The 235,200-nt window shown below is 41.3% G+C and overlaps 2 protein-coding genes across 3 annotated transcripts; one reads left to right on the top strand and one right to left on the bottom strand.

The window, feature by feature from the left end:
- The first annotated feature begins 21,205 nt into the window (after positions 1–21,205).
- inpp5a (inositol polyphosphate-5-phosphatase A) lies at positions 21,206–183,148 on the top strand. Of its 2 annotated transcripts, none has more exons than XM_030441809.1 (16): positions 21,206–21,698; positions 70,622–70,663; positions 85,989–86,089; positions 86,440–86,527; positions 119,615–119,678; positions 121,565–121,668; positions 129,069–129,121; positions 130,435–130,554; positions 140,483–140,567; positions 157,807–157,902; positions 159,245–159,319; positions 166,455–166,528; positions 176,532–176,643; positions 179,485–179,553; positions 180,852–180,888; positions 181,266–183,148. In XM_030441809.1, the coding sequence occupies exons 1-16, from the start codon at positions 21,621–21,623 to the stop codon at positions 181,313–181,315; spliced, it is 1,248 nt and encodes a 415-aa protein (XP_030297669.1). In that variant the 5' UTR covers positions 21,206–21,620; the 3' UTR covers positions 181,316–183,148. The 2 variants fall into 2 exon arrangements, with proteins under 2 accessions (XP_030297669.1, XP_030297670.1); XM_030441810.1 differs by having other exon boundaries at positions 180,852–180,939.
- A 1,858-nt stretch (positions 183,149–185,006) lies between these two features.
- On the bottom strand, positions 185,007–188,817 carry nkx6.2 (NK6 homeobox 2). Its single transcript, XM_030440964.1, has 3 exons — positions 187,945–188,817; positions 187,178–187,350; positions 185,007–186,895 (listed from the first exon to the last, which is right to left on the bottom strand). The coding sequence occupies exons 1-3, from the start codon at positions 188,375–188,377 to the stop codon at positions 186,647–186,649; spliced, it is 855 nt and encodes a 284-aa protein (XP_030296824.1). The 5' UTR covers positions 188,378–188,817; the 3' UTR covers positions 185,007–186,646.
- Between the last annotated feature and the right edge of the window lie 46,383 nt (positions 188,818–235,200).

Genomic DNA, 235,200 nt, shown 5'->3' with positions numbered 1-235,200 from the left:
CCAGCTCAGTGATCTTCCCCTCTGCAAATTTCATCCATTTACCATCTTTAGATGAGGATGGCCATGCCCTTTTGTGATTTAATATTTAAACGTACAACTGGCTCAAATGGACAGGGCAAGACAACTAAACTTGCTGTAGTGGATTCAAACTTTACTGAGCTTTTGTGACCCCATAAAATGATCAGCTACTTGTGGGCTCTAACTGTAGTTTATGTCCTAACAGTGGAGCCTGCAGAGGTAAAAGAAAAATCCAGTATTTTACAAGAAAAATGATAATTGGTAATTTGGTGTAACTTGTATTTTATCTTTCTCGTCGTTTGCCACGCTAGCTGCACTACCACTTGATGGATTAACCGGGGCCATATGATTGCCACTGCCCTGGTTTCAATGTCTGTTGGAACATGCAACTGATGTTTGCAGACTAGAATGACACCTGACTACCCTGCTGTTTACGTCAGCCCCATTTCACACTGGCACCTTTTAGCCCCATGTATAGGAGATTTTCAACCCCACAATCTCAGAGATAACTCTGCTCCGAAGCTTAAGTCTGAGTTTGTTTCCACTTTGGAGTGTGGCAGGATTGTGCTAGTGTGAAAGCTTTCTAAGCCCGGGGCTTGGGAGGGTCTGACAACACTTCTAGCCCTGGGCTAAGTTGCCACTGTGATATCCAATGAAATGTCAACATCTCGACATCTAGATTGGCACAAAATCTTGTACTGACGATAGACTTTACTGATCCTTGGAATTCTAAGCATCTCATCTACAACATGATTGTTCCAGATGGCACTAGGAAATTACCAACGTTCAAAAGGACAAGTCCACAAAGAGAGCCTAAAAACCTCTGTGTGAGGTTTAAAAATACTACATGATACTGTAGACTTCTTCTTGGAGTTGTAACTGAAATCTTAACACACAGACATAAAATGTGTTGACATAATTCAGTGTGACTTACACCTTCAGAGGATATCATTAACTCTGATATTCAGTGCAAAATAAAGTCCCCAAAACTTATGAGAAATAATAAAAAAGGCACCCCAGCCTTTGCCTGATAATCAGGTTTTTACATTTTCTTTGGTAGAGAAGTTATGCAGTGTCTGTCTTTACAGCAAACAGAAACTACAGTAGTTCAGTATACCAAATTGTAAACAATTACTGGCAAAAAAAACAGGGCTGAAAAGAGAATAAAACCCCTACCTGGAGCGACATTACATTGCACACATTAACAGCACTTTTGGTGACATTTTATGGCGTCTTTACTGTATTCTCTGTTATCATAAATTAGGCCTATATGTTGATGTGAGCATGTTTCCTTCTATCACTTCAGCAAAAAAATGTTTAACTTGCTCCATTTTCACACAAAAGTCAGATTTCACACTGAGATGATAAAAAGAAAAAAGTAGGACAAGCAGCTCCTTCTCATAGAAAAACACTCATGAGATCCACATTATAATACAAGGATGTCGCTCCATACAGAACTGAGATTACAGGAGGAAAAGTGAGTTTGGTGAAAAAAACAGGACACAATGGCAGAACAGTAAGCAGTTATGTTGAAATGACCCGTCCTGCAGGGAAAAACATCAAGTGTGATCTTAAGGGCTTAAGATGATGAAGATAGCAAACCCTGTACCTGCTAAACCGGAATGTGCTGACGTTTTTAACCATTCACTATTGTCAATCTTATGTGCTGATCTGCAGCAAAATCTATTCAGACAAAGAAGGCGTCCATTTTTAGTTTTCCTTCCAATTATGTGTCTTCCAGAGGCTCATTTTTGAAAACACTGCAGAAAAGTGTACTTCTGTTGAAGAAAAAACAGGTGAAAAAAACTTATTTTAATGTTGTTTTTTTTATTGCACACCTCCATGCTTTCTCTTGCCACATATTTGCTGCTACGTGCTTATCCAACAGGGTTTTTTTTTTTTTTTTTTTTTTTTGCACTCCACTTCCCAAATGTCATCCGTCAATCAGACTTGTTGGCAGAGAGACATCTGGTTTCTCAGATTTTCTGTTGAAAAAGGTTTGAACTTTTGCAGGTGTTACTTTTTTTGCGTTCATTTTTTGGGGGCTCCCGTTATGGGTCGCGCCGGTTGCATTTTTCGTTGTGGAGGAGGATTCAATTTATTTCTGAGAATCACTGATGACTCATTCATTGACTGACTTTAATCACAGCACCGAAGTCCTTCTTTATATGCAGAGATTCCTCCTCTTATTGACAGGTTTCAGGGGACAGCAGGTTATGGTGAGAGGTAATGATGTGGAAATCTGGTGCTGGAGGAAGGGGTGAGGGTGCGAGGGGGCCGTGACAGCTGTCACACAGTAACAAACGCCTCCCTCTGTGAACGGACACTCGGGGACGAGGGGTGGGGTTGGGGGGGGGGACCTCCCTCACCACACAGCTGCCACAGACCTGTCACTCAGGGTGTTATCGTGCCCCCTCATCTGGACTGGATAATGGGCTTATGGTCTGTGTGGGCATTAGCCACACATCGCCACAGTAACTCCTGGACGCCACCCGCAACTCCAGAGTGTGGTCCTCCAGAAGCTGTTTAAGTTCACTTGAATGGAAATTCACAGAAGACACTGAGGGCGTGTTGGGAATTATTAGTATTAAGATTATGATTTTCAGTAACCAGTCACATGATGGTGCATCTATGTTGATTCAAAGTCAGGTAATGCTAGAATGACTAATGATCCAAACAAACCAGCACTGTGACATTTGATTAGAAGAGTGTCTGCACAATTACAACCAAAATCCTTCATTGTCCACCCGAATAAAAGCAAAATAAGTACAACACTGCCACCCAGTGGTGTTTCAGGGGTAACTGACAGAGTGTAAATGTAGTAATAACTTTGATTTAGGGGCCCAGTCTCAATGGATAAGGCCTGAAGTCCTGAAGCCTCACAGACTTAGCTGACGTCACCTGGTAAGTGTAAATTGGAATGGGACCCCTTGTGGATTTGGGCCCATTAATTTTACTAAGCATATATTAATACAAATAAGAAAACAAGAGCACTCATATACACAAAATATACAGATTTAGTTGAAGGTTTCAGGGAAAGAAGTTCCATAATGTTTCAAAAACTTAACTTAAACTACCTTGTCGTTGTTAAATAAACTGGATAATTTGTGTAGAGAATCAGTTTCAGGAGAAAATGTCAGAGCTCATGTGGTGATTTAGAAAATTTTTCTTTATGAATAAAAAAATGCTGCATATAGAATAATGAAATTAATCAGAGATTGTTTGGTCCAGTGTGTAGGATGTAGTGCCATTAGCAGCATGGTTGCAGATGACAGCAATGCTCACCCTCTCCTTCAGTCAATGAAATGCAGAAATAAAAGCCCTCCATGAGCCGGTGTTCAGTTTGTCCACTCCGGGCTACTGTAGAAACATGGTGGTGCAACATGGTTGACTCCAGCTCCCTCTGTAGACATTGAGGCTAATTCTAAGGATTGAAAAATACCCAATACAGTTTCTTCGTTTCAAGTAATTATACACTCGTGAAAATATTATTTTGAAAATTCAAGTTCTGCCCCTGAATGCCCTGAAATCCTACACACTGCACCATGCTAACCCTGTGTTTAAGTTAAAAATGCTATGAACTGTGGGTAATGCCCTCAGGCAAAATCTGCAAAAATTATAAATTGTGGCCTTAAAGGGCAACAAATGTCAGTGAGAGAAATTGGGCCTGAAAACACATACACAGCACTTAAATCGGTTCAAATCTACGTATGCCCAGTCTCATATATGTAGTGAACTTTGAACAAATGTAATAAAAGTATTAAGCGTAATGGAAGTCACCTTATTAACGTGTAGGATTCCAGTGAATAATTCCCTGTGAGAACATGCCGTCTAAATTTAGAGACTATTTTTATAGAGCACAGAGTTCAGAGCACCAATAGAGAGCTTCATCACATGCTGATGACAATCATCGGAAGATCAATATCAGCAAAACCAATTTAGTCCTGAGGTGGTCTACTGCTGTGTGTTTATTTGTAAGTTCACTGAGTGATACAAAAAAAAATAAAAAAATCTATGTGAGTGTTGTAGCCATGATAGTAATGATCATTAAAATACGGATGCTACGGCAGAGACGCTACAAATTGTAAAATGTGGATGCTACACACACATGTTCAACCCAGCAGCACAGAAGATCTCTACAGTCAGTGCAGTTTTAAGGTGGGCACCCAAAAATAGTGATGAGGATTCAGAGTCTGACCAAATGCTAAATATGGTGACAATCTTCCCTTCTCTTGCTGAGTAATGGAGCTGATGGGATTAGATATACAATGTCATCACTTCGTCATTAATCGTGTAAGAATTTTGTTTTGTGTGCAAATTTGTAATGAATAGGTAAATGGTTTAGTGAGGTCACAGTTACCTTTGACTTCTGACCACCAGATTCTAATCAGCTCAACCTAAAGTCGGAATGGAATTCCTGAGATATCCCATCCAAGAGATTTTGGGACGGATGGACAACGTGAAACAATGTGCCTATGGTCACAGCTATTATGAATTTCATGTTGATGATTTGACAGTTTAAAGTGAAACTCTCGCCAGAAAGCAACCAAGGTTTTATTTGTGATTGAATATAAGTCAAACCTTCGTATAAAAGCATTATTGCGACCAAAGAGGCACTTTTAAGATTTACTGTAGTTTCGTTTTCTGGCAAGCTAATTTTCAATGGTGTGCAGGGCCGCTATTTTTAAAACACTAAGAAGACTCGACACAACATGAAACTTTGCTCATAGTATCACCAGGGTCTCTTAACATGAACACGAGCATTGAGAACATTGTTTGTGTACACAGAGTTTACTAAAAAGAGGGTTTTTGGACAACTCACATTAGTAGTAGCACCTCCAGCGCGCCACCAGCATGGCAGACAAAAAGTGTCGACCTAACAAGAAGGCTTGAGGAGCAGTCCACCATTACTCTCCTGCCTGTGAGGTCGCACTCGGGGAACGACACTTTTTGTCTGCCATGACGGCGGCGTGCCGGAGATGCTACTGTTAATGTGAGTTGATGGTGATACCATGAGCAAAGTTTCATGTTGTGTCGAGCCTTCTTAATGTTTTACAAATAGCAATTTTGATGCTAGCGTAGAAGTGCCCCTGCACTCCATTGAACATTAGCTTGCCCGAAAACGAAACTATGGTAAATTTTAAAAGTGCCTCTTTGGTAGGGGTGGGCAGATTGATCCAAATATCGATAGTATCGATACCAAGGTGGGTATTGGTATCGGATCGATACTAACGTGATGAGATCGATATTTTTGTTGTAGTTTCTCTTCTGTAAATTCAGCAAATCACACATATTTCTTCACAGAGTTTGTGTGACCACAGCGTCTTTCTCAGTCCTTAAGCGCAGCGCTCCTCTTTACCTCTCTCACTCCACTCACTCAGGTTCACTGTAACTGTAACACAAAAATATATACTTATATTTATATATATATATATATATATAATAACCCTTTTGTGTATCTGTTGAAGGAACATTGGTATTCCTATTTAGGCTACATGCAGATAGGTTATAGATTTAATTATGTTAAATATAATTTCCTTATTTGGCTAAAATCTTTGTCCTGTGTTTATCGTTATTATAATCATGGTCGACTATTTAAAGGCAAAAGTACAAAATCATTCATTGATCAGAAATTTTCAAGTAAAAAGTATCAGTATTGGTATCGGTATCGGCAATACTGGCCCTGTATTTACTTGGTATCGGATCGATACCAAAATTTGCAGTATCGCCCACCCCTACTCTTCGGTCGCAATTATGCTTTTACACGAAGGTTTGACTCATATTCAATCACAAATAAAGCCTTGTTTGCTTTCTGGTGAGAGTTTCACTTTAACTCGGAAACTGCAGTGGTTTCATTATCTGTATGTGTTTTTAACATTTATGTTCTTTCTATTGTTTCTGTTTCTGATCTATTTCCGCCTGTTGGTTCAATAATGCAATAATACAACACTGACAGTGCTGAAGTTCCCTTTCTAAAACGTATATTTCACATATAAAAATTGACACTTTTCCTCATAAATTGTAATATGTCTGTCAATACAAGTAAGGTTATGTTTTCATTTTAAATAAACCATTGATGTCAATATATATATATATATATATATATATATATATATATATATATATATATATATATATATATATATATATATATATATATATATATATATACATATATATATATATATGATCTATTCAGAGTTTAAAGAAGATTTTGGCTTAAATGACAAGGTTACATTAAGTAGAGTCTTATAAACAACATGAGTCAAACTCTAACATGAAGTGTAAAGTGAAAAGTAGAACTTTATATAAATTTTTCACTTGTCTAGTAGTGCCCGAATATTTTGTTCCCTAATTCAGCTGATGCTGGGTGGTCAGATGGAAATGCAGTGAGTAATTTTACATGCTATTGAATTATACACAGATGATACGATACAACATGTTCAGATAAAAAAATATATCTGAAAACACTTTCTACTCAATACTTTCCCCTCTTTTGATTGGGAATTTTCTTCTGTCTCACCTTTTGGGAAACAGATTATCAAAGGTACCAGAGAGAGGTAGCAGAATCCACCGCCCAAATCTCTGATCTTCCCTCCAAATTTTTTGTCCATTGGTTTGTTTTCATTTAATTTGCCTTAGCTACTTTTACATGCGCATGTTTGCTCTGTTTATTCGGTGTGTTACAGGTCTCTACCTGTTTAAAAAGTACGGTGTCATTGGGAATGAATAATTATCAACATATTGAATATGAAATGCAGAACAAAAGAACTTCCTCAAACATCAAGCTGCACCAAAACCTAGAGATGAGCAACATGTAAGTTCATAAATCAACATGCAGAGAAAACAACATCCGTGGAAAGCAAAACTTACCGTGGGTTATCTGTAAACATAATGACAACAGTGAAGTGAGCAAACATCCACTGCAATAGTGCATGAATTAAATCTGAAACAGGTCTCACAGGTGTCGAATGCCTCCGTTACAGGTATCACCACAGCACATTGTCAGCTGATGATAATGACGGACACATTTACTTTCCCACATCCTCTTTCACTATGCAGATAAGATGCAGATTTTGGAATTCAATCGGTGCTGCAACATGTTTTGACAGCACTGATCTCTGCTGCCATCTCCTGGAAGAAAGCAAGAATGCAAGTGTTATATTTTTGGTATTTTTACAGTTACGTGCCTTGCTGTCCTCTGTCATCTTGTATCCAGGATTCTGTATTTATGTTTAACCTCCTTCTCTGTATAATAAGGCAAGGCCGTCTCATTCAGTTGTGTTGTTCAACCAGTTTGTGTGTTTCTACTCAACAAAAATGTTCATTTCTGGTAAATAGTTTACTTTCCAACGTTACTAGACTGCCAAAACCTATACAAACAGGCCAGACAAGGATCCTCAGTTATGATCTTGAAAGCAAACATATGTTGGTCACAAGGTGGAACAATTTCATCATTTTCAGTCTGGCCGGGGCCACCAGTTGATGTCAATTAGGCCCCACTCTGCTGGGACATTTACATAAGGCTCTGGAGAGCAGCACAGAGCGCGGTTTGTTTCCCATTTTGGCAGCGGCCGTTTCCTAGATACACACAGGCCTGTTTTCAGCACCTTCAGGAGCTTTGTGTTTGACAAGCAGCAAAAAAAAGGGCCTAATCCCCCTGGTTTATATTTAGTACAGTCCTCTCATTACAAGGAGTCTGAATCACGGGGTCGTTGGCTTGACTTATTGCCAGTTATGGTTTGAATGAATGGAGGAATGAGTGGGAGAGGTGATTTTAGCCCTGAGTGTTGTAGCTGGGCTGCTGTTGCTAAAATGGCTGTTGTATTTAGTTGCGTTAATGGCTTCAGGCCTGTGACGCAGTCTGTTTAAATCCTTTTTTTTTTTTCTAAAACAGAAAAAGCTGCTTTGTAACCAAGTATCGTCACTCACAAAGGTTTGCTATTAAGTTAAAGTGAGACACGAGATGGAGCTTTGTGTATGCTCCAAAAGGCCCCTCTAGTTGTCAGTAATAAGGAGAGATTCATCCTCATGTGTTAAATAATGTTCTTTGGACAGACAGACATGTTATATCAGTGTGTTAAATCAAGATGAGAGAATAATTTCAAATGGTGTAAAATATGCTTTAGTTATGGGTTCAACAACTTAATAAATGAACCCAAAAGGATCATACAAGACAGGATTGAGTACAGCACCAGAGAAATTGGCAAATCCTCTATCCACAGAGGACATACATGTTATTTAAAGCATTTAAGGGAGCAATTTGTAAAACATGGTAAGGACTTTAGCTTCAAACATTCAAAAAATTAGCCAACATATGTTTAACAGAATGTGACCAACCTACAGTGTCAAAGTTATGATAAAAGACGTCTAGGTCAGGTATTGCGTTACAGGTATGTCTACTGAAGTCAGTATGCTAACCAGCTAGCTCTGGCCCGTCCTGTCTCGTAATCCAACATTGTACTATACAAAGCATTAGTCTGATAGTGTATCCCTCAAAGTTTCGGCTGTGAGATATGTAAGTGTATGTGAGTGTAATCTGAGTTTGAGGTCAAGGTGAGCACTAGTCAGCTAATATGGCCACTTACTGTAACAGCCTGGCTAGCGGAGCTAAATAGATAACGCTAGTTAGTTATGGGCCAGGACAGCTAGCAAAGACAAGCAGTTATCCGTTACTCTGCCTATGCAGCTACCTTGGATTTCTGGACATATTTTACAAATTATAAAAGATTGATTAAATGCTCTTTATGGTGGAAGTGTTTGACTACTCGTGGAATAGCTGTAAACACAATATTGACAATCTGTTAGCAAACAATTGGCTATTATAAATCCGGCAAACACGGAGCAACATTAGTATTCAGTTCAAGGTTCATTATACAATGCAGGGTTGCATAACAAATTGAAAGTTTGTAAAACTTATTTCTACACAAACACAGAATATATATACAGTTTTGTAAAATAGGCTAAATAAACACGTTAAACATAAACACACATAGTGTCTTTTTTTAATTTGCATCAGGGCAAATGTAAACAGGAGGAAAAAGATAGCAATGATAATCAAGTCTGCATCGTCATATGTCCATACACTTCGACTGCATTTGGGCACCAAGTGTCATTGAACCAAACACAAAGTCCAACTCTCCTCGTCCTGCCGTAGTCCTGCACTCTGTGAAGTGCAACAGCTTGATCTGAGACTTTGTGGTGGAGACATGTCTCTGTAAAAATGTGTCCACAACACTTGTGCTTTATTTTTGTTTTGGTCTCTACTCACTCCTAAAGGAAACATCTTTCTCTTTAGCTGTTAAATGCTTCACACAAGCTGGTGGCTAACTTTGCCAGCTGATTGCTGTCGCTAGCAATGATGTTGGTGAGAGCCTTGATTAAACTGCAGGTCAAATCAAAACAATGAGCTGAAAGGCTATAAAACGTAGAGTTGAGTGAACCATCTCACATCGTACTTCACAATTCTCCATGTTAATGCAGCAATATATTCATGTTAATGCAGAAGTATTTATTAGTGAAACTCTAAAGATGCGATAATCAATATTTTTGTAACTTTATGGTTACTTCATGCTAATCATTGTCACCAGCAGGCAGTTGTTTTCAAGACAGAAGCATGATGAACCTGTTTCCACTGCCCTCAGAAGCTCAAAATATTTTTGTACATCTTTTAACTCACTGGCATTCTTTAAATACTTGCTTCAGTTTTAAGTAATAGGTTTCCATAGAATTTCAAAGTTACCTGATTCGTCTTAAAATAGTCTGAATGATGAGTTGAAGCAGGGACAGTCTTACCCGTCATTCCCCCTTGAACTAAAACTGATTTAGGCCATCAGCAGCCTCTTTCAGAAAATAACTGACCTTTGTCCCAGTAGAATAACTTGCTCCAAATTAATTGGTAAGGGAGGATAAATTAGTATGGGGCGATATAATAAAGCACCCAGTGGGAGCTCCAAAATAGGCTTCCTTGCAGTGGGAGACACTTGGCCAAGAGAGAGAGGTGGAGAAATATGCCAGAGATTTAAGGGTACAGTCCAGCCAGGAGAAGCTAACTTTGTGAACTGAACTTAAATCAATAAAACCAACAACAAGATACATTTTGGGATTATTAGTTATGAATCGTTTTAAATATTTTTGCAAATGAAAAATAAAAACATTCATCTTGTGAAAAAGGTCCTCATATAACAATGTTTTCTTTAAGTATGATAGTTGAAAGTAATTTTGGATTAACAGTATGCAGTGCTGAAACCAGCATTCCCATTCACATAATAGTCCATCGTGCATTTGGTATTAAGTGGTTGTATTGTTCAACCAGACAACAAAAACAGTAACAGATGCAGTACGTCTGGAATAATCTATTCTAGAATCTATACAACTTTTAGTTTTCTTAAAAATGTGAATAAATGGATGGATTTGATGTTAGAAGTAAGAGTAAATCTGTGATGACTTGTTGACTTGTTCAGGATGTACCCTGCCTCTCGTCCGATGTGTGTTTGGATAAGCTTCATGGATGGGTGGAACAAAAGTAACTTAAAATAGAATGCAATCATTCACATCATTTACATACAAACGTTAGGCGGATTGATGTCCTACACACGGTCACATAACAACTAAGCAATCTCCAACTGAGCAAACTGCATTCACAGATAGAGCCTGTCAACCTGGTACTGCCTGAAAAAGTCAGTAAGTACTGTAGACCTTGAGTTAAGATGATTTGTCAACAAGCTGATCACTGGCTATGTGAAAGCAACGCGACAATGTAAAAGGCTTGCTCGGAGTAACGAATGCACAAAGAATTAGCAGCAGAATCAGCGGCTCCTTTCAGCGCTACAGAGCTCTATAGGGAGCTTCAGCTCATTGTTGAGCTGCCCAAAACTGTACTGTTTTTCTTAACTCACAACACCCTCAACGTAAAGTTTAGCAGGCAGCTGGTTTTAAACCCAGACAGACAAATTTAGCGACTAGCTGGTAAACATATTGGAAAATTTGGTAGCTAAAGAGGCAGATGTTTCTCTCAGGAGTTCGCTGAGACCAAAAACTGTGTTAAAATAGTGACAATTTACCACGTGGACAGAAGCATGACCCTAAAGAAATGTTGCTCTGTAACTGCTGGTTGTGTAAACAAACAGCTGCTCTTCATATCAACTTAAAAGGTGATTCTATGTCAGTGTTGTACCGCTGCCACTAAGTAGCCCAAAATAGACGGAAACTGCATGTTAACATTTTGATACACACAAAAATACAGCAGTGAAAGTCGCCGTGCTTCCACAGCTGTTCCTGCTGTGAAAATTATGTTTCAGACTGAAAGTTTGAGGACTTATAAATATACTCTGCTTGGAATCCTAAATTGTGTGTGACATGTTATTCCACAAAAAGGTTTGATTAGAATTTAAATTAGTTGAAAAATTCTAGCAAATTAGTTCGCACATTTTCAAATCCATAAAATATCTTTCATTTCAGAAGTTTAAAGATGTAATTTGTAAAATATGACCAGAACTCAAAGGTAGGTCAGCATATCAGCAGAATAACCAACACCTTGTGCTGACTATACTCCTCGCTGAAGCAATCTTTAGCAACTACCTTCCGCTAGCAAGCAGCTCAGTTAGCTAAGGAGTTTAGTAGCCTTATTAACTGACCACAACCTCTGATGAAGTCGATGAGGCCAACAGGGTTCATTTCGACAAGACTTACAGAATTAGCTGAAAACTAAGGACAGGGACACAGCCTCTGAGACAGATGTCAGTTTTAAGACAAGGGAAACAGTACGGAGGTGATTTACGGCAGCTCGGATGGGGACAATATCTCTGGGATTGAGAAGAAAAGGCAGGCGAGGAAAGCAGAGGCATGAAGCGCCGCAGAAGCAACAAAGATACAGGCATCAGCAGCAGTTTAAACAGAGTGTACAGCTGACAGTCTTCACATCACATCTTTACTTTAATTCGCTCACACAAGAGGTGATTGTAGAAAGACAAGCCAAGTTTTATTTTGTCTAAGTTGAGTTTGAGTTCTCTGATGAGTTAACTAGGAAATGAATCAGAATCAGAAATCAGAATCAGAAATCCTTTAAAGTCTGTGTAAAGCAAAATCAGACATTTTCTTCTAAACACATTAAACAGGTCATAAATGTGTTTACTTAAAACATGTAAAAGCCATTCGACCTTTTAGAATTAAATTTTGGAGCTAGGCTCATCAACTGTTTTTCAACATTTCATATCATGGCCGCATTATGATATTTGCATAAACCCCGCCCTGCTGCGGAAGTGGTATAAATACGTTCGGCGCATCATCTTCAGCGGTTTTCCCGCTCGCTCTCGAGTCTTGGATAAGCTAACCAGTCATGTCTAATCCACGCCGCTCATGCATCTTTCCTGGATGCCACAGTGTGCAGGGTGATGGCGCTGTTAGCTTATTTAAGTTTACTTCGGATGACAACGTAAGGAAACGGTGGATCGATTTTGTCAAGAGGAGCTACTGTGGGGAGTTAAACATCACCACCAACACCCGTCTCTGTAGTGTCCACTTTACCCCTGATAGTTTCAGCAACTATCACCAGGTAATGTCTGGATTTCTGCAGAGTCCGTTGACGCTGGTCACTGGCGCCAAACCGACTCTCTCCGTCCCCGGCTCGCATCCTCTCCTCCCTCCTGACTGAATTATAACTGTGAAAAACAGTTTTTCTATACATACAGCATTAAGGTCTTTGCAGCAGACATTTTCCACCTCTGTTGGCATGGCTCTGCATTCTCCACATGTGCACCTGCACAACAATCACATTTTTAATCTCATTATGACTAATATTAACCATTTCAGTTGTCGATTCTGAATTATGAAGCATGGTACAACAAAATGACCTTAACAGTTAAAGCATATTGTCTTACTCAGTCTGTGTGTTGTAATGACATTCAGCAATCCACAAATTAATCTGAAGACAGGTAAATTATAAAAATAAAGTACTGTTTAATCTGTGAACAGACTACTATCTGGTAAAGTGTCAAAATACATTTAGTTCTTTATTATTACCTTTTGATAGCCTAACTGTGTTTGGCTAGGCTATAACGTTTCTAGTCAGTAATAGATATTGCTAAATTGCATAAATTGGAGAAATAAATTGACGCTGCTAGCTTTCATTGTGTTCCAGTGTTGCTGTAGGCAGCGTCCTTGTGCAGTACACTGCAGATGGGGAAATGTGTTTGTCGCAGCAGCAGAATATTACAGAGACAAGAGCAATAGCAAAATAGACAATATATAATAGATCTATTAATAACAGACAATATATAATAGATATATATATATAGTAGATCTTATATATAATATAATCTCGTCTTGGAGAGAAACTTGGATTCAGATGGTGTTAGAAGATCTCTGACTTATTAGACCAAGCTGAAACTACGGAGGGTATCAAACCATCGCCTCTTGCTGTACGAAGTGGTATTACGAGACAGGATGGGCTGCTAACTGAAGCAGAGATCCCTGCAACACAACACATAGACATTTATGACTTAATGTCAACATTGTCATTTCTTCATATGCTGATGATATTCAGTGTTTTAAGATAAAATTCTTGCCATATCTGACAAAAATGCCCCTTCACTTGGTGGACACAATTCTGCTACTTCAATGGAAAGTCCAGCTTTGTGCACAGGAGATTTCATGTCCACATACTCAGCCATAGGAATGATTGGCTTAATTTCTGTCAGTAAATAAAATCATAAAACTGTTCAGCTGGACAATCCTGAGGTAATACAAATCATGGTCCACTAAAAGAAACATACACAAGTTTTTGTTCAAGCAATCTGAGGCAAACATTATATTCAAATCATATGGAAATATATAGTGAATGTCCCTGGAATGACTCAGAGATAAACCTTCATCTACACACACACACACACACACCCTTTTTGGTTCTGTAGCACAAAAGTGCACACAGACCTCCTTCCCACTAATAAAACAGTTTTCTCATGCTAAATTCCCATGCTAACAAAGCCAGCTCTCCTGGGATTCATGCATCAGGTCTACATGACTGATTCCTGAGCGAGGCTGGAGATAAAACTTGATGTCGAGCGCGTCTCAATACATCATCACATGGCTGAATCCCTGCTCCCTCGGAGACATGAGAAAGCCTGATTATTTCCAGGTTTGCCTATTTTTAGATGAGCAAATTTAAGAAATAGAGCGATCGGGGTCAAAGTGCACATACTTGCTTGCAGTCTGGAATTCCAACATAATTTTTCCATTACTGAGAGTGGAGAAGGAGGGGCTTCTGGTCACTGTGCACAACTTCTTTATCAGCAGCAGACACACACACACACAGACACACACACAAATTTCATTACCCCCTCCTTGCGTTCCCCCCTGTGGGATATCCTGCCTAGGGCTAACGGTGTAGTATTTACTGATCCTCATGGAACACATTACCTGAGTTGTTATCTGTGTGCACACAGGACTCCACACATATTTGTCGTGTTATTTTTAGGTCCATTTCCACTTGCTCCCCCTTTAAGCTGTTTGATTAGCAGGAAGAAAAGTCTCTGAGGCATGCGAGTGTTGCAAGCAGAAACAATCTCACAGTCCAAGATGATGGCATGGATACAGACGGCCTGTGAATTGATGTTTTATCAGGAAATATAGTTTTGAATAAATAGTTCAAAATTTGGGGGAAAAACACGTATTCACTTTCCCACACTGGGTTAGATGAGGAGATGGATACTGCTCTCATTTCTGTGCCATGACTATGAAGCTCGAACCAGGAGACGATTAGCTTAGCTTAGCATAAAGACTGGAATCAGTTTGCTAGCTTTGTTCAAAGTGAAAAAAGGAAAAACAAAACTCCCCTTTAAGCACAAGCACCTCTAAAACTCACTAAAAAAGATAACATTTTGTTTTACTACCGGGATTACATGTTGTTTCTAGGCCTATTTATTAGCTTAAGGCAGTGTCTTTTCCTCTAGTCTTGCTACAAACTCACAACCTACAATTTTGTAAGGACATTAACGATAATGTCAACTTGTGAACTATGGAAATGCAATTTTTTACCTTTGGACAGAACAAGGCTAACTTACCTTCTGCTTCCAGTCTCTATGCTAAACTAAGCTAATCAAACCAAGCGTAGCAGCAGCTGGCCCAAGCTAAATTTTAGCAAGCTAATTTGCAAAGATAGTATTTTGCTCCCCTTAAATACAATTTATTAGTGAATGAAATTATGTACAACCCCTTGAACAAAATAGACAGCCCAGTACAGAGAAAATAAAAAGTAGCTCCCAGCTGGCTAGCATGGCAGCAATTAGACTGTTAGCCTGATAGTCCTGCAAGGTAAGCTAGTTTGGTGACATTCAGTGGACCTCAGTTACTGCAATTTTCAAGGGTAAAAACTAGGGTTGTCAAAGTTAACGCGTTAATAATGGCAAATTTACTTTCAAAACACTGCCAGATGGTTCGGTCGATAGGACAAAAGTTATCTGCACGTACTGTCGACATAAAATGAGTTACCATTTAAGTACGTCGAGTCTCAAATGTAATTTGCAAGTCAAACACATGGCAGATGCAGAGAGCCCACCGCCCGCCAAAAGCAGACATCACCATGTTTTGATCCCATTTAGGGTGAGGTGATATTTTTTGAGCCTTTTATTTTCCTGTATGATTTGAAGTGTTGAATAAACATTTTCATAAAGCAAGCATATTTGCCTAACCCTAACCCTTTCTTATGTTGTTAAAAGTATTAAGAACATGAAAAAAATACATTAAGGTACATTTAGAACAGAAATGTTTAATTTGCGATTAATCGCGAGTTAACTATGGACAAAATGCGATTAATCGCGATTAAAAAAATTAATCGTTTGACAGCCCTAGTAAAAACATAAAATCGTCAAAATAATCAACATTACCGTTACATTAACTAGACAAGTGGGTCAAAGACACCACTGTTGTTTAAGGAAATTAGAGACCGAATACTCACTATCAAATTTGTAGCTTATTGGTAGCCGTCTTCTCCTTGGCTGTACAGGCTGCAGTAGGATTTGTGGTGCGTTCAAGGACGATACATTTTGTCCCTTTCATGACCTTAAGAAACACTTTATAACAGCTTTAACTGATTTCCTCCTATAAATAAAAAAAACTTTGAATAAAGTTTTGAAATGTGAGAAAGAAAGCCTTCAACCCCCTCAACTTTTGCTCGGGGAACGTGTACACACACTCCATTTCCAGCACTGCCTGCGGGTAGTCACTTTGTAAACACGTAGATGAATTTCACTGCACCTCTTTAGGGTATTTCCCCAGATGTTGCTCTGTGGTAACATGAAACTCTCAGTTTAAGATCAGGTTGTTTTATTGTTTCATGCTTGGCTTGCTTAGCTCTACTTGTAACGAGACTTTTTCCTCTCCTTGCTCCTCTGTCTTCCTCATCCTCCATCTCTCCTTTCCTACTCCCTCCTCTGCCTATTAAGGACACAGCTAATGTTTTTTTTTGTGTCTTTTTTCTGCCTCCTGCCAAAGCTATTAACTCTCAGTCATCCAAACCCAGCATGACTTGTTGTTATAATATACGTAAGAAAATGAAAATTTTATGATCAACATTAGTCAGCCAGACTGAGAATGTTCCAGCAGAGACCACACAGTTTACACAGCTCTAATGGCATTGTGGTGAGTTAACATTCTGCAAAAGAGATATCATCTAGTTTGGATTGTTTTCAAGAGGCGGTATGATCCATTTTTAATTAAAGCTCTGTACATGTGCACACACAATAACACTGGCACTGATTTCTTCCCTTTGAGTGTTATCACTGCCCCGTGTCTGAACGACTGATTATAGATATTCTTCAGCATATCATGTACACACACATGCTGAACACAGCGAAACACCTCATAAATTAACACACACTCATCAAACACAACCACGGCACTGGAGTCACAAAGACACACACTCTGTCTCCCACACAAACACACTCAAACACACACACACACACACACACAGACACACACACTCCCGTGCCAGACACAGCTGTGAGCACTCTCGTTTTGGCGCTAATCTCTCAGCTCTCTTCAAAGACTCTTAGTGAGGCATGACTGTGTCCCCCCTTCCCCAAACACACACACACACACACACACACACACACACACATACATACACATACACATATACACACACACACACACACACACACACACACACACACACACACACACACGTCTGACGCTGTTAACATAATGGCTGCATGAACCATCCTTTAGCCATTTGAGGATTGCCACCGTTACCCCCTGTCATCTCTGCACAGCTGGACGCATGCTGAATGTTGTGACAAAACATTTCACTCCAAAAACGATATAGCAACGTGAGGCCGACAGTTGCTTACTCAATTAAATGAGCTCTCACTCTGATTCTATTACCTCATCTGTCTTATTAGGGAACCAAAGCTCATTGCGCTGCTATCCAGCATGTCATATGCCTGCCCTACGCGGTTGACCTCAAGCTACCTTTGACTGGAGTGGGCTATTTCTGGTCCCAGGCTCCCTAAAATAACCAGGGGAGAACACATCATGCCGTGTAAAAAGCATTTCTGTAATAAATATATATAATGATCTGTGAATGAAGTGGAGGAGTCACGCTGTGCTCTTGCCAGATATTTATGGAGCCAAAAGGAGACAGAGAATGACACATTAGTGATCATTTTTCTTCCCATCACAACTGCGAGCCCACTGCACTCAAACAGCTGCACATGACCCTATATTGTACACATATCTGACCTTTGCCTACTGTCATCAACTGTCCTCCTGAGCCTAAGTTAGTATTCAACATTCAAAACTCACCAAATGAGGTGGCCCAGTCGCCAAAACAAAATGTTTCTGCAAACCATATCAACAATTCAACAAAACATATGTGTATGAGCCCACTTTCGTGTCGGGGGATGGAGGGGATGCTGGGTGAGATGGCTGCCAAGCCAGACACCACTGTTCGAGACTGCGTGTTACCCTTTGTAAGCCTGAAACCACTGAATATTTTTGGTGAAACATTAAAACATTTTTCCGCTGTTAATGTGGTGAAAGAACGACAAAGGCTCAAAATTGATATTTTTTTAACCCCAACCATGTAGTTTTTGTCCCTCTACCAAACTAGACCATAAGGACAGCATTGTCACAACATATAATTGAAAATTTAATCAAAGTAGCAGCAAAAATGTTGCAACCTGAAGAAAGGTTAAGTTCCAATGTACTGTATCTTCTCAGTTGAAAGCAAGTGTTGATAAAGTATAATGAAATGTGGTCTAGCTGGTCTAGAGAGTTTAATCAGCATCTTCTAATAGCTGTGAAAAAAACCTTTCACTTTAGAACCGGTTTAAATGTCTTTCATCTGTGACCATTAATGCTTTTCAACGGAAAAATGCTTACTGGGCGGCTCAGTCATTTAAGCCTTTTGTTTGTAAGCAGGTGAGTTAATGCAAGATGATGTTAATTTCCTGTCAAGCAAAAACAGGTTTTGTGCGACCGGGAAAAGGCTGACGTACAGTAATCTATTCTTATTCACAATAATCCATTACATATGGGCTTGGCTGTGTCTCTGAGCGCCCTGGGCAAAATCCAAGTCATGCACCCAGTTTGCTTTCCAGTTTTTTAATATAACAGTTTTTAAGATCTTCCTGCCAAAACCTAAAAAGGAAAATCTTTAGATCAAAGGTTGCATGTCTACGTCTGGGGAAGGGTTGGTAAGTCTGTGCATTGATCACAGACAGAATGGAAAAGGCAATTATAGACTTAGTTCTGCACAACACGTCAGGACTTGTGTGGCAGGTAAGGATGGTGTTAGCTGCTGACTGAGCCCAGTTGCATAGATTAGTGTGAGAACTGTCTGCTGTTAGCAACGCATTAGGTCACAGAGGCTCTTGTTAAGGCTAATCATAGCTGTGATGCTATGATGGAGGTGTATCCATAGTTACAAAAAAAATCACACCACGCTGCGTTAAACCCTTGTTTGGTTTGGTTCACTCCATGTCATTCACTCCAGGGAATAAATGTGGACAAGCAGAAAACTCAGCCATTTTGGAAGTATTGTAACACAGTGTTTTTATTTTATCATGAGTTTTTTAGTAAGCTGCTGCTGAGCCTGCCAACACTTCAGTCTACAGCTCTTTGCAATTTCCAGCCAGTTTAACCTCACAGTTTTGGGGTATAGGTTACAACAACAAAAACAGTAATTGCTTTGTTAATTGTAATGTACTGTGACTCCTGCAGTCTTAGCCCCAAATCACAATTATATTGCAATCCCTACCTAGTGAAATGGTTGATGAAGAAAGTGTGACATCTGGCAGAGCTAAAGAGACGACGGTGTTAAAATGCCAGTGGGCGTTTGACAAGACACTGTGAAGCCGGCAAAGGTATGTCCACTGGTCTGTACTCGCTGAACGTGCCCCCATGGGTTGAAAATCCACTCCATGTAAGAGGACCCATTTCCTCTGTAGATATAAAAGGCTCATCTGAGGCAACAAAAACAAAACAAGTCCTATTTTCAGGTGATAATGCACTTATGTAAACATAACTATGAATAACATATTGCATTTTCATGAATAGATCTCTCTAAAACCTACACACTGGACCTTTATATGACTATATTAAATATTCTATTTGTAATGTAGATGTCTAATCAGCTTTGACTTTTCAACAAGCTATTGTGTCGCAGAGACCTGACTGGACTTATGACGTCATCTCTGGGAGTCAATAAACAGGGAATGTGTTAGCCTGTAGTTTTATTTCATTGATGTTGTCACAGTTTAGATATCACGGCAGGCTACTTCAGTTTGGTCTGTAACCTCACTGTTGATGTCACCAGTTCAGATATCAAAGGTTATAAATAGACCTTTGAAAGTTATAATCAGTATAGCTGGAGTCGACCGGGCTCCCTTAAAGGGGATGCTTTGGACCACCCCCACAGTTTCAGAGGGGAACAAGGTGAGTTGCTGAGGACCTCCAGCATCCCACTCTGACTCTGTACGGGACAGATCTGTGAGCAACACCCGGCCTTGAGAAAACCGGCCTCAAACTTTTTGTGTGCGTTTCATTCCACCTCCTCTGTTGGCGTTGGGTGGATACAACAATTGCTTTTGCAACAATATGTCATGTCAATTAATCTGACTGTTGTCCAAAGTCTTTATGGTCTGGTTTCACAAATAACCACACTGTCAAAAGCCAATATATCATTGTGTGCATTATGATTTCCATTGGTTGATTTATTCATGGGAGTCTACTGTTTATCAATTGATTTATGTTATTGTTAGCAGTAGTTGCTCTATGCCTCTTGAGTCTGGCTAAAATGTTCTTGTATCATAAAGGAAACAGCTGTTTCTAATGTGTCAGGTTGGCCGTTCTGGGCTACTGTGTAGAAGAGGACCTGCTACCACTGCGAGGAAAGGAGACATGGTGTTAAAACTTATTTCCTGGTTCCAACTGGTTTATGGTCTGTGACTAGACTTACATACATGCCCAAACTCCAGTGGTAGTGAAGGAAACCTCTACCTCTGCGCCAACACTTTGAGCGGCATCATTTGGCATGTTCACTCCATGGACCTATAACAAGTGGACCCAGCCCTTGAGACGAAGCCCCGTTCATTCTCATAAAAGCTGCTCAGACCGAGCCGGCTAACTTCTGGTTTAGTGCCCGGCTAACTTGAATGAGGATGAAATAATTTAATGGACTTTCCAAATGTTACTGGCTATCCACTGCTTTAGAGCCCATTCTTTCACAATGTTAGCTCATGTCAAAAAGTAGTTTTGGGGCGAATTGCATCACGTGACTCTGTAGTTACAGGGTTTGGCCCATACGAAAATTGGCTTCAGACCCCGACCCACTTCCTGGGGGCCTGATTCAACCCAGTCTAATGTTTAAATCAAAGCCGAGCTGAGATGAGGTGATAAAAACACGGGGTTACTGCAGGGTCAAATTGACCCAGGTGTAAACGCCGAGTTAACACATCCCATTGCGCACAGAAGCCTGATCTTCGCGGGTTTCAGTGGGATATTTGACCAGTGAAAACGGACAAACACCCTCTCACCTCTAGCTGTGTCCGATAATGGGCGCCGGGTCGCTGGAAGCAGAGCAGCTGTGTTTACGGTGCGCTGGCCCTTTAAGACAGCCCCGTGTTTCCATTGGCACGGTGACGTCAGAGCAGCGAAGGACTCCAGCCTATCCTCTCCAAACAGTGAAGGCAATGGTCCTGGCAGAGAGTCCTGCTTTCGGAGGGAGACTTTTACACTGCACAAAAAGCCAGGGAAACACTCGCAGCTGAAATGACCCAGAGCCCTCGGCCACTCGCCGTGGATTAAAGCGGAAACTTTTGCGATGGCTCTGAATGTGAAAAAGTAGCACGAGAAGAAGCACGCTAACCGCCGCCGCCGCCGTCGCTAACGGACCTTCTACTGCAAAGCAACTCCTAGTAGATGCACGGCCACTGCTGAAAAATATGCTCCAGCCGAGCCGCTTCAACCCCGGCTTCAGTGGCAGATACCCAGTCTTATAACCAGCTCCGTGAGACACTCGGCCGGCTCCTGTTTCTTCCTTTCTCTCCGCTTCTTACCCACAAAGTCCGCTGTGCAAGTCCACGACCCAACTGAGCGAGATAATTATGGCAGGGAAGCTGACAGCAGCGCAAGGCACAGGAATACTGCTGGTGACAGCCAACGTTGGATCCCTGTTCGAGGATGTGAGTTTACTCCATTGATGAACGCTGCTCGCCAGTGCTCTCCCTTCACACCAGTGTTGTCTTTTCCACTTGTTATTTTCCACACTGTCAGCTCCCGTCTTCACGCTGTCAAACGCTAAAATAACGTCTCAGCCGGTCACGACTCGTGTGTGTGTCAAGTCTCTGTCACCTGTCCCCTCACATATAAACACATGGGCCTGTCACAACAATACAGACCCATGCTAGCTCTGTATGTTGATGGTTATGTGTTCCACACGTGCAGTGACCCACTTTCTCTTTCATGTCTTCTGCCTGTTCTGTGTTGAATGTATGTTAGCACTGATCATCATCTGTAGCCCTCTCACTGCTGTAGTGCTGCCATGACTGTAAGTAAGGATCTCCTCCATGATCCAGCCTGTAAGTTGGGTAATCAGGTACACAGCTGCAGTTTACCTCTGCAGGGTGCATCCACCTTTCATGCTAATCACAGCAAGTGGAGCAAAACTCATGTAAGTTAAATGAAGATTCGTTTTTTTAGGAAGCACCAACCATATGGCACAATGAAAGTGTCATAGAAGTTTGATGGATTTGTGGAGATCACTAAAAAGAGTATTGTATGATATATGTGTTTTATAAAGGAGTGTATTGTATATGTATATTTGCAAAACACAGTGCAATCGCCAGTGTTCTACACCTTCTTTCGTTCATGTCAGGGCTGCCCTGCAGTATGAGTGCAGGATTTCCCCTTAACACATCCATTTAAGGTGCAGCAAATTAAGGCAAGATGAATGTGGAGAGTATCAAAACTAACTAAGTAAGAGATCGTAATGGTCTTAGTTTTTCCCCAGACTTGTTTTGCAAGTTTTGTCATTACTTGTTGTATTATTTGTTATCTGTGCTAGCTTTTCCAGCTTTTCCATCACACAGATATGATCATAATAATGGTCTAGAATTGTGTGAAATTGCATTTTCATAGCCAAAGTGCCCCCCCCCCATCAGTTTGGATTTGGCCCCTATATGTTTCTAGTAAAAAACTATAATATGAGATGCTTTTTTCTGATTTATTTTTCTGGCATAAAGGTGTTCTTAAAATATGTAGGATCCCTAATTAGTAATTATTTTTGAGAATCTGAGCTGGCAGGCACATAATTTGTCAGTCAGTTCAGAGAACTTGAAATTGTATGAAAGCACAGAGTGGCAAGTAATAAAAATAAAGGAACTTTTATCCTGGCAAAACATATTTATAAACACAGAGAGAGACAACACTTTATATCCGACTTAGAAAGAGAATCAACAGGGTTTTTTTTTCAGACTTTCCTCTCGGGCTTCCGTATTAAAGTAGTACTTTGCATCTTGACACAATAGGCGGTTGCTTTCAGCCCATGGTCCACCATTAAATTACCGTTTTGGCCCTCAAGGGTTACAGTTTGGGCACCCCTGTTTTAGACCAGTTTTTGGTGGAGGACCCCAAACTGCCACCATAAACATGCCTCTAAACCTTTAACAGATCCAGGGAAACCCTGAAGAGGCAGGGTGTTTCCTCGAGTAGACAGGATTAGGAATTACACTGATGCCGATTGAGACTGTACGCTCACCAACATCCTATTTGCATCATTATGAGAAAAAGCTGCATTCAAATATTCGCTCCAGATAAAGCCGCTTGCTTGCTCGCTCGGCTGAAGAAAGCAAAAGCATGCTCTCTGTGAAAATAGGTCTGTCAGGCCTCCTAAGGAGTGTCTGTGCAGGATGCTGAATGATATTCGCATCTTAGCCGTGTGTTTGTTAGGCTGTAGCTTGATGCATAATGGCAGTTAATTACGGTGGAAGCTGGTTACGATTAAATGCTTGGAGTTCAAACACTTTGTGTCACTTTCAGTGTTGTGTCAATAGAGTCCCCCCTCTTCCTCCCTCCTTTCACCCGCGTGAAGAGCTGATCCCAAACATGAGGGAAGAGCTGTCTCACTCACTGGAGTAAGCCTATAAATAGCCTGCCTCTCACAAGCAGCGTACTTTGGGTGTCTTGTAGATTTTTTCCTCCAAAAGACTTCTAACAGACAGAGCAAAAAAAAAAAAAAGACATTAAAGCATATTTCTTTCTATGAGTGGGTGTGGTGGTCACATATCAAGCTAACCATAGTCAGCAGTGTTTTGGCACTCCTTATGATGCATATATGAGTTGAATGAAGTCTTTGTAGACTGTGTAGATGAGAAGATTCTGTGTTATGGCTGCACAGCCTTATCCCAATACTACAAGATACACTATATTGCTAAAAGTATTCGCTCACCTGCCTTGACTCCCATATGAACTTAAGTGATATCCCATTCTTAATCTATAGGGTTTAGTATGACGTCGGTCCACCCTTTGCAGCTATAACAGCTTCAACTCTTCTGGGAAGGCTTTCCACAAGGTTTAGGAGTGTGTTTATGGGAATTTTTGACCATTCTTCCAGAAGTGAATTGGTCACACACTAGCCCCATTCACACTGGCGTTTGGATGCGGCTTTAGTACGCCAATTCCCTGCCTCCGTCTCGGTGTGAAATTTTGCTCCGGCGCTGATCGGCCTCTGGAGGTAGTATCAGGGCCGTGTTATTGGTAAACCGAACCAGTGTGAACAGATAAGCCGGCTTCGCGTATCGGGGGCGTGTTGATCGGATGGTCGATTAACTATACAGGTCCTTCACTCAACTTAATACAGAGAAATGTCCCACAAAGCAACGTTGCATGACCAAACAAAAGTAATGTAACTGTAACTGTCTTTGGCTACTTATATAAGGAAAAAAATACTGCAGATATATGTGGAGAAGCGTCCGTCCTCCCGCCCGTCCTACCGACTCTTTCTGTCGGACATTTCTGCCTGAAAAAAAAGCATCGGTCACCGGCAAAAAACTTTAACTGACCGAGTGTTTGTGATGAAAATAAATCACTGTGACATCAGTCCTCCTGACAGAGACTTAAGTGATCTTTCCCACAGAAAACAGCCTCAGTCCCTGCGAGTGAGGGAGTCAGATTGACAGGGGGGACATCGGGGAAACACCTTGAAAGCACACAGACGTCATCATCATGACGTGTACCGTCATGCCTCTTTAGGAGCCGCAGCCCCAGCTTTCTGTGTGAATTCACGGTGGTTCGACTTCAAGGCAGAGATGTTTCGCTCTGTGTGAATCACCAATGGCGGAGAATTGGCGAACCGCTGCTATGCGTCTTCTCCTGTGTGAATGAGGCTACTGATGTTGGACGGGAAGGCCTGGCTCTCAGTCTCTAATTCGTCCCATAGGTGTTCTATCGGGTTGAGGTCAGGACTCTGTGCAGGCCAGTCAAGTTCATCCACACCAAACTCTCTCATCCATGTCTTTATGGACCTTGCTTTGTGCACTGGTGCACAGTCATGTTTGGAACAGGAAGGGGCCATCCCCAAACTGTTCCCACAAAGTTGGGAGCATGAAATTGTCCAACATCTCTTGGTATGCTGAAGTATTCAGAGTTCTTTTCACTGGAAGTACGGGGCCAAGTCCAGCTCCTGACAAACAATCCCACACCATAATCCCCCCCAAACTTTTATAATTTAAAAACCAAAAATATGTTTCAATTTGGATTATATAGAGTTTTGATTATCCAGTTGGGTTTTTGATTTTGCCATTATATTTCACCTTAAAAACTATTTACCTTGCCTTGTTTGGTGTCATTATTTTCAGCACAACCTCACATGTGTGACTGTACAGTTATTTTTTCGAGCAGGAAAGAGTTAGATTTTTTACTGTGAAAACCACAAATATGTTTAACAAACCATTTTTATTACTTATAATGCAAATATAAATTGTTGTTTGCTAAATTTGTGCATACATTTTTGAAATGTACAAAGTTATATGTAACTATTTACATTTAAATGCAGTCAATGCCTCAGGCTCAGGTCTCCCTCAGCTCCTTCCAGCTCAATGAAGAGCTGTACTGCCTGCTCCACATTCAGCAGTCTCCTCAATGTTTTGACTCATTAAACCAAAAAAAACGACTCCACTACACACTAAACACACTACACGAAACACAAAATAACACACTAACTATACACTCCAAACACGCTAAATGTCACAAATCTCTCAACTCTCAAAGCTCGCTATCTCTATCGCTGTCTCTATCACTGTCACTGTCGCTGTCACTCTTTCGCCGCCGTCCCTCCCACAACTTCCCCCTGTTCCTCACCAACCAAATCACGTGCTTTGCCATATAATTTTGTGATTGGTTGGTGCGGTGACTTCTTCCACCAATATGAAAGGGGTTTTGTTTGCTTGGAAACACAATTGCTTACGGACACTTTCGTGAGAAAATCCCATTTTTATCGCTTCTTCCTGCACCAAACATGTCGGCAATGTTCGCGAAAAGCGTGGCGGACATTATTTATCATAAGTCCAGTTTTACTTGGCCTATCAACACAGTTTAAACACTGGTATATAGTTTGAAGGCCGCACCAAAACATAAGTCAGAACTGAGACTCACGGAGGCTGCGTCTTACTGCTACGTCCGTCCTATATTGGTCACATGATTTGGACGCGCTGGTGCGTCCATTAACCTCATTAATGTGCAAAAAAATAATTTTGGTAACCACACAACTTCAGAGCAGACAAAATTGTGCGCAGCTCCTGTGATCTGGTGCCGACCCCAGGCTTGGAACCACTGCTTTACACTACTGCATCTGATGCTTTGCATTGCACTTGCTGATGTATGGCTTGGATGCAGCTGCTCGGCCATGGAAACCCATTCCATGAAGCTCTGTATGTACTGTTCTTGAGCTAATCTGAAGGTCACATGAAGTTTGGAGGTCTGTAGTGACTGACTCTGAAGAAAGTTGTTGACCTCTGCGCACTATGCACCTCAGCATGCTGACCCTGCTTCATCATTTTACATGCCCCGCTGAGTTGCTGTCCTTCCCAATCGCTTCTCCTTTGTTATAATACCACTGACAGTTGACTGTGGAATATTTAGGAGCGGGGAAATTTCACGACTGGACTTGTTGCACAGGTGGCATCCTATCAGTACCACACTGGAATTCACTGAGCTTCTGAGAGCGACCCATTCTTTCACAAATGTTTGTGGAAACAGTCTGCATGCCTAGGTGCTTGCTTTTATATACCTGTGACCATGGAAGTAATTGGAACACTTGATTTCAATCATTTGGATGGGTGAGTGAATACTTTTGGCAATATAGTGTACAATATGAAACACAACAGGCCCTCTGTGTTAGAGGAATATTGCCATGTCACCGCATACAGTTTGATCTTGAGATGGAAAATATGCTTTTTGTAACTTTACAGCTCAGGTTACGCTGTTGCAAGCACCTGTGTTCACAGGCATCACCAATGTAAATGCCCTCTAAACAGCCGCAGTTGTGTGTGTTTGACTTGCCACTCTGCATTGATTGAAGCCTTTATTTATATTTAAATTAGAATAACCAGTAATGTAACTTAAGTGTACAATTTACTCAAGTACTGTACTCAAGTACAATTTTGAGCTACCTAATTTATGTATTCTCATTTTACGTTTTTTTTTTTCCTGCTTTCACTCAGCTACGTTTATTTGACAGATTACAGACTATTATCGAAAAAATAGAATCGCTTGATTGCAGTTAAAAGTTATAATTTCTGTGAAACCTCCACAGAATAAAAGTCAGTTGCTAAATTTGCACTATTGTGCCTAAAAGAACCTGAAAGGAGTGTATTGTATATGTATATTTGCAAAACACAGTGCAATCGCCAGTGTTCTACACCTTCTTTCGTTCATGTCAGGGCTGCCCTGCAGTATGAGTGCAGGATTTCCCCTTAACACATCCATTTAAGGTGCAGCAAATTAAGGCAAGATGAATGTGGAGAGTATCAAAACTAACTAAGTAAGAGATCGTAATGGTCTTAGTTTTTCCCCAGACTTGTTTTGCAAGTTTTGTCATTACTTGTTGTATTATTTGTTATCTGTGCTAGCTTTTCCAGCTTTTCCATCACACAGATATGATCATAATAATGGTCTAGAATTGTGTGAAATTGCATTTTCATAGCCAAAGTGCCCCCCCCCCATCAGTTTGGATTTGGCCCCTATATGTTTCTAGTAAAAAACTATAATATGAGATGCTTTTTTCTGATTTATTTTTCTGGCATAAAGGTGTTCTTAAAATATGTAGGATCCCTAATTAGTAATTATTTTTGAGAATCTGAGCTGGCAGGCACATAATTTGTCAGTCAGTTCAGAGAACTTGAAATTGTATGAAAGCACAGAGTGGCAAGTAATAAAAATAAAGGAACTTTTATCCTGGCAAAACATATTTATAAACACAGAGAGAGACAACACTTTATATCCGACTTAGAAAGAGAATCAACAGGGTTTTTTTTTCAGACTTTCCTCTCGGGCTTCCGTATTAAAGTAGTACTTTGCATCTTGACACAATAGGCGGTTGCTTTCAGCCCATGGTCCACCATTAAATTACCGTTTTGGCCCTCAAGGGTTACAGTTTGGGCACCCCTGTTTTAGACCAGTTTTTGGTGGAGGACCCCAAACTGCCACCATAAACATGCCTCTAAACCTTTAACAGATCCAGGGAAACCCTGAAGAGGCAGGGTGTTTCCTCGAGTAGACAGGATTAGGAATTACACTGATGCCGATTGAGACTGTACGCTCACCAACATCCTATTTGCATCATTATGAGAAAAAGCTGCATTCAAATATTCGCTCCAGATAAAGCCGCTTGCTTGCTCGCTCGGCTGAAGAAAGCAAAAGCATGCTCTCTGTGAAAATAGGTCTGTCAGGCCTCCTAAGGAGTGTCTGTGCAGGATGCTGAATGATATTCGCATCTTAGCCGTGTGTTTGTTAGGCTGTAGCTTGATGCATAATGGCAGTTAATTACGGTGGAAGCTGGTTACGATTAAATGCTTGGAGTTCAAACACTTTGTGTCACTTTCAGTGTTGTGTCAATAGAGTCCCCCCTCTTCCTCCCTCCTTTCACCCGCGTGAAGAGCTGATCCCAAACATGAGGGAAGAGCTGTCTCACTCACTGGAGTAAGCCTATAAATAGCCTGCCTCTCACAAGCAGCGTACTTTGGGTGTCTTGTAGATTTTTTCCTCCAAAAGACTTCTAACAGACAGAGCAAAAAAAAAAAAAAGACATTAAAGCATATTTCTTTCTATGAGTGGGTGTGGTGGTCACATATCAAGCTAACCATAGTCAGCAGTGTTTTGGCACTCCTTATGATGCATATATGAGTTGAATGAAGTCTTTGTAGACTGTGTAGATGAGAAGATTCTGTGTTATGGCTGCACAGCCTTATCCCAATACTACAAGATACACTATATTGCTAAAAGTATTCGCTCACCTGCCTTGACTCCCATATGAACTTAAGTGATATCCCATTCTTAATCTATAGGGTTTAGTATGACGTCGGTCCACCCTTTGCAGCTATAACAGCTTCAACTCTTCTGGGAAGGCTTTCCACAAGGTTTAGGAGTGTGTTTATGGGAATTTTTGACCATTCTTCCAGAAGTGAATTGGTCACACACTAGCCCCATTCACACTGGCGTTTGGATGCGGCTTTAGTACGCCAATTCCCTGCCTCCGTCTCGGTGTGAAATTTTGCTCCGGCGCTGATCGGCCTCTGGAGGTAGTATCAGGGCCGTGTTATTGGTAAACCGAACCAGTGTGAACAGATAAGCCGGCTTCGCGTATCGGGGGCGTGTTGATCGGATGGTCGATTAACTATACAGGTCCTTCACTCAACTTAATACAGAGAAATGTCCCACAAAGCAACGTTGCATGACCAAACAAAAGTAATGTAACTGTAACTGTCTTTGGCTACTTATATAAGGAAAAAAATACTGCAGATATATGTGGAGAAGCGTCCGTCCTCCCGCCCGTCCTACCGACTCTTTCTGTCGGACATTTCTGCCTGAAAAAAAAGCATCGGTCACCGGCAAAAAACTTTAACTGACCGAGTGTTTGTGATGAAAATAAATCACTGTGACATCAGTCCTCCTGACAGAGACTTAAGTGATCTTTCCCACAGAAAACAGCCTCAGTCCCTGCGAGTGAGGGAGTCAGATTGACAGGGGGGACATCGGGGAAACACCTTGAAAGCACACAGACGTCATCATCATGACGTGTACCGTCATGCCTCTTTAGGAGCCGCAGCCCCAGCTTTCTGTGTGAATTCACGGTGGTTCGACTTCAAGGCAGAGATGTTTCGCTCTGTGTGAATCACCAATGGCGGAGAATTGGCGAACCGCTGCTATGCGTCTTCTCCTGTGTGAATGAGGCTACTGATGTTGGACGGGAAGGCCTGGCTCTCAGTCTCTAATTCGTCCCATAGGTGTTCTATCGGGTTGAGGTCAGGACTCTGTGCAGGCCAGTCAAGTTCATCCACACCAAACTCTCTCATCCATGTCTTTATGGACCTTGCTTTGTGCACTGGTGCACAGTCATGTTTGGAACAGGAAGGGGCCATCCCCAAACTGTTCCCACAAAGTTGGGAGCATGAAATTGTCCAACATCTCTTGGTATGCTGAAGTATTCAGAGTTCTTTTCACTGGAAGTACGGGGCCAAGTCCAGCTCCTGACAAACAATCCCACACCATAATCCCCCCCAAACTTTTATAATTTAAAAACCAAAAATATGTTTCAATTTGGATTATATAGAGTTTTGATTATCCAGTTGGGTTTTTGATTTTGCCATTATATTTCACCTTAAAAACTATTTACCTTGCCTTGTTTGGTGTCATTATTTTCAGCACAACCTCACATGTGTGACTGTACAGTTATTTTTTCGAGCAGGAAAGAGTTAGATTTTTTACTGTGAAAACCACAAATATGTTTAACAAACCATTTTTATTACTTATAATGCAAATATAAATTGTTGTTTGCTAAATTTGTGCATACATTTTTGAAATGTACAAAGTTATATGTAACTATTTACATTTAAATGCAGTCAATGCCTCAGGCTCAGGTCTCCCTCAGCTCCTTCCAGCTCAATGAAGAGCTGTACTGCCTGCTCCACATTCAGCAGTCTCCTCAATGTTTTGACTCATTAAACCAAAAAAAACGACTCCACTACACACTAAACACACTACACGAAACACAAAATAACACACTAACTATACACTCCAAACACGCTAAATGTCACAAATCTCTCAACTCTCAAAGCTCGCTATCTCTATCGCTGTCTCTATCACTGTCACTGTCGCTGTCACTCTTTCGCCGCCGTCCCTCCCACAACTTCCCCCTGTTCCTCACCAACCAAATCACGTGCTTTGCCATATAATTTTGTGATTGGTTGGTGCGGTGACTTCTTCCACCAATATGAAAGGGGTTTTGTTTGCTTGGAAACACAATTGCTTACGGACACTTTCGTGAGAAAATCCCATTTTTATCGCTTCTTCCTGCACCAAACATGTCGGCAATGTTCGCGAAAAGCGTGGCGGACATTATTTATCATAAGTCCAGTTTTACTTGGCCTATCAACACAGTTTAAACACTGGTATATAGTTTGAAGGCCGCACCAAAACATAAGTCAGAACTGAGACTCACGGAGGCTGCGTCTTACTGCTACGTCCGTCCTATATTGGTCACATGATTTGGACGCGCTGGTGCGTCCATTAACCTCATTAATGTGCAAAAAAATAATTTTGGTAACCACACAACTTCAGAGCAGACAAAATTGTGCGCAGCTCCTGTGATCTGGTGCCGACCCCAGGCTTGGAACCACTGCTTTACACTACTGCATCTGATGCTTTGCATTGCACTTGCTGATGTATGGCTTGGATGCAGCTGCTCGGCCATGGAAACCCATTCCATGAAGCTCTGTATGTACTGTTCTTGAGCTAATCTGAAGGTCACATGAAGTTTGGAGGTCTGTAGTGACTGACTCTGAAGAAAGTTGTTGACCTCTGCGCACTATGCACCTCAGCATGCTGACCCTGCTTCATCATTTTACATGCCCCGCTGAGTTGCTGTCCTTCCCAATCGCTTCTCCTTTGTTATAATACCACTGACAGTTGACTGTGGAATATTTAGGAGCGGGGAAATTTCACGACTGGACTTGTTGCACAGGTGGCATCCTATCAGTACCACACTGGAATTCACTGAGCTTCTGAGAGCGACCCATTCTTTCACAAATGTTTGTGGAAACAGTCTGCATGCCTAGGTGCTTGCTTTTATATACCTGTGACCATGGAAGTAATTGGAACACTTGATTTCAATCATTTGGATGGGTGAGTGAATACTTTTGGCAATATAGTGTACAATATGAAACACAACAGGCCCTCTGTGTTAGAGGAATATTGCCATGTCACCGCATACAGTTTGATCTTGAGATGGAAAATATGCTTTTTGTAACTTTACAGCTCAGGTTACGCTGTTGCAAGCACCTGTGTTCACAGGCATCACCAATGTAAATGCCCTCTAAACAGCCGCAGTTGTGTGTGTTTGACTTGCCACTCTGCATTGATTGAAGCCTTTATTTATATTTAAATTAGAATAACCAGTAATGTAACTTAAGTGTACAATTTACTCAAGTACTGTACTCAAGTACAATTTTGAGCTACCTAATTTATGTATTCTCATTTTACGTTTTTTTTTTTCCTGCTTTCACTCAGCTACGTTTATTTGACAGATTACAGACTATTATCGAAAAAATAGAATCGCTTGATTGCAGTTAAAAGTTATAATTTCTGTGAAACCTCCACAGAATAAAAGTCAGTTGCTAAATTTGCACTATTGTGCCTAAAAGAACCTCACCACAAAATACAATGTCTTAGACGGTGGATTCATAAACTGCTATGCAGCACACTGGTTGTGCCCACAAGCTGTACACCATAGGTGGCCCAGCGGACCTCCAACTCTGCCAGTCATAGCGCCTGTTTCAACTTTAAGTCCCACAGTACTGCTGGTCCAAGATGCTGTCTGACAGTTCCTTTTTTTAACACTTGTAACAGTATTCCTCTGGATCTTACCTTCACTCTCTGTTATGTGTGAGATGATCTCTAATCCATCATGCTGTTTTTTAGATTCACTCGTTTAACCTGTGCATGATGATTAAAACCGGTACCCTGATGTTAAAACAATCTGCCTTCTCCGACTCCAGTTATCAGTAATTGTTTGAACATCTAAAGCGAAAGACAAACAGTTCAAGTCATTTTCCATTGCCATTGTCAGCCCTCTGCGCCATCCTCGCTAAATCTAATTATGACGGCAAACATCAGTTTTTGCCGTGTTTAAAGCGGCCAACAGTTAATCATTATTTGCTTTTTGTAGAGTTTCACATGCTCATTTTGTCTTTCTAAGGTAAAGTCGCCCTCCAGGTGAGAGCTGCACTGTCTGTTTGCTGTGTCACTTTTTCAATAAGTTAACCGGTCAGGCAAAAAACAGCAGGGCTCAGTTGTTAATGCCGACTTGATTAAATAGAGCAGCAGGCAGCCACTCAGATATGACAACAAAGAGACACGGTGTTAAAACACCTCATATAGTACTATAGACACTGAACTGAAATGTTCTTACCCTTTTTTCTGATCAACTCCTAATCAATTTATTCCCATCCAAACCTGTCCTGTTTTGATCACTTCATCACAATCCTGTTTCAGTCATGTTGAGTATTGCTGGTCTTTTGCCAGATGGTACATTTAGTTTTAATAATAATGAAGTGATTAGACCCGTTCACTTTACTAATGTAGCTCTAAAACTGGCCTCCCGACCTATGAGAATGCTACATGTTGACCTTGTGCTGAAACAATTAAGGCGTATTAAATGGCTGCTGGATGACGCTTAGGCATTTATTATCCTTCATCATACATTAAGTCCCTGCAAGCCTCAGGATATCTACTCCCCAGGCTTGGTTTTATTATCCGTTCCCATCCTGAAGTCGCAGTGGGAAGGCACCGCGGGATTCCCATGGGTCCTGTGGGATTCCTACTCCAAAGTCAGCCTTCTATCAAAGTTCACCATACATGAAGCCAGTTAAAGATTTTGCTTTCTGTCAGTCTACTCTTTTCAGTGGCCATGCCTGCTTATGGTCATGGTCAGGGAAAGAAGAGAGTGAGTGCACAAATTGATGAATAAATGAATGAATACATAGATTTCTTTTTCTGTGAGAACCCTACAAACCATTCCCACCATAGCTGGCCTGTTGCACCAACCTTTAATTGATAATGAAGAGTCTATAGTAGTAAAACTTCACATGAAAGATAAAAAAAATGTCCACATATATCTTGTGCTGATCGTCCCCGATACGCCAGTATCTGTCTAGCCCAATGAGCTAAAAGTAATTCTGTATGTGTTAGTAATGGCATTTGAGAGTTAGTCATTTTCTGGAAAACAATAAAAAATGTTGATGACTTGTCCTGCACTTGCAATTTTGTGACCAATGAAACCATTTTTTTTTTACGACTCGCCAAAGAGAGTGTTTCTTGAGGCTGGGTTTCAAAACTATACTGTCCAAAAACAAGGCTTTATAATTTGTGCAAAAACACGTTTTAACGTCATTTGTCTCAATGTTTCTTTATTTAGCTTAGTTAAATGTGCAGTTAGTGGTCCGATTACCTGACTTGGCCTCTGGAGTACCAGGAGCCAAACCTAGCAGGAAAAACCACCTCAGGACTGGATTCCCTGTCTTCAAACAACATCTGCCTGTCTCAGGCAATGTTTGGTCCTGTTTTGGCTGTGCTCAGCAAGAACTCCCAATCTGGGCCGATTCAGCTAGCTAAGACTGTGAAAGCGCTTTTAGTGCTATTGGCTACTGTAATCGCCAATCCTTAATCAGTCAATATCCACAAGAAGTCCTTTCCTAGTTTCCTGTTTTGACAGGAAATACGCAAATATGCATAATCAAATAGCACTCTGCTAGTGGTTTCATGGGTACTTAAGCTGCCACTGTGGTTAAACTCTGGTTGGAAACTCATGCCAGTATGTGGGCATGTTCATATCAAACATGTTTGGAGGGCTCTGGAGTGTTTTTCTTCTCGTAGTGGTTTGTTTAAACAGGTATGGCACCATGCTGACTCAACTTGGGTGTCACCAAATAAAAGCACTGTGACGCCTAAGGTACAGGGTTCATTTTGAAAGAGGACTAAGGTGTTGTGAAGTGTGAAGGTAATCTACACTGCATCAACAAACCAGTTACAGGAAACAAGTCAGAGGTGGAAAGTTTGGATGTTGAAATTCATGTTTGAAAAACTGACAAAAACAGCTGATTGCACGCTGCCACCTGTAATTCATGCATTCTTTACCTGACATGAACGTCTGATACAATATATTTCAGACAAGCCTGTGCAGATATTTCCAACATGCATCACTTCAGTTGCAAGGAATGGACTCCAGTTGATTTAACATCTTCCACCACCCAGAACCTCTTCCCTCTTATAAAAGAAATAAATCCAACAAAAAAGTATCAAAGTAAACTTTTCCACCATGTTTGGTCTGGAGAAAATGAACTATAGATGTCATTTGAGTGTCTTTGCTCCTTATGCGATCTCTGGTGGCAAGTGAATCTGGCTTGCTGACAGCAACTAAGAGATCATATCATGACTTTTGGAGACTTTCCGGTTGGGTTAATCCAAATGATGAAAAATAAGAGCTTGCTGTTATTGTTGAGGACATACACTGATGACCATGTGGCTTGACTCCGCTCTGTTCATATTATCTTAATGATGGCTCCTACATTCTCCTCAAGTGCTCTCATTGTGGCAATCACTAGTCACTGGCTGTGGTTGTCTTTCGATTATAACTACTCTGTTTTTGATTACACACACCTCCGGTTTGCAAAGCCAAGATGACCATATGCTGATGCAATAGATTACTATGAATAGCCCCCCTTGTGGGTATGGTCAGGCTCATTAGCTCAGGCTATCACAGCCGGGACCCCACTGAGCTGGCATATTTACACCACCAAAGATAGAACAGAGCAGGAAAAATTTCCTGTCTCAGACCTGGAAGCTATGCATACACTGCTCCCAGTACTTTGTCTTCAGTGACTATTACAGTGTATACAGTGTATGTTCAGTGACTTCTCTGCATCTCATTACTGGTTCAGAAATTCATTTTCCTTGTAAACATGTAAAGATGTTTCTGCTGCCAGCATGGAGTCTGGAGACTATATTTAGCCCTTAGTCACACGCCTGATGGTAGTGAATTCCCTAACTGAATAATGTAATTGAGCATTCAGGATGTGTATTTATAGTGTTGGCAGTAGTAGCACAAATGTGTGATACCAGACGTGACGCTGTGTTGATAAAGGGGTTGGAAATGGAGGAAGTGAACATTGTGAAAATGGCTTTATTCTTAATATTAAGTCTTTGCTTTGTGTCCAGCTCTCCATGTTTTCTCCAGACTTCTGAGCTCAACTTTTATGAGTAGAAGCTCAGCAGCAGAGACTGTGACTAAATACTTCATCTGACAGCTTGATTTTCTTTCTTCCTCTGCCAAAGTCTGTTCCAGTGTGTTGCTGCAGGAGTGGAAAAGTTTATGAAAGAAAGATCAGATGATGCTATTTTGGTTTTCCCCCCTGCTCTGCCCTCCTCCATCCTGTCATAACACGGAATTAGAATTTCAAAAGGAAAAAGATGTCGGAGAGAGCCGAACATTGCCACCAGCCATTGACGAAAAGTGAGGACTTTGAGTGTGATGTGTTCCTCACCAGTATGGAGCATCTTTCAGTGAAAATAATGTTTCATAATTAGTTATGAGAAATGATACATGATTGATATTTTTTTGAGAAATTACACTCATCTCTTAATTGAAAGTCCCATATGTGACTTGATTCATAATGTCACTGCTGATGAATTGTTAACCTCTAATGTGTATCTGCTTTGTTTATCACGACAAATTATTTATTATTCCCTCAACATAAGAATTTGAGAGTGCTAAAATAACATCCTGATCATTGAAGCTGGTAAGAAAAATAGTAGATGTTGGAAAGATTAATTGGTATTTATTATAAAGATGATTTGTTATACCTGTACCACACACTCTGTGTTAGATTGACACAATTTAGCTAATGCTTTCATTTAAAAGCAACACCTCTGTGGTGATAACATTAACGACAATGGTTTCATGACTGGTGTGAATGTTCCAGCCTCCTTGTCAACAACACCACACAATGTAAAGTGTATTGTATACTTTGCATGTTGCGTGCTATTGCCTGAATAATCGTTTGCATTTAAACCTCATTTTGGAAGTGGAAAGATGTTGCCATAGCAGGTGAGCAGATGGTGTTTAAGTTTTGAAAAAAAAGGCCTGCAGCTTTAGGCCACCTCTGCCTGCCACAGCCACTGTAGCCTTTCACTAGGGGTAAAAGTTGAGGGCCACTTTTTGCTACTGGGTAAAAACCTTATTGTGAGCTTCACTCTGTGCGCTGGGTTTTCTTCAAATAGCCAGCTGCTCTCATGATAGAATGCGTGCCAGACTCAATGACTTGTTTCAGATGGTCACTGTGACAGCCAGGCAGAAGTCAACAAGTTAGCTTGAAGCAACATTATGTATTTTGTCTTAAAATAACCTCAAAATCATTATGATGGTGCGCTGGCATGTCATGGAGGAATGGTGTCTCTGTCAGTCTTACTCTGCACCCCACTTGTATTGGCAATGTATAACTTGAGTGGGCAATGGTATCTCCCGAGAAAAGTATGTAAAGCATTATAGCACTAAGTCATGCAACACCAACTATGGTAGTAAGACTCGATCATATTTTTATGGAGAAAAGGGTTTTCTCTCTAATGTCCTTTCCCCGCTCTGCCTCCACTCTTGTGGTGTACAGAGTTTCCTGATGGACCGATGCTCACAAGATATTCAACTGAAAGTTAGCAAGCTATCTAGCTTGGAGAGCTTTTCTTGCCTATACAATAATTCATGATAGAATGCAATGTTGTACAATTCGGGTAACACAATGACTGGTGGGAGTAAACACTTGAGGCCTTTTTAATATGCCCTCTCCACCGAGTTGACTGATCTGTCAGTGGAAAAAGCAATCCAATGATTGCTGCGTGGCTACCAATGATTAGCCAATCGGCACCTTGGGTAGGACTAACACTTTGTCAAGCTGTTTGCTAAGTGGCCTCTCTTTCACATTTGGGCTGCTGAATAATAATCTTGACTTTCATTACAATATTGCCCAACATTGTAGTTTGTTCTGTTTTTTTTGCTCAACTCTTAAAACTCGGAAAAAAGCAGGATTTGGCATGGTGACGCATCAGTGTTGCCTTAAAAATGACATTAGACTCAGGCCGATATGTTGCTTTCTGGTGATTGGTTAGAACAAGTCGAAACACTTTGAGTTAGTAAGAGTGGAGGCGGTGTTTAACTGTCTGATGTAAGGCAAAGTAAACTGCACAGTACAAGAAAATATGGAAAGAAGATCAGTTGCTAAGTTGTTGCTAACATCGAGCTTATCTGGCTGTTTTTCTGAACTGTATCTCCCAGTTGTTGAGTCAGGTCACTGTGCCCCCCGAACAAGAGCAGAGCAGAAGAGTCTGCCTGGGCCCAAACAAGCAGAGGTGCGGACATGATCATGCTGCTGATGAAGAGAATGATCCGTCCCCCCCAACTCGCCTGAGCTGTTGATCTTACCAAGCAAAATAAGCAGTTGCTCAGTGAACCAGTCAGGAGAGTTGATAGTGGGAGTCTCTCAGGGGAAATGGCACAATTCCAGACGTACATGTGAATGTGGAGATGTACACACCAACTCTCAGCCATATATAAATGAGACGGGAACTTTACAGTGGGTCAACACAGCCAACTTTTTCCAGAGTTCATTGACCCCACTCAAGAGGATTTGACAATGTGTGTACGAGCAGAATGGGACAATGAATAGCCAGGCCCCATTGGACCCAGATAAGGAACTGGGATAAGGGTGGGAGTGTCGACGCCAAGCAAGGGAAGCTTGGGTTCACTCCAAGAGCCATAATTATCCAGGATGGGAAAGCTAGAGAGGGACACCGCCCCCCACCCATCATACTGATGAGGAAGGACTCATTCAGAAGATTCCCTCAAGAGACAACAGTGAGTGTTCGGTCCCCATGATATCTTGCACACAGTATAATAATGGAACTGATGCAAATGGGGCTTGGTGAGTATCAGGTTCAGTCACATTTAGCAGGTCTTGGCGGTCCTGTTCACTACAGAGCTAACTTTTCTTTGGTCAATTTTATCTGACTTATTCATTTTGGTCATCATGTATCTTTCCTTTTAGTACAAAAGATTAGTCACCTCCGGCAATAGTTGCACTAGACAGAAGATAGGAAGGAACAGTTCACCAAAAAAAAAGCAATTTTTGGATATTGGTTTTAAAAGAAGTCCCCATCTATTTCAGGTGTTGCTGCAACAATGTTGTTTTGTGGAGATCCAGAGGTGTTTTGTGAACTACGAAACTTCCCCTTACTTTCCTTTGGCATGGGGACGAGTAGCTAAAAACTGAATTTCAATTTTCTTGGGAACCTATCTTTTAAGGACTCCCAACTAGTTTTTAAGGGTGTCATTTGATTCATGAAGCTGGCTGCCACTGTTGTTTCCGTCAAAATGTTGTGCTGCAGGTCTGATTTTCACAGACATTAACAACCGCACAGTGAACATAGAACATAGTAAATAACTGTACCGTGTTTTGAAGGTTTATAAGCTATAACTGGGTTATTCTGACCCACTTTCTGTCTGTTTGACATAAAAATGCATCAACACAAAACCAGGTTACTTGAGCAACCGGGTTAAGAACAGAGTGCTCTGTGCTCGTACACATGTAGGGCTGGTTAGGTGGTAATATTATCAGACCCACAGTGTTCTAATGTCATGTTTGGATGGTGCATTGGTAGATGTTGGTGCCCTGCTGCCTCGGGGCCTTAAGTCCATCAGCCATTTCCTATCTGCACATGCTGAAAAGAGGGGTTAGCTGAAGAAGATTTCCATGTCTCTGTCTCTAGCCAGAACACACAAGGATTTCCCAAGCTGCACCTCCGTGTCCAGACACGCCTGGCTGTTAACTCATTTTTGATGTCTTAGGGTGTTGAGTGTATTTGTGATGTTTTCAGATTAAATGTTCATGTTGTGTGTTTATTTTGCTTGCACCATACAAAGAACGTCAGTGTAGCTTTCTCTTTCTTCATCTACTTACAGCTCCTTGCATCTTGTGTAACATTTAAAAGACGAGAGAATTAAGTGTAGATTATCCTAAAAGCTGGGTCTTATTATTGATCTGCTGCTAAGTTAGTTATTTTTTAGTGCTACATTATCACATAATGTTTCAGCTTGCTTTTGTTATCATTTGCTCAAGTTTTAAGATAGCTGTATCTACAAAATCTGCTGCTACCCCAATACAATAAAGATGAATTGAATATTGCTTCTACAGGTTGAAGTTTTAAAGGAAGAAAATCTTATGACAAAAACCAAAAGTATTGTATTATGATTTGGTGAAACAAAATCTTGCAAAGGCTTGTTTTACAGAAACATGAAGATCCACTGCTAACTATAGTTGCCCTTAAGCAGTTAGCTCAGTTAGCTGTGGAGCTAACAAATAGCTGTATTCATCTTAAAAAGCTTTAGTTAGGCCTTAAAGCTAATTTGTGCCAGTTGCTGCATGACTGTTTGAGCTTGCTAGCTAACAGCAGCTATAGTTAGCAGCAGCTAGCTTTAGCAACAGTAAAGCTATCTGTCCATCAGGTCAATTTGTAATCACAGAAAGTTGAGGCAGAGCAGCTAATAGACTTAAAAATCAGAAAGTATAAGTTATGTAGTAGTGGTGATCAGTAGTCATTGAGGCTCAGCCTTCAGAAACACTCCGCTGTGGCAGCGTTTGTGTTTTTCCAACCCAGTTCTTTTCTTGTTTATGGTCTGATGAACAGTAAATTCATCAAATTCAGGTAAATGACAACACATTTGGTCTTGGCAAACAGAAATGAGTTACATGTTTATTTGCATATAGAGCAGAGAAGTGAAATTTGATCACAAGTGGTCATTTGAGACGCATTTGGTGACGCATTCAAATGGTAGGTGTGAACTGACTTATATAGAGCTGTCGTGATCAGATTACTGAAGACACGTGTTAATGTAAGTTGTCAACAGGGCCTGTGTCTTGATTTTTGATGGTCAGGCAGTTTTGCTGAGTAGATTTGAGTGGAACTCCTTAGTAAACTCTGTAAGTGGTTTTACATAGGCGTTTTTTTTTTTTCTCAGTTAACATGTTGATATGGTCGGAAAAGCTCACAGCTTCTTGCTGACTTCTCACTTTGTATTCATCGCACTCTCAGGTTGAGGCTGACCGTGTGGGTTTTGTTATGGCTGGGATTTTCTCTACTAAGAACAAACCCAGAGCTGTGATCTTCTTTAAGAACACAAGGTTTGGATAATCTAGAAGCAGATAATGCTGTAAATGTTGCAGGAGGTTTATGTTTCAATATTTTTAATGGTTTGTCTTGAAACTGTTGGTATTCATACCTGGAATTGTGCACACAGTTTATGTGCAGTGCTTAAGCTTGCGTCAGCGCTGTTTATCAAAGGAATTTGGCTCACTTTCATCTTGTAAACCCAAAGTGTGTGTTTTAAAGAGCTCGCTTAGCAACAGCAGGCCTCCCGTCCACTTGTGTCTTTATCTGTGATCCACATCCACTTCACTCACATACACTCTGTTGTGATGATGTCGGTTTTACACCTCTTACCGTGTTTGTTATAGTCACACACGAACATGAACACACGCACATGCTTTACTCCCTGTTCTGCTGCGTTTCCTCAAAGCAACGGAGTCCACCGTAGAGACACAAACTGAATGATTACAGAAGTGTTCATACCTCTTTTATCTCCATAGAGGTCCAACTCCTGAAATAAAGGAGCCGTGGCTCACAGCCTGACTGTGCAGTTGCAGAAGCAGGGTGTTGAGATATCTGTCCTCCCTTCTCTGCTCCACATTAGATCACCAAGCTCTTATCGCCAGCAGCTACAGGGTTTGAAAACGGGATGCCGAAGTTGTGCGTTGCTCAAAGACGTCAAATGTCTTTATGGACTGGATAATTGGAGGGGATAGCTTTGCGGTCTAGATTGACTTTTTAGGATATTATAACAAACTCAGCAATACTTCACTTTCAATTAATTTATGTCAGAAATTACATTATTGTGTTGTACAGAAATAGCCTTAGGAATCTTTCCTGATCTGTGTTTTCTCTTTCCAGCTTGAAATGTGTTGTCTAAAAGCAAACAGACACATCATTAAGGCAAGGACCAGACTTAGAGTTGTCAAAATTTCAGAGGTCGACTTTGGGTCCGTTTCCTTTAAGTTTCATTGTTGATATAAATTCTCTGATAACAACGAATTCTAGTCAGACTAAACTGTGAATTTGTTATGTTTATAGTTACAGTTAGGCTGATGGAACCTATTACAGTTTCTTTACAAAAAACTGATGAGAAAAATTTGGAAGTTTTGTTCAATTCAGCGTATTCACAAACTACTAATAGTTTGCTGTAAACACTTTCAAGTGAGCTTTAGCTATAAATAAGACATAACAATAACATATAAAAACATCTAAAGAAGCAGCTTGAAAATTTAACCTCTGCAAATGCGAAAGAAAAAGATTGTGTTGATACCAGTGCCATTATCATTTCTGCTTATTGGTCTGACTCTTTCTTGATTCCTTTATTGATGTCTGATCATCATTTTAATCTAGGTTTTCTTAGTCAAATAAAAAAATCTCTGGAGCTTGTGTGCTTATAATGCATGATATTTACCCTATGTAACAGACATGCTGCTCAGTTAGGAAGTAGAGTGTCAAATACATTTAATTCTTGTAATTTTAGCCCGTGTTGTGGAGAAAGGTATGTCAGCATATTGCTGGTGTTTCCAACCGTTTCCTCCTCTCTGCCACGACTCTTCCTTATTGCAAGTTTCCAGCAGCATGGATGCACAAGTTTGATGTCTTTGTTTTGCAATGCGCATCTATCAGAAAAACACGTGTGCATCAATAAATGGAATTGATATGCTCAAAGGTATTCAACCCCAATGAACTGGACAATTTGGAACCAGTTCTTGACTCGGTTCTTGATTTGTCCAAACCTAGCTAAATATATGGAGGATTTGTTAATATACGTGCTCTTTGCTCCTGGTTAAACTCTTGTGAGAAATACGCTTATTTGCTTTCTTCCCGAGAGGTGGATGAGAAGATCAATACCACTCTTGTATGTGTAAGCTAAATAAGAAGCTCCAGCCTGAAGGCGGTTAGTTTAGCTTAAAGACTGGAAACAGGAGGAACCAGCTGGTCTGGCTTTCTCTACAGGTAAGAAATCTAGCCTACAAGAAAGATATTCCAACTGCATGTATGAAAAAAAGACTCATCCAATTTGAATCTGTCTATTTGTTGAAAAACTTGGCCTGTTGAACTGGGCTGAACTTTTACCAAAAGACATTATCTTATGACATACACATCTGTTTAAGTCCAGACAATTACATTGTAATTACATTACATTGTGAGAAGTATACTGTATTCCTCAACTTCACGTCGCAATAAAAGATAAAATGTTTGCTATTATTCCAGAGCTTTGCAATCCTCTCTCCGACCGTTAGAAACCTGATATGTCATGGCGTTCATGGCTCTGTTCATGGCTTCCTGGATTGGTAAGTCACATTTGGACAGTGCCATGCTAGCTTTTTTTAAACTCCTGTTTCCAGTGCTTATGCTAAGCTAAGCTAATAAGCTTCTAACTGTAGCTCCATATTTAGTTGTACAGGCATGGGAGATGGAGCAGTCTTCTTGAATAACCTTTACAAAGAAAGCAAATAATGCTACACAATTTCTGTGAAAAAAAGTTTCATGTACTGCACTTCATCTACTTAGCCAGTTACAGTGGATGCATCTTCTCGATTGTATAATGCTGATAAAACAAAAGCAGTAACGTGATCACATGAGAGAAACATGAGAGAAACAGTTAAACCATAACCAATTGTCTTTGGTGACCGCTGATATTTGGATATGCTAGAGCTAAAATTGCTCCTTAAACCCAACCGGTGGTCTGACATTACTGTGTAGAGCCCTGCCCTCCTGCTGCTAGGGCGCTTGTGTCTTATTTTTAAGCTTATCTGACACTCTCTCTTTGCCTTTGCTGTTTAAAGGCCTCACTTTTAAATATTTGTCTTTCCTTGCCACATCCTCAACGCGTCTGCATAAATATCTGCTGGGCACATTATGAGCGTCACAAGTCAGCTCCTCCTCTGCAAAGTCCTCTGACACGTACTGTTATCAACCTGTTTTGCAGCTAAGACAAAAATTTGAATTTTGGACACTTGGTGAAAGTCCAGATTCTTTGCATCGACTGTGTTACTGTGGATGGATAGTCAGCGAATGAACTAAGGTTCTCCGGCTGGGTTGCACTTCTTCTCTCTTCTCATTCCCGTTATCTCCCGCAGAGACCTCTTCGCTCACCAGTCCCCTTTATCTTTTTCCCATACACACTCAGCCACACATTCCCAGCAGGACGGGTGTTTATTTAACCCTAAGCCTTTGATGGAGAGTGCTTATTGTCTCTGGTCCACGTACAGTCAGTGGGCGAATTTTTCCCAGTTAAGGCCATTGTGTTTTTTTCCACCCCGGCCCCAGCCTGAAAAGTATTGCCTGGTCTGGCCAAGTCATTAAGCAGAGCCTGGTACTGAGTGACTATGCCTATGACTATACTTTTCCTCTGGCCTCTTGCTTTTTTCAGGTTTCCTGGTCTGGATTCATGAGCACCTGGATGGTATTACTGTACGCCCTGCCTCTAGAAATCTTGGCTATGATTTGGTCATGAACATGTAGTTTTGGTGAAGCGTGTACATGCACTAATCTGCATTGCTCAATCTTCTATCGCTCACATCTACGACTGGTTTCGCTCAACAACTTGCTAAGCCATAATGGAAAACTCCCTCCCAATGAACATCAGTATCTGACTGTTTGACATCCTCCGGTTCCCATTTAAGGCAAGCCAAGATGAACGCTAATAGAGCAATACATAACGCGCACTCTCTCTCTCTCTCTCTCTCTCTCTCTCTTTCTCTTTCTCTTTCTCTCTTTCTCTTTCTCTTTCTCTTTCTCTCTCTCTCTCTCTCTCTCTCTCTCTCTCTCTCTCTCTCTCTCTCTCTCTCTCTCTCTCTCCCTCTCTCTGCAGGCACTCCATCACTACTGAAATAGCTTGATAGCTCCTGTTATATGTCACATGGCACTCCAAAGAGTTTCAGCTCTGTATTTATTATACCAGAGAAGGCATAGTGTGAATTACTGACTGTACATGTGGACTGTATATACAGTACATGGTGATGTGTGTTGTACATGGTGTTTTGTGGCTGTTGCTGATCATTTGTCGTGCTGCATCCAGAATGCTCACGTTGTTTGCTTCCCGCAGATGCAAATAGAGGACCAGCTGCACAGAGGGGTGGGGGACTAAAGGGGCGGGGGTATTGAGTGTTACTCCTCAGCAAGCTGCTGTGGTGTTGGAGCTTGGCGCCTGCTTTAATTACTGCATCATTAGTCCTCCCACTCTCAGCCTCACTACTGGAGAAAATGAAGGCCCAGAACAGTTGAGGACCTTGAATGTGAACATGAGATCAGTACTACATCCCGAAACAATCAAATCTATCTTAGCCAATAGCTGACACATTACTGTGAATCACCGTAACATTGAAATAGTCTTCTGTCTTTGCACCAGTGCTACATGCTCCATGCAGGGCAAATACCGGACAAGTGTACAGCATGTTCAGGGTCTTTATAGCAATCACAAGCATATTAGTTGTCTTGAACATTCCCTGTTGAGCTTTATTAGCACATAAACAAATGGTATACGTTAGTTATTTTATATTACACTCTATGTAGCTGTTATAGTTATGTAAACTACATCTGCTGGTGAAGGCTATGTGATGCAGTAGAAAGCTCTGGAAGATATATGGGCGTTGAGATAAGAATTTACTATTATAACTCCCAGTTTCAGAAGTTCCCTTTTTAAAGGAAGAGTTCACCAGGCGATGAAGATTCAGTCATATTCCACTCGCCCCATTGATGATAGAAAGTCAGGTGAATGGGAAAAGTCCACTAAACCATTTCTGGAGCTACACAGCAAAACAGCACTGCGGCATTCTCCCAAACAACTAAAGTAGACGGTGAACTTTTAAAATGTAAAAAAACAAAACAAATGAAAAACATAAAACGTATAATGGCTCCGTACAGCTTACTGTGCCAAGTGCTTGCTAATGCGTTAAGCTTAGAAGTTAAGGTTAAGATTTTTCACCTTTCAAAAAAGTTGTAAATAGCATCTTTTTAAATCAATTTTGGATCTCTGGGCTTCTGTAGACAGAGAAGCAAAGCAGTGTTGCAGCAGTCTCCAAACAGCTCAGATGCTGTTTCGCTGTGAAGCTCTAGAAATGTTTTAAGGACTGTTAAACTTCCATTGTGAGTTTCCATCGGCACCAGGGTGGCTAGATAATGACTGAATTTTCCTTTTTTGGGTGAACTTTTCTTTTAAACTGGGCATGTCTTTGTGAGTTTTTAAAACCGGCGATCTTGCAGTAAACACTGGCATTGCATAACAAACTTTGAATGTGTTTGGTGAGAATGCCCGCTCTTTGCTCTGTGTATCTCATTTATATGCAGACCAAGTAATTGGCTTAAGGTAGCGTCTTAGGGTAACTTGCTCTCTGTGACTTTAGTTGAGGCGTGTAATCGATGTGACTCAAAGGAGCAGCTGTGCACTGCTTCATAGAGCCTAAACTATGAGGCTTTTCACTTTCACTTTTGGCTTTTGATAAATGTCATTTGAAAACTTTTCTGTGAGCGTGTTACTAATCACATTAAAGATCGTTGATTCTATTAAGGTGTGCTAGCAAGCCATGCCAGCGAATCTGCATACCCAATACACTGACAGTGAAGCAACTAAATGGAATTCAACCATTGTTGTATGCAGCTCCATGGTCGACTTTGCTGATGTGAACAGTGGTGAACAGCTGAGTGGGAGTTCGACCACTCCCTGCTGATTTCCCCTTTGTTTTTGAACTTCTCTCTGGGCTTTTGCCAGTTTTCCAGCATACGTGTGCATTTGTTGAGAGCCGTGTGTCGACTATGTGTTCCTGTGTGTGTGTGGTCCCCGTCGCTGCCTTATCATCCCCGGCCTTTGCAGGGGGTTATCACTCGGTCTACCACTACCGACAGTGAAGTTTCCACTGCTGACAGCTCGAACAATGCAGACCCTCCCTCGCCTCTCCACCACCTCTGCCTCTCCTCTGGCAGCTATATATAGACCTCAACCACAAGTATATCTTTGTCTAAGACATCCTATTATTTCTTCATGGTGTTCGCCGGAAAAAGGTCCCATGGCAGCAGCCTGGGAAACTGTGTGACAGTTAAGTATTCAGCCTCACCCAAATTTCCTCTTCCAGTGACAAACAGTGAGAAAGTTAGAAAGGCAGACTATAAATCAAGCAGGAATTGGAGGTTTTAAGGTTCAAGTTGGGATTTGACTTGTCTAAATAAAGCTCTTCCAAACTGCAATGTGTTTTTGTGGTTCAGTGGCCTTCATTGATGAAAAAAAGTTGCGTTTGAACAGAAAAGGTGGACATGGCAGCAGCGATTTCAGTGGTCCTTTGACAGGCAGTAGATAAAGAGAAGAGAGTTCACACTTGCCATGTACACACTCACTTGTTTGAAGGGTTGCCCTGGCCATTTGCCTGCAGCCTGTCACCACCTCTTCAAACAAGTGTCCGTTTGGCTCCACGGGATAGGCGAGCCCTGAGATGCTGGTCCACATACCAGCTGAACAGATGGCACCATCTCTACCTTACTGGCTTCACAGGCTTTTATTACCCAATTTAGCCAGCTAGAGGCTAGTGAGTGAGGGTAGACCAAAGCCTGGTGAAAAGGGAGTATATTCATCCACCTGCTAATGCTCATCACTGAACTTATAGGTATTTGCTATGTCCGTATGACAGATGGTAACCTTGTTAAACTCTGTATGTAAAACTCTTGAATGTATGTTGCTTTACTGTACCTCTGAGGTAATATGGCAGAGAGAAAATGATGTACTTAGGCTATTTAAAGCTGTCCAATAGATATAAAACTGTCAGACACAAAGTAGTACCAAGGTTTACAAGGTTTGGCATCTGGTTTGTGCTCCTGTCTTGTAAAATGAGTTAAAAACTATTACCCAGCAGCTTCTTCATGTGGCACATCTTTATTATCTTTATATGTAGAGGTACGGGGATATGAGGAACATTAAGCTGTTTTACAGGCATTGGATTGTTGACCCCTACACCCCTGGTCTGGTTATATGTCCTTCTGTCTCACTCCTCTTTATCTGAATATCTACCTGTAGTAATCAATGGACTGTAACTGCAACATTTCGGGCTACTATCTATCTTCAGTTTTTATTTCCAAGTAATGGACCTGTCTGTGTAACGTATCCTGAATCAACATGTGACTCGAGGATAAATGACTTCCAAAAAGCAACATGTGACCTTAGCGTTCATACTTAAATGAGCAGATAGGGTAGCAGAGGGAGTCGAGGCCTGTCTGCCCTTCTGTTCTGAGTAACAGCATATCGAGTCAGAGCTCAGTCTGTTTGCTCGTCCCATCTTGCGCTTTCATTATCTGACAATAAGCAAATGGCTTGCATTTCCATCGTGCCACAATCTTGTCAGTCCATCTACATTGAATTGCATAAGGGCCGATGTTAAACATATTTTGTGGACTTCATCGACCTTTCCATCAGCATCGGATTAAGTAGATAATGACAATGATTTTTCATTTTCATTTTCAGAATCAGAAATCCTTTAATGTCCCACAGACGGGGAAATGTGTTTGTCCCAGCAGCGACAGAATATCGCAGAACAAAAACCAATACGAAAAATAAACAATGTAATTAAAAGGGAAGAAATAGAACAGAATAGACTTATATACATATTTACATGATATAGTGCAAAATTAACAGCACATTTTTATACTCAGATTTTAGATATAAATAATAAATATGGGTGTTAAGGAAATTGACCAGATAGTGCAAAAACAGAAATTAGTTTTGTACAGACAAAACATTTTTTTGGGTGAACTGTTCCTTAAAAACTACTTCCAACCCCCTTTGGCCAAAATGCTTAACCCCTATCCCCTTCAGTAGAAGAGCTCAGGGCCTGTACATATTCTTTTCTGTGTAAATATGCAGGAAAAAATGTCTGTGTGTTTCCCTGTTGGGATAAAATGATGATGAAGTGGTGTGAAAGCTACTGTATGTTTGCGTTCTCAGCAGTAAGTCGAGCGGACCAGGTCTCACTGAGGCACTTGCTATTTCCTTCCTGCTCACATATTCATGTTTGTACACATGGATTCAGAGATGGCGACAGTAAGTCAATGTGAGCGGTGGCTTATCTGATTGGCTGCTGACAGAGGGAAAGTAGTGTGTGAAGGGACACTTAAGGAAACGGGTGGCTTGTGATGCTGGTCTGGCTCTGGCCTTTCCAGTCCATCTTATTTGATACTTCATCATACTACTTCTTTCTTCTTCTCAGTACAAGTCTCAGTACATACAGTGACACTGACAGCGTGCCAACATCTGATTTATCAGATTTACACTGGGAATCTTTCCACTACGAAGGTAGCTAGCTGCACCGAATAGATTGAGCTTTGACCTTTTGGTAACTGTGCCTAGGCTCACTGGCCCCTCTCTTTTCCCTACAATATAAATGATGTTCTCCCATCCCAATGTGAGTTGTAGGAGTTCAAATTAAATGAAGTAATTCAGATGACCTTATCTTGTTGGCGTTCTTACATTAATTTGATTACTAGAATGAGTCTACCAGAAAGTAAAGCTATCACACTAGCCATCCAGGAACTTGCTAGTGCCTGTTGGTTACAGTCATAGTTACAAGAGCTCTCCAAGCGAGCCATTCTGCTAAATTTCAGTTAGCAAGCTTATTAGCTTGGTTACTAACAGGATGATAAGTTCACATGGTTAACCCAGAAGATGCACTTTATACCATCAATTCCTGTTTCATAAGTGTCTCAAACTGTATTCTTGAGAACTCCGACAGTGGGGTGTGAAATAGAAGCGGATGATGCAACATAGCCAATAAGCCGCAATAACTTCCTTAATTTTGGGCTCTTTTGCTCTGCATTCCCTCAAAGGTCACCAGAGTCAAGACACTATGCAAATGGATGTTGACATGAATTCCCAAGTCAAGAGTTTACAAAGTTAAGTAATTATCTTTCATTAACTTTTGTGAGAGATGACACTGACTGCCGAGTCAAATGACCTTTGGATACTAAAAATAGTGGCCCTGTGGCTTAACCCCCTCATTTCATAAAATGCATGTGTGCGTGAACATGCACATGGGCATTGCCAGGCCCAGTGTGTGTTTGTGTATGCCTTAAACTCATCAGTGTATGTATCTGTCTGTGTGACTCAGTGGAGGGGTGGCTGAATTACCCCAAATGGTTTAGTTTTTGTGAGAAGCGACAGTGTGTGTCCAGGCAAAGGGTGTGAGTTTGTATGAATTTTACATCTGGAACAGAGAGATTACATACAACTTTGTCTCTCAATTCCTGTTTACGTCTCGCATGATGACCAGTCTACACGCCTTATCCTGTGTGTGAGTGCGTGCGGGTGTGTGTGGCAAGCTGTCTGTGTGTAGTTTCCCCATTTTGTCTTATTGTATGCCCTTGTTCTGCCGGAAGGTCACCAGAGAGTGACAGGGCTGCCCCGGAGACATGATTAGATATATCAGATGATGAATGGGAACAGACTGGAGTAAATAGGAACCAGCATGGTTGCATCTGTAAAACTGATGAGGTGTTTTGTGAGACCCACTGCGCTCCAAAAGGAGATGACGCTCGACAGACGGCAAGGACACAAATAAATGGCTGAAAACAGTTAATCATTTCGAGGATGGGAATAGATCTCAGGCAGGGCAGCATTCAGTCGGTTGTGCAGCAAATTGTTTGCCTTTGTTCAGGTGAACATTATTTTCTGCCCACGTCACGGCTCCCACTCACTCTATATGATCTAACAGTATGACTGTATGAGGGTCAAACTATTCGTGGAATACGCTTATTTCTCAGTATCTGGCTTGGAAGTGTGAATACTTGGATGACAGAGTAAAATCAATTGATTGTTTTGCTGCTGCTGGCCTCAACAATCAGACAGACCCGCAGTAGGTTTGTACAGTACAACTTAATGGAACATATATATTTAGATCCAAGGGATTCACCAGTGTTACATCACCATGATTTCTTTAGATTTTTCAGTGAATTAAAAAAGTGTTGTCTTTTTTATCTAGATCAGATCAAAGTTGAACTTTTTCCAGTATCAGTATCTCCCATTATGTTAGTTATTGCAATTCATGTTTACCATGTAGCATGTTGATGATAGAATTTAGCTCAGCGCTCCACTGTGTCTAAGTTTAGCCTCACAGAGCTGCTAGCGTGGCTGTAGACTCTCAGTCCACACAAGGTATTTTCTTCCGTGTGCCCTTTTTCAGTTGTTTCTGATAAGGTGAGAGCATTTGTGGCGGCAAGAAGTGCTACACCCAGCGTCCTTTTTCAGAGCCCCCTGCCCTTTTTTGTGCAGCTGGTTGAAAATCTCTCAACTTTTCAGGAAGGTGTTTGGGTCGTCTTTGTCAGGCAACTAATCATATAATTGGAGAGGCTTGTTCTGGCTGTGTTTGTCTATCCTGAGCTTTATCAGACAGGCAATATCGTAACAGAGACAGAACAGCCTTTGTTGGAGTACACCATCTGTACACTGAATGTTGCTGGTGAGTGTTGTGCTTTTATCACCCTATGTGTTGTAAGCTTGTTGTTAGCGGTGTAATCAGCCCTCTGTTACCATAGCATTAGCCAATGTCAGTCAAAACCCATGTGCAGTGTTTTTTTTCTCTTACTGCACAAGCGCTCCCAAGCCTGAAAACAATGTTTATTGGACATGGGCCCTAGGTCTTTCTTTTCACACAGATACGAGATTATTATCAAACAACTTCAATGCACTTGTGACTTCACTATGAAGAGACAAATATGTGCAAATAGCTGAACCGAGTGGCTTTGCAGTATATATGTCTGCAAGACAGTTATCCTTCTTCCAGTGCTGTGGCCACGCAAAGATGTCTCATTTCTCACACTCTCTCCCCTCTCCATCTGTCTTTCAAATGACCTACATGGCCACCAGGCTAGTTCTCTAACTCTAAAATAAGTTATTAACTCCTCATGCTGCCAAATGTATGACACACTTGAAATGTCCTCTGAAATGTAGGCCAGCCTCATCACTTTCCCAACTGCTGCTCCGTGATGTCAGTTCATAAGAAAGTTGCAAAACTCGATTGAGAAATGTGTTTCATGAATGTTTTTTGTGAAATCTAAAATCGTAAAGTCAAATAGCCAAAAAAGGAAAATAATGAAGGGAATCCTAATGCTCTGCCAACCGGGGCGAGGTTGAGATAAAGAACATATGTCGTCAAAGTGTCTCCTACAGTACGCATGCAGCTCATCATGTTGGTGGTCATGAAATCTTAAAATATCGTGGTGGAAACCACACAGAATATTTTATTTAGGAAGAGAGGAGAAATGAAACTGAAGGGATAGGAGCATTCAGAGAGTTCAGCTGCAGGTCACTGGGAAATACTCTGTTATTCATCAGCGGTCTAAATACCGCCACCCAAACCCACACATGCAGGTTCTAACACAGTTGGGGCCTTCACTTGTACATTTCAGCCATCTTTAACAAGCTTGTCGTGTGTCCCATGTCTCCGTCCAGCCCAGGTTTTGACCACTGAGGCCTGTTGTGGTGTTTTCTGGGGCCTGACTCATCGACTCTGGGTTTTGTTGAGGTCTGGGCCTGGGCACACTGTTGTGGAAAAGCCAGCGCCCTCTCCACTGTTTATTTTGGAAGTCTGCTTTTCTGGCGCTCTGTGAAGGTCGATGCCGAGGGGAGCCATTAAATGAGAGGACTTCTTAGGAGTTATGTTCTTGATTTGGACATATTTTGGACCTGTTTTCTGTTGGAGGAGCGGAGGAGAGTCTGGTTTGTCCACTTTTGGGCTTGCCTGATGAACTATGATGGATTTAACCTATTTTTGTGTGACACAGATCCTCATGTTGATCTTTCTGCTCTACATAGTACACGGTACATGACAGAAAGAGTTGTTGCGGGGCTTCTCGGAGACATTTTAATGGGGTCCTGGTGGAAATGGAAACTGACCCTTCATTGGCCCCCTCCTTCTTTTTCCTCCCCTCTTTTTTTCTTACTTTCCATGCTCACTCTCTCTGAAGCACTCCCACAGCAGGAAGAACCCAATTATAGAGATATCAGGCCCATGCTGAAAACGTGATAGCCTGTGAAATGTCTTCGGCGTCACACAGAGACAATGTTTGTCCTGCCCCAGTGCAAACAGGATGCTGTGTGCAGGAGAGTGTTGCGAGATAAGAATAGACAGCAGCAAGAGGGAAAGACAAAAAAAGAAAGGAGGGGGGGTGGGACCAAAGGGGCAGAGGACAACAGGACAGGGACAAGAAAAAACATCTGGGAGACTGATGATGCCGAGATGATCTGATGACCCCAGGAGAGGCAGAAGCAGAGCAATAGTACAGGATCACTAGAATAGTGCGATTCTTGTGCAGGAAGTAGAGGGGTATGTGCCGCCACCTGAAGGAAGCACAACTTGTACTACAGACAGTGTGTTGTCTCTCCCTCCTCCTACTCTTAACCATTTCCTGTTGCCTCCTTGCAAGATTGTAGTTCACATTCACCTCTTTTACCGCCATGATCAAGGCTGATCGGCTCAGGTACACGGCTTTGGCAAATCAGTCACGCTGCGCACTGACACTGCCAACAGGGATTAGTATTATGAACGTATAATCACATGTTATTCTCTCACAGAAACAGATTATGGGATGATTATGTCTCTTTTCTCCACTAAGCCAATGACTGTTCTCGTTTTCAATAAACTCACTGACTGATCACACACCGTCCATAATTCTGGCTTTAAAGGGACAGGTCAGGCCAAAATCAAAAATATGTATTTTCTTTCTTATCAGTGGTACAAACTTGCTGAGTTTTAGAGATATCTGCTTCAGAGATGTCCATTTCCTCTCAAAAATAATTGAACCACATGGCTCTTGGCTTGTGGTGCTCAAAGCGGTAACATTTGAAAAACTCAACAGCAATGTCTCTTTCCAGAATGGGCAACCTTGTTATCCAAGATAATCCACAGAGCAGTTTCATGTAGGAACTAGCTAACTATGCTGACTTTACTAGCATATGTTACAGTGCAGAGGCATAACACGTGCTAGCTCAGTTAACAAACACCTTACACCTTAATGAGAAGTAACTGAGTTGTGTTCTTTATCATTATTGATCATAATGGTATTTATTGTCATTTGCTTATACCGTGGGGCCAGATAAATGTTTCAAAGTAAGTTACAAGTAAGTTGTTCAGGAATTCTGGAGAGGGACATTGTTGTTGAGTTCTTGAAATGTATTTTTGCGATTTGAGCAAGACAAGCCATCAACTTCCATTATATTCATGAGAAGGCAGACATCTCCAAAACACGCTAACATGCATCAAAAATATGTAGATGGATAAACATCAAATTGTGTTGAAAATTAGACTTATGGTACTCAACAGGGAGTTCCCTTCAGCTTCTATTTCCAACAACCAGTTATGATTTATTTGTCTCTTACATGCGGTTCTCATACCTCTAAGCTCAAATTAGACAACATGTAAAGAGGAATATTGTTGCTTTCAAGGGAAGACATCATTCACAGATTCAGCCAAAAGCAACAGTGAATAGCACGGCGTGTCAACAACCTAACAGTCAGTCTTTCATGTAACCAGAATGACGGTTTTTATAAGCTGGTCTTTTGCTGTTTCTGTGATGTTTGTCCTTTTGGTAGCTCTCAAAATGTGCACCAAAAGGGCCTCTTTTGTTGGTTTTGTTGGGTGATTAAACTCCTTGACAGCAAAATACAAACTTCAGATTCAATATCAGAATGAGTTTCAAACTTCCAAACCTCACACAAATGCACACTGACATAAAACCAGTACTCAGAAAACCAGCTCCATCCTCATCAAACATTTCTGCGCAGATGCCTCTCGAGATGTGAGGCATCTGACTGACTTTTCAAAGCTTGAGAAAGTAGAGCAGGCTTTTTATGTTGAATCTGTGGCGGCCTAATTCTCTCTTGCTTTTTCTTCTGTTGCTAAATTATGTATACATGTTCCTAAGTATGTCCTTTTTGCAGATTGAACGTGTGAGCAGAACAAATTGTCCTTCAGGATGTCCTCAGGCCATCCTAGCACCGAGCACCTCACCAGTGGTAGACAATACCTGCAGTTTTCAGAGTTTCAGTTGTATTAATGGCTCTCTGTGCAGTAATACTGTATTGTAGGGTTTTTTGTAACATGCAGTAGTTGTCAAATGTTACGCAAAATGTCTTGTCCTTGCATGCTATGGTTTGTACGGTGATAAACATTATTTTTAAAGTGAATTTCATCATGACTCGCAAACCATATTCCACCTGTTGAAACCGAGAAAGTTGACATTGCAGTTGGTGTCTGTTAAAAATTCAGTTTTTTATGCGAATTTTAGCACCAAAACTGAGAAACTATGAAATGCTGCAGGAGTTGTTTGCATCATTTTTGACATAAAGTATAATCTTAGGGTCTTACTTCACGTCTTACTTCATAGATGGAACTTCCTAGCAGCAGCATTGACTGTATAGAAGAATCCTAAGAATCTTTCCTTACATTTATTAATAAGCAGAAGCAGCTTGGTAATTTAAGTTGTAATGTATGTTGTAATGTTTTTTGCTGTGAAGCTCCAGAAATGTTATGTGATCAATGAAACTTGACCTGACTTTTCATCGACATGAGTAGAAAATTACTGAATTTCCGTTTTTTGGGTGAACTTTAACTCCAGGTCCACTAACTAACTTTATAAAGCTTTAAACCCTCTCATAGTTCCCTTTCCCAAATTAAGCAAACTCCATCTGCCAAGACTAAATTACAGATCAAAGCCCCATGAAGGGCTGTTGAATAGAACATAATTTAAGCAACAGTAGACCATACATATTCAGTTTACAAGAATATAAAACAGAAAAACAGAAAATCCTCACATTCACCTAGAGAGTGGAGTTTTAGACTGACAAACTACATTTGATTATTTATCAATATTGTTCAAGTCATAATCTGTCATTCGATGAAAGCACTTCTCATATCAGCAACTTTGCGTGTCATGGTGACTTTTCCTCAGACTTCAATTTCCTGCAGGTCATGTGTGATTTGTGTGCCCTGCTATTTGTCATGTGAAAAGCTACATAATAAGACCAATGTCCTTCATTGGAATCACCTGTCATCTTCAGTTATGAAGTCATGTCAGTGTTGTTGAATCATAACCGAGCCAAGCAGCCGCTGTGTTGTGTAACTTTTCAGAAAGTCCCAAAGGTTCTCGGGAACAGAACAGTTGATGACGACAAAGTTAATTTTGGATAATGGACATTGGCATGATTCAGTGCATCATAAATATTATGCCGATAGATTCTTTGTTGGGTTCCTTGATCATGTGACTTACTGTGCAACCTGACTTCTGTCCCTCCCTGTTAGTTCTGTTGAATTACCCCGACGGGAGCAAAGTAAACACAAGGATTAACCTTCAGCACTGCATCTGACATCGCCTTTAAATTTCAGATAGAATGCGTTTTCTCTTCCAAACAATAAGAAGCCCTCATTGTGTTCTTAGTGGCTACCGTACTAATCTGTTAATGTTTGTGTAGAAAGGCTCAGCTCAAGTACATTTTCTCATTTTCCAATAAGGCCTAATGCTTCCATGCCCTTTGACTTTAGATTTTAGACTTTAGACTTTTATTCATCCCAGGGTTATTGGTGTTGAACAGTCTTAACAGCAGTTGGAATGAATGACCTGCGGTAGCGTTGCTTTTTACACCGTGGGCTTGAGACATTCTACTAACAGTTACAGTAACCAGGCCTGTACAACATTTAATTAGATCTTTCAATTACTGATGCAGTGTGGAACATGTTTAATTCTTCAGGAAAGCGTCTGGTGCCTGTAAAATCTTTTATCTCTTACAGAGAGGTTGGGCTCATCTGACCTGGATGTTTTTAAGTTTAACCTCACCAGACTGTCTCTGTTAATGAGCTACTTCAGTGGAAGTGTGAAACTACTTCTCTGCACTCCATCACTTCATCTCAGTGGGCCAGCTGATGTGGGTATTTGACCTGCAGTTAGAGCCATATTTATCAAAAGATTAATCAATTTGCTATTTGTTATTCTGGAAATATATGGATTAATTTGACCTAATTTGGTAAAAAAAAAAGTTAAGTTACTATATGATTTTTCATAATCATTCAATGTACAGGTCTAAAAAGTCAAACAAATATTGGGAAATGATTACATTTCCACATCTTAAAAAATTCCCGTGATGTCATTCGGTCTGCTTTTATTTCCACTGTCTCTTCTTGTGAAAGTTCTGTAGTAGCTAAAGAATGATGTAATCTACTTAAAGCTGCAACTGTAACCTTTGCTCTAAACGCAGAATAGGCACCAAGTTGTCTCGCAATTTAACTATAGCAATAAAAGTACACAACAGAATTGATTTTGGCATACCATTCCTTGTTTCCTCAGGATAAGCTTGTAACCTAATCTAGACAAGGACTACCTAGTCTTCGGCAAGCAGTCTTTGCAATGATTGAAAAATTGCAGATGGGAAAAAGCTTCTTATCTCTATGACGAACAGTGTTTTTATTTTTTTATGAAGCCCTTAAAAAGCCGTACAGGACACCGCCCAAGATTAAGTAAGTCAAGACATGAACTTATGCAATATATATTTAGATAGGAAGGTATTGTTCTAAAACACAGTTAACCTTTAGCCCTAATGAAATGTAGAGATAAGTAAGCAGAGTTGAGTTCTTTAATCAAAAGCAGTTGAATCAGAAGAGGACTTGGTGTGGATCAATGTATTGATAGTCTTTATCTTTGCTTGATTTGTGACTCATAATTACAGTGTGGTGAGTCTTGGAGGCATCTGCAACACCAGGCACTCCCTTTTTCCCTGTGGTGGTTCACAGAATTTCTCTGTTATTCTGTCCCACATCTGTTGTAGGCAGGACAGATGTGGTGATTCATTGTTTCCCTTGTGTTATTAAGATCATTGTGGAAAGAGCTAAACTTGACTAAAATGGTAAAATGTAATGTCTTTGTAGCGACGACAAGCGAAACTGATTCCTACACATAGCTGTTAGTATCCAGTTGTCTAGCCTAGTTAGTATCCTGAGGACATACAGTGTTTTTAATAGGAGGGTAATTAAACGTTCAAGGTAATATGTCATGATGCAATGCAGGGTTGTGTAATGAAATAAAAACTTTAAAAAGTCCATGCTACACAAACACAGAATACAAACTGTATATACAGTAATTTATATACATATATCTATAAACATGTAGTGCATTTTTCGATTTTGCATAGCAGTGATAAGATGGTCTGGATCCTCATATTAAAAGTCGAGTGCAACAGTTGGTTCCAGGCTGTTGTAGTTAAGATTGGAATGACGGTCTCTGATTTTCTGTTGCCTGGCCAGCCTGAGACCCAAATGTCCATTTAATTTACCTGTGCTTGACATTAGCCAAGAGCATCCTTAAACCCAAACTGGAATAGCATGACTCCAATCCTGGGTCTCTCTTCTGTCTTTATTGGGGTGGTTTAGCATTTAGCATTGTATTACTGTAACATTTTTGGAAAGCAAAAAAAAAAAAAAAAAAATCGAAATCACACCCCCATATTTTATTCTTCTTCAGAAGTCCTCAGCCCCAACTGACTCAACTGACTCAAGTGACAACACACAGCAATTTATCAGTCTTTTTTCAGCCACGAAAGGCTACATACAGTGTGTTTCAAATAGGCTGTAGCACTAACCAACACCTGAAAAGAGGTGATGTGTGAAATTAGTGGAGTTCCCCTTTAGAGCCTGACACTGATGATATTTTGAATGGTGAATTCAGTGAATTGTTGTGCCTGGTTGTCAGCTTCACAAGGTTCACATGTGTGAATTTTGAAACAGACACCATCACTGGCAAAAAACCTGCTGAGCATACTTTTCCTGTGTGAAAACTGGCCAATTATTTAATTGAAATTGATTGTCATGTCATCTTCTGTAACCGCTTTATCCCTTTTTTCAAGGGGTTTGTTGTCGGAGCCAATCCCAACTGTCTCCGGGCGAAGGCAGGGTACACCCTGGCCAAGTCGCCAGCTCATTGCAGGGCCCTCAGGAGCAATTTGGGGTTCAGTATCTTGCTCAAGGACACTTCAGCATGCAGCTCAGCTCAGCCCGGGGTAGCCGGGGTTTGAACCAGCAACCTTCCGATCACTTGCCGACCTGCTCTACCTGCTGAGCTACAGCCGCCCCATGAAATTGATTATGATCATAAATCCAATGAGACCACAGCCTTTTTCCCCATTAAAATACAAACTGTAATATAGGTGAGCATATGATAGTTTAAAAGATAGATCTTGAGTGTAACACTTTGGGATTGTGGCTTCTTGACAACCCCCAAGGGCTTGATGAACCTCCAGTTGATTTATTTTTAGGCGTCTTGTGGAGACATGTCCCGGTTTTTGTTGAGTGCTGCACGTGCCTGACCTTTAAACACACACACACACACACACACACACACACACACACACACACACACACACACACACACACACACACACACACACACAAACAAACACACACACACACACACTGTATTTGGCTGAGACAAGATACAATTGCAAATCAAATGTTTTATCACTTTCAAAATCAGTGTTTTCTTCAGTATGTAAGGCTGCATTTATTATTTTTCACAGCATCTAGGTGATGCCAAGTTTTATTGTAGTTTGCATCCCAGCAGTTGTGAGAGTAACATGCTGTATGTAAACTGTTTTTTACCAAGCTACATGATTTGAGTGATAATGATGCCCTGAAGCCAACACCTTTAACTCTGAAGGCCAGGGGTTTGGCACATTTTGATTCTAAGCTACGAGGATGAAGGAGAATTGTAATGTAACTACGCAGTTGTCTGTAGTTGTAGAGTTTCATGTTATGTTTTCATCTTTATAGCAACCTCAGTTCATAGTAAAGCATATATACGATGATGAAATGAATGAAGCATGAGGTAAAATAACATGCAAGATGCATGCACTTTATTGCATTTTAAGGTTATTGCCTTATAACTCTACACAAGGGTAAATGGTTCACACTTGACTTTCAAAGGAACATGGTACAGCTTATGAAATTAATTGTCTGCAATTTTGATAGATAATTTGATTTAATTTGATACTTAACGGAAACGTTTTAAGTCCCAAACTACATTGAGTGAGGACATTGCCACATGTTGAGGGTTCTGGTTCATGACTTCTCACTAAAGGGGTATTGGCTACAGTACAGTAGCAGTGTGCATCATATTGTTAAAAGGAGTTTGCTGTTTGTGTTGAGTAACACATGGCAGAGGTGTGAGTGGGAGAGCTCGCACTGTTCAGATAGTAGCAAAGCTCTGTTGGTTGCTGGGCTGTCCTTGGGCCTAGTGTGTATTGCACAATGTAGACATCTTTAGTAGATTTTACAGTGAAAAACATTAGTGTTCTTAAGAAATTTCTCCAGAAATGCATGGTGAAATCATTCTTGACAGACCAAGGCTTTAGTCTGTGCTGCACTGCTGATGCACTGCAGTATTAACTTAACTGTACAGCGTCATCCTGTACATATACTGTATCCATCTAGCGAGGAGGTGTGTGAGCTGTCAAATGTATTATGAGAGTGTGCTGCAGCCTTGTGCAGCAAGGAAAAGGCTTTCAAGCTAACACAACTGCGGTTTCTCTGAGTGTTGTCATTTCCTGTTTTCTGATGACACCTCATCTACACAAATCCCAGCTGATTTGCAGAGTTGATTCACATTAAAAGAGGTGTGTGTGTGCATACATTTGTATGAATACTGCTTTTTATTTTTTACTATTCCACTGCTACACACACCCTGCAGCTACCATGCTGTTTAGGTTCACCACATGCTTATTCTGTCTGCCAGTTTCTCTTTCTTTATTGATCACATAAAGCAGTTAAAATAGGACGCATTCTTTAAAGGAGTCATCACCTGGTTTTTTACATATCCAGTCCCTCTTGGATCGCTTTGGATCAATTCTTAAAACTTATTAGAAAAAAAAAAGAAAAAAAAAAAATCAAACATAGAGTTTGTTCTGACACTTTTTCTTACCGCGACTTTCTCACGCGAGATTATGTGCGAGGTTTTGACCGGTCCGGATGTGCATTGTATTAATATGTAATGACAGAGCCGGAATGGGGGGCGAGCCTGCATGCACACACAGACTCCAAAACATAAACAGCCCCCTGTCATGGCGCACACACTAAATGACGAACCTTACGTAATTCAGGCATTTATGTACGAGCAGGAGTCGGAAACCGAACGGGAGAGTGAAGAGGCAGAGACGGTGGAAGAGACACGTTTACAGCAGGATGTCTCTGAATGGTAAATTCTTTTTTTTTCCTTCTTACTTTTCACACTCGTGTTTTACATGTAAGACCTGAGTTTTAATGCAGGCGGTCACGATGTATGGCGTGAAAATGACAGAGAAATAGGCAGATTCGGCGTGCTCACTCAAAGTCTGGCTGAGGACGGCTGTGAGCCGATGCTTATGCAAGTAGCCTCCTGTGGTAACGTCACCACAGGAGCAGAGTCAAAATCTCGTGCTTTAGGAATGCGCACTATTGTGCGCTATTCCTGTTCGGAAAAAGAGCCAAAGCGAAAAAAATAAGCCACTTTCAAACTCCAGCTTTTCAGGCAAGTTTCAACAGAGGTCCAACACCAATATGCATGATTTAACGAGAGAAATTGCGATTTCCGGGTGATGACTCCTTTAACTTACTAACTTACATACAAACACGAGACATAACAACTCCAACACTTGCTTCTTTCTGTTCAGGGCTGAGTTGTGCTGGAACCATCTGTTCCAGCATGCTTTGGGTCAAAGGCAGGAAAACGGCCGAAGAGCTCATAAGAGCCAGAAAGCTTGCCAGAGAAACACAAGAGAATGAGCGGACGAACATTAAAGTGCAAAGAAACCGAAACAAACATTATATTGTCCTTATTTAGTTGTGGTTACTAACTAAATAAAAAATACCTTGAGGTAAAACTTGCAACAGCACTCAGGTAGTGGTCACTGACAGATTTAATCTGCTGCTGAATGAAAAGCAGCTGTTAATGCTGAAATGTATCATTCAAACTGGCATGATTGGTCACCTCTGTGTTGTTGCACAGTAATGGAGGTTTGATTGCAACTGACTGGAGAATTACTTATCTCAATGACCCATCTGATAATATTTGCATTGCACAGTAGTGGTTGTAAGCGCATATTATTTCACATTTTGTCATGGCAATGTTCACATGTGATGGAAATGGTTGTGTGAAATAGGATGATGGATGATGTCTACACATTTGGCATATCATGATGGCCACAGTGACACACCTAGATGCATGATGACATAGTTGTTGTGGGGTCGGAGGTTACTATGTGTTTCTGAATTTGCAATAGTGTGTCCTCTCAGAGTTGCCTTAAGGCTGGAGTTGTTCATTAGCACACCACTGTAATCACTGTCACTCTGATGGTAACCTCTAACTATCTCACCCAGTCGTGAAAACTGTCTCCTATCACCAGCAAAGGGGGTCAGATCAACTTTCCCGCCCCTGCCTGTCAAGCATCAGACATACCTCCTCCATTGCGGTTGAAAAGTATGCTTCGACTCTGCACCACACGTCGATAACTTAGTTGTGTTCAGCCAAAGAGCTTTAAACAAAATTAGCCAGCTTCCTACACTGAGGAAGCAAAGCTGATAAAATGCAAATACCAATGGCACGATTGAGAGAAACACACTAACAGCGATGCACAGAAATGATACACAAATGTAACCACCTGTGTAACCAGGAATCCTGGGTCGCCTAACTGGACAGGTTTAATAAGAAAATAATAAACAGGACATTGAGATGTTACTTATGCATTTTCTCTCCAGCATGTTACAAACAACAACTCCTGCCTCAAAGGCAAATCTGAGGAGTTACACTTTTCTGTGCTCTCGAGGGGAGGTCTTCCTGATATAATGATGGGACACAGCTCAGTGGTCAGACACTATCAACTATCAGCAATGGTTGATGGCATCATCCATTGGGAAGAAAAAGAACTTAAAAGAGAAGCTTAACTCCTTCATGTTTTTCACCTTCACACAAGTGGGTGAGCTTGTCAAGTTGTCTTATTTCTCAAAGTAAAACAAAAAAAAAACGTGGGATACCAACGCCAATGAGTCTAACATTTAAAAGACAGGAGCCAAGGGGGCTTTTAAGCGCTATTATATGATCTGACGGGCACTTTGTTTGAAGCATACTGATGCCTCCATACCTTATCCTCTTGAAGGATGAAGGCATCTCTCAGGAGTCAGCTTAGGTCTAATTTAGTGTTTCCTCAGAGTAGATTTGCTCTAATTAATTCCATAATGAGCCTCTTTGATGTGGAGTTACATAAAACACTGAGGGGACACACCTCCGCTTCATCCGGCCTCCACTGAGCGACTGTGAAGGAGAGTTGTTAGTGAAAGTGACATCGGTGACAGCCTGTTGAAGGACACATGGCCGGCCAATCAACCGATTCCCCTGCTGATTTTCCAGCTGCTCTCCTTCCTTAGATCCCCTCAATGGCCTCCATCTAGGCAGGGTATTTTTAGTCAGCTGCCTGCTCCCCTGATAGCCAATAACCTCCTTTTTAACAGTCTGTCAACACACCCATAGACAAGGAGCCATGCTGCAAGGGTCGGAACAAAAAAATGAGGCGTTGACGTGAAAGGCCTCTGTTTCATGCCCACTGCCTCTACTGTATATTTTAACATTTTTATTTTGAATGTTGTCTGGGATATCACAGTTTTTTGTTGTTATTAATGAGCTTATTTTTGTGTTGGATACAAGGAAATTACATCCTGTTATTAAGACTAAATGGCTATAATTCAGTTGAACTTGGAACAATATCAAAGTCGTGAAAGAATTCTCTTTGTAAAGATGTTTTTTGTGAGCTGTGGTTGTTTGGACAAGCATTCCAGGCCTTCCTGGTAGTGAAAGCTGCCACTGATTTATTGTCTTATTTTGCATGGCAAATGAGGTGGTTATGATTTGAAATAAAAGATTCATTCGTATTACGCCTATAGATCATGGTTAGTCTATTCAAATGACTTATTGAAGGCATGCTCTGAAGTGTGAATGTTATGTTTCTCAGATGAGGTGAGACAGACTGCAGAACTTTACATGCTCTAACCATTTAGCTAAGGTTGTTTGTTTTGAAGCAAAGTCTTCCGTGTACTAATAAATGCACAGAAAATGATCACTCTACTCTTTGGCTCCCAACAACGCCACACAAAGTTTTAGCATCTTTTAGCTCATTGTTTTGCATAGAGCTAACAGTTTAATTTTCTTTTTTTCCTAATCTCACCACTGACGTCAAAGTCATTTCCAACCACAGCCTTTTGTGTTTGTAACTTTTTAAGTGAAAATAGCTGTGACAAATAACCCACTCTAAGCAACCTTCCCAGCATCAAACCACATAAAAAATAACAACTATTTGGAGAACATAAGTGAGCAATTAGCTAAATGGGCACATATTTCCAACATAAGTTGGCAGAGTCTAAGCGAAACTAAGCATAACGAGACTAAATAGTGGACTTCAGCTGGACACACAACTCCTTATCCTGCTAATGATGCCAACTCCTGTTAAAGTAATGCTAACATGTCTTTCAGTTGTGTAAATGGGCAACATGTTCTTCATACCAACTTTATAAATTGATAATATGTCATAGCCTGTTGTGCTGCCCCCATGTGGGCAAGAAATTAATGAATGAATGCCGTTGTAAGCATTTAAGATTAGGCTTAGATGAATCAAATTGTTGTGTATCAGAAATATTTGTCTTTTATGCTTACAAACTGCAAATAAAAGGAAGAGGATGTTAAGGGGGTGAGTCGAGTATGACTGTGCTGACTTTCAAAGCTTGACATTTAAGTGTTTTGAAATCAGAAGTTTTTGGAGCTAAGGAAAGCACTTTTACAGGTCTACTTGCATAACTGACTTGGAAGAAAGTCACTTCCTGCTACTGTACATGGGTGTAGCACAGCAAGCACAGCTGGCTAAGCCAGGTTGGACTGGACAGATGTTAAGGTTATGATTTAAGAGCTGATCATGTGCAACATGTGTTGTCTTGACTGCAAAGGGTAATTCTGGTGTATATTGCAAAGTTGTGGAACTGACAAGAAACACTTTCAAAAATGGAATCAAAGCACTGATGTTTAATCCCTAGTAACAAGAATATGAAGGATCCAGAAACACCTGATCTTAAACATTCGTTATTACTCTCTCCCTGCCTCGTCAGTGCCCACGTATTTCCAACTCTGTGCTCCCAGCTTGTAAGGCATTCTTTCTGTTGTGAATCTGTTGTCTCCAGGCTCAAACTGACTAAACCCCCGATGACATCATTAGGATTTATTTCCACAAACTTGACAAAGCTCCTCCAGGGCCATGCAAAACTTTCTACATCTATTTCCAAAGGTTCAGCAAAAGTTTAGCGCTACTCATTGCAGTATTTGATATGAATGGTGCTTTCAGGTCTGAAAAGTGAATATTGTCCATATATTGAATGTTTTCCTCCTTGTTGTTATTTTTGGTGTAGTAATGAATGATGGCACAGAATTTGAGCCTTCAGCAGCTTCCATTCAGAAACCGTCTTCATCAGCCCACGTCACTCAAACCAGTATGCAGGTGCTCCACATAATAGCATCCACCTTGAGCCACTCGCGCATATATCTCGTATATCGACATTTTTCCTTCAAGGATACTTTAACACATGCAGGAGGTTGTTATATACTCAGTCGTTTCTGGTTTGCCATAGAGCAAGGTCCACTTGTTTGTACGTCACAGATGGAGAAGTGCATTATAGCTGTACTGCGTTTGCCGTTTAGGTTGTACCTCATACACAGCTTTTTTTCTGTGGTAGACCTGTGTATGTCTGGTATTAGTGCCAGGTGTAACCAAGCAACCGTTGCTTTTTTAAGACTCCTCGTCTCCACTCTCTTCTTTTCAATTATGGAGGTTGCGTGCTGCAGAGCAAAGTTGTTGTTTTTTTGCTATATTTCTCCTACCCCATGCCAGTCTGGTCTGAATTGGTGAGTTCTGGGCAGGCTTGCTGGGAATGGAATAATAGCGCAGTTGTTGGGAAAGATGAAGCAAAATAACAGCCAGCGGAGATGGGAGGATGGACAAATTTAGAGATCAGTAAAAACCTAATGAAAATATTAATATTATAGTAGAGATTGCGGCCAAGATAAAACAGCATGAAGAGGATTACTCAGGACTATGAGGGGTAGATGGAGGAAACTCATGTGGTGGCCATGTGTTCCCAGCAGATCGCCACAGGGGTCTTTAACAGGACAGGCCTTGACGTCATTTCCCTACCAGCCTCAGTTTAAACATTCTGCTGTAATACTGAGACTAGAGCTGTGGAATGCTACTACACTGTTAGCCAAAGAATGCCTCACTAAGGAGCCAAAAGAGAAAGCAAAGCATGTAGACTTCAGGTTACGACCTCTGAGGCTCTATGGCAGCCTGAAGGTTGTGACCTCTGTTCAACTCGTAGAGCTTCATATTACTGTTTTAGTCCAGCAGAGACGCATACATAACTTGTATCAACTCAAAATACATGCAGACAAGTTAATTCATCACTTCCTGCTGCTTATTAAAGAGATGCCGCCACACATTACACTGGAATTAAATTTTTGCAAATGAGTACAATCTAGAGTCCTGATTGAAGAAGACAGCACATGGTTTTCTGTTGCAGCCTCATTTTGTGGTTTAGGTTACAGTCAGTTCACTCAAATCACAAAAAATGGATCCTTTCTCACATACACATTGGTGTTCAGTCATACAGGTACTTTCATTTTTTCTTGCACAGAAACGTATGTTCGGAAACTATTAATGTCACAGAATGTAGTTACGATAATTTTCTTTTTTTTTTTTTTTAATGTTCACAAAGAGGGTCTGTGACCTTGACAGCTACAATGAGGTTAGATTTGGTCTGCCGGATGTTTCTAGCAAATCGAGCAATACTATTTCATTATCTGAGGATGGCAGACGGCGTGACACGGGAAGTTGGTAAATTCAGCAAACTTCTTCTTAACAAAACAATGCAATCAGTGTCTGGATTTGGCCTCTTCCTACTATTAATGTTTAGTTTTGGCCCTGGGCACCCCTTGACTATTTGATTAATTTGAAAGGAGTTGATCAAACCAAAAATAATTTAAATAATTTTTCAATAAACAAAGATAGCCAAATATTTTCCGGCTGCTTTTCTTTTTCATTTATGATAGTAAATGATGAGGACCTATCCGCTGCAATTAGTTGCCTGCAAAAACATTGATACTTTGAAATATCCATCCAAGGTCATTCACATTGTAGAGTTTCCGATTGTACTTCTGCTCAGTGTGAAACCAAATTTTGACCATCATGCCAAGCAACAGTGCTTTGCATTTTATTTGTTAAATTCAAAGATTGGGCATTTGCAATGGGCAAATATCTTGCTCCAAGACAGTCAACCCACATTCATTACTCAAAGAAAGTGATGTGATGTTCTTATGAAAAGAGGAGTTTATATGCTGAACGTTCTTATGCTTTATTGCCAGATGTAACTGAAAAGAGTATATGCATATTGTCATATTGAAAGTCAGATTTCTGTCCAGTATTTACCACTGTTGCAAATGCAATGCAAGTCTTTAAAGATCAACAGTGCAAGGACCCCTCAGATTTACCCTTTTTAACAGCAGGGATTTAAAATAGTTTTCTGTTAAAAACCAAAGCAGAGTCTCTTAGTTCCCCACGCTGTCTCAAAAGTAGGCCATCGACTGCGAAAACAGAGGAGGTGGAGAGAACTAAGCGAGTGAAAGATCCAGCGGAGGAAGAGGAGGTGTGCGTGGAGGAGAGACTGGGGAGGGTACAGGTTTATTTTTACCTCTCTGCCAGTATAGCCCCACTTTCTAATTAACTGCAAATTAACTTCTGATAAGCTGAGGGCGGGTGGCAGAGTGCCGTGGCTACATATATAGACTTGGTTGTCCTCCCATCCCTTCTGCTATTAGCCCACTTTCTCTCCAGGGCCTAGGCCTCCGTGGGCTTGCCGGAGCTCCTCAGAGCCACCCTGGCAAGGCCAACATCTGTTCCCCTGAACCATCACATCAGAGATGGGGCAGCCTAAATCTGAGCACTCTAGAAAGCTCTGGATAAATTTCACCACGACCAAGCTGTTTTTTTTTCCATCCTCTGCTCCATGTCGAGTTGTTCTAGGACACATATTCCCCAGATGAAATACTTAAAGATTTGTTAGTAAAACTGTCAACAGTATGGTTTTATTGCCTCATTACCACAGACATCTCTCAGTCAAGTTCGTGTCTGCTGCGTTTTTTCATTCAAAGTACACTTTGTGCTGCAGAGTGTTTGTGATTGAGTGCAATACACCTGAAACCTTTGAATTTGCAGAGAGCTCAGCCAACAATGGTCTTGGGACAAAAGGACTGATAGAAAGAGCTAAAAATATCTGGATTATTTATCCAAGGGTTGTCATTTTACGTGATGGTACTATCACTGGGGTCCCTAATTTCAGTATTAAAACTTGACACACACACGGACATATTTTAAAGGTAGTTTTTGTGCAACATTTGCCGATAAGCCACCAAACCAAGCATCCCTGTGAGGCACACACCTAACTGTAAACAGCATCAACCTGCACCTTTTAGTGTAAACTTATGACTCTACTATATGTGGCTTTTTGCAGTACTACCAGGATGGTCAGGTGGCAACTCTCTGGTCTGAACCTTTCTGTTCCTCTGTCTGCCCGTCTCCGTCTCACTCTCTTTTTCTCTTCCTCCATCCATGTGACTAATGACAAGGTCCAGTGCTTATGTCCTTATATAGACCTATGCTCTGTCTCATCTGGCTGAGGCTGGGATGATGGTGCACACACACACACACACACACACACACTTGCTCTGTCTTGAGACATTTAGGTGCCCCTAGAAATGTCAGTATATATCAGGCAGGAGCTAGATAAATGCATTGTTATAGTTTATCCGTGGAAAGTTCTGCAGTCAGTTCCTACCTTGATGATAAAAGAATCTTTCATTTTCTGAAGTACATTTAGTCCTCTCCTATCCGACTAGGGCGTGACCCATGATTGGAACAAGAAACACTGGCTCTGTTTCAGTCTGGCTAAGGCGGTGTTAACAGTCGGTAGATAAAATGTAAATGATTCTCACTTCTTGTTGCTGCCATTTGTCATGATAGAGCCAACAAATGATATTATCCGTACAGCAAAAAGGTGACTCATATTCCAACTGCAATATCTCTTAAAATAATTGCAGTATGATATATATTTTTTTCAGCCTTTAGATAAATGGTGTGACAATTGGCATTCTTGCTGGAATCAGTCGGTCGTCTTCAACCAGAACTCCAGTGGTTGCTGACCAGTTAAGGATTTTCAAGAGTGTTCAGTCAGTTCAAGATCTCAGTGAATTGTTGGAAACAGTATTTAAGGTAACTAGTCTTTAGATTTGCGCCAATCCTAAAGCACCAAAATGTAACTTCCTGGAGTAAGAGAGTTGATTGTTGAGTCTCATAACCAGATCGACAAGTACTGATGCTCTTGGTCTCAGTATTTTACTACCAGATGATGAGGCTCAACATTTTTACCCAACTCATTGTTCAATCATATTATATTAAACAGTGTGCTATAGAGGGAGCTAGGCTAGCTGTTTCCCCTGATTCCAGTCATGTAATTAAGACCAAATCCTCATTTGTAATTAGTTAATTAAGGTGTGCAGTTACTTTGTTACACTATCTCTTCACCCTGACATTTCTGCAAACAACCTATGACATATCCTGGGACAATTCACCCACAAATTTTACTTTAATTTTGAGAGATTTCCATGAAAAGCAAAGAAACATGTGCACACTGGTTAACAAGTTTTGTTAGTGATATATTCACGAGTATTAACGCTTCAGATTATTTTTTATTTAAAGAGGTGATTGTGAACCTTAATACTCATAATATACAGTTGAGCACACATATGTCTTGGGCTACTTTAACATCAAATGACAAATGCCATTGCATGCATTTGAACCATTTGGACAGAGGAAAATATTTTAGATAGAGTTGTCATGGCAATAACATATTTGTAGTGCTTTGTGCCCTGATGCTATCCAAGGATACTGCACCTACTTGTGTAATATATTAGGGCTTTGTTACAGATACCAACAGAGCCTGCGGATCCCATGTGTATTCTTATTATAGACCCGTCTTGTTAGGACAAACTCTCCAACATACACACATACACACAAACACGCAAGAGCTGTTCATCAGACCTAGTTATCGACATAGGGAGATCTCTCCTTAAATGGTAGACCGCCTGGGGCCCTGTCTCTGTTTCCACTGCACAAACTAAATGGAGTCCAGGTCTGGGAATAGCCTTTTAAAGTGGAGTAGAGAGAGGGAGGAATGACAGATACAGGCAGAGCAAAGGAAGGTGAGAGGAAGAAAGATGAGGGAAGTCTTGTTGATGCCCTGGAGACCATGATTCTGAGAGACCCTGAGAGAAAGATACTGCAATTGGAAGAAAGCAATTTCCTGTCTGTAGAAGTTGTTTGTCATGTCTTACTAATGCACCACTGTGTTTGCTGTTGATCAAGAGAAATCTGAAATTGCGTAATCCAGCGCAACCTATCTCCCAATTGAAACAAGTTGATGCACACACATTGAACCACACTGGATCTGTGATTAAGTCAGAAAAATACTTAGTAAAGTCACTAATATCTGGTCTTTTTTCTCTCTCTTTCCAGCCTGAAAATCTACAGAAAACATGGCTGCGGGAGTTTTACCAGGTAAGCCATACAGTATCCAAACTCAAATACATAGCGATGTCAAGTCAAGTTTTATCTTACTGTGGGGGTCAGACACAAACCTTGTATGTTCATTATATGATTACTGGTTATCACTTTTGACATGTCATAAGTTGTCTAAATAAGAATAATTTAAAATATATGTAATTAATTGCAACATATTTTTAGCATCCTCTCACCCTTTCCCAGCTGCAGTAGTAGTACAGTGGATGTGCTACTGTCACAGTAGTCCTGTTATGTGCTTTCTATAGCTTCTAGTGCTGTCATGGGACCGTGACCACAAACCTTGAGGCTAGGCCACGTGATTATCTTTTTCAGTTGAGGCACTGTCGATTAGGTCAAGTGAAGGCATGTGCTTCCTATAGCATCAGTGTCTTTTTTTTTTCAAAGTAAACATCTAAATCTGATTCTGCCTTCAACCTTTTCATATTCAACTAATCTTTTTTTAGTATTCATAGAAAACGAGTCCAGCAGACTAATGTTGGAATAAGCTGCTGTGATCTTTTCACCGCATTCTCACCCCTCTAAACACAGTGTTTTTTCAGAAAGTAACAGCTCAAGCTCCGTCATGTTTCAAATCTTACCTTTTCATCTACATAGGAACCCCTGTCTAACCACAACTCTTTCCACTGTGGTAAGGGAAGTGAGGCAGCTAGAACTTGTAACTGCTGAAAGTGACAGAGAGAAAAGGTGGGGAGCGACACACAGATAGTTTTGCTATTATAACCAAAAGGTGAATTTAGGAATTAAATACATCCTACGAAACATTTTAAACAGTTAAAGGTAGAATATTTAAGGATTGGCCACCTGTTTAATTCATACTGCTAACAGCTAGGGGTAGCAAATAACCAGAGTAACACCGAACTGCTGGTAACTGTATTCTGTTTAAGCATCCGTGACTGTGGCTACTGTTAGCTTCTTAGCTCAGTTAGCAGTGCAGCTAGCTGGAATGCCAGTATTAACATGGTGGACACAGGAGCTTTACAGCTAGAAGAAGGAGGTGTTCAGGTGCAGGGCTAGCTGGTTGGCAGGCTAACTTTGGCAGATAGTTTGTCAATACTGGATGTAAAGACAAATTTGAGCCATTGTATTCTAATGTGTGACGTGCCTGTTAAATAAGCAAAGTTCATTTCATTAAATTGAATAATACAATATCTTAGTGATTAGAAAATAAAAAAAAGTTATACCACTGTACAGATGTTGTTAGCTGTTATTTTTGTACCATCTGTGATTTGAAACTGTGTTCATTACTCTCTGAATTTGTACGTTAAATACTTTTTTTTTGACGATTCGAATGATTGAGCATTATACACGGTGCTGACCTTGCAGGACTACATGTCGCTGTGAGCTTTAGAAGCAGGGGGAAAAAAAGCAACAGCTAAAGCCAGCTTAACACAACACTGAGTCTGGGGGAGATGCCGATGACTCAGCAGGTGTTAAATTCACATGTACAGAAGGAAACTCATAATAGGAATCATTGATAACATCAGCATGTAAGCCATATAGCTCAACTGAATGAAAACTAGCTAGGCTCACCTAGCTTGCTTAAGATAGCAAGTCCAAAGTGCAGGAAAGGCATGATTTATCCTCCCTCATGGTAAATTAAGGGGAATATATCTTGAATTGCTAACAGTTAATCAGGACTCTAGACTCTAGACCTTTCCATAAATGTGTCCTTGCTTTTTGAAAAAGGGAAACTTACACACAGCAGCTGCAGTTTTATAAGAGTTTATATTTTCTCACACAGAATGTAAAACTAATCGTAACATTATTCCACCGATATCACTTCACCAGTATCAAATCCTCCACACAGTAAGTTTTTGTTGTTGCTGTCAAAGTCAGAAGTGGCAGCACCTGATGAATAACAGACAGTATGACACAGAGGGAAGGTCGGAAAGAAATTCAGCAAAAAAAGAATATAATGAAAGACACCCAAGGAGAAACATACTGACAGAGAAAGAGAAGAGGAGACGGAGAATGAGATTATCTCTATCTCCAAATCCATCAGGAAGGATGGCCGGAATTCAGCAATTCTTATAGCGTTACTCAACACTGCTGTCAGGCTAAATAGCCCGCTATTGATTTGTGTGTCAGTGATAGTAGCATTAGAGCCATGAATGTCTGTAGCCGGATGATGTACTGCAGCGCCAGTGTTTCTACTATACAGCAAGACAGGCCAAACAGAAGGAGGATCCTACCTGGGTAGCGTCCAGGTAGACACACACAGTCACACACACGCAGTCACACACACACACACACACACACACACAGTCACACACACGCAGTCACACACACACACACGCACACACACAGTCACACACACGCACACACACAGTCACACACACACACGCAGTTACACACACGCAGTTACACACACGCAGTCACACACACGCAGTCACACACAGTCACACAGTCACACACACACACGCAGTCACACACGCGCACACACACACACACACACACACACACCCACACAGTCGCCTAAACTAAGCTGCACAGCACCAACAGAGAGATGGTTGGAAAGAAATACATGTCCGAGTGAAGAGGGTGATGTGAGGTTAAGGGTTAAGGAGACACATTTTCACTCTCAGGATCAGGAAGTGGTTTGACTGACGGTGGTTTTCCAGTTGTGAACAAGTATCCTGGAATAACTGCACTTGATCCAAACATTTTTTCGACAGTTATATGTGTGTGAGCTTATTAGCGAATGAATGAATAACTATACAGTGTAGTTGGGACTCTTCTTAGGGCCTTTTTACTGTATATTATACAGTGGCAGTAAGGTAAGGACACAGTGACCGTGAGGATATCTACTTAAAGATGTTGTTTCGCTACACTTTATTCATAATGTAGTAGTTTTTTGAGGAAATGTGTTTCTGTGGGCAAACACATTGTTTGTTTCAAGTGTTCTAAATGTGAGTTTAGGAGCTTATCAGTGCAAAAATGTGGAGCACTGCTGGCAAACTCAGTCCAAGTCCTCAGGAGTCACTGCCTGGCTTAGCTTTTTTGTCTTCCTGTTGGCTTTTAATGCCTTCATTTGGCAACATATCACACACGAAAAATGAAATGATAATTTGCTTCTTCCCATTAAACAGATATGTTCTTTTCCCTATCTGCCACTGGTGTCAATAGTGCGACAGTGGTTGGAAAGAAGCTGGAAAAAGTGGTTAGTTGAGACCTGTATGTAAACCAAGTCAATAAACGACACCTCAAACACTGTAGAGAAAAACACACAATCTTATTTACTATTCCCAGGAAGCTCTGGTCCATTGGTTGTGACGGAAAATATTCCAGACTCACCCTGAACATACACACAAACACACACAGCCCAACTGTCATCATTCTGTTTAGCCTCAAGCATTTACAAGAATATGGTTTGTCACATTCTCAAATATTTTTGCAAGGCTATGAAACGTATACCTCTAACTCTGAACACAGAGCGTTTGAGATCACCATGTTATTTTAGTGTGTCTGCAATCGACTGCTCGGTCTGTAATGGATCGTTTTACGTGGGAGTCACAGATTGCCTCATATAATCTAATTACATATCACACAGATTTAATGTGATGCAGCACTAATAACTAAAAAGTGAATATTGAATGCATGATTAGATTTCCTGGTAATTTCCAGACCAATATGTGCAGCTAAGGCTTCTAAATGTCACCATTCAGTGACATGTCAAATCAACAGTTGTTTAGTTAATAAGGGCTGAAACATCTAGTGGATGGCCTCATGACTTCTGCTTACTCTCACTCAACAGAAAGTAAAATTAGCTCATATTTTGTATACACTTACAGTTAAAAAAAGAAAAACCTAAAAGTCCTAAATCCAGTAAGATTTTGTTACTTCAAAATATACATAGATTAGGTCTAGCTTGAAGTCAATGCTTTACGATGTTCAACATATGTAAGCACCCATTGAGCAGTTAAGTTTGTATTCCACTAGGAACATGAAAGCTAGCAATGGAGACTAACTAGCTGTCATTAGAATGTGGAAGATAGTTAGCCTAGCCAACTTTAGCAACCACTAAATGAGATGAGCCATTGTCAGATTCTGATTCAGTGTTGAATTTGTCCCACATAGGAGTAAGTAAGCAGTCTAGATAGTGTTAGTTGTCTTTTGGTTATAGTCCAGATGTGATGAATGAACAGATTGTTAAGATTTACAGTTACTGGTGGTCCTGTACCCTCAATAATTTATGCATTACTCTGTGATTGTAATCTTGACACAGTGTAGCTAACATATGGAGCCATGGAGGAACATAGGGAATGCTTCACAGAGAGTCTAGAACAATGGCTTATTACTTCAGCACTCCAACTGGTTAACTGCTGTTGTGGCCATTGAAATTCGAAGGGATGTTCTGGACTATTATCAGGGGAGGCTTTCACAGATATTGCCCCAATGGAAGTACCAGCAGAGAAATGGGAAGAAAATATATGTATGTGACAGCTCAATAGCTGTGCATTAAGGAACTATAACTTGCTTGACAGCATTCTCTTTCCCTGTGTTGTTCTGTATCTTGTCTGAGGCTTTGTTCAGACCGCAGGCAAATCAGATCTGAAAGTTTGAGTTTCTGCACTATTAACTTGAAGGTGATCAGATTTTATTTTTTTGTATCCAGACAACATGAACCTTTCTGCATGAGTTGTTGTGGTAACAACATAAGCATTAATCACTGCATCTGCTGGTGACGCAGCTTCCCATTACTGAAGCATGACCAATGGAGATCTATCATCTTGGTCTTTAAAGGAGTCATCACCCGGAAATTGCAATTTCTCTCGTTAAATCATGCATATTGGTGTTGGACCTCTGTTGAAACTTGCCTGAAAAGCTGGAGTTTGAAAGTGGCTAATTTTTTTCGCTTTGGCTTTTTTTCCGAACAGGGATAGCGCACAATAGTGCGCATTCCTAAAGCACGAGATTTTGACTCTGCTCCTGTGGTGACGTTACCACAGGAGGCTACTTGCATAAGCATCAGCTCACAGCCGTCCTCAGCCAGACTTTCTGAGTGAGCACGCCGAATCTGCCTATTTCTCTGTCATTTTCACGCCATACATCGTGACCGCCAGCATTAAAACTCAGGTCTTACATGTAAAACACGAGTGTGAAAAGTAAGAAGGAAAAAAAAAGAATTTACCATTCAGAGACATCCTGCTGTAAACGTGTCTCTTCCACCGTCTCTGCCTCTTCACTCTCCCGTTCGGTTTCCGACTCCGGCTTGTACATAAAAACCTGAATTCCGTGAGGTTCGTCATTTAGTGTGTGTGCCATGACAGGGGGCTGTTTATGTTTTGGAGTCTGTGTGCATGCAGGCTCGCCCCCCATTCCGGCTCTGTCCTTCCTGCGGCCAATCAACGCGCGCCTCATTACATATTAATACAATGCACATCCGGACCGGTCAAAACCTCGCGCATAATCTCGCGTGAGAAAGTCGCGTCAGAACAGAACAAGTGTCAGAACAAGCTCTCTGTTTGATTTTTTTTTTTATGTAAAAACCAAGGTGATGACTCCTTTAAATAATCGGGCTTTCAAGTCTTGAAGCAGACAAGTTATTTCAGCTTGACCCTCCACGGACATGATGTTGTTGTCATCCGTTGTGCTGCGAGCAACATAAAACACACTTTGAAATCTGATTAGAATTGCATTTCAACCAGCTTCAGAATGTGGTTTTGCTTATGATTTTTTAAAAATCTTATTACATATGGGGGTTTTTTCCCATCCAGACTTACTAAAATCAATCTGGATAGAATCTGGATATGCCAAAAACAGATTTAGGCTGCCAGTCTGAACATAGCTCCATAATGTCTTGTACAATTGATGGAGGAATGTGGAACATTTCTGTCTCAAACTGTTGTGGCTAGAATGGTTCAACTGGATTGGACTGGGCAGTCTCTCTATAATTAAATACAAATGCAGTTTTCAACCAATAGCAGCAGGCCGTACTTTTGACAAATGTCACAGAATTATGTTAAAGAAAACTCCAGCTCTAATTTAGAAGCTGTCAGCGTTGATATCTTTACCAAACTGCTGGTATTTAAAGATTATGATAGAACACAGTTGACAGGACCCATATGCCGAACAGGATTAGTTAGAATAAAAAAAAGTCTTGATTGCCTCAGGCTTAATCTCACCAATACCAAGCTATGAAAATATGCCTGAACTGTCTCTGATACTGATGTTTGAAACTAGTTTCAATTTCCAGTTTTAGTATTTTTTATAATTGCTTTCCTATCGACTAATCTAAATCTATTAAAAGAGCCCTATTACACTAGGAATTTAACCTCATTTGTGACTGTACGAATTACCATCTACTCCACAAGTCACTGATTCTTTGTCTCAGCCTCCTCCTGGTATTTATTACTGTCAGTGGCGTGTCATGACATGTTGATTGCCAGGTGATTCCAGCCTGTGTGTTCTGTTTAACACTAAAGTTATTGACTATAAAGAGCACTGAGCATGGCCTTGTGTGTGTGTGTGTGTGTGTGTGTGTGTGTGTGTGTGTGTGTGTGTGTGTGTGTGTGTGTGTATTTCAGACAGAGAGAGAATGTGGAGAAACATGTCCTGGTCACGGCTGTTGAGGAATTCTGTTTGCATTGTGCAGCTTGCGCATTTTAGAGGAAGGTATCTTACTGTATCTGCTAATGTGTGTGTGTGTGTGTAGTGAGCAAGAGAGGGAAGAAAAGCATGCACAGAGAGAGAGAGAGTGAGAGAGTGTGTGATTGTGAGAGAGAGAGAGAGAGAGGTGTGCCCCTGTGTGAACCAGGCAGGCCTGTAGCCTCATGCCAGCTCTGAGCCGCTGCCGGCTGACGTCATGGAAAGAAGCATCAGACTCTGAACTTGGTGCGGCTGGGAACAACCAGCAGTGATGGCTACAGTTCACTACAATCAGCCACGCTACGCTAGCTCATCGTGACCCCCCTCTGCACACACAGTACACTCACTGTGTCTTCTGCTCCGTCGCCTGCTGTTTAGTCAAGAGATCTTCAAACTGCTATACGTCTCTTACTGGAAAAATAAACAGCATATTGTTTTAACCTCTGCTTTGACTTGGCAAGAATCCAAAAGCCGTTTCACACAGGAAAAGTTCACTCTCACACCCTATAGATCGAATCACTTTAATCATATAGTCACATCTTGTATTCAGGAAACATTTAAGAATACGCAACGGGTGTTGCCAGCGCCCCCAAAACTGCCACATGCTTCTCCGAAGCAACTGTGTGTGTTCTAGCATTGGTCAAGTTTTTATGCTTAAAAACTAATTACAACTGACGTCCCGGAAAAGAACCAATAAAAAGCTGTTCAACTGGCTTTTATAGATGTGGGACTCCAGCAAAAGGCATTGTTTAAGAATGCCTGTGGGTACCTGCGCCCTTTCTACATATCTTTATATATCTCTATGTTTTGTATCTGTTTTATCTCGTTTCCTTCAGCTACTCGGCACAGTGAATGACACAGCAGATCAAGTCTGCAGCTTGAGGGAGTTCCTCAAGGAAATGAAATTGTTTAATCGTATGACACACCTTGGTGGCAGTTCATTGACAAGTTTGCACCAGCTACTGCCAACCTTGCCACAGTCCTCAGTCTTTCTCCTCTCCTGACTCCATGTAGATTTCTTTCTCTCTGACTCATTTTGCAGCTTGTTCTCGTTCCGAGCACATCAAATACAGTGGCCTGGCCAGTGGCCTTATGCCTAGATGCTAAGTTTGATACTGTAGGGTACCCTTTTAGGCTCTCTTCTTGAAGTGCCCCTCTCATGCAGCATGCAGTCTTTTCCTAAATCTAACCAAGTAGTTTTGTGCCTAAAACTAACCAACTACTTTTTGTGCCTAAATATAACTAAACTGTTACTGTCTGACAACCTTAGTAACAGTCCAAAAGTCATTATCTATCATGCTTGAAATCATAATCAGTAAGCTTTATTTTAAATGTTTTGTTGTTGAATATTATGTATTATTGCTAAATTGATTGCGCAGCCCTTCATGAGCAAAACTGATGCTAGAGGGGTAGGTAGAGCGTCACAGTTTTAAGCTCAAGGTCTCTGACCATGCTGCCATATTTGACGAGCGTGGGATTGAGGATGAGGGTGTTTTGAAATGCTTTCAAAGCTGTATGTTTGGAGCAGTTTAGACAAACTGTAACCGTAACTTGGTTAATTTTATCTAGGCAGGTGAGAGCAATTTGTATTCCAGTAACTATATAAGATGTCCGCGACTGTAGGTCTCTTTACGGGAGACGGATGTGTGTTTCTTCAAGTAAAAATGTAGCCTTAACGATTTACAGGAACCTACCCCTGAGTGTAGGGTTTAGTGCATAAAGAAACATCTATATCAACATCTGGTGGTTGGCTCTTACTCATACATGCAAAGGCTGATATAACAGAATGATTCAAATTTCGTGGTATTACTCATTGAGTTTTATCTTCATGTAACTGGTATGAATTTCAGAGACGGAAAATTACAGGAAAGAGTGCAGACATCCATCGGGCTTAGTTAGAGTGAAAGGGACAGTTATTTATGACTTGCTACAAAAAATATTTCAGACTCCGACTTGGGTTTCATCCTTAGTTAAATTGTATTGGACCGTATGAGATGAGAATTAGTTAAAAAGCACAACTCTGTTGTTTGTAAGGCTTGTGATACATGCAATGGCTTTTTCGAATCTTTGTCTCTGATTCCCTTGCCTCATGAGAGTGAATCAAATGCTGTATCAGGGCTCTCACCCTGTCTCAGGATATCCCTCTCATTTACACATAAGCAAAGCAGGGTCATTTGCTTGCTCCACGTGTGCAAGACTGGGTGCAGTGGGAATCCGGCTGTGCTGCTGCTGTGGTATATACAGTGTTTTGCATTGCACACGCAGAATTGAACAATCCCACAGCCAATTTGCATTGGAAACTTCTCTGGACCGTCACAGGCCAGTGGTTGTGTCTCATCCCCACATCCAGTCTTGTGATTTGGAAATTGCAGAGAGTTGAAGGTCATCAGATAGTTCACTGATTTGATATTTATTTTAAAGTACCTGATCTCTAATTATGTTATGGGTCATTGGCTTGCTGGTGAAACCCCAGGCCTACCTGAAATAGAGATGTAATTAAATTAAACAACCTTTTTGATGTATTGTTATATCTCTTAATACATTTTCACTTGATAAAATCCAGATATATTTACAGAATCTTTTTATTGAGTGCACCATGTTTGACAATGAAAAGCAAAGAATCCTTGCTGACGTCAGTTCACAAACTCCAAATTCCTTTGATTATTTTCCACCTCTAAATAGGAACCATGAAATAGGACTCATGCTCTCCTGATTAGGCTTCGTCAAAAGCCCCCTCTGTCTCTTAGACCATATCTGGTGCACAGTGCTGCTTTTGACCTAGTTTATGAAGATGAAGCAAACTGTAAAAAGCCCAACTTATATTCTTCATTATAAATATGGACTACAAGTTGTCAGGACTTGTATGAATTATCAGTGTAAAAACTTCAGTTGAGGCCCGAAACCAAGATAACTTCTTGTTTAAACTAAAGTAAGTGCACCTGGGTAAATCCTGATCCTTAGCCAGTGTTCCTTACAAAGTCAGAAACTTCTGTTTGTATGAGTTCTATATATGCAGGAGCATTTACTTATACAGTGCGTAACTTGAATACATGTCTAGACAGGGTTTCCCCCAGAAAACTTGCTAAACCCAGTGGTAGGTTGGAAGGGCGGAACACCGGTGGCGAAGCGTGGTTTTTTTGCGACAGGGGCCTGACACAGGCCAGCAACTGACTGATGGCGGTGTCCTATAGGTAACAGATTCATGACGTAGTAGAGTTTAGAGTGGTTCCATACTGCCTTGCATTAAATCAGAGTTAAAAGTTAATTGGTGGGCAATTACGTGCTTTAGGAGCCAGTAAAGGCATTCAAAACCACCAATGGCTCCATATTAATCACTGGCTCGAATGCTGCAGCGATTGACAAGCCTATAACATGAAAACAGTGCAAGCTAAATTGGATATTTCATAATAGATATTTCATTATAATCAGTGACATATATTGACATTTGAAACAATGTGGCATTGTTTACATTTGCTTCTAACTGCTGCCATATTGATGCTGGTGTGATGGTGGACCCAACATGAGCGTTTAGTACATCTTGCCTATAAGTAGTGCAAGAACCTTCTTCAATAAAAGCTCTATGGCTTGTCTTCATGTCAGGAACCTGAGACAGTGCAACATGCTTTGATTTATTGTAGAAACTATGACCGCCAAAGACAAGATCTACTTAGAGAATTGCAGGAAATTGGCTTGGAAGAAGTAACTCTGAAAAGTATTTTTAGAAGTAGGGTCAAGCAGGAGGGGAAAACGCTGTTTTTTCAAATTCTTAAAAGACACTTGTCTATATAGCAGGATATAGTGCAGTAAGGTGCTAGTCCCATAGATGGCAGCAACGCAACTTTTGGATGCCGGCTGCTGTAAAACCCTGAAGAAGAAGAAGAACCACTAAACCACTGTGAAATTAGCGCACTTATTATTGTTAATATTTTCACGTATTGCAAAACAAACAACATAAAACATAATTGGTCAGGTACAGCCACCCGCTGTACAAACTCATTTTGATTAAATCCGCTGGTTCTATGTTTCCCATCGTGGCACGGAGAAGGCTGCTCTACCACTGCCGGGGAGGACGAGCTAACATCCATGCTAGCTGCCTCATCGACCCATGACTAAGCCAACGTCGCGCCACTGCACACCTGGTCAACAGATGAACCAGCGGATTTAATCAAAATGAGTCTCAACGTCTCCGCCTTTGTTCGTCCGACTTAGGAAGATTTTTGTTTTTTTCTTTGTGACATCCAGTTATGTTCAATCACAAGTAGCGTAGTTAGCGTGTAGTGACAGTGGCAGTGGTTTGTGAGGCGTTAGGTGATGAAAGACACCTGACCTCTGACCCGCCATGTGTTCACGTGTTGACCATAAGATGTCGCCATTTAAATAAATAAACGATGCTTAGCCTGGTGGTGGGAAATATAAGCCTGGCGGGCCACCTGGGGGAAACCGTGCTAGATGATCATTCACTTTACAAATCAATCAAATCAAGTGTCTTAGAGACATTGTTATTTATTCGCATACCTCCCAGCATTGATTTTTATTGGGTTACCAACTGTAAGAATTTTTACACAAAGATATGCGAAACAATCATTTTGGACTTCTCATAAAAAATGTTATCAGTATGACCTTTAAAGTCAGAACACTCAACTCTCTTCATCTCTTCCACTTCAAAAGGAAATTCGACTATTTTTATTACTTACACGTCAGCATGTGTTGAAATGACAATTCAGCTCAACAACTTTCACTGTTTATAAACTGTGTATAAATACAGGTAACCTCAGCAAGTACTGTTTAAATGTTTCAACTGCACTATATTAACAGCAACGTGCATTTTCTTCAGAAGTGTAGCCTTTCAGCTTTGAGCAACAGGATTATGGGATTATGTGTCTTTCAAAACGTGTCTCCATGAACAATAGTGTCTTGCTGAATGTTGCTCTTTTACATTCAAAGCTCTACTGACTTTTCAAATGAAGCTTTGAGTATTTTTACTTTTTTTAGGGTGATCACATCACACAACATGACAGACATTCAAACACAATCATCATAATAAATGGATACCCGAGCGAATGCTGATACGTAAGATACATTAAATGTTTTTGGTAACAACTTAAGTGATTTACTATGATAGTGTTAGGATAGTTGTGTATCGTTCCCATTTTATCAAATACCAACGCTTGGGGTAGTCTCAACCTTTAAAAGGGTAACTCTGATTTTAAACATTAAAGTGTGTTTGCAGGTCTTAGGTGGAAAAGTAGTATGAAGCCCTTTTTACCCCAGCAGGGGCTGCAGGTATTCTGATAATGACTTCAGGTGCATTGTGGTTAATATAGGCTCAAGGTTTTGAGAAGCATTCCACTGGTCCAACATCGCACTCCTATAACATTGATTAACTCATTATGGACAAAAAGTAATCGAAATCGTTATAGACACAGACAACCCACACATTCTTCTTTTTCTAAGCGTGGCGCCTGCATTAACCGCAAAGCAACAGCCACTGAGTGACGTCTCAGGAGACAATTTATCAGATTACATGGAGCTTCCTCTGGAGCCACAGAGCTACTGATTTTTTTCACATATGCAGTAATACCTGGAAAGAATTATAAGTTTGGAAGAAAAATGACTGTAAAAGAGCAGTAAATACTCAAACAGGCCTCCTACTCCCCCAGGATACTTACATACACAGTTTGACAAATAAGTAAATGAGAAACGGGAACTTCCTTGGAATCCAAATGTTGTCGAGAGGGAGAGAGACAGAGAGAGAGACAGAGAGAAAGAGAGAGAGAGACAGAGAGAGAGAGAGAGAGAGAGAGAGACAGAGAGAGAGAGAGAGAGAACACACTTCCATATCAAACAGATCAGAGTCTGTCATCCTTTTGAGGTTGAGAAATGGTCCCATATGGCAGCACTCTGTTAGTCATGTCAGTCACGGCCGCACAGGCTTTTCTCATCACTGACACAGCAGCTGTCCCTGTCTGAGGGCTGTTTAGAGAGGCCACTACTGTTGTTGCCCATCATAAAACCCTCTTTTATAGATACAGTATTTGGCATGTCAACATTTTAGCTCAAATGTCAACAGAATTTCTTGTTAACAGCGGTTGATGTAATTGGATAGTGGTTACAGGTTTGCTCTTTGCCAAAGTAAAGTAAGGCCACTCTTTGATACTGTTTGGTTTTTGTCAGACGGCACTAGTGATCCTGGTAATGAAATTACCACCTACATACTGTCTGTTTGCCAACTTCGAGCTGAATTTACAGCCTGGAAAGACAAATAGAATGCAGTCGATTAATATGAGCATGTGCATGTTAGTGTGTGCACACACACATACATGTCCCGCACGCCTGACATTAGTTGCAAGCTCCTTGAGAGTGTGACCTTTTCCATCGTGAGTTGATGGGTCCACTAATCTTTCCAAGTTTGAGCCGCCGTAGGACTCCGCTTTGGGTCATCGGGCTAAGTGACAAGCCATAGGTTGATGGAAAATCCATAGTGTTATTGCCATACATTACTTTTATTTGATTGGGCCAGCAGTGAGCATAATGTAATGCTGAGGTGGGGTGCTGGTGAAGTAGCGGCGCTCCGTTCGGTGCTCCTCTGTCCCCCCTACAACACCCAGTGACGTTGATGCATGTGCTCTGCCTGCCATCCACACGCCTGACCCTGTGAGTGCTTGTGAGTGCTCTAAATCACTCTGTGGTATTGATTCTCCATTAGAGGTCAGCCATTCTGAACACTTCTGACAGGCTGCTCACAAACACCTCACTATGTGTAAGAGGGAATGTTAAAGGGAAGCAACATGAGGTCACGTGACTCTGGATGGAAGAACTAGCAGGGAGCAAGTCTTTTTACTTTGAACCACCAACACATACTCATTGGTGGTAATCTCTAGGAGCCTCACAAGTCTATGCTGATGTAGAGGGTTATGATGCAATTATGAAATGATTATCGATGTGAAACATGAAAATGGTTGATTTATGTATATGATCTTTTTTAAGGTGCTATATCTAAGAATTTTGGTTTACAACATTCAAAAATTAACTAATGGCAGCTACAGTTGGCAGCAGCTCTCCTAATATGCTGCCACTTTGGAGTAACATGTGCCCAGTTCTTACACATCACGCTTTTGTGTCACACTTTGGGTGACTTCTCACTACTTTTTATTGACAGAGCAGCTGAAGGATATGACAGGAAACAGGTGACAGAGGGGGGGAAATGGCGCCCCACCTTCTTGCTACCTTTAAAACATGATGAATTTGTAATGATCCAGATGAATTGACTTCAGTTATCTACGCTCATCCTCTGTCATCTTCCCCAAAACTCAAGAGGAAGGCTAGCTTAAAACATCAACACAGTGCACATGTTTATGTTATGAATTCAAAATTGATTGAAGTAATCTATTATACTATTATTTGTGATTCTGAATTGATTCTTTGATTCCTGAAACAATTTTATATAGCTAACGCTTAGTCCCTCACCTCAATGATAGCGCATAATGGAAATTGCCGTTATTGTGCTAACTAAATTCAGAATTGAGAGCGCAAGGCTATCTTTACTGATGATTTCAATTCAACTCCACATGCTGAGTTTTAAACAACATGTGTAACTGTACACGTTTTTTCCTGTGGTCTAGTGTTAAAAAACCCCCCAAAAAACAAACTGCAATCAATTCAATATTGAATCCCAATACTAAAAGGCCCAGTGTTAAGGAGTTGTGGGGGCCAATATGATATTGACAGAAATAAAAGGTACAAATAAATACATACACAATCAATATTCATTTTTATGCCGTGTTTCTACAGTAGCCCAGAAGAGACAAACCAAATGCTGGGAAAAAGTGGGCCTTTCATATTTTTTTAGTGGCCACTGTAGATAGGGGAGGATGAGACAAGGGGTGTTCAGTTGGTTTCAGTCTATGACAATGTGGGATTGCGTTAAAACTTACACACCGGACCTTTAAAAATCAAGACAAATAAAATCGGCACCTAAGTATCATGGTGGTATCGATTTGGGAGATTAGTGTTAAGTCCCAGCTTTAATTGTTACAGGTAATGATATAATTGAGAATTGTGCTTTTAGATTTCCATTTAATGACTTTCTACATCGAGACATGATCTTTCAAGAGAGAACTGCGATGCATCTATGAATCAATTTTTCCCCATTCATAATTTGTACTAATTACACAACATGCATGCAAGTTTATATACATTTTAACACAAACTTTGAGTGTTTCTTTTAACAGCCTGTCTTCATTGTAGTGTTGCCAACATTGTAATAAGCATTCTTGACATAGTCATGCAGCATTGGAGTTGTTATTGGTACAGTGAATGACGTGTCAGCACGAGTGATGACAAGTGAGCATCTGTCACACACCCTGTACATACATACTGTGCTGCAGGCACAAGAGAAGGCGACGTTTTGCTTGTGGAACAAGCTCACTAAGTGGCCTCTGCCTACATTAGCACAGCACTTTGTCTTGTGTAAATATAGTAGCAAGTCACAGAGTTGATTTAGGAAGAAATGTAGAGGACCAGGCGCCAGGCTCACATAGGTTTTGTGCTCAACTGAATAATTCAACATAAGGTTTGTTTATTATGAACAAATGGGATCATTGTAGTATTGCTACAGCTGTTATAGATGAAGTTGCACTGAAACATGAAGTGTCACAGAACTGTTTGTCACTTTCCCTCCTTTCTGACCTGTGTCTTTTCTCTCTCCTTACAGACAGTACAGACACATAAGCCTCACTTCTTGGCAGTGCACTGTCAAGAGGTCGGTGGAAAGAACTATGAGGCGTCCATGTCACATGTGGATTGTTTTGTCAAGTAAGTATAGTGCTAATGATAGTGGTCACTTTCCTAATTCTTTTGATTAAATTGAAATAGCTGAGCAGTTTCTATGATAAGGAAATACGGAGCATGCAGGATAACTGTTTTAAACTGAAGGTACTACTCCCCCCACTGGTCGCATCACAGCTGTACGTCAGGACAAGTAAATATGTTGTTTGTTTTTTTAAAATGGAGGCCTTGTAATGTAAATCTTGGATTTGGAATTGATATAAACTTATTTCAATACATACTAAGATATTCTGAATTTGGTTCAACTTGAAAACCTTGATGCTTTTACACTTTATTCAAATTTCCTGATGCATATCCTTGTGTGTTGTGTCCATCAGAGAGCTGTTGTCCAGTGATGCCATGAAGGAGTACAGCAGAGCCCGCGTCTACCTCGATGAGAACTACAAATCCCAGGAGCATTTCACGGTAAGCGATGTTTTTTATGCCTATGGGTTCACATTCTGTCTGAATTCCAACAGTTTGAGTGTACTTTCTAAGTGGTTGTAATCTTACCTGAAATAGGGACGAACCACAGGCTCAATAGTGATATGATTCTATTAAATGTATTAATGTGGCAGTTCAGTTTCATGCATGATTAGCCGAAACACATGAAATAAACTTAGAATGACTTGATAAAGACAGACATTTTTTGCACAAAAAGTCTTGTTTTTATAGATAAACTGAAGATGTCAGACTTGTTGCATCAGTCTAGTTGCACACGGTGTTGTTGTCAAACTGAAAGTCTGCTTTCAAACAGATGCAAAACCCTGAAAAGAAAAAAATCTTTTACACAAATGAAAAATGTAAAACTTGAAAAACTTTTAGCAATCTTTCCTCATTTTAGCCTGAACATTTTTGACTGCACATTTCAGACTAAACAATGATGTTAGTTCTACAGTAGCAGTGTCATTAACAGTAGTAGCTGTAAATGCAATACTACCGACAGTGGCAGCAGTTATACAAGATATATTAGTAGAAGCAACTGTACCGGTTTCGTGAATTCTTACATTGTTATGCTAAATTGTGCTTTCTGTCTTGATGGAGGCCATTCTTGCTGGATTGTGATGCTAACTAGAAAACATGTCAGCCAGTGAACGTGTCGTTTTGTGCTCAGAGCTCTTAAAAGAGTACATTGTGGTGTAATTTTGGCTTGTTGTTGAAATTGCAAGAGTAATTTAATGTTGATAGAGGATAAGATGATAACTGTCAACCACCATGCGCCAGGGGTGGGACAAAACATTGATGCAGCAATATATTTAATCGCTTCCTCTGGCCATAGGATTATAGATACGCTGGCATTGTATTATCGATATTTTTATTGAAATGTGTGTGTGTGTGTGTGTGTGTGTATATGTATATAATATGTATATATGTATGTATATGAATATGTATATATGTATGTATATATGTATGTATGTATATATATGTGTGTATATATGTATGTATATAGATATATGTGTATATGTGTGTATATATGTGTATATATATATATATATATATATATATATATATATATAACTGAAAGGACATTATATTGTCTTTAGAGAGGCATTGCTTGGAGTAAAAGTATTTGTGTACGTGTGATGGAAATCCAAGCTTTATACAAAGATATGCTGGTTTCAACTTTTTCCTCACTGTGCAGTTACAGCAGTTGGCCACCTGGTGGCAGTAGATGCTTGGAAATAATTCTGTTGTTTGAGCTCAGTTTAATGTGTAACATGCTGAATTTCTTAAGGACTGCCTATCTTTTTTGTTTTCAGGATTTATTAGCAAACCATGGATTTCTTAGCATTGCTTTATAGTTTCTTATAGTCAACAAAAGTGCTTTTTTTAACAGTTTATGTCACATCAGTTACAAACACGTTTACTTAAATAATACAAATTAAAGCCAATGCGTATTTTTGAATTCATCCAGTTTTTCTTTTTTTTAAAGTTGTTTTTAAGTATCTAGACCAATAGTGGGATATGATGTTTTTCACGGTCCTCTGAAAGATACATTTCCATACACCATCAGCCCCGATAAATAACAAATGAATGATAACATGTATGAGTTTCATTTGCCCAATATGGATAGATGCTTTAATTTTGGAGAATGACCCTCTTCATTCAAGTATTTGCGCCACAGCTGAACAGATGTTTAGTGTTTGGCCTCTTGGTGGAGCCAGATACTCAAACCTCACAGCAGTAGCAGAGGACTATAGCCCTGTTGTGTCAGTATCCTCTTTATAAGGAAATATGGTTTTAAGTGCAGTTTTATATCTGATGCTTTATTGACAGACTACATGTATGTCACATGGTCATCCCTGCTATCCAAGGAGATTAAGTGGAAAAAACACGATATAATAATCTATTCAAATCAGTCCAAAAATGGACTTTGTTCCCAGTTAGTCTGTGATCACTGAGTTGTATGCGCCTCAGTTCTCCTCCATGTTTTCGGCTTTATCACCACGCTACGCTGCACCTCCACAAACGCTCATAAATCACAGCACCCACTGAGTCACATTTGCTCTTTTCAAAAAAATATTACAAACATTGGCCTTTAGAAAAATATAATTATCTGCCATTTCATATAAGCACCGCTAATATCCCGGCATTAGGAGCTGTTTATTTAATGGTGTTTGTCTATAGATTAACCTTTTTGTTGTATTATTATTTTCATCAAATAGAGCTGGCAGTTTGTGCGTCTCTTTGTGAGTCAGTCAGTGGAAAGGGAAACATCTGATGTGGTTTCTATGATGTTGATATTGAAATCCTGGCAACAGTAAATATGAATAGACTCTCCAGTCTTTCTCACACAGGGCTTGCCATTTAGCTTTGATGACATCACCCGTATTTGTTTTCACAATCTTCGATTTTTTTCCCCCCCGTGCTCCGGGGATAATTGTTTGTTGTCTGCCCCCGCCTGTCAATTTTCAGATAATGTAAGTGAAAACACTTTTCTGGGTCCAGAGCTCCTCCCTTGTATGACTGTGTGTTTTGTTGTGTTTTTGTATGCAGTTATGTGCGCGCAGTTTCTTTGGAAGTAGACGAGTGAATGTTTTGGACGAGTGGGAGTGTAGTAATGTGGCGAGAGTATGGTAAAGGCCAAGGAGATTGTTTACATGCCTGCCCAGTGTGAGAGCGTGTTTGAACTGCGTGTCTGTGTCAGTGGAGGAGAGGAATGTGATTGATAAATGAAACCCCCAATTACAACTGTGTTTAGTGCTGTAAAAAATCATTTAGAAACTACAACTATTTTCTTAAGCACAAGGGCACAGAACTGACTTGTTTTAGCTTCTCAGATGTTAATTTTTGCTGTTTTACCAGTCCTCTATGATAATAAATAGAGCAGCAACCATTAATCATTTTGTTGTCAACCACTAGATTAATGACACAATATTCAAGTAATTGATTTATAAATTTAAGGATTTTTTAAAGTAAAGTAAAAATGAATAAAGTCAGAATTCTCTCATTCCAGCTTCTTTATACAAATGTTTTCTGGTGTCTTTACTCCTTAGTAAACTGAATATCTTTGTGTTGTGGACAAAACAAGACATTTTAGGATGTCATGTTTGAATGCCATCCTAAACTTACAATCAATCAATCAATCAAGACAATAATCTGATTAATTAACAATGGAAATAATCTTTAGTTTCAGGCCTAAGAGTGAATTGAGCCTCTTTGGATTTTGGAGTTCTGATGGTACAAAAGAAGCAATCTGATTATTTCAATCTGGGTTCAATTTGGGCTCAGTTTGTGACTTTTTGATAGCTGCTTTCAAAACTATTTTCTGACATCCTGTTTAATTTGATTTATTTATTTGGTGCTGCAACATACAGTCATGCACAATCAGCAGATGCATAGACCATGGTGTTTATTTAGATCCTTTTTTGCCACTATAAAGGTAGCAGCTATAATTCTTGTGGTCCACACAAATAAAAAATTATACATCTTGATATGACAATATTTAAAAAAGCACAAGGGAACAAAACAAATAAACTACAAATATATATATATATTAATTCACAACAATAAAACTACTTATGACAATAATAATGACAACAGGACAAACATTAATCAAGATAATATTCAGGTATATACAGTTTGTGTATAATGAAAACTATCATTGGTGGAATCCCCAACTCTGCCACAATTTTTAGGAAAACGTAATCTACTAAACAAGTGAACTAATATTTTGTTTATTTGCCGTATTTCTAGTCAAAATATCAAATTTACGTTGATATAAGACACCATCATCTAACAAGCAACATTTAAGTGAGATGTAGGGACTTGTTTTCAGACATCATAACTTATTTTAAGAACTCTTAAGAACCATTTGCAGATTTCTTACTTATATTAGAAGCAAAATCAGCTTGTATTTATAAATTTTTAAGACTTATTTTTGACTTGTTTTTTTTCCCAGTGTATTATTTCAAATATATATAATTTGCTAAACCAAAACCCCTTGAAGATTTTGAAAGTGTTGAATTTCTAGAGCAAGTTAAGAATCCATTGAGTCCGATGGGCAGAGTTAAAATGAACTGTTGTGTATTTAAGCAAAAACAACTATTTCTTTGTAAATAAGTAAGAGAGATTTCCTCGCAAATTCCACCTGCTGATACATAATTTAAACTGCAGTGTGGAGTCAGTAGGAAGCCGCAGCTTTATTTGTTTACTGTATCTAAACTTCCCTAGATAAAACTGTAATAATTCCTTGATGTTAAAATGCTACATGTAACACCTTGATGCTGAATCTGAACAATGAGCCGGAGCTCTTCCTCTCCTCCCAGAGGAAGGTGGCAGTGATGGGCCAGAGCTTGACTGACACGTCCCCCCTACGGCTGAGCCTGGGCCTGGTGTTTTACAGCCCTGTTAAGGTATACAGCAGGTAAAATGTCAATTAGGAAGGCCCGCCCTGATAACTCAACTCCCAATCCACTTGTTCTTGGCCATTAATATTTATCGTGGGCCTGGCCCTTGAGCTGCAGCCCATGTCATCTGCAATGATGTGCGCTAATGTTACCGCTTCCTGACACACTAACACACACACACTTCTAATCTGCTGTCCGTACGGCTTAACGGAATCGCCTGCAGACCTGTGCACGCACAAACACACACACCTACCACTGTCACACAGTCTAATCAAGCTCTCCACATACAGACAGTGACACTGAGCAGCACACAGTGCCTCCTCAGCCCTCAGTTGTTCCAGGGCATTTTAATGGGAAATTAAAGGCATCCCTCATGTCTGTGGTCTGCAGGACAGGAATGAGAGCAGCGACAGAGGATAAATCAGGCTCCACTGCTTGACAGGACACCGCTGTCTGAGTTTACCTCCTGGTTGTGTGTGTATGCACACGTGTGTTTGTACGTTCAAATGCTTTCACCCTGAGGGACAGTGTTATTGTATGTTAGTGCTTTATCCTGACCATTTTGTGTTTGGATCTGAAATACATTCAAAGAAGTTTAAAGCAAGCTGTTGGTAGATTTCGATTCATTGTAGTCAGACATAAGTCTTCCGTCTTAATACAATGTGAAATAACTTGCACTTCATCAAAGCGACCATAAAACTGCCCAGGCTTTGTCTTATCGGAAGTAAATTAGGACTTTACCAAACACATTTACAGTAAATAAGCTCCTCTGATAAGATCAGATGACTGGAAAAGGGACAGGATGACGCAGAAGTCTGAGGTCAAAATTTGAATTTGTATGGAATCCAGATTCATACAAATTGCATTTAAAATGCTGTAAATATAAAACAAGACGTGCGGGAATAAAATAAAGGGGAAAAAAAGAGGGGAAGGGGAGAATAGCAAAAGAGCCCACACCAAAAAGAGATCCACACAATTTTTAGTAAGATAAAAACAACATGGTTTAGTAGAAATGGATGAATCATGAAGACTGAATTGGCCATATGAAACATTTGGTCCATTGGAGAAAGTGAAGGAGATGAGAGAAAAGCTCTTTGTCTGGACTGTCTTTTGATTCTTCTGCTATTTGAGTACAACTTATTTGAAATGTTCCCTTGAAGAAGATGTTTTCTGGAAGAATACAGACGCACGCTGTTTTTGTTTGAACTGGTGTTTTTATTTGTATTTTTGCTATGAGAAGATGGTCACTATAAATATTTTGGGCCTTCACAAGCTAAAAATGTAAGTTCAGCAGCTGCTGTATGTGAGTTGACTTAATTCAGACTCAATGATTAGTTCAAAGTTTTCTTTGAAGTTCGTTTTCAGTAAAAAACAAATGTTAAGTTAACAGAACTAATGTACAATAACCTAAAGATTTTAAGTTAAATCAAACTGTTGACTGTTAAATCATGCTGATGAGCAAATTAGGTTTAGTTTGACATTTTCTCAGCTTGAAGAGTGAGGTCTCAGGAAGGAAAGGAAGGAAAAGGAAAAGCCGCGGCTGCTTTGTATTAGCATCGGTACAAAGACGATATGTTAGTGTAAGGGGGAAGAGACTCAATTCAAGCCTTCAAAAGCAATTTTTTAATATCTGTGAAAACAAAAAAAAACATGATTTATTTTAAAATGTGTCATGGACACACAACAAACATCATATATGTTTTCTTTTAATTAACTGTTAAAGGTTTCCAAATATGCTGATGATGTTTCTTTAGATGAGTTGATCGAACTCTTTACAGTGTTTTTTATCGAATTCAAGTCTCAAGACATGTGAAGTTAGAAGAGCTCATGTTTATAAGTTCAGAAGTGGTCTGAAAATAAAAAAATACAAATTTAAGTTTTACCTTGAAATAAATAAATTAGGTTACTGCTAAAAGATTAGTTTATTTCACTAAATTCCTGTATGATATTTTTTTTTTACAGGTTAATATGTATTTTCGGGCATTGGATAAATAGCGGCCTCTTTTTTGTGACAGGCCAAATGTGACTAGACACAGAAATCACAGCAAATTACATGAAACAGTAATGATTAAGATACAGAGAAGGTGGCTGGATGCTAACTGAACAGAAATGTCTTATAATTTAGGTTTAGTGAAAGCTCTTGTGTGCCAGTCGTGGCAGACATGAGCAAACAGGCAGGTTCACTTGGACAGAACAGTGTAGAAAGCGAATGCTGATGACAAATCCGAGTCTTTAGGGAGGTGGATGAGTATTAAGAAGCTTAAAAAGAGAAGTTGCTGGTTTGACCCCACAACAACATGTTGATGTGTCTATGAGCAAGGTACGGCCTATGACTCATATTGTAAGTTGAAGGCTTTCAACGACATCAAGAAGATGCTTGATTTTTGCCTCTCCTGCCCATTCTGCCATCTGATGTGTGGTCAGTAGAGCAGCCCTGTCAGTAGCTGCCAGCAGCTCAGCTTCTCTGTGCTCCAGAGGTGAGTCCTTAACTCTCCTCCAGGCAGCACGCTGTAATGCAATCATCAGTAGCGCTCTGCTCGGCCAGGAATTTATGAACACTTAGTGTCCCTCCGTGCTGACAGGGCCTCAGCGTGAGTGTGTTTACGGTATTACCCAGAAATGCATGTCACTCGCATTTATCGCCCCCCCTTTTTTTTCTAACTGCGTCCTATATCACCCGCCTGTTCTACCTTTTTATGATGAAACAAAACCAGGTTGCATATAGAGATTATACTTTCCAAGAGAAAGTGGGGTCATAGAGGAAAGGTCTCTGTGTACAGTCTGTTGGTTTTACACACAGAGGTTAACTAGCAGGAGCAGCACCCACCTTTACCTCCTCCTCCTCCTCCTCCAGCCCTGTGTTTAAAAAGACCGCAGCAGGCACATAAGCAGGTTAAAATATTGCTAACTAAATCCGAGCGAGCTCTTATTTCAATATGGTGAGAAGTACGCCACCGACTGAGGCCACTTGAATGGAGTAGATGTCAGCACGGTAATATGGCCGGGCCATAACTCTCCACGGTCATCACTCATACTCTCGGGGCAGACATAAGTGCATACACACACATATATATGGTGACAAAGCTGAATAAACACTGATGCAGGCACGCGGAGGCACACACTCAGGACACGGGGTTGAGCGACAATCAATGAATCTGCCATCAGACGTGAGTTATGATGCAAAGAGAGTGGGCATTCCCTGCGTGAAAATATTTTGACTGAAAATGTAGATATAATTAATAGATTGTGTAAAGAGGTGGAGGATTTGATGCATTTATTACAAGGAGTCAAATCTGAGGGAGCTGAGCCTTTTGGCCTCCCGGATCATCACTGTGGCTGCTCTCTCTCACACACACACACACACACACACACACACACACACACACACACACACACACACACCGAGCATCTCCTCATAAACAACGCTCTGATAAAGTGTTTGTGTGTTTGGTCGGGATCTAGCCGAAGGGGGAGTAAATCAGTTGTGTTGGAGGTGGAGGTGTGTGTGTGTGTGTGTGTGTGTGTGTGCGTGTGTGTGTGTGTGTTTGTGGATGGGTGGGTGGTGGTGTTGGGGGGGTCTCCAGCCACAGATAATGATGTGATTCCAGCATGAGGCGGGCCGGGTGTACCTCGCCACCGTCCATTATGATGTGCGGCCCCCAGCCACCGAGGGGGCAGAGTGAAGGTGAGCCTGTCATATCGATCTTTTTAGTGCTAAAATATGAGCCACTTTACTCTGCTCCCCGGCGCGGTGATGTGAAAAATAATAACTCGGACCCAAATTAAAAATATTGATCGCTTAGGAGGTGTTGAGAGCAAATAAACACCCTCTGAAGGATTTTTATCCTCCTCCCTCCTCCACCTCCCCTCCCTCCTCCGTCTTGTCCCTCCCCGCCCGGGTCAGGCATGGTGGCTGAACTGTAAAAAAAAAAAAAAATCTCACACCATGTTGTTGCTCAGTCGTCTTCATCATAACCACCTCCCTGGCTCTTGATGCTCTTTATTGTTTCCAGACACAACAAGCGGCCATCTTTTCCGCTACTCCCTAACACTGATTGATCGGGTTTTGACTCCATAATCTGGCATTAGCTCGGCTACAGTCAGGTATGCCCCCCCCCCCCCCATCTCCACCCTGAGTCATAATTTTTTGCACATCCAAGCTTGACTTTTTTATTCCTTCGCTGCTGTAACAGATGAGCTGACACGGGGCCATCAAATGGGTGGGAAAACAATTGCCACAAGGTTAATTTTATTGCCTGCTCCATGCATTTGTGAGCAGGCGGGAGGTGTCCTCTGCCCGGGTCCTGATGAATGGCCACGCCGAGCAGGCAGGAATGAAAATGAGAGGGGAGAGGCCAGGCGCGGGGAGCCGGAGTCTCGCCGCTCCCACCTGAAATTGAAATTTTTTCTGACACGCTCAAAATTGGTATTCTGATATATAAGGGAGTGGATGTTCCATTTAGTTTGATGATGAAAGCCGTCATGTGTCCCAGTCAATTGCGTTTTACGACACCCACTTTACCTCATACATCCGGAGAAGGTTAATTTCCACACATCCTAAATGGCGGATGTCAGATTGTTCCGAGTCTGTAGGAAAATAAACTACTTAGTGTATCTAAATGCTGTCGTAATACTTGGCCGTCCTGCTCGCAGCACTATTGATTGTCCACAAGGACGTTTGTTCTGTTTTGGGGCCAAGGCGGGATGAATAGATATTTGATGGAGCGTGGAGAGCGGGGCTGGACCCGCATCTGCATCTCGGTGCTGTGTCAGTGGGGACGAGAGCCAGGCGACGGGGAGAATCACATGCTGCTTGTTGACATCAGTGAGAGGGAGCCGGGGCCGGAGTTGGCGATATCTCCGGTTCCCCACTTGAGCCGGGTCCTCCCGCTGAAAGCTCACTCCTGTCTGCTGGCTTCAGGCCCTCACTCAGTGTGTGAGTGTATGTGTGTGCATACACATGTATGTCTGTGTATCATCGCTGATATAGGGCCAGCACTTCCATACCTATCGATTCTTCCTCTATAGCTGCTTCATTTGCATGACCCAGCTGACCCAGGCAGTCAGTGGCCATTATATTCCCATTAGCTAATCTCTCAGCTTTGATTTCCATAATCCTCTGTCTATTGAGAGCCCTCACAGCTCTCACAGTCCCGCTCTCCAAGGAGAAAAAAGACTCCCAACCTCCCCACCCCAGCCACTTTACTCTCCCAAAAACCAGCACAATATGCATCATGTACACACATGTATGAATGGAGAAAGTACCCAGTATGTAGAAGGGCTTCTTTCAGAGTCTTCTTAGCATTATTAATTATGATGCATTAAAGGTGCTCTACACAGTTATTGAAAATACATTTCTTTTTAAGATAGAGAAGAATCTGCATTCAAAATGTAATGGACAAACTGTACTGAGAGGACAAAACCATTTCATCACGTTTTACTTTACTGTGTTTATATTTAAAGAACCTCTCTAAGTTACAACTTTACTTGCTTCAAAGAGCATTCAGGGAACCTTATTCCTCTCTGACTTTGTATTATTCCTTTATTAATATGTAAACATCCATTTTCTGAGTTGGAATATGCTTTCCAAAACTTTTAACAAGCATTATTTAAATGTTGTGTTTCCTCTTCAGTGTGGAGCTAAATTAACTACTTTTTGTTGAGTAAACCTATAACAATGCATCATATTTTATAAAAGAATCTAACGTTTTGTATATAAACTAAACACACTGTAACATATTATCATATGTTTATGATTAACACAACATCATATTTCTTATTAATACAATATCAATATTTTATATATTGTTTCAGTCTAGTGCTGCTGATATGACTGTTGAGGTACAGAAGAGGATTGTTGAAGGCTTCAGCAATCAGAATGTATTTTTTTTTCTTTTTTTTTGGATGAAACTTCCCCTTTTTTGTTTCAGTCCCTCCATTACAACTTAGTAGACAAGATAAAGATGGAATTTTGTACCAACAAAAGACTTACTTGGAAGATAACATCTTTATTTGTTTTATTTTAGATAGCTGAAATCTCATATTAGCTTTGGCGGAACAAGAATGCTTTTTTGCACAAATGTGGATTTTGTTTCTCATCACTCAGATATCATGTTTGGGAAAGGACTGAGTACACCAAGTGAACACTTAATGTAATAATGGGCCAGTGAGTTTTGTATCCAGATATACCAGAACAAATTGCTTAAACCAACATTGTGCAAATTTTTTTTCCTCCTTAAAATAACAGCTGCAAAATCATGTTTGTTGTATAGTGTCTTGTAATAGAGTGAATGATGTCTCTGTCTCAGCCACTCTGCACCCCATCGCTTGTTTCTGCTCTATGTAACGTCAGTGAGAGGGATGGATCGCAGCGTTACATACATTCAACATTTACTTCAACATACAAGTTTTTATCACATGGTATTGTTGAGGTGTCATGAGTTTTGTTTTTCTAGTTAGCACCTACATTACATTTGACAGACCTTGGATTTGTATTTACAACAGTGGTGTTCAGAAACTGTGGGGGGCGCCATACCACACCAAATGCAAGTTTCTACATAATGTTGCTTTAAATAGCTCTTTTTGGTGTCTCTTTAAAGTTCCATTTGTTATGATGAGAGTAAAGATACAACAAAAGGAAGATGATTTGTCATACAATCATGCCATGTGAATTTACAAAAATAGAACATCCAGATACTTAAAAAAAAAGCAAAAAAAACCTTCATGAATAAATAAATTAAATAGATTTGGTGAGCATGACTCTGTAAAGCTGCCCAGTACAACCACAGTTTAATCTGTTGAACACTCAGCTCAGTATAGTTATAATGGAGGGGACCAGCATTATTCTAATAGGCATTGGTCTCTCTATGCCTACACGGTTTACAGGCTTCTTATTTATTAGAAATTTTAGGTCTTTAAGGCTGAAAGATCTAAATATTCAGTCTATGTAACATTTAAACTAGAAGCAGTAATCTGTTCAGGGTAGAAGTGGCTGTTGCACTGTATAGAAGGGTTTTTATGGTATTTAACCCTCCATGCTTAAAGCTAATCACTGATTCTATTACCAACGCTTGCCAGGACAAAATTGATGTAAACCAGCTAGCTACAGATAACACATTCACCTCCCACATCTCCACTCATCCTCTCCTGGAAGAGACAGTGTGCCAGGCCAAATTGACCTTAATCACCCTCAGTAGAGTTCTCTTGGAACGATTGCTCCCATTGATCAAAGAGGACCTACCACCTACTGCCCACACTCCACCCTTGACACCCCCTCCCCTCCAAATGAGCTGATAATTAATAAGGGCTGTCTCTGCAAACACCAGTCAACAGACAGCATGATGGATCGGACAGCTTGGATGCAAACCAATACGATGCCAAGCTTTTCTCTGGCCCCCGGGTGTCCGTTACCCCGCATGATCAGGCATGCAGAGGAGCACCCACCCTGCTAATTAAATACCCACAGGTTGCTCTTGTTTTTCAGTGGGGATGCTTTCTATCTGTTCACTATTGGCATGTATTTAATAATTCATGGGGCTGCACCACTGAGGACAGTGCTCAGGGTCCGTGCTGTGCTGCTGCAGACTTTGTAATAAAGTCAGATTTCAGAGTTTTAACAGCTCACAATGTAACGCATAGTGTCAACTTCATTTAGGGAAAATTAACTTGAAACTTTCACTGTTTGCTTTTGGATTAAAGGTGTCTAAAACCAACACCCACATCTTAAAAGCTGATCATGTCGCAGCAAGATGGTGCATATTAACAATTCTAAACAATCAGACATTCTTATCATTCATGTGAACAAGCAGTCACACCACTGTGGGACATTTGCTGCAGAGCTGCAGAATAATGACTACACCTTCAGGCCATTTCCTCTAACTGTCACTGAGGTGGTTAAACATCAGTGACAACACACAATTATTCTGTCTTGTGACAGCTGTCGGCCTTTTTGCTGAATGAGCCGAGCAGTGATGGACATAACCATGACTGATCTACACCACTGTGCTAATGACTTCCTCTTAATCACTGCACTTCCTCGTGTTTGTCACCACGTGACTTGTTAGCCGCTAATTGTGAGATATAGGCATTTTCTGCGGAGGAAAATTGCGTTAGCTGTTTGATTAGACTGCCTCAAGGCTTCGAAATGGATTATTCGCCACCAATATTCAGTTTGTTCAATTGTATGATATGTATTGTATTTATTTATTTATTCTATTTTTTTTACCACAATATGGTATGGTAACAGGGATTATTTTTGACAGATATAGTGATTGCAGTATGATTCACAATTGGTAAGTAAAATAAAATACGATAAACATCATGATGATGTGACATTTGTTGGGGTCTGTAGCAAACAAACTTTTTAACTCATTGACCTTGTGACATGGTAATCTATCTCAATAAAAAGAGATTTTTTTTTTTTTTAAACGAAACCTACTTTGGCCCTGATGCAGCCGCCACTCTCTGAAGTCCCGCCATCTCTGCATCACTACAGTACTTTATCATAATGCTGTTTTGTATTAATATACTTTATTCTTAGTTACGAACCCTATAAGCATCCATAACAGCACAAATATATTAAAATCCCATAGTGTATATAAAAAAATAAATATGAGCCAAACATCAAGGAATAGGTGTCTGTGTTCAAACGCATTTAGGAAAATTAGGAAACAGATGTTAGGGCCTGTCTCTGCGAAGCAACAGCTGCAGTTAGGAAGTGCAGTCGTCTGGCCCTCGTGCAGCCCCTAACCGGTGTGATTCGGTGTAATTGGTGAATCTGGTCTAAGAGGAGTTGCGGGGTCGTCGGCTATGGGTTGTGAGCCTGTCATAATAACAACCAACAATGTGATCATTTCATTTCCTTTTCACTTACACATCACCTCACTTCACATGAGACAGCACACACAGACATGGGGACAAGGTTAACGTTGGGCCCCATTTTTTTCACTCTAACAATGACTCTAAATAGCCTTTCAAAAGCGAGTGAGGAGGGAGACAAAAATAATCGAATCACACAATTACTGCTGGGCTTCATTCTATAGTTAAGTGCATTTTTATTGTGTAACGTTTCTTTTTTTTCCCCCTCCGCCCTCTCCCACCTCTCCCCCCCCTTTCTATTTTTCCTGCCTCCCTCGGCAAGCGTTCTCTCCCTGCCACTTCTCATCTAATATGGCCGTAATTGGGTTTGCTTGTACAAATCAGATTTTAGCAATTGGGTTATCCTCCTCTGAAATTGGAGAGGTCTCTGGGCTGGCATGGGTGGAGAGTTAATCTGCTTTTGTTAAGCCCTTCTTTTGGTGGCCGCGGCTGTGCCAGTTAAAGCGTTTTACCTGTCACTGTGGACATGGCTCGTAATTTACCCCCCTCTTCAAAGAAAAGGAGGGAAAAAAACCTCCCTCGCACGCACACAGTATACAAATCCAGCCATCTGCTTCTCCTCGTGCAAATAATGACATTTGAATCGAGCATTAACAGGCTTAATTACTTTAAAATTGTCATTTTAATTTACACTGATATAGTATTGATCACACAAGCAGAGATTAAGGCCCTCAGTGGAGCGGTTGATGTGGAATTAAACAGGGCCAGGTCCTCCTGGGGCCTGCCTGGCCTGTCCTGCTGCAGCCAGAAGAGGAATGACATCCTCCCCCTAATGAACTGGCAGCATGCGCAGACATGAATTTCAGGCCCCGCTGGAGAAGGAGGGAAATAATGGGGTTTGGGGAGCCATGGCGGGTTATTCATTCACTGCCATGCACCAATTCTCCTGTGATTCATCCCCAGGCCCCCAGACCCCCACTGCCTGTTTGCCTGCCACATTCAGCCCGCCTGACCTTTCTCCCGCCTAAGTGTATATATATATCGCCTCCCTCCTCCGGGAGCACCTTGCCCCATACCTGGTATCATGTACAGAAGGGAGGGAGTGGCATGAAGAGCAAGGGTGAGACACTTCCTGCGAGCCACCAGCCTCTAATCCAAACACCCCCTCCCTCCAGTGGTGGAAGTGTCGGTCCGTGATTCTCCCCCTCATCCTGGCTCACCGACCTGTCTGAAGGAGACGACACTTTGCCGCGAATTGATCTCCTCACTTGAGGCCGATGTCACGCACAACTGGTTAATATCAGGGGGGAAATCGTTACATTAAATCCAGGCAATTTCTCCCCAGTTTGAGGAAAGCCTGTGGCTGCCAGGGTAAGCGCTGTGTTGTGGAGTAATTATAGCAGTGGAAACAACCTTTTGACACCTGTCTCCAATGAACACACTCAAACAATCACACTCCACACAAGGGCTTTTAATGACTGTCTCTACGAGTGAGGGGCTGATAAGAACAAAGCCGGGGCTGTGTGCAGACACAAGGAAGGGTATTCCAAGACACGTGCTGTCTGACACGACACATTTCAACTGTCACTGTTTGACTTTTTACCCACTGTAATCATTTAATTTTATGATGCTTAATTTTGTGAGACAATAGTTAAAACTTTTCTTTTTGTGTGAACAGAGCAACAGTGTTTAATTGAAAATGGACTGTTTGTTGATGTATCTTGAATCAAATGTCATTGTCGCGTTAAAGCTTGACATTTTTTACCTAGATGGTAGAACAGGTCAGCCATTAATTGTAAGGCTGGTGGTTTGATGATCAGCTGCTGTCGATGTGTCCTTGAGCAAGACCCCTAGTGTAAAAAATTGCAATTTCTTTAATAAAAAAAAACAAACAAAAAAAACAGAACACTACAAACACCTGATGTATGAACTATGTTATTATTGTGTGCATGGTAACTAAAAATGTATTCACTCCTGCAGTTTAGTAAGAGCTGAGAATTTGAGGCCATAATATAGATATCAGCATATAGACAAAACACAGCAATCATAGAAGTAACTCAACATATCTTACGTTGTTTGCTCTCCTCATCATCTTGATCTTTTTTGTTTATCTCCACTCTGGGCTGTCAAGAGCTTTAAAAATGATTTATTGAATTGGGTACACATCATGAAATCACACTGTGATGGCTCAGTGGCAAAGTCAAAACAAAACTCGAGTCTATGCCTGTCCTTGAGCCAGTTGACTACCAGTGTTCCCTAAAACAGCCCAAAGGTCTCTGAGCAGATTGAAAGAGGGGAGGGGTTCGTTTGTGAGGTCCTCATTTGATTGCATTACCTGCGCCTGGATGCCGAGAGGTGGAAGCCATCTTGACAATGAAGGCTAAACAAAACAACAACCTCTTCTCTCTCTCGGCTGGCAACTCCCCATGACGGATATCAAGATGCCTCCAATACACGTAATGGACTTGGCAAGACCTGGGTCGGCTGGGCTTGGGCCTTCCACTCAACTCTGTCATCCAATCACCTTATTCTAATGCTATTGCATTGTTTAGTCAACCAGCCGTCCATTTACATCAACCCATAACCACACAGCCACACCACAGAGGCACTTAATAGAATTAGCAGGTATTGTGCAGCACATTTTAAACACATAGGCCTTTTTAAACACACACACTCAGTCACTCCACCTCCCTCCCTGGGCTGATGATCCCCTGCTTGCTGTCAGAGTAATGGCATCACAAGCTCTGCCTTTCTTCTTTCACTGCCGTAACTACATACCCTGCCCCCCATGGACACTTTATTCAGATCTTTTAAAGTGTAGCCAATATTGTTGTCATGTTTATGTTATGTGCTACATATTAACAGCTCATAAAGCACATTTGTTGCATTATTAAATCATTTTTAACTCGCTCTTCATTAGGAAATAGGAAGCTGATGCTCTCTGCCCAAACAGCCGGTTAATTATAGGCCTCATAATTTCCTAATTTGATTTTGGGGAATGTTTGTGAGTCTGTTCGGCTGGGCAGCCTATAAATAGACAAACAAAAATGAAACAGCCACATGGCTGGGAATTTGCAGTCATATGCCCTCTCTTGCCCTTGACTGAATGCATTGTTTTCCTTCTCAAACACCAACACTCCATTGCCATCTTTCCAAACAAATTAGTCTCATATGCTTTTCCTCCCTTGTGAGTAACAGAGAACAACTTCACATCAAATAACCCTAAAATTGTCTTAAGGCCCCATTATCTAATGATATGAATTGAGGCATGTGTACGTTTATTTGGAATGACTCATCTGTGGGGTCAGGGGAAATGAGCAATCCCTTTGTCCGCTAGCAGCCACCCCTGTTAAACTATTACCTATAAAAACAGCCGTACACTCCCAGTCAGAGGGTGTGTCTTGCCCGGTGTAATAACAAGGGCCTTCCTCCTTGTCCCATTCCTCGGCCGATTGATTTTTGTAAGGAAAATTAATGCAGTCGCTGTGAGGTTCTGGAGGTCAGAGGTAGACAGGCCTCAGCAGATGAGGGGCGTTGCTGGGCAAACACAAAGGCAGCGTGCGGCTATGGCACCTCCAGAGTCAGCCTGATGAAACTTACTCTGCATTTGTTTGAGGGCGGAGCGCACAATAGCTTATGATGTATTGTCTCAGCGCTGTTTCATGCACACACCTACAAGCATCTCCTATGATTGATCAAGCAAATATACAGGCTCATATATTGACTACAATCACTCACACCAATGTTGGTTGGGTGTGTTGCCCTTGTTGTTGTATGTATTTATATTTGTGGTCTTGAAAGCAGCCCAACGGTGGAGGAAAACATATGGTTTCAATTCCTTTAAGACTTCACCCCAGAAAATAACCAAATGGTGTCTTATAAGCAAAGCATAACCATATTTCAGTGAGTAATGCTTCCCAAGTGGGAACCAATCTAACACAAAGGGTGCCCCAGTCAGCAGGGTCCCTGCACAAGTTCAAGCTACAAAGGCACCCTGTGTGCACCATGTTGTAGCTAATTACCAGCTCATTAAAGAGCCCTCTAATTAGATTGGATGTTATGCTCTTTCAGTTAAATTTGTGCTCTTAATTTTAACTGGCTAATTACATTTCTGAAAAGAAAAAAAAAACACATTTCAAAGCACTCTTTGGCCAGCTGGAAATGAGGCATTTCTCAGAATGCTTAGCTACTGAGAGTTGAATCTTTTCGTCTATGGATAATTGTCGGAGAGAAGATTCAATATTTCTGGTAGCACAGCTGGTTGACTGTCTAGACTTAGAGTGTGTCAAGTATCGGGTTCCCCTACAAGTTGAGGCAAAAAGGTGCTGTAAAAAACAGAGTCAAAATGGCCTTTTTTGTACAGCAAAGATGTAGTCCTGTCAAACACAGGTGTAAACAATCAAATACCTGCACTGTGTTGCATTAACTGCTGGAGCAGAGCCTATATTTGTTATTTGTTCTACCTATGTATTGGAGTAAAAAGTTTTTGACATACTGTTCTAAAGAAACCAGACTGACAAGTTAGCAGAGGGGATGATAAACTAGAGTTTTATGTGTGCTGTTTCTTATTAGAAATTAGGAATTTGGTTTGTGTTTGTGACTCCAATCTGATGCACTAGCCTACAATAAAATGTGTATAGGGCTATTCACAGAAGTTGACTGGTGCTTTTTGTATTGTAAATGAGTTCACTTTCAGTTATTAGTTAATAGTCAATTATTTTTTATTGACATTTGCTATGGTATGCCTATTAAATAAAATGTCATGATCGCTGGCTCCCAGCTAGCAGTAAACTTGTTACACACAGACATCTAACTCCTCTCTGCTCATTTGTATAGTCTGCTGTATTTACAAACAGACCAATTCAGATTGTAACTTTGTACATTATCAAGTCAGCTTGGAAACAAATTGGATAGGAGCAAGCAGTCAGTCTTGGTTTAAGGTTGCCATTAATTTGACAACAGATGGCTTGTAGAATCGCCCGCTGGCTAGTTAGGACCTGTCCACACCGACAACCGCGATTATTTCCATTGCTTACGTCAGAGCTGAGCGTGTGTCTTTGTAAATATTGCACGCACAACAATGTGAAGACAGAGAGTAACGACAGTTAGAAGGTGGTTAGAGGTTGTTATCTAGCTAGAGTAAACGTTCGCTTGATAGGCTGAAATGGACGTGACAAAGTTGTTGTTATGTATTATGTTGTTTCTGTCAGCTGTGTTCGGCTGTCATGTCCAGCTGCTCAACCTAATGCAAAAAACGGCTCATCTTGCTAGCGAGTCGCCATTGTTGTTTGTGTTTTGGTATTTGCCACGCTTCCCCTTTCCGGTTTTAAACTATTTTGATTGGTTAAAACAGCCTTCCCGTTGGCATATGTATTACACGTATATTGCATCATTTGGTGGCGGATTTTACGGTTGCGTGTGTGAGTTATTCTCGGTTATTTTTATTACACCACTCGTGTGGACGGGGAATTTTATTTAACAAAACCTCGGTTGCAAAATAACCTGGTCTAAGACCAGCAGTTAGCTAGTAGACTCTACTTATCATGCTTTACGTTTTTTGGAATGTAAATGAAGACTAGAGCTGTAAGTGTATCACAGTAACGAAGAAAAGGTCTACCCCTTCAGACTATTCACATTTTCATGTAAATGTTTTTTTGGTGCATAGCCTTGGCAAATGTTGGCCACTACAAAAAACATTTTTTCCCGTTTTTTTGTGCACAGCAACTGCTCTGCTAAACAGTGATGGCACTGCAAAGCCAATGTCAGGGTTATTATCGAGTCAAATTAGTTCTCAGATGTAACAGATGCACTGTACGTTGCTTATTTTTCTCTGCCGCCTCGTGACCTAATGATTTACAATACAGTACCACCTGGTCATCTGTCGAACACTCAAAGGGGCGACCCAGGAGCCTTGTTGCAGATCTGCATTGGCCCCTCCAAATCCTCTTTTCTTCCCACATTTCTGTGGGTGTGATATTTACAGGAGAGCAGACGTTGGTCTGCTGCCACTCTTGCCCCTGGCACCGGACCTCTGCTCGCTCACATCTTAAAGCTGTCTTTTAAGAGGGGCCACGGGAAAGGCCGGATGCTGCGATTGTACGAATAAAAAAGAAACATCTGCGCAGGAAAAGTCCTCCGTTGTTCACTCTTTTTTATTTATTATTATAATAATACAATAAGAGGAAAAAAACCCATGACATAATTTCTTGTTATCTAAGAAGCTGAGGCTGCATTTACATTTGCTTTTCATGCAGCGTCCATGTGCTCTTAGGGGCGATGCACTGGAGTATAACTAAGCTAGCATGGAGGATATCCAGCCATTTAAATCAAGCCTCTGGGAATTTTACATAACACATCATTGGCGAGCATTGGTTTTTACATAAAGACAAAGAGGGCCACAAAGAGCCACCGGACGGGCGTCTTAGCCTAAGACGAGCCACTGCGTGTGTTTTTGCAGACTCCTCTAAAGCTTCACGGTCCTGTGGTCACTGTTGTGCTTAGAGAACGCCTCTGCTCATACCCAGACAGAACACAGACAGAAAGCTGCTTATTTTTTTTATACATCTAGGGGGAGAAAAATGATATTTCTGAACGCGACCTCAAAACTGAATCCTCTGCTCTGATGGGGTGACTTCTCAGCTTGATCTTCAGACGAGCTCTCTCTCTCTCTCTCTCTCTCTCTCTCTCTCTCTCACTCACTCACTCCTCTCTCTCTCTCTCTCTCTCTCTCTCTCTCTCTCTCTCTCTCTCTCTCTCTCTCTCTCTCTCTCTCTCTCTCTCGTGGCCTCTGGGCCTGAAGAGATGCTGTAGACCGCCATCGATTGTCCCTGAGTCGTGGAAGCTGTCGTATTTTATAGATGTTTCACGAGATGGCTCATGATCTAGACGATGTTGCCTTCATTTGGGAAGAGTTGTGTTTGTACTAAGGGAGGAGGAAGGGCTCTTGATACAGAGAAATGAGGACCTTCCTGATAAATTCGTCTCACAAGTGACAAAGTAATGCCACTTAGATGCAGAAAACTAATATATTTCATTATGGGACTCAGCAATAGAGCTGTATCTCATTGGGCAGCCAAGGATACCACTTTGTCATTACAAGGCCACATGAGCAAGCCACAGGCAGCGTGGGATGGGGACAGAATCAGAGCTGCCTCTGGACAGAAGCTGACTGATTACTTTTCCAGCTGACATCACAGCTCTGACAGCTATCCCAAGTGTCGTTTGGGAGGGTTGAGTTTGCTCAATACTGATTATTTGACATCGAAAGTTGCTTATGTCACTGATCACTTCAGCCCAAGTGTTGTGCACATGTGCTTCCCTTCTACAAATGCAGTAAAATTTTAAAAAGTGTTCATTAAAAGAAAGTAGACAAGTTGTGCTTTCAGCCGTTATGAAAAACTTTTCAAACTTCTTTAGTCTTTATTTAACAGCAGCAATCTGTAAAATTATATTGCTTCCATTCTCCCTACAAGCCTGTATGATCCTAATTCAATCAATTCTTTCACAAATGAGGCCACATGAATAGGCGTAATATTAAATCAGATAATAATATAGATTGATGAACAGTCCATGACAACATTAGCAGCCTTTTCCAAAATGCAGAGATGAAGAAAAAAAAAAATCAATGAGCTCAGAGACCTGTCATTTGCATGGGCCTCTTCCCCTAATGGGAATACTTTTACAGATGGGGAATTACAAGTTGAAATATTCTTTTTGATTATTGGACATCCATAGCCAAATATGATTTACATTAATGAGCCTAAGTATATTAAAGGCATTTTATCCCCCAGCATCCGAAACAATTGAATAATGGCTCTGGCAACCAAGCAGCTGCCTGCAAAAATGGAGAGGAGGTAATGTCACTTTAATTACTAATGGATACCTCAATTGTTCTGACTTTGATTTTTCATCTTTGGGAACAATCTAATAACGCAAATATTCATCATCTTCATATCCCCTTTTAAAACGATGATTTTGTCAAGACCAGACAGCGTAATTATTTAAAGAAAGTGGCCTTTTACCATGCTGGCCTCCAACACTAGCGGTTTATTTGAAGATTGCTTTGAAAACATTATTTTCCTGTGAAGAAAGAAGAAAGGTCTTTTCATGCCCAATTACAGATGTCTGATACATTTAACGCTGACAAGCTGACCTTGTTAGTGGGGGAAAGTCATAAAATTTCCTGTAGAACTACAAGTGTCACTGGATAAATGGCACATCCTGTTTTAGTATTAGTTGCGGTTGTGTCATAATTAAATTGCGCCGTGCAGTGTTTTGACGTGAGCTTTATTACAAAGTTACAGAACAATCTTACATAGCTGTGTCTAAATCATTGGGTTGGTTTGACCTTAAAAGTGTTCTGCTTGCTTTTTTTCGACTGCTCTAATCAGCTTCAATTCACCAGAGCATGCGACACAACAAAGCAGTCCTGACATTGCTGTTTAATTAGGTTAAAACACTCTTTTAAACACATACGATACACAATATACATACAAGGTCCTTATGACCTTGTGAGCCATTGAAAATGTATTGCTTGTGTCTCCATGGTAACATGCGATACCATCGACATACTGCAGTTTGTCACAGTTTATCTAAACTATAAAAAGCACAATAGTGTTTCTATTAGTTATTCATTACCTTCTTATTAGTCAGGAGAATCCCTTTTGCCAGAGCTTTATATAAACCTAGAAGAGCTCAGAGAAAGCTAGCCTGACCTCTGCTCCACTTCACTCTTGTTATTATTTGAAAGCCAATAACCACGTAGAAGTCTTTGGGATTTTTAGTTGTCTTGAAATTGTAGTATCTAACATTTTGAATTACATCTTACCAGTCACATCCCTTAAATGTGCAGTGTGAACTAATTTGAACAAAATTAAAGTTTAGCTGATTTCATCTTTTGTTGGATAAACTATGCAAGGGGCATAGCGTGTAACTATTTTTGGCGTTCTGTTAACCAATTTAAATTTAATGGGTTAAGGAATTGGAAAAAATATATCAACTCAAATGACTCAATTGGCTCGTGATAACCACAACTGCCTGTTTAAAGTCGAGGAATGACATTATCAGGGTCATTTTTCTTAAACTTCATAACGCTCCCTTCAGACTCACTGTAGATATTATACAACTGTTACCACAGGCCAAGCAGTACTTATCATGACAAGTAAATTAAACTTTATGTGTAAAATGTGTGTAGTGCCCCTTTAAGATTCGTTTTAGTCTTAAACTTAGACTGTGTAAAATATGATTGGAGCTTTCGTGTAAGACAAATTAAGCTTATTTGGAGGTGCCTTAAACCTGCATTCTTTCTAATAGTCAGCAGGGGCAACTCCAATGGTTTCAAAACATCTGATTGTATGTAAGTTTATGGGAAAATTACACTACTTCCCACTTGATTTATGACCTTAGTAAAGAGTTTCCTAATCAGTTTTTTGTCTCAATCATTAGTTTCAATTCTTCCTTAGTAGCGCATGATGTTCATTTAGTAAATTATGGTCCAATTTAGAGTGAAGTTGACCATAAATCTGGTTATGCCTTTGGGCATGTCTACCTTGTGATTTACAACTCAGTACTGCAGCATGTCCTCGGGTTCTCAGTCAGATCCAAATACGGTCAATGGGTGACATTGCCTTGGGTTTATACTTGGGCCAAAATCAGGTTCAGAGTCCCTTCATTTACTCAAATAATGATAATATGTCAGTAACCTTAACTTCTTGTTGCCTTAAACTTGAATGAGACCAGAGGGAGCAACATTTTAATCTGGTGAACATCCATCACCACTGGCTTTAGCTGATCTCATATGTGAGTTGTACCTTTGTCAAGCTGCAAGCATAAACACCCTCACCATGGCTTCATTTAATTCCCTTTCACTATGAATTTACAGACTGCTCTGCCATGCAAAGGACAGCCTCCTCAAGAGGTCAGTGGCAGCAAAGGCCCCACAGGTGTAATCCCATTTACTTTGATCCTCTGTTTTTATGTCCTCGTTAAAAGCTGCTGAAGTAGCAACATGGTATTAGTAAATACGCAGCTAGAATATATATGAGCATTAATCATTCTTTGTAGTGAACAGGCCACTGCTACCTTTCTGGAAATAGGCAACTGTGCAGAGATGATGCATTGAATTTAGATAGTTATTCTTTAATTAGGATTGGAGTCGTACTGTACAGCATGTATTACACTAAAATGTGCCCCACCACATTTCTTTTTTATTGATCTATCAGAAGAAATTTATTCAGACCACCCATTCTGAAAAAAGAGCAGAGGTGCTGTTTCCGTGTGTATCAAATATTTTTAACAAAGTTATCAAATTCTTCCGTCTGCATTATGCTGAAGAAGCCACTGATGTGGTCTAGAGCTAAAAAAAAAAAACCCTCCAGGCATTATAAGAAGCTCTTTCAAAGTCTGAGTCATATCATGTATTCACTTTTCTTTTTTGTTGAATGTCATTGCTGTGATGGTTTTATTGCTTTAGACCCCTCTGCCGGGCAGGTTAGAGGAGCGACTGCACGACTGATGAGCATGGCAGGAAATTGGCAGATGGAAGCATCCATTTCACCGCTAATTAGGGGGTCCAGAAGCCCGCCGACTGACAGGGTTCAACTGGGCAATGTAGTGCCTGCCAGCTCCCATCCCGTGCGCTTTATAAAACGCTCTTTAATTCCCCGGCACAATATCATTAACTTTGTAAGTGGATGAACACAATGGACAAGCAATTTAATTAACTTCTACCATTGAATGTTGGAGGGGAGACTAAATGAAATTAATGCACAATATTTCCCAGTGAGGCAGCCAACCTTGGGAGTGGGTCTGGATTGTTGGCAGGTCAGGCGCTGCCGTGGGTTTGGCCAATTATGCCTTGTTTAGACCCATCCATAATATTTTCCTCAAAGGAAAATAAAATCATTGGTTTTGAGATCAATCATGAGCGCATGTCGCTCTGCATTCTGGGAGATTTTAGAATAATGAAGTGGAAGCCCGGAAACACTCTGCCAAAAGGAGTCTACAGAGCTAAAATAACAGGTATCATAACTGTTCTGTATGGCAGTGGGGGTTCACTTGAAATAGACAATCAATAAATGGATGGATTGAAATTGGGTTTGGGAAATTCAGTAAATACAGTGGTTTGTGATTGTGGATTTAGGGATGGCAATGTTGGATGGTCTGCATATTGAACAACATATACACCCACACAAATATGTGATTAACCAATACTAACCGATGCTATCTGTCGGGCTCAGTGTGAAATGTTGATCACTCCATTCATCATCAGGTCAAAACTTTATTTTGCCCAGTAGTTTGGTTTATCTATCTGATTTAATTATGTATTTGGTTTTCTTTGCAGTAACCATTACAGCCTTGCAGAGCTGCTAGCAAGCCTAAAGAATCTTAGTCTTGTTGGTTTTGTAAGCTTATGTTACAGAATTATTACAGCACTTCTGTATGAAAGCTTTATCTGACCATATGTTGATGCTGCAGGTCAGTATTATCTCCACTGTTGCCACAATCCCAGTCAAAATGAGGTTCAGGTGGTCTGGATCTGCTCTTCTTGTTTTAATTGTAAGGGATCAATACGAGTCCTGCTTTACCATGTAAACCAATTTTCTTCCAAGGTTTGCTCATGAGGTCCCTCATGGGGACAGCAGAAGAGCATTAAGCGGAGTAAGCTAAACTTAAATCTTAATTATTGTGAAATAAATGAGTACATTTATGTTAACATGTTTCCTTTTAGTATATCTTCGAACAGTCTAATTCCTTCCCTAAGTTCTTTACCTATACCTCCTAACACACACACACACACACACAAACACACACCCTGGAGACAAGGGCTCCTTCTGGACGTGACGGATGGCTCCAACACTCAGGCGCTTTCAAATCACAGGAAGTGACAGAGGAAGTTTTAATGAGAGTTTTGTCTGTGTATCCAGTCAGGCTTTCCAGGCAGCTGATGAATAATAGACACTGTGGCTCAATACTCTGAATACTCAATCAATGGCACTGGGAGAGGGCCTTGGCAAACACATATGGCAGCCCGGGGTGGGCGGTGGGCTCAGGAGGGGTAGAAAATACTAAGGCTTCTCCATCTGTATCTCTGGGCGGAAAAAGCACGCCATCTCTATTGATGCTGCTCACTTTTGTGCCGGGGTGTTTTCCTTGCCGGGGATGACAAACAGGCTGTTTGTGCAGTATTGGAGATTTGTGCAGAGAGGCTCCTGTGAAGGTGCTCTTTTAGCCCCCAATCCTGCATATCAATGGCTCCCTTGCTGGGACACAGAGGGCTGATCATGATATGTGGATTCTTACATTCAGTGGCTGTCAGAGCACAGAGCATGCTGCTCTATTGTCTGCCAGAGGATTCAGCCTTTACACTTTGATTTGGAGTATGTTTAGAATGTATGAATGCTGGTGCTTAGTGACTAATGAGGATATCATGTACCTATTAGTCAGAGCTTATGTCTCTGCCTCCTCCTCTAAGCTGTTTTGACGCAGCATGTGTTTCTGATATATCGCAACACCATTTCGTCATGACAGCACATCTGATTGACCTTTTCCGATAAGACTGTGTGTGTGTGTGATGTGCACACGTGTGTTGTTTTTTGTAGTCATGTTTCTATGTGCAGCTTTATGCGGACGTGTGGCATCACTCGTGATTTGACAGATGAGGGGACTCTGGGCATTTCTGAGCAATGAGATAAAAACTGGAAAACAGCCCATTTTGTCCCTGCTGTCTGGAGGGCAAAATGCCACAGAAAACCCAGAGGAGATATTTCTCTGAGGTGGCCGTAACAAGCCTGTAGTCCGAATACTAAGATACTGGTACTGTATCGCCTTAGAGGAAATGTTGTCAAAGGGTATTTCTGTTACAGTGGCTATACAAATTACCTTATTTTCATAGTTTTGGCCATTTGATCTCAGCCTATAATGAGACTCTATTCACTAAATTAATTTCTAAGATCTTGAAACGTCAGTCTTTAATGATAAATATTTTCACCCAAATGGGTTGTTGTTGAAAATCACATTTTACATAAAGAGTTAAGCTTTGTTTTTGTTTTGTGTTTTTTTTTTTTTTTTTTTTACTTTTTTACTAGATTAATAGTTTGATCGATAAGATGTCAGTTTAAATAAATAGTTAAAATTCCTGCCAGTTTTTGCCCTGGATGACTTCAGATCTTCAGATTGCTAGTTTTGTCAAACTAGTCCAAAACTACGAGATATTCAATTAAGAACAATAATAAGAATTATGAATTACATTTACATTTAGGGCATTCAGCAGACGCTTTTGTCCAAAGTGACTTACAGTAAATACATTTGTCACAAGAAAGAAGCTACAGCATATCACTGTTGACAAAGTAAGAATGAAAAAAATAGTAACTTTTTTCAAGCCCTTGTCTGAGCATAGTAGCTGCTATTTATTAAGGAAACCTAAGTGCTATGATTTAATTGCTAAGGGTAAGAACATACAAGTGCATACTTTTTAGTAGTACTTTTTTTTAATGAGGTATGATTAAGTATGAAAGCTAAGAAAACTACCAAATGCTTACAAACAAACCAGGGATTTGGGGAATTTAGGAGGGAAAACACAGGCTACTTAATTATGTTGATTGAGAATTCAGATTAATTCTAAAACACTCTGTCTTCCTTTTCAGTTGAGTACTGTAACCAGCATTTTCAGATCTTCCTTCAAATAAAGCGAGTTAGATTACCTCTGCTAACTGATGGCTTTCACTGCTTGTGTACTTTCCATGTCATGTTTCCAGTTAAAAGTAATTATTATAGTTTCCGGTATGTGCAAAAATTACAAGCTGTACTCTAACAAAACATGATTATGCTTATAGGTCAACAAAGCACCACCAGAAACAGAAAAAGATTTAAAAGGCTTTTTGTAAACTGGAATAGAAACAGTCCAGAAACGCACACAGAAACCCCTCAATACCGGGCATAGTATTGTGTACTGATATAATATTGTGTATTATTTTATACTGTATCTAATGCTGATTGGTTAGGTTTTGGTATGAAAAATAAAACCTTGACCATAAGACCACAGAGATTGTATCCTTCCCCATTCAAAGAGAATTTATCTCCCGATTTGCATGGGAGGTACTAACTTCTGTTTCCACAATGAACATTAATTTAAAGATAGACGGTATCATTAAAAGGATCCAATCATCACTTAGAAATACAACATCTCATAGTACAAAATTTATAAAATTCAACTGTATTCGTTCAACCTGAACAGTTTAAAAAAAAGAATAATGATAATATCTTAATAAAAACCATCATATTCTGCCACAGTTCACATCTTTTGAGTGAGCTTCCCTAGTTAAAGTGCTTCACGAGCGCATCATCTATTTTCCCATTAAAACCTTCATTGAACACACAGCTCCGCTCCACAAACCCATAAGCGTGCACTTTGCTAGTGTCTGGGGGACAGCAGAACATTACCCTCGGAAGTTGTACAGTGACACTGTGATGACACCGGAGTGTGTATGTGTCACCTCTCCTGGGACTGGCCACTCTCCCTTAGCACAGATTGGAGGTGAGACCTTGAAGAAAAATTATTACTTTTATGTTTGCTTTATGGCTCATTTTTCACATTAAACGCAGAAAATCTATTCAGAGGTCACAGAATTCCTGCTTCTCTTCATCGGCCAGAACTAATTTTTGCAACCCTCGGTATCGATAAAGCATTCAGCGGAGCAAAGTATGCAGGCTATGTACTGCAGCTCTCAAGTCTCTATTTTCCACCGGCCAGTCTATTGGGACTTGTTCAGCCCGTATCTGCTGGGGTTTTCGGAAATGTCAACTGCACACGAACACATACACACACGCGGACAGTGAGTTGAGCCTCCGTCGTGTCAGTGTGCCCTTATCTGTGAGCTGTGTAGCCAATACAACTCGTGATAAGAGATAGCATTGCCAGAACGAGTCATAAAGCCCAGCTTTTATAGCCTGGTTATTGTCTTTCTGTCTACAATTATGGTGATTACTCATTTCCCCTTACCTCCCCGCGGCCCTCATGCTGCACTTAATAGACTGCATTTTACTAATGGAAAATTAAGTAGCCACCATGGCAGTGGGGTTTATAAATATGTAAAATATACTTTTAATTATTTCAAGTGAATCTGGCAGCTAATCAATAAAGAGGGACGTGACAAACATACGTTTGACACAGGCCATTGTAAAGCTACTGGTAAAAGATAAGCATGGCCTGTCAGCGCAGTCCGGCCCTAATGAATATTTTGAGGCTGTCATGTACGGAGACAAATGGATTAATTGTGCCCCGCTAATATAATAGCTTCTTCATGAAGAGTGCAGGAGGGAGGCAGAAGAGAGGAGAGAGAGCAGAGCAGCTGCGAGGTTCTGAACCCCGATGTCAAATAAATATTTATTAGGGTGGAGGGTTAAGTAGATTTTTGCGATTACACGGATAGCCACTTAAGCATAGTTGTTTATCATTTATTTGAAAATTGATTCATCATTTGTTTGATGTCATATTCATTTCATTTTTCCATACACTCTGGGCCTGTAGAGAGACCGGCTTCCATTGAGAGGGAGACGGTGGCTGTTTGGAGTTAGGTGAAGGCTTTAATCATTCATTTCTTTAGTCAGCTTTTTATTTTCATTTTCAGAGGATTGCTGTTGAAGTCTCCCTGCAATCATTTATCAGGTTCTGGGGTCCAGCCCAGGTTTTCTTTAAGCAATTGAGAGCACTCTTTTGGGCAATTATTTTTCATATATTTCATGTGAAAAATTCCCAACAAAAAATCCCTGCAACTAACAACTGTTACCTCAGTTAAGGAGGTTATGTTTTCAGCAAGATTACACAAAAACTAGATTACAGTTGGATAGAAGATGGGTCTCGGCCCAGATTAGACTCCTTTAACTTCTGGTGCAGATCCAGATAAAGGGACTGATCCAGTCTTTCTCACTTTCTTTAACATTTTAGTTAATTAGTCAGGTAATAATGCATAGATCGTGATGAAAAAAACAGGTGTATTAAGCTGGCTGGTATATGAGTGAGGTACAATTTGATACAGATCTAAGATGTGGAAGTCTGAAATTATAGTTAAGCATTTATGGATGGTTTAAAATTTAGAGTGATTAGGCTTAATTTAACTGAAAGGAATTGTAAGACCTTGGCAGAGGTATGAGCTCTGCCGTGTACCACTAGTTTTTATTATTGCCAAATCTGACGATTTTTTTCATGATTAATCGTTTTCATCTATAAACTGTCAAAAACAGGTAAAAAATGCTCCTCGCAATTTCTCGGAGTCCAAATTGCTTATTTTGTCCAACCAACAGTCAAAAACCCCAAAGACGCTCCTTTCCCTTTCATAAATGACAAATATATTCAAACCCTTACATTTAGGAAGCTGAAAAGCGCGAATATTTGACAATTTTGCTTGAAAAATTACTGAAATTATTAATCAGTTATGAAAATAGTTTGCTGTTAATTTTCTTTTTGGTTGACTAATCAATCTAGTGACTGATTGTGACTTAATTATTCCTAAGCATCAGGTGAAATTATGATATTGTTTTTTGTTAGCTCAGCAGTTTAAAACCAAAAGATAATAAATTTATACTATATTAACAGAGAATTACAGAAGAGCCTCATATTCAAGCAGCTGGATCCAGTGAATCTTATTCTCAATAAACCATTAATCATTTTTTATAAACCACGAGTCACTTGCAAAAAATTCTTGTTTATTCATTTTCTGTGGATCAATTGATTGATTGACTAATTGTTTCTACAGTAGTACATTGATTTTTCGGAGAGATTGCAGTCCTGCAGTTTAATTTCTAATAGAGTGAAATATATCCTCTTTTCTCCATAATTTCCCATGTGTCATATTTCAAACTTGTCATTTTTACTTGACTACCCGCTGAAATATTCACACAAACAGCTGCAGTTAGCATAGTGGCACCGTTTTGACAAATGGCACGGCTTTCCCTCCCCTGGTCTGTTTTGCTATCCATCTCTGTCTCCAAGTGTGTTGTTGGCACTTTAAGGTGAAAGAGAACATAAAGACAAGCGAGCGCAAATAAGTGTACGGGGCCTTCCTGGAAGCCGTCCTCTTGCAATGGGAAGCTGTGACCTTGAGTCCTGCCTTCACCCAGCGCCGTCCCCTCTCATATACACAACCCCCCCCCCCCCCCCCCCCTTCCTTTTCCCTTTTTCTCCGTCCTCCGTCAGAGCAGGAGAAGGAATGAGGGAGGAAGGGAGGGGAGCGCGGCGGGGGTTCAGGTCACCAGCCGCTGTTCTCATCAATTAAATGTGCGACAGTGTTTTCCGTCGGCTGAACTTATATGTCAAGGAGATGGGCAGGACCTCATGTTTGTGCTTTTGACAAATCAGCAAATGTTTAATCTCAAGATGTGCCGGCGCTCATAAATAATGCAGAGGCCGGACCCAAACTCTGTCCCAGTGTGTCAGGGAGAGGCGTCTGTGCCCGGCCTCAATAGGGAAAAACGAAGGAAAACCCTCCAGACTAAATCCTTCTACATCCTCACAGCCTTTTCTTCTACTGATGTCTCCTCCTTCTTTTGATCACGCCCCTCCAACCTCACTCCATCCTTCTTCTTCCTCTTACTGTAACTGGGCATGAGAAACATACCTGCCCTTATCTTTGATCTCCTACCTCGCTGTTGTCTAACTCTCTTTGTCTTTTTGCCATGTTTCAATGTGGTCGCTCTGGTCTTCATAGTAAAAGTTACCCAGCACCCTCTGCCTCTCTCTTTGAGGGCGGACTCAGAATTATCCCAAGCCAAAGGTCTGCTATCTCAAAGACACAGGGGATTGAGCTTGAGCTTTGCCTCCATTTGCCCTAAATGTAAAGAGGGCAACAGAAAGCAGTGTAGTGGACTGTGAACCGCATCAAATCCCCCTCTGCACGACTCTCGCTTCTTCCCACAGACTTTGATTGGCTTGTTCCCCCACTGGGAAAGTTTCCTGATTGTTCACAGGGAAAATTAAGATTTTAAGCCTATTGAAGTTGATCTTTGCTCATTCAAAAGTCCATCTGAATGTGTCCTTTGAAAGCTCAAATTGTTGACTCGCCACATTAGAGGACTCTGAGCCCGAGAATGGAGCGTACAGAAACTGCGCTGAGTGTACTGTACTGAGAGCACGCTGCACCTGTTGTTGTGTAGTTGATGGTGTGTAGTGTTTGTGGCTTCCCATTGAGCGCAGCTATGGAAAGTGTGCTCTGGAGTGTGTTAAAGAGTGAGGCTCTATACTTTAAGCCCAGTTTATTAGTCAAGCATTCTCACATTAGGTCAATCCTTCGCACGCTCAACATTGTTGAAAGGTTACGTGCAGGGTTTTTGGAAACTGGAGAAAAATGTGATAAATTAATGCTCTTAATTGGGTGGAAATTTTGATACGATGGTGGGAAATGTTGGTGGGAGTTATATTCCTACTTTCATGTCTAGAATCCAAAGATTCCAGCCATTCCAGATTCTGAAAAGGTTTTTAACAGAACTGGTAACTGGACCCAAACATGGTGCCTAGTAGGGCTGGGTATTGTTAAGAAACTCACGATTCGATTCGATTTCGATTCTTTAGGTCGCAATTCGATTCAATATCGATTCGATTCAATATTGACTTAAATGCTTCGATATCGATTCAGTAATAAGTAGTAATAAACAAATAATTAATTAGAGTACCTGTTGATCATTTTTTGATTAAAAAAAGTCATCTTAAATTATAAATCTTTCCTCTAGGAAGTTGTAGTTCGACTTGAAATGTAAACAAAGGTACTCGATGTGTTTAGTTATAAAATAGTGCAACCATAGTTAAGCTGAGAAAGTGCCATTGTTTCTGGGACTGCATGGTACATTTTTGTCTGACATAAACATAGACATGACCGCTGTCCCTCCGCCCTCCGGCTAGACGCAAAGGGGTAAAACGTTGACACTGATCCCGTTAATGATTTCTCACAATAATTATCAACATTGACTTAACAAGGTGGGGAACAGATAATGTCAATATTCAATTTTCATTTTTAGAACAGGCCTGAGGGCTACTAATGTGGTCCTTGGGGCTACCTGGTGCCCGCAGGCACCGTGTTGGTGACCCCTGCTCTAGAGAGCACACCGGTCGTACAATGCGAAAACTATGGTAATTTTACTTTTCATTGAAAAACGGGCCTCTGCCTCCGATGCTGTATCCGGATTCCCTTTTTTTTAGATCCATTCAAGCCGGGGGAGAAGGCTCTGGGTTTAAGTCATTGATGCTTGGTGCTCAAACTTAGTTAAAGTTGATGGACAGTATATCTCGGATGTCAAACTTACAATATGAAGATGTCAGCCATTTTATCATCACTAAATTGTTGCTCCTGTCACACAGACACAATTTCAAAAAGTGCCCAACATATTTATGTATACCTGTGTATATATATTACTGTGTAGATTTTTTCCTGATGTCCCTTCCCACAAGTTCTAGCTCTGCCCAGACTCAATTTTGTGATGATGTCACAGATTTTTATGTAGCTTTTCGGCTTGGCTCAAGAAAAGTTTTACAAATTCATACTGGAAAAAGTCATGATTTACCCTTTTCTTTTTACAGATTAAAGTTTCCTGTCAACAGTTTTCTAGATGTCTCATTTATAATGATGCTTTTTGGGAAAATGGTTTTGGGCTTGAATTTTTTGCTACAATACCACGATTGGCCACTGGGAAAAATTGGAAGCAAGGCCGAGCAGCACTAGCATAACCTGGTCCAAAATAATAGATTCATAGGAGAATCTTTAAGGGATTTGATCAATCCTGAGCGGATCGGATCCAGAAGAAAGTACGGAATGCTTCATGGCAAACATGTCTTATCTCACCAACGCTTCTTCTCTTGCAGGCTCTCGGAAGTTTCTACTTTATCCACGAGTCTTTGAAAAACATCCACCAGTTTGATTTCAAAGGTGAGTGCCCCCCTCCAGCACACCTCCACATATACATCATCACCAATGTCTAGAAATGAAATCCTCACATGTTGCCCCCTCATCCCACCCCTGCATATCACACACAACCATTTGCAGGCTATTCTCGCTTCCATCAAAACTAGCGAGCTAAGATTGGCTTTGAGGGTAATGTAACGGGAGGGGGACAGAATGGTAATGCTTATTAATATTAGGATTTAATTCATAAGATTTCAGGCCTACAGTAATGGTGTGTGGCGGGTTATTGGACAGTTACGGCGGTCTCATCAGCCTGCGGTGTCAGAGGCCCCTGGGGTCCGGTGGCCACGCTAATTAAAGAAGGGATATAGATGTGGAGGCGCCTCGCTTCCTATTAGACCCAAGTCAGCATAATCACCAGTTACCCCAGTGAAGGACAGGGCGAAGGCAGGGAAGGGGTCAAGAGGGGAGAAGACCACGCATGTATTCATATATTGAGTCAGAAGTCAGAGTTACATAAACTACTGTACTTTCTGTGTATATCAGTTGATTGTGTTGTTCCCCAGCAGACATTTTGACTTGTCATGGTCGAAAAAGCACAGATATTACTAACAACATTAACAATGGCTCTGTTTTACTCAAATGTCCCACTTAGACTTTATTCCATGATATAGGCCCAATGGATGTTCATTAAGAAATACTTTTTGCTCTTTTGGTGGTTTTGCAGCAACACAGATATACAGATTGAAGTGATAGTAGTCTAAAAATCAGCTTACAGTTCAGTATAATACTCAAAAAGGGTTGACAGTACAAAACAAATACTCAGACTGAGGTAAAAACAAACTACGACTTGAAACAGATTTTAATATTGTGTCCCCACGAGCCTTGAAATGTGTGAAAATTATAGTAGATTAAATAACTGCTTTATAAACTGATCTTTAATCCCGACTACATTGACATATAAAATGAGTCAAATCTATTTAATATTGCTATACTTTTGTAGATATTTGCCATGTAGTGCTGCAAATAACGAATATTTTCATTGTCAAATAATCTGTCTATCATTTTCTCAGTTATTTGATTAATTGTTTGGTCTTCAAAATGTCAGAAAATGGTGAAAAATGTCTATCAGTGATTCCCAAAATCCAAGATGATATCTTCAATTATCTTGTTTTATCCTCTGCACAAAGATATTCAGTTTAATGCCACAGGGAGTAGAAAAAATAGAAAAACAATTATTTAAGAAGGAATGAGAAAATTTAGACCTTTTTTCTAAAAAGATTAATTGCAGCTCTGTTACGTTCAGTTTTTGTATATAGTATGTTGTGTCAGCCCTAACTGACTCCAACTCTCCCTCACACACGTGTTTAATCAAGTCCCTTTGCAGTAATGCATGTTCCTGAGCTTAATTATGGACCTTCTGGTCATTTTGGTCCTGCTTAAGTGCTGAAGTTCATTTATGTAGTTTAAAACGCCACAGAAGACTAACTCAGAACATACAGCACCCTCTATCATTAGACTGACTCTCGATTCAGATGAGTATGTACCCCACATGCAGTAGGTATTGTGAAAATGACATGCAGTTATTGTGAATACAGAGGGAACCTACCATGACACAAACTCTTCCTGTGAGATCAGAGACATTATATACCTATATTATAATTTTACCCATGCTGTGACCTCTTACCCTCAACTTCTCCAGCTGAATACAGATGTTTTTCACTCTGACCAGCAGGTGGTGCAGTTGCCTGATGAAGCCAAAGTTGCTCTTTCAGGCTTTCAGTGAGCTCTGATTAAATTAGGAGATTGAGACTCACACATGGGGTCTCCAATAATGAACTTAACCGTTTCCCCACTTTTTTCTCTACCTCCTCCCCTTCTTCTCCATCCTACCTTGATCTCTTCCTCAGCCAAGAAATTCAAGAAAGTGGTGGGGAAGGAAACCTACTCAGACACACTAGAAAGCACACCCTCGCTGGAGAAGGAAAAGTTTCCACAGGACTACTTTCCAGAGGTGGGTAATGTGATAACCACGCTTTGACTGACAGATTGGGGATGTTGTCGTCTAATGACAACTTCCTGTTGGGACGTGAACTGACAGACATCAAAGTTAGAGGTGGAAACGTGTCATGGCAAATTAACACACAGGTTTGCAGGTTTAATAAAGCTGCTAAACTGAAAAAGAGATCGAGCGCATGTCATTTAATTAATCATTTTTTTCAGAGAAAAAAATTGCAAAAGAAATCTGATAAAATACCTTAAGTTTAGAGTCTTTTCATAATAGTCTTTATTAAAAAAAGAGATTTCCGTTGCACTACTTTAGAAGTATGTACCTTTTTTAAAAATATGTCAGAAAGTCCAATTGATTTTTTTTCTGCTTTCAAGGAAGTCTTGTGACACATGTCTGATTTGATTTGAAGTTAAAGCAGACAAATTCAAATCATGAAACAGAGATTCCTCGTTGTGTCTGCCGTGTCCCGTGGAGCAGTCCCATGCTCACCGCGCTGTATTCAGTTTTCTGGTTTCAACGCGGTGTGCCATCAGAGGGGAGCTGAGCGCTGAGCATAGCTGTGCTGATATAGTAATAAAGAGCACGGCCGCCCGTGTGTCATCCCCGCACTCCCCACTCATCTGTCAACCATGCTCCGACGGCCGCCTCTGCAAATATATGCAAAACAGATGGATACGGCCCCTTCACACACTTCCCCCCAATTTCCGTCTCTTTCACACACTGCAGGACTCCCCACCCTGAGCCACCCCAGACGTACACACACAAACATATGCATTCGCACACACGCACCCAAACATCTTCACATCTCAGGTTTTTCCCCACTTTCCAATTCCAGAGATGATCTAAAACCAATTACACTGATTGAGGCGCCAAGCCATTTAACATGATTACAGCAGAAGCATTGTTCTGCATTTAACAGGACAAGTAAAGAAAACCACAAAACAAACCTGGCATGGCACTGTGCGAGAGGGATGAGGGGAGTGATGTAGAGAGAAAGGAGGCGGTGGGGGGGCAGATGAGAAAAGTTTTGCCCCGTGATTTATGCCTCTTTCCCGGCTGGGATATGAATCTGGGATGATGCTCCAGAGAGCAGCACTCCAGATAATGTTAGCCCATTTAAAAAGAGCAGATTTGTGTAGTCTATCAGGGTCGCCGAGTATTTTTTTTCTCCTCCTCCTCCCCTCCTGCGGCCCCTCCGTAGTGAGAAATTGGTTGTTATCATAGATCACAGATACTGCTCAAACCTCTTATGAAAGATGAATTAATTTCACTAATGCTTTAATGCAAAGCTCTCATGAGGGAGGCAGACTGGTGATAACCCCTGCCTCGTCCCCGCTTCCTCCGCTGGTGATTTATGCCCTCTTTTAGTAGATGAAACCGCCTAGATTTGCCATCCATCTGCAGCTTTGAGGAATCCTATTACACAGGGATCTTGGACCGGACAGAATGCCACACGGAGTCCCAAACCAGTTGAGTCTCGGTTCTCAGTTTTGGGTCATGTAGCCCTAGATGTGTGGAGTCATTTTTGTAACAAGTGTGAAAAGATACCTGAACTAGAAAATTTAAGTTACCAGAAAAGACACAGGGGGAAGGTATCTTGTTAACATGGTTATAACTAAAAGAACAGCCATGTGTATTTGAATTGACCCAGTTTGTAAGACAGAACCCTCTGAGAAAGGCTAGAATGACAGCAGACAGCTCAGGTGGCCGCTGTGAGACGGATGTGTGTGTTTCCCTGCTTGTGTCTTACCTTTACGGTCCCCCATTAATAAAGTGTCAGTGGGCGAGGGACTGATGACATCATGGTGGGAGGGCTGGGCGTATGTGTGTTGGTTTGTGTATATAAAAGAGAAAAAACAAATGTCACTCGGTACATGTCACTGCACTTGAGTGGTGCCAGTGGTGACACATTAAGTGTGAGTCCATATATACAAATCATTCGGAGGTATGTGCAGAGTGGAAGTTACGGATTTATCTTCTATAGACGGCAGTGACTAGATGATAATCGATGGAAAAAAAATTCATCACACTATTTTGATAATCAATTATTTTTGTCATTTTTCAAGCAAAAATGTCAGCATCTGCTGGTTCCAGCTTCCTAAGTGTTGCTTTATTTGTCATTTATGACACTAAACAAAGAGTAAATGTTTTTAGAAGAAGCTCCACTCTGTCAGTTCGTCAATTAATGATTTGGTCTATAGAATTGTGATCCGCCACATTTCCCAGAACCCAACATGTGTTGTGTTCAAATGTCTAATTTTGTCCACAAACCAAAGATGTTCAGTTGACATTGATTTAAAACAAAGAAAAAATCTTAATTTAAAAGCTGGTTAAATGTTTGACAGTGACTTGATTATTAAAGTTAAAGCTATTGTGCAACATGTGCTGTCCAATCAATGCAGAAAGACAGCAATCAGAAAATAAAGAAGAAAATTAAACAAATTAAACCAAACAAACCTTTTTCTCTCTGATAAAATTACTGAACACTTTGAAAAGATCCATTTCTATTTAACCGAAGTCGTACTTGTCATGACTTTCTGTTTCAACGCTTAAAATGGCAAAACTCACCGCCATTAGATAAAATATTGGGGTAAACATTCACACTTCCCGCTCACGGCCCTCTCTTCTCAGTTTGATTCTGATTTAAGTGACAACCCCTCCATATGCATAACATCGGTTCTTACCGTAATCCCACCTTGAGTTATAGCTGTAAGTGAAGGGGAGAGAAGCCGGGACATTAATTGAAATGCTGAATAAGAAGGAAGTGGACAAAATAGTAGGCGCATTTCTTTTGAAAGGTCGCCATGATGGATTTGGACGGCTTGTCATTTCCCGTTGTTCCGTCAATCTCTCCGCCTCCCCAGTGGGCATTAATATATTTATTTGTTTGGCGCAGTAATACACGCCTCCAAAAAACCATTGCATCATAAGGATTTGTCATTGCCTTATATAAATAAAGTATACGACCCAGACCTTAATGTGCCCTTGCTATTGATTGTTTTACACAGCTGTAGAAAAAAAAAGGTAGGGAAGGAAATAGTGGACAGGCTGTAGATCAACATCCATATGAGTTTGTATTTGTTGTTTGGCACCAAGAGCGTGTCCATAAAAGCATTGACTTTTCATCCCCTTTTAGTGCCCTCTGTAGTAAGCGCTGATACAGGGCTGCGATTACTTTCGAGCTCTGCCCCCGATGAAAGTTAACTTCCCTCATGTTTTCCTCCTTTGATTTAAAACGCTGCACGTGATTCATAGATGTGATGTGTACGTTAAGGAGATGAAGTCATTTAAACTGGCATTGCTTGTAAAATGCTCCCTGCGTTTATCACCAGACAAGACACCTGTGACACAGATGCTGTTCCTCGTGACAGACGTGATCCATGAGACTGCAAGGAGCTCATAAATGAGGCGATAATGTTGGAATGAAAGCTAAATGAAAGCTTTCTACACTCATTTCTTGTATGCAGAAAGAAAACATATCTTGATATCACGACTGAATACTACTACAAAAGCCCAATTTAGAGTGCACTTTAAATCAATCCTTTTTCTTTGAAAATGTTGAGTTTTCCAGGACGTATAGATGATTTTTAATTTTGTTTACATTTTTTAAGAATTAAGGCTATCACAATATCAGATCGATGATGATGATATTTTAACAGTATCTATATATAATATGGAAAAAGAAATGCAATCAGGCAAATTCTTCCAAAAAAACCTCCCACACTAGTGAGAACACATTTTTTCAGGTGCAGATAGAGCGTCTCGCTTCTGTCTAGCTAGGTAGTAGCTAGCTAGCTAGTTACTCCGTCTGAACATCACCTACAAAAAGAATATAAACAGATATAAAGAGTTGTTTGAAATATTTACATCTACTATTCTCAAATTGTGGTATGAAAACTCACTGTAGTGGTAGTGGTAGAAACGGAGTCCGCAAACATAAACAGCCAAATCAAAGTTCTACAGTGTCCCTTTCAACTGAAAATAAGTTATGTGGTTCGTATAATATTTTTTCAGCAACATTTTAGATCGTATACATAAAAACCTTGAGAGACACCGATTCAGACGATATTCACATAATCATAAATATCGGTATATTGCAAGCACTATTTAGAATGTGTACTGTGCAAAAATGTTGTCCTTAAAGCCATGCCAACGTAAAGCAATCATTACCACATTTCATGCATTGACTGAATTCTAACTCTCTGTATTTGTGGTGCATCTTTATCCAAACACACACACACACACACACACATACACACACACACACACAAACATACATCTGTGTGCTGTCCAGTCACATAAAGCCTGCATGTGAGGCCCTCTCTTATTTGATCGGCCCCCCTGGATGATGGAATAAAGATAAATGTGACTGTCTAGCAGGGCTCAAATCAATCAGCGTTTGTGTGTATTACTTATTACTCACAGTGCATTTCTGTCACGGGGCTTTTGTGCAACCCCCTCCCTGTCCTGCACTCTTCTATCACTCCCCCTCTAAACATCAACCCCCGCCATAATATTATTTATGGGGGTCGGACTTTGAGCTGAAATATAAGAAAGGTCAAAGAATCAAACGGGATGGACTGGGGAAATGGTGGCGGGAGGGTGTTTTGGACAAGGACTGGAGTAGGGTTGTGTGTGTGTTCAGACTGTCACGTTTGACATTTTAAAGGAGCGTTATTTTCCATTGGTCACAATTGGGGAGTTTTATGTAGTGTTTTCCAGTTTCAAGTGAATCTGATGGTTCTACTTCCCCCCCATTGTGCCATCTTGTCCTTTTTTTGCTTATTTCCTGTCTGTCTCTGTCTCATCCTATGTGTGTGTTGTGGTCAGCACGTATATGTATTGCCTGACACCCCTGGATGTGACCCACTGTGTAGCCGCCGTTCATCACTGTCATAGGCGGAGACGCCATCGCTGACCTGTGGAAGGTCAGCCAATGTCACCTCAAGCCTCGTGACCTTTTTCCGATGCCCTTTGACTCCTGCCATCATCCCCTTCCTCTGATTCTTTATAGCAACCTGATATATGTTGCGATTACATGTCATATATCCATTTCATTCAAATATGTCTTCTATTCTAAATAATGGTGGCATAGCAAATCAATGAGTGTAGTGGCTAAATGCATCTGTTTTAAGATGTATTTGTGTGTGTGTGCACGCGCCTGCATGCGCGTTTGTGCGTGCATGTGTGACAGAGGGAAGGAGGGGTAGGCGTGATGATGATGATGATGTTTCAGCAGGAGATTAAATGGGGCTGGACAGCATCTGTGTCATTATCTCTGCTCCAATATCAGCTGCAGCAACCAAATCATGATGTCATCATGTCACCCAATAGAGAAAGACACTTTTCGTCTGCGCTGTGATTGATTGCACAAGATAATTATCCTAACCAAACACCTATTACAAAATCAAAGCATTGAAATTGGGTGAAACAGAGTGTATTTTTTTTTTTTTTTTTACTTTCTGGCATGTATGACACTTGACTGAGACAGTTCTCTACGTGTTTACACCTTGTGTGTGCATGTGTGTTATGTAAGTGTGTTTATAAGCAAGCGATGAAGCAGGGGGTCAATCAGTCATACGTGGAGGAAATGGGGCAATCTGGGGCCGGGTGTCAAGGAAGTGATGGATTTTAATGCTGCGATTGTAGTTAATGGCTCTTTAAATTAAATCGTGATTAAACGTCTCTGGCTGCAGTCAGAGCTCGTATGGACACACACACACACACACACACACACACACACGAACATTCACTCTTCATCTTGTCCCTCCTCATCCTCCCCACTCTAAGACTTTCTTTCCTTAACTTTAAATCAACAAACACACACAGTAAACTACACTAATGGATTTTCTGTGCCGCATACTTAATGTGTGATTGAATATACATTTTGTGCACATAAACACATGAATGTAATTACTGAATTCCCTCCATCCTCGTTGCTTTTGTTTATCTTTACAATATGTTCTGATTCAGTTAGTTTCAAATATATTTCGTAGCGTGAGAGGTCAGTCTGTTACGCCGCAACGCGACGCTCACATCTAATTCCATTTGCTCCTTTCAAAGTCACAATATTGGGACAGCGAGTTATAATTGGGCCCATACATCCTGCAGAGGCAGTATGGATTAATTCAAGTATGCTAATGTAATTCAATTTGATACAGTTAATCTTGTACTAATGCAGATTGAAGGATGTGAGACGCAATCAAATACCTCTTAGCCTTTTAATTTGCATCTGAGTTTTTCTTTTTTCTTTTTTTTTTTTTAAATAAAATTAGTCAATTTGTAATTATGTGACCTGGCCCATAATTAGTTTATTCATCACTGCAGTTAACTCCCCATTAGGAGTATCAGAGAGAGACAGACAGAAAAGGAGAGGCTGAGGGAAAAGAGACGTATTTATCTATTCAGAATGAGAACACTCGCAACATCAATTTGTCTCTCATTTAATAACCAGCTTCATGGTGAATCATGTGCTGTTTGAGAAAGATCTTTGGACTTGTGATTGGATAATTAACTCAAGGCTGGTTGGAGCTGATCAAGCAGCTGTATGCTGCATATCTACAGTCTTCACACACTGAGTTTGATGCTTATCTATATTTTTTCTGACTTTTACTAATTTTAGGTTCTGTATTGAAGCTGTTCAAATAACTTGTCCCTCCATTATTTATTAGATATTTTGCAAAGTATCTGCTGGATTTTGGATTTGCATCATATCTAATTTGATAATTAACATGGAACAATAGCTGTCAAATTCGGTAGTGGAGTAAAAAGTGCAGTGAATTAAAAGTAAAGATAGTTACAGATATCTCACATTTTTGCATAGAAAGTATTTTTGCTGATGCTTTTTCCGCATTAAAATGTCTGAAAACGACAAGACGTTTGTTATATATATTTGTTGAGTTGAGTGCTTACATTATCCCAAATCTATTGAAGGTAACAGTGCATTTCATTAGGTCGCCTGTTGCTATAATTCCTGGGTGAGAGTCAGAGGATGAGTGGTAGTGGTTGTTTAACAATGAATTTAACTCCCATGAACCAATGCTTCTTCACTACCCCATCGAACTAGTCCTTTGTGTCATTGTTTTGATTGACAGACCTTCGAGAGGCAGAAATTACACACTGTGTGTTTAAGTAAGGTGCAAGTGTCATTAAAGTGTACTTCAGCACAGCACATGAGGAGAAGTACTTTGTTTTGTCCCGCAAAGTTAAATTTCATTAAAACTATTTAAAACCCAACATTTTCAGGACTTTGTGAAGGAAACTACTCCCAGATACTAGACATTGGTATTTTATTGTAACATATGTGACATTATAGCTCACATTTCCCTCATGATGACAGGTCAATCCTTTCTAATGTCAAATTCTACTATTGTCATGCTAAATTGAGTCTTTCTGTTCTGCAGTGCAAGTGGTCCAGGAAGGGATTCATCAGAACTCGATGGGCCCTGGCTGACTGGTAAGTCCCTTCAGTGACACATCCCACCTCATCTGTGCTCTGCCCTGAATCATTACAACTGAATTGTGATTAGAGATGAAGATCTAACCATGTCAGTCATGTTTGGCTTCACCCATAAGCCTCAGTGTGGTTATCATAGACAGCACAGACGGCGAGAGTGAGTTACATAGCTGAACCCTCTCCGGACAGTGTGCCACGGAAGCGAACAGAGATTTGATTAGACATAATCACGTTAGTCAAGCAGCTGCATATGACAGATGACAAAAAACATTACATGCAATTGAACCTGTACGGGATGCACACAAATGCTGGCAGAGTGTGCAGAGCAGGGGAATCGAGGGGAGGGTGGAAGAGGGGAGAGCTGAAACAGTAAGCATTTAATAGGGGCATGGTGTTTGACAAGAGCAGCAGGGAGAGGGAGGCTGGTGAAGAATAGGGATATCAGATCAGTGATAGAATAGATGGAGATAGCCAAAGCCATGCATGTATTCATTTGTTCAGGATGTCACTGCAGAATGAAAGCCCCTTGAGATAAGACCAATTCCTCTGGGTCGCCCTGCCTGACACCATGCTAACAAAACAAGCAGGACTGATAGGATCAGCAGGGAAGTGTTCATCACTGTACATTGAGCTGTCTTGCTTTCCCCTGACAGCACAGATTGAAAGAAAGCAGCTTGTGTGCTGTGAATTCTGCACGTGTATGTAGCATTTATTTGATGGCCCTCACAAGGAAAAAATCTGATAATGTGTACCAATCTAATTTTTACTGCTATCATTTAAAAGCTCATCTAATGCCTAGATTCACAAGTATATCTCTCCCTGGGGATTCATTGTCATCACATTCAATTATAGGTCAACTGTAAAGTAATAGTCCATCACAATTCTTGTGTGCGAGACAGGGTTTCTGTTGCCGGTCAGCGTGTCCTGGAAGATGTCAATGTCCCGGACAAAATTGAGAAATTCCGGTCAACTATTATCGGAGTTTAATGAAATTAAAAGCAATTCACGGAGACCACTGCTGAGGATCAGAAACCCAAAACATTGGAATTTGACAATCCAGTGAAACTGAAATTGTGTTCACATTTAGCGCACACTACGGTTGAAGAGAACAGAAAAGAGAAGAGAAAAAGTGTTTGATTTGAAAACCTGCATAGTTAGTTTTGATCAGTGTTGTTAAGTTGCCTGTGATCACCATGTTAAAAGATACAATCTTAAAGTAGGTAATGAGTTCAATAAAAACACCTGTAATCCTTTTACAAGCAAATGTCCTGGTTAAACAAGGTAACTGAGTTGAGTCTGCTCTTTCATCCCAGTGCCTTTGATCTGGTCAACATCCACCTTTTCCACGATGCTTCCAACTTGGTGGCCTGGGAGAAAAGCCCCTCTGTCTACTCTGGGACCAGGCAGAAGGCGCTGGGCTACGTTTTAGACAGGTATTGTACATGCTTGGAACCACCTCTCTTTCTTTTTTTTAGTTTTTTCACTGTGTTTCAACTGTGTTTTTGTTGAGGTCAAACAAACATCCCTTTCTCCTGCAGCCATAGATTTCTTTTCTTTGGACTGGAAATTGGATGTGTACAAATGTAGTATATGCTATCCACAATCCAGTCCTGTCTGGAAAGGCCAAACCTGTATTGATATTGTAATGGAGGCTTAGAGTGAGAGCGAGGTACAGCGGAGGAGATTTTGTCGGGATTCAGTGCTAGACCAGTGGGATTACATCTGTCTGAAAAAGTAGGGGGTCTTACTCACTACACGGTCTGTGAACTTCCAGCTCTCTTTTATCTGTTCTTTTTCTGTCCCTTTCTCTAACTCCTCCTTACTTCTCAGCATTTTCTGTATTCTTTTTTTGTAGTGTAATCCTACAGTCATTTTCGTCCTGCCACTAGCAGGAAAACGGATGCAAGCATTCACTGATTGGGTATTTGGGAGGGTTGGACAAAGGTCTGTCTGTCCGACACTTTTGACCAATACATAATGCTGGCCATGTTGTTATAATATCAAAAGTCCCGGCCCCCGAGTGATGATTCTGGTGATCTTGACCTTTTGTCTAGGGCTATCATCATGTCAAAATCTCCCTTGAAAAAACACTTCTTATGGTACACAAGAATTATCTTGAGATGGTTTGGATTTACATGAAACATCCAATGGAGCGCATTACCCTCCCTAGAGGATAAACCCTTTCTATTTTGGACTTTCTATGTGCTCAGGCCCCAGGTCTGTTTGTCATCTTAGTATGCTTTGCACACTTGGTTGCACACATATGATTATGTTTCATAATCTAATACGTATATCGCCATGTCATTTGCACATTCGTGCTCCCAAGGGGGATCAACCCTTACAATAAATTTGGTATTTCTAATTATGCTGGCAAGGCTCTGGGAATCTTAAAGGTAAAGATCTCTTCTGTCTGGACTGAGTGAAGTCAGCCACTATGCCATCAGGCCAGGCTATCCATTCGTAGGCCACGCTAATGTGATTTATGGGATATCCATTTGCAGTGGAGCAGAATGAGAGAGTGCACGGTGCAACCCCTGCTCCCTACCTGGTCATGCTAACACAGAATAAAAGCCCTACTAGCTGCCTTGCAGCAGGTGACCTCCCATTCAAATGGTATCAGAATGCATGACATGGCTCCACTTTGAATAACTACATGCATATGGGTGGCATACATTATCACCAGGCTCTCTGATGTGCATGAATTATGAGGCAGTCTTCTCTAAGAGGTCATATTTTACCTGTACTTCATTCTTGATTTGATGAAAGAATGGTCCGCCTTTAATGGACAGGGAAGGTGGAGTGTTTTAACAATATGGCAGCTTTTTGAATTTTTATTACACTGTAACTTACCTGGATTTACTGTCATAATGAAGTTTCAAGGACCTCTTGTCGAGTTTACATTTAAGCCTTGAATTCCTTCTGCTTGCTTCATGCTGGTTTAGTATATTTTCATCAGTTCCCTTGTAAATATACTTAAACAACAGAGTCTCTGAGAGGACTGAATAGAAGTTGTGTTGGCTGAGTGGCAGTTTCCACGCTCCCTCTTTCTAAATCCCCTTGTGGTGTGAATGGTAACCCTGTTGTTACTTCTGGGCCATATCAGTTAAAGGTTCTCTCTTTTAAAGGGGTGGGGATGAGGGGTAAGTAGTTTGAGGCAAGGTGGTGGTGGGGAGGTCGTTATATGTTCCGGATACCCTGGTATTCCTTGCTAGTGGTCTAAGGGTGGAATAGTGGTGGCATCGCGCCTCAGTCGCTCACTTTGGGGGAAGCCGTCGGGCGCAGATCCGGAGCACCGGAGTGAGAAAAAGCTGGCAGTGCAGAGGGAAGGGAGGAGGTGCACAAAGGGTGCTTGGGCTCTGTAAAGGGCAGTGAATAATAGGTTGGTCCTTTCACAGAGGCTGCTAACCTTTTGGCAGCCACCAGCAAACTCCATTCTCCTCTGCCGATCTGGGAGGACAATGTGCCCGGGCCGGGCTTTGAATGAAGCGCTACCACCAACAGTGTTCCCATTCAGCGGCTGGTTGGGAACCATCTTTTTGGCCATTGTCCTAACTCTGACTCCTACCCCCAGAAAGCAGAGCAGGAAAAGGGACAGGGGGAATATCTAAAGCCAAACTCCCCCTCCTTCCCTCTCCTCTCTCCACTCTCCCTCTCTGAGCTCTAATCTCTCATTGCGGAATGGGAGAGGAGAGGAGGGGGTCTGCTGAACAACACCACCAGCTGAGATCCATGAGGCAGCCGGGCACAGGAGTCGGATCACACAGCAGTGCTGGGGACAGAGTTCCTCTGCCGGGGCATCAAACTTCAGCCTCCACCTTATCTGGGGCCCAGGCCTCATAATGCAGCTTATGGCCCATTGAGAAGACATCTGATAAGCCTTTTCCTCTGTGGCTCTTTTAACTGCTAAACGGTGTTTATCTCCAAAGTGCTTCAAGGCCTCGGGGGAACAATGCTGAGAAGGAACAGCGTTTAGCCAGCCAGACCTCACTATTGAGTCACATCAAAACAGCACTGCTCTGTAGCCCGCGTTGATGTGTGGGCCACTTACATGAGAGCAAAGCAGAGCTCTGATGAAATGCATCCCTGCTTGTTTTCCTGTGCTTTGAAATGGCACATTTATGCTCAGGGCTGCACCAAACAGCATTTACCTTGTTGACTCAACTACACCTTGATGTGCAGAATCATTGTTTTAAATAAGCTTTTTATTTTTAAGTCCACTGAATGCAAAAAAAAATGTTTTAAGAATAATTTGATTGGACATTTAAGGATGAATAATAAAGAATCTGTCACTAACTGCTATTAAGGGACAAGACGCTAATAATTTGTATGTCTTAAAAAGTTCTAAAACAGCTGATGAAATGGAAGTGATGGTAAAACCCCTGGCCTCTCCAGAGGACGGAAAACATGTCTGCTCAATGAGCCCATGAGATGATAGCATGAGATAAAATCAACAGTTTTTTTCTCTTCCTTAAAAAAAAATCCCTTTTGTGTATTGGAGTTTGTTTCTTTTTTCCAAGCCCCATTCAGAGTGGCTGGTCCGGTTCAGGGGAGAACAGTTTTACATTACAACTGTGAAATCCTGGCATAAAGGCGTCCTTTGTGGCGTGCCATTATTTTCACACAAATATAGTCCATTGTCACAGTGCTGAAGTTAATTTGATCAACATTGGGGACATTTAACTGTTTTGTTAGCTGAAAAGACTTGTTTCATGCTCATTTTCAGGGCATTGAAAAGCAATGATTGGCAGAAAAATAATGTTGCCGTTAACAATTCAAAGCAATTAGTTTCCCATGGGGAGGCAGTGGGCCGCACTGGCCACCACACAGCGATGCTTTGTCATTTTATGGACGGTCATCAGTCAACTGTCAGAGCATCTCAAAGAGCCCTCCAATCTAAATGTTTCCCTTTAGGCTTTTCCCAGAACAACAGGCTGAAAGAGCAGAGAAAGGCCGACTCGTTTCCAGCCAATAGACATGTTGAGCTGCAAGAGGGAGGACTGGATAATCGCAGGGAGATCCTCCATAAAGCCAGAATGAATTTATTAAAGAGGCTAGTGTGTGTGGGTGTGTGTGTGTGTGTGTGTGTGTGTGTGTGTGTGTGTGTGTGTGTTTGTGTGTGTCCAAGTATTAACCTTAGTACTCATATCTGTGGAGGCAGCTTCCCCAAATTCCATGTCATCCACATCCCCCCCATATCCTTACACATACAGCAGCTATATGAATCACATTGTATAATTAGATTACTGATTTCTGTGCGTGCGTGCGCGCGTGCGTGCATGTGTGTGTGTATGTGGTGTCACTGTGTGACTCTGAACTGCCTTCTCACCCTGGGAGGCCTGCAGGAGCAGAGGTTAATCTTCCCCAGTGTCTCTCTGCCCACAGTGGACCTGTTTATTTCTCTCTCTCTCTCTCTCTCTCTCTCTCTCTCTCTCTCTCTCTCTCTCTCTCTCTCTCTCTCTCTCTCTCTCTCTCTCTCTCTCTCTCACACACACACTCACACACACACTGTGCACTAGCAATCTCTGAGAGAGGGTGGGGGGGATGTATAGAGATGGAGAAATCTTTCTCCAGCACCTGAAAAGAACTTTGAATGTTCCCCTCCCCCGATGTCTCCCCTTTTATACAACCTAGATTAAATAAAAGTTGGGAAGCTGTTTGTAACGTATATACATTTAGAATACAATAATTTACAAAGTTATATGGTTTGTTCCTGACATACAGTTATGTCCTTTCTATAGTCATGCGTTTCACAAAGTGCTAAACCTCGCCCTATCCCTTCGAAGATGCCCCTTCCATACCCAAACATGATACTGTCACCTGTCTACCTGTGAATGTTTCGTGTGTTTTTGTTTTTTGGGATGTGTTGATAGCAGCTTTATTAGTTTCTTATATTTTTCGACTTGTTTGAACATTAAGTCTACCAGAATTGACATGAAACCATTGTGTTAACCAGTGGTCAGAAGTGAGTATTTTGCTGATGATCAAATAATATCATTTCTATCAGGCATACTGTGCATGAGAACATCCCAACTGGCGGTAAATAATTATCCAATTATATTTTCAGTCCTAAGCTTCTCCACAGTTTGAATGAATTAGTATGTCACAATGTCAAAATTGACCCTGTATACTGTATGATACAGTATCAGTGTTATCAAAAATGAAAGCAATTAAGGGTGAGTTTCCTAATAGTTTGTGGACCATTATTGGTGCTGGTTTGCTTAACATATTTGTCTTTTCATGGCATTCTAATTACCTCTTATATTCAGCTAGTACTGGCTTTGCCAAATTCAACTTCCATGGGGGCCCAACAGAAATTTTCGATTAGGGCCCCCTTGGAAGTTGAATTTGGCAAAGCCAGTACTAACTATTGTATTCATGTTGCCATCAAATGCTTTAAATGGCTAAACTGATGTTGTTGCACAGAACCATCTCAGAAGTTGAACAATGTTTGGAAAAGAATTAGCTCTTAAACAAATACTGTGATTGGGTGATTGGATGAACATGAATCACCTTCTATCAAGGGCTACCTTCAACCAATCAGATAAACAGAGAGAGCACTAAAACCAGCAGAGCTAAATGGTAAACCAAACTCTAGCTGAAGCCAGTCGAGAGATGAGTGAAAATAACTTTTTCATTAAGAAAATGCTTCAGTCCCATTCTTTGCTCTTCTCCCTTCAATGTAGAAGTACTCTTCAGGTCTGATATGACTGATGCTTTAATAGCATCTACCCTAACCATCTTTGGTTGTCATATCACATGATGCCATCCCTAAACCATGCCCATAACTGCCAGTAAATCCTCGTATGATGCTGATTGGTCTGAACCACTGTGGTTGAGCCTCAAGCGCATAACTTGAAGCCTGGCAACATGCTCATTAGTGTTTCCCTTTATCTGAGATTGTGATGACTTTGCTGTTGGCTTGAGTTGACTATCTTTTAACCTCTGCATGACCGCGGCAACATCCTCGCACCCCCTCAGCACCCTGTCTTTCCTGCATGGTGTTCTTGGTGGGGTGGGCGTCACTGAGGAGCCAGGGTGCTAACAGGGGGACGAGGGAAAGGCTGTCCTGCTGTGTCAAAGGTCCTGTCAGGGGCCACCCCTGCCTTATTCAGAAAGACGTCACCCAGCACATTCTTCACAATGTTAACATTCTCCCAAATTCTCAACATTTACTTACAATGGATGACTGCCCTCAGCCCAGCTATTGTGTGCAAAGTTGAATCTGAACGGCCAACTTATGGTAAGTCATCTTGTCAATATAATCATGACATGGCCCCCCGTTGCACCCTCATAATCCCATATAGACTGTCTATTATGGCTCAGTTTAGCTGTCAGTCACAGTGTGTAATCTGGCAAGGAGTCAGAGAGGGATTGAGGCTGCTGTGAAGGAGATGGAATTATAAGGAGGCAGGTGTTTTGTGGGTTATTTCAGTACACATGAGTGTTATCTGTGAAATTCAGATGCTGTCTCGTCTTTGGTGCAAGAGCCTCTTGGACGTCTTGGGCACAGGTGGTTTTTTTTTTTTCACTCAACGCGTTTGTGTGTGAGAGAAAAATTTCATCAAAAGTAGAGACTGTGCTGTGGTCGCTTTGTGCTGGTGGTTAAAGGAGCCTGGGAGCAGAGTCAGGGGCCATGTTATAAATTAGTGTCTGACCCCTGTCTTTGTGTGGCCCTAGGAAGGCCTGACGAAGGCCCCAGTCCCATACCTCAGTGAGAACGGCTCTTGTGAAGAGACTCTTTCAGGGGTGTCACTGTGCGATGAATTGGCCAGCAGAAGCATGTTTATAGACTGTGTAAAGGAGTGCGTCTTTGTGGCAGAATGTCACTGACACTGTTACAGTTTGCCTGAATGAACTGTGATGACGAGGCTAATGGCGGCCCCCGCTGAGGGTGAGGGTCAGCAATGGGGGCCCACCAACGCTCGGGACCCCCCACCCTCAGGCCCTTTTCACGCCCAGTAGCTGTAGCTAATGTTGCAATTCTTCGTTTCCCCCAACAAAGGCCAAGAAAAAAGTCAACTTTCACACCAGCGGGTCACCATGAGTGCTTTAGGAAATGATCGTGTAAACAGAGTGTTACCTTCTGACCTGTGGCTGATACCTTGGAGCAGCAGACAAAACAGCCAGGCTACGGTATTAGACATGGCTGTTAGTGGGATAAAGCTACAGCACATAGAGGAGGAAGAGCTCCAGGCTCGAGAAACACAGTGCAATCTCACTTTTTATCTCCCCATCTCACTTTTACCCAGTCTTTATTCTCCTCTGAGACTTCTTCCTCATTCATCTTTCAACCCCTTTTCTTCTCTTTTTAATCTATTTTTAGCCATTATCTGATTGGCACATGCACATATTACTGACTGAAACAAAGTAAAATAGAGTTTGATTTTCTTTTGCTTATGTTCTTCACTCACAGCAAGAGGTGTGGTAAATTCTCTATTAGCACAAGGAATACATGAGTTCCCACGCCTGTAACAACTGCATTGACACCCGTGTATAGCCGTTTTACTGCCCTCCATTCAAGCCAGTAGGACAAACTGGCCACTAACCCTGTTTGAACAGCGCTCCAGTCTCTTAGCACCAGGATGCTAGTCAGTAATGACATGAGTTCCAGATTGAGTGCATGTATGAGCTACTACACATGCATACTAGCGTAGACTATATATAGCGTTTGGCATGTGATTACTTGGATAGTTTAATCAAGTGTTTTTTTCCAGATCTGTCAATACGTCCTTATTTGACGAGTCAGGAATGACACTCAAAAATCAACTTTCTTAAAAATCGGTTCAGTTCAATGTTCTTGATCACAAGAATAAGATAACTTTTTACAGAAAATGTTATAAACTATTGACACATTACACTATACTCGGATGATGCTCCTACTCAAAAAGCTACATAATATGTCTGTACCTGATACTCGTTTCAGCCAATTTAACCAACCTCAGAATCTTATCCACTGTGGCATGCAGTGAGCGGTGAAGTTGGATTATGATCAGTTATGAAGTGAAACTTCTGTTCGTTGATCTGAATTTTAACTTTAACCGGGGTCATGGTTTATGATATCAATACCTTTAGGCAAATCATATGTTAATGTGCATGTAACCTCACATGTTTGTGAGGGTTGGCATGGCATATATAATATCCACAAGTGTCAGTAGATACACCTGTAAGACCTACCTGTCTGGTGTCTATCAAGGCTCAACAGGAATATTTCTCATGCACACACACAATCCAAGCATCTCATGAGCCAAACGCTCAGTTTTCATTTATTCCTGTATAACTGCACAAAAGCATGAAGCAGCTATCCATCATACAGATGTGACAGTCTTTGAAATTAACAGATCAATTATTTTAAAGATTAAATTGGAGATGCTGTTCCCATGTTTCGGTTGACCCCTCATGAAAATCCTATGGGGTGGGAAGGTGATCTAGTTTCTGTTTAATATAATGGGATGTCAAAGTTACATACTCTCTTTTTAATATAATAGCTGTGTTCCCCCGCCTCCTTACTCCAGTCACCTTCGCCTCCCTGCCACCCCCTGTCTCTGCTTCATAGAGAAGAAAGCAGCCATGCTTTACGACAGCCGCCCAGAGCAGAGACCCACCACTAAGAAGAGGCTCCTTCTCTCTTTACGGCCCCATAAATATATTGTTATCTGGGCCTGGGAAGTCTACGGCGAGATTTATCCACACAGTTAGTGGAGATAGCGAGCCAAGCATCCTGAATCATTAATTATACAAGAGGCTGCGCTACGTCCACCTTAATTTCCTATCTCTGCTCTGTAGAGAGCCACTTTTAAGTAGGTGATGAGGCATAGGAGTTAATTATATGTCGCTTAGGTGCATTTTTTTTTTTTTTTTAAAGCACTGGGATGCTGGCTCTGTGGTGAGGTTCTGGAGGTTTGGAAGTAGTCCATGACAGAGAGGATCTATTCTCAATTAATCCTCTGACATTTTAATCACAGCTTTTCAAAAGCAATGGATGCAGTGCATTAAAAACAATAAAATGCTCTTAGGAGGCATCAAAAAAGCGCAATAGTCACTTAAGTCACAGCATAGGTGGATGAAGTCCTTCACTGACTGTTCGTCTGAACCCATGGTCAAAATCCATAAGCTGAATTCAAAGAGTTAGCTAACCGTGTCACTCACTGCTGGGTATAGGACCAACATGGGAAATATCTTCAGGCTCTCTTCTGGGTTAAGCGAGCTGAACTTTCTCTTTGACCAATTCAGTAAAGTGAATTTTCTTTGCCATCAAAGCAGATTATCAAGGAAATTGGCAAGATGTATTAATTTAATACTGGTGTCAGCTGAGAATAAATAGTTTGAACTCAAAGTATAATTACTTGGACCTCTTGCACGCATTGAGAAACACGCAGAGCAGACAAGTCCCAGAGGATGAACCAAACTTTGTGCAGGTATGATGTCGCCTCTGAGCGGTGTTACCAGATTGAGTGAGTTTTTTAAATACATTAAGACATACAGTATATTGAAAAGACATTTGAAAGTTATATAAATTAACTATGCAATCACTCAGGACAACTTGTATATAGAACATTTTTTATTTATTCTGCTGAGATTAGACATTAGTTACCATAATTAACTACTACCCTTGACAGGGTTTTTTTTCTTTTTTTTTTTACAAATCTGTATCGTCATTAAAACAGAATGTGAATTTCAGACTTAGTGTTTCTATAATTTAAATCTATCTGACCCATCCTTACATCTGTACCCTGTGTGTTCTGTGATTAATCATAAATGCTGTAAAACTGCACCAAAAGAATTGTGTCAGGCCACACAAAATACTTTTGAATGTTTTACAAAACAGTTACTGCCTCTGCTCTATAAAGTTGAAAATGTTCCCATCAAAGTGTTGAGACCACCAGGTGGTGCTGTGGCCTTCATGAACTAAACACCCTGAGGTCAGGGGACTCATCAAGTGACAGCTTGAAAAGTTTCTGACAGTCAGTGGTCATGTTCGTCAAGATTGTGGTTTTCAGGATCTTTTGTGTAATATGAAATGCATTTCAAAAACCAGAGTCAATCCAGGCACTCGACACAAGAAAATGTGTCAAATGTGGAAGGAAGAATTAAAATCCTGTATTATACTGGCTAAATCATTTAAAAAAGGTAGATTATAATCATGTTTGGGACCCTGTAGAAGACCTTGAGTTAAAACCACTAATAAAGGCTTTTTAATATTTCCTTCCTCATTTTACACGTTTTCTTATATATTCTAAATGCCATGGTTATCTCCTTTTCCTGTTTTTAAAGCACACCTGACACAATTTATTATCCATGTTGTGTGACACATAAAAATCTTCTTTATTTAAAATGTATGTTTGGCTCTGTCATGTTTTTCAGGATCACCGACCAGCGGTTTGAGAGGTTGCCCTATTTTGTCTTTGGGGACTTCAACTTCAGGTTGGACTCGAAGCAGGTTATTGAGGTGAGTGTTTCTGCCTTACACCTGATGAACTAGTAGAGGAAGGCTAATTGTATTGATTATCTGTGTGAAATTTGTTCACAGTTGTATGCTGATAAACTATAAACATATGTGGTTAAACATTATCAGAGTAATATAAAGTGTGAGTGTGTTTGTGTGTATTAGAGAGAGACTGCAATCTAGTAAAAGTGGTTTTAGTAGCCCACTGTCTCTTCAGAGTTATGACTCATTAAACGCTTCACTGTTGCTGGCCCAGCTGTGTTTGCCAACCAAACCTCCAAGTGCATTGTTATGTTATGGTGCCATTCACTTCTCTTTCTCTCCCCCTTCCTCTCCTTCTCCCTCCCTCCCTTCTTTCTTCCTCCTCCTCCTCCTCCCCTCCTTTTCTTGGTGCAAATGAGGCCAGTGAGAGCCAAGGTAGTGCACTCATTCAGCATCCTCCATGAGGAGATGGGGGGGCTTAGTGGCATAACAAGTCATAAAGGCCCACTGCAGACAGTGGTGTCCTGTGATAACAGAGTGGGAGAGCCACTTGTTGGCTGATGCTCTCCCTCCCATCCGACACAATGGCCCTCGAATCAGTGGGCCTGTTCAAGGTGTGGGCATTGTCCATTCTGACCAGAAGCCCATTCAGGGGAGGAGGGAAGAGGAGGGAAGGCTTTCTGAATGGACAGGTTTTGCTCAAATGACTTAGGAAGGACTTAACTCTGTGTGGCGCACAAGACACACCTTTTGTAGTTTAATAATCCAGCCACTAGGCGGGCAAAGTTTACCCCCCTCCCAAAGTGGAATCAGCAATCTATCAGGGGCATTGATTGCTTGCCTCAAAGTTTATGCAGTACATTTCATTTTCGCTCTGTAATTAGGTCACATTAACTGCCTGATCATGTGAGCATGCGTTGCTTTGGAGAGAATAAATCCAAGTAGAACAGCAGATGAGCAAACACTGAGGCTATTCAGAAGTCAACTTGTATGCAATTGAATGCCACCTGACACACATTTAGGTCACCACAGTGATTTTTAGTCAATGATCAGCTGTTTTTTTATCTGCTCAGCATTGCTGCGATAAAATGCACGCTGTTGTAGACATTACTATTTGTTAAAAAAATGGTAACACTTTGATAACCAAAGTATAAGTTAAAGTGAATTATACATATATTAACATGTAAGTGTATTATGCATACTATAAGTCGACCTGATAGCAGCATTTGAATCATAATCAGTGTTTCTTTAAATTACTGATAAAAAAATCAATTTTAAAATGCACATCGGTGGTTCTGATACAGCACTCAATTTTGCAAAGTAACTAGTAACTAAAGTTATCAAATAAATGTAGTTGAGTAAATGCACAATATTTGATTCCAAAATTTTGTAGAGTGGAAGTATAAGAAGCAGATTCAGCAGCAGTTTTCAATTCTCATACCGGCAGGCAACATCGATGCATTAATCTGCAAACATCCACTCAAGCAAAGTCAGATGAGATGGTTTCAGTGTTTATCCTCTATAGCTAATCTAGATAACTCTCTCCTCATGTTTCCTGTCATGTCCGTGCTGCTCTGTGGTAGGTAAGCACTCACCCTCTCCATGTCTCTACCACTCTGAAATGCTGTTTGAGTGCAGTAGGGGTCACGACCCCTTTTCCAGGGATGTGTTAGGCCCACATTGCTGTGTGTCCATCTCTGCCCCCTCTCTCCTCTACACTGCTCTTTTCTTATGCACCTTGGCCCCCATTCACATACACATTCACATCCAGAGCGAATACACACACACACAAATACACACACTCAAACCAATTTGTTAGGCTAAATGAATCAGATTGATTCACCCCATTTAGAGAGGTGTGGCAGCAATGTAGGGGGGCCTTTTAGACTTCCCCCCAGGAAGTTAGAGCTGTGGGCTGTGGTAAAAACCACACAAACGCACACCACACACACCTCGACATTTTCCCTCCAGCTTAATGAGAGGTCCTCAAACATACCGAGCATTTAATGGGCACAATAGAAAAGGCTGGTGATGTCATCTGCGTGAAATGTGTTGTTAGAGGGGCAGGACTGCTCCATATAAAGCCATAGTGGTCAACCTGTCTGATTTAACAATGACCTGTGCGTTAGTGGCAGGGAGAGCTGTGATATCACCAATAAACAAATGGGTTGCAACCTTAGCACAGGGCGTAACTCACAGCCGGGCGGCCGTTTTAAGCCCTTTAATGACAATTAATGTCAACAGGACAATTAGTGCACATCCAGTGGAGTGCTTAACTGTAGATGGGCTGGTGGTGGATCGATCGTCCATACTTATCTGAAGATTGATTCAGACACAGAGCGGCCGGCTCTTATTCTCACCATCTGAGTCTCATTTTTTGCTTTCTCACTCTTCTCTCTCTAGATGGGAAATGGCCCAAAAAAGCTGCAGATGAATATACATTTTTAACATTATCACAAAATTAAACTGCTTGCCTTTTGATTTGTTGAACACCAGGGAGCACCCAGGGGGTCACTAGGCCTCACTTTGGGAGTCATTGGATCAGAAAATACTCCAGTAAATTTCTCTCCAGCTGCACGCTACACCACTTCTCTCTTCTTCTCTGTCTCTGCTCTATTGTGGGTGACTAGACTGTGGACAACCACTAGACACTCCCCTGTCACCCATCCTGCCTTGTGGGTGGGTGGAAGTGATGGGGGGGGGGGGGGGGGTATTTTAGGATGTATCCATGTGTGTACAGAAAAGGAGGTGGGTTTGGAAGGGGGTGGGTTTGTTATTGTCACAGGGCAAATTCCAGGTGGCAAATTCTTGGCATGCTTGCGCGGCAGGATCAGTAACCAAAGGCCCGCTGCAGCCCCCCTTCTGCCCGGTCCGGGCAACCCCATTAATTGTGTCCGACAGAGGGAATTGGTTTCAATTGACCCCCATTCAGCAGCCCTTTGACTGGCAGACAAAGGACACAGCCACGTGGAGACTAATGCTAGGGCTGAGCAGCCTGGAGGTGGTCCAATCCTCACCAACCATCTCCCTCCTCTCCCATGGGTCTGATCACGCTTTGGCTTGATCATGCTTTGCATCGGTGCTGATAAAACAGGAAACCACCAAGGAATGGTTTTGAAGATTTGGTCTGGCGAATCGGATACTTCACACTCCAGTTGTTGATCAGCTGCTCTGATTTCTTTGAATCCCTTATCAAGCTCTCATGTTCAAGCCACATTCAAGAAGTGGTCATTAACTGACTAAAGATCCAGCATAACCTATTGCATTATAAGAGACCCCAACACCTATAGTCAAAGACTTGTTTCTCAGGTAGGCCCAAAGACCTCAGTTGGTCATGGATTGGTCTCTCTTACTCACCTATTTCCAATCTGCTCTATCTATCAATAACCTTGTAAAAAATCTTTATATGGAAAGCCATGTTCCACCATTTAGACCAAGTGCCAGCTCCCAGGTTGGGAGCCGAGTCATGATGCCAGGTCACATAGCCCTTGTAGACCCACTCACACCTGCAGCAAACACAGGATTTTTGGTTCCATGTTTAGTCAGAAGGTGTTATTAGGTGTAAAGCCGTGAGAGTGTGTGTCCATGTCCCTCGAGGTGGCTGGTGGCTGTGAATCAGTGGTGTCGATGACAGGCTCAGGGCTCCGTGCCTGGACTCCTAGTATATTTAAAATCCCTCCTAATTAAACTTAATAGAATGTAAATTTAATATCTGCAGAGATTGTGTGATGCTGGCCGGGACTGCTCCAATTTAAGGATTGATAGAGGCCAGCAGGAGGGTTAATTGCTGACTTGATCTACTGTCCCTGTGACATGGTGTGGGGTTGTTTTTAATTGGGCCTGATCTGCTGCTATGGACAGATTTCATTAGGCTAGCTGGCCTCTCACTGACTGGAGAGCTGTTTGTATCAGCGCCCCCTGTCTGTGTCTGCAGGAAGTGCAGAGGGCCGGAACCAGGCATCAATCTTCCTCCCTTTGTCCTGTGTCCTTTCTCCGCTTGAGCAGCATGAAATTAAAGGTGGGGCCCTAGACTAGCCCCACTCCTAATGAATGCTGTAAAATGCTCAGTAATGACAGGCCAGCATGATGGATCATTCATTCTGCACACTGTGGAGTTACTCAATGCACACAACCGTGACAACATAGATAGAAAGACATTAAAGATAAATGCTGTCATGACTGCCATCTTTTTTTATTTGTGTCTATTGCTGCATACGCATATACGCTACATTTTAAATGCTGAAAGAAATCATTGCATTGAATCACGTCGGAAAAAGTGTTAAAGAATCACAGGCAGACTCGAGTGGCAAACTACCCTGGAGCACTGACATATATATACATAATATACTGACATTTTATGAATACTGTAATATTTATACTGCAGGGGTCCCATTACAGAAACTTCCAATGTCTAAAATATCTCAGTTTAGGATGACATTTAGGAATTTAGCTATTACAGAACCACCGTTAGTTAGATAGTTAGATATCTTAGAGCCTCGATGTTATCCTGTTGGAGAAGCTAACACTGACGTTAGCCTGTTAGCTTCATTACATTTCCTGGACCATATTTTAATTAAGGTATATTTCCTCTGCTGCATCGACATGGTTATGCGAATGCATTCGACAGTTGCATGTTCAATCTTCACACAGATACAGGCAGGAAGGACGAGTGTGGATTCAAGAATCAATTTACAGTTTTAGTTAGGATTCAAGATCTGAGATATGGTAGGGCACAGCCCCCATGGTGTCATAAGTTAAGTGGAATGAAACTCTAAATATGTTGTCTGTATGTCACCTGCAGTCTACGGTCCCACTAGTTGAAACCAGCAAGAGTTCATTACATGGCTGAGGCCATTGTCCTGGCTGCTGAACCTCGTCTTGGTAAATAATATGCACCAGTAAAAGCTAAACAATTTTCCCTTTTTAGCCCGACTTTGACTAGCATGTGTGTATCTGGCCAGCAATAAATCAAAAGGCGGCCGGTGTAATTAAGTGTACACTACATTAGTCAGGCTAATTAATTTTGGGGGCCATCCATCCATTAACCAGCGGGCCAGCACTGATTGGGCCTCTGTTCTGTGGAACCCCTGACACCAGGGACTACGACCCTCCTTGGCTGCCTTCAGTTTCCCAGATACACTCATGCATTTAAACCCAGAGTCACAGATGCACACACACACACACACACACACACACACACACCAGCCCTTGTGTATTTAATCAGATTCTGACTAAAAAGGGAAGCTTATTATAATAAATGTGACAGTTTTATGTCATTACTCTTCAGCAGTGTTGTAACTGTCTTCTCTTCTTCTTTACTTCATTTATTGTCAAATCTAGAGTATTAGCAAGACTCTGTTTACTGAGAGGAGGCATCGGAGAGTTGTATTTGACTGTTTTATGACTCTGACAAATTGTATTGACAAATCCTTTATATGGGTTGTATGAAGTAACTAAATCAATATAGTTCTCTGTGAAAGACAGCCCACCTGACACTGTCTTAATTGTCCTGATGCAGTAAACCCCACCTATTTACTACATGCTAGGCAAGTTAAAAGAGAGTTTTATATTTGACCCACGCCTGTTTATGGCCACACAGGTGAAGCTTGCAATAGAAATGTTTCCTACAATACAATAAAGGCATATCATCTGGTGAGAAGAGCCCAATCTATCACAATGAGGGCCCATTATATCACAGATAACCCATCTGGATATAGAGGGAGACTATTCCCTCTAGACAACAGCACCTCTCTCTCTCTCTCTACTCTGTTTGCGTTCGATGCTAATGAATACAACGCTGAAGACACAGAGGAAAAAAAGAGTTCAGCTATGAGGGCGTAACTTGAGCGATGCAGCTTTGATGGGAGCGCTGTCCATATAATTAAAACGCTGGCAAATGAAGAACAAGCAGTGGCTTCTGTTGGTCCTGCTCATTAACAACAGGCCGTTTGAGCCCGGCGCCAGCCATGCTATTGCCATTGTGTACTTGGAGGGGGGAGGGCACTGTGACTGGCAGCTGGGAACACCATGCCAACGGTGGGATGGCGTGACAAACCAAGCCAAGGATGAGCGCAGAGCCTGGCACTAACAGGGCCTTGGGAGGGCACATTGCCTTGTAGGCCCCCGGGGTTGGTCCCGGTCAGGGATGTAACCTGAGTTACCCCTCAATCAGTCGCGACTGCTGTCCTCTCCAGCTGGGCCTGATGTTTATACTCTGTATCTGGTGCACTCCTCCTCCCAAAATAATTAAATAGATTTTTATGAAGGTTTGACAGTGGAGGAAATAGTCAGTTAACCAGCTGCTTGACAGATATTTCTTGCAGTGTGTCTGATACATCCAACAGAAACTTCTCAGTCATGCTATTATGGATGCATTGGATTTGTATAAAGCTTTTTTGATTTTTGGGTAGTGTAATTCTACTGAAAGCCAAGTCTGTAATTTGCTAAATGAAGTATATTTTAAATAATACGACACAAAAACAACTAATTTTTCCTGTAGTTCCCCCTCTGGCTGCATTAAATGAATTTTTTCATTGTCGATTAATCTGTCAATTATTTTCTCAATTAATTCATTAGTTGTCTATGAATGTAAGATGTAAGAATGTTGATAAGACTTTCCAAAAGGCCAAGATTACATCCTCAAAAGTCCTTGTATTTAAGAAGCTGCAATCAAATGATTTTTACATCTTCATTCATGAAACATTGTTCAAAGCAATTGATAGGCAATTAAGAATAGTTGCAATTAAACTAAATAGCAGACAACAGGTCAGTTAATTACAGCTGTCTGTTTCCCTCATTCTCACAAACATGTTTACTCACTTATGCCTTTAGTTATCAATCTCCTATTTCAGTGTGTCCTGTCATTTCTCCATTCTTTCTTTCCCTCCAAATACTTCAAACACTTCCTCTCTTCTTTATTTTGCAAATTAGCTTTGTCTCAAACCTTTTCGCCTGCTATTCCACAGCATACGTCATCAAATTAAACTAATTATTATTTTCATAATAAATTCATCTGCTAATTGTTTTCTCCAGTGATCATCTGGTTTATAAAAATGTCAGAAACAAGGGAAAATGCCCAGAGTGACATCTGTAAATTGCTTGTTTTTCCCGACAGTAGGGCTGCAACTAGTGATTATTTCCGTTATTCATTAATCTGCTGATTATGTTCATGATTAATTGTTTAGTCCAAACAATGTCAAAAAAACAAATGTGATAAATGCTAGTCACAATTTCCCAGTGCCCAAAGTGACGTCTTCAAAATTGCTTATTTTGTCCAACCAAAAAATAATTTTCATTTATTATCATAAATGACAGAAAAAGCTAAATCAAAAGCAAATCCTAACATTTAGGAAGTTGGAAATAGTAAATTTTGACACTTTTGCTTGAAAAATGACTAAAATGATTAATCAATTATCAAATAATTTCCTGCTTGATCAGTTTGTCATTAATAGCCATAAAAACCTAGGAAAAACATTTCTGCTCCATGTGTAAAGTCTCTTTCTTGGAGCGCCAATCACAAAAAGCCCTCCGTAATATGTGCAATATATTATCCAGAACCAGTATGCTGCAAAGATAGACGAAACTCGTAAAGACATGTTCTGAGGTCCTGCTCTTAAAATATCCCAGAGCCCTTTATCTGTGTAAGGACACCAGACAATGTGTATGTGAAATGTCTCATAATAATGTTATTTCCACTATTTACAGTTCAAATGGTCAAGATAAGTCTCTCAATGTCTTGCATTTCAGTTACCATGATGCGGTTGTCAAGATTATGCAAGCAGTATAAATAATCTCAGTCTAATTAGTCAATAATCTGATCAGTCTGCCAATTCAAATGGACTCAATACTCAATCTATGGCTTTTTTATTTAATCCACCACTTTTTCTAAACAATGCAATCGCTCTATAAATCATGAATAATCAACTTTGACTTCCAGTCTTTCTTTATCTCTCGCTTTATTGATGGTTTGTTTTGTCTTCTGTTGTCCCCCCACCTTTTGAAATCACAAGGAGGAACAGCAGCAGCTAACAGTGATGCTATTATTTAGTCCAGATGAAATGTTCCATAAACTGTGACAGATAGGGACCTCTTTGTGCCTGGTACATAGTGTCCAACTTGTATGATGTCAGTCTATTTTTGGCTAATGCAGTTCTCAGTCTTTGTGGAACAGAGCACAATAATTGTTTCTCTCTCTCCCTCTCTCTCTCTCTCTCTCTCTCTCTCTCTCTCTCTCTCTCTCTCTCTCTCTCTCTCTCTCCCCCCTCTCTCTGAGGGATGGAGTAGTTGTCAAGATAACACATGTTGTGTTTGGGGGTTGCGCTCAGACACACACACACACACAGTCTCCATTGCTATTTCCAGCATTTAATCATTATAATTGTTTGTAATGCGTATGCAAAGAGACAGTCTCTTTGGCTGCACACGGCTTCACTGCCTGCTCAACAAGTCGGTCACTGTCAGTGGTGGAAGTCGTATTCAGATCTTTTACCTAAGTACAAGTAGCAATGCCAGTGTAGAAATACTGGGATAATAATTGTAAAAGTACAAAAATATGAATATCAAAATGTACTTTATGTGCCAAAAGTAGCCGCAGTCATTGCACAGAATGGTCCATTTCTTTTTAATTTCATTCAGTGTGTATTATATTATTAGATTGCAATTATGAATGCATTAATGTGTTCTTAATATTAAAAGATCAATGTGTAAGGTACAGCCAGAAACAACAAAAACTAAACTAACATAATTAACTGAATGTAAAGAGGGCTATTTACTCCAAAGCTAACAGAGCTAATTAACTAATGGCAGCAAGCTGCAACCAAAGATGGCTACAGCTAAGAGTATCGTTAAAGTGAGCAGCAGCTGTCAGTTTTTTTTCCATATTTAAACAATTGTATTTTTAATGTTGCGGCTTTTGCTTGTAAAGCTTGTAAATACTTACAAGACACTGTACCATCAAAATATTGATGATGTTATTTTAAGGTAAAAAAGTCATATATTGCTGCTTTAAGGAAGCCAGTCGGATTAATATAAACTACTAGGCTCAAAGGTTTCCGAGTGTGAATCGTTACTGTCAGCAGAACAGTCACGTTCATACGGAATGGCTCGTTGTAACACAGCTGTAAACCCAGTGTTGGCACCATGGGCTTTTAAACAATTATACCCTCTGACATTAAAAGTTGGTGGGCTCCATTCACATCCGCACACAAATATCCCATCATATTTAAGAGGGCCCATTAAGGGCCACATTGAGAATTCATGGGCCTTTCTCTCACTCCCCTTGTGTGATTTATCTGTGACGGCCATATTGCTGGGCCCTTTCAGAAGGAGTGGCTCCAGTTTTTGTCTTAGAGGAGGCCCGAAACAATGCATTTCAGGCCCATATCTCCGACAGGGCCTCCTCTTTCAGGGGGTAGAGAGAGCCGGGGCTGGCCTAACATCTGTTTGTGTCCAGAGCCAGGCGGGACCGGAGCACAGCGTGCCTCGGTGGCCCCCTTCTCCTCTCCCTGGGGGTCTTTGTTCCCGATTTCATGCTATCAGAGCGGCAGCATGTTTTCCTGCGCAGAGCTGTCAGGGGCATAAAAGGCCCTGAGTGGGGTCACATCAAGAGGGATGGGCATGAAAAATTGGTAAAATGTATCACAAAGCCCACCCACTAGATGGTTGCCTAGCGCCCTGCGGTGGGGTTTCAAGACCCTCCTCCCCCCTCTGTACCTTCCTCTTCCCCTTTCCCTTGGCTGAATTACACCTCTCTCCCTCACCCCGTCAGACAAGCACATCATTTAGATGAAATGGTGCAAACAAATTAAAGGGTGGTGCTCCAAATGAATCAATGTTCTTTGTGTGCGAGGAGGGTTTTGTGCCTCACCAGGGCCTTCCTCGCAGTGTGCAGTGGGAGGGAGATGGCTGGTCACCTGCCTGCCTGAAAAAGCCATCAAGTGCAGTGGTAGCTCAGCTGTTGCTACAGTAAAGTCAAGAACTCTTATAATACTCCTATACAAAGCCACTCTTGGCCAACTTTCCAACTTTATTTACCCATCTGCTCTTTTAAACTTAAAATATGGAAGTCACAATCTTTGTTCTATTAAAAGTTTGCGATTTATTGTTGGTTAGGGAATGCAAGCTTTAGTTTTTCTGAGTTAACAGATGGGACAATGTGGACTGATCTTCAATTTAGGATAATATACCACAGAAAGCTATTGTACAATCCACAGAGTCCAGGTTGTCTTTGTGTATATGCTTTAACTGATCATCTCTCAAACGTCTGTTCTTGTTAATTTCCCATTATATCGCTGTGCTGCTGCATTCTTGGCAAGGTCTTACTTGTAAGAGACATAATTTCCTTCAGTGGAACTAACCTGGTTAAATGAAGTGTCAGTATCATTGGTTGAAACTCAGACCCCATGTGAAAGAATCTCTGTTGCAAACAGTCTGGTCAGTCTTAATGCTAACCAGGCTTTATCGAATACCGGAGTAATGAACTCCACAGACTCTGCATTCCTATTGGGCCAACACTAATCACCAATCACTGATTGGGTCTTCGATATTCTGTAATCGACTCAGCAACGACAAATTACCTCACTGCCTGTTTCCTGTAATTGATTCCTAGCTCGAGCTGCGGTAGGATGGGTAAATTAAATGAGAGTGCAGTGTTTTCAGGTGCTTAGCAAGTGTTTATACTCTGTATCAATAGCTCATCTGTTGGCCATGTTTAAATGTGCTACAATGATTTCTTCACGGTTGGATGTGAATTTGTTTTCTCATTAACAGGATAAATGCTCTTTTTAGATCAGGAAAAAACACCATGAATGGCTGTAGCACTGGAGGCTGCTCCTTCACACCACAAAGCCTCCATTTGGATGCAACAACATTTAAATGAATGCCACATTAAGATGGCTATTGAGCAATTTAAGCATGCGCGGCCTTATTGAGAGGTTAGGAGAAGCCGGGACGTTAAACAGTCTTGCGGACATCTGCCGCGGTTGGTTTCAAAGTGCTGACTAAAAGTGGCAGGGGAGGTTTCTCCGATTAAATCTCTCATTAGGTTTTCTTTGTACAGGTGGCAGTAATGTGTCAGGAGCCCGGCCTGAGACAATGTCCTCCTCTTAGTGGGACTAATACGCCTCAGGAGAAACCCACCCTCCTTTTACTGCCACTACTTTACACAGAGACACAGTCACAATGAAGCATCTGGTGGCCTTTTCCTGTGTAGATGGCTTTTCCATTTCCATTGTGTCTGCGAGTGTGCATGTGTTAGAGAAAGAGACGGAAAGATCAGGGGGCTTAGTGCATTTCTGTGGCTCCACTTGTTTAAGTTACTGTTTCTATAAGTATGAATCTTTACTGAGAATGTCTGGAGATCATTTAAAAAATATTTGCTACCAGCTCTGACTGGGAGTTTGGGTGGATGAGCAAGTGCGTGCTCATGTGTGTGCGTGTGTTTGTGTGTGCAACCCCCCAGTAGTGGGAGGTCGCCGAGGTCAAAGTGATGAATTTTTATAGGCCTGTTCCCTGTGTTTCAGCCCTGTCCCTTTCTCTGCGCGCTGCACTGCCTCTCAAAGACAACCATGCAGGGCAATTTGTCCTGCGGGGCCATGCAGAATGGGCCAGCAAAGAAGTTAAATACCAGGGGGGAACACACACACACACACACACACACACACACACACACACAAAACATACACATACATTCAGTTTCTCTCTCTCACACACACACACACACCCCTCTGTCCTGTTGTCCTGAATGATTTGTGGCCTGTCCATTATCCATTCCGAGGGGACAAATGCTTTTGGCCAGTTTGTGAAGGTGAAGCCAGAATGGCAGCCCTCAATGCGCGCCATTGTTTTTAGAGAAGTTTCCCAGATGTTATAATGCACAAGATAAATAGGGCACATTATCACTACCTTGCACGCCCTCTTACCTCTCCAAGCTCGTTTTTCGGCAAGGGCGTGGCAGATGAGGAGACCCCCTACAAAGCACATACTGCAGTCAGCCCTTAGTGTCAGCTCTCACACGGCTTGACGAGTTCATGGGAAGGGGTGATGGTTGGGTGTGTGTGTGTAAGTTGCTGTTAGGGGTGACACAGGCCAGGTTTACTAGGGTCAGTTGCTGACCAGTGGGTCACACACAGGCTAACTTTGTGGCTGATAATGTGTCCACTCTCACCTCCCATCCATGTTGAATCCCCATCCTGCCGTGTGTGTCAATGATGAATCCACAGTGTTTGGAGGCATTAAATTAGGCAGCCACAGGGAGAGAGGAGTGGACAACTCTGGCTTGTGTCCAGTCAGATCGGGTGGGGAGGGTCACAGCTGATTTACTGGCTTTCCTGTGTAATAGCTGGCAGGAAAGCCGGAGGCTGAATTTGTTGTTGCCCACATTGGATGCCCCCTTTTACCCGGCGCGGGCAGGTGCCGCCATCATGCATGTGGAATGGGCGTGATGAAAGGTGGCGAACGGAAGAAAAGTGATCAGTGCTAAGCAATTCACACTGAACCTGCCAGCCCTGCTGGCACACCTTAACTCAGCTGGCAAGCCAGCTTTGTGTGGCAGCGGGAAAATGATGGTGCATTCTGACAATGCCACTGCCCCTGCTGACACAAAGGGGAGCCCCTGTCTTCTGCCTCTGGTAATGAAGAATGAATAGTTAGCTCATTGTCCACTCATCCTTTGCCTCCCTCTGCACACACTCTCATACTCTCTCTACCTAATTGAGGTTTAATCACTCAGCTATAAATGCACTCAGTGGATTATTATATTGGTGGAATGACAGTTTATTGAACAGTGTGAATCATTGTATGTGATTGGGGTGAGGAGGGAGAAATATAAACCCCAGACGACGATGAATCGACATTGGCTGGTACACTGTTCTGTCGCAGATCTCTGCTACTTGTTTGGCAGATTGTGATTCTGACAAAATTACAGAGTGACAGTGTCCAGGAACAAATCTAAATGCATATATTGTCATTACTCCACAGCCAAAAACTCTGCAATCAATCTATTCTGCATAATGTTGACTTAAATACTAGCTATTTTCACTTTGAGTTAAACAGGACCTCAGATGTGGTTCATGATTCCATTGGCTGGAGTTGCCTATGCATTAAGTGTCCTTAACCTTCCACTATAAATTTTTTTTAATGTATAGCACACTGAAATAAATAGTCACAAATATACAAATAATTATCATAAGCATACTACTAACTACGTATTTCTTGATAGATTTTATTCCTCTGTTTCAGAGAACTCCATTGTTGTCAAACTATTAAAACCCTATCAGTGAGCCACACTGTTGCACTGGTGACATGTTCCTTCTTACCATGAACACACTTTAGTTTGAGTCAGTCCCACATGAACCATCCAGCTGCTGTAAATAATCACCACTGTGTATTAATCATTTGCTGTAAATAGTCCCACAGAACTGCACTATTTACTCATGTTTCAGTAACATTTGCCAAGAACTGCAGTGCCCATTATTTTATGAACTTAGCCTTTTTTCTAATTAAGATACACTATATATGTGTGACCTGATCCTAAAGATTTGCATCTACAGTAGAAAGCAGTGGGCTCACGGCTGAGTGCCGCAGAGAGAGTAGGAGAGTTAAAGAAGTTGTTGACAGATTTGTGTGAGGTTTTTTTTCATGGAATTTATTGAGGATAAGAAAAATGTAGAATAAGGCCAGCCTCACATTTCAAGTTTTACATCCTTTTCATCTTTTAATCATCTTTGCGTTTGGTCATGGAAATGTAGATAAATATGAAAGTTTTCACAAAAACCAGCGGAGAAGGTTTCAGGGTTTAGTTTTTGTTGATCATTTAAATGTAGTGTTCCTTTCTGTGTGTATTTCCCATTATTCTTCCCCTTGTATGTGATATGCATTGTCGGGAATGCCATGGTGCTGTGTGTGGGTTTCTCAGTGTTTAAGTTGGGCACAGTGGATGGCCTCCATCTGTTGGCAGGACCAGAGACAGAAGGCTTGAATGTGTGTGTGTCTTTGGTCTTTGAAGTGGGACAGATTGCTTTAACCTCTCTTCTAAGGAGAGCAGCTGGAATAGAGAGCTCCTTTAAACAGCCGCTTCCTCCTTCGACAGTCATGAGATTATCCTCCATTGATGCACAAAGGCAGCGCCTTCCTCGGCAACCCCTCATCCCAGCCCCCAGGACTCTGGCCCTCTACAAACACTCAGTGTTGACCTGTGACCCATAATGCAGAGATGTGATGCCAAGTCACTTTGCAGTAGCGGTTAAAGCGCCCAGAGAAGTGAAGACATCCCTACTGGACTACAGCTGTTTCTTCCCACAGCTGTCTGTCACTATTTTCCCCTTGCCTTGTTTCCTCTCTCCCTCGCTCACACTAATTGTCATGTATTCAATAATGAGGCAATTGCAACCAAACGAATTATGGTAATATCATTTAGGTTCGTCAGTGAGAGCGTGTGTATGTTTAACGTGCTTAGGAGGACAGAGCTTTGAAGGGAGAGATCTGTTCAGAGATTCCTCACAAGCACCTGGGCTCTGCTGGCAGAAGGAAGGAGACATCACCGCACTGATATGGTCTTAAGTGACAGCATGGGGTTCTCATTTACCCCATCTCGGTGTTTGCAGGGCAGATCTTATGACAGAGGCGCTGGATTGACTGAGGCTCTGTGTGTGTTGGATGACTGGGGTGTTTTTCCATCAAGGATGACAGTAGGAGAGCTGTGATCAATCGGGTGCAATCAGCCTGCTCCGACCACACCGACACACTGATTGGTCGGTCAATGAACTTCTGAAGAGATCAATCAGCCTCCATGTCAGCATCCATGCAGCAGTACCGCCCAGGATACTTAAGGCTTTGACCACACCAGTGGTGATCTGATGAGCTCATCAGCTTTAGTTTGATTGAAATATAAATAGAAAAAAGTTTATGCTGTTCATTAAAACCATGAAAAGGTTTAAATGGGCCAGCCAGTAGTTTATTTAAATATGTAGTGTAGTAAATATTAATTAATGTGCATAATAAAAGATAGAGGGACACTTTGTGCAGGACATCAGCCCATTAAAGGAACTTGGATCAGTTCTACGAAATCCCTGAAAGCCAGCAGAAAAAGAAAAGATCTTAGAGACATTGTCCTGGCAACAACAACAACAAAAAATAATCACCTGCTCATAAGTCATTAATACAGGAGAGAAAACAATTTAGATCCTATTTGAATTCAATTAATCATTAGATTCTTTTTTTCTTTTTTTCTTCACACTTCCTCTCAGGGCTTCTGTATACCATTTTACATCTTAAGAATGCAATACAATTGGTACTTTCTTTTGCCCCATGGTTTATCATTAAGATTACATTTCAGAATTGTTTTAATGTGTATACAATATGTGGCCAATGACCATTGCAACACCCTTGTCTCACCTTACTTACCTGATATGGTGGCTGCCAAAGGAGCAAACCTGTGAAAAACAGCAAAAGTCCCACCCCAGACCTACTGAGTATATAAGACTAACACAATGATTCTTAGTTTCAGGTGATTATACACAAATAAAAACATAATTGTGAATATTATACATCTGCCCTTAATTCCCCCTCAATCGAACACAGTGGACCTTTAGAATAGATAAAGTGTCTTAAGCTTAATTTTTGCTCTTGCTCTTGGCCAAGTTTAAAATCTGCAGGTGGGATCATTAGTTTCCCTTAAGCTAAAAAGTTAAAGTTGCCCATGAGTCCAGATTTTAATAGTTCTGGGGAAAGACATTTTCCCACAAGAAAAGGAAGCATTAGCTAATTGTCTCTCTTCTCTAATTGAACCTTCCTTGCAGGGACACTCTTGGCTAACATGAATACGAAACCTGTGGTTCAATTATCTCACTTAGAATGATGTCATGTCCCTCTCTTTTCCAAGCAGACACCTATATGTAGAGTCTTCTCTATGTTCATATCCACGTGCATGTACTTACTTACACAGGTGTACCACTGCCAAATGTAGAGTACACATTCATGTCTAGGGCTGAGCGTGTTTTGATCCGAGACCCACTTACTGGATTATCATGATTATTTGAACATGAATGTCCTTTACATATTAGTGTTTTTTGTGCCAGTAAGCAGTGTGAGCTTCTGGCCTCGGAGGTAGCTGTGGAGTGGCCGGGGATTTCTGCTTGACTGACTTTTGCATTTGCAAAGCGCCTGACAGAAGGGGGCTCACTTGGAAGAAATACAATAACCTTGTAGAATCCACAAACATCAAATCCATTTGAGAACAATCTATTTTTTTATATATATTTCACAGTCCTCATTAGACTGTCGAGAAAGGTTATAGTTTTTGTCATTTTTTTATCCAGAGGTTATACAGAATTGTATTTAACAGAAAATACCATAGGCACTAATCAAAGATGACAAAAAATGGTGGTTGTCTTTGCTAGTTGCGGCTACAATGACTTTTTGACAGGGAGAGTATCTCTTGCCCTTCTCACTAGCTCCTTCTTTGGCCTATTCATTGCACAAAGCTGCTTAAGCGCACTTAAGCGCATTAGCATTTGGCTGCCAGGGGACCATATTGACCCTGCATTTGGATGGCCTAAATGAGTGAAAGATGGAGCGATTTGTTAGGGCTTTAGAAAGTTGCTTTTGGGGAAGGGGGGGCTGAGCATGAAGGAATGGGGTTGATGCAGTGGGGGGGGGGGGGGACTGCAGAGAGTTGTTCCACTTTCTCTCAGGGCATGGTGTTTGTTCTAATCTGGTGTGCCGTTTCTTCGCGGCCGAAGCAGGACTGATTTGTGACATTTGAGTCTAAAGGGCCTTTTTCTGCTCGCTATATTGGCTTGACCCGATTATCTAATCTGTGCTTTGAATTTCAATCAGGTCAGCCAGTCTCTGCCGTGTGGTATGGGAACCACTGGCTGAGGGATTACCTCATTCAACTGTCTTCAAACACAGATGGTCGAATGTTTAACTAATTGTTAAAGGAGTCCACAAAGGGGAATTTAACCATGCACACAGTCGGTGTGGTCAGTACATAGAGGCAGATAAAGAGAAAGAACAGTGAGGTGGTGGTTTGTGGGATGGTTCTTTAAAAATCATTCAAATGCTGCACAGTGTAGTGCATGTAGGTACCTCGGCTGTGTTATAAACTACTGTAAGACGTGTGTGTGTGGTCGGTTGCTTTACTTATGTCACATATGGACATTTAGGTAACAATGTGAAATAAATAAATGGTTCCCATTTAAGTGACCATCTTTTTTATTTTTTGTCTTCGAGATCACTCACTCTCTTCCTCTTTCCCCTCCAGACTTTCTGCTCCACTGCCACCATGCAGACAGTGCGAGCCGCAGACACCAACGAGGTCGACAAGCTAATATTCCGAGAAAGTGACAATGACCGAAAGGTAAGCTGTACTACAATCATTCTGCCTGCCACAATAATGTTTCTTCACAACCTTATTAACATGAACATAGATTCACATGACTGAATATAAATCCTACTGTTATCCCTGACACTATTTTGTCAAATTGAGCAAAAATGTATTTTGTTTAAGGCCTAGTCACACCAGAAAGTGGCATAAGAAAAGGCTAGGTGACACGGGGTCTGCATGGCATGAAATATCTAAAAGAACTGGATGTGGCCTTCAGGTTTGAAAACTGGTGGCAAAGTCGCAGTGCCTTAAAACTGCATTCTTTGTAATGGCCAGCAGGTAGTGATTCCATTTTTTTCACAAAAAAGTCTGTTTGTATGTAAGCATATGAGAGAATTACCCTACTTCTCATTTATTACATCAGTAAACAGTTTCTGAATGAACAAATTAAATGTCTTGGTCAGTAGCTTCAAGTTTTCTCCAATACAGCATGATTCATTCATTTGGTAAATAATGGTTGAATCTAGCGTAAAATTGTCGATAAAGTTTGACAAGTCACTACTATGACGTGTGCCTGGGTTTTCAGTCAGATCCAGTCAGGATAATCTCCCCAGCTCCTTCCGCTGATCCAAATATGATCACTTCATTGTCAGTATTGCCAAATAATCAGAGTTGAAGCCTCAAAACTCATCCACAAACCAATGGCTGGTGTCATACTGTCTATGGCTAGTGCTAATCTGTCACAATAGCTCTCAGAGATTCTTTGTATTTTCTCTTTATTGTCATTTCCTCATACTTTTATTCATTAAATGTTATTATAGGGAGGAAATACAACTCTTAAATCTTGCAAGTCTTTTTGCTTATTCACTAAATGGACAATGAGTGTGCTCAGTATATTCCAGAATGATGTTTGCACCATTTATTCCTGTCACATAAGTGTATGAACATTATTTATTTTCTCTGGGCCAGTACATTTTCCAACAGAGTAGATGTACAAGATTGATCACGGCTAATAAGCTGCAATATCTTCCTCCATTTTGAACCCTCCTGCTCTCCCCATGTGCAGATCCACTCATTTTGTTAATTGTATCTAACTGAATTGATTTGGCTGCAAAATTCCTCATTTTTAAACGCCAGTGTGACCAGACCTTAATAAGAATATGATGAAGCCTCTCTGCTGTGTGTTGAAAAGGGACATTACCTGAGGTATTACAGGTTGTGTTAATATGCAGTGTTAAGTGATGCCTCAGTGAGACATGTAGAATTAACAGTGCTGTCTGCCACCGCAGCACACTGCTGTTCATTAGTGCTCTAATTACAAAGTGCAGTTCATATTATTAATCAGAGCGCCGTTTCTCTCTTGTCGCTGATCTAGGTTGTTCTTCAACTTGAAAAGAAGCTTTTTAGTTATGTCAACCAGGACGTTTTCCGGGAAAACAATGGGACCTCAGTAAGTCACCTCATTACTTTCTAACCCTTTATATTCTCATGCACACTCTCATTTCTCCACTTCTAATTATATAATTATTTTTTATTAACTTTACAGACTCTCTTTTCCATTTTATAGTAACAATGACCATTTGCTACAGTTCAAATTGTTTGTCTGTGAAAGGAAACAGAGAACAAGAGAGTCAAAAGATCAATTACAAGCTTTGGTTTGATAGATATAGAAAGAATGGTGTAATTGTATATTAGCTCATGTACAAACAAGTCAAACCTGACTGGAGCCATATGGATGCTTTTGTTGATGCACTCATCACTCCGGCCTAACACACACACACACACACACACACACACACACACACACACACACACACACACTCTCTCTCCCTCTCTCTCTTTGTTTCTGTGAGGCCAAATGTCTTTGGAATAACTTTTAAATGAGACTAAGTGTAGTTGAATTGGGTTTTAAGTGTCTGCAGGAGAAAAACGTCCGCTCCACACATCCACTTTTATACGGCTGTATATTACATTAAGTAGTTCAAAGTTGGACCTTGTTAAAAACCAATGAAGGACATGCACACACACACAGACACACACATCAACAGAATGGAGTGTGAAGCCACACAGGTTTAATTCCTTCTATTGACCACATCTTTTTAAAACAAATATAAATTGTGACCTGTAAACTTTAATTCAGCATTCCTAATTCCATCCAACATGATCTAAGATTAGTGATTTTGATGCTTTGGTGTGTTTATATGTTAGACGGCATACATTTTAATGTATAATGTATAATATATGATGTTTTTAAACAATTGTATTGGCCTGAATCAAATTTATAATAAGTAAGTTTTCAATCACAGAAAAGGGTGCAACAAGGCCCTTTAGTTCATAGGATGATCCAAACCTTTTGGCAAGGGGTTAGACAAGCTCAACCTATCTGGCTCTTAAGGAATTAATTAATCTGTATTTATGTAGGGTAGGTTTGTTCAATAAAAATGCTCTTTTTCAGCATTGCTCTGCTTTCTGCTTGAGGACTGAATTCAGCCCCTGCAGTTCTAAAAAAAAGTCAGAATGACTTACCCTAAAGATTTCATTAAAAAAAATAAAGTTAAAAAAACCTTATGATTGATATCACCACTCTATCTGTCTGATCTAGAAATTGAATATGTTTTTTTTTAGGGAGAATTCATCTGAGATCATGTCTCCTAACTAGGGTTGGACAAAATTGGTATTCGATGATGTCCACAATTATGGTATCGTCCATCTCCAACTGTTTCACCCAGTTGAGAAAAGTTTCTTGGTCTCTGCACCACATCTGTCAAGTTCTGCCTCTGAAGCTTGAAACTAAGTTATACTGAAGCTATACTGAAGAAGCTAGGCTAAGAAAACAGTAGCACAAATAACACCGGCTAACTGAGCAGATTTAATAAGGTTATAATAAACCAGAGATTTGACTTTAGTACATAGGACAATTGTTTTCAACTTTTTTTTTCCGGCATGTCAAACACCAACAACTGTTTCCCTGCGGCAACTCTGAGGGGACATACTACTTATACGAGTTAAGTGATCAGTGACTGTCAGCCATGTCAGCAATGTGTGACGCCCATCGGCCCAGCCTCTGTCCTAACTGAATGTGATTGTGTGATTTTTCCTGAATATAAGCATATAAACAGACCCTTAGTAATAAAGGTTGTTACAGCAGAAAAGGACATCATTCAGCTATTTAACTAAAGATGGAACTTGGCTGGTATTGACCTTACACACTGTACTATTGGACATGAGAGAATCATTGAATCTGATCGGCAGAAATGTGCAGAGACTGTGTAACAGTTGCTGTAGGAGGCTGAGGCTCCCCCTGATCTGAATCCTCCTCCCTCTCCTCCTCCTCCTCCTCCTCCTCCTCCTCCTCCTCCTCCTCCTCCTCCTCCTCACCAAGTCAGACAAGATGGATGACATAATGGGGGCATCAGAGATAATCTGATGGTCATGGTCTAGTTAAACACACCATGTTATGATCCTTATAAAACAAACTACCTTTCCAAAAGGATAAATGTCCCTCCTCACACTCTTCCACTGGGGAAGGGGAGAGAAAAAAAAAATCCATTGCATCCTTCATCAACTGCAAGACTTGTACCAGCTTGACAGAAATTTAATTTGAGGCAGCTCTTGAAAATAATTATTGTATTTTGAGAGGAGTAATCATTGGCCGGGACATGATTGAATGTGTCCATGCCTATTGACTTTTGCTATGATTAATAGGTTTGTTTAGTCGATATTCCCATCGAAATTGTATAATTAATTATCCCCGGCGCTGTCACAGTGGGACGATGGAGAGCCCTGATGAGTATTTGGGAAGATTAAATTTTCCGGGCGCTCGTGGCGTCAAGGGGCACCGCGGGGCCTTGCTCCGGTGGAGAGATGGTGGGAGCGTGGTGTGTGTGTGTGTGTGTGTGTGTGGACGCATGCGTGTTGTGCATGTTTGTGCTGTGCATCCGTACATCAGCACAGTTTTCCTCCTTTCCTGGGGCACACACCCGCGGGGCCGTCCCCCCTCCTCCGTCCCCATTGATTTTGTTTCAGTATCTCTTTATTGTAACTTTATCAGTGTGGTGTCGGCAGATGGGGGACCGGGAGAGGAGGGTGTGTTTGTGTACTAGCTGTAGTAAGTGATGAACCTTTCTGTTTGGCGTGCCTCTTCTTGTCATGCTGGCAGCGTAGTCCTCGGCATTACTCAAAAGCCCCGAGACGTTTTAAACACGAAAGGACATAAAAAATAAAGAACAAATGCCTCTGCAGCCTGAAGCTCTTAAGTGGGACTACAGAAGACATGCTAAATGAAATCTGACCTTATAGGAAATATATAAAATGATGCTGTGATGTCTCTCTTTTGAATGGTTCAGGAAAGTACTGACTGCTTATTTAATCAGAGTTTTACACATTCATTTTCCTGTCCTGCTAACAATGCTTTTGATTCGGGAAAACATCAAAATCTTTCTTCTCCATAACATTTGATTAAAAGCAAGGTAGGTTATTTTGCTGCGAGGGGTCTATCAATTAATACAAAACACCACAAGTAACGTGGGATCATAGGAGTTGTTGGCGTCATTGTTAAACAGCCACCATTGCTGATAAAAAAAATCTATCTTCTCAGGCAGGAATTGTCAGGGACAAGGGCTTGATTAAAAGCATTATTCACATTACGTTTAGTCTTGTCCCTTGACTTACTTCCTCACCATCTCACTCTCTCCTGGAAGTTACCACTGGAATAAAAGTACACGTTACTTTGGGTTTGAACGTTGTTTGAAACATTTTTGATACATAAACAAGTCAACAAAATATATAACAAAGCTCCCATAGCTTCAACTGAGAAACGTTACATATTGTATCTTTAACGTCAAAATGAGAGTTCGGAGCTGCGGCGTGCAATCATGTTGTGTTTTGTTTAGGCCGGCCCCCACACGACCAATCGACCACCACCCCCACACCCTCCGTCAGTGACAGTTTATCGCTTTTCCACACAAAATAATGAAGATCCCATAAAAAGAAGGAAAAATATGGCCCCTTGCAATGAAAACCAAGTGTGAGGTGTAAAAATCAAATTAAATGACCTTTCACCCCAACATTTATTGATGGCTTTTAATGGCAGCAGGTGTTGTCACAGGGGATACTTGACAACACGTAAATCAAAGCACAATTACAGGTGTGAGGGACAGTGAGAGGGACAGTCGCCGGGCCAAAGACCTCTTATTGCCTTTTTTTTTTTTTTTTTTTTTACCCTGCTCAACTTCCTGCCTCTTAACTATCAGCACCATTCTGATTTAAGAGCACACTGATCATCGAAGCAAAGTCAGAAATTTGATTCCATGACAGGGTAGTTTTTACCCAGACACTTCCTCATCTCTTTCCCTCTGTGATATTGCCCGAGCTGCATCATCTCCCGCAACCTCCTCCTCAACTCCCAAGGTCACTTCTGGTTGACAAACTACTCCTGGCTTTATAATGTCATGAGGCCTTGAACCAATATAAGCAGTTTTTTTTTTTAACCACTGACCTAGCAGGAGCCGCGGAGCATTATGCTTAATTGACCTGGGATTAAATGTAGTGTGAAATTTGTAGCCGCAGGGTTTTTTATTCACCTGAATGAATTACTCAACATTCACTTAAGGCACACCGTAGACACACACAGCCATATGTTGCTCATCGCCGGCTGTTTAAACTGTGTCACACTCTTATTATCTCACGTGTTTTGCCTCAAACAAACTATCACACCTGTGAACATGATGCACATGTATAGAAAATTAGCACTTTTAGCACTCACCATTATACCAGTATGAGCATGTATTGCTACATAAGCAGTTGCACACACTTCAAACCTTTATTTTCATGCTGTCTCATACTTCGACCCTTAAATCAGCTGGTCCAGTTTATCAGCTGATATTCACTTACAGCAAATATATCTATTTGTGTATATGATGTCCAGTAAAATCATTTTCAGTACAATGTTTGATGTAATTAAAAGACAGTGTTACAATGTTATACTTTGTCCATGAAGATTGACAAGTTAATTTTCCAGCTACACAATAGTAGCATTTGGAAAGTAGAAAGTAGAAATGTTTTTCTAAAAGTAAATCAATAGAAAGTTTGGATGGTGATCTTTTTTTGTAACCCTCTTCAGAACTAAAAATTGATTTACAGTAGTGTAAGAATGTAATGTAAAATGTAAAACTGCTCTAATGTAAGCTGCAGAAATGTGAGCATGTCTGGTTAACTAGCTTACTACTTCCAGCAGCCTGATGATCAAACCCAGAGGCATTTTACAACAGGTCATGCTTTTTAAAAGCCATGTTAATCACTGGCACATCCATTTGTGTGTGCCCAGTGTGGCCCAACTATGTGTCAAGATGTCAGTACCTCAGAGTGTAAGCTTGTTTGAACGTTTGAGGTTCTGTACTGCTATTGGATCTGAGGTTTGAGGAAGTTTGTGCAAAAATACAAAGCTTGGTGGCCAAGAGAGGGTTAGGACAGTTAGTTATTAGAACTTTAACAGTTTTCAATTACACAGTGAATTACCAGATGTCTTAAATGCACGTTATGTAATTTCTGTCTCTTAATCAAAGCAGTGAAAACAAAAGATGTAGTTTGGTTTGTCATGAAGCAGCAAAGGATCATGGGAGTTGTTGTCTTCATTGTTAATGGCCACCACTGCCAATAAAAATCTGTTCGACACTCGTCTAAAATGTTCACCTACCAGGAGATGTATGCAAGTTTTATTCACTTCATGTTTAGCCTCGTTCACCGACTTCCTTCTTCAGTCTCTGACTCTCTCGACTGGCGACCAAATAAAATGCACCGTTTTCTTTGATAAAATCAATATTTCTCTGGGATGGACATTGTTTGAAACATTTTGGATTACAGTATATATGTATACAACAACAAAATATAACAAAGGTCTAGTTGTTTGTAGACATTTTAAAGCAAAAATGATACATATTATATCTTTAAACTCTCAGTTATCAATATTGCTATTGCTAATATCATCTCTAACACACACACTAACACACACAAGAGCATGGTATAAGTGGGTGGATGGTGAGACGGGGTGCACAGTGGAGCGTGGGGTTGCATCCCCTGCTCAGCCATCCCTCATCCACACTATGTGAGTCTCTCCTGTGACCCCGGCACTGTGAGTTTGATGAATGCAGCACATCTGCCCTCCTGAACCACAGAGACTCCGTCTGGGAGGCCCCTGTGCCTGGAAGTAATGGCCACTGTTCTACACCACTGACACATAATCACACATACACAAAAACACATAGTGTCTTCGTGAAGACACACACTGGACTTTGGCTTATTTATACATGTGTACTCACCAGTGCTGTGAAGACAAACAATGCATTCACAGTCAGACATGGACAACATAAATATGTCAGTGAAGATGGAAGACTGTAGTTACCTTCTGCTGATATAATAATATTCACATGACACCCACCTACCCCCCTCCTCCCATGTCTCCACTTTGTAAGGACGTCCTTCCAAATATTGAGCACAGCGTCATCTCCGCTGATATTTCATCATGTAGCCATCAACATATCGCTGCGTGTAATACACCAATGTAATGTCATTAACGCCAAGCTGCCTATACAGCTGCTGTCAGACTCATAGCATCTAGCATGAGGTCTTCACCAGGCCATAATTGTAGTCGGCTGTTTGAAACATGTACAATAGCCCAATTTACCACTAAACAAACATGTCTCGGCTTCATCTCCACGTCTTTCTGTGTGAAAGGAAAGGGTGGCGCTAGCAGCGAGGTCCTCCAGGGAGGTTGCTGGGAAACGTCCCTGTCAGTCTCTCAGGGAGGCAGTCATGCAGGTGCCCGAGCTACCTGTTCATCTCGCAGATAATTAATGTGTACAAGAAGCCGCTAATTGCACTTTTCACTAATGATTTATGGGTTTTGTGAAAGGGGGAAAATTGGGGGACGTGTGTGTGTACACTCTAGTGAGTGAGTACAGCTGGGTGAGGAGACATGATTAATGAAGAGTGTGTGGATGCACTGTCAGTGTGAAAAGATAGACCCCCAGTAGGACAGGGCTAGTAACGCACACACACAACTGGTCAACTGCTGTCAATTCTTCCCAGAGTGGGGGACTTAGAAACAAGTAGATAAACCTAAAGACGTATCCTGCTACACTCTCCTAAACTCTCAATTGGCATACGAGTTGTGCATTCTCATTGAAGAGCACTGACTGCGTGGTTCGGACGGACATCAGTAAAACTGTGTAAATCACAAGACGCTTCGAACTGTCCTTGAATTGTCTTGGCATGTGTCTGTTTGTTGGCAAAGGTAGACTTATATATTCAGAAGACAGATTTAAAAAATAAGGCCAGAAAAGTAATCATTTAAACCATCTAGTAATCACAAAAACTGCTCAGCGGGACCCATAACTGCTCAGAGCCTGGCTGTTTGTGCCAACCAACCTTTATAGAGGAATGTGTATACTCTGTGTGAATGTAAAACAGAGCAGAGCTGCTGAAAAAGAGCATTCATTTCAGTTGACTTATACTTGATCACAAATATAAAAAAGATTGTCTCTAACTTCTCCCTCTCCTCATCGTCATACTTGTTTTTCTCTCAACAGCTTTTAGAGTATGACAAAGAGCTGTCGGTGTTCAAGGATCGGCTGCATGAACTGGAGATCTCTTTCCCACCAAGGTATGGAGCTGTTCTTAAATCACACACAACAGTTTGACACAGTACAACAAAACACTATTTAGAGATGCTCTGACCAATCAATTGAGTAGTTGTCAATAATTAAATGAAATGCAAACAGTTTTGATAATCACATGTTCACTTAAAGATTCTGGTTACAGTTTCTTTTTATTGTGAAGTAAAGAAAAAACGTGATGGATTTCTTTTTAGTCCTCTGTGACAGTAAATTGAATACCTTTGAGTTGAGGACAAAACAAAACACAGGAGGACATCATCATTATTATGACCAGACAATTAATTGATTAATTAAGAATATAATCAGCAGATTAATCTGCAGTGGAAATTATCGTTGGTTGCAGTCTGAATCAGCTGCAGTCTGACATTCCTGTAGTTACATCAGGTTTTGAAATTTCTAGCGGTTACTGTTGGAAGGATTGGCATGAAATTTTGTGCTGACATTTATTATCTTCATTAGGGCTGCACAATTAGTTGAACTGTTATTTAAATACCTACATGGCCAAGTATTATATCCAAATCATAGGATCTGCTGTCTTAAGAAAAAAGCAAAAAATTGTCTCAACATACTATTTGAATAGATGCATTGTGGTGCTACAGAGAGATACTAATCATAGTCTCCATCATCATCCTTCTAGATGAGTCAAGATAATCACGGTTATTACTTTTTAAAATTATTATTATCCTTCAGCCCTAATCTTTATGAACTTAAAGGATGAATGGATGCAGCTAAACTTTTCAGCTTTGTAACAAAGCATTTTCCAAGGGAAGTCATCTGGATTCTAAGTGGTTTATTTAGCCTCAGACCATTTCTCAAGTTATAAAAGAAGTAATCCATGAGTTTATTTGAAACCATCAAATTCAGAGGTAACGGGTTTTCACTCAACAGAAAGAAAATGACAGATTAAAGCAACATAATACTGGAACTGTTTCACCCACAGGGCACTGTCACATGTTGCTACTATCTTGGCAATAAGGACTCATTATTATGTAAAATCAGGATTCAATCACCATGTTATTGTCCAGAATGGTTTTATGAAAGCTGTTGGATCTGTGTTTGATGGGTATCAGTCGCTAACTATGATTGGATATGGTCCCAAACTGCTCCCATGTGTATGTTTTTTCATATGTGTGTGTGTGTGTGTGTGTGTGTGTGTGTGTGTGTGTGTGTGTGTGTGTGTGTGTGTGTGTGTGTGTGTGTGTGTGTGTGTGTGTGTGTGTGTGTGTGTGTGTTGCTGCGCCAACGCTTTGGGCTGCATTGATATTCCGTCTCAGTGGGACTTGTGGGAGACTGGAGCGGGTGGTCTCCTCTCCTCTTCCTCAAACAAATGCATTTGCAATTAGCCCTTTCAGAGGAGAGGGAGGGCAAACACGCGGCCGGCGTGGAAATATGTTTCGGGAGCAGCGCGTTAATGGCGCTTGACCTTTGCCGTCGGTTGTGACTCAATCAGCGCAGATAATGAAACGCTGTAATCAAACAATAATTACTTGATAAACTGCTCTAGTGGCAGGCGCAGGGCGGCAGGGGATTTTAGTGTGTGTGTGTGTGTGTGTGTGTGTGTGTGTGTGTGTGTGTGTGTGTGTGTGTGTGTGTGTGTGTGTGTGTGTGTGTGAGAGAGAGAGAGAGAGATATCGAGGGCTTGAGATACATAGAGCTATCAAAGCGTGTGTGTATGTGTGAATTGCTTTAGAGTATGTGTGTGAGTGCATGTGTCAAGGTTCTGCTAGTCCCTGTTTTTTAAATGACTCTGTGTCTTAATCAGGGACCCCATTTACATCACTTTGCATAAGTGACAGGTGGATTTATTGTCCTTTTACACTGGCTGACTTTTGCACCTATCCATATAATACTGAATCATCTCTCCACAGGGAGGAATGAATGTGCTGCTGTGGAAGAATACAAATGATTTCCTCATACTTGAGGTGATGATGAATCAAATAGATGAAACCCGAGAGCAGCATATGAAATTTGATTTGATCTACTCCGTGCGCGCGACAAACCACATCATTGTCAGCCTTGTAATGGGTAGCAGTGGCCTAGTTAAACTTAAACAACCCCCTCCTCCCACTTCACACATACACACACCCCGCACACACACATACACTGGTACCCCTCCCCCTTGTCAGGTCTGCCTTGTGCTCCTTGAGCAATCAAGCCTCAGCGATTGTTCTCCATCGCATAGCCTGCTCCGGACCAGCCCCTCGCCATCTGTGAGGTTATTACTCTTTTTAATGCAGGCCATCAGAACACACCCTCGATGACACACACACTCATGCACGCACACGGCTCACTTTTGTTCAGATCTATAAATCAATACTAGTCACAAACATTTAATCTGCAAGTTAATTCTGTCCGTTGTCCTCTGGCGGCTAAGAAGTTGTCACAGAATGAGACACGCTGTCAAGGATGAAGTAAAGATTGGATAACACAGAGTGACTGATGTACAAACTGTAGGTAAAAACAGCCACATTGCAGGGAATTGTTTCTCCTGATCTCTATTTTTACCAGGTAACTACAGCTGAAGCTAGCAACTCCCTTTCAATTTTTTTGGATAGGACATCCAGTTTTGGCAGACTCTGTCCGCACACATTATTTGTTCCCCCTGCATCGCTTCAGGAGCTGAAAGCCTTAAAAATGCATATCTCTTTACTCTCAAAAAGCCGTCTGTCAAGGTTGGCCATGACAAGTCTAAGTGTTTGGCCACTGGGGTGAGGAATTTGTCCGGGCCTCGTCACAGTTGGACCTGGAGCCAGTTGGCGGCTGGGGGACAGCTCATGCACTCAAACACAGCAGCCCGTGTATGGTTCTAGTATTTTCAACCAGTTTATGGGAGAGAATAGATGAGTCCGCTCATCAGAATCCAATCATTCATTTAGACACAGTTTCTCCATGAGACCAGAACAGGCCATTAAGTCATTATCTTTGCACAGCCTGCTGCATGGCCCTTTGACTGAAAATAATGGTAAGTTTGACTATAAATTATGGTACTTTTGATTTCATATTAGGAATGGCATAACTACGGTAATATCCCCTAAAACATACTAAGGCACCAGTAACGTATTCATGTATTTTGATTGATTTAGGGGAAAGCTTTTAGTACTCCTCTGATCTGATTTCTTTGTCCTTTTTTTGCACGAGATCGATGCAAAAATTGAATCGGGACCCCAGCTTGAGGAGGAAATGCAGTGGACAATGAGGGAGCAGTGGAAGAATGTATTCTGCCTGTAACATGGTTACTGGGAATAGGCTTTGAGGGAGATTTTGAGTGACATCAGACCAGCGGTACAACTCCATCAGTGGACAAATCATGAGTGATTTCAGAGCAAGGAGTTGGTGTGGAAGTCATGCAAAGTTTGCGGGAGAAAAGACAGCTGCTGTCTCAGGGGTGTGTTTGTAAATTGGAAGTGAGGAGATATTGTGCAGATACAGTCATAACATCCAGGTACGGGTACAGCTAGTGTAAGTAAAAACCCAACAAATTGATATTGATGCATGTTGGTACTGGCAATGCTAATTCGGTCATATTTAGCAGGTATATTTACCATGTTCAGCATGTTAGTTTCCCGAGTTAGCATGCTAACAATTCCACACATTTTCGCAAATTTTGACCCAATCTGGCACCAGAGAAACAGTCGCTCAGTGGATCACCAAAAGTCATTAGGATTCATCTTCTGGAGGCATAAATATCTGTACAACATTTCATGGCTGTCCAGCACTTACTACATGCAGACTTTAGCGGAAAGAAAGGTGCATATTACAAACGTGCGTATCTCTCTCGTATATATTTTTTCCATTTAACCCAATACATGTAGAAAGAATTATGTGAAGGTGCTACAGGGAGCAGTATGGCTCCAGTCCCATGCGTCTTTGTTTGTCAAGTCTAGACATGGAAAGAGGCAGAGCGTGGCCCGGGGGTCAGGAGGTGAGGCCGGTGAGGAGACAGGGACTGATAAACAGTGACCAACCATGGCACATTAGCATACATTTTTCCAAAGCTGCGGGTCTGTGTGGACAAGCCAGAAAGCGAGTCGCCAACTGGGGAAAGCTACAACATTCACACTGTCAATGAGGAAGGGGGAGGTTTGAGATCTGATGCCAGACCGAATGACTTTGTCCTTCAGATGAGAGAAGATTTTTGGTCAAGTGACACAAATGGCTACCTGCCAGTTCATCAATAACTGTTAATAAGTACATATGAGAGAACTGTCAGAGCAGTGGAGAATTCTTGAGCTCATAGGAAGTGCTCTCACAGATGGCTCTTCTGTATACAGTACATGCCTTTGTTCTGTGAATAACACTCTTCACACTCCACCCCTGGCCCTCTGAAGGCCTCTATGAATGATGTCACCCTCTCTATATGTGTATTTGTGTATTTGGCTGTGAATACATTAGTCCTATATCTCCGCTGTTTGCATCCTACATGAACAAAGCATCTTGTTCTCTGCATCGTGAACAGCCCCGCTACACTGGAGTGGAGGCGCGTGACTCCATTTAAGCCGCACCACAGATGGGGTTAAACGACAATGTTTGGTTAAAGTACTGCAGCCGAGTTAGTGCGTGGCTCGTGTCGGCCACAGGATTCAGCGCTACAGGCTAATCTACTGAACAGGAACATTGTTTTACAACCACCAGCGCATCCATCATTCTAACGACTAGAGAGCCTGTGAAAATGATGAGGGGCCATTGTGGCGATAATAGCTGAAGATTGTCCACTGTCTTGTGTCATTGCCTCTTGTCTGAGATGATGCCAGTGAGAGGGATGCTTTGTTCAAAACAATCTTACACGGAGAGGATTAAATGGATGCCATCTGTGTTTTCTTGTCTTCATTTAGAGCAGCTAAAGGCAGAACATGTCATAGCTGAACCCCAGCAGGCTGTGAGCCATGAGCTACTGATGGCATTTCACTCTGTTTGTACTGCACTATGCCAATGTTGTGCCTGCGAGCCTCCCAGCTCTACAAACTGAAGCAAACATTCAGCTTTATTGATAGCATTTGGCTGATCTTTTTGAATCTGTGTGTGTCTGTCTGTCTGTCTGTCTGTCTGTCTGACCATGTGTGTGTGTGTGTGTATGTGTGTATGTGTGTGTGTGTGTGTGTGTGTGTGTGTGTGTGTGTGTGTGTGTGTGTGTGTGTGTGTGTGTGTGTGTGTGTGTTGTGTTTTGCCAAGCCTCCCCTGACAACGGCAAACAAACATGGCTATAGAGGCAGCAAGTCGTTCAAAACCCATGCTTTCTCACTTTTTAGCCAATCCCAGTGGCGGTTCCAAAATTTTGTGATGCTCTTTACCACCCATGACCTCATGGCCACTTCCACTGTTGCTCTTATCTTTGGCTTCCTGCCCTACCTATATTCCCAAGTTTATATTGCCCTCATTAAAAACCGAGCACCCAAATAGCTCACTGTTTGGCCTGTCACTTATTCGTCATTGTGTAGAACAAGGTAATAACTGTTGATGGGGAGATAAGAGAATGCAGGACAAGGATGTCTGGCCTGGAGTATTCAGACACATTTCCGGTCCTGGAAATGCAGGTGTGTAGCCTGCCAGCCAACAAAATCTTATCTTGCATTTTATACACAGCTTTCTGTTCTTTGGATCTTTTAATTAAAGTTTTATTCAGTAGTTTGTATAGTACTATAAAGTACGTCACAGCAGCCTCTCCCTCTGCTGGGTGAGGCAGAGTTGACACACTATAGTTAGGGCCTGTGCTCACCTCGCCACTTTTTACTGTTGCAAGACAAACACCAGTGGAACACATGAGCGATGCGTCAGCAGCCGGGTCAAACATTAAACCCCAAACCGAGCATGAATGAATGAGATCTCAGTGGGTGCTAGAGGGTCTCCACGTGTGACTCTACACACAAGTATCTTCTGAGATGTGGTCAGCAGTACAAAAGAGTGGAGGCACAAAAGGAAGGCAGGACGGTATTCTTATGTCAACTTTACACAAGAGGTGACCGCTGTAAAATCTGTAAACACCAGTGACCCAGACAAAGACACCTGGCAAGACAAATATTTCAGTCATCGCGCAGTCAGCAGTATCAGTGTCAGTGACTCTCAGTGACATTAGTATGTCATTGGATATTAAACTTAACAGAGAAACAGCAAAATATTTTTAAGAAATTAAATAAGTAAAAGTAGTAGCAATTATGGTGTGATCAAATGCCAAAGAAAAAATGTGGGCCTGTTCTTTGCACGACTCAGCAGAGGGAGCAGATCTTATGTGCTTGGGCAGTTTGTTCCACAGATTGGGACCAACAACTGAGCATGTGTGGTCACTCTTAAGCTTCCGTAGGGGCCAAGGAATGACCAAGAAGTGCCTAGTCAGAGCACCTGAGTCATCTTGGTGGGTTATCAGGAATTAAAAGGTCGGGTAGATAAAAGTCAAGCCAAGTGTTTTAAAATCAGATGGACTCAAAGATTAGAAATGGCATTTTAAGTAATTACTACATAAGTTAGAAATATAATAGAGTCGATGGTTAAATTCTACACTGATGATCACAAATCCCATAATAAGGAAAAAGGTGTTTTACCTTAAGAGTTTTGGATATATTTTTCTCTGCCAATGTAGATATTTTTTTTTTTCAATCGTCATGATAACTGTTGTCTCTGGTGCATTAAGTCAGTGCAGGTGAGAGGTACTGAACATATAATTCTTAACTGCCTGCAGGGGATCTTAAATGCCCAGAATGTAATTTCTGCTGCTTGGCATCTGTCATTCAATATAATGAAAACCAAGAAGTAGTATAATTTAGCATGGGATCATGAGAGTTGTCCTCTTCATTCAGGCAGAAATGTTCACGAATGAACTAAGTAATGTGTTGTTTTATTCACGTTATGTTACGCTACGTTTGCTGACTTCCCTCGACGCTCTCTCACATATCATCTGATGTTACCCTGATAGCTGAAGAGACAGGCGACCAAAGGAGGCTAGAGGAGTGCATGTCTGCTGCTTGTATATATGTGTGCATGTGTGGATACCTTGAAGTGCAGCTCCCCATCCTACACAGGTACACAATTGTTGGAGTTATCAGCTTGGCCCATTAATTAGTGTAATTAGTCTTGCTGCGGGCAATAAGGGTCTGATATGAGCTGACGGCCTCCAGCCCACACGCCCTCCTGGACCGTTTACCTTCTGCGATAACTTTGTGAGCTTGCTAATCGGACACATTAATCACTTTGGCCCCAGCGCGCCATTCGACTGTTTGCTGTTGCATTAAGACTTGTTATCTCTATTGGAGCCAGTGGAGGGTGCGGTAAAACAGAAAGGGGAACAACGTATACCTGCACACACAGGGAGGCAGAATTACCCTTTAATGGCCATTGTTGAGTATTTTTAATCAGCTTTTAGAATGGCTGGCTGTCATCGGAAATGACTGAACGATTGCAAAGTTTTGTTGTTGGAGTGCTCGGGGGAAGTTTGCTATCAGGCGGGAGTTCATTGTTTGAAGGAGGTGAGGGGGGAAACTTGATTTTCTCTCAATCTGTTTAACACCAAAATGACCCCGGGCATGGTAGTCAATAAAGCTATAGGAGAGTCCCTGATAGGAGGATTGTTCAGAGGCTGTTTAGGGCCGGGGTCCGTCCCTTCAGGAAGCAGCAGTATTCAGGCCACCCTGAAGTGGAGCAGCTCCACAAGCCCTTTGAAGACTTTGCTCTTTTCCACCCTCATTTTGCCTCTTTCTGTCTGATCCGTCTTTATCCCCTCTCTTCTGCCTCCCTGTCTATCTCTGTTTCACTCATCCTATTCTTCATGCTCTCTTTTATCCCGGGATCACTTCTTTAGCCGTTTGATTAGCATACCAAAACCCCATGCATTTCCCCCACGGTTTAAGTGCTATTAATGCTAATTGGAGGCAGGGAAGTTCTCTAAGTAGCATTGTGCAGGTCTGTTTGTACACCTGGTGGGGGGGCTGTGTGTGTGTGTGTGTGTGTGTGTGTGTGTGTGTGTGTGTGTGTGTGTGTGTGTGTGTGTGCACGAGCGTGTGTGTGCATGCGTGTGTTGTGTTTCTGTGAATGTATGTGGCTGAGAAGTAATCTCATTGATTCTATCGTTCAGCAGAATTTCCGTGTACCATTTCAGTGCTGATGTTGTGATCTTCATACATACACTGCACGGTCTATGAAGAAAGCACTGTAAGACACATTCAACCATCCATAACTTTGGGTTTTTAGGTGCAATGTGTAAGATATTTAATTCCCAGGTCCTCAAATACTCAAAGCATCAGTAGCTGATGACCTGGGAATGAGAGTCATCAAACAACTATGTTTCTCCACAATCTCTTATCCCGTATTAGACAACTGTACTAATGGACAGACCAAAAAAATCAATAATTTCCATTTTAATGAACAATCCCCAATAAGATCAGTTTAGTCCATCTGATAATTAATATTTGAATGATTGAAGTTGTATAAGATAGCCATGAGACCATTGGACAGAAACCTACTTACACCTATTAACATCTGGCGTTTGTCTTCAATGGCAACATTGGCTAAATTGTATTGACTCCCAGGTCAAGTGACTGCAGAAGTCACAGGTGCATCAGCTCCAGCTCTGATCAGCAATGATGGAAACATGAAAGTGGGATGTGTGGGACATCGTTCAATTGGTGTTGCAGTTGCAAGAGAGTCAGTAAAGTAAATGAAGTAACCTACGTAACATTGTCAATAGTCTCCATGTCGATTCCCGATCCTTGCTGACTGCCCGATCGGCACTGCACATGTGCTACACTCAGCAGAGATGAGGAAGAAGCAAGATGGCTCACTCTTTAGCTGCTTTCATCAATAGCTCTAGGAAAAATGATGTGTCTAATTCAGTATTTTCTTGAAGAGATTTAATGTATTCTGAGTGTAGTCTGATGAGGTTTCTGATGGACCGCTTTCTACCACCATATATTCACTCATTCTGGTGTAAAAAAGGGTTTTAGTAACAGTAGAAGTACCAGTAGCTGTAGCAGTGATGGCAACAGTGGTTGTTCCAGCTGAGGGAGTGAAACTGCATCGTGATTTGCATGCACACATAGACATTACAAAGCAACCAAAACCAAATGCTTCTTAAATGTATTCTGCCGTTGCACAAAGTCCAATTAAACTATCAAAGCTCTGCAAGTGTGATGAATGGAAGGCCAGATGTGTGTGTTTATTTTACCATTAGGACATCACCATCCTCAGAGAAGAGGCACTCTGTGTTATGCTACGGTTAGCACGTGTGGCACTGAAGGAGCAAATTGGATTGGTATTACAGTATGTAAGCCCGGCCTTACATCCTGATGAGCGCCTACAAACAAATTGGATTGGTGGCGTGTAAATCTGAAGCAGTATGATGAGCGGAAGGGCCAAATTGAATTCTCAACAATGTAAATCTGCATCAGCTCGATGGCTCTACGCCCGACTCCAGCTCTGCCGCAGCTTAAATCATGCGATTGTTCCCTGCTGCTGTTCCAAGATACAATCTCTCTTGGCCATTTGCTGCGGCACCTAATCTGTTTTTGATGACCCTGTAGGGATGTAGCTATACATATGGGCAACTGAATCTCCCTCTGGCCCGCTCTGACTAAATCACTCTTGTTCTCTTTTTTCTTTACCCTCCCTCTCTCTTGCTCGCAAACACACACTCGCAACCTGTACAGTTGGCGAATAAAGACTGCTTTGATTGAGCCATCCATGTGTGTTGATTCAAGAGATTACTTAGATGATTGGTCATAATTATGGGCCTCCTGTTGTCTCCGGAAAAAAACATTTTGATCTCAGACTCTTGAGATAAGGCAGATGACGTGACGTCTCATATTTATTACTCCTCTGGAGGCCTGTTGATTCATACAAATCATATTTATTGCTCTCTTTATTGCCTTTCCTCTGTAGCCCTGCTCTTTTGCCAGAAAATAAAGTTCCTTATAACTTGCTAACATGCTTAAATTACGATGAGAGCTTGTCATATGTGTCTATATTTTTATGTTTACTGGTTGTGTTTTTGCTTGTGTGTCTCTCTAGTTATCCGTACAGTGAAGACAGCAGTCAGGGGAAGCAGTACATGAACACCAGATGCCCCGCCTGGTGTGATCGAATCCTCTTGTCTGCCTCTGCCAGAGATCTGGTCTTAAAGGTGAGTCTAAACATGCCGATTACTATACAGCTCGGGAACACTTTTTAGGAGGGGGTTCCTTAGAGAGACAGGTATTAAAACAGAGCATTTTTTTACCATTAAAGCATGTAGAAATCCTGAATGAAAGTATCAACTTGAAATCGAGCATAAACTGGGAGCTTTAGAAGTCATATTCCTTCATGTTTCCCTTCAGGTCACCACACCACCCTCTAAAATACAGACGTCTTTATAAACGCCTCATGCTTTATTTCTACAACTCTGTCGTCTTTGATCCACATTACCCTCCCCGCCCTCTGTCACTTCACAGATGGAAGGATGAGGTGTCTCTGAATATTAATTTGGAGCGCTAAGCCATAGGTCCACGCAGGCAGTATATATATCCCAGCACTTCACCCCAGCGAGCCCCATCTTCTTCATAAAGCCTCCTGCAGGCCCTTGCTCAGCCTCAAATCCATCCCAGCATTGTAAACTGCAGCCAATCTGCCGCCTCTGTCATCTCTTCTTATTCTGTTTGCTGGATTACTTAGACACCATCTATACCGTGCGGCACTGCCAAGTTTTCCCAGATATTTCTGTCATCACTTGTCTGAAAAAGGCCACTTTTCTACCCTTTTAGATTCCCAAACAAAAGTTCAGCAGTCTCCTCTGTTCGTGAACATGCAGGCTTTCATCTGTGAATGTGTGAAAGAGATGCAGCAGTGTATTGTACAGGTACAGTCCACAGCAGGGGGCTGCTCAGGAAGTTTGGCTTTCTTTTGTCTGCCACAAATGAGAAATTCCTTCCTGATCTTTCTTCTTGACCGACTGAAATCACACTAGAACAATACTCTCATTGCTGCATTGCGGTAAGTTGTGAACAACAGACTGTAACGCATTTTAAAATGATAATACCCATTTAGTTTCCCCCTCTTAATGTGTTAGAATTATGTAAAAGGTGATTCACACACACACACACACACACACATACACACACAGCTGTGTTGTTGTTTGCCTTTCTTCCCCTCAAGCACCAGCTAATTGCTTGTAATGCAGGGACAGAGTGGGACAGTTAGTGTGTTCGCAGATTGGCTGATGATTCACTGAGCACACACTCTCTGGCTCCGAGCATTACAGATTGTTGAGACATAGGCCCGTAAACAGCCCGCCGTGCGGCGTCATCTATCATGGCACGGTCGGTTAACTCGCCATCATGTTATTTTCTGCTTGCCGAGCCCTAACACGCCAAAGGTTGCCCGCTGGCTGTGCGGCGCGGCACCAGCTCCGGGAGCGCCGGTAATGAATGTTTAGCCGAGCGAGCGCAGCCTCTCTGCCGGAGGGCCCCGGGTAATTTGTTTATCTGTCTAAAGATTATGCAGCCCGAAAATCCACAATTTTATGCTGCCTTTGTAAATTATCAAGTGTGTGTTTGATGAATGTATCGCAGGCTTTGGGAGGCAGCGGCTCGGGGCCGGCTGCCAGACAAATAGAGAGGTGCCAGTGCGTGGCCTGCTGGAAGAAGGTAGAGTGAGGTGGAGGCACACCGTGTGCTGACCCCGCTCCACTGCAGGATTGGTCTGAAGTTAATTTGGATTTCGCTTTATGGTTCATTCTCAAGCTCTCTGTCTCTTTCTTCTGAAGCGCCAGTGCAGCTCACCGAGTCACAACTGGTAGCACCCACCACCCTCTGTGTGTGTGTGTGTGTGTGTGTGTGTGTGTGTGTGTGTGTGTGAGAGAGAGAGTGTGTGCTACATGGGGGTTGGGGGCGGCTGTTTAAAAAGTCCTTAGTTCAACCAGACAAGTGTGATTTATACCCGAGTCTGCAAATTCATGTGTGAGTGGGTAACAGCTTCTTTGTGTGCAGAAAGTGATATTGAAACATGATTCCCTCAGATAGGCACTTAGATTACACCCAGAGAGTCCACAGGCAAATGTCCACTTTGTAAATTACTCCAGCTTTTCATTTCTCTCCACCGCGCTCCTATGCACAGGTTTTAAAGTTAAAGCTGTTCCTAAAGGTGCATTCACTTCAGTGCATATTTGTGTTCGACATAAATCAGAAGCTGTGCTGCTGCTCTGTGTCATTCTCTACTAAAGGAAATGAGCAAAACAAGCCTGTAATCTTTGTTATGTTTCCTGAGTTATTCATAATTGATACATCCAGCATTATAAAAGCTTACTTAAATGACTAAAGAACATAATTGAGAAAGTTATTTTTTTCACTTTCTGTTCAATGCTCACTTCTTTTTTTTGTGCCTGTAAATTCCATAATTTTACTAATGGCTGTCTCTTACAATTCTCTAAACCAAGTGCCTGACCACATAATTACTTAGCACTTACTGCTGGTGCTCAGTTTAGATTTATCCCCAGTATTTCCCACAACTATTTATACCATAAGTTGCAAACTGAATTTCTGATTCATAAGGTATGGAAGACATATGCAAATACAAAATAAACTGTCCAGGATGACTGCACTCGTTAAATAAATGGGCTTTTGTCTGCACGTAAAGAAAATGTTATTGTCCTTGTAGATTTTTGCAATTGATTTCAATGTCCAAATTGTGTGAAAGAAAGAAAAGAAGAAAGAAACTCTTACTTTGAAACCACCTCTGTAATCCCGCTAATTGTGTTTAATGAAGCTTGTACATCGACTGCTCATCCATGACTGAGTTATAAAACGTGACACAAGCTTGTAATGATGGTACTGTGTAAACACGAACACGGTGCTGCTGACTGTGCATCCTGTGTGTGTTTACTTTGTAACAGGAGTTGCACAGTGTGGAGCGCTCACTTCATGTAATGAAAAAAACAAAATGTCTGTCACATTTTCATCCATAAAAAACATGTGATTTTGTGTGTCTGCAGCCTGAAAATGAAGAGAAGTCTGTAGTCTATGATAACATCGGGCCCAATGTCTGCATGGGGGACCACAAGGTAACAATGGGGGCTCTGCCCACGTCTTCACTGTGTGTGACTATGTTGTGATGCTGTGATCAAACTGATTCTGTGAGTCTTAGCCTGGAGTGGAAGAGGATCTGCTCTCAGCACATGTGTGTCTAGTGAGGAAAAAACTATTTATATTACATACATTACATCTTCATATTAATGTGTTTAAAGTATAAGATAATAATATTATTTAATGTGCTAAGGTATGCTTAAGTTATACTACACTGCCTTTCACCAGCATTGTGCTCTGTTATCAACAAAGATCTCTAAATTACTGAAGTGCCTGTATTCCCTTGAGTGTAAGTTTAATTGTCTTATTACAGACTGCAATGATTGAGAGAAAATTATTCACCTATTGTTTTTATAATCGATTAATCAATTCCGTCGTTTTTCAAGCAAAAATTTCAAACATTTGGTAGTAACAACTTCCTAAATGTGAAATTGGTTGCTTTCTCTTGTCATTCATGACAGTAAATGGAGAATCTTTGGGTTTGGACTGTTGTTTGGACAAAAGAAGAAATTCGAAGACATCACCTTTGGGCTCTGGAAAATTGTGATGTGCATTTTTCAAAATTTTGGACATTTTATTGACTAAAGATTAAATTGATTAATCAAGAAAATAATCTGCAGATTAATCGATAACAAAAATAATTGTTAGTTGACACACTTATCAACAATGTAAGCGCGATCTCTCCGATGCTTTACCAGATGGGCAGGAAGAAGTGATAAAGAATTAAAAAATAACACTTGTATACAAATAATCTCAATCTTGCAACTAAGTTAAACCAACCAGAATGACTCTATCGCCCTAAAACGTTAACTTGAAGCTGTTTTTTATTTAGTAGGAAAAGGTATAAAAGTGGTCAGAGCAGCAAAAACTGACTGTACAGGAAGTGCTACACACTGTTGCCCCAGTCTCCGTGGTGTCAGACAGAAGGTCTTACGCTGAAAGAGAGGCGCCTGAAGTCAGGTCTTTTATCAATACTTAGTGTGTTATAGACAGTAGTGTGTGTGTGTGAGGTGACCCGAGCACACTGAGAGATACTCTAGCAGCCGTCACCTCCCAGCCACACACCACTGCTAAAATCACAGCTGGCTATGTTTAAAAAATGTCCAATGTAGTTAGCACACGGGCCCAAAAATGCACAGCGCTGGTATGTGAGTTTAACCTGTGTGTCATAGGTACTCAGAGAAGGAGAGAGAGGTGCTGCGTGTCCCAGAGAGTGCTAATAAGGTCTCCAACTTGTGTTTTCTCTAACTGTGCTCTGTCTCTGTCCCCCTGCCAGCCTGTCTTCCTGTCCTTCCGAATAACAGCGGGGGCAGGTAAACCTAATGCAAATAAGCACAAGTGTTGTGTGGTGCAGTGATGTCGTGGTAAATATTAATTTTTCTTTATTATAATTCTTCCCATTGTTGCTATTGTTTGCTTTGATTTGCTTGACTTTCTCATGACCTTGCATCTGAAGGCAAATATGCCCGTTTGAAGAGTTTTATTCCAAAATAAAACGTCCTCAGTGGAGAAATGTGACATGATTGCCGTTTGCTTAAAATGCCTCAGTCATTTTAAGACTTACAAACTAATGCTGCATCTTTTTATAACTTAAACTAATAAAAAAGTCGACATCAGCTGTTTTTTCTTTGGTTGAAACACGGCCGCATGATATTCAGGAATACAACTTTTCCCTTTTATCTCTCCACAGGGAAGTGTTGCCAAAGGGGGGAGATGATATTCCGTGAAGCGCCTCTGTGAGAACACCAGAGAAACAAACAGGACACCAACACACTCGCATACACTCACACATGCACACAGACACACACACACACACACACACTTTGCACACACACTTTGCACAAGCATACACTGAAGAACCCAGACAAAGTTTTTCAGCAGTGCTGACCAGTTGCAGTTGTCCTGACACCTCATCCATACGAAAACACACCGCCGTTTTCTCTCCATAAAACACTTGTTGAGATGTGGACGAGCACCCGAGGGCCCGGCTCCAGACAAGACACACATCGCTGACCTCACTGTTGCCATGCAACCCCATTCCCAAGAGAAGAAGAAGAGAAAAAAAAAAAAAGAACGGACGGACGACTCTTTTCCATGCCACAGCCTCGTTGCCAAAACTCTAATTGAAATCAGTCCTACTACATCTTTTAGACACCATACTTGCCATTTTTAGGTATGCCTCTGTGTATAGAAGCTACTTTCCACACAGTATGTAAGGTGTTTTAAAAAAAGAAAAGTGCAATGCAAAAAAAGTTGTATATCTATATTGTTAGGGTTATTTGTACATTGGACAGTATAACATAGAGTTGTTGATGGTTTTAGTGCCGTTCTCTTTTTCCGACCAAACTTTGTGGTCCCTTTGTTGGAATAGATCGAACCGTTCAATTTATCCCAACAAATTCTATACATATATATATATTTTTGTTTTGTTTTTGAGTTGTCGTCGTTGTTGTTGTTGTGTGCACAACACACTGCCATGCCTGACACATCAGTTGAGTCTCATTTTATATACTGTACTTTTTAAAGAGATAATTTATAATTCTTACCAAAATGTTGATGCTGAAGTGTGCGCAGACAGAAGGGGGGCTGCATGGGTGTTCCTGCAGCCACGCTGACCTTTGAGGAGTCCGTACAAGAGGAGAGAACCTGTTCAGTGATTTATTGCCTATCCAAGAATGTTTTAAGCAGTGCCATAGACCATGCAAGTATATAAGATAATGTTTCATATATAGCACTCTCACATTATTTCATTGTTATTCTTACTCTAACTTATTTCTATAATATTATGGTTCTGAATGTGATATTTTAGATAGGCTTGGGTATCCTTAAAAATGTAAACTGTTTTTTTTTTTGTTTATTTTATTTTTTTGGTCTTTTTTTGTTTTGTTTTGTTTTGTTTTGTTTTGTTACTGCATTATGGTGCCAAGTATCCAACACAGAAATGAAGTGTGTAAGAGTTATAAAAAATACTTAAGTCAGACGGTAAATGTATTGATTATGACGTGTTAAGAAAAAAAAAACAAGACAGAGAGATAAACTCTAAAGGCAGGACAGAGCAGGAAGCCTCGCTTTTTTTATTTGTTTAGTATGTAGCCTTCAGCAGCCTTCATTGCAAATAATTTGAGCATTAAAGAGACGCCAGCGTTTCCTTTTATCGACTTAATTTACGACACTACAGATTCAGACTGTGTGAAGCCGTCAGATTTGATCCTCTGTGATTTTTCTTTCTTTTTTTTTGTTTTGTTTGTTTTTTTAAAATCTGAATCACCGCAAGTGGAACTTTTTTTTGTGCCTGCTGCAGACTTTCCGTTGTCTTGTGTGATTTGGGTTCGTAGGGCAAAAACAGTTTTCCTTTTCTTTTCTTAAAAAAAAAGCCTGCTTGTTTCTGTTCCTGCTGGTCATTGTGAGTATATACTGTAGGAGTTATAAGCCGCAGTTTTTTTTTTTCTTCACTCCATCTTATTAAAAACGCAGATAGAGATTTTATTCTAGCCCCCTTCCCGTTTCCGGACGGCCTGGCCTCTACTGTAGGTGATGCAGTTCTCAAGCAATAAAAAAAACCATTAGAGCTTACTGACTGTTTGTCCTCTTATTTTCACCCTCCTTTACTACACAATAAGAGCTCTTCGTGGAGAAAAAAAAGGTCTTCCTCAATTAGTCTCCCACGACATCATCAGTGTATCATTAGTATATGATCACAGTGTGGAGTGAGAGGGCTCAGCGACACGTCCTCTGCTCGCCTCTCTTCAGGGAGATGCTCTCTGACACCGGCTTTAATTAACCTCCACAGCAGCCACGAACGGAAAAGTAACATTACGAGAGGATTATTCCTAACATTGACTTTTTAAGTGGGATATTTATATTTTTTCCTATTTATTCTGGTTTCGCTACATTGTTTTGCCAATTCTCAGGAGGGACGCCTTGAATGTATTCTGCTCAGTTAAGAAAAATACGAGTTGCTGATATGAAATGTGCAGTTTTTTAATCAATTTGACAGATATTTTAATCCAGGATGAGGGGAAATGAAAAGGCGACAGGCGCCTAGTGTGGAAATTAATCTAAATCCGTTTAAATGTGATTAAAACGAGCGAAACTGAAGTGCTTAGTTTAGCCTAGCAAAGAAATCTGAGCACCTTGCGTGGCTTCATTGACACTTAACGTGAATTTCAACAAGTTTACACACAAACCCACTGAAAATATATATTTAAGTCACACCAAAACAAGGTTTTAAAAATAAAATATACACTTACATGCATAAAAAAGTCCAGCACTAACGCAACAGTCTGTTTTATCAGGGTGAAGGAAAAGTAGAAAGTTAGCTGCACCACTGTGAAGAGAGGCACGAGAAGTAAATTCGATGTAAGGGGGTTAAAACGAGCGAAATTTAAGTGCGCAGTGTCGGAAAAAGACATTGTAAAGCACCTCATGTGGCTTATTTGATGCTAAACCTTCCCAAAAATTAAACTTCAGAAGGCTTCCACACACAAACACATGTAGCCTATAGTGTGGCCCTGTATTAGAGGATACTGAAGTCACACGAAAATAAAGGGAAAAAAATACTTGTGTGCTAAAAAAGCTCTATAAGTTTGTGTCATTTTAATTCTATTCTTATATTATAGTCTTTTCGTTTCTTCGCCACATTATGTGTCAGCAGTGTTCACCTCACACACTCTCTGTCAAAGTTTCCTGACTGGGATTTTAGTTTATGGCTGCTCAATTCTGATTGGCTGAGAGCTCCTATTGAATCTAATGGAAAGGTGTAGTACCGCGTCACAGACAGAGGGGGAGCACTTCTGACCCAGGTCTGTGTATTTACTCTGGATGATTCCAACAGAAATCCAGCAACAGATTACACCAAGCATCAAACATTATAAAGCTGGAGCTGATAACTTAAAATTAAATGGATTAATTGTGTTCCACCAGGAAGCCAATAAAGTTCCAAAAGAGTAACTTAAACCTGAGAAATCCTTCAAAATAAAACGACCAAAATTCATAAAGAGAACAGGCAGACTGTTCAGTTTATCAGGTTTGATTTGTAAAAACAGTTATTAAAACTGCTGCCAATAGTAATAACAATAATAATAAAATCTAACATTTGATAAGTTGCAATAATACCAATGCTGTCAGGAATGATTACTCAATTGTGAAGCTTGTTGTGATGCCTTATTGAACAGTAAACCTAAAAGTTGCAAATGTAGAAAAAAAAGAAAATTAAATGTCACTTTCCTTTTGGGGTAAAAAAAGAAAGTGAGAAAAATGATTATGCTCACTAAAGAAAATTAATTGTGACATTATTATTGTTGTTGTTATTAATTACCAAGAGTGCCTTGTTTTCTGCTACAGACCTTAAGAAAATAAAAGTTAAAATATTTTCCAAATAAAATATAAATTAGCCTCTAACAGCATCACCATTGCCAATAATGAAATTCGATTATTGATAGTCATGAATTTATCTTTAATTTATATTAAGCCCATACATTCAAACAAAACTCATAATAAAACAGAAATGCTTGTTAAATAATTTATTCATAATACAAAGTGTTTTTTTTCTTCCTATAACCTTCCCGGAAGCAATAATACTCTCTTTAATCCCCCAAAAAAACGATGGTCCAGTTTTTCTGTTCCGCTGTGTGACGATGAGGTAAAAACATAAAAACTTTCTCAAATGAAAACCAAAAACAGTGTGTGTGTGTGTGTGTGTGTGTGTGTGTGTGTGTGTGTGTGTGTGTGTACACTGTGGTGTCGGTTAAAACAAGCTGTTGTCTTTACAGTGATTATTTACAGCATTTCTTTGCCTCTATACATTTGTGTGCCGATGGTGGAGTGAGAATGGTAAAAACGTGGAGGGGAAAAGAAAGAAGGGGGCGAAATTAACTGCGGGAATAAAAACGAAGCAGCAGGTTTTGTCTGAGAGGGATAATAAGCGCGTCCGGGCTGCGGAAGGGAAGGAAGGCTGCCACGTCTGAAACAAACATAACTTATTCAGTAAAAAATATATACAATCTGACTTACATCTTCATATTTAGGCTACAGCACGAATCATTCGTTCATCTCGAACCTGCAGCCCCCCCCCCACACACAACATTTTAATTCTCTCGCCTTTTAGGACAGTGGATACCCTGGTTAAACTGAGCTTTAGAAGCATCACAGGCCCCGTTTACACCTGCCATTTTAAAACATGCGTCTGGGATCCGGATCAGTGTTCGCTGCTAATAGAAAAACAGCTCTATTTAAAAAAAAAAAAAAGAAGAAGAAGAAGAAGCTTATTTGCTTTTGTTAAAACCAACAAATGAGGTTAAACCTGAATTTAAAAATAAATGGTGTACACTTCCTTTACTTTAGAATGAAAGACGACTGACTGCAGATTAAATCATTATGGGGGCTGAGAAATTATATCGCCAATTAATAAGACCATTCAGCAGCGTGAAAATGAATCGCCTTCTTGACTTTTAAAGGTGACACAGGCTGTTAATTTTTGCGTTAAGGTGCAACGCAAGACAACCCCCCTCATGAGTTATGCAGCATGAGTAAAGTAAGGCAGCGTTACATGTGGGAAATAGAAGTAACGAGTCACAGTGATGAGCCAACACTGATCCGGACTGTGTGTATATTATAGTTTTACATTTACACCTGTTGTTAAAACTCCAGTTGTATGCGTGAAAAGTGATTTGCGTCGCCAAAACAACTTCCTGTCCCAAATATTTCTGTCCTTCAAGCTGACGTGAACTCGTCATCGTCGACTGTTCTTCAAGTCCAGTTCTGACAGGAGTTTATATCTCCGTGTGCACAGAGTCTGTAAATTTGAATGCAGCCAAATGCGTCTCTTGGCCACGTTTTGGTGAGCGCGTCTTTATGTGCGTCTTGGCGCGCGCACACAAACACACACACACACACACACATACACACAGACAAACACTCGGTTGTTCCACATTTTTCTTTGCTCTGTCTGAGCACAAAAATGCGATTCCCCCCTCTTCAAGCAGGCGCATGTTCGTCGTGTCAGGTGAAAAAGGGGGTCAGAAAGAGTGCGACAGGTCTCTGTTGGACGCCCCCTCCCCAGAGCTGTGGGCATCACAAGGTGTCCGAGCTGTTACTGCAGGGGCTGATGAGCGCCAGGTTGGTGGCCTTGTGCTTTTTCAACAGTCTCGTGATTTTCTCGTCGTCTGAATTTGGGTCCAGTGGTTTGTTGTACTCGTCGTCGTCCTCGTTGTCCGAGCTCTCCTTCATCTTCTCCGTCTCCGAGTCGTGCTTCTTCTTGGCCGTGGCCATCTCCGCGGCGTGTCTCTTCCGCCATTTGGTTCTTCTGTTCTGGAACCAGACCTGTTGAGGAGGGAGAGACAGAGGCGCACAGATGTTCAACAGGTCCAGGAATCAGCAAGGGATCAAAAGGCTCAAAGGCAGAAAAGGGGTGTAATAATAATAACAATAATAATAATAATAATAATAATAATAATAATGTTGGATTATATCATTGCAGTGGTTCAGGAATATTATAATCCGTGGCATGCGCTTCCAAAATCTGGATTTCCCAGTTTGCAAAACAAATGACATTTTCCACATTTGCCAAAATCACAAAGCAGGTGGGTTTTACATTTTATTTACCTTGACTTGACTCTCGGTCATCCCTAAAGAGTAGGCCAGGCGGGCTCTCTCTGGGCCGGCCAGGTATTTCGTCTGCTCGAAAGTTTTCTCCAGTGCAAAAATCTGCTGTCCTGAAAAAGTCGGTCTAGAGTGTTTCTTCTTGCCGTCCTTGTCCATCATCATGTTAGCTTGAGCTGGAAAAAAAGAAAAGCAAATATACTTATAAACATATAATAGTTGAATCGGCTGTTTTATATGGATAAAAGGTCACACGTTTATTTTATATGTCGCACACACAAACGCAGCCTCAAATGTTCCTAAAACGCCTCACCCAGTGTGTCTGACCCACATGATGCGTTTACTGTTTAGTGTTTTTATGATTGTAGGCCTATGTTTTATATTTTATTTTTCAAATGTTATTATTGTATTTTACAGGTTTGAGAGTCCTGCCAAGTATCACATTAAATTTAATGCTCTTTTAGGAACTTGGGAGCGTCTGTGGTGCTCAGACTATCTTTATGGTGACTATAGTGCTTAATCTTGTTTTATGTCTTTGGTTCAGCTTTAACATTTATTTAGATTAGTTAAAAAAATTACTCGTTATTATTGTGTTTGTGTGTGTTTGCTCTGATAGACCCTAATCGGCCCTAAATAATATCTAAAAGAAATCACAAGACAAGCAGCATAACTCAACTAAAACATTATGCAGCCACACAGAGGTTCTTCAAGTTGAATAATTCACAAACTACTCTAAAAGTTTAGGTTACAAGCAGACGGAGAGGACTTACAAGGACAGGGGACCCGCGGGTCTCTCCAGGGAGAACCCTGCATCACCCCGGGCCAGAAGATGGGCGCCCTCCCCGGCAGCTCGGCCAGGGGCTTCGGGTACCGCGACACCGCCGGGCTGAAGTACATCCCCGCTGCTGCGGCGGCGGCTGCGGTTGTAGTCAGGCCATTTATCCTGGGGAACCCGGAGAGCAGCTGTCCGGCCGTGGTGATGGGTCTCCCCAGGATGTCGCTTATTCCGTGCGGGGTGCCCATGGAGAGCTGGGAGTTGAGGTTGGCGAGCGACGGCGCCTTGAAGCCCGCCGGGCTCTGCTGCAGCGCGTACGGGAACAGGGACGTCTTCATCTCGGTCATGTTGTGCAACGCCGCCAGCGGGGTGCTGCCCAGGACGAAAGCACTCTGCCGGTTAGCCTCCATCTGCCCGACCGCTAACATTGGTGAGCATGAAACGCCAAACTCGCCCTGGTAAAAAATGATGAAGCAAGAAATCAACTAAAGAGGGAATAAAAGGCGCAGAGCGGGGCTGGTGACAGTCAGGAGCCAGGCCACTTCTGCCGCCTTCTCGAAAAAGTATCCTGGACGAGGAGGAAGGCAGACTGGAAAATGTTGGAGAAACTTGTGCAAAAAGCGAACTTCTCTTCTCTCTGGGGAAGTGAAAACGCTTCGGTCAAAACTCCTCCAAATGTCTCTCGGCGTGTTTGTTTTGGTCGCAGGATGTCAGCTGGGAGAAGGCTGCATGCGTCCGCCACAGGAATCCTCGCGGAAGTCGGAGCGTGTGATGATGTTTTTAGTGGTTTTGATGGGAACCATTAAGGGCTCCACTCGTCTTTCCATAAATTGACTCGCTCTAGGCTCAGAGGGAAGCGAGACCCGCTGATAATAGCGCGGCCACCTGCACGCGCGCTATTCCCATTGGACGGGGCTGAGTGAGCGGGCGCTGTGATTGGAGGAGACGGAAACTCCGCCGCTTCACACGTGCGTCTTTGCTGGACTGTTGCTGCCTTGACGTGTCGTCGGAAATAGCAGCTTCGAGTTAAATCGCGCATGAACGATGCTGTTCGGCGCTTATAAGGACTGACTGAGATTTACTTATGATAGCTTATGATCCAGTTTGTGGACAAGTGACTTTTCGGAGCCGATTCACATCAGGGCGATGTAGAGAATGTTATTATTTTAGGCTTAGGCTAAACAAAAGTTGTCAACCATTTAAAAAATGTATATATACATATATGTATGAGTTTCGTGTTTTAAAAGGCAACGATTGATGCACATTTTCCACACTTTTCTGTGCAAAAGCAACAAAAAAAAACTAAAACTAAAACAAAAAAACAGAAAATGTAGGCTAATGATTTTTCATAACTCAACTCAAACAATTTGATTGAGGACTTTGGAGATTGTGGGCGGCAGGGTGTCGGAGGAGACAGTGAACGCATCACCAGCCACACTCTATTAAGACCTTTAGCGGTGCTGTTAATGATGCGTCTCACACCATGAAAATCATTGTTTCCACATATGCCAAAGACTATACATTTACATTATAAACTATTACAACAGACACCCCGAGTGTATCAAAGTAGGTAAGGCAGCCGGCGAGGTGAGGAGGGATTTCAAATGTGTTTAAGTGAATTTGAGGTAGAGTAAAGATTCGCTACATTTTAAAGTCTACAGACAAATAAACCGATTCAACTCACTTTTTTCTTTTTTGCTGTTTAAAAGCCATTTTCGTTGATGCGTTTGATGTGCAATGCGGCTCGGACTTTTCAAGCACTCAGCGTGTTTTTAATCTTTTATTATCATTCATTTATCATTATTTGATTCCCTTTGAGCCCAGTGTTTTGTGATTGATCCCGGCACTCTGGAGGATGAGCTGGGATAAACTGACTTATTCCAGCGCTTGTGTAAAAGAAAAGAAAAAACCCATCTCGAACAATATTTCATGCCACTTGGTGTTTTTCATCAGGAGAGCAGCGGATAAACAAGAGCAGTCAGCGGCCTCTCGGATCCAATCATTACAGAGTATGAACTCTTTTAAAGGACGGGAGCTCGCCTTTTTTATACGAGTGAGATAATCAGCGTGTGTTTTCTAGACAAACTGTGTTATTACGGAGGAAAGTGTGTGAGAAAAAAAAAAACCGGCGGAAGGCTCCAGTCATCACTCTGAGTGCTGTAATATTTTATGGAGATGTGAAGAGGTTGTAAGAGTGAAATATGGTCCACGTTAGCGCTTTGAAAGGCTCCGGGCAAATGCACCTTGCTGCCCGTTCGCTCACCGGGAGGAAAGATTGTGGGTTTTAAAAGGTTTTTTCAACGCGAGGTGATTCACAATTTTGACTGTATTTCTTCACGCTGAAGGGATGCAGTACACACGCGTTTTCTAATTCTGTAAATGGCCCCTCTAGTTCTAATTTATATCCGTATATTTCCCCTCGCCTGATCATATACATCGATTTTATTACCTTGTTTGAAAGTCTTTCCAAAATGATCACTATAGGAAGAAGCTGCTGGGGGAAAAAAAGGAAAAATAGCCACCATCCGTTTTAATTTCTGTTGTTCAATCTGTGTGATTTTTATTTTTTATTTTTTTTTGTAAGAAAATATCAGTAAGTTAAATAAAAGTAGCTGCTGGCTGACCCGCTGTGACACCAACGACAGAAAGATTGGCACTTTCTCCGGTTCACTTAGGCTACAGCCAAAGACAGGAGCTGCCAAACAGCCCGTGAGACTGTAATCGCAATTTAACATAATGAATTATGATGGTTTTTTTTATCTCCTAAATTTAACAGTAATTTAAGGTTTAATCTCTTAAACTCAAATTTATTAGAGAATTCGACGTGGAGCTCACTGAACCAATGGAGTGTAATAACCTTAAATCTTTTAAATTCTCAAAAGCAATGACGTCACATATATTACCAAGATATTGAGTAAAAGTTTAGCACAACATTATTATTTTACATAATAATAATGGTTGTGATAATAACAATAATAATAATAATAATGAATCATGACCAATACAAGTTATCGTATCCAAATAATCTTAATAGGAAATGTTGATTTTGTTTTCATATCATTCAAATATTTGTGGTCCATGTGAACCTGTTGCTCGCAGCAGTCAGCCATTTCCCCGCAGTCCAGATAGATATGAGCCTGATTTATGTGCTCAACTCTATTGTGACTTTCAATAATGGCTTGTTGGCCCGCTGATGGCGCGCACCGCAGGCCTTTTGTCCCGCCATTGAAGGGAAATAGGTTAATAAACAGCGGCAAAGATAATCTTATCTGAGTGTAACCTCCGACACAAATGGGAATTGACACAACAGTGACGGGGTAGATAAGCAGATGTTGGGACAAAAAAAGGCTTGTTGCAGTCAGCCAGTAGATCTGCTCAGAGTCACCGAGGTGTTGAGCCGCTCCCAACAGCGGGCCAGCTCCTCTCTGGGCCTTTAACAATGAACACACCAGTCATAAAACATGATATATATATATATATGTATATAAAAACAACAACACAGAAAGCACTTTGCCTTTATAAATATAAGCCTTTTATATATATTTTCACAGCAATTATAACATTTAACGCGAACATTTATCCAGTGTTCTCAGTTCTGCTACAGTCCTTCACTTAACACACAAAGTAGGAAGTCAGAAATGGAAGAGAACACACTGGGACCCTCTGTCCAACATGTGATTACATGTAAATTGAAGAGTTGAGGACGTCAGGGGGAAATGTCTGTATAATTTGGCCAGGAGCGCCCTCTAGTGGCACAAACTGAAACTCACGCATGAGCTGAGATGTGCTCAGTCAGCACACAATATACTCACCATCAAACATCCTGCACTTGATCCTGTTGTTATAGAAACTGTATGATAATGATGGAAATGACACCACCGGATTCTTCTGAATGAAATGTGGAATTTATAAATGAAAAAACAAAATAATGGCCAAGTCACACAGAATTTAATTCATGATCATTGTGAGGCTTTATCCCTCTGCCGACTGCTTTTTGTACTCTACCTCTGGCAGCTCAGTTAGTGAGGGAACGCACAGTTTTCCCCAAATAAAAATCAGGAGTGCACACAGCTTTAAAGTTGTCAGCCGAAAAAAGACAGCGAGAGAGACTGGTCTGTGCATAAAGTGCAAAAATGACATTCATGAAATAATACGAAAAATTCCGAAAAATAATAAAACTGAAAATACAAACCAGAAACTTTTTTAACTGTGTAGTTCTACAAGATCAGTGGCACGTCACTCACATTTTTTATCATCCATTTATACTTCTGTTATGTTAGTAGAGTTCTAATTTCACCAAACACTCGACTTAAATTTACCATACACATGTTTTTGTCTTTTCTACTCTTTTGTCATTTACTTGAAGCATTATGTAATAATCACCAGAACAGAAATACTTGCCTAATAAATAAATAAATTGCCTCCTAAATAACAGGATTATTAAATCTAAACAGTTAAAACGTGTGAATGTAATATTTTTAAATTGTGTTAACCCTTCAAATGTATCCACATGCCAAACTGTTGCTTTCAAATCTGGTAAGAAGCCTTTTTTCCCACATGTTATGTTAAACACATTGCATGTGTTTGTCTTAATATTATGATTGTCATCAGTGTAATAAACAGTTGAATATCTGTGTTCACCACTGGAGGCACTGTAACACACCACTGAGAGTGTCTTCACCCAGCGGTTTCTAAATAAATGTAACAGTCACTACTGTTTTAAACTATACAATGGTTAATAAAAACTAACTTGTTGAAATATCCACAGGGAGACTGATAAGCAGAGCTGGTTTGATGGCCAGAATATTCAGATCTTTATTCATATATATAAAAAAAATAGATTATGTTGCAAATAATTTTAAGGTCCTAATTGTAAGATGGACTGATGCTCTTGGATTGTAGGACGGGTCATGCAGCATCATTGTGTGTCAGCATTTGATGAGTTGGGAATGGGACTCAAAAATCAACTTTTCTTACAAACAGACCCTTTAAAATGTTGTATGTGAATATTTTACAGATACACGCACAATTAAAATCATTGTGATTTAAACTTTGCCATGTGTCACACAGGCCTGCTGGATGTCTAAAGACTCTAAATCTCAGTGATAGAATTCAAGCGTAAAATCACGGTCAGTCCTCCAAATATGACAGCCTGGTTTTAGACTTCTGAAAATGGAAAAGTAATGAAGGGAGTAAGGTGGACTGGGTGAGCATATTCTCAGTTTAAAGCACGGGTTCAATGGGTACCAGTGTTTTTCTGTCACACCCATAGCACAGCCAGTGATACACACATTTAAGCCAACTGTCATTTTTATCAACAAGTAACACTGCTGGCAAAACTAGTGACAAAACGGACTTGAATTTTACTGACATAACATTAAACTGTACATGCATTTTCATGGATGTTCATATACTTGGTGCTGTTGTGCAAATGAATGATGCAAATGAAACTTTGTCCAACGCGGCAGAGTATTGACACAAACACACACACCAATCTCTCATGCTGTTAACAGCAATCTCCTACAGTATGTCGAGGAGTTGATACATTTGCTCAGCCAATACCAGAATGAAAAGGCAAAAATAGAAAATTCCTCTGTTGTAGTTCAAATCAAATGTGCTGTGGATCCTCTCTCTGCTGAGAGGCATTTTACACACCAGATGAAGTACCCAGGAAAACCACCAGATGGCAACCTGCGTCAAGAAGAAGGGCAGGACGGGGCCAGAGGGCTTCTGGCAGTTTGTCCCAACTGTGGCACCCTGAGGTGTCTCAGCCCACGTCAGTGTGAGTGAGACAAACATCAGTGGTGAACCGAGGCTGTAAATTATAAAAATGTCATGCATAAGTAGCCATATGATACACAACTTAGATGCTGAAAAACCAACAGTGGTCTGCAGTTGTATGAAAACACTTTTTTTTTTAGATGCTTGTTAATCTATGATACATTGACATTAAGATGTGTGCTTGAGTCACTGTGACTCGGACTACTTGAGTCACTGTTCTGATTTCTAGCAACTTGACTTGATAGTACGCACTAAAATGGAAAAGAACAACTACGCAATTCAGGATGGAGCAGGAGACATTTGGAATATTGCAATGAAAAATATTTGCATACTCTGGAATTTTAAATGAGAGAGAACAGTGGCTTCCATCTTAAGGATTTTTAACGTGACAGTGAACTATACTTCTTTTTTCCTTCTACAAAACCATGTCAGACTCATCAGAGAGTTTTCATGTCTGCATTGATAAAAGTGTGGAAGTTGTCTGTAAACTCTAGTTTCTACAACGCTCAGTCAGTTTAACATCTACTTGATGTATTATTTATATAACTTATTTGTCGGCCTGCCAGCTGGCCTTTCAGCTCAGCGTTTATTATAAACAGGTTTTTTTTTCATCCAAGACCCTGAACCAGGAGGAGGGTTCACTGTCTAGCCAGGACTCTTAATCACTTTCCTCGGGGTGCTGTGGTTTTCTCCCAAAGTTCAAAAAAGTCAAGTGAGATGAGCTGCCCGCTTGTGTAAATGTGTCCTGTTCACAGCTGTCTTGGAAAACTATGAGTATGAGTGACACTTTATATTCCTTCTGTCAACACAAAACTTTCTTACTCTGTGCTTGTTTTCTGTGATGTGTGTCCATTTAGAAGTCAGAGGGTGAAAGCTGCATTACAGGGCAGATCAGGGAGGGAGCAATAACTTGGGGGGAAATGAAAGCACTGTGTGATGTATCTGGGCTTTGATTGACCGTAGATTAGAAAAACATTGTTTTTGGCCAAACTCTCGGGCCGCCTATTTGTTCAGCCTGGGCAGAGACCCATATACCTTCAAGGATATACTTGAGGATTTGGAATATCATCCCTTTAAATTTGACTCATTCCTCTGTTGAACGCTGGCTTGACAAAAGCTGCGTAGACCGTTTATTGCTTTGTGTTTGCAACACAAACAATCAGGAAGGAAAGCTCTGGTCAACGCGGTCACAATGAAAAATGTGACAAATGCATTTTTATTATTTCCTCTTGTGTCAAAAATCAATCTGCATGTGCAGGATTTTTACATGCCTGTCAGCTGTCGTTATGTAATGTCTCACGGTAAAGAGCATCAGATTCATGGCATCTCAATTTCGCTGAATAACACTGGCAGGTTGCATTTCCCAGAACTAGTGGAGATATTGTGGCTGACCTTATGGATCTGTGTTTGATTCAGTTCCTCTGTGAGATGAAGGGAGAGCCAGCCACCTTGAGGTGCTGAGATAACACACACACACACACACACACACACACACACACACGCACACACACACACACACACACACACACACACACACTCTTGTGTCATTTGTGAAGAGATCTAATCAGCTGTGGATTCATGGATACAGCAAGATGACATGACCACATTCAGTGAAATCGAATGAGCTCATTGCCAAGGAATTTGAGTTAAATGACTCCTCTATCTCCTATATAACATGAAAATTACAGTTTCTGAATAATCATCATGAAAGATAAAGTTATTCTTTGGCTTCAAATATTGAGGTCGAATTTGACCCATAATTCTCTGCCTGATGAAGTGCTTATCCACCCAAATTTTCAAAGCAGAACTGTGGGGGTTTGATTTCATATTAAAGGAATAGTTCCCTCAAAAATGGGAATTCAGTCATTATCTACTTGCCCCCATGCCGATAGAAAGTTTGGTGAAGTTTCGTAGGTCACAAAAGCAGTAGTGCAGCAAAAATATGAAAATGACAGCTCATCAGGTGGAGTCACCAGAAGCCCCATGATATAAATAGATGTTATTTATACCTCTCTTTAATGCAAACTCTTCAATGTTAGCCGCTAAGCTAAAAGTGTTAGCACACATACCATCTGAAGTGGTTCCATGAGCTTGACCACATTTTAAGGATACAAAAAACATCTTTTCAAATCAATCTTTAGGCTTCCGGAGAATTTGATAATAGACACAGAGCTGTGTGGAGCCATTTAATGTCTTTTTTAAAATTCTCCATCTACTGCAGTTGTTTAGCAGAATGCTGCAGTGCTGTTTTGCTGTGAAGCTCCAGAAATGTTTGGTCAATTATGAAACTTCACCCGACATTAACTTCTGGCAAGCTAAAAGTCCTGATTGTGACTATTATGGCTGATTTTGTGAATGGCTGTTATCAGGTAAATTGTGGTTTCTTAATGTTTAATTTCTGAGAAGGGCTTATTTGCACATTTTCTGCTAATCAGGGGCTTTCAGGTGAAGAACAGCAAATCTCAGATGGCAGGAAATTATATCTGAACTGACTGATTTTCAGCTTCACCTCTTATTCACATGAAAATTTAAGAATGCATTGGTTAACTCTGGGCTGGATAGCACTCGCTTCAATCACTAGAAAATCATAGTAGGAACCCCGAAACCCCTTTACACCATGTTGACTGTGAGACCTCTTGGGACTCTAAGGGCCTGTACAGACTGGACTGGTGCCAGAATATGTAATTACCTGCAGGGGGCGCCACTGACATAAAGATCCTACATCCACTAACTGCTCTCTCTCTCTCTCTCTCTCTCTCTCTCTCATGCACACACAGTTGTGTAAAGTGTCACCCTCACACACTCTCAACCTTATGCACACTCACAAAGGGGAATTAAATGTGATCTGATGACAAACGGAGAGTGAGTATGGAGGAAAAACTACCAGGAAAGAGTCGTTCTCCACGCTCCCACCCCGCACTTACTTACAGCACAGTGCCGTCTCCGGTAGGCGAGGAGAACAGACTGAACGGCTCCAGAACTAAATGTTGCTCATGATGCTCATTGGAAAAGACAGTCAGTTTTGTTGATGTTGTTGTGTGTGGTCGCAGACCACTGCTGAAATATTTCCACAGTAAAAATTAATGTGGTCACTCTGGTCGACATTGCCAAAGCACAACATTGTGATGAATCATTGTAATGGGGCCAGGCATTAAATCTGCACTTAAGTTCAGAGTGTTTTCTGTGAGCCACACAGTGCAAACCAGCGCTGAGCCACAATGTCCATTTTTTTTCCAAAAAACAGTTCAGGAGTCCGCTATGATCGGCTGTACTGACAGTGACAGTGAGATTGAAAAGCAGGGAGTACTTAGAGGTAAAAAGGAGGCTCTTAAACAAATTATTGATGGCAGATTACATGGATGTTAAGATGATTTGTGGGGAGATCTAAAGCCAGATTAAAGTAATTCAACTAATGAGGACTTAGAGAACATGGTACATGAGTAAGTTCATCCCATACTAGGTGCAAGTTTTGACATTAAAGTCCCCATGTAGTCAAAATCTTTAAGTTTAAGTTTTGTTTTTTTTTTCACACATTTCTCGCTCCATTTCTCACCAGAAATACAGTAAAGGGCCCAATGGTGGCCAAAAAAGGTTGTTTTGCAGGTATTTTCAACTGTTTTTGGAGCTAGAACTCCCAGGAAATACATTCAAAATGTAAATGACTCATCCTGCAATTGGGGGTGTATTTTATTTGTCTAATAATTGCTTTCTTTATTTCTTGATCCCCGTAATGTACATTCTGTGTTATCAGCTGCTGCCTGTTTTTACAGGAAACGTAATTATGCCAAAGCAAATAACAGTCAGTTGGCCATTTTAATGGGGACTTTTGGCAAAAACTAAAGCTATCAGTCTGGAGTTGCTCAAGGCAGAACAGCCCAAGGGCCGCAGATGGAAAACTAGAAAATATTTCCTTCATTAGGACTTTAAAGTTGCATTAATAGTTTTTCTTATTTTGGCCATACAATTGTGATGGCTGATGTCTTAGCAGCTGTGACCAAGTTGTCATGAGATAAAATGGAAAATGGAACCTGCATACAATCATCTCTATGGTTTACAGAGAGTGGTCCTTTAAAAACATATCCAGTGAGTGGCAGTTCTCGAGGTGAAAATGCTGTGTTGATGGCAAAGATTAGAGGAGGATGCTTTGTAGTGATAGAAAGGAAACAGTAACTGTGTGGGAAAGCATCTCTGATTGCATGAGGCTTTGAAACTGGCTACAGTAACAGAAGACCAGACTGGGTACCAATCCCGTCAGCTAAGAACAGGAAACTGAAACAAAAATTGGCATGGACGCACCAAAATTGTAAAACAGAAGGCTAGTTAAACTTTGCCTGATCTGATGAGTCTTGATTGTTGCTGTGAGATTCAGCCTGGCACCATTGTGCCTTGTATCATGTTGTATCACTGCTGCTGCTGCTGGTGTAATGGTTTGGGGAGCTCTTTCTTGACACACTTCGGGCCCCTTAATACCCTTTGAGCGTCTTAGCACCCCAACCTACCTGAGGATTGCTGGCCATGTCCATCTCTTTACAACCATGGCGTACCCATCCTCTAATGACTTCTTCATGCAGAATCACACCATGTCACAAAGCTCAAATAAGATCAAACTGGTTTCTGAACATGATAAAGAGCTCACTGTTCTCCTTCCAGAGTCACCAGATCGCAATCATGCAGAGCACGAGGGGCTGTGGTGGAACAGGAGGTTTGCGTCACGAATGCAGCTGCCGACAAAATGTGTACGTGATGTTAACAAATCAACAAGGACCCTGATCACTGAGGAATGTTTCAAGCACCACGTCGAATCCATGTCATGAAGAATTAAGATAGTTCTGATGGCTTGATCCAGCCTTACAGTGTGTGAAATGAAGTGGCTAGTAAGTTAACATCGACACATTTTTATTGATAAGATATTGGATAGATATTGACTCTTTTCTTGCATTTCTGATGCATTGCAGCAATTCTTGGTGTGTTACTGCCACCTGCAGCTCAGAGGAACAGTCTCAAACCATTGGCAGACTGTGTATCACATCTGTGTACTGTACATGAGAGAAACAAAATAAAGAGAACCACCAACAAAGAAGCTACTCATGGTCAAACATGCCACAGGGTACCTTTAAAGCCACTAAGTTTTGCATTTTTACTTCAGTGCCATCTGGGGGCAGTGTGAAGAATGACACTCTGAGGCAGTCTCAAGATACTGAGAGGCTTTACTGTCATGCAAATTTTACACACGATGGGCTTAACAAAAGCAATAGATGTTGATGTCGGTTGTAAAAATGAGACACAGAGAATCACCTGCGTGTCAAACTAAATGACAGATTTATAGTTACAGCATGCTGCAGATAGCTCAGCCCCGTCCTACATCCAGGACACAGTCAAACTAAACACCCCAGCTCATCCACTGCACTCTGCTGCTTCCAGTCAGCTTGTTAGTATCAGACAACGGTCCAGGTGACACTGTCTTGGCTCCACAATGGTGGAACAAACTCCCTGTTAACACCAGGACAGCAAAAAAAATACAAACAGTGCACATCTACCGTCAGACTCTTATTCTCTTATCATTCTGAATGTACCATTTGAAGTCATGGCTGTTTCAGCAACATCTCAAACAATATCAATTTATAACAAAGAAAACACTTTTGAATTAAGGTGCACAAATACTATTAAAGCAACGTTATGTACAATTTGGCATTTTGTGTGACTTGCTCCCCACACAGTTTCTGAGTGCAACATTACTGTCATACATACAATTCCCAGGTCTGTAACAATGTGTCAGCCAAAATGAAGGTTATAACTTCAAACAGAACTCATTACGTCAATACAGATTTTCAACACATGACATTGTTATGTGTACTACAGGACACTATCAACTTGATTTTCAAGCTGTTGCTTTAAAAGAGAATAAGACAAAACTTTTCAGTGTAATTTCAAGACTAGTCCATTACAATACAAAAACAACAAATAACTATAATATATAATATTATATAACTATAATATTATTAACGATCAACAAAATATATATTCATGTTAAAAAAAGAAAAACATCCCCCTGGTGGTTATGCTTTTTTCCACACATGCAATAGCACCCCCCCAAGATCTGTAAACACACTTTAATAAGTCAAATTGGTGGATTTACCCTTTAAGTAATTCAACATTTTTGAGATATTTGCATAATTCTTGCTCATAATTGTTGGATTGTATCCAAACTGTGGGTCACTCTGGATAAAAGCATCAGCTAAATCAATGTGCTGTAATGTAACAATTTGTATGGCATCATACCAAACGGTGTGTTTGTTGGAGAACGAGATAGAAATGGTCGTGTAAATATGTTGTTGAGAGTTCCTGTAATGAGGCAACAGTATGACAGACGAGACCAGGAGCAGATCATAGGCATGGTTGGGGTAACGCTTTGACATTAAAATTGTCTGCAACATCCTGTCTGGATGATAGCCAGTAATTGAACATCAGCGACTTTGCCTCACACCAGCCCTTATTCAAATGTTTATACACGCTGCTGTGAGGCAGCAATGATTCAGTCAGAACGGTCAAATGATTACAACACAGGTTCCCTCATGGTGTCTGGATTCTGGGGGATTTAATTTAGCTATTTTTGGGTGTCGAGCACTGAGATGAAATATCTGTCAATCATGAAACATTAACCTTTTCCTAAAATGTTAATGCCTTGAAAAAAAAGAAGGTTTGAAGTATTCTGAAAGTTCATTTGTCAGTGATTTCCAACAAATGATGTCTGTGTCCTTTTGATGAGTCACAGCTTTTCAACAAACCCAGCTGGGAGGCAAAACATTTGTTCACCCTGATGATTTTGTCAATCTAAAGTTGTCTGGTCTATATCAAAGACTTCACGATTAAGGAACTTGTTCTTCACTTAAAGCAGCTTAGAAATGATGTGGGCTTGTAAGCTAAAAAAGTTTTTCTTGGTACGAAGAATCGCGGAGGAGTGATTTGAGGTGAGGAGTTGAGAGGTGGAGCTGGAGCACACGGGAAGCTCCACGTGGTGTCTGGTGCTCTCGTAACTGGTGTCAGCAACGAGATTAATGTAATGCCTCCTGTTAGGCAAATATCAAGGGTACAGACTGGGCTGTTTAGGAGAGCTGGAGCACCCACAGGGTCATGCTGATTGATCGCTCCGACACCCAAAGGTCAGCACTGCTAGGGTTCTGCTGCCTCTGACGCAGCCTGAAGGCCTCAGCGGTCACTGCTGTTTGGGTTTTTCTCAACTTTCCGCCCGGAAACATTTAGGCATTTTTTGTTCTTAGATGTTTTTCAGGGACGTCGGTGTGTTAATGTCGGCTCTCCTTGGCAGCTGGCTGCTTTTGGCTGCTGCAGGTGTTGATGGCAGAGCAAATGAGAAGTGAGAGAATTAAAGGCAGATGAAGGAGACATAGTTTATCCGGATTAAGACAAATGAGTGGCAGGGCCGGGCAGCATTGTCTGTTGTTTGAGCTTTCGTTTCTGGGTCAGAACGTACAATTACCCAGACAACAGGGATATTTCATGCACAAAGCCCGCTGCTATTGCCAAAGTTATCCCATTAGGGCAAATCTGCGGAACTACATTTTTAGTCGATGTTTTAAAGTGGCTTATAAAGGCTTACTTTTTCTTTTAAAGAAGCAATTAGTGTCTACGTTATTGATCGATCAGCAGCGACGGTGTGCAGAGTGCAATGTAGACGCCCATACTGGGGTGACAGGCGCCTCTCCAGAGGACTGACTCCCATTCTTCGTTCGTCTGAGCATCTCTGCGGGCAGCTCGACAGCTAATTTGCTCCCTAATAGAGATGAACTGGTGGGGATAGTCCAAGGGAGAGGGAGATGCAGGAGGGGTAACAAGGGGAGGGATACGGCTTCAGGTTGCCTACCGTCACCAGTGTAATTGATTACATTCATCACAGCGTGTTGCAGCACCTTACAGTACCGTATAAAACTACTGCCTGGATGGTCTACCCATGTCAGCCTTCAAATGAAGACATATTAGCTGCGAGGGAGGGAAAGAAAACGGTCCAACTCCTCCATCTCCATCCACGTCCAATATCTGTGTGGTTAAATGTCGCACTGATGTGTAAACATGTGGTCGAGCAGCTGGGCATAAAACATACAAATCAATATCATGTTATCACACCACTGATGCCAAATGGTTTCCTTCGTAATGTGATGAGCGTTCACACACTCGCGTCATGGTTGATTATAAGAATAGGCCCGAATGAGGCCCGTGTGGTCCAGGATAAAAGCCGATAGAAGATGGCACCCTGACCTGCTCTCATTGCCATTGCCACTGCTCTCATTGTACATCTCATTGTGTAACCTGACCACAAAGGAGCAGAAAGGCAGGAGATTGATTTGTTTGTGTGTGAATGGGGACAGTAATTAGGCCGTGACTGCGACCACACCAGACAGGTAAACATCCAACTACAAGAGCAAATGAAGGTGTTGTTCGCAGACACTGACTGAATGATCATTCAGAGCAATTAATGGCCTCAGCTCATTCATTAAGCTGCGATTTTAGGGTTAAATCAGGATTAGTAGCCACGAAGTGACCTGTCTTCCTTTCAGCCCCGGGTGCAACAGTGAAACTATTATTTTTCATTGAGTTCTGCTCTGAATGGCTTGCATTGTCAGTGTGTGGCTGTCTGAAAACCATCAGGACTGAAATAATCAGCTGCAATATTTTAATAAGATCCTGCTACTGCTGCTACTGACATCATGCTTTCAGAATATACACAGGCTAATATAGTAATGAAGATACAAGTTTAAAGGTGTCAGAAAATAAGGGTGATGAGTTTCCCCACACAGAACCAGAACACCTCGTCGCCTTTCAAAGCACTGATTATCATTTTCATCCTATGATGAACCTCAAAAGCAGAAATCTGAATCACTATAATGATTTATGCCTGTCAGCAAAAAGATTCAAGGACAATGGAGTGAAGTGAACAGCCATTACTGTGCAACTGACAATGAAGTATTGCTTGGCTTTGATGCATTTAGAAATGAGGTGGCACTTACAGATCTTGTAACCTCAAAGGAGTCCAGTCTTCTTTTCTACACTTTGAGCAGATCTTTGCTGTCATTCTGTATAATCTAGGATATCCAGAGGTCATGCTCTCTTTAGAGATGATAAGCCTGAGTGAAAACCACAAGGTCACTGAGCGTGTGCAACTCATTAGAGTTGAAAAAGACGAAGATGCGTTTCACTCTAAGGCTGCTACCGTCAAACAATGTGTCTAACTCTGAATGATATTGCTTAAGACTTTTAAACAAATGCTAATGTCTTGTATGATGAGGTGAAAGGTAAACATCAGTTGGCAATGGGAAAGGAGTCAATTGTATGGAGCGCCGTAAGGGGCATCATTTTTCATGTCTTGTCCCTTACGGGGCTCTGTACAATTGCCTTTTTTTTAGCAGGTGACCAATACAGAACTTAAAGGAGAGCTTTATTAGACTTACATTCAACAGGTGAACAGAAACACCACTCCCAGTAAATGCTAATGTTCTCAAAACCCCTATGTCTGTCTCTGATAGAGTATTTAGTTTGTGGTTCTCATAGCACTCAACACAGTCATATGAAAACCCTACCTAACATTTGTCCCAGTTACTCCACAGGCCTCACTGTGAGCTGTTTCCATGCTTCTTATGTTGCTTTGTTAAGTAGTCACTATAATTACCACAGGAGGGTGTGTGACACCAATGACAACTCATCCATAATATATCCTTTGCTCCCTGCTGTGCTGTCGTCTTCATACCCTACAGGTCAATTTATAAATGAACCCTGTGGCTTTAGGTAGCCAATGACTTTGACCCTCACAGATTTGGGTTGTCAGCCTCGGTAGTGGGTCCTACAGAGAGCCAAAACATGCTAAAGCTTTAAATTAGTAAAGCCAGCTGTTCCTTTTGTTTAAGTACAGTCACGATATTGTTGTGCTTACTCCTACTTATGTGCATTGCTTTCAGAGATCTCTTGTCCAAAGAGAAAGGAGAGGATCAATTCAAGCTTTATGTACTCTAAATATGAAGTTACCTGCCGTTTATATACTACACAGTGACAAGTGAGATACAGCATGTAAATTGCTTTGAGGATTTTTCAAACATGTTCATTTGATGCTAAGCCTATGCTAAGCCTAGCTATGCCACCCGCTTTCATGTTAGTATTGGCATAGCTTTACTGGTGCGAAAAATAATTTCAATAGCAAATTATGACCACCTAAATCTCAAACTGTATCAGACAACATTCACATGTTGCTCTTTTCTTTTTTGTCATTTAACTTTTTATTAAATTTCTTATATGTCAAAACATCGTGCCCAGGACTTCAGCACAAACAGATCAACCATATTAAACAAAAATACACAGAATAAAAACAAACAGAAAATGCATATACATAAAAATGTACATATACCCATAATTCCAACCCACAAACAGCACAGCATATACCCCAGCACTAAACACTGTGTCCACGAAAAGAGTGTGATAATATAAACATATATGAATCGTCCTCCCCTCAGATGTTGTAGGCACCTATTCCCCTCTTATATGATTCAGAAAATGACCCCAGACCTGGTAAAATTTCCCTTTGTTATCATTCAACCTTGCTATCATCAATTCATAGGCAGCATTATCCGTCATCAACTTAACCCAGTCGGTATATTCTGGTCGGGTTTGACTCTTCCAGTGGCGAAGAATGATTCTAGCTGCAGTGATGAAGCCTGTCAGTGCCAAACCAAATTCTGCTTTTGATATTCCCGGTGGGGCACTTGACCTGTCTCCCAGTAGACAGAGTTGGGGGGATTCTGGTAGAACTTTCCCAAGCCATTCACCCAGTTTCCCTATGACCTCCTTCCAGAAAGGAAAAACCACAGAGCACTCCCACAGTGAGTGTAGTAAGGTACCTGTCTGGGCATTACACCTCCAACACAGGTTGTTCTGTATCAGGCCCATTTTGTGGAGCCTTACTGGCGTATAATAATACCTGTGAATAATTTTATAGTGTGTGAATTTGCCTCGGACGTCCCTGATGGACCGCCCTGTGTTTGCCATTATATTTTCCCATACACCTTCCTCGATGTCACAATTTAGATCTCTCTGCCAAATTAGTCTTAAATTATTATATTTCCCACACTGTGCATCCACAACCATATTATAGAGAACTGAGGCAGAGTGTGCAGAACTAGGTAGCTCAAAAAAGAGTCTGATCATATTTTCCCCTTCCCCTGGTTTAATTCCTGAGGTTCTCACACAACTTCTTAACTGGAGGTACCGCCAAAAGTCCCCTTTCTCTTTCCGGCTAAAGTGTGTACTGATTTCTTGAAATGACAGAAACACCCCGTCTTTATACAGGTCTCCAAGCTTGTTCAGGTTCCCCTCAAGCCAGGACTTCCACAGGAAAGGTTTTCTGTCTATTTTTATAGATGGTTGTTCCATATAGAGGCATAGTCCTGTCTGTATTGGGATATCCCGAGCATCTTATGTAACTTTGCCCATACTACTCTGGAATGGTACAGGATTGGATTACTCTCACAGCCAGTCAGATTATCTGCAGAATTTTGTGACAGGGTTTCAACTGGTTTGAATGGGGCTGTGATTTCCTTTTCTATTTGTGTCCAACCCAGGTGTGAGCCGTAGCTGCCCCAGTGTTTGGCTAACTTCACCATTTCAAATGCAATATTATAAAGTTCCACATTAGGTAAGGCTAGGCCTCCTTTTCTTCTCGATCCATAAAGTTTTTGCATGGCGATTCTAGGTTTCTTTCCATCCCATAGATAGTCCCTAATTATCTGATTATACTGCTTAAAGATCCCGGCAGGAATTGTCACAGGAACCATCATTGATATGTAATTAAACTTAGGGGCAACTACCATTTTAATTGTATTGATTTTTCCCATAAGTGTAAGATTTAATAACTTCCATCTGTCTAGGTCATTCCTTATTTTCTGAAGCAGCGGAGTCATATTTAGATGCACAATATTACTCATGTCAGCTGTCAGTCTAATACCGAGATACTTCATCCCTGATGATATCCATTTGAATCGGAGTGCGCTAACCGCTGCTGGGTGACACCCCCTGGACGCCGGCATAACCTCTGACTTGTGCCAATTGATTTTATAGCCAGAAATTTGTGAAAACTTTTCAATTGTGTTTAAAAGAATAGGGGCTGGATCGAGGAATAAAATAAACAATAAAGGTGATAATGGATCTCCTTGCTTCGTTCCCCGTGAGAGTTGAAAAAAAGGGGACATTTGTCCATTGGTAAGGACTGATGCTCTCGGTGCTGTATAGATCAGTTTAACCCAGTTGACAAATCCCAACCCAAAACCAAAAGCTTCCAAGACATGTATTAAAAAACCCCACTCAACCCTATCAAATGCCTTCTCCGCATCAAGGGAGAAGGCTGCTACTGGGGTGCTTTCTTGACGGCTCTTCCACATAAGATGGAGCAGCCGTCTGAGGTTGTCTGAAGATGACCTCCCCTTCACAAATCCTACCTGGTCTTCATGAATAATGTCTGGTAAAATATTCTCCAGTCTCATTGCCAGGACTTTAGTGAGCACTTTACAGTCCACATTGATTAAACTAACTGGACAGAAGCTACCTGGATCCAATGGATCCTTATCTTTTTTGAGGATCAGTGATATCAAAGCCTCATTAAATGTATTTGGGAGCTGCCCCTGTGACAACGACTCTGAGTAAACTGCAGTCAAAACAGGTGCCAGTATGTCTATATGTTTTTTGTAATACTCCATTGGAAAGCCATCTAGTCCTGGAGACTTTCCAGGTTTCATGCATCGGATGGCTGCTTTAACCTCTGACTCTGAAATAGGGGCGTCCAGCTCTCCCACTTGATCTGAGGTTATCTTGTTAAGTTTGATTTTAGAAAAAAATGTATTCAGTTCGTCTATATCCGTATCTATCTCTGAAACACTAGATTAATTTCCTTTATACTAGTGACCACTTCTTCCTTTACATTTTTAATACCAGGAATCACATAGCTGGTCTCTCTTTGCTTAAGTTGTCTGGCCAGTAGCTTGCCTGATTTTTCCCCACTTTCATAAAAATTTGTTTTCAATCTGAACAGAGCGTACTCAGCCCTTTTATTATAAATCTCATTTAAATCAAATTTCAGAGCACACATTTGTTTAAGTAATGAATCACTGTAACTATTTGCTAACTGTCTTTCTTTCTCTTTTAGCTGGGATTCCACTTTCTTCAATTTTTCCATGCTTTCCCTTTTCTTTTTACAAGAGTATGCTATTATCTTACCCCTTATAAAAGCTTTTGATGCCTCCCACACTGTGCCCAATTTCTCTGTGGATCCAACATTAATTTCGAAGAAGCTTTTGAGGTCCTGAGACAGTAACCCATCAAATGCTGGATCTTGGTATAGAGATGTATTGAGTCTCCACCTATTTCTTTTAAGGGAATCCATTTCCACCGCCAAACAGAGTTCCACTGTCGCATGGTCTGTGAGAGCAATAACGCCAATCCTGCATCCCATAATAGATTCAACCATACTTTTAGAGATTAAAAAATAATCCAATCTTGAGTGGGATTTATGTTAATGAGAGTAAAAAGTGTACTCCTTTTCTCTCGGATTAGTTAATCTCCATATGTCCACTAGCCCTAGGTTTTTCATAAGTAAATGTAGTGCCTGTCTGTCCTTCGGCACAGTCTTACTATAGGTTGTTCTATCTAAGACATTATCCTGGATTTGATTGAAGTCTCCTCCCATTACTGTATGTCCATCAACAATGCCCCCTAACAATTTATTCGCTTTGTGAAAAAAATGTGCATCTTCCACATTGGGGGCATATATATTGCATAGATTTAACTTCATTCCGTTAACTATGGCCTCCACACATATGAGTCTGCCGTCCTCATCTTTATGTTGTTTTAATAATACGAAATTCAGTTTCTTATGCACCAAAATTGCTACCCCACGCTTCTTACTATTAAATGAGCTATGGAATATCTGCCCAACCCAATCTCTTTTAAGTTTAACCACCTCTGAGTCAACCAGGTGGGTCTCTTGGATAAATGCCACATCAGTCTGTTGAGATTTTAGATAACTTAAACATTTCCTCCTCTTTGCCGGGTCTTTAATTCCATTGATATTCCAAGAAAGTATTCTAACATACTTAGCCATTTACCTTATTTTGTGTTTTACCTATAGGTGCCCTAACTGGTGGAAGACAGGTGAGACTACCAAAATCATAAGAGTGTTTCTGTGCTGTCAAACCCAAACCCATAATAATTACCCTTCCTGTACAGGTGCTTGAACACATTCTTAACTGATTATCACAACAAAATGAACCAACTCTGAAACAGTAACAAAACATGAACAATAGAAAAAACCCTCCCCCTGTCACTCCCCACTTCTCACTCTTCAATGAGAAGAACCCCCCCATTACTGGTCCGTGTGGCGCTTCCAAGAAATGCCCCCCAAAACCTCCTCAATCCCCTTCTGCCAACATCCTGCATTCTACACTACATGTTGGTATATGCAACACTGTATTATCCCAGCTGTGATCTCATCAGAGACAGGCAATTAGGCCAAATGCCTTAGTTGGAAAGTAGATGGAAAAGATAAATAAATAAAAATAAATAAAAATAAAAAATACAAATTAATAAATGAATACACAAAAAATAAAATAAAAAAATAAAATGCCAGACAAGTGTTATGGAGGTCTGCCTTTTCAATTAGATACAGTGCATTTTAACTAAAATAACCCGCAGCCTCGACAAAATGAAGAGGCAGGGGGGAAAAGGATCATTAATTAATAAAAATAAATGAATACAACTGTGGTAAACCTCCAAGTCAGAGCCATCAGTCTATACTCAATAGCCCTCATGTAATCGTGTCCAATAAGTGTCCATACATAGTTCAAACAGAAGTCCACTGCCTTGTCTGTTTTACCAAGTGCCTACCACCTAAATCACTCGGTTGTATTTGGGACTACATATTTTGCCCACCTTTTCACATTGCCGCGGTTAGATCACTCTGGCTCCGCTTCTTTCGTGATAAGCTCCATGGCTTTACGGTGGTCCGCGAAGCTCACCTTGCGACCTTTCCATGAAAAGCGTATCTCTGCTGGGTAGGCCAGTGTGAAGCGCACATCCAGCTCATGAAGCTTCTTCCTGACGTCGGAAAACTTTCGTCTCTTTTCCACCACCTCTTTGGTCATGTCAGGAAAGAACGAGATGTTGTCGCCTTGCCACTTCATCTCTCTCCTCTCCCGGTATCTCTCCCTCGCCGCGTTCAGCACTCGGTCCCGCTCTAGATAGCTGTGGAAGCGCATGATGATGGGTCTCGGTGGTTGACCCTCATTGGGCATCGGCGCCAAGGAGCGGTGCATTTGCTGGAGCTCGTTTTCAGCCAGTTGTACCCCCAGTACCTCGGAGATGAGCCGTCTCACATATTCCCGCGGTGCCCCTCTCTCCAGTTTCTCCTTAAGCCCGACCAGGCGCAGGTTGAGACGCCTGTCTCTATCAGCCGCATCTTGCACTGCTCTCTGCAGGTCTTCATGTTGTTTGGCTCGCTCTTTGACTTCTTTAGATAGCCGCGCGTTCTCCGTCTCCAGGTCCATGATTCGCGAGTCAGCCTGGTCAAGCCTCTCATATATAGCAGCGACATCTGTCTTCATCTTTGCCTGAGATGATTTAACTGATTTAACGTCAGACTGCAGGTCCTTGAGAATATCGCTGACTTGAGCCATTTCCTGCATGGCCTTTTGGAGAGTTGCCTGAAGCACTGTCATCGCGTCTGTCGCGGCGGCTGGGGTGTTAGCTTCCATTGTCAAGGATGCTATCTTGTTAGCTGCAGTGCCGCTAGCCATATTAGCATAGCTAACGCCTTGTTTAGCGGACCTTGGTTTGGAGCCCGATGCCATCTCCGTTGTTTAATCACAAGACTTTAAATGTGGGCCAAGTCGTTTGCACAGTACTTATCCGCAGTTTCACCCGGTTTTATTCCTCATGTAGCGAAGAATGCCGTCGAATTAGGACGAAATTGGGTGATTTCCTGGGAGAGTAATTTTCAGGCAGCCATCTCGGTCAGCGGTCACACGTGACTCCGCTCTTTTCTTTAAAGTCAGGATAACATACATTCACATATACAACGCAATTTAAAGGTGAAATATGGAATATGAGCTGAATGCCGCCATCTAGTGTCTCAAGATCGTAGTCGCGACAACAAAAAAGTAATTCCAGCGGTCGGGTTGCCAGGTTTGTCTCTATTTTGAGACCTATGTAAATACAGATAGCTAGCTAGAATATTCTTTATTATAGCCACTGACCGCAATGGTGAAAGTGAACCAGCAATACTGGACAGGGCAGGAGGATTGAGCCGCCTCCGTTTCCTCCGTTTACTGGGTGTGGAGGTCGATGGGTCACGATCAGTATTCTCCAATCTAGGATCAACGTGATATAATGAAAATAAGTATAGCAGAGGAGTTTGACCGACAGGTAATGTTAGCCAAGTTAGCAAGCGAGTTAGCTTACCGATCCAGGAGAAAGTTCGCCATTTCCGCGTGTGTTTTGATGCCGTGGAAATCCTTTACCTGAGTCCATCGAGCGTATGCTTGACCGATATTTACTCTGGTTTTTGCTCTTCTCCGGTCACTCAGCTGCTGGGACAGATAACGCACCGTTCGCTGGGGCTCTGAAGAGCGTGCAGACTCCGCCATTTTACCCAGTGCCAGCCTAGCTGTGCCAAGCTTTGCCGAGCTTTGCCGAGGCTGCGAAATTGGCAACCCGCAATGCCGGCCGCTATTTGGCTGGTACGATGTAAACAGGAAGTCATTGTCGAACCCGTAAAAATTTCTTAAATTATTTATTTCACACTAAATATAATTTTTCAAGGAAACGCATTACTTTTAATCTGCGCCCCTCTAAATGCCCCGTGAATGTATTATTTTTGAAAAAATATAGCTTTCAATAAGCATATTACATATTCAACCTTTAAGATATCAAAAGCAATTTCACATTGTGCCCTTAAGATAAACACAATGCTTCCAGGCATGTCCAGAAAAAAGCAATGTGGAAAAATCATTTCATTTTGGTTCAGAAAATCTGTTTAATAAAGTGGAATTTACAATAAGCCTGTGTGTCAAGCGGCAGAGGCACAGGGCAATCATCTACAGCGAGGACCAAGTACAGCGCTGAGTACAAAACATGACTCACTATTATGGCATCATGGCTTTGCTCATCCATAGCTCAAATTTTATGAATCAGAGCAATAAACAGGCAGTATTGCTTGGTGGCTGTGTCAACGTGACATTGTGAATCACCATCTTCACCATCGGGCTTCAACTTTCTTGGATTGTTTTCATTTCAGAGATCAGTAAGTGTTTGGTCCAGACTGTAAATTGTGTCTCAGTGTCAGAAGCACCAAGCTGCAAAGTTCACAAAGTACACAAGAGTATAGCAGATGTACTGGTGGCAACACTGGTACAGTGACACTATACTGGTACATAGTGGAAGGACAAGAGGACCTACAATGCAGGAAGAGCAACGGATGTATGATATTCTGGCCTTGACATCAGTGTGGAGAACAAGTCAAAATAATACACCATGTTTTCACAAAATGTACACATTGACATTCTCAACCCCTCTTAGACCACAGCGTGATTGCAGCACATTTAAGACCATAGACTCTCCTTGAGTTCAAACACAGACTCTATCACAACCTATTTACAATGTGATTTTAACTGTTGGTCCCCTGAAAGATCTCAACTCAGGCTAAATCATTTGGACTTGTACCAAATAACTGCAATTATCTCAAAATGTGTAAATATATGGTAGCTGTAAAGCTTAACACCAAGCACATCTGCCATTTTTGCTTAATGGATTGATAAAAATGGACACTGAATAAGACACATACTCTAAGTGACTCATTGTGTTGCTGCTTCTGTGCAGAGTATTAATGAGCTGAAGTTAGTTGCTGATTCATTTCCATTCCCACCTTTTGTTTTCTCCTCCCAAAGTTTTTTGAACATTTTATTTTCTTTAAAGCTGCTGCAAGTAACTTACATTTTTTTACTCTGGCGGCCCCTGTGGACAAATGACCACCACATATTGTTGAGCTAAAGCTAACGTTATCTACATTCCCTACGAATGCTATGTCCTCATAATAATAAGTCAACGGCAGGATAAAGCTCAATAGAATTGTGATATGCTATTTGTTTGGAGTGATCTTTGACAGGGGGCCGTATCTCACACAATTTACCTTTAAGTGTCCAACACCCATTCACCTGACCCATGATGTGCATGAATTACCATAACTCAACTTTCCTACTATATTCCTGCAATGTCATTTATCGAGTTCATCATTTAATCAGTGCTATAAATTGGACCATTGCATGGTCTTCTGTTTACCAGGTGACATTTGCATATGGATTCAATGTAGAAGAGCAGGTGACAGTCCACAGCAGAAACCTCAGAGGGTCATAAAGTTTCCAATGCAGAAACTCTATTAATCTCAGACGTTTTCGCACTCCAACAACACCCTTGAGGGCTGTTTTTACAAGTGTAGCTATCTGGGTTGATACGGAGATGCAGAGTTATACTGCCTGTTATCCTCGCTTTACTATAAAACAATGTCAGGATTTAGATTGAATTTCCTGGTCCAGGTGACCCTCTGTTGGGAGTCGGGGATGTGTTTCAGCAACTCCAGCCATGAGTGCCCTCCCCAGGGAGCTCACGGCCCATTTCGTGATTCACTCCAGGAGAGCTGTCACCACGAAGAGAGAGTCACTCCTACTCCTCTGCCCTCATGAATTCACATGAGGCTGCTGTGCCTGAGTCTGCTTAAGGAACACTGCCTATATTCATCAGACACACAGCAGTCTGAGGAGTTTTGCCTCCACGGGGCTCCAGCTCCCCGAAAATCTTACTGACTCGGCAAAGGTCTGCATCCCTTATTTGACAAACTAAACCAGGAAGTAATGATGCAATTTCTTAAAATGAATACATTTTTCCTCATCCTTTCCTTAAGCAAATTCTTTGCAAGTGACATGGGTCAAAATCAATTGCCTTCATCTTGTGCAAAAGAACACAAAAGGTGTAACGAAGCTTTCATATTCAGATTTAGTCAAACCAACTGGGGATCTTCAAGAATTAAATTCGTTCTTTGTGTTCTGCTGTAAATCAGAAGGAAACACTGTGTTTAGTGATACAGAGGGAATTTGGCACTGAAAAGGCTGACTGTAAGAAGGCCCTCATTTGATTTCCCACACTCAGTTTGCTAAAGTCTCATTATAACTTAAGCTAAACTAAACGATGCATTCTACATGGAAGGAGGCGAGCCGATTCTGTCCCTCATCGCTTACAATGGAATTGCTGATGAAGGATCTTTTCAGGGATGATTTGAACAAACATGTCTCCTCAAAATTACATTTGTATACTATCAATTAGCAAGAACAAATAGAATTTGAGGGAAACAATGTCACCAAGCTTATATTTTACCAACGTAATCGGGGGATGTTTTTGCCAAGTTGTAAAATGTTGATAATATATTTACTAAATAAAGTTTTCATGGTTATGTTAATATATTAGCTATATTGAAGTCATGCACTCGACCCGGGTTGCTTGTAACGGAAGTTACAGAAATAATGTAGTAATTCAAGGTCAAACCATACAACTTTGTTGCAAACTTAACCAAGTATCTCTCTTTCTCAAACTGCAAGTTTGTTGCAGGAATGCTGTAACAGCCATGTTGTTTTGGGAACAGTGATACATGTCGTTTTGGTATGAGGATGCGTTGGGAGAAGAACACGGACAGAATCGAAAAAGCAATTACAATTCCCATCACAACATGACTAGGCAAACAAATTATTCACAATTAATGTAATTTTAATGATATAGGGAGAAATATTGTTATTTTTTTAAAAACAAAAAAAGTCCACGACACGACTAATCTCTCCAATCACCTACTAAGGCGCGATGGGATTTCACACAACGCCGACCGTCAAGGCACCTCTTGCAGTGTTATTGCTGCAGCACAAGGTAACGTCAGCTCTGCAGAATGTCGGTTGCACTCCGTTTTTAGTATTACTAATGTACTCTTTTTATGTTGTAAACAGCAGAAGCAGCAGGTAAACCTACTGTTAATTCAACCTGAAAAAATGTTGGTTGCGCTTCCTGTACTCTTTTTATATTGAAAATAAGAGCAGAAAAAGTTAACCTCCTGGGGTCTGTTTCACAAAGCAGGTTCAACAAACTCTGAGTCTAACCCTGAACTCTGAGTTGATCTACTCTGAGATAGGAAACTCTGAGTTTTCGGTTCCAGAACAGCAGATTTGAGTTAGTTTGATCAACTCGGAGTAGTTTAACCTGGAGTTAAGCACGTGCACCACAAGTATAAAAAGACAGCATCAATGGAGCCCTGATTCGACGAGTCACCATGGCAACGGGGAAGAGGAGGGCTACGTTTTTCACCCCACTGGAATTGGAAATATTAATGCGCTCATACGGTGAGTTTGAGCACGTTTTTAGAAGGAAGTGTAAAACCGCTGCAGCAGCAAAAGAGAGGGAGAAGGCTTGGGAGAACATTGGCGCTCGGGTCAATGCGTAATTTTAAATGTAGTCCTTTGCAATCACAATAATATTACAGGGGGAAACTGCTTGAGTGGTAGCCTATTAATTTATTTAATTTAGGTGCAACCCTGGCTGAGAAGCGCACTTGGCTGCAGCTTAAGTTGAAACCTGTTTTGTTCAAACAGGTAAGACCTCGGCATAATCTCATGGGGGTAACTCATTTTGATCATGTTTTACATTGTAAATATTAAGTGGCTGTTTGACTGTACAGTTGTTTATCCCCAACATAATGCTGTTTTCACACACATAAATGTCTTCTCATCTATATCATGTTCTGTTAAATAATTAAGCCTATTTAAACTAACACAGACTTCTACTCAGCCAACAGAAAGAAAGCAGATGCCCGTACAACGGGTGGTGGCCCAGCACCGCCACCTCTAACGGAGGCAGAGGAGCTGAAAATGATAAAAATGGGTAGTAGCCGTTTCAGGGCGAGGCACACTTTTCTGACCGCTCTGCATACAGTTGCCTTGCTCAAGTGCTCTGCATCTCCGACGTTATATAAAAAACTCCCATTTGCAAAAAAAACGCAGCGCAACACACAATATCTGCTGGGATGTGAGAGCATGACTTCGGTTGGTAATGTTGGAAATGTAAGGACGGATTAGGTTGTGTATGTAAATGATGGACTGTGACGTGAAACGGTACCGCTCAAAAAGATAACTGTCTGGAAATGCAAGAACATCTATGTACGGTCTGATAATCGTCTCCCGACGAATATTTAATTCTCTGCGCAGTAATGCTGCACCTTCATCCACGGGATCATTATCAAAAGGACATGCCATGGTAGTGAAAATAGTCGCCCCCTAATATAACTTCTAATGTAGCCCTACTGACTGATTTTTGCAATGATTTTCTCAAAAAACAGACGGCAGAACTATACTACGCCAAAACTCGCCTGCTGACTGAATGAATGAGGAAATCAAATAGCGTGTGTGGCTGAAAGAGGGCGGAGACAGAGAGAAACTCGAGGTTTGTTGAGAAAAACCTGGTCCCGACCAGGTTAGTTTCACAGAGTATGTTACCATGGTAACTGACCGAGAGCTTAAGTTACCTCTCTCTGTGAAACAGGCTGGAGTTACCCCTCTTTCTCTGGTTTGAGTTACCTCCGTTTGTGAAACGGAAAACTCAGAGTTTCCCTCATTTCAGGGTTAACAGACTCAGAGTTTTCACTAAACCTGCTTTGTGAAACGGACCCCTGGTTGCACTTCATTCAAATAAAAGGTTAACACATTTGCCATGAATTGTTGTTTATTTGTTTATATCCATAATTAATTTAAACCTGATTCCCTTACAAGAAACAACAGGGATCTAGGAAACTTCACCTGTACTGTCCGGTATCCAGGTATTTATTTCACAGTCACAATGGTTGATCTTTTGGCTAAAAAGTTACTGAATCGGTTTCATGTCACTGTATCGTATCGGATCATATCGTTCTAAATCAGTGGTGTCAAACTGATCCAGTAAGGGGCCATGTGGCCAAGATTGTCCTTGAATCATATCGGCAACCACAAATCTTGATACAAATCGAATTGTTATTAAAATTAATCATTACACCCCTCCTGCTGATGCATTTAAATGTTAATGCATTTTAATGCATTTCGACATTCTCATGCACATGTGGACACGCATGCACATCAATACACTTAAGTCCTGCCCAGCACTGTGTTAATGATTGTGTCACGGACTAAAGGGCTGCCTGCCAGTCAATTGGCAGACTTCCTGTTGTTCTCTCCAGAGCAGGTTGTAACCTCTGCTGAGTGCACAGATGACAAACAGAAGGAACTATGGGTAGTTTACATCTTTCCGGTTCATTTATCTGCGAGACAGGGTCAACAGGATGCTTCACTTTCATCTCAGTCAGTGTAAAATGTAAAGTGAGACTGCAAATAATAAATTACCAGGCATTCCTTTATTTTATTGTTCTTATATGAAAATCTCTGATTCAAGTGACCAAAAAGCAGTGGAGCCATGTACTGTACCCACCAATCTGTATCTCTAACAGTGAATGGCAGGTGAATCATTTCACACATCCTACCTTGCTTTTTGTATAATGTTTGCACCACTGGCTGCTCCTTCCTCCGTGTTTTCACAGGGATTTTCCTGAGTTTGATAGATGCTGGCTGAAATTATGTGGTATTTTTCACATGTTGTCCAACAGGTTAATAGGTTTATTCTGCTTCGTTGGTCTAAAGATTCCAAGAAGGGTCTGTGTGTCTAAAGAGGAATTAAGCCATCGTTCAGCTGAGCACATCGCTGAGATGAGAGCAGCTCCTGACATATTTTTCTAGAGGATGTATACTTGACTGGCTGATTAGCCTTCAAGCTGTTCTTTTCAACTTCTAACTTGGACACTCGCCCATCCTGCCAATCTGTCAAGCTGCCGACTGCTGATGTATCTTTAGTTTCCTCCAGTGGTATTGCGGTAGAATGAATACAGGCCAACATTTTTTTTTCTTCTAAAAACTACCTGACGTGTCCTGCTGGATTAGTGGATCTTTTTCTGAACACGGCCTTGTTCAGTGGGAGGTGATCTTATTATCTGCAGTCTGTATATGGCGATGTGCACACATGGGTCTCTGCAACATGGGAAAGAGGAATTACATTTAGAGAAACCAACATTAACCCTTTATTGGGTTAATACATACATTTAATTTTCCATGTTGTGACAAGTATGTTGTTATGCTGTGGTTAGGTTAAGACACAAAAGCCTTTGGTTATGGATAGGAAAACATGCTGTTTTGGCTTACCTTGTCCTGTGACCAGAAATTGGAAACTGTCTTGACATCTCCTCAAAAGTACCTGTTGTGGTTGCCACAGACACAGCTGGAAGACGTCCCAGCGTCTTGTTAAAAATATCCAGTGGTATCATGTACACAGAGTGAAATGCTGTCTCAAATTTTGCTCTTGGCTTGGCAGGCATGTCGCCAGGCTGTCATGCACCACCATTTTCTCCACCTCCTGTCAGCTCATACTGTATGTATACATGTCATGTGAATGCAGCACAGCAAATATTTTAGAAATGTTTATATGACACTCATGACAGATATAAGATTAAACAGAGTGCCAGCACTTCACTCTGGCAAATTGTATGGTTAAAGCAGCATCGCTACCACCTTTTTTCAACAAAACCTTTACTTACTATGTAAATCCAGTATGTTACTGTTAATACGGGTAATGATTCAACAGAAACAGAAGAGCACAATATTGTAGAAGATCAACCATTTCTCTCTGAACTCTGTTGGAGCAACCGCCTTCCAAAAGAACACAGATGAGCTGGTCTGATTTGTTCTACAAGGGTTGAAATATAAGGATTACATCTTGACGTTTTTTTCAATATCACTGTTGGTACATGTTTTGTTTTTATTTATCGTTCTACTTCTATCTTGAAGAAAATCACATTTATGCATTTGTAAGATGTTTCACTTTCTAAGTTTTACATGTTGCTTTTCTCTAAAATTAGAGAGAAACAGCTTTTCATCATGTGAAGCCATTGAGTAGGTTTAATAGGACTGAATGGGACTCCACAGATGTTGTTGGGCCATTTAGTGGACATTCAGGTGAAAAGGAAGATACTGTGCTGCAGTATAGGAAATGTAGGATCCACTGGAATTAGGGACTGAAAATCAGGATCTTTGCCAACCTAACACTGCTCTCCTAACGCTGTGTTGCACAGATTTGGACAATTCTGTTTAAATCAGTCTGCTACATGTCCCTCAAATTTGAAAATGCTTTCAAATGAAATTGCCCTTTAATGGACATCTAGTCTGTTTGGTGGAGGCCCATATTTAAAAAAAATGTGTGATCAATTGAAAAAAGGTTAACAACAGTAGAGGCAAAGATTAGTCATGGTGCCTGCAACTTATTTGTTCCTCACAAAACATCTCTAAGATATACAAAACATTTTTTGAATAAGCTAATTCATGTTATCAGTTCTTTAACATTTGTGATAGAAACTCAGTCCAGCCTGTTGCCTGTATGTGCTTATCTGGATGACCCGAACAAAGTTGGTAAGTGTTGTGTAATCCAGAGGAAGGAAGTGAAAAAAAAAAAAAAAATCAAATCATGTCTGCCTGGTCCCCATGTGGTCGCAGTGGGATGAAGGGGGAGGAGGGCTGTGTTTTTGAGGTGACACATGGTTTTTCTCAGCGCAGACAGATCAACATCTCTCTGGCCTTCTCGAGTCTCCGGGCGAACAGCTGAGACTGGACTCATTTCCGGAGCTCCATCTTCGCCCGCCTTGCCCTTCCCTGCTGCCCTCCCGACGTGATTTGTGTCTGATCTCAAATTTTCAGCATGCCTCATTAGAGCAAAGGAGAAACTAGTGACCTTGGAATTAAAATACTCTGACTGAATCTCAGGTGTCTCAGAGGTTTTTTTTTGTTGTTGTTTTCGGTCATGATGTTTCTTCTTCTTTTCCCCTTTATTAGACAGTGAAAGCCTGTGAATGACCCAAAATATGAGATGAGAGAAACATGCAACTAATGTCTGAAGGGAAAATGACCATACTAGGCATTAACACAAATTGTATGTGTGATAAGCATTTTTAACACTAAAACTGCTATTTGCATCTACTACCAAAATGTTTTTTGACAACTGCTTTCTTAATTTCAGCAAAATAATGTTACATTTGATACTAGCTACATGTTATCAATTATAATTATTAAAATATAATGAAAGCAAAATCATTTGTAAGTAACAATATATACATGAAATGGCTCGTAACGGCCAGAATATAAAGTGGAGTCAGAAAAATTGCATGCTTCTGAAGTTGACATGCGAAAAAATTCATCAATCAGTCAGCTTCAAAACCTAGAAGTGCCAGTCTAAGCACAAAGTACACCATATGCTTACACATGAAGCAGACATCAATGTACTTTTTTTGTGCATAAGCATGAAGAAGCACGTACACAGATACACACACACACACGCACACAGCAAGAAGCAGGGGTGGATAAATCTGGTCGGCTTTCTCAGAAGTGTCTGTGGCCCGAGACATGCATCAGGGCCATCCAGTCTGAATCTCCAGCGGCGCTGAAGGTCCCAACAGATGGCCAGCTGCTCCATCACACCCTGCACCCTAGGCCACACTGATTTAGCAACACGGAGATACTCCAAACGGCCACATGGGGAGCTAACATCACTCTAATCAGTGTTGAGCTATCGTTATTACAAACTCATGCTGTGCAGCCAAACTTCCAAACCCATAGATATTTATTTGAAGTTCCAGTGATGAGTCTGAAGTTTCTACCAGATATTTTAGTCTGAGGAGTCATGAAGTCAGTCAAATGGTGGAAAAGAGTGGAGTTAAGGTGCCATCCTAAAAGCAAATAGAAAGTGCTGCTCCTAGCTGAAAACTGCAGCGAAAACATTTGCTCAGTGATGAAACATTTAATAGATTTCATCCACTCCTACTACTACTGCACAGATATCATTTCTGTACATCAAGTTGAAGCTATAGTGAGCTGCTAGTTCGCTTAGTATAAAGACTGAAAACAGGTGGAAACATCAAACCATACTTCTGACCAAAGGTAACACAATCTGCCTCTTGCCAGCACTTGAAGTCACCTGCTTCGCCCATATCTATACAGTAAGCTCACATATAACCTCTTTTTAACCATATAAACATGGGATCTGTTTTGATTTCACTTATTTCATCCAACTATCCAACTAAGGGGAAATAGAAAACTTTACAACCACCCTCCCTCTGTGTGGTATTACAGGTGGCGCTGCTGTCAGAAATGTAGTGTTAACTAAATGTCCGAAACAAAACACAACACCACTGTCAATGCTTTTAAAAGGCATAGTAAACATCATTACACAATACACACAGTTATATTAATAAGCAGGCAGGTTTTGGTACTCACTAAGACCTATGGCTTTTAACATAAATATAAACAAAACTCTAAGAAATTTGTGAAAATCCATGTTAGTAAAAAACTTCCACTTTGCCAAAACAATCCATCCACCTCACAGCTGTTGCTTGTCAAGATGCGGACAACAAGATCAGTGCACAGGTGCTGGTTGTGTTAAAGGGGCCTCTCTACAATGTGCAGTTTAATCACACAAAACGATGCAACAGATGTGGGAAATTTTTGGGGTATGTGCAGTTGGCATGCTGCCTGCAGGAATGTCCACAGGAGCTGTTGCCAGTTAAGTAAATGTTAATTCCATTACTGCATGCTTTGTCAGCGTTGTGTAGTACAGTTATAAATGTAATTTCTCAAGGTAAAACTTGACATGTTAGCACCAATCATGCTGAAGCGCACCTGTTAAGTGGATGGATTATCACGAGAAAAAGTGAGAGAAATAAAGCCTTTGTGTGCACAAAGAAAATGTCTTTAATCATTCATAGTGACAAGTGGAAAATTTGAGTTAAAACTCAAGTGTTGTATTTATGTTTTTGTAGAGTAGTTTGCTTACTTGCTCGTTAAGACTGAAGCTGATAATGCTTTATATGGTGCAATGAAACATCAGTGTTTCCCATGCAGTGGCCTACATACTTGCCCTTACCAACTCCCTCTCTCTCTCTCTCTCTCTCACATACACACACACACACACACTAATCAGTCCTGCCTGTGTGCGTCAGCATTGTCCTGATGACATATGCAGCAGTATCGCTAAACTAAAGAGAGATTTGGGTGACGTCTTTATCTTTTAAACTACATTTAAATCCCATCTTTTCAGATCAAAAATATTGTATGTAGTGATAGGAACAGTTAAGTGTTAAAAAGTTACTTACGTCTCACTCCTTGTTATGTCTCTTTCACATAGAGCAGGTGTATGCCACGTGCTACAGTGTGGCAGAGTTACATAGATAATTAAAATCAAGTAAATCCTCCTGTGGTCAAACTTTGCTGAATTTTCAGTGAATATACAGAGAACATTAAGATTTGTTTTAGGAGAAACAAAATCCCAATCCTAATACACACAAATAAGCCCTACACCCCTGTTGTAAACATTCATGCCAAAGTCTAGGGTGACCCGATACTTGCTGGGATGGAAGGGCAGGCTGAAGTGTTGGGGCACTGTCTTGTCGTCTCATCTTTGAAAAAAAAGTTGTTTTATTCTGTCACAGGTACCATTATGGAATTTTATACTTCATGGAAATCTCAAGGACTCCTGTCAACAAATCATCATAATCTGTAAATCATTTTTTTCCTGGCTATAGCTGAAATTCCACCAAAGTCTGACCACAGAAGGATTTTATTTGAGTTGTTTTCTCCGTGTAATTCTGCCACACCGTTGCATGTAGCATACACCTGCTCTATATAAAAGATATAAGGATGACAAGGAGTGAGACACAAGTAACTTTTTCCTCATAATAGGAAGTGATCCGACATTTACAGACATGCCCCCGGAGAGTAGTTTGGAAAGGTCAAACCACTGCAACACCAGTGGAGGCCCGCTTGCGTGAGTGTCACATTCCACCAAATGAACAGCATAATGCCGTGCTCTCTGATTCAGCACTGCGCTAAAAGGTTACAACAAATGAACAGTTTAACACCAAATTCATTTATCTGTGCGATTGCAAAGGTTGCTCCAGCTTCATGGGACCGTTGCATATCATTAGCATGTGCGGGGAACGTGTGGCATTGTGTACAATTACAAAAGAACAATTAGCATTTATATAGGTTCCGAGTGTGGCGGGGGAAACATGATTGCGATAACTGCAGGAGAGGTAAAGGCTGGGGTCTGATTACCACCATATGTGGGACCTAATGAGAGCACTCAATTATGTCCCACTTTTGTTTTTTATTCCACATTACAGACCAATTAGCATATGTTGGTGAACATGAGAGCTAATAGTTTGGAATGAGAATTAGATGAAGGAAAGAATTTAAACTTTCACAGCTCTTCATTTCTTATTCAGCAACGTCGTCGCTGAGGTTGTGATTCACGCTCCGTTGTGCACGAGTGGCACAATCAGATCCTTTCCAGCTGCCCACAGTCTCAATTCCATTCGATCACTCCTCCGGCTTGACCAACACACTAATGGGGGGATAAATGCCAGTCCATTTCCCTTACCTGCGTCTTCCTGGGAGGGCACAGACAATCATCATTCGTCTCCTGATGGGGGGTTGTCTGGGCCTCTCATGTGGCAGATAAGAGCATAGGCAAATAAACTGGGAGAGTGAAACGTGTAATGCCATGCGGCCGTCTGGCATATGAAGAAAGGTCCCAAAATGAGTGTCATCAAAACAAGTCACCAAAATCGTATTCCGTCACCTTCCCCCCTTCCCAGACCAGACGTCAACGTGGTCAGAGTCATGGCTGTTTGATCTCTAAAAGAAGAAATTAGCTGAGGCTGAAGGTGCAGAAATGATATTTACACTCTGCCATAGGTCACTCTGCCAAAGGGAGAGAGAATCAGAGTGAGGAGTACAAAGCTAACTTCATTCGAACGACTCCCCCTGGTTGATGTGCAGGATCTGAGTCGAGTTCCCTCTAAAGTCTGCCGAAAAACTTTCAGTCTGAGGGCAAAATACTGAGTCACATTGTTAAAATATCTGAACAGTTTTGTTTTCAGGGTTTTAAGGTCAGTGTGAGCCAATCTATGTGCACGCTGTCTCCCAGACTGACACTGTATCTAATAAGCTCAGCTGGACTTGAAATTAAGCTGTTATCCTGCTTAATCCCTTTTATCTCACTGTCCATTCTGTATCACACATGAAATGAAATGCAGAGCCTTTTAGAAATACTCAGGTCATGAGTCAAATTCCCAATCATAATACACCCCGTGCATCTACAAATGAGCCCTACCCCTGGTTTTGAACGTTCACACCCAAAGGGTCAGGTGTCCAGATACTAGGGTGAAGGGTAGTGTGAAATGTTAATGTTAGAGCCTCAAAATATTAGAGCGTCAAAACATTGGCTCTGTCCAAATGTAACTAAATCTGCCTACCAACACCCCTAAAGCTTATTAATTAACATATATTGTTTGTTTAATTTGTACAAAAAGTGAGGAGGGACTAGTCACCCACAAGACTACACCTAACACCATGACAGAGATAGAATGTATTTAAGGTAACTAGTGAACTTTAAGGGGAGCTGTAGGTGGGGTTTGTTATCTGTGGATAGAACCAGGCTAGCTGTTTCAAGCTGTTTCCAGTCTTCATGCTAAGCTAAGGTAACCAACTGTTGGATGTAGTATAATTTCAACTGTACAGACACGTCTCTGGTACTGATGTTTTCATATAATTCCTGGTAAGATAGTAATAAATCCCTTTCCCAAAATGTCTGTTTTAAAAATGTTTAAATTTCGTAATGTACTGAACTCATACTGCAAAATACAGACGTTGTATATGTTTTCATTTGTACACTCTGAGTGATGCTAATAACCCTACATTTGCCGAAAAAGAAAGAGGACATAATAGCAGTGTATTTAGTGTTATGAACGATGCACGGTGGAACTGGACCCAAATGGAAGACACGTCAACACAGAGTCAAATTTAACCTGCAGGGAGATAGCCATGCCCACCAACTCACAGAAAGACAGACACAGAGCAGGGGAAAAAACATGCAGGATCACACAGGGGAAAACAGACAACGGGCCTCCCTCCACTGAAGGTGATGTTGGATAGAAGGAACCGCTATCTCTGACTCCTGGGCAGGGAAGAGAGGGGGTGAGTAGCCTAGAGACGCCTCGAATGGCGACATACCTATAGTGTAGCAGGTGAGGGAATTGTGCGCATATTCCACCCAGATCAGTTTAGAGCTTCAAGACGAGGGGTTCCGAGCACATACACAGCAAAGGGTGGTCTCCAAGTCCTGGTTGGTTCTCACCGTCTGCCCATTAGATTGTGGATGGTAACCCGAGGACAAACTCACAGTGGCCCCCTGTGCCCGGCCAAACACCTTCCAAACTTTGCATGTGAGCTGCGGACCCAGGTCCGACACAATGTCCATCGGTATCCCATGGATGCGGAAGAAGTTATCTACGACGAGCTTTGCCCTCTCCGTGGCTGGTGGAAGCTTGGGAAGGGGAATTAAATGAACCATTTTAGAGAAACAGTCCACAACAGTCATAATGGTGTTGTTTCCTTCCGAGAGAGGTAGATCGGTGACAAAATCCAGGGGCTATGTCAGACCAAGGCCGACCGGGCACTGGGAGAGGGCGGAGGAGGCCTGTTGGAGGACTATGAGGAGCCTTACTTCTGGTGCCACCAGAAGCGTGTGCGTATAAGAGACAGTGTCCTGGTGACTCCTGGGTGCTATGAGACTCGCGAGGTGTTGCCCCACTGAAGAACCTGGGAGCGAGCACAATCGGGGACAAACGAGCACCCCGGTGGTGGTCCACCGGGGTGCTCGTTTGTCCCCGATTGTGCTCGCCTCCAGGGTTGGTGACAAGTGCTTGTCTTACCGTTGCCCTGATCTCCCAGGTCAGTGATGCCACCAAACAGGAAGTGGGTAGGATAGTGTCAGGTGAGGCTGGTTCCTCCTCCACAGGACCAAACTATCTGGAGAGAGCATCTGGCTTGATGTTCTTGCTGCCCGGACGGTAGGTGAGGGTGAAGTTGAAACGGCCGAAGAACAAGGCCCACCAGGCCTGACGGGAGTTCAAACGCTTGGCTGTCTGGATGTAGGCAAGGTTCTTGTGGTCAGTCCAAACCACTAAAGGTGTCTCTGCTCCCTCCAGCCAGTGTCTCCATTCCTCCAATGCCAGCTTCACAGCAAGTAGTTCCCATTTGCCAAACTCATAGTTTCTCTCAGCAGATGATAGTTTTCTGGTGAAAAATGCACAGGGATGTTATTTTTCAACACCTGCCGGGGGCTGTGAGAGCACCGCTGCTGCTCTGACGTCCTTCTTGGTCTGCTGCTGAGCAGACCACTTTGTATCCCAGAAAAGTTCAGACAAGGCGTGAAAGACGCACTTCTCGGCTTTCACGTACAACTTGTTCTCCATTAACCTTTGGAAAACCTGGCAGACGTTGATAATGTGTTCATCAAGTTTCCTGGAAAAGATGAGGATGTCTTCGAGGTAAACAAACACTGACCGGTTAAGTAGATCTCTGAGGACGTCCTTTACCATAGACTGGAAAACTGCAGGAGCGTTAGTAAGACCAACAGGCATCATGAGGTATTCAAAATGGTGGAGACAGGTGTTGAAGGCTGTTTTCCACTTGTCTCCCTCCTTTATCCGGACCAGCCTGCTGGTTGAAAATGGGGCTCCAGGCAACAGGTCTTTTTGGCAGTCATAAAGTCGATGAGGTGGTAAGGATAGGGCCTTCTCCTTACTGAACACCTCAGCCAGGTCATGATAGGTGGGAAGCACAGAGGACAAGTCTGGAGGTTCTGGGGAGAGAGAACCGGGGACACTGGTGCATCTGATCTGAGCTGATCTGAGATACGAGGAATAGCGGTGACTGTTCCAGCTAATTATTCTCCCTGCTACCCAATCAATAACCGGGTTGTGACTGAGGAGCCACGGGAGACCGAGTACCACTAGGGCATTTGTAGAGGGCATAATGTGGAAACCAAGTAGCTCATAATGGTTACCAGCTAACAACAGGGGAATGGGAACAGTTTCATGGGAAATGTGAGCTAAAACTTCGCCATTTAGTACATTGACCACTAGAGGTGTGTCAAGGGGGATGTTAGAAATCTAGTTCTGCCTAACCAGTTTGGTGTCTACGAAGTTAGAATCATAGAATAGAATAGCATCAAAATTAACTCTCATACGGGTGATAGCTGGAACCACAGAACGACTCACCAGAACCCCGTCTGAGACTGGTGAGACTGGGCATTTAACCAATGGGGACAGGAGGCCAGTTGATGTTTGGGTTCCCCACAGTAGATGCAAAGTTTCTCCTTGAAACGCCGGTTCCGTTCCTCAGGGGTAAGGCAACTACGGCCTAGTTGCATTGGTTCTTCCTTGGTAGACACAGGGGAATGCTTGACACTGGAGAAAACAGGCTGATTAGAGCACCTGAGAGCTGAGTCATTGGTTGGAGTAACTGAGGCAGCCCTGGCTGGGGAAAAAAAACTCCTTTATCTGTGTCTCTCTCTAAGCCTGTTATCTATCTATCATATGGCTAAAGAGATTAATGCTTGCAGACTACTGACTCGTACTTCCCTACCAAACTGTCCTTAACTTCCTCATTTAACCCTTTAAGAAAAATGCTCTGTAAGGCCCTGTCATCCCATCCTACTTCAGCTGCCAGAGTGCGGAATTCCACTGAATAATCTGCTGCGCTTGTGGAGCCCTGACGCAAACTAAGCAGCAGATTACTGGTGTCGCTGCTAGTAATGGGGTGGTAGAACACAGAGGTAATTTCAGTAGTGAACTGTTGGTAGGTTGAATTGATGGTTAGCGGGTTATTCCAGAAAGCTGCTCCCCAACTCCTGGCTCTGCCTGTGAGTAATCCCAGCACATATCTATCTTTGTGGTGTCGTTAGCATAGGTGAGTGGCTGCTGAACAAAAACATGAGTGAACATTGGAATAAAAATGTCTTACACACTCCCAGGCGACCATCGTATCTTTCAAACAAAGGGTTTGCGGGGCTGGTTATTACTCACGAGAAATGCTGGCGGAGGTGAGGAGATAGGCGGAACAGGAGTAGAGTGAGTGGCAATGGCGTCCTCTGAGTGAAACAAACAATTCAAATAATCCAGGACAGGGCTGGCAGGAAACAGGCAAGCAGGCAGGCAGGTGAGTTGGCTTAAGCAAGCAAATGAGGCGAACTGCGACAAAAGGGCACAAGGAATGGTTAGCTGCACAAGCTAAGGACACTGTAAAAAAAACGGCCTTAAAGGGAGCCAGGATCTGTTGTTTAGTGCTGATGATTGCCACCTGGCTGCAACCTGCCCACCAACTCACAGAGAGACAGACACAGAGCAGGGGAAAAAACATGCAGGATCACAAACAAGGGAAAACAGACAATGACACAAGAGATGATGCCATCATGACATTTAGTCACACACACACATGCACTGTTAGGTGATGACAGAGAGAATAAATTCAGGTAATTTTGTGCTGAGTCATTCTGGTTACGTGATCTATTAGGTGAAAATAAAACAAACATTACTCATGTTCTCATTCAGTCTTTGAGCATTTGCTCACCTTTCTTGCCTTTTTATCGTGCATCTTTCATCTTGCTGCACCTGTATCTTTATGTATTTCTCCAGCCTGTCTGATACACCTCTCTTTTGATAAAACTGTTCACTTTTGAAAACAGAAGGGCAGACAGAAGATACATAAATCCAGTGCGGCTTCGACACTGTCTGGACGTTTTTCAAGTGATTCAGATTTCGTCTTTTGAAATTGTTATTGAAGTTCTTGGAGTTGTGAGAGATTTATTAGAAAATATGTTATGATTTGGACTGAAGGATCCAAACAAGATATTTTTTTATTCCTGGATATTTCCTGTGTATCCCAGTGTATGAAATGTAAATACTCAGACTCAGCAATCTGTCTCCATCCTCTACCTTGCTGCAGAGCATTTCTTTCTCAACATGTTTTTCAACATATGCCTAAAGGAAACATCTTATGCCATAATTCTGGGTTATTTTGGGTTAAAACTGGAATAGGTTAATATACTTTAATGCTAAAAAACCCAAAATGCATCAGTTTTCTCATATTGTCCAGTATTCCCCCTCCTCAGAGTGCTAGAGTAAACAGAGTGGCGACATCCCATAGACCTCCTTTGTAAAAAATGGCGGCACATTTTACCGCCTACTTCCGGGTTGGAGCTCGGATTAGTTCCAAACACTGTCATTTGGGCGCTGGACCTCATTCAGTTACATTGCTGCGCATTGAATAGTTCCAGAGGTAAGTTGCTGAAATGTCGACCTCTTCTGAATTGTCAACTGTCTATATTGTATCAGAGGCCCTTTGTGATGCTTATATTGGTCTTCATTTGTATATGCACAGCGTAATTATCTATATTTTATCTTGGTTGTTACAACCAATTTTCAAGCATTGCCTGCTAGCTAGTTAGCTAGCGCGACTTCGCCAGCTGTGAAGGTAACGTAATAGTCCGCAAATGAATCACTAGCAACTTTTATATTAATGATGTTTGGTAACTAACAAGCAGGATTTACATGTATTATCAAGGGGTTTTATTTATTTTGGCTTTTATCTGCTGAACCTGACCGTGTCAGCCATCGTTAATGTGTGTGATATAAGACTCGTTCTAGCTGCTAGAACTAGTAGAAATAAGGGGGCGTATGTGATAAATATTTCATTTGATATTCCATTGAATTTTGGGACAAACTTTTTATTATGTGACGTTTTGTTGGCTGCACTTAATTTTTTGTACTGTTCCATGTTCAATTTAACATGGTTACTCTCTTTCATATAGGCTACTGCGCTTTATTTTAAGCGGCTGCTGCTGGTGGTGACGGCGGCTGACAATGGTGGCGGTGGCTGCTGCTAATGGTCTGTCAATTGGCTGCTAATTTAGTCCTCCTCCTGAGTTTTGTTTTCCATTGGGTTCTTCATGGTTGCGGTGTCATGGATCACCTGCCCCTGGTTTTTGTTTTTCTTGTTCACACACACAAGCATCTTGTTGTCTATCATTGTTTAATAAAAAATACTTTCTTTAAAAACCTTCATTTGTATCAGCCATCCTTACATTGATGTCTCAATAACTGTAACATAAGTTACAAGTGTTTTATTGTTAAATACTTAAGTTACTTGGGTTGGGTTACGAGAAAAATCTTAATAGCTCTGCACTTTTATTCTGTAATAGTTTTGATAATATGTGTATGGCTTAATCCTAAATATTCTAGTAATATTCTTAGTCTTAACATGATCATGGTTCACGTTGTGGTCCTGGGGGTGGCCACTTTCATCAGAAGAAGTGAGCTAGCTGCTGAGTGGATGCTGAACGGACCACGGCAGACCTCTTAGTGCTACCACGAAGGTAAGCTAATGGCTGACTCGGAATTTATAAGCCAAATCACGATAATCAATAATACAGGCCAGTTGTGCTGAAATGAAAATCATGAGACGTCTATCATCAGATGAATGATAATGAAAAGAAAAGTTAAAAATGAACACTAAGCTTTTCCCTCCAAAAATGTTTACCTAAGTAATACACAGCTTTTCATTTTCACCCTGCCTCTCAAAATGCAAAACTGACATTAATTCATTGGTCCCAAATAATTTTCACGAACAAATGACCGGCCGTGTGTAACGTTACTGTGGCCGCCGCCTGAAGTAGAGAGGTGAACAGCGTATTCGCGTAGCAGTAAGTTTAGAGGGGAAGTGAACTTTCTGCAGCTTGTGTGTTACAGTCGCCACCCTGTGGTGTTCAGAGGATAAGACACTGAAGGACTGACAGTCAGACTGCACTCAGTGCTGGAAATAAAATATTAAGATTTGATACGCCAGCTAGCGCATTAATTCACAGCGGTGAACAGTCAATTTGACTGGAACTACTTAGTAGGTGTCCATATATCAGGGGTTAATGGACACCCTGCAGCCAATCAGAATCGAGTATTCCCCCAGACCATGGTATAAAAGGACGTAACCTACAGTAACAATGGAAGCTAGCAGCGTCATCGGATGGACCCAGCCCGAGCTGTTTGAGCCATCAGAGCCAGAAACTGACTGTGAGTCAGACACTGATAGTGCTCAGCCTCGTTCCTCACAGTCCATGTTTTACATTACACACAAACGTAAACCCCCAGTCTGCATATAATTCCTTGTCGTAGCTATTGGTGCACATAAAATGTTACCTGTAGATTATCATTGTGCTGTCAGATGGACTCCGCTCAGGGAATGAGGCCAAATCATGTCATGATTAAATGCAATAACATTTGCTAACATTACATAGGCATGACAGGATGCACCATTTAAAATCACTTTCAGGATTTGCACCTTCAGCAAAATGCATTTAATTGGCCAAATGTACAATATTTATAACATACATAAGCACACACTTACACTAATAGCTTAGATCTGGCCCAAAAAAAATCAAGCCTGACCCGACCCGAGCCCGTGCAGTGATGCCGGTAACTCTAATCTGACCACTTTTTTCAGTGAGGAGTAATCTAACACTGTAATATTTCCAAACCACTAATCAGAATAAAGTTACTTATTCAAATCACTGTGCGTTACTATTATTTTTGTCATTTTCCTTAGTAAAAAATATAAATTTTTGCTTTCTTCTTGCATCTCGGGGAGTGACGTCACGTGCGCAAGAAGTCACGTTTTTAGCACGAGAACACTCACTCAGGTGTAAAACCATGCAGTGGCACAAACAACATGGAGGGAGGAGAGAGATTCGCCTTTTGTAGCAGGAAATACAGTCATTATTTTGAGTTATTAAAACAAAACACACACACACAAATGCTTGATCAAGGGCCGGCACGACCCGGCCTGAGGATATTGACGGGAAATATCGACCCGACCCGCCCGCGGCCCCGGTCGGGTCAGGGTCGGGCTCGGGCAAAGAATCTAAACTCTACTTACACTCCCTGGAGGGCATGTAATGCCGGATGAGAGACCTGTTGTCGGCGGGACGGTCGCAGGCGGGCACATAATGCCGGCGGTGGAGATGAGAGCATGCGCTGTCGGCGGGACGGGAGGATGCAAGCCGGGGACGGGGAATGTATTTATACCACTTCCGCAGCAGGGCCAGGTTTATGCAAATCATGGCCGCGTTACGTAACGCGGCCATGATTTTGAAACACAGTTTGTGAGCCTAGCTCCAAAATTAAATTCCAAATGGTTGAATGGCTTTTTACATGTTTTAAGGAAATACATTTATGACCTTTTTAATGTGTTTAGAAGAAAATGGCTGAATTTGCTTTACATGGACTTTAACATAAATGTAATGATGCACTAACAGCTGATAAAGTACTTGGGGGTGTGGTTTTTTTTGTATTTACGGTTCAATAATGCAATTGCTGCTGTCCGTCCCATAGAAGAACATTACAGCCAGCCTGTGTTTTGGAACTATTGGGGCTTTCATGAACCACGTGACTGCCCCGGCGGCGACATCACAGAGTGTCATAACTCTTTCTCTCTATGGCACTGCCCCTCCTGAATACCTAGTCCCCTGTGATTGGTCTGCTTGCACATGTCTTAGCCCGCATTGCTAACAACAACAGAGCAGCTGTGATAAATTAATTTGTATATGCTTATCAAGCTTCAAGGCAAAAAATACGCAAATGTTTGACATGATGACGTAGTGTGATGTCACAAAGTCACAGAGTAAAAGGTGAGACTACTGATGAGGCGTTTCAGGCACATCGGGAGCGGTGTTTTCTTTGGCAGAGGGGAGATTAAGTCAGTGCAGTTTAGACTTTTTGGACCTTTTACATGAACATGAAACAACAAGAAAGATAATCGCAGGTTACTGCTAGAAGGCTACGTACACAACAAAAACATCTAAAAGGATACATTTAACTCCCAGCTGCTGATTATCAGATTAGTCCTCACTCGTTTAAAATCAGTAAGACTTAATCTAAAAATCAATACCTGATGTTGACCCGTAATTGTACAGGTCTTTTCTCGGACTGGCTCTTGCCTTTGATTGCGGATCTGAAGTTGATTTTCATTGTTACATTAAACATCTTTCAAGGGAAACACATATTTAGCAAGGTCACATCCAAACATTGCGATATGAGGTCTATAGCATGTATTATTTATATGTGCTTTACACCAACATCAGTTCAAAAAAGAGCACAAATACAAGGCGCATACAAGATATTCAACAATTAGATTCACATGCATAAGGCATTCAGCAAGCAGTAACCAGCCAGAGCAAAACCTCAAAATGTTGTCACTTTGTATGCTGAATGACATTTGTGTTTAAAGAAAACATGTAACCCAGGAGGGATTTCTTTGAGGGTTTGTGTGTCATCGGCGAGTTTTCTCATGTCTTTGGGGTAATACAATTCCCCGGCGAGCTCTGCAGATAGTCTGCTGCTTTTAGTTTACAGAGCTGACCATCCAGCAGAGCCCTAAGAGTAATCAATGTAAGACCTTTTACTGAGTCATTACTCAACATTTGGTTTAGAGTCACAAGTGTGGGAAAACGCAGAGCTCCACAGAGAGTGACAGAGGTCATCCCGCCGAAGTCCACGGAGGCTGGCGGGGACTATCGATCCGCCTGATTTTGATTTCACACAGAATGAGGAGCGTGACCTCCATTTGACAGTATCGTATCTGTCACATGGGATTAATCTGCCTCTTGAGGGAAGAAGGTGGACCGATAATCATTAAACCAGAACTCCTGAAAGATGGAACATGAAAGACTCCAGTGTGTAAAGTGTGTAAATAGTAATGTCCCCAAATAAGTCTGTAATCAAATGAGATGATTGATGAGGTGATTGGTATCCTCAGTTGCTTTTGCTGTTTCTCAGCACACACAACCACACGGTGAAAGTTAGACTTCACTTCATTTGTTTTTTACCATTGACAGAACCTTCCATGGCATTGTTTTGCAGTTTGCATGTGTAACTCACTTCAAAGGGGGCTCCATGTAACAATATGTGAGCGGATTGAAATGTGACGTTATTTAAAGCTGCTGGACTGTGGATTTCTTTATAAAGGACTGGGCTCTGATATTCAGTGACAGTCCAAAGGACGTGTCTTTATGCACGTTTGCCAGTGCCTTGTCTCAGTGCCTGTCTCCACTCCGCTAACAGAAAGCAGCAGTGGATAATGTCTGAGCTACCTTCCACCACTGCTATTTTGTAACAAAAACATTTCCTCATACCTAAATTACCCCTGCGACATCCACTGTTCCCAAAACAGACCGTTACAGTGTAACTGCGACAGGCGTACCAGACCTTCATCACTCATCACAGTTTGGTTATGTTTAGACAAGGTAACTACTGGGTTAGGTTTAGGAAAACGTATGGTTTGTCATGAAAATATCACAGTAACTTAAGTTACATATGTAAGAAGTGTCTCTTACATTATGTATGTGACGTAGTTTATCAGTTAAAAGGCCTAAATACTGACCACTGCCGTGTTCAGTAACCTTTACTGTGACAGGAGTAGATGGGCATTTGTTGCAAACTACTTTTGGATACCATGGATTAATGTGTGCTATATTTTCATGAACAGAACTGTGAGTGTTGGATTGAGTGGAAATCAATAACAGTGTGTGTGCGTTCAGAGTAATGAAGGAACATCTCACCGAGTTCAACACTGTGGCTCATTGATGTGTTTTTGGAGATCAATGGCACAGAGGAAGAAGATGTAGCAGCCCCTCAGCTGCACATGCAATACCTGTTAGTAGGGATGTCCCGATCAGTGTTGGGAGTAACAGCGTTTTAGTATAACGGCGTTACTAACAGCGTTATTTTTTCAGTAACAGAGTAATCTAATTAATTACTTTTCCCATTGTTGCAACGCCGTTATTGTTACTGAGAATGTAAAGTGGCGCGTTACTACAATTTGGTTGAATGAAGCACGAGGTGTCAAGCTTTGGCTACATCAGCTGCCTGGAGAGAGCAGGAGTGGGGATGATGATGACACCGTTGCAAATGCGATGATGATTGGCTGGGTGGGCGGATGCCCTGCTCACGCTGTCTCACTGCACGCTCTGACTTCCACCTATGACTACCTCTGAACACACAGGACAGCGACAATGGCGACGAGCCAGGGAAATACAAAGCGTTCTCAAACTTGAATTACAGGCACTACTTCTCCCTCGTTGAAATTAAAGCCAAGAATGTATATGTATCATGCACGCTATGCCCAGGAAAAAAGAGTTTATCCACGTCTGCCTCAAGCAACTCTAACCTTATGAAGCACCTCACATCTACACATGCTAACACGACACTTGTTGCTGCTGCTAACCCAACCCCAAGCCCAAATGCAGCTAGCGTGAGCTCCAGCGGAGGAGACGGACTCTGTTAAAACAAGCAACGCTCGATTTTTCGGGTCAGCAGCAGGTGACCAAGGCCGAGCTGAACACATTGATTGCAAGGTATGTTGTTGAAAACATGCTACCCCTGTCCACTGTGGAGTCTGAGTCATTCAGAGCTATTCTTGCTAAAATACCAATACGAGGAGGAGGAAGGGGGGTTTCCCCATGCCAAAACACTTTTGCTAAATTCATAGACAGTGAATACAAAACAATTAATATTGAGCTCAAAAAGTCATTGGAGGAATTAGAGTACATTTCAACTACAGCAGACATCTGGACTGCCCACAATAAAAGTTACATGGGTGTGACAGCACATTGGATCAATCCAAATAACATGGAAAGAGAGAAAGCAGCTCTTGCCTGCAGACGGTTTAAGGGGCATCATACTCATGACGCCATTGCAGTTGAGCTTGACAATATACACTCAACATATGGGATAACACACAAAATCACAGCAACAGTGACAGATAATGGGTCTAATTTTGTTAAAGCATTTAAGCGGTACCAGCCACTTGAGGAGAGTGATTCTGAAGACAATGAAGATGACGTGACATGTACAGACATTAATGATGCTCTGCATGCAACTGATGATAATGATGGTGATGTTGTGATCACTTTGCCCCCCCACAAGAGATGTGCATCACACACACTAAACCTGATTTCATGCACAGATGTTGACAAGTGGCTGCTGTCAAATCCTGCGACATAGGCTGTTTACAGAAGTGCTACTGCCAAATGTACAGCCCTATGGAACAAGACTAGTCGATCAACTTTGGCTACTGAAACAGTTGATGAGTTGGTGTCAAAAAAGCTGCTTTTACCTTGTACAACGCGATGGAATTCCTTCTATGATGCCCTGGCTCAAATCTGTGAAATATCCATGGTAGACCTTAAGACCATCTCCTCCAAATTAGGACTGACAGCAATAATAGAAAGGGAACACCAGTTTTTAAAGGAGTACTGTACTGCAATGAAGCCCCTTACAGTTGTTTTAGATATACTTCAGGAAGAAGACAACTCTTTTCATGGTACACTC

This window comes from Sparus aurata, chromosome 15 (assembly GCF_900880675.1).
Source record: "Sparus aurata chromosome 15, fSpaAur1.1, whole genome shotgun sequence".
Classification (NCBI taxonomy): Eukaryota; Metazoa; Chordata; class Actinopteri; order Spariformes; family Sparidae; genus Sparus; species Sparus aurata.
Note: the sequence above shows the minus strand (reverse complement) of the source record. Positions and strands in the feature narration are given on the sequence as shown.

Excerpts from the sequence above, each read along its gene's own strand:
- nkx6.2 (XM_030440964.1), bottom strand. The coding sequence starts at position 188,377 with ATGTTAGCGGTCGGGCAGATGGAGGCTAACCGGCAGAGTGCTTTCGTC. Across the intron at positions 187,351-187,944 it reads CCCGCGGGTCCCCTGTCCTT|CTCAAGCTAACATGATGATG; the intron begins GTAAGTCCTCTC and ends CTTTTTTTCCAG. Across the intron at positions 186,896-187,177 it reads TGACCGAGAGTCAAGTCAAG|GTCTGGTTCCAGAACAGAAG; the intron begins GTAAATAAAATG and ends CCTCCTCAACAG.
- inpp5a (XM_030441809.1), top strand. The coding sequence starts at position 21,621 with ATGGCAGGGAAGCTGACAGCAGCGCAAGGCACAGGAATACTGCTGGTG. Across the intron at positions 86,090-86,439 it reads CATGTGGATTGTTTTGTCAA|AGAGCTGTTGTCCAGTGATG; the intron begins GTAAGTATAGTG and ends TGTGTCCATCAG. Across the intron at positions 129,122-130,434 it reads CGATGGGCCCTGGCTGACTG|TGCCTTTGATCTGGTCAACA; the intron begins GTAAGTCCCTTC and ends CTTTCATCCCAG.